This window comes from Diadema antillarum, unplaced genomic scaffold, assembly GCF_040938485.1.
Source record: "Diadema antillarum isolate AM-2024a unplaced genomic scaffold, OU_Dant_1.0 scf00000001, whole genome shotgun sequence".
Classification (NCBI taxonomy): domain Eukaryota; kingdom Metazoa; phylum Echinodermata; class Echinoidea; order Diadematoida; family Diadematidae; genus Diadema; species Diadema antillarum.
Window position 1 is genome coordinate 2,688,493 of NW_027270890.1, and position 288,358 is coordinate 2,976,850.

Below are 288,358 nucleotides of genomic sequence, written 5' to 3' on the forward strand. Positions count from 1 at the left end.
TTGGCATAGCTTTCCAAGGTATGATGAGTATTCAACAAACAATATACAATACAAAAGTGTACACGCATGGTTTGCGTATTGTACTGCATTTGTTCAGTTATCACTACCAACACTATTCGCGATGCTTTGACAGTGAAAACGCCGTCCTTTACTTGTGGTTTCGTTGTGATTTAGTCGTGCAAAAGTCGTGCTTTTGCACTTACATATTGTCCCCGTGGTTTTGCCGTGATTGCGTTGTGATTTAGTGGTGAACGAGTAGTGAAAATGTGCTGGAATCAATGTGAAATTACCGTGGATTAGTAGTTGTTACGTCGTGAAAAAGTCGTGCTTTTCGGGCAGAACAGTCACCGACATCCTGCCTTGCCCCCTCGCCGGCTAGAGTGACTCTTTTGTTATGCAGCGTGAAAATCGAACAAAAGACACATGCTATTCATGGTGATAATCCGCCGATTGTTACATCGGCTTTTGTCCGCAGCTCTTGGGCTCCAAAACCACGACTTTTTCACTACTAGTTCACGGCCGAAGAACGATCAAATCATGCTGTTTCAGTGCTTCTGTAGCGTTGCAAAGTTTGATAATCCGCTGATAATCTTGGTTCCAGCACCGTGTTTATCCATTTCGATACAACAAACGAAGCTCTACTTACATTGTTCATGTCGTTTGTAACAGTATAGTATGGTTTCGTCGATCGACGCGAGCACCTAGAATAGCATGAAAAGACATGCAACGAAGCATGTGTATTCGTCTTCGTAAATCCCTGTGTTCGTCTTCGTAAACCCCTGCGTTCGCTACCACATTGATTACGACAAATCGCATGCGTGTTTATACGTTACCATGCAGGTTCTTCAACGCGTTATATCACGGCAGGCGCGTACCACGTGTCGTGTTTACCAAGACCATAAATTAAAGAAGTGCAAGATGCCTGAGCGTGACGTGAGACATGTCGTTTAATATTAATTCAGCTTCTAATTTTATCGTATCGTCCTTATTTCTACATCGGTATGGAAAGCCTAAAACAAACAAAATTGTATTAAAAGCAGTAATCCAATTTCACTAGTATTTTAGCACCTTACGGAGCCGAATGTTGCCGCGCGTTAATCATTTTCAAATGTAAAAGCAAACAACCGACATTCATTTTAGCATCTTACGGAGCTGAATATTATCCTTAGGCCCTATTCATTTCCGAACGTGAAAGTAAACATCCGCTATTCATGTTAGCACCCAACTGAGCCGATATAGATACCGTTAATCATTTCCTGATGTAAAAGCAACAATGTGTTATTTATTTTAGCATCGTACGGAGCAGAATATTACCGTTATTCATTTCCAGATTTAAGAGCAAACATCCAACATTTATTTCATTATCGCATGGAGCCGAATGCTACTGCTGTCCACTTCCGAAAGTGAAATGAATAATCTGACAATTGTTTAGCATCGTATATTATACGGAGCCGAATGTTACTGTTTCCATTTTTGAACGTCAAAGCAGACATCAGACATTATTTTCCCATGCAACGCAACTGAATGTTACTGTTATTCATTTCGAAATGCTATAGCAAAATATCTGACATTTATTTTAGCATCGTATGTTGCAGAATGTTACTGCTATTCACTTCCAAACGAATGTAGGCCTAAAAGCAATCATCTGATATTTATTTTGGCATCTTCCGGAGCGAATGTTATTGCTCTTTACTTTCGAAAGTAAAAGCAAACACCCGACATTTATTTAATCATTGTACGGAGTTGAATATTATTGGTATGCATTTCCGAACGTTAAAGGGATCTTTCGATATTTTTTTTAGCATCTTCCGGAGCTGAATGTTATTGCTATTTACTTTCGAACGTAGAAGCAAGCATCCGGCATTTATTTAATCATCATACTGTGTTGAATATTATTTCTATTCATTTCCGAACGTCACGCAAACATTCGACATTTATTTTAGCATCTTCCGGAGCTGAATGTTATTGCTATACTTTAGAACAGAAAAGCAAACATCAGGCATTTATTTTATCATCATACGGAGTTTAATATTATTGTTACTCATTTCCGAACGTCAAAGGGATCATTCGACATTTACTTTAGCATCTTCCCGAGCTGAATGTTATTGCTATTTACTTTCGAACGTATAAAAGCAAACATCCGGCATCTATTTCATCATCGTATCCGGAGTTGAATATCATTCTTATTTATTTCCGAACGCCAACGCAAACATTCGACATTTATTTCAGCATCTTCCGGAGCCGAATGTTATCCTTTTCATTTCCGAACGCAAAATCAAATATCTGACATTAATTTTAGCACCGTACGGGGCCGAATCTTACCGTTATTCATTTCAAAAAGTATAAGCAAACATCCAACATTTGTTTTAGTATCATACGGAGTCGAATATTCCCGTTATTCATTTCCAAAGTTAAAAGCAAACATCTGACTTTTTTTTTAGCATCTTACAGAGCTGATTGTTACCGCTGTTCATTTTCAAAAGTATAGGCAAACATCCGACTTTTTTTAGTGGCTCGATCGGGCCACCAAAATCTTAATTTCTGAAATTTTAAGGGCCCGACGTGTGTTTTTGGTGGCCCCGGGCCACCGTTAGTGTCGAGCCCTGATATATACTTTTGTCATGACGTTGAATTTTTTTTTTTTAATGCTTTTGATGATGATAATGATGGATCGAGGGCGCTTGTGATAATGATGAAGACGAGGTGTTACGATAATGACAGTGATATATTCGGCCCCTATACAGCGTGCAAATGCGGACGAAACTTCCACGCAGAGCAGTGGCAAACTGAAAGTCTCTTGCAATTTCTCTTTCAGATATAGAACCTTATTGATAACACAGCCTACAGACAGAACAATTTCCGTAGTTTAAATCATGAAGCTTTAAAACGCTGATATGGATATTCTCAGCAGTGCTAAGAAGTTGCCGCTCATTTCATCCAATCATTATTTTTATCGAGCGGGATATCGTGAACTATGTCATAATTATGTACAGTATAATACGCAGGGCGAGTGATTGTGTCTTGGCCCGTTCAAAATATGACGGAGTATTGTTACAAACAACATACGACGTATATACTGCACGCGGAAATAACTAAGCGGCACTCGTTATAGTGATTATAGCAACATTCCGTATCATTAACAGCAATATTACGATTCAGTGCAAGGTAAATTATCGTAATAACGGCATCATGAATTCCGTTATCAACAATAATGCAATTCTGTCCTTAACAAAATTTGATAGAATTAATACGGGATAATCTTCATGTACAAAATTTGTATATTATTCTTTGTGGATAGATCTATATCAGATTATAAGTGCCCATGCGTGTCCAGTCAAGTAATTTTCATTTGTATTCATGAATTCACAGTTTACGTCGATATAAAACAATTTTTCAATCAGTTGTAATGAAAACAATACGAGGCAAGAATTTCATTTATTGATATTTTCGAGTAATATAAACGACATGATCATGACAATGCAAAACCCATACGATCTCACGTTTTACCGAATTGCATGTGATAAACTGCTTACGAGATTAAAGGGAGTTAAATTTTGAACTGTGAAATTACTCTGAATACTACTTCGAGGATTTATTGATCAACAGTAAATAACTGTTAGTCGTTTTCTGACGACGAAATGCACTATAATGTCCATGTTACCTTCTACATCGAACCAGGGAGGTGGAAAAGATCCATCTCCAAACCGACCCATTATATCGGCACAGCTCGGTCATCGTTGGTCATGCATGCGCAGCTCAGCGACTCAATACCGTTCCACCTTTTGATATCATCATCAAGCACAAAAGCTTCCACGCCGCAAGGAGTTAATGAATATCCGGGTCATTGTTAAACAACCTACGATGGGGCAGGGAGCACCTTGGCTTTTTGTATACGTTTGTAATTAAATGCAAACAAAATAGAAAAAAAGAACATCAGGCTTTACAAATCGGAGTTGGCCCCTATAATTATCTATATATGAACAGTTCTTTTTATTAGTGACCCGACTGATGTGACCTCTATGGTAAGAGCTTAATTTAAGAGAGTACCTATGGTAATTGTTACTTATCTACGCGGTTTTTTATTCATATAGCGTAAGCAACATCTGGCGGAAACTCCATGTAACGATTGCATTTTTGGTGGGGGGGGGGGGGGGGGTGGGGGTTAATCATACCCTCGTATGGAACAGTGTCCAAAGATACATGTAACAGGTATAGGCACTATATCCATATTTACGTGTGCGGGAGGGGAAGAGCACGTAATCGAGGGAGAGCTGGAGCATAATAGAGAGCACAGAGCTTGTGACAGACCATCACGGGTGCATTTGTATTTTTAGATATGATATTCAACACCATTTTTATGGAATTCAGCATGTACACATTTTTTTTTTTAAGAAAATGTAAGAAATTTAATACTCTGGGACAGTGGGCATGGCTATAAAATCGTGATTTTTCTGTCACCTCGTGAGTCCCGTGCGCGTCTGTCACTGTGTAAGAACTTTATAGATGATGATCAAAGGTGCGAGAAAGTTTGTATCGAGATCTGAATTTCAACGATCTAATTTACACTTTGTTACAATATTTTTATTCTTTTTCAAAAAAAAACAAGAAAAAGAAAATGTGTACTGATCGATCGGGGAACAATGAGAATGGCTGCAACCACCTTCTGATGGACGTGTGCGTCTTTCACTGTTGTCAGTTATGTGAGTGAAGAGAAGTCTATAATGTGTGGAGAAGGGGGTGTCCCCCTCTCACACGGGGGAGCTTTTGCATTTTTAGAAATGAAATACAACAATCTGGTAGACACTTGGTGGAATATTTGAAATATTTTCTAACGATGTTTAATATTCTGGAGAGGTTGGCAGGAAGCCTACAATGTCTTCTTATACACGCATACAAATTAGCAGGTTACAAAACTCGGGAGATTTGTAATCCGCCAGCAAACTTTTTCGCACGTAAGAAAGACACAAGACACAAATATTGGCGCGAACAGCATGCTAAACCCAAGAAATCTTGCTGCCCCGCGGTGACTTGTGAACGGTCGACCAAACTGCGTTCTTGTTTTTTATTCCATCATTAAAAAGAACGTTTCAACGGCATACGCTCCACACCACTGTGAGGCACAAGAACGATAGTTTTAACTTTATCGATTTATCGATAAGCAATTAGCAGGTTACATTTGTTCTTATTAATGGTTTTAAAAAAGAAATATTACTCAGTTGCCTTGGAAATTCCCGAAATTATTGTCTGAGTATACTAGAGCAAGTTTGAAGGTTCACGACGAACGAACACTCTCAGGCATGCATGCATCATGATTAACATGTGAAGCACATGAAATAAACCTACTCGACGGTTATTACATTTCAGACTTCGAAGAAAGAAATGGCAGAAGAATACACTCCCTGTCTGGTAGTATGCGCGCATTCCTTACGTGCCAAACATAATAAACAAGACACACCGCAAGTTCATGAACTTTAGTTTCTGAGGACCGTGGGAAAGGCAATGAATTAATATTCGAGAAATTATAGCTTCAAGTTAAGAATGTATTAAACTACAATGTATTAAACGAACGCTAACAGTATTCTGATTGTTTGTTTCCCACCCCCCCCCCCTCCTCTCTCTCTCCCTCTTTCTCTTTGTGCCTGACAAGAGAAACAAATACATGTAAGTTTGTACTAGTATTCCATCGACTCATGAGAGAAAGTATACTTCGGAAATAGATAGGCCTACAGACCCCATATTGGAAGTGAATAAAAAGGCTGTGCTGAAATTCTTATCCATGCAGGCATAATCAGTGTGAATACTAGTCATCTTTTAATTGATTTGTGATCGACACTTGTACCCGTCGCGTCGATCTCGTCCGGTCTTCTCATCCATGTGCCGTATATAAAGAGAGTCTGGCCAACTGCTAATTTGGACGCCATGTCGTTACCGCCAGGGAGGTGAGTCACCTCCCTGTTACCGCGCATATTACACGTAACAGGGTTAGCGTGTACGCTCAGACGTAACAAAATAACCAAGCCAAATACTACTAGTAGTATAGGGGTCGTAAACACAGAGTTCTGTGGTCGTAAACAGTGGGCACTGCATTATGAGCGCACTTTAGTAACGACATGGCGCCTGTAGATCATGGGACCAGCTTTTGACCAATCACAGGCTTCAAAACACATAAGCCAAAAAGCGAGATGGCCACTCTCTTTATACGGCCCTGCATGGTTCACGCCCAGAGTATCAGGTGCACGCATCACTTTGTACAAGTGCTCTGCGCACCTGCACTGACCGCTCACTGGTAGTGCGGACGCACGTGGATGCATGCCAACGCATTACTCTCATGGACTCGTGTTAGCTACAATGTATATACAACCAAGGAGCTTCGAAGCTCCTTGATACAACGTAGTGTGGCGTGGTAGGGTATACGTTGACAGAGGTTTACTCGAATGTAGTTTGTGACAGTCATTCGGATTCCGCCACACGGCATGGGAGAAATGAGATGTTTATCTGAATTTTAAATACCCTCATGACAAAATACGAACGATCACGCTTCCTACATAATTTAAATGTTGATAACTATCGCTGTACATCAACATTTATCAAGTGGCATAATTATACACAGCCCAGTCGTAGTAAAAATCACATTCGTGCGCTTCTATACTCTTTGGTAAAAACAACACGGCGTCCGATCGGGCTAACATGCCAATGACCTTGATCAGGGCTCCACACTAACTTTCTGGTGGCCCGAAAAAAAATCAAGAAAAACTTAAGAAAAACTACATCGGTCCTACTACAAAGAAAAACAAATATCAAATATTACTGAAGTGATACAGGTACACACGTCGAAAATAAATGAATAGAACATTCAATCATCTTACTGTTATTCTGAGTTCTAAGATTTAGCAAATAGGCTTATAGATTATTATGAATGTTATTGCAATTTACTTTCGAACATAAAAGCAAACATCAGACATTTGTAGTTTATGGGTGCTGTTCGTTATTCCGATGGTTCGCTATTCCGAAGGTTCGTTAATCCGAAACACACAAAGTCTCCCTAGGATGATACCTAGAGGTTCGTTAATCCGAAAATGAAAAAGGGTTCTTTAATCTGGACATTAATTGTGGCGTTATTCCGAAGGTTCGTTATTCCGAAGAATAGTTAATCAGAAAATGAAATTCGGAACAACGCCGGGAACCTTGGGAATAACGAATCTTCGGACAGAAGAGCCTTCAACGAACTTTCGGAATAACGAGCTGTAATCTATTTAATCATCGCACGGAGTTGAATATTATTGTTATTCATTTCCAAACGTCAAAGGGATCATTCAACATTTCTTTTAGCATCTTCCGGAGCTGAATGTTATTGCTATTTAATTTCGAACGGAAAAGCAAACATCCGGCATATATTTTATCATCGTACGGAGTCGAATACTATATATTGTTATTCATTCCGTACGTCAAAGCAATTAAACATGAAACGTTAATTTTACCATCGAATGCATCTAAATGTTACTGTTATTCATTTCGAAATTTAAAAGCAAACATCCGAAAGTTATCTTAACTTCGTACGGAGCAGAATATTACTGCTATTCACTTTCCAACGTAAAAGCAATCATCATGACATTATTTTATTTTAACATCTTCCGGAGCCGAATGTTATTGCTATCTACTTTCGAAAGTAAAAGCAAGCATCCGACATTTTAATCATCGTACGGAGTTGAATATTATTGTTTTTCATCTCCGAACGTGAAAGTAATCATTCGACATTTACTTTAGCATCATCCGGAGCTGGATGTTATTGTTATTTACTTTCGAACGTAAAGGCAAATATTATATCCGGCATTTATTTTATCATCGTACGGAGTTGAAAGTTATTATCCCATACCGAAAGTCAAAGCAACCATTCGACATTATTTTATTTCAGCATCTTCCGGAGCCGAATGTTATCCTTATTCATTTCCGAACGCAAAATCAAATACTAGTATCTGACATTAATTTCAGCACCGTACGGAGCTGAATCTTACCGTTATTCATTTTCAAAAGTATGAGCAAAGATCCGACATTCATTTTTGTATCATACGGAGTCGAATATTACCGTTATTCATTGCCAAAATTGAAAGCAAACATCTGACATTTATTTCAGCATCTTCCGGAGCTGAATGTTATTGTTATTTACTTTCGAACGTAAAAGCAAATATCCGGCATTTATTTTGTCATCGTACGGAGTTGAAAATTATTGTTATTTATTTCCGAAAGTCAAAGCAAATATTCGACATTATTTTATTTCAGCATCTTCCGGAGCCGAATGTTATTCTTATTCATTTCCGAACGCAAAATCAAATACTAGTATCTGACGTTAATTTCAGCACCGTACGGAGCTGAATCTTACCGTTATTCATTTCCAAAAGTACAATGTATGAGCAAAGATCCGACATTCATTATTGTATCATACGGAGTCGAATATTACCGTTATTCATTGCCAAAATTAAAAGCAAACATCTGACATTTATCTTAGCATCTTACGGAGCCGATTGTTACCGCTGTTCATTTCCAAAAGTAAAGGCAAACATTCGACCTTTTTTGGTGGCCCGATCGGGCCATCAAAATCTTCATTTCTGAAATTTTGGACCACCGGGCCACCGTTAGTGTCAAGCCCTGCCTTGATACATCGGAATATTCGGAAAGTCATTTTCAGTACCATTAATGTTCTAGACATTTTCGTTACGGCGACAGGAACGGATTACAAACTCCATCGAAGTGAAATTTGGAGTGGAAATCGATGCAGATTAAGGGAGAGTATACAGATGTTTTGAGTGAGGCAGGGTGTTTACTGTTTCTCCGATTTTACTGAGTTCACGCTTTGCGTTGACATTGCGTTCACGGAGGTCTTATAAAACGTTTTTACGTAAAATACAAATGATTTTGTTGCACATTTTACCATGTAATTTGCGACGGAAAATAAGCGATCGATTAGATGCATGTTTTCAGAATATACCTCGAGTCTGATCATGCACTTTCGCTAAAGTTTATATCTTTTTTTCCCGTCCTCACTATGTGCACTTCGCATGCAGTCGAAGCGATTATCGTGTGCCCGGGCGGCAAAGCGCGATGAACTGAGGGAATTCAAACAATGTAGTAATCTAACGGTAAGCCCTGGTAGTAATCTAATCCACGCGACTATAGAAATTTGCGGACGGCTTGCTGCGCTATAACAAAAGCTTTCGAGAGTCCGATCAAGACACCCTCGCCAGAACTGTGCTTTTGTTCCGATTGTTACATTTTCTAAAGAGGGCGAACAAAGATCTATTAACATGACAAAGGGGCTACCTCATTATCTACCTCATCGATTTCACAGCGATATCACAATAAAACCACGACTTTTTCACGACGAAAGCACAACCAAAGGACGACTAAATCACGGTGTAAGGACGGCGTTTTCACTGTCAAAGCATCGCGAATAGTGTTGGTAGTGTATAGCGTAATATAGTTATAACAAAAGAAAACTGCTGGTCATGAGGATTTCGTTATATATATGGGAATACACTGTATTCTCCTTGAAATGCTAAAGGACTCCATATTAAATAGCATCATCAATATGGTAGCCAACATCATGGTATCTGGGACTATTCAAACATGATGTGACAATTCTTCATAATTTGTATGCACAGATAAAAGACACATCACTAAAAGTTATTGTTCCTGTCATTGCATTTGACTATCCATAGTTTCATTAAGTGGAAGTCAAAAGGAAATCAACTGCATGTACACTTTATGCTATGGGTTCCACTGTGAGCATCAAAAATAAAAGTAATCCAACTTTAGAGGGCTACAGTTACATAATTGTCAACTATGGGAAGTGCAATGTTGGTTGCGAGGAAAAGATTTATTTCTTCTTTCCATCAGTACCTCACTGTATTGACAAATGTCATGCATGACTGAGCACATTTACTTTGAATACAACAATGACAAGTTGCACTTCATCCAAGTTTGGCTGTCATCATGAAGGATCATTGAATGTCTCCCTGAAATGGATGAGATCTGTTAATGAAAGTGGTCAAGTAAACAGGCCAGCTTGCACGAATTCAGATTTGTGTTTAGGGTTTCCTCTAACCTTTCATGGTCCATAACCTTTAAAATGGCAAGCTGTCTAATAACTTACATGTATAGTCCCTCCCACAACAGCCAACTCACACGGTCCATTGTTCTTTTTTCATATTCAACACATAGCTTGCAGTGACAGACCATGTCAGTTTTTGGGTTTGTCTGTTTGTTTGTTTGTTTTTGTTTTTTTGTATTTTTAAGGGGACCACAAGGCTAAGGAAAATTCATGTTGATCTGTTTTTGATTTACAAAACATGTAACAATGATGTATCTTTAACATGGCTACGATTTCAGTGAAAAAAAAAAACACCAAAGAAGTAATTAAAGGCATTTATAGAACTTGAGGATATACGTTATGTAATACAATTCTGTGTGCCTGACTTTCATCCATTTGATTCAGCAATTTGCTGGCAATGTGCATACGTTCAAAGCTGTTTCTAAATCATGGGTTGACAGTATGCATGCATACACAATGGGTAGCTTTGCTATACATTTTCATGTTATGGTTGTTTATACTGGGTGCATGCAGGGCAGAGTGAAATATTGCTCTACAAATGATGTATTGCTACAGAAGATCACCGTGGCAAAAGAACGTATCAATTCTGCCCTTTCATGGCATCTGAGGGAATAATTTTTCAGATGAAAATAGTTGTAATATGTTTGAGTATGTAGTGGGTCACATATGATTAGTATGATCATCATCACTGTATGACATCAAGTATTTCATATTTCATATCATACACTGGGAAATGGCTTATATCTTGTGGTCCTGTCTCATTTCAGTTAAATTTGATTGAAGTTTCTTGCGGATGTAGGCTATAACAACCTCCATGGGACGCCGCTCCAGCTCATGGACCTTATCCACTGACAAGAGCACCTGGTCTGACTTCAAGCGATCCAAGAGTGTCACACACACCACTGCAGCTATCAGGTGGTAGGAGAAAAATCATGGAGACAATTTACAACTTCTAGTTCAAACTGTTCTTTTAAAGACATGAAAGTAAAGTTATGAATTAATGCCAAAACAGAACTAGACTTGGAATTTGTCAAGACTGACAAATTAGGTGATCCCATTTTTTTTAAATCAATGATTCGAGTCCTGATCGCAATAGGCATGACCATATAGGTTTCATCTGTGTTTAGAGACATTGGCCGTGTGATATTTGGATTCTCATTTAGAAAAGAGAGTCAGGTCTGCCATCTTTGGTACCAAATTCGGTATACACTATAATGAAGATACAGAATGAAGTATATTTGTCCATTGACCCAACTTTGCACAGCCAAGATGGCATCTGAGGAAAAAGTGGTTATTTTGTGAAATGATTCTTGTAACATGGTCTTTGCGTGTGCAAAATATGGGAAAGATAGGACATGTATTCACCAAGATACAGGTTGAAACATTTATGACCTTTGACCCTAATTTACATACCCAAGATGGTGTCTGATCAAGTAGTTGTTATTTTATGAAATAATGTACGTGACATGAACTAAACATGTGCAAAATATGGGGATGATAGGGGCTGTTTTTCTTGAGTTGTTACAAAGAAAGTTGCAGAAAGAAAGAAATATCTCAATACATAGAAGATAAGTTTGATTTCAACCAAGTTTTTTGGCGTGATCTCGGCGTCGTATGAAAAAATGGAGAGAACATTCACGATAGCCCAAAGTCTCAGCTACAACATATTAAAATCTGGGAGAAATTCACCGAAGAGTAAGTGAGCTAGTGCTCGATAAAGACCGTCATGTCAATTTTCATTTCCAGAAAAATTCCCTCCCACAGAGATAACACGTAAACTGGTTAAATTTGACAAGGTTACATTATATCCATTTTCACGAGGTGAAGACATCATCCGATTAAAACTTTGATTGAACAAAACTTAAAGAGTATTAAATTGGCTACAACATACTAAAATCTGGAAGAAATTCACCGAAGGGTAAGTGAGCTAGTCGTCGATAAAGACAATCATGTCAATTTTCACATCTAGAAAATTCCCTCCCATAGAGATAACACGTCATAACGAAGATACAGGAAGAAGTACATATGACCTTTGACCCCACTTTGCACAGACAAGATGGCCTCTGAGCCAAAAATGGTTATTTTGTGAAATGATCCTTGTAACATGGTCTTTACGTGTGCAAAATATGGGAAGATAGGACATGTATTCACCAAGATACAGGATGAAACATTTATGACCTTTGACCCTAATTTACATACCCAAGATGGTGTCTGATCAAGTAGTTGTTATTTTGTGAAATTATGTACATGACATGAACTAAACATGTGCAAAATATGGTGGTGATAGGGTATGTTTTTCTTAAGTTATTGCAAAGAAAGTTGCAGAAAGAAAGAAATATTTCAATACATCGAAGATAAGCTTTAATTTCAACCAAGTTTTTGGACGTGATGCTGACTCCGTATGAAAAAACGAAGGGCACACCTACGATAGCCCAAAGTCTCAGCTACAACATACTAAAATATGGGAGAAATTCACCAAAGCATAAGTGAGCTAGTGCTCGATAAAGATATTCATGTCAGTTTTCATTTCCAGAAAAACTGCACTCCCATAGAGATAACACGTAAACTGGTCAAATTTGACAATGTTACTTTCAATCCCTTTTTACGAGGTGATGCCGTCATCCAATCAAAATGTTGTTATTATATTACTGAAAGACCATTTAATAAGCTACAACATATTGAAATTTGGACGAAAATCAACAAAAGAATAAGTGAGATACGCTTGAGTGAACTTGAAATTTGATGACGTCATTTTGAAAATTTACTTTTTTTACTTTATTAAGAAATTTGATATCTTTTAGTCATTTTTTCAGCATCGCCAACCCATGAAATGACATGTACAACTCATCAGCTTTCAGAATATGTAAAGAAAATGGGGGGTCACCGTCCATCCTGACGAGTAAAATCGGATTTAAAATTGGCGATTTTTTGGCATAGTTGCACTGTATATCGCCATTGACGAGCGCGCGGAATTTCAACTTTGGACTGGCCCGTGTGACGTCATATTGAGTCAGATTGACTTGAAACTTGGTAGAAATATTCCCTGACATTTCAGAAATCAGATATAAGTGAAAAAACGGGAAATTTCTATTGCATATGAGCTGTGCGTGCGTATATGTGCGCGCGCGTACGTGTCCGTCCAATTTTTTCAATTTTTCAAAAAATGCTCTAAATGGTCTGAAACGTGTGCAAAAAAATTTTGAGCTCGATTGGAACATGTAAATATTTCAACGCGCGCGTACGCGCACGTTTTAAGAGTAGATATGAATTTTGAGAATATGAGTAGAATGCGCATAACTTGAAATATATGTGACGTGAATTTTATTGAAAAATTCCATTCCATTAATGAGATATGATTAAGAATGTGTTTTCATATAATGACGTCATAGTGACGTCACGGTCGACTGATCACATTGATACATTAGATTTGTTGTCTTTGGGACATGATACATACATGGTATAAGTTTGAAATTGATAGTCTCAGGACTTTCTGAGCTTACCTCTGCACAACTTTTGAGGAGAAAGAAGAAAAAGAACTAGACTTGGAATTTGTCAACACTGACAAATTAGGTGATCCGATTTTTTTAAAATTAATGATTCGAGTCCTGATCGCAAAAGGCATGACAATACAAGTTTCATCTGTGTTTAGAGACATTGGCCGTGTGATGTTTGGATTCTCATTTAGAAAAGGGAGTCATGTCTGCCATCTTTGGTACCAAATTCTGTATACAGTGAATAACGAAGATACAGCAACGAATACATATGACCTTTGACCCATCTTTACACTCCCAAGATGGCATCTGAGGAAAAAGTGGTTATTTTGTGAAATGATTCTTGCGACATCGTCTATATACGTGTGCACAATATGGCAAAGATAGGACAGGTATTCACCAAGATACAAAATGCAACATTTATGACCTTTGACCCTTATTTACATACCCAAGATATTGTCCAATCAAGTAGTTGTTATTTCATGAAATAATGTATGTGACATGAACTAAACATGTGCAAAATATGGGGGTGATAGGGCGTGTTTTTCTTGAGTTATTGCAAAGAAAGTTGCAGAAAGAAAGAAATATCTGAATACATCGAAGATAAGCTTTAAATTCAACCAAGATTTTTAACGTGATCCCGACATTGTATGAAAAAACAAAGGGCATAAAGCGATAGCGCAAACTCTCAGCTACAACATATTAAAATCTGGGAGAAATTCACCAAAGGGTAAGTGAGCTAGTGCTCGATAAAGACAATCATGTCAATTTTCACATTTAAAAAAATTCCCTCCCATAGAGATAACACGTCATAACGAAGATAAAGAAAAAAGTACATATGACATTTGACCCCAATTTGCACAGACAAGATGGCATCTGAGCAAAAAGTGGTTATTTTGTGAAATGATCCTTGTAACATGGTCTTTACGTGTGCAAAATATGGGAAAGAAAAAACATGTATTTACCAAGATACAAAATGAAACATTTATGACCTTATTATGAACTAAACATGTGCAAAATTTGGTGGTGATAGGGTATGTTTTTCTTGAGTTATTGCACAGAAAGTTGCAGAAAGAAAGAAATATTTCAATACATCGAAGATAAGCTTTAATTTCAACCAAGTTTTTGGACGTGATCCCGACATCGTATGAAAAAACGAAGGGCACATTTACAATAGCCCAAAGTCTCAGCTACAATATATTAAAATCTTGGAGAAATTCACCGAAGCATATGTGAGCTAGTGCTCGATAAAGATAGTCATGTCAATTTTCATTTCCAGAAAAATTGCACTCCCATAGAGATAACACGTAAACTGGTCAAATTTGACAAGGTTACCTTCAATCCATTTTTACGAGGTGATGCCGTCATCCAATCAAAATTGTGTTATTATATGAATGAAAGACGATTAAATAAGCTACAACATACTGAAGTTTAAGTGAAAATTGGCAAAAGGATAAGTAAGATACGCTCGAGTAAACTTGAAATTTGATGACGTCATTTTGAAAATTTACTTTTTTTACTTTATTAAGAAATTTGATATCTTTTAATAATTTTGTCAGCATAGCAAACCCATGAAATGATATTTACAACTCATCAGCTTTCAGAATATGTCAAGAAAAAGGGAGGTCACTGTTCATCCTGACGAGTAAAATCCAATTTAAAATTGACGGTTTTTTGGCATAGTTGCATTGTGTATCTCCATTGACGCACGCGCAGAATTTTGAATTTGATGGGCCCGTATGACGTCATATTGAGTCGGATTGACTTGAAACTTGGTAGAAATATTCATTGACATTTTGGACATCCGATCCGTATGAAAAAACGGAAAATTTCTATTGCATATTAGCTGTGCGTGCGAATATGTGTGCGCGCGTACGCGTCCGTCCAATTTTTTCAATTTTTCAAAAAATGCTCCAAATGATCTGAAACGTATGCAAAAAAAATTTGAGCTCGATTTGAGCATACAAATATTTTAACGCGCACGTTTTAAGATAAATATGAATATTGAGAATATGAGTAGAATCCGCTTGACTTGAAATATATGTGACGTAAATTTCATTGAAAAATTCTATTCCATTAATGAGATATGCATGAAAATGTGTTTTCATATAATGACGTCATAGTGACGTCACGGTCGACTGATCACTATGATTTTACTTGCGCTGTCGTCTTTGCGACATGATACAAATATGGTATAAGTTTGACATTGAAAGGCAATGCACTTTCTGAGCTAACCTCTGCACAAATTTTGTCCAGAAATAAAGAAGATTAAAAAGAAGAACAAAGAATCAGTACAGATACAGAAGGTGATCCGAGAGGATACTCGGATCACCTACAAAGAAGAAGAAGAAGAAGAAGAACAAAGAATCAGTACAGATACACAAGGTGATCCGAGAGGATACTCGGATCACCTAACTAGAAATGTCACTATGGCGACTGGTATTCCTCCGCCATAATGAATGGTTCTCCTAATAGGTCTATAGTACATCTTGACAATGTGTGATGACAGTTTAACATACTGGTAAAATATCAAAATGACACTTTTGTTACAAATGTGTTGAATGTTCACTTTCCTTGAACTAGATTTAATTAGATGAATGGCTATATTGTCTACAAATGCAGGTACTTGGGGATTTGAGGATTTTTACTTTACTTTTGACCCTTTTATCAGTTTATGCATTGAGTAATTTCAAGGTATGGAGAAAAAAGTGTAATTTCAGTAAAATTTAGTGAAATGATAGCATTTTAACCTGGCCTTTGACCCTAGAATTCCCAGGAGAATCACTGTCACGTAGAACGTACTAAGTTTCATGATGATACCTTCAGTCACTTAAAGAATTGGAGGAAGAAGTGAAATTTAGCACTTTCACATGACCTTTGACCTTTTGGCAAGAAACTTCTCAGAGAATCTCTGTTGGGTAATACATGTATATATTAAGTTTGAACAAAAATGCTGCAGGGATTGCATAAAATAAATATGAGGGGAAATTCACCCGAAGAAGCCAACTGATAATTGGCAAAATGTCGCAACAGTGAGTTTGTTTTCCAGATTTTTTATTCAACTAATTATTGAACGAAACAGGTGTCTTGCACATCTACCTTTGACAGTGGTCACACATGCTAAATTTGAGGTAAATTGCTCAAAAAATGAAAAAGGAGTTCAACCCATAAGACTTTGCAACGGACCGCCTGCCGGCCATGGACTGCGCGGCCACCTGACCACAGAGTGATTCCTATATACACTGTATCTCAATACACACTATGTGTGGGTGGGGGTAAAATAAATATCATAGTTCCCTAATCATCTTTCAATTTACCCTCCCCACACTCGGTCTCTATCCATGGAATTAGACTTAGGGATAGACAATTTGCCAAATATTCAACAAAAGTGAGCATCAGATTGTTTTATTTCACTTCTAAAAATGTCAAAACTACGTCATTTTGAAGGGGACTATCCTCACCCACACAGTCACCCCCCCTGTCAACTTCCACAAAGTGATGTCGCACATGCGGATCAAACACTGAGATACCGCAATTTGGTCATTCGTATATCTGTAAATATTTATTCCTCCTACTTTTTTGACAGGGAAAAAAATCCAAAAATTTCACCAAAGTGTGTACTGGATCTCTGAATTTAAGGTCTGAAAAAGCAAAATCTTCCTCACTGTGTGGGAGTGGGGTATCTCCCCACAGTCACTCCCCCACCCCCTTCTCAGAATTCTAGTTCTAGTAACAATTCTAACTCTTTTCACACAAACAAAGAGATGTGAACATTTTCTTGCTTTTTTATAGAAAATTTTCCAAATATTTCACCAAAAGTTTGCACCAGATTGCTGAATTTCAATTCATAAAATGCAAAATCTCTCTCGTATGAGAGGAGAATACCAAAACTTTCCCTGAGAATTAGGTGATCTGAGTATCCTTCGGATCACCTTCTGTATCTGTACGGATTCTTTGTTCTTCTTTTTCTTCTTCTTTATTTCTCCTCAAAAGTTGTGTATCGATTAGCTCAGAAAGTGCTCTTCCTATCAATTTCAAAATTATACCATATATGTATCATGTCCCAAAGATGACAAATTTTATAAAATCATAGTGATCAGTCGACCGTGACGTCACTATGACGTCATTATATGAAAACACATTCTCATTCATATCTCATTAATGGAATGGAATTTTTCAATGAAATTTACGTCACATATAGTTCAAATCAAGTTGATTCTACCAGGGAGGTGAGAGGAAAAGGAGTGGGCACTGGATTAGTGTCTTTTGAACCATCCTCGGAGCCGCACTCCCCAAGAGACCACTCCACTAACTAGATTACTGCCGCTTGGCCGCACAGTGCACATGCGCAATCCTTGTCAACAGGCTGGTGGGTCTCACCCCTCCCTGGCCAGAACCTGGATTACTCCACGTGGTACTGGATGGGTGGTGTATACTGGTGCATAACTGGTGCATTACCCATTGCTGTGCCTGCAAACAACACTGGTGCATTGTGATGTGCAGTGAACTGGTTGCATGGTCACATTTTGAATTTTGCAGCTAGTATTCAAGGTATTATAATTTATGTGCATTTACATGTCCATGTACTATAAGATTTCTTGGGAACAAATGAACTTTGCATGCTATTATGGTGAAATAACTTTTACATGAAATGGAAACAAATTAACACAGACTTAAAAACATTTAATAATAATGATTAGCAGCACCAATAATAATATACTGATTGAAAGAATGTGAAGGAAACATGAACAGCTGAGTAGTGGAACACAGGCCCTAATAATGTCTGATGATAATAATAATTTAATACCAAGCTAGCACAGAAAATACTAACCACAACAGCAACAACCATCATAAAAATACCCATTCAGCTTTCAAATAAGAATAAAACAAAAACAGAGAGACAGACAAAAAAAAGCGCCATGGTGAATATCTTATCAGGCATACAGTGATACAGGACATGTGAGATAGTTCAGCTCTCACTGAACTCTCACATGTTTTCACCATACACCAGGCAAGGAGGCAAGTTATTTCACCAAGATTAGGTCCTATAGTAGTCTCCATCATGACCACTCTATTGTAGATTCGAGCCCTCCTGCCTCAATATATCCCCAGCATACAACAAAAAAACATTCAAATAGTGTTTTCATCCCCTGGAGAACTAAAATTGCTCACAAAAATATGTTAGTGGGACCAGAAAAAACACGTCTTGGCGGATGTACGCAAGTTTCCCAAAAAATATGACAAGAGAACCAACACGAGCGAACAATGAAGTGATACATCAGACTAAAGAAAAACCCCAACATCTGCTGATCTACAGGTGAATTTCGTCAGCACTAGTCAGGATTTACACTTGACATTGCGTCGTAATTTGATTAAAACAAGAACAAAACAATGGCTATTGTTAAACAGTTACATTGTCAAAACTCAACTTCTTCTTGGCCGATTTTCAAAATTTTTGTATCTATCGAGAGCTGAATTCTTAGACTAGCAGGTCCCAAGAGTATATGCCGTGTGAGCCTGCATTAAGAATGTAAAACCCTCATACACGTCCTTGTGAACACACACAAGTCAACTGGCCTGTCCATACTCCTAACGATAGAGGGCCAAATCACCGCGGCCCCGAGGATCGAACATCAAACAGCAGTGATAACGATCAGACTGACCTCGTTACGTAAGAGGTCGTTTACTTGTTCGTTGGGGCACTGATCCCTTGTAATCCTGTGTTGAGTGATAGGGAAAACCCTCAGGGCAGAGTGCCCACTCCTTTTTGTCTCACCTCCCTGATTCTACTCATGTTTTCAAAATTCATCTATACCCTTAAAACGTGCGCGTACGCGCGTGTTGAAATATTTGTATGCTCCAATCGAGCTCAAAACTTTTTTGCACATGTTTCAGACCATTTGGAGCATTTTTTGAAAAATTGAAAAAATTGGACGGACGCGTACGCGCGCGCACATATACGCATGCACAGCTCATATGCAATAGAAATTTCCCGTTTTTTTACGCTTATCGGATGCCTGAAATGTCAAGGAATATTTCTACCAAGTTTCAAGTCCATCCGACTCAATATGACATTATACGAGCCCGTCAAAGTTGAAATTCCGCGCGCGTCAATGGCGATATACAGTGCAACTATGCCAAAAAACCGCCAATTTTAAATCCAATTTAACTCGTCAGGATGGATGGTGACCCCCCATTTTCTTTACATATTCTGAAAGCTGATGAGTTGTACATGTCACTTCATGGGTTGGCAATGCTGAAAAAATGACTAAAAGATATCAAATTTCTTAAAGTAAAAAAAGTAAATTTTTAAAATGACGTCATCAAATTTCAAGTTCATTCGAGCGTATCTCACTAATCCTTTGCCAATGTTCACCGAGATTTCAGTATGTTGTAGCTTATTTAATGTTCTTTCAAAAGTGTGAGTACAAAATTTTGATTTGATGACGTCATCACCTCGTAAAAATGTATCAAAAGTACTCTTGTAAAATTTGACCAGTTTACGTGTTATCTCTATGGGAGTGCAGTTTTTCTGGAAATGAAAATTGACATGACTATCTTTATCGAGCACTAGCTCACTTACACTACGGTGAATTTCTCCCAGATTTTAATATGTTGTAGCTGAGACTTTGGGCTATCGTAGAAGTGTCCTTCATTTTTTTCATACGATGTCGGGATCACGTTAAAAAACTTGGTTGAAATCAAAGCTTATCTTCGATGTATTGAGATGTTTCTTTCTTTCTGCAACTTTCTTTGCAATAACTCAAGAAAAACAGCCTCTATCAGCCCCAAATTTTGCACATGTTTAGTTCATGTCACGTACATTATTTCATAAAATAACAACTACTTGATCGGACACCATCTTGGGTATGTAAATTAGGGTCAACGGTCATAAATGTTTCATCCTGTATCTTAGTGAATGCATGTCCTATCTCTCCCATATTTTGCACATGCAAAGACCATGTTACAAGAATCATTTCACAAAATAACCACTTTTTGCTCAGTTGCCATCATGTCTGTGCAAAGTGGGGTCAAAGGTCATATGTACTTCTTTCTGTATCTTCGTTATGATGTGTTATCTCTATGGGAGTGCAGTTTTTCTGCAAATGAAAATTGACATGACTATCTTTTTCGAGCACTAGCTCACTTATGCTTAGATGAATTTCTCCCAGATTTTAATATGTTGTAGCTGAGACTTTGGGCTATCGTCATTGTACTCTTTGTTTTTTCATACGATGTCGGGATCATGTTAAAAAACTTGGTTGAATTTAAAGCTTATCTTCAATGTATTGAGATGTTTCTTTCTTTCTGCAACTTTCTTTGCAATAACTCCAGAAAAACAGCCTCTATCACCCTCAAATTTTGCACATGTTTATTTCATGTCACGTACGTTATTTCATAAAATAACAACTACTTGATCAGACACCATCTTGGGTATGTAAATTAGGGTCAAAGGTCATAAATATTTCATCCTGTATCTTAGTGAATACATGTCCTATCTCTTCCATATTTTGCACACGCAAAGACCATGTTACAAGAATCATTTTACGAAATAACCACTTTTTGCTCAGATGCCATCTTGGCTGTGCAAAGAGGGGTCAATGGTCAAATATACTTCATTCTGTATCTTCGTTATAGTGTATACGGAATTTGATACCAAAGATGGCAGGTCTGACTCGCTTTTCTAAATGAGATTCCAAACATCACATGGCCAATGTCCCTAAACACAGATGAAACCTGTATGGTCATGCCTATATTGGGATGAGAACTCAAATCATTGATTTTCGAAAAGATCGGATCACCTAATTTGTCAGTGTTGACAAATTCCAAGTATAGTTTTTATTTGGTATTACATACACATACATGTGTATAGACATGGGGGAAATAGGAACATCCAGATTTTGACCTTTGACAGTTGACCTTGAGCTTGTGATTCCAAAAGGTGATACACACAACTTTGTCCACTCTTACATACATATTCCAAGTTTCTTTGAGATACCTCAAAAGGTTTTTATAATTTATGCTGTCCACAAAATACATTACGGACGGAAAGACAAGATAGATAGACAACCTAAAAACATAATGCCTCCAGTGACACTTCATGGTGGAGGCATAAAAAATCAAGAAGTGTAACCTTGCCATTCAATTTGTGAAGTAACCAACAGCAAATTTTTGGTTGAGAAATATATCAAAATATCAAAATGTAAAAACTAGAAATGTCGCTACAGCGACTGGTTATACCCCCGGCAAACAACATTTCATAAGCTTTGGTCAAAACAACATTTCATAAGCTTTGGTCAAAAAACTGAGGAAGTAGTTAAACCCGCAAGATCTTTCCTTGATCTTCTGCCATTAATATGCCGTTACCATGGCAACGTACTTTCGGGTACTGTCAAAAAATGCGTCTTGCACATCTACAACCAAAGGCACACATTTGTACCAAGTTTCATGGAAATTGGGCAAAAACTGAGGAAGTAGTTTGCAACACAAAATTTTCCATCATTTTGGCTCATAATATGTGAGCTGTTACCATGGCAACATACTTTTTGTCACTGTCAAGAAATGTGTCATGCTGACCTATATCCTAAGACAAACATTCAATATGAATTCCATGAGAATTGGAAGAACACTGATGAAGCAGTTTTGCCATGAAGCATTTTGCCCTATATTTTACCAATAACATGCCGTTACCATGGCAACGCACTTTTTGCCACTGCGGAAATATGTGTCTTGCACATTAACATATTCAGATGAACATCTGTACCTAATTTCATAAAAATTGATCAAAAACTGTGGGAGGAGTTCGCGACGCAAGATTTGTACCCATTTTTGCCCATAATATGCCGTTACCATGGCAACATACTTTTGGGTACTGTCGAAAAATACGTCTTGCACATCTACAACCCAAGGCACACACCTGTGCCAAGTTTTATGGGAATCGGTTGAAAACAGAGGAAGTAGTTCGCGACGCAAGATTTGTACCCATTTTTGCCCATAATATGCCGTTACCATGGCAACGTACTTTTGGGTACTGTCAAAAAATACGTCTTGCACATCTACAACCCAAGGTATACATCTGTGCCAAGTTTTATGGGAATCGGTTGAAAACTGAGGAAGTAGTTCGCGACGCAAGATTTGTACCCATTTTTGCCCATAATATGCCATTACCATGGCAACATACTTTTGAGTACTGTCAAAAAATACGTCTTGCACATCTACAACCCAAGGCACACATCTGTGCCAAGTTTTATGGGAATCGGTTGAAAACTGAGGAAGTAGTTCACGACGCAAGATTTGCAACGGACCGACCGCCCGACCGACCGCCCGACCGCCCGCCCGACCGCCCGCCCGACCGCCCGACCGACCGTCCGCTGATTCCTATATACCCCCTTCAAACTTCGTTTGGCGGGGGTATAAACAAAAAATCACAGAAAACATGACTGAATGGCGCCAATGATCGTTGCAAGCCTAGAATGTGAGGATGGGATTTGGTAATACGTGCATTAGTATTTATACAACCATACTACACAGCAGACCATGCTCAGAATAATCTGCCACGTTGAAAGGCGCAATCAATAAACACAAGTGAGATCTATGCATGTGAATTTCGGCTCTGCATGCAGAATTCTGAGAAGCGGCCCAGGAATTTTGACTGTATTCCTGAACCAAACAGATGGCGCTACGGTTGCTAGAGGCAGACCTTAGTATTGATTTGAATCTTCATACGCGTCATAATGCATCGCATTGCTGCACTGACACTGTCTTTGATCAAGAAGCAAATCTTCAAAGCCCACTGTCTCAGAATTTTGCTCAGGTAAGAAATTAAAAAAAAATGTGTGTTATATTTTGCTTTAATATTACATGCTCATTTAATGCCAAAGACTATAATCACTTTACATCACTTTACATCACTGGAAAGCTTTAGGAGATGGGCTATGTGATTCCATGAAAAATTGTGAAAATTGTGAAAATTCCTGACATTTGCCCGAAACTGTTGTTGGCAGTCACATAGGCTCTGTATCAAGGGTAATACTTATACTCTGCAAATTAAGACTTCAAAGATAATTTTGTCTTTCAAGATTCAAGATTTTGTCTTTCAAGAATGGCTGAATTCACAATCGAAAAGATCTAAAGTGACAGAATGAAAACAAGTACAATTTACAATTTTCAGAGTGAATTTTAGTTATTTTCCACCTCGGAGATGACATACAGCACAATTTGCTATTAGAAGCTTAATTTGAAAGTAATCAATTTTAAGAATACCATACCAGTTGATAAAATGATTACAGTTCATTATTCCGAAGATTCCTTACTCTGAAGATTCGTTGATCCGAAAATGAAATAAGGTCCATTATTCTTGAGGTCCATATATTTGAAAATGTTCAAGGTTCGTTATTCCGAAGGTTTGTTAATCTGACAATGAAATAAGTTTCAATATTGTGAAGGTTCGTTAATCCGAAAATGAAAAAGGGTTCATTAATCCAAAAATGTAACAGGGCTTGTAATTCAAAAGGTTTGTTAATCCGAAAATGAAATAAGGCTCGTTATTCCACAGATTTGTTAATCTGAAAATGAAATAAGGCTTGTAAACCTGAAAATAAAATGAAATCTGAAAAAAAATAAGGCTAGTCTTGTAGTGACAAAATATGGTGATGTAATTAATATACTGTCCTATGCATGCATTGATATGTGTGCGCATAAGTAGGCGTTTTCACATCAGCCCGATAAAAATCGAAGCTCGAGATATTTTTCGTGATTGCGAATTAGCGCGCTATTTCATTTCTTATTCACATCAGCCTGAAGAGAATTAGTCCGAATTTTTTTCGAGCTAATTCGACAGCTGAGTATGTGCAAACAGCATCAGTAATGTGTGTGCCCTCTCAAAAATTCCTCATAATTTGTGTGCAGTTTGCCTCGATCGATAGGGTCACACAGGCTAAGCATGATGGGATGCATCACGCTAAGGCCAAAAAAAAAAAATTGTTGCATTGGCGTAACATGAGATTTTCAAATAGGGTCGGTCGGGCGGATTTTTTTTTTTTTTTTTGCTACCTGCATTTTACGTGTTAAACTCGTGCTCAGCTCAGTAAACAGTTACAACTGCTGCACCGAATGTGCTGTGTTCATCTATTCTACAAATCATTTATGAGGCCGATATTACTGGAATTATACCCCTTCACAGAATTTAAAGATGTTGAAATCCCTATCCTGAATGTTTTCACTTCATATTTTACTATTTTGACTTAGATAAGATAGATGCAAATTGACCCATATGTACGATCTTTTCATCGCACACGGCGATCTCTATTACAGTCCCACATATACAGATTCGTGTAAGTTCTCCACACAAGAAACCTATGGCAAAACTGTGCACAATACATCGCAGTCTGAATGCTACGTATACACTGAATAAATCTTGTTAGAGTACGTGTCCGTGTTGGAAACAGATGACGTACTGATCAAGGAAGGCTTATGCGAGGCGCTAGATCTCTCCCTCGTACATCCGATATCCCCAGAGCCGTTTCCACTTCCGGGTTTGTGCGATCGCGATCGCAATCAACAAGATATTTGATATCGATAGCAAAAAAAAAATAATAAAAAAACATGGGGTCGGCGGAATTTTTAGGGTCGGGCGGGTTACGCCAATGCAACAATTTTTTTTTTTTTGGCCTAATTTCTCGAGTCGTTTTCACATTTTCAACTAGCGTGCTATACTATCCCGCTATTTCAGAAATTTCCCGTGTGGGACTCGACAAATTTTCTCGATCAGAGCGATACAAGTAGCGCGCTAATTTGTGTTCACATTATCAAATAGCGCGCTATTTCGTGATCGGGTTAATTTCCCAAGTCAGAAAATGGCGCGCTATTTCGAAACATCGGGCTGATGTGAAAACACCTAGTGTGATTGTTTGTGTTGAGGTCAAGTACATAGAACTCTTGAAATTGTTTAAATGCCCATCTTATCAGCCCTCACCCCATTATCTGCGCCTTATAGCCTCACGTTTATTAGTAGTTTAAAGGGGCTGTACAGTAATGGTTGAGGTGGGGATTCATGTTTTTTACATTTCTAAGTGAGATAATGAAAAACCTCGTTTCAAAGTTTATTTGATGAAAATTGGTTTTCAAATGGCTGAGATATCAAAAAAAGTGATAATAATAAAAGACTACAGGCCACGCCTTTTATTAGGATCTCTTTGTTTCACCTTGTTTTTTGATATTTCAGCCATTTCAAAACCGATTTTCATCAAATAAACTTTTGATACCCCTTAGAATTGCATGCTCTTTGACATCTCATAGAGTGGTTTCTGAATATCTCGCAAAACGTTGAAAGCTAAACCCTCACCTCGACCAGAACTGTACACACCCTTTAAAATTCATAATCATCATCATAACAATTAAAGAGAGGCATGTTCACTTTGAAAAGGGGATGCCAGCATGTTCATACTCTTTTTGGACACATAAACACACACACACACACACAGAGCCTTTGCCATGACACTAGTTGTATTACGTTTGCAGGATTCTGAAAAAGTTACATAGCCATGTTTGCATTTGGTTCAAGCCCAGGATACTAATTGCTATCTACGCTCAAGATTGTGTTATTACAGCCATCACAAACACTGAATCTCTTGTGAGGAGTGGAATTTCATGAAACTTGTCCTACCGATCAAATACTATGTCAGAAATAATTTTTGCATGAATTCAATGAGAAGTTAAATGAGATTCTCCTGTTTTAGTGGTTCCAAATGAATGTGTTTCTTTCTTTCGTTGAAAAAACAAATACATCAACAAACTGTAGAAATGTAATGATGAATGTGCTTTCATCATCACTACATAATACAAAGTCCTGTATTCTAAAGAAACTTGAAACACCAGATGTAATATTAAAGCAAACAACATATTCAATCTTTATACAGATGGATCCCTGTACCAGACCCCGTTGACAAAAACTAACTGTAGAAAGATAAAAGTTGATCTGATCATTTTTGGAATTACGAACCTCATTTTATTTTCGGACTAATGAACCTTATTTCATTTATGGATTAACAAACCTTCAGAATAAGGGACCCTATTTCATTTTTGGATCAACGAACCTTTGGAATAAACAAACCTTTAGAATAGCAACCTTTGGAATAAACAAACCTTCAGAATAGTGAACCTTATTTCATTTTTGGATAAACCAACCTTCCAAATAATGAACCCTATTTCATATTCTGATTAACGAACCTTTGGAATAATGAACCTGATTTCATTTTCGGTTTAACCCTAACTAGGCCGGGCTATTTAGGTAGATGATAGAGCCGGGGGTGGGGGGCAGGCCCCCCTCCAGATCTCGGCCGTCGACCGCACGCTCGCGACGAAAATTGGCACACACATTGCCTATGACGTAATCTAAATTACCATGAAGTTGATTTAAAAAAAAATTATCATTTATGCTAAATTATGCTAATCTATGCATAATGATGCATGAAATCAGACAATTTGGTATAAATCACTAAATAAAGCTCAAAACAGGCACATTTTTTGTGTATATATTCTTTTTAGTGTCCTTAGCAAATGTAAGTGAAAAAAATTGTGTCATCAGAAAAAATTTCCTAAGTATTTTATTGTTTTTTTTAATTTCTTATGTATTTCCTTGTTTTTTCGACTTTATGTTTTTCATTGTTTTTTTGATGAAATTTGTCCGCGACATTGTTCCAAACAAGAAAATATGTTATCAATTGATTTTAATCAATAAACTCCCAAATAATCATGCTTTTATGAAATTTGCCTGTAAGCACAGTTTGCATTGAAATTGTACACGAATTCACGTTTTTTAGCAATTTTGGGTCTGACATGCATGTACATATTTATGCGCAACTTCGCAACTGCACGCCCGGGCATCGCAAATTTGGTGTCAAAAGATGCGGGAGAGTCGAAATAAAAAAGTCATGAAACGGCGCGGCGATGGCTTCTCGCGATAGCGATACATCGCGCGGAGCGTCGAGGTGGCCTCGGAGGCCTCCCCCCGGCCTAGTTACGGTTAACAAACCTTCCGAATAGCAAAACCTATTTCATTTGGGGTCATCCAACGAAACCTACACCCATGAGTCATACAGTCCGTGAGACTGACATAAAAAATAGGTCCATGAGTCATACACCCCACGAGTTATATGGTTCACGAGTCATACAACCCATGAGTTCAACACTTTGCAGAAAAGGCTCACGAGACTGACACTAGGCAAAGAAAGTCCAAGAGACCGACACTACCAAAAGAAGGCTCACGAGACCGACAGGATGAACAGTGCCATCTACTTGTCAATTACAAATATGTACTTGGACAGGGTGTACCATGAAGGAGAAATTAACATACTGGCGGATGCACTTTCATCACGCTATCAAGCAAAGAGATTCAACTAAGTGAACAGCACCATGTACCTATTAAAGACATCAAGTATGTATTTCTACATGTGTGACTTTTTTAGGGGGCAGTTTTGTCGTGCTACAGGGAGCAACATTGTTACCAATTATTTTTTTTAATAGTAAAATTGTGCTCTTCATGGGACCCCAACCCCCCAAAAAGGATGAATAAATAAAATGTCTTTCTCGCTTCACTAGTGTTAAGTAGGCCTTATTAGATATAATTCCCGCCTGTAAAGACTTTTTGAGTTCAATTTGTCATTATCTCTGTAACTATGATGTAAGACATTCAATGGATGGAAATGTTGTATATCGCAGCAATTCACCATGATTTGTTGCTCATGTTTGCAAAATTATTCTCCCCAAAATGGTACATTTTTTAATGAAATAGAATAGCTGTTTTCAGACAGCCGATCACATTATTTTCTGTGAATTTATACTAAATCAACACCTTTGCAGATGACTACACCCCTCCAGATCATGTAAAGCAGGTCTGCACTGCAGCACTGAACATTTTGTAAAATATTTCCATGTAAACTTCATTTCCCTGCTGGGTATTTTTTTTAGTTGGTTGATCTGAATGTCTGCATCATTTCATTTACTTATTTTTTTCTAAGTAAGTGTATTATGTGTTTTGCAGAAAGGGAAACGAGGGATTTTTGGCACTTTTGAAATCAATGTGTTAAAATTAATGCACACTGTTACTGAATTTTGTTTATTTTTTTGCAAACACTCACACATGCAAACACTTGCGAGCTGTATGACTTGTGGGCTGTATGACTCGTGGGTGTTGGTCTCGTGACATGCACCCATTTCAATTTCGGATTAACGAACTTTCGGAATAACGCCACAAATGATCGGATTAACGAACCCTTTTTCATTTTTGGATTAAGAAACATCTAGGTATAGGGCATTTGTGTGTTTTGGAATAACAAACTTTCGGAATATGAACCATCGAAAAAACGAACAGCATCCAATAAAATAATGAGAATAACTAGGAACAATTCAATGTGGCCATGTCTCTTGCATCTCACATAGTCGGTATTTCTACCAACTGAAAAATCTTATATCCTACTCCTTTCAATTAACGGTATCGCCAATGCGCAGAAAACTTCAGCACATGATAAAGAGCCCTGTCACAGATGCACTGTGGGATTCTTTGGTGCAACGGTCACTTCCGGTTGTCTCGTTCGTGTCACAGTTCCCACATAATTCAATTGGGTTATTTGTCTACTTTTCTGTTGTAACTCCTTTTATCTTGGCTATAATTCAGCTTTAAAAGAGTTGAAAGTTTCTAAATTTGACTGATTTGCAGTCACTACAGTCATGGTTCACTACTGCATGGCTACAATGTGCTGGTCACATGATGGAAAGCGAAGAAATCTTCAACAAAAAAATACCCCTGGATAAAGACAGAACGTGACCCAAGTGCATATGCAGCCAAAACTGGGACAAGTTTGTCCTCTGAGCTATCCCATAATGCATCTAAAATGCTGCTCTGCCCACAGCACCAAGGTATTGGCGATACTGAGACTTGGAAAGTGATTTCTTTTTGTACGTACATAGTCTTTTGAGTGTATAAATGTAAAATTCAATGCCACTCCTCTTTTTACAATTAAGCAATGACAATATGACATGAATATACAGCAAGTTCTTTCTCCACCATTCCAAGGGAAGAAAAAATGCTTTCTCTAGTTAGGCACAACATTTACAGTTACAATGGTGCCCTTGTTATAAATTCATTGCAAGCATATCAGTTCTGTATTGTCTTATCTTATGAGATGCGTATTCAAATTCATGCTACTGCAGTAAGTTACATAAGCTGGTCATCATATGAACACTAGGGATGATAAGAACAGCATGAGAATGTGTATAATACTTAGCTGATATTCTTACCTTTGATGTTGACAGCATTGCACATTCCAGCAATGACTGCAGACTCCATCTCAATGTTCCTCACTCCAGCATCTCTCGCTCTCCTTATATATTCCATCTTCTCTTCCTCAGAGTACTGGCACAGAGCACCATCCAATCTGGCTTGACCTACCACAGAAACAATGCATTGACATGCAAATGCAAACTGAATAAGAATCATAAACCAAGCTGGATATTAAGCTCATACAAACTGCTTTTTTCACCAAAACAGAATTCTGAAAATTCCAGACTTATTTATTATAATCTCAGAATTTCTATGTATAAGCTAACCACCAATGGATTACCTACCACCTGTTTTTCTTCATATGTAAAGAAGAAATTCCTCCATGCATTGTTATCCCACTTGCCTAAGTGATGCCTATCACCTTCCCCGTATTCGCACTATTTTTTTTTTCTTCAAAGAAAACAATTATGTTTACTGGACCCAGATACTGGAATGACCTCCCTCAAGATATTACTTCTTCCTTATCCCTATTCACCTTTAAACACAAATTAAAACAGTTATTACTTAGTGGATACACCCTGCCAGGCTTTTAGCAACTTTCTTTTAATATTCTGATTCTTTTGTATTCATCTCAGCACACAGTAATTGAATGGTAATGATAAAACATACAGCATTGTTTTTTCAAACATGGCAAAAATTGTATAGTCTGGTCGGAGCAATGTAAATGTGGTCAATTAGTTCATTCTTTATATTGACTTTTGTACTGGAATAATTTTAGTTGGTCAAGATAAACATATCTGTTCTCTGTATTTTTAATTCCACGCCTATGAATTTGGGGACCTACAGTTGTACAATATATAGCTTTTATGTAGGCCCCATCATATTTGTTATTTCCTTGTGACACCTCTACATCATCATTTGACCATATATGCATTTGTGTTCAGTTTGTTGTTGTTTTTTTCTTCAATCAAAAGACGTGGTTGTAAATATTTTGTATTCTTACTAATTGTATTACTATCAATTATTTTGTAATTTCATTGAGAAATTGGAAACATGAAATATTGAACTAAACTGAACTGAATATGTTTAAGTTACAGTTGCAATTTAGGTAATGTAAATGCACTTTTGTACACATTGCACATGGATCTTTTGCTCATCCAGTCCACTGCGACCCCGATGCATTCTCGACTCAGAACAGCCTAATACAACTCCTTGGTGTGTAAAACACTATTTTTCCTCTGAATGAATGGAAAACTAAGGTTGACCTTGTGAACCAACAGTCTTTTAATTGTGTTACAATACCTTAGTTTGAATGCTTTTAAAAAAATCACATTAACTTCAACCAAAGGAACATATTTCTCTAAATGAGAATTCAAAATATTCATAAAAACATCAAATGATAGATCAGTATCATGAGTGCTATATTCTTTTCCCCAAGTTTCTTCATTCAAACTATTCTTCAAATTCTGTAAATTATCCCTTGTAACTTTTCTGAATGCTTCTCCAATGGGACTTATTGGTTTTGTGGTGACTGGATGGATGTGGAAATTGGGAAGTGGTCTGATATATTGGATAAGATAATATTTGATTTAGGAGTGGGCGTAACATTACAAAATATATATCGAATAAGAGAAGCTGTATTATTTGTTACTCGGGTGGGTTTAGTAATGAGTGGTAAAAAGGAAGCTGTAAGCATATTATCAAGTAAATTTTGAGAAGCATTTGCTGTGTGACATTTAAGAATATGTAACATTGAAGTTGCCCATAATAAAACATTCTTTATTAACAAAGATTGGGTTATGGATGAGATCATGTAAAGCTTCTAAGAATAATGCACTGCTGGAATTTGGAGGTCTGTATATCAATGTAAACAAAATATTCCTAGACTTTGGGATATTCATTTCAACAACCAAAGATTCTATAATTTCATTCATAGAGATAAGTTCGGTATGTACAAAATAATCTAAATATTGTTTGATATAGAATGCAACCCCTCCTCCTACCTTGTTAGTTCTATTGTTTGTAATAAAGTCATAACCAAAAAATGCAAAAGAATTAGGGGCATTTTCAGTAAGCCACGTCTCAGTGAGCCCAATAACAGAAAATGAAATCTGGGTAGAATTATCTAATAGAGATTGTAAATGTTCGAAGTTACTATTTACATTTCTAACATTCAGGTGCATCAATGAAAAATTATCATTCGATATATCTAAAGACTGAAACTGAAACGCATGACGTCTCGAATGTGATTTCTTAGAGTTCCGTAAAGAAATACAGACTTACTGACATACTTGTAAGTTTTTTGTTATTCATGAAGTGAAAATGTGAAATTTTAGCAACTATTTCTGACAATTATTTTCTGTTTTGAAAGTAAAATTTGCTCCATTTTGGAATATTTCATCGTCGTTATTTTAAAAAAGTAACATAATGGCAGGTTAAAATGAGGTTTGAAATTTTCATAACCGTTTGGATCATCAAAAAATATGAATAGTAAAGTTACAGCAGTTTTGCTGTGACACTTTCCCAGCGGTTTTTGTGCGAAACGTGTTCATTCAAGAGGAAAGGGAGGTCACGTCAAAATGAAAACAGCAAATTAATTGCACCCGTCCGCTGCGACTGTATACATCACGACTGATCAGAATATCTTGTGTGTTGGAGTCACACTAACTAGCAACCATATAAAACTTGTCCTGATCATTCAGTCTTCATGAAGCACTTCAAAATTTTCCAGCATCACACAATTTTAACACCTGAAAAAGAATTCACTACATGATGAATTGATCATACATTCATCTCATTGTATGTACAAAAATTACTGCATACGCGATATATTTCGTGAGTATAAATTTTTGCGAATCGGGAATTCCCGACGATTTCTTGAGTGGTTAAATTCGCGATCGTGGAGTCCTATACCGAACGGAGAAATGTAAACGCGTACGTCACATCCACATCGGGATCAGAGTCAATATTTTCGTGAGTCTTTGATTTCGCGAATAGCACCCGACTCACAAATTCGCAAAAATAAAAACCTTGCGAAATATTTGGCATATACAGTATACTGAGGTATTTCTAACTTGATGTTCACCTTCAAAGAAATCTGAAGCACAGAGGGTGTTTGCTTTGATGATGCTGAAGTTGTTATATGAAGGCTGACAAGATTGGATGTCATCAGCTACCTCTTGGCTCAATTGAGTAGGGCGTGTCACAATCCTACCTAGGACAGGCTGAAAAACATGATTATAAGAAGGACCACTATAAGCAACTTTACAAGACATGAACAGAGTTTATAATGACATATCATTCTGTGTGTGTTGCTTGTTGTGCTGAATGAAACTATGAGTTGACAATGTTACCATATCATAAAGCATAAATTGAATATTAATTTGATATTTAGATCATCTTGTAAAAACAAGAAAAGAAAGAGAAGAATAAAGAAATACCCTATATTGTGGTATCCATGTGGTTGTCTGCTATGTGCTAGGCAGCTGTCATTTTCATGAAATCTCCTCTTGTTATTTCAGGGTATTGACATGAGGTATGGGGAATGCTGGCACAGCTCTAGTGGCTTTGGTACCACAATTCCCATTACAATATGTGCAAGATGGTGTACTGCCAGGTATGTGGGTGCCACAATAGTTTGGGTATTACAAAAAGAGAATTTCATAACATTGTTTTTCCAACCCTGTTAATCATGTGGAAATATAATATAGGTTCTCATGGTTAATTTCATAATTTTATCATTCAAGTCCCTATTCTAAGCATTTAACTTCACGCATTTCATGCTCGCAGCACTGAAGCAGCAATGACATTCAAAATCCAGTCATTCAAATTCACTATAGGAGCAATCAATTTTTCATTTGTGTCATTCAAATCTAAGATAGGAGCATGCATTTAAGCGATGAGCATTCAAATTCATTTTTTCGCGTGTGCGTGCTGTGTGAATCTGTACGCCCACTCATGAATTGGAATGACAAAAGTATGAAATTGACCAGGAAAACCTACATTAACTGGAACTATCACTGAAAGTGATTAATATATATCTTGCAGTTTGCAAGAATCTTCAAGTTTGAAGGAGGCAGACTGAACCAGAAGAAGAATACTCCTGATCCAGCAGCTCAGATTCCTATGAAAAAGAATTGAACCAGGATTTGTCAGGTACAGACACAAAGGGCATTTTGCACAAATACACCTATAGATCATCATACAATGTACACACCAAATTTGACCTGAATAACTTGAATACTGAATCAATTATATTTTGCTTACTGGTAGCCACATGTGCCATGTTTCAAGTGAAGTGATCAAAACCTGAGTAAGATAAATAAATTGGCAATTTCTATGACTTTCATTTAAAAATGCTGTTACCATCATATGGGCCATTCTCAGATTAAGTGTTCAATTCCACGTGAGTAAAACCGAAAAATCAACCACAAAGTAATACATTCAAAGATGTGTTTTTGGTAACTTCAAAACCAGTCAAATACGAAACAAAAAGTGGAACATTCTAAATGATGGCCATTCATTGAGTAAAAATGGATTGAAATAGAGCATCATATATGATTTTTGATCACCAATCAGATACGTTACCGCAAATTTACATGTTGTAATGGATTCCTAACTTTGAATTAAATTTACTGTTTTTATCCAATTTCTGTTCAGGAAAAGACATCTGTCCCCCCTAAAGATATTGGGATTTTTCAAGAGGTAAAGACGTTGTCATCCCTTGCTAGTTGGTAGAAATTATTTCTGTGTGGTAGGTTGAAATATGTTTTTTGCTGAAATAAAATAAAACCTTAAGATTCACTTTGTATTTTTAACAAATTTCGCTTACAAATAAAGTTTTGAATGCCACAAATCATGCAAAGGGAACGATCCGATCTGGAATTTGCACAGGAAACAAATATGAATTGCTTTCCTGGGGAAATAACTATTGAAAAACATCGAATTGCCTTTGGTAACGTATCTGGTAAAATATAACTAATAATTTTAGTTGTGTATGAATTAATAAATATTACCTGTTTAGTTATTTACTTTATGAATTGATGTAAAAATGAATGATGTAAGCCCAAATTAACAATTTTAAACATTGTACGTAATATTTAAACTATGAAATGTAGTGGAAAAGAGCCCTAGATATGAGAGCTGAGTTCTTCATTCACAGAATATTCTCATCTTACGTTTGAATGTATTTATCCATCTGACTATAAATATTCATTAAGTTTTGATGGATAATGCAAACAAGGTTTAAAAAATATATTTTTGCAGGCACTTAGAAGGAAGTAGGTACAGTCTCTATGAACTTGATATACTAAAACGTTGTTTTATCTATGGTAACGTATTTGGCTCACCCCTTTTAATGAAAATGAATAAATAATTGTTCAACTTATCAATGAATCTTGAGTAGTTCTTCATATGTTGAAAAACACTAGAATAAATATGCAACAGAACACTGAAACTTTTCTCGGAAGCTTTTCATAAACTAGTTTTTACTCTTTCAAAGTTAGGTAACGTATCTGGCGTACCGTAAATGAATCCGTCGGTGAAGTTACAGAGCAATATCTACTGAATATTCTTCATTTGAACATAACTTTAATTTTTTTATAGAAGCGTCATTCTATGCAGAATTGTTTTATAAACACTTTGTTTTACATAACATTATTTGTCACCGTGGGTGCCCTGAATAATACGTAACGTATCTGCTAAATCTGAAAAGCAAAAAACTGCTATGCTAAATCATAGCTTCGTCTTGTAAAATAAACATTAAAAGTTGTTGCATAGAATATGAGAGTGGCTGGGTTTTATAGATTAGAACTTTGGAATTTGTGAACACACAAAGATTTGTTTGTCAAAACATGTACAATTTTTTTTCAGCATTTTGAATATGTGGTAACGTATCTGTCGGAAAACTTGGCATTAAGTTGTGAGACACTGACGCAGAAAGAAAAATCATGTGGAAGTGTTGCTCTTTTTCAACTTCCTGTCCTTTTGGTGTAAGAATATAATCCTGAGGTCCAACAAAACGAAGCATGTAATGTGAAGGGATGAATTTTGACCAGATTTGATCCCGTGGAAGCACAAGACCAATGAACAAAATTCGGTCACGTATCTGCGGTAACGTATCTGTGGTAACGTATATGGTCGATCATGATATTATGAGAGCGATATCTACCGAATATTTCTCACTTGTACTAAACTTTAATGTTGAATCGATGCGTCATTCCGAGGAGTAGCGTATAATATACAATTTGTCTGACATTGCAATATCTGTCGCAGTGGGTGGCGTGAAATGTATGTAACGTATCTGTCCAAATAAAAATGTAGAAAACCGATATTTCAAACATTGTACCGTATTCTCAATAAAAAGCTGTTGCACAAAAAATCTAAGTACTTGCAATGTATGAAGTATATCCTCAGGGTTTCATATACTCAGGGTCAGTGCATAGTCTTGTTATTTTCGCAATGCTGTAACACTAAAGAAACTGGTAACGTATCTGGCGGTGAATTTGGTGACAGGTTTCAAAAGGCAAAAAAAAAAAAGTCAATAGAAATTTTGGAACTTTTCGAGTATTGTGATTAGCACATATGATTTGCTTATCGTCCATGCAAATGATATTTGGAAAGTGTGTTTGTGGACGGAGAGGAGCAATAAAACATAATTCTAAAATAGCCGGCGACACTGCGTTTTGGGGGTCTTAACGAAGTTTGACAGCAAAATTTTATACAAAAAGGCAGACAACCGCATTTGATCAAGTTTATTTTTAACAAATAATGTCCTCGTGATATATTATAAACATTTAAATAGTATCTAATAGGTTTCAGGGAACCGCAAACGGTCATGGAATGTCGGCGACACCAAAATTCCGTATTTGCACACTTTTACTGAGAATGGGCCATATGGCAATACAATGTTTGACATTTGATTGACATTTGCACTACATATGATAGCCATTACATGAGCCAAATTTCAAGTCAAATGCTCAAAAACTGAGGGAGTTACACACTGTAGCTGAATTCACATAATTGCATTACTTTTATTCAAAAATGCTGTTACCATGGCAACACATTTTTCAACTATGACGAAAAGTAAATTTAGCTTATCTAGGTAATATAGTGGTAACACGTGCCAAGTTTGAAGCCATATCCTCAAAAACTGAGAGTTAGCTGAATCTAAAATTTTGTATGATTTTCATTCAAATTATATTATTACCATGGCAACACATACATTGTAGTTCAACAATGACGAAAGATGAAGTTTGCACATCTTTGTACTATAGTGGTGAAACATGCCAAATTTAAACCTAAATGCTCAGACTGAGGGAGTTAGCTGAATCCACAGTATTTTTGTATGATTTTCATTCAATCTATGCCGTTACCATGGCAACGCATTGTTCAAAAATGACAAAAGATTAGGTTTGCACCTCAACATTCAATAGCGGTCACATGTGTCAGATTCAAGCTTAATACTCGAAGACTAAGGGAATAAGCTGAATATACAATATTTTGGTTTGCTTTTTAGTGAAAAAATGATGTTACCACGGCAATGCATCATTCAACAATGATGATAAACTGAGTTTGCACATCTATGTACCATAGTTGTCACATGCATCAATATTCAAGCTAAGTGCTCAAAGACTGATGGAGTTAACTAAATCCACAGTAATTTTGTATGATTTTCATTAAAAATATGCTGCTACCATGACAACACATTGTTAAACAATGATAAAAGATTCAGTTTGCATATCAACATACCATGGCGGTCACATGTGCCAAATTTCAAGCTAAATGCTCGAAGACTGAGGGAATTAGCTAAATGCACAATATTTTTGTATACCTTTTTATTGAAAAAATGCTGTTACCCATGGCAACACATTGTCAACAACGGAAAAATAAATCTGAACATGTATGTACTACAGCAGTAACATGTGCCAAATTTCACATCAAATGCTCAAAGACCTCAGAGAGTCAGCTAAATCCACAGTATTCTTATATGAGTTTTTCATTCAAAATATGCTGTTACCATGGCAACACATTGTCAAACAATGATAAAAGATTACGTTTGCACATCAATGTACCATGGCAGTCAGATGTGCCAAATTTCAAGCAAACTACTCAAAGAATGTGGGAATCAGCTAAATCTGCAATATTTTTTGTATGCTTTTTAGTGAAAAAAAATGCTGTTACCATGGCAATGCATTGTTCAACATCAACAGAAGATGAATTCTGCACATCTACAGTAGTGGTCACATGTGTCAAATTCAAGTCAAATCCTTAAAAACTCAGGGAGTTCGGTCAATCCACATATTTTTTATGATTGGTATAAAAAACTGCTATTGCCATGGCATCAGATTTATTTACACACACATAAAAGGTGTCATAACATTTGCTAGGACTTTGCAAAAATTTGCCATTGCCATGGCAATGCATTATGCAGTACAAACAAAAGAGGCATCTTGCACATTTTCCTTTGATAGTGGTCACACATGCCAAATTTGGGGTTAATTGCTCAAAAGATGACAGAGTAGTTTGATCTACAAGTTTTTATGAAAATTTGCCATTGCCATGGCAATGCATAATTTGATACTGACAAAAAAGGTGTCTTGCACATCTACCTTTGATAGCGGTCACACATGTCAAATTTGGGGTCAATTGCTCAAAAAATGAGAGAGAAGTTCAATCCATATCATTTGGTAGGATTTTGTAAAAATTGTTGTTGCCATGGCAATGCATTATGCAAAAGAGGTATCTTGCACATTTTCCTTCAATAGCCCTCACACATGCCAAATTTGGGGTTAATTGCTCAAAAGATGAGAGTAGCTCGATCCACAAGTTTTTATGAAAATTTGCCGTTGCCATGGCAACGCATTATTTGATACTGACGAAAAAGGTGTCTTGTACATCTACCTTTGATAGTGGTCAAACATGCCAAATTTGGGGTCAATCGCGCAAAAACAGAGAGTAATTAGGTAGGACTTTGTAAATTTTCAAGGTATGGGGAAGAAGTGTAATTTCAGTATTAAATGGTAAAATATTAGTTTTTAAACCTTGACTTTGACACCTGACCTTTGACCTTAAGACCCTAAAGTTCCAAAGAGAATCACTGTCAGGTAGAATATGCATAAATATGTACTAAGTTTCATGATGATACCTCGAGTCACTTTCGAGATATGGAGAAAGAAGTGAAATTTAGCACTTTCGCATGACCTTTGAGCTTTTGGCAAGAAAATTCCCACAGAATCTCTATGGGGTATTATATCCCTCACAAATTGCTTCTCGTCCTCTGATTGGTCGAGAGCACTGTAAACAACAAAACATAATTCTACCATACAAATCCGCGTATGACTATTCTCCCTAGGGAAATAGTACAAAAACTATATCACGCTGGTGAAATTCGCGCCTTTTTTGCTTCGCGTCGCGACGCGAAAGATTTCACGTGTAAATGAATGGGTATCGCAGCACCTTCGCTTCGCGAGAGATTTCATGTACAAATGAATGGGTATTGCGGCGCCTTCACTTCGCGAATTCGCGAGAACCACAAGGCACGCATACTGTAGACAATACACTCAATACGTGTAACGTTAGAGAAAATAAGAGACTCAGAGAGACTCTTATAAAGCCCTCATTCTACCTAAAAAGATGCTCATGGCATTGTGAAATAGAATATTACGTTACAACAGAGTAGGCGATATCGTAGATCTATAATTAGACAACAACAATGAGCAAGCTAACGTGTTAGGGCTCTTCAACGTACCGTAGGCCTAGATCTATTCTAATATTATTAGTAATAATCTAACGTTGGATAGTTAGGCCTCATTTGGCCCTGGTTTTGAAGATGCATGGGGGTGTCGTAGAGACAATGGAAGATCGTTCCAAGGTTTTGGTGCAATGTATGAGAAAGTATGATCCCCTAACTACAGTATGCTAGATTTCCTATGCCTATATCCCAGTGTAGGACTGTCTAATTTTGGGGAGTTCATGCTTCGTCGCTTGAAATTTGGTCTCGCAGTTCACTGTAGAAACTCGACCAACCCACCCAAAAGATGTTGACAAACTGCAGTAGATCGTAGGCCTGCTTAATTATTTCTAGCGTAAATAGACCTAGTTAAGCCTAGTTCTACCTGTCTAACAGTAGTTCCCGTAATCTCATCCTAATAATTATTTTTTTAGAGTGTCTATTAACGAATTAGAGTCTAACATGTTAACTGATACGAATCACATGAATTTACAGTGGCACTCGATCGATGCTAACTGCTAGAATTTTCCAGTGCCTAATCTAACCTTAGACTCGCTGTTACTGAATGTTCTACCAAAATTTACAATGTATACTTGCATTTTTAACAGGAAAGGATAGTCCATATTCATTGTACAGACAGCTAGAAAACGCTAGAAAGACGACAGAAAACACAATCAACTGCAGCTCACAGTCACATCGTTGATCAGCTCGAGCACGCACGTCACCGTACCGCACCAACGTACTTGTTGACAGATCGGATACTAGTAGGCGTATTGCATGTATGAAGCGCGTAGTGACTTTGCAGTTTGCGCATGTTTACCAGTACGTTGTACAGCAAAGCACCGAGTACTTTAGCGGCTGAGCGCGCAGTTGTCTCTTCATAGTACGCGTACGCGCTGCCCTCCTGCTGCTTTCCCAAGCGTGAATGACTTGCCAATCTTCTTGAAAAGAGTAATTAAAGCAAGATGCCCTAAAAAGGGGGTAAATTACAGAATACCAGCAGTCAAATACTCTTAAATTCATTGGGAGGGATATAAAACAAATATACCTCAAGGTGTACCTCAAGGTTCTGTTGGAGGCCCGCTGCTTTTTCTCTGTATATGCAACCAATTAGTGAAGTATTTCGCAAGCATTGTATTAGTTATCATTGTTATGCGGACGATATACAACTTTATTTGTCTTTTAAACCCACTGTGTCTTCATTGTCATCCGCCATTGCAAAACTCGAAGCATGTTTGCAAGACCTGAAAATCTGGCTGACATCCAATGGCCTTAAACTAAATGATGATAAATCTGAGTTTCTGTTATTGGGATCAAAGCATATGTTAAGCAAAGTTGATTATCAGTCATGTCATGTCAACATCGGTAGCACTTGCATTACTCCGTCGAAAACAGCCCGTAATTTAGGTGTCATATTTGATCAGGAAATGTCATTTCGAAGTCATGTAACTCATATTCAGCGGAATGTTCGATATCAGTTGCGTAATTTAAGTTTCATAAGGAAATATTTGTCTAAATCTGCAGCTGAGATACTTATTCATGCTTTGATTTCTTCTCGGTTGGATTTTTCGAATTCATTATTGTGTAATCTTCCAAAAAAAGATGTCACAAAACTTCAACGGTTGCAAAATTCTGCTGCCCGATTGTTAACTTTTACTAATAAGTTTGATTCCATGTCACCAGTTCTCCGTTCCTTACATTGGTTACCTGTAGAAAAAAGGATTATTTTCAAGATTCTGTTATTAGTACATCATTAAGTTCATTCTTTTTCCCCCATATACATAAGTAATTCTTTTCAAAAATACAATCTGACACGAAGGCTACGTTCATCATCAGATACATTCTTACTCCAAACACCCAGAGTAAAACATGGGTATGGTGATCGTGCTTTTTCTGTTATGGGACCAAAATTGTGGAATCAGTTACCTCTTCAGCTAAGGGAACTGTCATCTACAGAGTCATTCAAATCCAAACTTAAAACTTATCTGTTCCTTTCATACTGAGGACTGTAATTGCTGTATGCCATTAATGTTGGATCAATATTGTATTTTTAATTGGTATATGTTGTACTCTTTATTTGGTATATATTTGTTTTTGTTTACCATTTTCTTCTTTGTTGAAATGTTTGAATATGTATATGCATGTAAATATATGATATCTTTTCATTTTTGAAGTGCCATGAGCACTGAAAAGTGGACCTGTGCGCTATACAAGTAGCCACTATTATTATTATTATTATTATACCAGGCCAATTTTTCGAGGCACCAGTTGAAACTATGTGCCTTCAGTGACTTCAGTAGCACTATTTTCTTCGGGGCTGCGCCCCTCAGAAAATAGTGCTACTGAAGTCACCTCATGCTCTCAGGCCTGGTATATTTGTATAATATATAATATTAAGTTTCAAGAAAACCCTGCAGGCATTGCATAAATATGAGGGAAGTAGTGACATGTTGAGGAGTTGACCTTGATCCCCCCTGTCACCCCTGACCCCCAAATTCCCTAGGTAATCACTGCCAGTCAGTTCATGCACACTAGGGGCCCGTTGCATAAAACTTACCGTTGAATTTCAATGGTAACTACCGTCAAAATTAGGCGTCACAGCCAATCAGCATCAAGGATTACAAAATTTACCCCTGATTTGAAGACTTACCGCTAGAAAGGAGCGGTAAGTCCAGCGGAAAGGGTTTTATGCAACAGGGCCCTGGTATATACTAAGTTCTGTGAAGATACCTTAAAGGGGATGGCTAGTAACTGATCAGTGGGAATGCTCGCAAGTGATTGCTGCAATCCTTGTGGGATTCATTTAAGAGTACATTATATGTCTATTGTTGTGTGAAAATTATTTGCTTCAGAATGGTCTCATATTCAAGTAATGTGCACTTCAATGTTTCCAGGTTAGCATGCCTGTACAGTGTCAGGGCAATCGTTAACGGCCCCGTTAACGATCGCCCTGACACTGTACAGGCCATGGGCGTAAATCCCGGGGGGGGGGGGGGGGATATATCCCCCCCCCCCCCGCTTTTGAAGGAGGGGGGGATGGCCTGTACAAATATCCCCCCTGAAATTCTCCTGAGAAAAATATGTAGGAACAAAAAAACAAACAAAAAGAAATGTGATAATGATTTCAGCATGATGTATTATTGCATAGCCTATAATCTAGGCGGAGAATGCAGTTATTGTCTTTGTAATTTGCTGTTAAGCTAAACGTATGATGCAGCGAGATAATTGTCTTTGCCAAGCGATTCTGATGCGGTGAGACTACGAACAGTGGACGCATCTACCGCGTCCGCTAGGCGCCACGATCGGTGGCAGTTTTTTTTTTTCCGTGTAAGAAGACTGCCACCCATTCAAAAAAAATAAGAAAACAACGACAAACAACTGGATCATAGGCGGTGTATTCGCGCGCATCCACTGTTCGTAGTCTCGTCGCATCAGACCAGCTGCATCCCCACCTAGATTATAGGCTACATACTGTATGCATGAGCCATGACGTTCGCACGCTTGCCTCGTGACGAGAGCATACTGCTGAACAGTGCTAGCAGCGCTCGCGTACTTCTCTCGCACGCCAATGCATGTAGAACAATATCGACCGTAATGCATGCATGCTTCGGATGTTGAACTACTATAGTAGCCACACAACCAGATGGCAACCAGCTGCATGCAACCAGGGAGGTGCTCTTCCCACCTCCTTGATGCAACACAGTCTGTAGGACCATGGACGTAGGCGTGAACGAGTGCACCATGCCGAGCGCGATACGACTCACGTCGAGCTCCGCATGAGTTACCCAAAGATCTAGATAACAAACAAGTTCGTTAACAGCCTTGTACGAGTTTCAGTCGTAGGAATTGCAACACATTTATCCTCTCCATATTGGCAGTGATTTTGCTCAGTTAATATAATTCGTTTGCCTCCAGAAAAAACAGAAGGAACGGGTGTCGATTCCCATATTTTGCCATATGCAAGTACTTCCTTTAATCTAATGAACCTTGCTTTAGATTAATGGTTCAGACCTATTAACCAGATTTCTTTTTGTTTTCATGGGAGATGTGCAAAAAACACAAGTTCACCTGTTAACAAACATACATCAATAGATTAATAAGACAAGTTTATTTGCAGCCAATTTTATTGATATGCAACATTCATCTCACGAACAGAAAAATGGATTCTTTAATCCCTAATTAAACAATCCCACAGAAAAGGCAAGACATTCTAACAGTTTGCCAGAATAGTACGAAAAGATTTTCACTTTTTTTTTTTCCAGTGAATAGGACCTACTTGGAATTGAGTACAGAAACGGATATTGTGCCTTACCAAATCATTTTCACACGTTGGTAAGAATGTATAAAACCTGAAGTGTGCCGTGATCCAGAATGAATTTTACAACTGTATTTATGAGCCTGTTATGTTGTTGGAAAATAACGTTGCTTATCATGTCATTATGCTTAGAAGGGGCCAGATATGAAGCCATTAACTTGACAAAGATGGAAAAAAGGTGAGCAAAATAAATAGAACTATCTCTACGAAAAGGAAGGGCTGAACTCATTTTGATTTCTGCAAATATGAATGGTGTATAAATGGTAATAAAATATACAAAAGAATCTTGAAGAAAAAATCTCAGAAAATTATTCAAATTGTCGGCATCATATGCCCAATTATGTTTGAACTTTCAAAGGCTACAGTATGTTAACATCTGATAGACCTGGGCTTCAGAAGTGCTCTGATATGTAGGCCTATGTTGCGAGATTTATAGTTAGTAAGCGTTGGGTTGTCTTCAATTAAAGTACGGTTTGCTTAATCTATGCCTGTGAGGTAACTGAAGTTAAAAGGTAAAATTTCCTTCAATACGAGATGAACTTTCAAGTTTTCAATCTCCGCCTATACGGTCCTTATATAATCTTGCGTTTCTGATAATGCTTATTGTTTACTCTCCAAAGGAATGGGGTTAGACATAAAAGGTAATATTCTATATGGTCGATTGGAATTACGGAACATAATTACGTTATTAGAGTCCACAAAGATTGTCATAGAGACACATACGGAGAAAAAACTGTGCTTGTTTGTTTAACCTTGTTTGCTTTGTTACTGTTTTATGTTAAGATTTTTAACACATAATGTACAAAACTGATCTCGCGGAATAAATTTATTCAAGTGAATAAAGCTATGTATATTCACCTTTATCCAGCAATTTGTTCTCAATAGTGTTTTGATCAGAGGAAAAATAGTGTGTTAGTTGTCGCATGTCACAAGTTATCCCGGGTTACATGAAGAGCTGTCACTATACCTTGCCACTACAACTCGACTTCTGTGGAAACCGTTCTTCGTTATTCTGCCAAGTACCATTATATCCCCCCCCCCCCCCCCCCCCGGAAATAAAAGCGCAAGCGCGCGAAACCGAGCGCTTTAAAAGTTCAATCATGTGCAGTGGATGAAGTTGGGGGAGACAAATCATTGTGTCCCCCAAGCAATTCCCGAGATGAGGACAAATCTCGAACTTTCTTTAGGGCGGACGTCCACTTGGGCGCGGACAAGCTCTGGAAGGGTTGCGGAAGCAAATTTTGTTATTTCGGCATCCTGTCCGCGACAGACGCAGAATAACTTTGTGAATCGGCTTGTCCTGGGACATTCCTAGGACTGTCCGCGGACTGACTGCGGACATTCCTAGGAATCACTCCGGAAGAGCGCGAAATACCTCGGAATATGCTAATCGTAGCCGGGCAGCGCGGAAACATCTAGGATCACACCAGGAATGAACGCGGACAATCAGGATACCTTCCGGACAACACAAGTTAGGCATGCGGACAAACTGCGGACAATACCAGGAAAATGGAAAGGTATAAATTTGGCGCTGACTTTGACTTTTCCTCATTTGACTGCTAGCCATCATTGATGCTCCTTGTTGTGCTTCCGCAGTAGCGGCTGATATTACATTGATATGATTTGTCAATATTATTTGATAAATGTGACCACCAAAAGTCGAAGAATAGGATTGTCTGCATGTTGGCTGACGACTCATTTTTTTTTTTGTCTCATCTGGGAGAACATTTTTTTTCTCTGCCTACAGTCACATGGATGATATTCGCAAACTTTTTGAACCATATATATATATATATATATATATAATATACAATAAGGGCCCAATTTTTTTAAGATTCCTTAATTTGGGGGGATTGGGGGTCCCCTGGGGCCCTCTGGGTGGGGCATGGTGCCCATTTTGATAAATTGAGATCCTGACCCCCTAGGGATGCTACCTGCCAAGTTTGACAAAAATCCATCATGAGGTTTTCAGGAAGAAGATGAAAATGTACAATTCAGGCCCCCATTTGGACCCTTCCAACCACCACCCCCCCCCCCCCCCCCCCGACCCAAGAGGGGCACCCCTGGATCTCCTATGAACAAACTTGAAACTACAGTCATTAATGTACTCACTCATAGTATTATCTCAGCTCTATATATAACTTCTGATTCTAGAGAAGATTTATAAAGATTCCTTCATTTGGGGGATTTGGGACCCCTGGGGGCCCCCTGGGTGGGGCATGGTGCCCATTTTAACAAATTGAGATCCTAACCCCCTAGGGATGCTACCTGCCAAGTTTGGTGAAAATAGGTCATGGGGTTCTCAAGAAGAAGATAAAAATGTACAATTTAGGCCCCATTAGGACCCCTCCTCACCCCCTCCCTCCCCTGGGTCCCAAGGGGGGCACCCCTGATTCTGCCATGAACAAACTTGAAACTACAGTCATCAATGTACTAACTCATACTATTAACTTAGCTCTATCACTTCTGGTTCTAGAGAAGAAGATTTTTGCGGATATTCCTTAATTTTGGGGGGTTTGGGCCCCCTGGGGGCCCCCTGGGTGGGGCATGGTGCCCATTTTCACAAATTGATTTCCTAACCCCCTAGGGATGCTACCTGCCAAGTTTGGTGAAAATGGGTCATGGGGTTCTCAAGAAGACGATGAAAATGTACAATTTAGGCCCCATTAGAACCCTTCCCCACCCCCCTCCCCTGGGTCCCAAGGGGGGCACCCCTGATTCTGCCATGAACAAACTTGAAACTACAGTCATCAATGTACTAACTCATAGTATTAACTTAGCTCTATCACTTCTGGTTCTAGAGAAGAAGATATAAAAATGTAAATGTATATACATATATATATATGTATTATATAATCATGTCGATAAGGTAGTCCACGTGTGGGCAAGATAAAAAGATAAGTAACAAAACTGCAACAAAGTTCATGCTGTATTCACCAACGATTTATTTCTTCACAAGAAATAAACCGTTGGTGAATACAGCATGAACTTTGTTGCAGTTTGTTACTTATATATCTATATATATATATATATATATATATATATATATATATATATTATTCATTCCCTTTTTTTAAGACCTGTGCTTTATCCATCGCGAAGTATATACATGTTTTGTCTGATACTTCTGTAGAGCACGCTAAAATGATCCTAATCATTAAATTTGTTTTTCTTTCTCTCATTTTTACCCTTGTCCATCTCTAACCCTCTCTTATTTTGATCACTTTTGAACATTTTCAAGTCTGAGAATTTTTTTTTCATGCTTAGAGCTTACTAGCCTATTGTCAATGAAGTGTAAACATGGGGAAATATTTCTAACCTACTTTAATTTACTTTTTTTTGGGGGGGGGGTTTAGCTGGGCTGTCAAATTGGACAATCGAGTTTATTTGCAACTAAAACAAAAAGACAAGAAAAAATTATTAGGTAATAACAACTACGAAAATCATTCAGGTAAAGAATATTTCTGAAATGATTTGTGATGTTTAATGTGTACTTAAATATATACACTCAGCAAAAAAACAAAACAAAAGAAAGACAGAAATTTAACACTTTTTCGAGTTCATGATTTATTGCTTTTCTCTCATTTTACTTGAATTTTGAAGTGACAGAAAATTCTTCATTTTCCTCCATCATCTTTAGCTTTCATTGTTATTTTGGACTTCAAAGACATTACATTGTCATGAGACCACTGCATGTATATCTTTGCAATTGAATTCATGCTTTTTATTGTGATGAATTTGTCTTTTGTTCTAATATGTTGCATCATTAGAAAGCATTTACGCATGAATAACAACTTGTTCATGTTTATATAATACATTAACATTTAGCCAAAAATTCTATGCTTTTTTTCTGAGTGTACTTCCACCTACTTTTGTGATTTTTCAGCTGGGCTGTCACATGGGACAACCTAGTTTGTTTGCAAATAAAATACGAAAACAACATAAAGGAAAATGTACTATAGTAAGTAATAGGAACCAGGAAAGTCACTCAGATGAAAAATAATTTCTGAAAAGATCAAATCAAAACAAAGTTATTAGGAAGTTAGGGGGCTGATTTCACTTTTTCTGATTGCTTTTGGCACAGTCTCTACTACCTTCTTCTTTGCCTTCTTGGACCGGAAATTCCTTAGATTTACCTGTTCTTCATCACTAGACGAAAGGTGTGCCTGTGATGGGGATATTTGCATGGGGCCTCGCCTCCCTTCTTGCTCATTTTGCGTTTCATTGGCATGACGCTCGCGGAAAGTGTCGACATTTTCGTGTCTGGATCACAAAATTTCCGCATCGGTTCCGGACACTTGCATATATAGATCCGCATCGGCTCCGCGCTGTCCTAAAACATTCCTGGTGTCTTCCGCTTTCATTCGGGAAGCTTCCCCACACCGCGGGATTCTTTCCGGAGCGTGTGCGGAAGGAGCGGAAGGGTTCCGGACAAGCGGGACATCCTCAGGACATGGTCAGGACAAGTCGCCGAAGGTGTCAGGAAGTTCATTTCCGCGTCCAAATTTTGGTCTCGATCAAAATTTGGACGCGGAAATTTTTCTCTCTCCCGAAGGTGCGGAAACGCCCGGACATGTTTAGGACAGTGAGCGGACACGTTCAGGAACGTGCGGACATGTTCCCGAAGGAGTGCGGAATACCAAATTTGCATTCCGGGGCTTGTCCGCGTCTTGTCCGCGCCCTAGTGGACGCCTGGTCTTATGGAAAATTGGACAACTACCGCCAGATTTATGCACCGGATCGCTGAATTGCAATCATGAATATGCAAAAGCTACTGGGTCCCTTTCGATAGACTTTGTACACTTTTGAGATTGATGTTTTATTTCCTTATATTTATCAAAGAGTGTGCAGCAGATCTTTCACTTACAAAAGATCCCTCATATGCAGAGGTGTCGAATGAGGGGGAGGGGGATGGTTTCCCCATAAAAGTATTGGGGACAAACAGATCATTTTGCTCCTCCTCGTAACTCCCGAGTTGTGGAAATGTTCTTACTTTTTTGATAGAAGACTGTCTAAATATTTCACCCAAAGATGGCTGAATTTCAATTCTGAAAATACAAAATCTCCCTCGCGTAAGACAGATTTCAAAATGTTTCATCCAAAGTGTGCACCAGGTCTGAAATGCAAATGTTCCTTGGGTGGGAGGAGATATCTAGATACTTTCAATTAACAGAGGATCTCCCCCCCCCCTAAAAAATAGTATACACTTCTGGGATTGAAATTTCAACAGATTACATCATAAATGTGTTTACGAGATATTTGTTGCTGCCAGTAATTGCCACCAGTTGCGCCCGGTGCGCCTCCATCCCTTAATTTCCAAAGCGAAAAAAGTACAGCTACAAACGGCAGTTTTTGGACTGTAAAATGTCAAAATTTTCAAGGTCGCTCGCTTCGCTTGCTCGCATTGAATCGTCATGCCATTCTCCTGATGTTGCTGCCGGGTAATTGCCAGCAGTTGCGCCCAGTGCGCCCCCCCTATTTTTCAAAGCGAAAAAAATACAGCTACAAACGGCAGTTTTTGGACTGTAAGATGTCAAAATTTTCAAGCTCGCTCGCATCAGGGAGGTGGGAAGAGAAACACCTCCCTGCTCGCATTTAATCGTTATGTCACTCTCCTGATGTTGCTGCCAGTAATTGCCAGCAGTTGCGCCCGGTGCGCCCCCACCCCCTTAATTTCCTAAGCGAAAAAAGTACAGCTACAAACGGCAGTTTTTGGACTGTAAAATGTCAAAATTTTCAAGGGTGCTCGCTTCGCTCGCTCGCATTGAATCGTCATGCCATTCTCCTGATGTTGCTGCCGGGTAATTGCCAGCAGTTGCGCCTGGTGCGCCCCCCCCCCCCCTTATTTTTCAAAGCGAAAAAGATATAGCTACAAACGGCAGTTTTGGGACTGTGAAATGTCAAAATTTTCAAGCTCGCTCGCATTCAAACATTATGTCATTCTCCTGATGTTGCTGCCAGTAATTGTCAGCAGTTGCACCCGGTGCGCCCCCACCCCCCTTAATTTCCTAAGCGAAAAAATATAGCTACCAACTGCCGTTTTCGGACTGCACGATGTCAAAATTTTCAAGCTCGCTTGCTTTGCTCGCTCGCATTTAATCGCTATGCTATTCTCTTGATGTTGCTGCCGGGTAATTGCCAGCAGTTGCGCCCGGTGCCCCCCCCTTAATTTTCAAAGCGAAAAAATGTAGCTACAAACGGCAGTTTGGGGACTGTAAAATGTCAAAATTTTCAATCTCGCTTGCTTCACTCGCTCGCATTAAATCGTTATGTCATTCTCCTGATGTTGCTGCCAGTATTACATTGCCAGCAAATGCGCCCGGTGCGCCCACCTTAATTTCCAAAGCGAAAAAAATATATAGCTACAAACAGCCGCTTTTGGACTGTACAATGTCAAAATTCATGATCGCGTTCATGATCTTCAGTGTAAGAATTAAGACAAGAAGTTTCTCTAAATTATACCATTTTATAGGCAAAATTGTTCAATAATAATCTACATAAAATGTACTGCTACCTTAAACATGTTGGACTGTTTCAAGTCGATAGAACACGCAAAAAAAAAAAAAATGAATCAAATTGCACCGTTTACAACATCAATGTGCAAAAAGTTCTCACTGTGGGAGGGGGAAACCCCCCTCCCACACCCTCCCACACCCTCCCCCCTCGCTCGTGTCTCTCCCTCGCATCTAACCGCTCCCCCTAAGATCAAATCCTGGCTACACCGGTGATAGGCCCCACTATTTAGTAGGCCTTCACAGTGATGTCGCACAGACCAGGGAGGTGACGTGCACAGGCGGAGCAAGAGCTGAAATACCACGACATAGTCATTCAATTTAATATCTATATTTCTTTTTCTTACTTGTTTTTTTATAGGAAAAAAATCCCAAATTTCACCAAGTGTGCACCAGATCGCTGAATTTGAGGTCTGAAAATGCTAAAATTTTCGTGTGGGAGGGGGATACCCCCCTCCCACACCCTCCTCCAGGCCGCTCCGCTCCCTCGCACAGATATTCAAACTCAAAGTCCCTCCCCTACTCCCCATCATTAAAACGGAACGATGCCCCTGTGATGATTGCTTCACTGACTTAAATCAAGAAAATTGAAGAATACAATAATAGCTACAGGAAAATATCTACTACGTTATTCAAGAAATGGATATCCTTATTAGCATTTTATTTAATTTATTTGGGCATTATTCAGGGCTGCGCTACGTTTTTGAAAGGGGGGGGGCAAAATCGCTTGTCAGTCAAGAAGAAAGAACATCAAAAGACAAGAGAAACAACAACAAAAAAGTCTTCATATTTTTAAGGTCTGATTTTCCGCCGAAAGTCGGCTGACAAGAAAAAACAAACAAGCAAAAACAAGAACAAAAAATTCGTCATATTTTTGCTGCCACTTCCCTCCCACTTTGCATGGAAAAGAGTGGGACATTTGATCCCTGTAAAGTGTGTGTGTGTGTGTGTGTGGGGGGGGGGGGGGGCAAGCTTCCCCCCCCCAGGGCTGCGCCGGTCCGGTTATGGGCTTGTAGTCGTGGTGATGGTGACTATCGCCAATCATCCCCCCCACTCCTCAGTACGGATTTACGCGTTGGTACAGGCATGCTGTATAATGTGTATACGATCTTAAATGAATCCCACAAGGATTGGAACAATCGTCCCCCAGCATTCCCACTGATCAATTACTAGCCATCCCCTTTAAACCATTTGTGAGATATGGAGAAAAATGTAAAATTTTAACCTTTTGACTTGACCTTTGACCACACGACCTTAAACTCTCTCTGGAAAATCTTTATTTGGTAACATACATGTGTACACTAAGTTTCAAGAAAATACCTTCACGCATTGCATGGATATGGGGGAAATAGTGACATTTTGAGCATTTGACCTTGACCTTTTGACATTTGATCTGGAGCATGTGCACCTAAAAGTTGATAGGCACAACTTTGCCCACTCATACGTGCCAAGTTTCATTAGGATACCTCAAATAGTTTTTTTGTTACACTGTCCACAAAATTGATTACGGACAGAAGGACGGACAGACTGAAGGAAGGACGGATGGATGGACAGACGGAAGGACGGAAGGATGGACAACCCGAAAACATAATGCCTCCGGCATCACTTCATGCCGGAGGAACAAAAATGTATGACTCAATGAGTACATGTATGAAGTTCAGTAGATTTTAGTCTATGACAAAGGAACAGTACTTACAGATCATTTTCTGCTACTAGTAAGGATGACGTTATAAATCACGAGTCTGACTGAGAAATGAAAGAGGAAACTACAGCCTGTATGAATAAATGGTTGTTAGACCATGCATAGTACTTTTTTTTAAGCCTTTGATATTCTCCTTTTTCCCATTGGAATCCAAGACTAAAGACTATAATTTCAGAGAAGTTGACCAACCTACATTGTATATTATATAGCCTTTGGCCACTGGGTTCTAACATAACAAGGCCTAAAAAGTAAGATTTTAGTAAATTAGTACTATTATTGAAGATCTAAGTGAGATGTAGACTTGTCTTCTGTTCATAGGTTTCTAAATATCTCACAGCTTCAGCTTAGCTGTATCATCACAAATAAGAATGACAATCAGAGTGGCATATTTAGAAGTTCCATACAATTCTCTTGGTTCAATATCTTCCAGAACAGGTAAACCATTAATGATCCATCACACCCTGATTACACTCAATTTTCAAGCACAGAAAGAGTGATGATGTAGCGCAAAAGATGAACAGATATCACAGTGCTAAAAGGAGACAACTGGAATATGATATTGAAAGACCAGGCATCAATACTCCAGCCACTTCAGAGGATATTGGTGATGTAGTCGAGCTCCCGTCAATGATTATGCAACCCAGGGTAAACACAGCTGCTCCTGCCTCTGTCAATTCTGAAATGAGCAGCAATGTCAATCCCCCATCCCAGCTCAAGGCACCTTGTTTGAAATCATCACCAATGACCATGAGAACATGGCTGTCTGATGCTGAACAAAGTATGATCTACCAAGAGATGGATGCCCTTAGAGCTGATAGAGATTCAACTCTTACAAGTCTGAAAGAAACTGAGGAAAAACTAAAGAAAGCCTCACTAACAGCAGATTCAGTGGAAAACAATGACAGACACTGCAAAGAAAATACCGGACTGTCGTGGGTTGTCTTCTTAACAACATTCAATTTTTTTTTCACACTGTTGAAGCTATAACAAGCGCGCCATTTGAATTTCTATCGACCCACACCAACATAGCTAAAACAACGCTGATAGAGGTATTCTGGAAATGGATTGATATCGTGTACATCAACTTATCTTTACTTGTTCGCAGTCCAGATCCAGAAGCTGTTTGCCTTATACAGTGAAACTCCGTTATAACGAGGTCCATGGGACCGGCGATATTACCTCGTTATAACCGGTACCTTGTTATAACCGTACGCATTTAAAACAGAGAAAAACATAAGCGTGAAGTCATATACCCATCAATCAAACTTAAGAGCAGTCTTTGCATTATTATCACACAAGTATGGACCATTATTATTGAGAGAATAAAGGGGAATTATTTGTGAAGTGATACAAAAAAAAAAGATGAAAAAAGTAGAGGTTGAAATGCATTCTTTATTTTTCTTCCAAAAATTTCTTCGCATAACAGTTGCAGATACGTTGTTGAGAAGTAGGCCCACTCGACAGAGTCATATTCGTGATTCTTTCTACAATATCTCTTCCTCTTGTATGAACAAAATCACTTTGTATAAAATGCGTTCGTTAAATTTTTCTAAACACCAGCGTAAATAGAATAACACACATGCGTTGTTTACTGTAACTTGCGAGGTATTTTACGCTGTTAGTACCCAGCGGGAATGCGATGATTTCATGAATCATTTCAGCTGTAATCTTACACATGTATTATGTTTGCGCCCGAAGGGATTAAAAGCGCGTTCTTTATTTTCTTCCGAAAATCTCTTCGCGTTTTGTACATCCATTCTTGAACTAGATATATCGTTACGGCGACTGATATGCCTCCGCCATAATGCATGGTTCTCCTAATAGGTCTATAGTACAATGTCTTGACAATGTGTGATGACAGTTTCACACAATTGGCAAAATATTAAAATGACAGGTTTGACAAAAATGTGCTGAATGTTCACTTTCCTAGAACTAGGTTCAATTGGATGAATTATTAAAATGTCAGAGTGCAGGTATTTGGGGAACTGATGATTTTTACTTGCCTTTTGACCCTTTTATAAGTTTATGCATTGAGTAATTTTCAAGGTATTGACAAAAAGTATAATTTCAGTATCAAATGGGAAAATAGCATTATCTAAACCTCGCCTTTGACCTTTGACCTCAGTTCCAAAGAGAATCACTGTTAGGTTGAACATGCATAAATATGTAAGTTTCATGATGATACCTTGAGTTACTTTTGAGATATGGAGGAAAAAGTGCAATTCAGCACTTTCACTTGACCTTTGACCTTTGACCTTTTGGCAAGAAACTTCCCACAGAATATATATATTGGGTAATACATGTATACATCAAGTTAAAAAAAAAACCTTCAAGCATTGCATAAATATAAGGAAAGTAGTGATATTTTGAGGAGTTGACCTTGACCTTTGACCCCTGACCTTTGAACCATGACCCCTAACTTCCCTAGATAATCACTGCCCATTGGAACAAGCATATATACTAAGTTCCATGAAGATACCTTGAACCATTTGAGAGATATGGAGAAAAACATGAATTTTCAACCTTTTTTTCACAAAATTACCTGTGACCTTTGACCTTTGACCCTGTGACCCTAAAATCCAAACAAAGTATTATCCCCCCAGGATATACCCTCATACCAAGTTTGATGTAAAACCACCACACGGTTCTTGAGATATTGACAAAAACAAAACGGGACGGAAGTACGTACGTACGGACGGACGGACGGACGACCCGAAAACATAATGCCTCCAGCCACTTCGTTGGCGGAGGCGGAGGTAAATGTGATCCTTTTAAACGAAACTCTACCTCGTAGACCATTCTGAAAGAAAGAAAATCTTTATTGTGAAATGCAGTGTTAAATGATAATGAACAAACCCAGATCTATTCAAACTGTTAAATGAATTTGTTTCTTTTTCTGAACACTGACTCAAAGAGATTAAAATGCGTTATGCAACTATTTTTACGCTATACTGTCACCCGGCGGGTCCGCGATGATTTCATTAATTATTTCAGTTTTAATCATTTATGAACTATACACACTAATATTTACTAACCACCAAAATAACTGGAAGTCGGAACTAAAAATGTAAAGGATGTAATGATGAGTTGCATAGCATTTCAAAAACATATTTGTCCATTTTTGACCATGAGTGTCACTACATGAAAAGTTTTTGAATGCGCTATTCTTTTTTTTTTCTCGTTGCTGTGTGTTCTGACCTGATATCACGCACAAGTATCTCACCAAAAAGAAAATTGAATTATTATGTTCAATAACCTAGTAGGAACATCGGAAGGCAATCCTGTTTCTTATCGCGCTGGTTAGAAGAAAACATGGAAGGAACGGTACTCGTTTATTCGTCGCGGATAATGGGCGGTAAAGAAGGATAACGGTGGGACTAAAACATGTTTGTTTCCGAGTCTTCTCGCTTCAGATAGTTCATGTATAGAGAGACGGCACGGGGATCGTATACATATCCTTGTGTGGATTAACAATTTTATGATATAATCTGAATACTATTCAGACTAGGTACCAGTATGACAGTAACATGGTGTAATAATCACATACACATACACACACACACACACACACACACACAAAAGATACAATTCTGAATTTGTTTCCAGTTGCAGATTCATTTTTAACATTTGTACATCAATATTGATTAACATTAAAGACAGCCAATCCCTTTTGCATTCAAATTTTTAAAAAATTGGTAAGAACAGGTACCCCCATTGAAGAAAACACTAGCAGGAAACCTCCTGTAAATTTTGAACCCAAAAGGGTCTTTATTTGTTTTGTTAAATTGACCATTCAGATTTGAATAATTTTTTACGTTCTACGAAAAAAATTACAAATCGAAACTACTAGTCTAGTTTTACAGACCTGTGTGATGCACTTAGTTGCACATGTATTTCATGTAAGTGGCGTGTTGTTATTTGCCATCAATAACAAAGTAAGAGAAGCTAGAGAATTCTTATTTTCTGACAGCTTTAACATGCATATCTTTTGTTCGAAGTATAAGTATCAATATTTACAACCACAGGAGGAATAATGTATGCAGCTGTGCCTAGTACACAGAATACGTTACGGTGAGCGTTTGGTGCATTATTTGAATTTTAACGGCTAACAACCTTCAAATATCACAGAAATGTTATAGCTTTACAATAGTCTTGTCATTCTGGTGGAATATATCATGTTCTGTGCTATTTGGGAAGGAATGCAGAAGGGATGGCCCATCTTTAATATGTTCATGTCAGTCCCTCAGCCCGAGTATACTCAGGACTAGTCCACAGCCTGGAAAATGTCAGCCAGTGTATACTCGGGACATGTCCTAAATGGGCTAACCTGTTCCTTACGGGAACCTGGTATATCAGGTTCCTATGGGAGCAACTGATATAAAACAAGAGTGCCTGCTTTTGTGGCCTAAATTCATGTTTCTTTGTGTTACAATGCCCCCAAAAAGGGGTTTGATAAAAAGATAAGAGTTTATCATATCAGTATTTGTTCTCTTGCTGTTGGAAAATGCATATATCACAGTAATATTTACCTTTTTTCTCATTTAGTTTGCGCTTGTGCAGCTATAAAAACTCGTATGAATATGTACATAGCGATCAAAGCTGAGCTCAGTAGATTTCCGTGTTTGCTGACACCAGTCACCCCATTCAAGTGCCAGGTTTTGTGTAGATCACAAGAGTCTGTGAGCCCATCAGCACACACTCTAGTCATACCTCACGCCCGATCGATACTCTCATTGTTTGATGGTACATGTACTTGACCATGGGGGGGGGGGGGGGGATACATGCATTGCTTAACTGCTTTCGCACAGGTTGATTACCAACCTGTCCGTTCTCTGTCGACCGGCAAAGAGAATCTCATTTGGAGGCATTAAAGGCACTGAGAGAATTGCGGTTTATGTGTTTTCTTATCATTCTCTCCTCAAATGAACCCCAGTTATTTCATGCGATACAATCAATTTTTCATACATTAAAAAATATTATTAAACAAGTGAGGTAAACTTTCTTACCAGGTTGTATTCTGGTTTGAACATCTCATCCAATGCTTTGTCTGTGATGACAACGGTCCCAGGTTCACAATTGATACCTCCACAGGTTCCCATTCGGATGAAGACTGGGTCTTTGCACTGGGCATAATGGACCAGCTTGATGATCTCATGTAGGACCACAGAGGCAGAAGGCTTTCCAATGCCATGCTGCCAGATAGGGAAATTACCATTATCAAAAATAAGAATATGCTGACTGTTATTCCATTTTGCACTGGTGCAAGCATGTATTGTCAACCTCATGTCGGCTAATTCAGCTAATTCAGCAAACTATTCAACTATCACTCAATGTGATTAATACCCCCACCTAACCCAGAGGGAGTTAGAAAGTAGCTCAACCAGCAAATACTTTGTATGTTTTTTATTGAAAAACAAAGTTACCATGGCAATGTATTGTCCAACACTGAATGTATATTTTCTCACTGATAGTCACATGTGTCGTAACTCCAGTCAAGTGCTCAAAACGTGAGGGAGTAAGACAAGAAAATTGGCGATTTCTATGATTTTCATATAAAATTCTGTTACCATGTCAACACAATGTTTGACATGAAACAAAAAATGAAGTTTGCACAACTATATATCACAGCCATCGCATGCGCCAAATTTCAAGTTAAAGCAGAAATTTACAGAGAATCTAGAAATATGACAAGTTCGATATCTACGGAAAGCTAAGAAGCTAGTTAACAAAACTGGATGTCTTTTAAACGATGTAACTTTACCCCCAAACTGTTTTTGAGATTGAAAAAACACCCAATTTCCATGACCACGTAGCTCCGTTTGCTACAAGAAACATCGGATTTGAGCGACGTCAGTAAATGTGTATGAGCTGATTTGCCGTACGGCTATATGAGACCCGCTCTGGCAAAACCCGAAACTTCTTGGCAAATGTGATTTTGCGCTACAGCCCAAAAAAGGTCAAAAAATGACCTACCTCAGGGACCAAATTGACATTTGGTATCACGTTGTAGGGGAAATTTTCTAGTTTCTGATTGATATCAACAACATTTCGAAATACAACCTACAAAATGTGGAATTCTGAAGAGAAAAGTGGGATGTCAATCTCAAAAGTTGGCCAAAATCTTACGTCTAAAGACCAAATCACCTTCGCTTGCGGCGAAAATGACTGTTCTTTTGGCGATCGTGTCTTAGATATTCTGCGTTGAACCCTGACACATTTGGCACCTACAGAAAGCTCTACCTCTGCTTATTCCAAATATGGTCATGGCATGATGTCATGCTACTCACTTTCATTCATAAATTCGTCTGAAACATGCGTAAGTTTATGCAAATCGTCTCCCAGACGCGTAAACAGCCTTGTTGCTTACCAAGACACGTGATCGAAATGCGTGTTCACGATTGGTCAACTGCGCCGAGGACCCCCTTGTTTACAAGCAACCTACGTGTTATACTATGGGGATCGCTGCAGCAGCGGTGCATGCTTGCATGCAACACGTGTATCGTGACTGCTGTTCAGCACGGAAATGTTGCAGTTTCCCGCTTTGTTAGACTGTTTTTTAGCAAGTTGAGGTAGAAATTAGAATTTAAACCAACACACAAGAGAAAAAGAAGGTCACATTTATCTAACAAACCTTCATCATGCCATTTCGAAGAAGAATCAAGCTGAAATCACGGCATCAAGGAATACCTCTTCACTGCCGATTCTGCTACTGTTGTGCATACACCTGATCACGGCAATTGCGAATCTTGAGCTGATTACGGTAGGTTTTGTGCTTTTCAAACATCGTATTTCCGTAAATTTATGGGTGTAAAAATGATTTCCAATCAATTACAGCTCTTTGACTTACTTATCATCCTTTATGAGTATGTAAGATTACCTCAGCTATACGCAATTCCCCCACAATGATCGATTTGTTGTGTCAATAATAACAGCAAATTGTGGCTGTACGAAGGAACAGCTGATCACGGCAATCGTGAATCTTGAGCTGACGATAGGTTTTGTGCTTTTCAAACTTTGTTTTTATGTAAATTTATGGGTGGAAAAAATTATTCCAATGAACACAAACAAACAAACAAACAATTTCACGACGTGAATATATAGTTTTGGCAGACGATTTATTCTAGATTGACAATAAATTACACACCAATTTCCTGAAAAGTGAACACAGTTTGCATATAGATACGCAAATCCCACCGGGTTGCATACACATTTAGTGACGTCGTAGATTTGGCACTTTTCGTAGCCGCATCGAACTTTTTTTAGTGCCCAAATTTGGTAAAGATAAAGATTCTTATATTCAAAGCAGAGACAACTCTATTGCATGATTTATGTCAGAAATTAATCAAAATAACATAAAATGATGGAAAACAGTAAATTTATATGAGATTATTTCATATAAATTTCTTCTTTAAGTGCTCAAAAGCTGAGGGAATAAGCTGAATTCACAATATCACATAATTTTCATTCAAATTGTGCTGTTACCATGGCAACACCTTTTTCAAGAATGACAAAAGATAAATTTTGCACATCTAGGAAATTATATTGGTCACATGAGCTAAATTTGAAGCCAAATGCTCAAGAAACTGAGTTAGCTGAACCAAAATGTTTATATGATTTTCATTCAAAATATACTGTTACCACGGCAACACATTGTTCAACAATGATGAAAGATAAAGTTTGCACATCTGTGTACTATAGCAGTCACATGTGCCAAATTTCAAGCTAGATGTTTGAAAACTGAGGGAGTTAACTGAATCCAAAGTAATTTTGGATTTTCACTCAAAATATGTTGTTACCATGGCAACACATTGTTCAACAATGACAAAAGAAAAAGTTTGCTAATCTATGTACTATAGCAGTCAAATGTGCCAAATTTCAAGCCAAATGCTCATAGACTGAGGGAGTTAACTGAACCCACAGTATTTTTGCATGATTTTCATTCAAAATATGCTGTTACCATGGCAACATATTGTTCAACAATGACGAAAGATAAAAACTGCACATCCATGTACTATAGAGGTCACATGTGCAAAATTTTCAAGCCATATGCTCACAGACAGAGGAAGTTAGCTGAATCCACAACATTTTTGTATTCTTTTTAGTGAAAAAATGCTGTTAGCATGGCAATGCATTGTTCAACATCGACAAAATATGTGTTCTGCACATCTACGTAGTGGTCACATGTGCTAAAATTCAAGTCAAATATTCAGGGAGTTAGGCCAATCCACATATTTTTGTATGATAGGTATAAAAACTGCTGTTGCCATTGCAACAGATTTATTCACAAACAAGTACACATTACATTGATCATATAATCCCAAATTTGAACTGAATTGCTACAAAACTAAGAGAGTAGTTTGATCCACAACACAAGATTTTTCAAAAAATTTGCCATTGCCAGGGCAATGCATTATGCAATGCTAATGAAAAAGGTGTTTTGCACATCATCCTTTGATGGTGGTCACACATGCCAAATATGGCGTTACTTGCTCAAAAGATGAGAGAGAATTTCGATCCAAAAGTTTTTATGAAAATATGCCCTTGCCATGGCAACACATTATGCGATACTAACGGAAAAGTTGTCTTGCACATCTACCTTTGATAGCGGTCTCACATGTCAAATTTGGGGTCAATTGCTCAAAAAATGAGAGAGTTGTCACATCTTCATTTGATAGCAGTCACACATGCCAAATTTAGGATTAATTGCTCAAAAAATGAGAGTATTTCGATCCACAATTTTTAATGAAAATATGCCATTGCCATGGCAATGCATTATGCGATACTAATGGAAAAGGTGTCTTGCACATCTACCTTTGATAGTGGTCTCACATGCCAAATTTGGGGTCAATCGCTCAACAAATGAGAGAGTAGTTCGATCCACAAGATTTTGCAACGGATCGACGGACCGCCCGACCGCCCACCCTCCCTCAGAGTTTTTCCTTTATATCCCCATACACACTATGTGTGGATGGGGGTATAATAAGCTTCACTATTATTGCAATCATCAGATATTTGTGCAAAATAGAACTTTGTATAGAAGTCACCCTATGAAGAATGATAATTTAGTAAATCTGTGACAAAAGGTAGCTATGTGTAATGAAAAAGTCTTCAGCAGTCATAGAAAGCATACAAGGTATGTGTAAAGGAATATTCTGCAGTACATGTAGGCTAGGGTGTATTGCTTGGCCATGCATCCAGCACAAATCTGCCAATAGTGCCATGAACAGCTTATCATCTAAAGCTGAAAGTGTCTGCATTAAAAAAATAAATGACTGACAGAACTAGAACTGTCACTCAATGTGATTAATACCCCACTTAAAACTGAGGGAGATAGCTATAAAACCAACAGTAATTATATGATACGCTAACAGTGTATCACCTATTGTGTTTGTATGGAATCTTCCTTTTTTTTCGTCTTTCTTTCTGACGAATTTAATAAACAAAATATCTCAACAATGGCATAACCAATTAACATGAAATTTTCAGTCAACATATCTCATGTCAATATCTAATGACATGAAACTTTTCTTGACAACAACATATCTGTGACGTCATCTGGGCGCCATTTTAATATTTTCAGATGTCACATGATCTTCACAACTAAATGTAATTTCCGAATCATTTTTGGTAGACATTTGATTTAGGATATAAGACTTTTCCATGTCAAATGTCTATCAATGTCTACTCCAATAAAAGGTGCAACATCTACTCCATGGAGATCTGTATTCATGATTTGAATTCGTCCTTGGACAATGATTGTCTGTCTTTATCCTCTAATTAGCATGTAATTTGTGTTTGACAAATTTATAGTGACTTTATTAGCATTACACCGGTATAGTACGTTCTTTAATTGTAAGGCTATTCCTCCCAAATCTATCTCATACTTTTTGACTGGCAATGTATAGATTAGAATCATCAGCGAACAATCTCAAAGTAAAATAATAATTTGAATTTGGTAGATCATTAACATACAATAGAAAGACATTTTATTCCAAAACAGACCCCCAAGGTACACCGTAAGTTACTAGTTTGCACTCAGAGAGTACCTTGTTACAACTAACAAATTGAAATCTGTTAGCTAAATAATCTTTAAACTAATCGAAGGGGCACACACTGCACCCAATAATGCTTTAGTTTCTTAAATGATGAATGATATTGAAAATAACTAAAACTATCACTCAATGTGATTAATACCCCCACCTAACACTGAGGGAGTTAGCTCAACCAGCAATTACTTTGTATGCTTTTTATTGAAAAAAAGAAGAAGAAACCATTGCAATGTATTGTTCAACATTGAATAAATGTATATTTTGCTCACTTATAGTCACATGTGCCAAACTCAAGTCAGGTGCTCAAAACCTGAGAGAGTAAGATAAGTAAATTGGCAATTTCTATGATTTTTGTTTAAAAATGTTGTTACCATGGCAACACAATGTTTGACATAACAAAAAGTGAAATTGCACAACTACATATCACAGCTGTCACATGTGCCAAATTTCAAGTCAAATGCTCAAAAGCTGAGGGAGTCAGCTGAATTCATATTATCGCATGATTTTCATTCAGAATATGCTGTTACCATGGCAACACATTTTTCAACAATGACAAAAGATAAATTTTGCACATCTAGGTTATACAGTTATCCCATGTGCCAAATTTGAAACCAAATGCTCAAAAACTGAAAGAGTTAGCAGAACTACAATTTTTGTATGATTTTCATTCAAAATATACTGTTACCATGGCAACACATTGTTCAACAATGATGAAAGATGAAGTTTGCACATCTTCGTACTAAAACGGTCACATGTGCCAAATTTCAAGCCAAATGCTCAAAGACTGAGGGAGTTAACTGAATCCACAGTATTTTTGTATGATTTTCAAACAAAATATGCTGTTACCATGGCAACACATTGCTCAACAATGACAAAAGATTAAGTTTGCACATCTACGTATCATAGCCGTCACATGTGCCAAATTTCAAGCCATATGCTCAAAGACTGAGGGAGTTAACTGAATCCACAATATTTTTGTATTCTTCTTAGTGAAAAAATGCTGTTGCAATGGCAAACCATTGTTCAACAATGATGAAAGATTAAGTTTGCACATCTACCTACCATAGTGGTCACATGTGCCAAAATTCAAACAAAATGCTAAAAGTCTGAGGGAGTAAGCTGAATCCACATTTCTATATGCTTTTTAGTGAAAAAATGCTGTTACCATGGCAACGCATTGTTTAAGAATGACAAAAGATTAAGTTTACACATCTACGTACTATAGCGGTCACATGTACCAAATTTCATGCCAAGTGCTCAAAAAAATTTTGTAAGATTTCTTAAAAATTTGCCGTTGCCATGGCAACGCATTATGCAATACTCACGAAAAAGGTGTCATACACATCTTTATTTGAAAGTGGTCCCACATGCCAAATTTGGGGTCAATTCCTCAAAAAATGAGAGTAGTTTGATCCAGAATATTTTGCAAGTTTTCAAACTTGCCGTTGCCATGGCAACGCATGATGCAATACTAACGAAAAAGGTGTCTTGCACATCTTCCTTTGATAGTGGTTACACATGCCAAATTTCAAATTAATTGTTCAAAAAATGAGAGTAGTTTGATTCACAAAGTTCTTTTTGCAAATGCTTTTTAACATATGCCGTTGCCATGGCAACGCATTACGCGATACTAATCAAAAAGGTGTCTTGCACATCTACCTTTGATAGCAGTCACACATGCCAAATCTGGGGTTAATTGCTCAGAAAATGAGAGAGTAGTTTGATCCACAACTTTTTGCAAGATTTTTTAAAATTTGTCGTTGCCATGGCAACGCATGATGCAATACTTACGAAAAAGGTGTCTTGCACATCTTCATTTGATAGCAGTCACACATGCCAAATTTGGGGTTTTTTGCTCAAAAAATGAAAGAGTAGTTCGATCCACAAGTATTTATGAAAATATGCCGTTACCATGACAACGCATTATGCAATACTAACAAAAAAGGTGTCTTGCACATCTACCTTTGATAGCGGTCTCACATGCCAAATTTTGGGTCAATTGCTCAAAAAATGAGAGAGTAGTTCCATCCACAATTTTTTTGCAACGGACCGACCGCCCGACCGACCACCCGCCATCCAAGTGATTATACCCCCATACACACTATGTGTGGGTGGGGGTATAAAAATTACTATAGTGACCATTCCTTTATCTATATTCAGACTGAATATCATCATAAGTCAAGTTGATCAAGGAAAGCTTTGTTGTACTATACTTTTTTCTGAAGCCATATTGATGCTCATAAAATTTTATTCTTTTCTAGGAAATTTAGTAATCTATCACTTCCATTGTTATCATTCCATTTTACTTTCTAAGCTTTCATTCCTCTTTTTCTTTTTTGTTTTCTCTCCCCCCCCCTTCCTTCTCTCTACCTATAGTCCCATCTCTCCTTGACTTACCTTTCCTTTGGGATTATTCATCCTTTCTCCATTTGATTCCACGTTCCATAGTCCACATCGTTCACCGACTTCGTTCTTCTCGTGGTTTCATGAATCTTCACTTCTCTCTCCTGTCTCCATGATTTTCCAACCTTCAACTCCTCCCTCTTCCTCTTCCCTTCTATTTTATCTTTCTCCTCCTAACAATGTCCAAACATCTCACTTGATTCTCACTTTATTCTTCCTTACCACTCTCTCTGTTCCCTTTTCTCCCGTCTGCACTAGTGCAACTTCAAGTTCCAGCTCATTACTGTCCCCCACTCTTTGCTTTTTGCCCTCCTTACAACCCCCATAATGTCGCTTCCCTCCTCAATTCTCATCTTTCTAGGCTCTTCTTCTGCCAAGCAACAATCCAGATAAGTTCTACATACACATGATGTTACAGCAAGCCTTTCTCCCTCATTAGTTTTATCCTGGGTTTAAAAATCCTCTCTTAAAAAAAAAAATGTAGATAGGAATTATTAGACTACTACAAAATGTCAGTACAGTCCTCTTTTAAAGGGATAGTACTGTATTAGTTGAGATGAGGATTGAGCTTTTGCACATACCTTTTTGCGAGATACTAAGAAACCACTAATGAAATGTTACAGAACATACAATTTTAAGAAGAATTCAAAGTTTATTTCATGAAAATTGATTTTGAAATGGCAGATATATCCCAAACAAAGTAAAACAAAGCAATGTTCTTGCCAGAAAAGGTGGGACCCACCTTTTATTAAGATCTCTTTGTTCTACTTAGTTTTGGATATCTCAGCCATTTCAAAACCAATTTTCATCAAATAAACTTTGAACTCCTCTTAGAATTACATGCTCTTTCATATTTCATAAGAGGTTCCTCTTTATCTCACAAAAAGAGATGAATACTTGAAGCCCCATCTCGACCAAAACTATATCACCCCTTTCATTATCAGTGAAGTACAATACAAGAATAAAGTTATGTAAAATGCAAGGTGGAGGTCACTTACATTGACACAAAGAACACAACCTGACTTGAAGATGCAGTATCTTTCCCCTCTGGTATAGTCCTTCCACTCCACTTTCAGCTGTTCAGCTACAAACTCTGAAAACCTTTTCATCCGGCTTGGGGTTCCACCCATGCAGATAAACTATTAAGAAACAAAATAAAGACTTGTATAAAACATTGTTAATAGGTCAGGTCCATTGAAAATCTTGCATCGTGAGCTCCTTCTCCAGTTTTGAAGCAATTCCAATGAAACTTAGGGTACATGATGACATTGAGGTGTAAATGCGCAAGACATGTTTTTTTTTTTTGTGTGTGTGTGTGTTAGAGAAAAGCATTGTCACAGTAACCACAATTTTCCCAAAACCTTGTGGAGCAAACTACTTTCACAGTACAGTATTCATCGCATAATCAGGCATCTGATAATCGGGATCCTCGCTTAAATGATATACGCTTCCCAGAAACATTTCCAACGCACGTTATTTTCACTGGATAATCGGGCGGGGACCTCTGATAAACGGGACAATTTTCCTTCAAGCGATCTTTGATTTTGTTAATATTTTACACAAAAAATCTACCAAAATACCACAACAATATTTCAAAGATTCCGTATCAGTTGTCGTTTACAACAAACTTACAAAGCAAGCTTCGGATTGGTGTGTTTTGACCTCCGTCCATCCAGTACATGTACATGCATAGCCACGAAAGCGCCGTGTATAAGTATCCATGCCATTGCAAAGCACATGCCTTCGCAAACATTCTTCTCCCCTACATAAGCAAAGCCATGTGCTCGCTTGCAATTCCTACTCGACTCACATCCAATAAAAAACATGCCTCGCTCATACAGCCCAGGCTGTGTGCGTTGTTTAATCTCAGTCATACACTCTGAGGGCAAAGTCCATTGTTATCGCGCGCCTTCGTATCTTGTTATCTACTGTCTTTGGTTTCAACTTTCAATACAGCTGTACACTGTGATCTGTGTGTACGTCACAATCTTCCTCAGTTGTGACTGGGCAAAAGTTACGTGATTGAAATGGGCTATGAACAGTTATTTATTCAGTGAAATGGGGGAGAGAGTGGGAGGGAGAGCGTGAAAGATGAGAAGGGTTCAATGTATGTGCGAATACGTAACGTTTTATGAATCTAGACTATGAGTTGACATTGATTACGTGTACACGCGTGTTTGACAGAAGAATCGAACCCGGTTGCGATTACTCTACATCATTGCGAGAATGCAGGGAGAGCTGGAGGGTCGCGCCGAGGGGTAGCGTGTTGTGTATTCATGAACATGTACAGTACGTCAGTATGCATGTGTGTGTGTGTGTGTGTGTGCACTACATGTACATGTCGTATGCCGTTAGTGTATGGTGAGTACTCATCGCGAAATCGGGCACCTCGCTTAAAGGGGCCGTGTTTGCTACTCCCAACCTGTCCCGATTATGCGATGAATACTGTATTTAAAAAGGGATTGTAAGTATAAATGAAATTTCAAACTGTTTCAATTTTTTTAAAAGATAAACTCTCACCCTGTAGTATAACACATTCATCTTCCACTGGTAAACTGGCACCTCGTCTACAACCACACTGTCCACTGTTCACCTAGTCTAATGCCATCTTGTCTAAACTCGCTTCATCTACTACCAACTCGTCTCGGAGTAGCATTTTGTAGCAAAATGTACAATATAGGTAAAAAATCAAGGTCAAAGGTCAAAGAAGTCAAAGGTCAAAATTCTGTGTAGAAGTTTTGAAGCCCTCACCTAGTGCCATCACATAAAGCAAATGGAATCGAAATCGGGTTAGAAATGGCGAAGGAGTAGCATTTTGTAGCAAAATGTACAATATAGGTCAAAGGTCAAGGTCAAAGGTCACGACTGAAAGTCTGTGTAGAAGTTTCAAAGCTCCCATGTAGTGCTATCATATAAAGCAAACAGAATCAAAATTGGCTCATAAATGACAGAGAAGTAGCAAATTGAACATTTTGATCACACACGGACGCACACACGGACGGACGCACGGACGCACGCGCGCACAGACACACACACGTACGGAGCCCGTTTCATAGTCCCCTGCTCGAACTCGTTCGGCGGGGACAATTAGTCTAATAACCAGTTAGTCTACTCCCAACTGGTCTACTCCAAACTGGTCTACTCCCAACTGGTCTACTCCCAACTGGTCTACACCCAACTGGTCTACTCCCAACTGGTCTACTCCCAACTGGTCTACTCCCAACTGGTCTACTTGTTATATAGGTTTTTTTTTTTTGTCTACTCCAAACTCCTTACTTAAAGGGATGTACAGTTTTGGTTGAGACCTAATTTCAGGTTTCTAACAGTTTTTGGTGAGATAATGACAAATCTCTTATGAAATATGAAATAGCATGTAATTCTATGAGGAATTCAACATTTATTTGATGAAAATTGGTTTTGAAATAGCTGAGATATCCAAAAAAGAGCGCTTCTAATAAAGTGTGGGACCCACACTTTATTACGATCTCTTTGTTTTACTTTGTTTTTGGATGTTTCAGTCATTCGAAACCCGATTTTCATCAAATAAATTTTGAATTCCTCTTAAAATGGTATGCTGTGTACTATATCATAAGCGTTTTCTTGGTATCTCGCAAAAAGTTAAAAGCCCAATTCTCATCTCCACCAATACTGTACCATCCCTTTAAGTCTACTTCATCTAGTTTCCTTTCCCATTGAAATAGGTTGAACACTCTTGGTGCCCCAATTGGTTTAAATTTTTTGTTCTAATTATGACTTTTTATAAAAAGAATAATGTCACAGTGTGGTGTATAGACGAGTGTGGTGTATAGACGAGTTGGGTGTAGACCAGATGGGTATAGACCATGTTGGGTATAGACGAACTAAGGGATGGACGATATGATAACTAGACAAAGTGAATGTAGACGAGATGATTTGTAGACGAGGTGGGAGTAGACAAAGTGGCAGTAGGCGAAATGGATATTAGACGACATGACAAGTAGACATCGTGAGTATAGACAACTTGGCTATTAGATCAATTGCTCAGTAGACGAAATGCTCCTTAGACGAGTTGGGTATTAGACAGTACGGGTAGTGGGCAAAGTGACTATTAGACAATATGTGTACCAGACAAAACAAGTTGTAGACCAAATGGGTATTAGACGAATCAGTAATAGACGATTTGCCAGTAGACCAATTGGAAAATAGACAGAGTGGCTGTAGACGAGGTCACTATAAACCCTTCCACTACATATATGCAGTTATGATGAAAAAACATAGCAGTTTGAGAGCGCTTCCTCGCCAAAATGTTTCCAACCTAATTTATGACAAGATGATATGCAGACATCAAAACTAGGAAACAGCACAGCTTGCATGCATCAACCGAGCTAAATGTGTACAGCTATCCATCCAATATCGCACATGAACGATGTTGCTTGGAGAAATAGTTTAAGCAATTCTATGCAGTTTAAGTGTGATGTGTTCCGATTTCTACAGTAGGTTTAGGAAATTGTAGTTTTGGAAAGGTACCATCTTGCCAGTTTCATAATTATGTTGTTGGTGAATAAACTAAGAACGAGGAGAACAATTCAGACTTGTGTGTTTTGGCTGACTGCTTTTCCAATGACACTGCAGCTTGATGTGTGGCCACGTTCATTTCGTGCAGAGTGCCACAGTGGGTCTGATTTTAATCTTACCAAACATTCTTTGGTATGCTCAGAACATTTCAAAGATGAATGTATTGATAAATCTGTGGCCATGAAGAGGAAGATGGGTTTCCCTTGTCGATCTAAGGTATTTTCAGTTTCAACAAGCAAAGCACCAACAACTGCACGTTCTGCACAACAAAACAACAAACTTTTTTCTTCAAATTCATGAAACACTGATCAATTCAGTGCTTATGTAAGCCCCCGTTCCACTATGCCGTTCTCGCTACGATTTGACAATTTTCTCAGGTCGGGAAGGATCGGGTAAAACCTGAGCCGATCTGGACACAGTACGATGTTAGAACGCTCTAAGTACGCTGCAGTTACGACTACCAAATGCTTGCTACGCTCTTACTACGATGATCGGGAATGAGACATTACGATCTCTGCCGCTGCCGGTACGCTTTAGAACGATGTAGCTACGCTGTCAGTGCGATGTTGCCGTTGTTATCCGATCGATGCACGCTGTATCTACGCTCTGAACGATCTATACGATATTATTACGCTGTTACCCCGTTCAGAGAGCTGAAAAGTGCCCAATGTGCCCCGATGTACCCCGATTCGACTGTCGGTCTGCAGTCAGTCAACTCATTAGCATGCAGAACCGAAGAAATATACTGTGGACCTCGAAGAGGCTCCTCAACTCACGGTTCTTTTGCAGCAATGCATTGAATACACAAAGACGTGCTGATTTTTCCAAGGCTTTTTCTTGATGTCCTTGCTTTTATAGTCCGTCTTCCTCCAGTTGTAGATGATTTCATATTCTTCAAAATTCTGCTATGTCCTCTTCCTCCTCTTTCAGCATCACGTGAAGTCTCTCTTTCTTCGCCTTTTGGGTACCTGCTTCGCTGCTTTCTTCTCTTCTTTTTCTTCATCTCTTCTCCTTCTTTGAAAATTACAGCTAAAATTACTTCCCGTTCTTGTGCCGATGTTACTACGCTCAGACCTTGTTACGCTCATCCCGCTGCGTTTACGCCGTCACTACGCTCTCCCCGCTGCGTTTACGCTGTCACTACGCTCTTCCCGCTTGCCGTACAATTGAAAATATGTCAATTTTGATCGGGGAGATCGGGAAGAAATTTTGAACCGGTTCAAAATTTCTTCCCGATCTGAAAAAATGCCCGCTCCAACCCCGACCTCCACACGCTGCTGCTACGATGCTTCCAATCCCCGCACGCTTTTGCCGCTCTCTCCCGATCTGCTAGATCGGGACAGATCGGGGTCCAAATCGTGATAGTGGAACGGGGGCTTAACATCTATGTAGGGCAATTTGTCAATCAGTTGCAAACTTTTTTCTATCACTGAGCCTGGTTCTGCTACTAGCAATGCCACAGTATGCCCTGCAGGCTGGTCCAGCTGAGCCTGATGAGGCTGGCTCTTCTAGAACATATATTCCAGTTTCAGAGGAGCACATCTCAAAAGAAAAAAAAAAGAAGGCCGATTTAAGTTTAAAATATTTCCAGCTTCAACAATCAAAGAATCAACAATCGCACGTTCTACACAACAAACTCTTTCTATCGCTGAGAAAGGTTCTGTTTGTGTGTGTGTTTGTAGTATCTTGTGGGTATCTTGTGAGTTTGATCAGGTCTGCTGTGCTCTTTATTAATGTACATCCTAAGTTTATGAAGAAATCCCCAAATGTCACAAGGTTTTGGTAAAACTGTGGTTACCATGGCAATGCTTTGTCTGGTAAACATAGAAATCAGGTTTCCACATCTATACCTCATTGCCATAATGTCCACCATATTTGATTTCAATTGCTTTAAAACTGTGGAAATAGTTCACTCCAGAAGATTTTCAAGAAAATATGCAGTTACCATGGCAATGCCTTGATGGGTACAAACACAAAAACATGTCTTGCACATCTACACGTCCATGTCATCATGTACCCTTGAATTGCTTGAAGGAGTTCGCGATGCAAGATTTGCAATCGAAAGCCCTTCCTTCCGACAGCCCTACTGACCACACGCTGATTCCTTATCCCCCCATATACTTTCTGAATGCGAGGGTATAACAATAAACTAATTTAAAACTATCACTCAATGTGATTGATACCCCCACATAACACTGAAGGAGTTATCTCAACCAGCAATTACTTTGTATGCTTTTCATTGAAAAAAAATTATAACCCCGGTATTGTTCAACATTGAATAAATGTATATTTTGCTCACTGAGAGTCAATTGTGCCATATCTCAAGTCAAGTGCTCAAAACCCGAGTAAGATATATCAGCAATTCCTATGATTTTCATACAAAATTCAATTAACATGGGAACACAATGTTTGACATTAACAAAAAAATGAAGTTTGCACAACTATATATCATAGCCGTCACAAAGTTTTCGAGTCAAAAGCTCAAAAGCTGAGGGAGTTATCTTACTATGGCAAGCCAAAGGGGAATATATTCATCATTTGCATTTATATTCATCTCTGAGGAAATATATTCATCTCTGAAGAAATACATTCATCTTTTGAAATTGTTTACATTCATCTCTGAAGAAATATATTCATCTTTTGAATGTAGTCTATTCATCTTCAACACATATATTTATCTTCTACTAACGTTGTCATTCTAAGATATCCATCTTTTCTATATGTTCGTCTTTGAATTTATTCATCATTGTTTATGTTCATCTTATCACTATATTCATCTTTTTTATTTATTCATCTTTCTAATGTATTCATCTATGGAATATATTCATCTTTTCAATATTTTTGTCTTTTAATTCATTTATTTTTTCAATATTTTTATTTTCATTTATATTCATCTTTTTCATTTATTCATCTTTTCATAATTATATTCATCTTTTAATTTTATTCATCTTTTTCTTATATTCATCTTTTTTATTTATCTTTTCAATTTATTAATCTCTCAAATTATATTCCTCTTTTTTCATTAGATGTCTTTTTGTTCGCCTGTTTAAAATGGCACGAGATGGCGCTCGTATCTGTGCGACTCCAGAGCCCTTGATCTGTGCGACTCTGTGCGACTCTTATTCATGCATTTATTCCACCTCAGGTTTGTTCGTCTTTCATATACGTTCATCTCTCAAAAATCATTCGTCTTTGACAACATATATTCATCTTCTCCAATGGGCACGAGATGGCGCTGCTTTCTGCTCTACTACTACTAGCTAGATACCAGTACAGTGAAATCCCGTTATAACGAGGTCCATGGGACCGGCGATATTACCTCATTATAACCGGTACCTCGTTATAACCGTACGCATCAAAAACAGAGGAAAACATAAGCACGACATCATATACCCATCAATGAAACTTAAGAACATCCTTTGCATTGTTATTACACAATTATGGGTCATTATTATGGAGAGAATAAAGGGAAATTATTTGTGAATTAGACGAAGAAATAGGGGCTGAAATGAGTTAATTCTTTATTGTAATTCTTGTTTGTTAAGTTTTTTATAAACACCAGCGCAAATAGAGTAACTACAAACGTTGTTTACCGTAACTTGCGAGGTATTTTTACGCTGTTGGTGCTCAGCGGGAATGCGATGATTTCATGAGTGATTTCGGCTGTAATCTTGTATAATGTATGATCATTGCGCCCGAATGGATTAAAAATGCGTTCTTTATTTTCTTCCGAAAAATCTCTTCGGGTTTTGTACAACCGCTCTTGAAAAATATGCGACAGGATTGAATGTGGAAGGTTGTCATCCTTTCACGCAAATCTGTACCTGGTAGACCATTCTGAAAGAAAGAAAAATCTTCATTGTGAAATGCAGTGCTAAAATTGTGATAATGAACAAACCCAGATCTATTCAAACTAATAAATGCGTTTGTTTCTTTTTCTGATTTAGGTTAACATGCGTCATTCAACTTTTTACGCTACTGTCACCTTTCGAGATCGCGATGATTTCAGAGTAAAATACAGGCATTAGTTGTTTACCGTAACTTGCGAGGTATCTTACGCTGTTGGTGCCCAGCGGGAATTCGATAATTTCATGAATCATTTTGGCTGTAATTTTATACAATGTATGATTGTTGCGCCCGAAGGGATTGAAAATGCGTTCTTTATTTTCTTCCGAAAATGCGAAGCGGGAATTCGATAATTTCATGAATCATTTCGGCTGTGATTTCATACAATGTATGATCGTTGCGCCTGAAGGGATTGAAAATGCGTTATTTTCTTCCGAAAATCTCTTCGCGTTTTGTACATCCGTTCTTGAACTGTTGAATGCGTTTGTTTCTTTTTCGAACACCGATTAAGTACGTTAACATGCGTTATTCAACTATTTTTACGCTATAAAATACTGTCACCCGGCGAAATCAAGATGATTTTATCAATTATTTCGGCTTTAATCATACACTCTCATATTTAAATCATCATTTGTTAAATGATAATGAACAAGTCCAGATCTACTCAAACTAATAAATGCGTTTGTTTCTTTATCTGAACACCGATAAAGTAGGTTAACATGCGTTATTTAACTATTTTTACGCTACTGTCACCAGGCGGAATCGCGATGATTTCACTAATTATTTCTGCTTTAATCATGCACACTCATATTCAAATTGTCATTTGTTAAATGATAATGAACAAATCCAGATCTATTCAAACTAATAAATGCGTTTGTTTCTTTTTCAGATCACCGATTAAGTAGGTAAACATGCGTTATTCAACTATTTTAATGCTACTGTCACCTGGCGGGATCGCGATGATTTCAATATTTCGGCTTTAATCATCCAAACTCATATTTGCTAACCAGCAAAAGAACTGGAAGTCGGAACTAAAATTGGAAAGGATATAATGATGAGTTTCACACGCATTCCAATTGTCCATTTTTGGCCACAAGTGTCGCTACATGAAAAGTTTTTGATTGCGTTATCCATTTTTTTTCTCATTGCGCTGTGGTCTGCCCTAATATCACACACGCGTTTCACGCGAAAAAGAAAATCGAATGATTATATTTAATAATTTAGTAGGAACATCGGAAGGCATTCTTGTGTCTTATCGCGTGATTTAGAAGAAAACACAGAAGAACAGTTTTCTGCAAAACGGGAAAAGACGTGGATAGCGTGAATTCGGCTTTCAATGTTTCGTTTGTCGCGTGTTTGAAAGCGGCAATTTAGTCAAGAAAAGGGACCTCGTTATATCCGATCAAATTGCTTATGTTTTTCTTTATCATGATTTATCGAAATTGCATGACGCAAATCTCTCGTTTGAAGAGGCTACACCCCAGTAAATAATGCCAGTGCATATCTTGGCAATCAATGACTTAAAGTCAAAGATATAAAACACCTGTTTCTTGACCCTGGCCTAATCTAGGCATCAGTCATCGCCACAGCGCCACAGGAGGGGGGGGGGGGGGCACCGCGAGAGGAGGAAATTGTTTTGGTTTTGGCATGGGCCATGTAGCTCCATGGTGCGTGTGTGTGTGTACGTGTGTGTGTGTGAGTGTAGACATTCAGCGTATGCAGACAGAGCATGCCTGTACTGTAGTGACCGGAACTATTGTCATTCCATTTTGCTCTCCCCTTCTCCCTCCCCCATCTCTCCCCCCTCTCCCTCCCTCTCTCCCCCTCGCTCTCCCTCTCTCTCTCTCTCCCTCTCTCTCTCTCTTTCTCAATGATCCAGTCAGCAGGCTGATTGTAACCAGGGAGGTAGTCTCACCTCCCCGTTGTAACTCACTGCCAAATAGCACATTGTCAGCACCGGCAAACTGGCAATGCTCTCCTTCTTATTCCTGTATTTTCGTTATTTACGGGTCAATTTTTTTCGTTCGAAATGTAAAATGGATGACCATAGAATTTCTCAATAGAATATAAAATTGAAAACTTTAGAAAGGATAGAGAAAATTGAGTTCACTTTGAATGGTCTGCCACAGGCAGATATCCTTATCATGCTCTTACCAGGGAGGCCCACCTCCCTGCTCTTACGTAATACGACAGCTGCTTTCTCAACGATCCAGTCAGCAGGCTGATTGTAACCAGGGAGTAGTCTCACCTCCCCGTTGTAACTCACTGCCAAATAGCACCGGCAAACTGGCAATGCTCTCCTTCTTATTCCTGTATTTTCGTTATTTACGGGTCAATTTTTTTCGTTCGAAATGTAAAATGGATGACCATAGAATTTCTCAATAGAATATAAAATTGAAAACTTTAAAAAGGATAGAGAAAATTGAGTTCACTTTGAATGGTCTGCCACAGGCAGATATCCTTATCATGCTCTTACGTAATACGACAGCTGCTGGAGTCATCAAACCCTGGCTTGGCCTCCAGGTTTGTCACGCCTGAGCAGAAAGTTTATTTGCAATGGACAAGTACTTCGACTCCCAACTCCCAAACGACAAATATACGCACCCCACTTTGGGTACACCCCGGTTGGGGACTCGCCTCAAACGAGGGATTGACGGCATGGTCCTCGTTATAACTGGAATCTCGTTATAACTGAACTCGTCATAACCGATTCGTTTACACGCAAAGGAAAACGGGACCGACGCGATCACCTCGTTATAAGCGGTTCCTCGTTATAACCGAACTCGTTATAACGGGGTTTCACTGTATGCGGTACCCAATACACCAAGGCTGCGCAATCGCCAGGACCAAGGGCAAGGGCTCTGCTCTGCTCGAGGGAACTGAGCTCACTCGCTAGAGCTACTACCTCGCCTTAACCAAAGAAAGTGCACGGAGATCAGTCGAGTGGTAAGCCAAAGAAATACGTCTAATCTGTTTATTTAAATTTCAGGGTTTTCATTTAAAATACCGACCGTAGACTTAGATCTTCACCGACTAGTAGTAGTAGTAGACTCTAAGAGTCTAACAGTTACAGTACTGGTAACCGCACTTACAGTTAAGCTCAGTCCCATGTATGACATTTTTTGTGGCTTCTTGTTGAATAGGGTTTTTAACACCCTTTAGCCTTAAAAGGCCTCCACACACCTAACTTTAGACAGAAATAACCATCAGTTTCTGGGGAAAAATTACGGCCTTATCGTGAAATCTGTCACCTCTCTTCCCGTGGGTTTACTGTGGCGTTCGGGCTGCGTCGTGGCCCGGAGAAAAAGCTGGGTGTCAAACTGTTCCCATCTCTCCTGCGACTAATTTTGCTGTACCGGCAATATACAAATCAATTTCTATGAAGCTAGTTTAGATACTTATAAAGTAGATACTTATATTTCTAATTTGTTTACTATGCAAATCTATTACAGGAAAGGTAGAAATCCAGTTTTTCCACCAAAGAAAATTAAAAATGCATTTTCAACCCTCGAATAATTCAGCGTTGTTTACAAGGTAGACATGTCTGAAATAAAATACTGCAGCAGTGAATCGAGAGATGTGATATGTGATGTTATACGCAAAAAAAAATAAAAATAAAAAGATCTTATCCATGAAATTCCTCTCCATCAATCAGGGATCTGGTTCACCGTCAGACGGCGTGTGCAGCCATCAAGCACATGGCGCTGGGTGTGTTTGGCTTCGGCTGCAAGGACGCCCTGATCCACCTGCTGAACTTTGTGTGGCCCAACGTGTTTGAGACGTCTCCCCACGTCATCCAGGCTGTCATGGAGGCCATCGAAGGCCTGAGGGTCGGGGTGGGCTCCATCAAGATGTTGCAGTACACTCTACAGGTGAGCTCATTCATTCCCAGTCTGTAGGTTCTCTTCCCCTCCTGTGTAGCGCTGTTGAAATGTCCTACCAGAAAATCTTAGAATGTTTTGGGATGATGTATGACTTCCGCCATACCTCTGTTGACACGTGGCAATGTGTACTGTTAGACGTAATCCCTTCACATGGGGTTAACAAAAAGCCATTGTCAATTTTAAACTCACATTTAGGTCTATAAGTTTAAGCAGGCTTGATAAAATGCCTTTCAGGGGTTATTAAATGTGAAGCTATATCCAACACTGTTCAGATAAATACCCGGCACCCATACCTTCTTACATTCACTCACCACCCGTCTAGAACCCAAGTACTCTTCCTGTCCCCCACCCGTAGGTTTCCCAGACTCTGGAACAAATTACCTGACTCAGTAAGGGACTCGGCAGTCATTGATTCTCTCTCATCTTTCCTTCAACAACTGAAAGGTTCATTTTAATGTAGTGTATTGATAACCACAGGCATGATAAACATACAATGTACATGTGTATGAGAGTCTCTGTACTTTGACTTTGTTTGAAATACACAAATTTGTTAAGTTAAACTGTATGAGTGTGTTATCTCAGGTCGGGTGCCCTGGTGCCCTGATTTCTGCTCTCATTTGGAGAGGATTTTACCGACTTTTTTCAGGTTTCTGTGTCATCAGTATATTGTAACTCAGCTAATTTCAATCCCTGGAAGATGCAGGACATGTCTAAGGGAAGATTATGATTGATTTTACCTGATAATTGTGATTTCTTTCTTTTTTTTTTTTTGCTGTTTTTCTTATCATGATTGCTCTTGGTTGCCATAAAACACAGAATATTGATTGATATTCAGTTTTGTTTGCGACCCAGTTATATCTTTGTATGTGGGTTTCAGATTTTTTTTGTAAGACATAATACATGAACTGATTAGTAATTTTATAGTTTTTTTTCTGGGGGGATGTTTATGCCTTAAATCATGCCTTGCATTATTTGATATTACTGTATTTATGACTTTTGGCGTCTGATATATAATGTATATTGCACAGTGGTGTATGTAATACCACACAAGGGAATTTTAAAGAAAGTGCTGGGTTATGTAGTCTCAGGGTAATGATGAAGTTAAAGTTTTGAAATTATTTTTATATTTACAGTGTATTGAAGATGGTTTGGGGGATGTTGATGATACTTGCTGGCTTCATACACTGCAGTGCAGTTAGAGGGGATATTTGTTGTTGAGATGTACTCTGATAACATTTTTTTTATTGTATACTGGATTTTTTTTCTTTTCTTTTTCCGGGGGGGGGGGGGGGGGGGGTGGAAGGAATACCCATTTGCCACAATTATATTTTTTGCTTGTATGAAGAAAAAATCCCTTGGTGTACACGCTTAATTCAAAATTGTATTATTTCTTTTCTTTTATGTTCAACAGTTCCCTGATGTGCTTCCTTAAGTTGGTTGGAGAGGCCCAAGGGTCATAGTGATTTTGATTGCTTTTTTCCAACCCGGCTCCTTCGGGAAGCTCAACAGGGAAAGCCTGACACTTTGTTTTCTTGTGTTTTGTTTGTTTATTCTGTTTCTCTGTTATCACTTGTATTGTTTTGCAAATGCCGAATAAATAATAATAATAAATAATAATAATAATAATTGATTTGCTCAATCTGTATCTACCAACACCATTCTGCTCCCTTAGCCCCAGCTGTAAAGTAGGTCAAAATAAGATAAAACAGATGAAAAGTGACAGTCCTAAGATTGCCTCAATTTTGGGATTGAGAGTGATGTTAGGTAAATGAACAATTACAAAAATAAATAAGTAGTGAAATACAAGACAACAGGAATTTGTGCAATTATGGATATCCCCAAATTCTCGTACTATTTGTGTTCTACGAAAAAAGTGTTCTAGATGATAGGTTTTTATGCCTCCGCCACGAAGTGTCGCCGGAGGCATTATGTTTTCGGGTTGTCCTTCCGTCCTTAATCAATTTTGTGGACAGCGTATCTAAAAAACTGTTAGAGGTATCCTAATGAAACTTGGCATGCACAGGCTCAAGGTGAAAGGTCAAAAGTTCAAGGTCAAATGCTCAAAATTTCACTATTTCCCCTATGTATATCTATGCAATGCCTGGAGGTATTGTCTTGAAACTTGGTGTATACATGAACTACCAAATAAAGATTCCCCAGAGAAGGCTTTGGGTCATGAGGTCAAAGGTCAAGGGTCAAAGGTCAAGTGAACATGTTAACATTTCACTTTTTTTCCATATCAAATATTTCAAGGTATTTCTGGAACTTAGTATATATGCATGTACTGACTGGCAGTCATCATGTAGGGAATTTAGGGGTCATGGGTCAAAGGTCAGGGGGTGAAAGGTCAAGGTCAACTCATCAAAATGTCATTATTTCTCTCTTATCTGTGCAATGCCTACAGGATTTTTTCTTGAAACTTAGTATATGCATATATTACCCTATACAGATTCTCTTGGAGGTTTCTTGCCCAAGGGTCAAAAGGTCAAAGGTCAAGTGAAAGTGCCAAATTTCACTTCTTCTTTAAACTTATAAAAGGGTCAAAAGTTGGGTACAAATCCTCAAATCCCCAAATACTTGCACTCTTAGACAGTATAGCCATTCATCCAAATAAACCTAGTTCAAGGATAGTGAACACTCAATGCATTTGTGACAAGCTGTCATTTTAATATTTTGCCAGTTATGTGAAGCTGTCATCACACATTGTCAAGACATTGTGCTATAGACCTATTCGGAGAACCATGCATTATGGTGGAGGCATACCAGTCGCCATAGCGACATTTCTAGTTGATAAATTGTAGTTAGTGTTCCAGGTTCCATGTATTGATGATATGATAACCTCTTGCATGTCACATGATCGTATGTTTTGAAAATGTTTTTGTACATTGTGTCCCCCCAACTCTAGGGTCTATTCCAACCAGCCCGCAAGGTTCGTGACACATACTGGAGAATCTACAACACACTGTACATTGGGGCACAGGACTCACTGCTTGCTGGATTCCCCAGGGTGCCCAATGATGAGAAGAACCAGTATCTGCGCTATGAGTTGGATTACGTACTTTGATGGCACCGTGCACGGCATAACAATACATCATACTCAATAAACTCATGGGCAAATACTCCAATTAAGATATTCAGTGCATTGTGCAGAACGGCAATAGTAGATTTGAGGATTCAGGGGGCCAGGTCTGAGCTGCTCATCTCAAGAAGGTGGTATCCAGCATTTATCAGATCTTGTCTTCATGTTCTTGCGAGAATCCAACCCACAAACCTGACACTTCACAACTCATTTGATCCCCATGTAAACTTGAGTTTAACCTGATCTGTGCACTCACACTCAGTGGGTGGCAGATTGTGTCTTGAACCTTGTACGATGTGATATTGTGTCGGTTCTGTGACTTTGGTGGAAATAGACACATGAGCACATTTTGTGAGAAGCCTTGTTCTATAGTAAACATAATACTCTCGATTTATGGGCTTCAGATGGCAGTGTATACAAAGACAATCTCTATCTTTTCTTATCATGATGCAGCAAGGTCAAGCGTTTGCTTTACCTGTAACATGACATTGATTTCCAAATCACCCTCGTTTTACATCTGCTTTCATTAGAGTCTCCTATATGTAAATAATTGACATCAAAACTCCTTAGGTCTTTGCTGTTGAATATCGTGAATTTTCATCTTCACAAGTTGATAATGTGTTGTAGTACTCTAAAGCAAGGAGTGTAACATAAGATGTTATGGTATTGAACATGTATGGTATGAAGAGGATATGATGAGTGAAAAGGCCTGTATGGTAGACCCACTGTAGTACAAGTCTGGCTGCAGGAAAGGCAATGCCACACAGATATTACCGATACAAGATACTTTGTCTGATGGTACAAAAAAAAAAAAATAACCTTCCTCTGACAAAAGATGGGGAAAGTGGCATACCGGCAAAAACATTGGAGCCACTTCACTTTATCTTTAGTCTTGATTGGCATGAGCTGTGCTTCACTAGGTTTACATTTTTGTTTGTTTGGATTTAGAGTGGGGGGGGGGGAGGGAGGGGGAGAAAGAGAGAAGGCATGTGATGGTAGACAATATAGTGTTAATTCTGTAGATTCACTACCATGCTCAAAAGAGAACTTGGCAAAGCATGTCACTTTTGTGTCAGGTCCAATGACCAGCTGATCCAAGTGTTTAGTGGACAGTGGGTCACTCTATGGTGATAGTGTTTGCTTTGACATTGAACTGGTCAGTACCAGACAAACTAGTGTTGTACCTACAAAATTTTTTGGCAGTATTGTGTCATTTTCTGTGTCGCATGTGTGGCCCGAGTTAATATCTAGTCTACCGTGCCAGGAACGCAGCTTCTCCCATTGTGCAAATGGATTGGACATATTATGATATATTTCCCAAATTATTTATGTTGGTTGATCAATAGTTTGGCTGGTTGATCACTATGTTCAGATTTCAACTCATTCAATAGAAGTTTAGGTTAGTAATTATTACTTTTATTTTCTATATTAATGCTAACTTTAAGCTAATCAATTTTCTGTGTTTGTGTGAGAAGCACTGTACATATGTGAGATTTCTAAGTCGTGCATCTTTGATCTGTGTACACAATTCTGTACTTCTAAAAAGGCTTTGGGAAATGTTTAGCTTTCTACAGATTAGCTTTCAAATGCATGAAGTACACTGCGATGCCTATTCCACTGCATGACCCATATATGTAGCCGATCACATCAGGTGTGCTTTATGGCTTATACAACTTGTGTATCATATACTGTGATCAATGGACTTTATATGGGTACAACCACATCAGGCCTGAAGTTGTGTGTACATTTTGCACTGTGTCATGATGTGAAAAAAGGACAGCTAGACCAGTGATATTGTATGACAAGAAAGTTTGCGAATGTGTTTGGTCTATCCCGTTCTGAAGACTAAGTATCATCTCTCTACATCACAGCTGAGCTTACATCACTCTCGTACCTTTCTGTACAATACCAATTACAATTTTCCATTCATCGTGATATGATATACACAGGATACCCTCTTTGTTACTTTTGTTTCACATTCCTCTGATGTACCCCCTGTTTCTAAGAAGAGGTTGGAGTTTGCCTTACTGTATACTTGAATGGTATTTTGAATTGTTTGTTCGTGATCAAGGTATTTCAAGTAGTTTGGTCCCATATGAAATATCACAATAAATTTGTAAATGTGTGAGACTTATTAGGATGTCATTTTATGTTTGCAGCAGTACTTGTTCCACCTGTGGGAGAAGGGAGTTTGGAGAGAGAAAACATTGATTTATTGTCCTTTCCTTGCCATTTTGACAAACCACATGTACAAAGAATGATGGCAAGACATACTTCAATAGGTCATCTTGGTGTCGAAGATTTAATATTCATATGGGCTGGCTGTCAGTGTCCACACCTAGTTCATTGTCTCACAGAGAAATGCATGGCAGCAGTTTGACATCATCCCATGCCATTATAAGTTGGCAAATAGTCTTCCAAGATAGTCTTTTTAAAAGTTTTGGTTCCCTTTATCTCCTTGTTGCCATGATTTCTCAATTGGCAGCCTTCAGCATCTTCAGCAAAATGTTAGGTTTGGGTTACTAGTAGATGTGTCAGATTGTTGTCGATTTGAAAAAAAAAAAGTTGTTACTTTGAACATGTTAATTGAATGTACAGATTTACTTATTCATATGTATGCTTCTTGTGTATTAGGAAGATGCAGGATAAAATGAAGATTTTAAGTATGATTTTCCTTTACTGCATAAACTTTCCCACTGTTAGAAAGAAAATGACAAAGAAAAAGTGGAAGCATTTACTCTCAGAGAATTTTGTCCAAGGTAAGTATGCACCCAAGTTAAAAGCTGAACAAGACCAGATTTTCCCCATCGCACTAGCGACACATGTACATTAATTTTTATTATGTACTCATTTTTCATGGAAGTCAATTACCTGGTACAAAGTATCCCTCCTGGTCGATATGCATTTAACCCAACCTTTTACAGTACTGCAGCATGAATCGATATGACCTGCTTCCCTCACCCACTTTGTTCCTAGCACTCTGTGTAGACAACTGAGATAATGTACAGCTGTACATCCATGTATCTTATCAGTTTTGTGAGAATATGTAAACTTAATGATTACACTCTGAACTAGTATTTTGAATCTCTACCCCACCCTCCTTCTTCCCCTTCCCCCACCCCAAATGGAATAGATATTTCCCATATTATGTTAAACTGGTGTGACCAGAACTTTGGGTTTAGCATTACAATGTATAAACTACACACACCCCTGTCGCTGTACACAAGTGTTGCACGTCACACAGCGTGTGGTGGGGCTCTGAGTTTGGATAATTGAAGTCACATTTTGCGGTTATTTCAAAGAGAAGTGGTTTGAAAAAAAAGTCTAGCGATCTTTCTTTTCACAGTATTTTGAAGACAAAGATGTATCTTTCAAGTAGCTTTGTCACAAATATTGAAGGTGATCACTATAAAAACTTGTACATGTTATTCTCTCCACAGCTAAATTTATTTCTTCTTTGACATTAACAGTAGATCTTTATGTAAATCAAAAATGTTTGGATGAAAAATAAATGCCTACAATATTCTTTAAAAAAAAAAAGGTTTCAATCTTGTTCACTGTGATTACAATGTGAAGTGAGAACCTTGACACAAAATCAACCCTTTCTGCAATGCAATGTTGTTGAAATTGGTCATTCTATTTTTTTTATAACAAGAAATCTCTCCGCAATACTGGAAACACGAGCAATACCTGTAGTACACTGTCAATGCTATCACAATCCTGTCGGTTCTCATAGTATAAAATCTTATACACACAATCTTCATCATTAATTGACATCAGCAACACATGGGTTTATTGTTCCTTGACTAGAAAAGAAAACATCCCAACATTACGTGTGAGTACTCACTGGCTTTGGATACATTCACACAGGTGTAATAACCCCATCAAATACATTTCAGGTAACAAGAAATGAGGTACATAAAATAATAGGTCACAATGTCGTCATACAAAAGTAAAAAGCAGTAAAAGGAAATTTCTTACATATCTGAAATGTTCTCAATCCTCACACATGATGACATGAACAGTGAGTTTGCAGATTTTCTTTTTTTAATACCTGGTACTTCTATAAAAAATATTGATGTAATGATCCTGGTTACTGAGAACATATGCTTCAAAATGTAAAAATGCCATTTCAATTCATGAAATCTAGTATATGAGACGAGTGGAAGCTATTGCAATCATTAGCTGTCAGTTTCACAGTCTTAAAATAGGATGGCTACGGCTCCAGGGGTCCGATTCATGAAGTCATTCACATAAGAGTCTTTGCATAAATCACAGAATGGCCTAAGTCACTTATTATGTAGCTATTTGAGACTTTCAAATCCATTTCATGAAGTATGTCATAAATTATGTCTTATGAGCAAAAAAAAAAACCTCATAAGGCTTTAATGAAACAGACCCCAGGCTCATTAAACACAGCACATTCTCCTGCAAATTTTTTAGTTGAGTGAAAATTCTCTGCAGACCATCAGGTTTTGGGTCCTCTGTGACTTGACAAGATGCCACTGTTCTCAGGGCGTAACCAGAGTAATCAGAGCAGAGAGGTATGCCACTTTCCCCATCTTTTGTCAAAGGAAGGTTATATTTTTTTTTGTACCATCAGACAAAGAATCTTGTATCGGTAATATCTGTGTGGTATTGCCTTTTCTGCAGCCAGACTTGTACTACAGTGGGTCTACCATACAGGCTGTTTCACTCATCATATCCTCTTCATACCATACATGTTCAATACCATAACACGTTATGTTACACTTCTTGCTTTAAAGTAGTACAACACATTATCAACTTGTGAAGATGAAAATTCATGATATTCAACAGCAAAGACCTAAGGAGTTTGGATGTCAATTATTTACATATAGGAGACTCTAATGAAAGCAGATGTAAAACGAGGGTGATTTGGAAATCAATGTCATGTTACAGGTAAAGCAAACGCTTGACCTTGCTGCATCATGATAAGAAAAGATAGAGATTGTCTTTGTATACACTGCCATCTAAAGCCCACAAATCGAGAGTATTATGTTTACTATAGAACAAGGCTTCTCACAAAATGTGCTCATGTGTCTATTTCCACCAAAGTCACAGAACCGACACAATATCACATCGTACAAGGTTCAAGACACAATCTGCCACCCACTGAGTGTGAGTGCACAGATCAGGTTAAACTCAAGTTTGCATGGGAATCAAATGAGTCATGAAGTGTCAGGTTTGTGGGTTGGATTCTCGCAAGAACATGAAGACAAGATCTGATAAAACCTGGATACCACCTTCTTGAGATGAGCAGCTCAGACCTGGCCCTCCCCCCCCCCCCCCCCCGAATCCTCAAATCCACTATTGCCGTTCTGCACAATGCACTGAATGTCTTTGGAGTATTTGCCCATGAGTTTATTGAGTGCGATGTATTGTTATGCGGTGCACGGTGCCATCACAGTACGTAATCCAACTCATAGCGCAGATACTGGTTCTTCTCATCATTGGGCACCCTGGGGAATCCAGCAAGCAGTGAGTCCTGTGCCCCAATGTACAGTGTGTTGTAGATTCTCCAGTATGTGTCACGAACCTTACGGGCTGGTTGGAATAGACCCTAGAGTTGGGGGGACACAATGTACAAAAACATTTTCAAAACATATGATCATGTGACATGCAAGAGGTTATCATATCATCAATACATGGAACCTGGAACACTGACTACAATTTATCAACTAGAAATGTCGCTATGGCCACTGGTATGCCTCCACCATAATGCATGGCTCTCCGAATAGGTCTATAGCACAATGTCTTGACAATGTGTGATGACAGCTTCACATAACTGGCAAAATATTAAAATGACAGCTTTGTCACAAATGCTTTGTGTGTTCACTATCCTTGAACTAGGTTTATTTGGATGAATGGCTATACTGTCTAAGAGTGCAAGTATTTGGGGATTTGAGGATTTGTACCCAACTTTTGACCCTTTTATAAGTTTAAAGAAGAAGTGAAATTTGGCACTTTCACTTGACCTTTGACCTTTTGACCCTTGGGCAAGAAACCTCCAAGAGAATCTGTATAGGGTAATATATGCATACACTAAGTTTCAAGAAAATATCCTGTAGGCATTGCACAGATAAGAGAGAAATAATGACATTTTATTGAGTTGACCTTGACCTTTCACCCCCTGACCTTTGACCCATGACCCCTAAATTCCCTACATGATGACTGCCAGTCAGTACATGCATATATACTAAATTCCAGAAATACCTTGAAATATTTGAGATATGGAAAAAAAGTGAAATGTTAACATGTTCGCTTGACCTTTGACCCTTGACCTTTGACCTCATGACCCAAAGCCTTCTCTGGGGAATCTTTATTTGGTAGTTCATGTATACACCAAGTTTCAAGACAATACCTCCAGGCATTGCATAGATATACATAGGGGAAATAGTGAAATTTTGAGCATTTGACCTTGACCTTTTGACCTTTCACCTTGAGCCTGTGCATGCCAAGTTTCATTCGGATACCTCTAACAGTTTTTTAGATATGCTGTCCACAAAATTGATTAAGGACGGAAGGACAACCCGAAAACAATGCCTCCGGCGACACTTCGTGGCAGAGGCATAAAAACCTATCATCTAGAACACTTTTTTCATAGAACACATATAATACGAGAATTTGGGGATATCCATAATTGCACAAATTCCTGTTGTCTTGTATTTCACTACTTATTTATTCTTGTAATTGTTCATTTACCTAACATCACTCTCAATCCTAAAATTGAGGCAATCTTAGGACTGTCACTTTTCATCTGTTTTATCTTATTTTGACCTACTTTACAGCTGGGGCTAAGGGAGCAGAATGGTGGTGGTAGATACAGATTGAGCAAAAATCAATCAAGCCTGCTTAAACTTATACACCTAAATGTGAGTTTAAAATTGACAATGGCTTTTTGTTAACCCCATGTGAAGGGATTACGTCTAACAGTACACATTGCCACGTGTCAACAGAGGTATGGCGGAAGTCATACATCATCCCAAAACATTCTAAGATTTTCTGGTAGGACATTTCAACAGCGCTACACAGGAGGGGAAGAGAACCTACAGACTGGGAATGAATGAGCTCACCTGTAGAGTGTACTGCAACATCTTGATGGAGCCCACCCCGACCCTCAGGCCTTCGATGGCCTCCATGACAGCCTGGATGACGTGGGGAGACGTCTCAAACACGTTGGGCCACACAAAGTTCAGCATGTGGATCAGGGCGTCCTCGCAGCCGAAGCCAAACACACCCAGCGCCATGTGCTTGATGGCTGCACACGCCGTCTGACGGTGAACCAGATCCCTGATTGATGGAGAGGAATTTCATGGATAAGATCTTTTTATTTTTTTATTTTTTTTTTTGCGTATAACATCACATATCACATCTCTCGATTCACTGCTGCAGTATTTTATTTCAGACATGTCTACCTTGTAAACAACGCTGAATTATTCGAGGGTTGAAAATGCATTTTTAATTTTCTTTGGTGGAAAAACTGGATTTCTACCTTTCCTGTCATAGATTTGCATAGTAAACAAATTGGAAATATAAGTACCTACTTTATAAGTATCTAAACTAGCTTCATAGAAATTAATTTGTATATTACAGCAAAATTAGTCGCAGGAGAGATGGGAACAGTTTGACACCCAGCTTTTTCTCCGGGCCACGACGCAGCCCGAACGCCGCAGTAAACCCACGGGAAGAGAGGTGACAGATTTCACGATAAGGCCGTAATTTTTCCCCAGAAACTGACGGTTATTTCTGTCTAAAGTTAGGTGTGCTGAGGTCTTTTAAGGCTAAAGGGTGTTAAAAACCCTATTCAACAAGAAGCCACAAAAAATGTCATACATGGGACTGAGCCTAACTGTAAGTATGGTTACTGTAACTGTTAGACTCTTAGTACTACTACTAGTCGGTGAAGATCTAAGTCTATGGTCAGTATTTTAAATGAAAACCCTCGAATCTAAATAAACAGATTAGACGTACACTGTATTTCTTCGGCTTACCACTTGACTGATCTCCGTGCACTTCCTTTGGTTAAGGCAAGGTAGTAGCTCGAGCGAGTGAGCTCAGTTCCCTCGAGCAGAGCAGAGCCCTTGCCCTTGGTCCTGGTGATGGCGCAGCCTTGGTGTATTGGGTACCGTATACTAGTATCTAGCTAGTAGTAGTAGAGCAGAAAGCAGCGCCATCTCGTGCCCATTGGAGAAGATGAATATATGTTGTCAAAGACGAATGATTTTTGAGAGATGAACGTATTTGAAAGACGAACAAACCTGAGGTGGAATAAATGCATGAATAAGAGTCGCACAGAGTCGCACAGATCAAGGGCTCTGGAGTCGCATAGATCAAGGGCTCTGGAGTCGCATAGATACAAGCGCCATCTTGTGCCATTTTAAACAGGCGAACAAAAAGACATGTAATGAAAAAAGAGGAATATAATTTAAAAGATGAATAAATTGAAAAGATAAATAAAAAAGATGAATATGAGAAAAAGATGAATAAAATTAAAAGATGAATATAATCATGAAAAGATGAATAAATGAAAAAGATGAATATAAATAGAAATAAATATTGAAAAGATAAATGAATTAGAAGACAAAAATATTGAAAAGATGAATATATTCCATAGATGAATACATTAGAAAGATGAATAAATAAAAAAGATGAATATAGTGATAAGATGAACATAAACAATGATGAATAAATTCAAAGACGAACATATAGAAAAGATGGATATCTTAGAATGACAAACGTTATTAGAAGATAAATATATGTGTTGAAGATGAATAGACTACATTCAAAAGATGAATATATTTCTTCAGAGATGAATGTAAACAATTTCAAAAGATGAATATATTTCTTCAGAGATGAATATATTTCCTCAAAGATGAATATAAATACAAATGATGAATATATTCCCCTTTCGCTTGCCATATCTTTCATTCAAAATATGCTGTTACCATGGCAACACATTTTTCAACAACGAAAAAAGATAAATTTTGCTCATCTGGGTAATATAGTGGTATCATGTGCCAAATTTGAAGCCAAATGCTCAAAAACTGAGTTAAAAAGCTATATTCAAATTTTGTATGATTTTCATTCAAAATAGACTGTTACCATGGCAACACATTGTTCAACAATGACAAAAGATTAAGTTTGCACATTTTTGTACTACAGCAGTCACACATGCCAAATTTCAAGCCAAATAATCAGACCGGGGGAGTTAACTGAATCAATGCAGTATTATTGTATGATTTTCATTCAAAAAAATGCTGTTACCATGGGAACATATTGTTCAACAATGATGGAAGATTGCACATCTATGTACTATAACTTTCAAATGTGCTAAATTTCAAGCCAAACGCTCAAAGACTGGGAAGTTAACTGAATCCATAGTATTTTTGTATGATTTTCATTCAAAATATGCTGTTACAATGGCAATGCATTCTTCAACAATGAGGAAAGATTGAGTGTGCACATGTATCTATGTACTATAGCGGTCACATGTGCTAAATCCAAAGCTAAATGCTCAAAGACTGAGGGATTAAGTTGAATCCATACTTTTTTGTATGCTTTATAGTAAAAAAAAATGCTGTTACCATGGGAACACTTTTTAAACAATGACGAAAGAAAAAAATTGCACATCTATGTGCTATAGCGGTCACATGTGCCAAATTTCAAGCTAGATGCTTAAAAACTGGAGTTTGCACATGTACGTACTATAGCAATCACATTTGCCAAATTTCAAGCAAAGTGCTCAAAGACTGAGGGAGTTAACTGAGTCCACAGTAATTTTGTATGCTTTTTAGTGAATAAATGTCGCTATCATAGCAATGGATTGTTCAACAATGACAAAAGATTAAGTTCGCACATCTACGTACCTTAGCGTTCACGTGTGCAAAATTTCAAGCTACATATAGAATGTAAATGCTCAAAGACTGAGGGAGTTAGCTGAATCCACAATATCTTTGTATGCTTTTTAGTGAATAAATGCTGTTACCATGGCAATGGATTGTTCAACATCTACAGAAGATGTGTTCTACACGTCTGCATACTGTTGTGGTCACATGTGCCAAAATTCAAGTCAAATACTCAAAAACTCAGGGAGTTAGGTCAATCCACATATATTTTTGTATGATTGGTACAAAAAACTGGGTATTGCCATGGCAAGAGATTCACTTACACACAAAAAAGGCATCTTGCACAACTACTTTACATTGATCGTATATCCCAAATTTCAACTGAATTGCTACAAAACTGAAAGAGTTGTTTGATCCACAACATTTTGTAAGATCTTTAAAAATATGCAGTTACCATGGCAACACATTATGCAATACTTATGAAAAAAGGTGTCTTGCACATCTTCCTTTGACAGCAGTCACATGCCAAATTTGGGGTTAATTGTTCAAAAAATGAGGGTAGTTGGATCCACAAGATTTTGTAAGATTTTTCTAAAGATTTGCTGTTGCCATGGAAACACATGGCAACAGCAAATCTTTACAAAAATCCATGGCAACACATTATGCAATACTATCCAAAAAGGTGTCTTGCACATATTCCTTTGATGGCGGTCACACATGCCAAATTTGAAGTTAATTGCTCAAAATATGAGAGTAGTTCTATCCACAAATAATTATGAAAATTGGCCGTTGCCATGGCAACACATTATGCGATATTAACGGAAAAGGTGTCTTGCACATCTAGCTTTCATATCGGTCACACATATCAAATTTGGGGTCAATTGCTCAAAAAATGAGAGAGTAGTTTGATCCATAAGATTTTGCAATGGATCGACCGCCCACCCGACCACCCGACCGACTGACCGGCTTTCCCAACCTGAGAGTTATTTCTATACCCTCATACACACGATAGGCACAGTCAGACTGGCAAAAGATCGCAAAGTTTAAGATTGCGAAGTTTGGGCCATTGGTATGTGCGCAAGCAAGAGTGCACCGTCCGATGGGTACTGATTGTGACGTAACAATACACATCTGAACATGGCAATGGCCTCGCGCTTCGGGGGCACCGCCCGCAAACAGGATCAAGAAGCTTCGCGGGAAGTTTTGCGGGAAGTTTGCTGTCACACCAGCAAAACTTTGAGATCTTAAAGATCGCGATCTTAAACTTCACAATCTTTTGCCAGTCTGACCATACCTTATGTGTGGGCGGTGATATAAAAATGGTACAGAAAATTGATTGGTACACAGTAAGCTGTACGTAAGTCTGTAGATACTCAATTGACAATTTAAAGAGAGCTCTAAATATAAACTAGAGATGTGGCTATAGCGTCTGGCATGCCTCAGCCATAATGCATGATTCTCCTAATAGGTCTTATAGTACATGTGGACAATGTGTGATGGCGGTTTTCACATGACTGGCAAAATATCAAAATGACATGTTTGTCACAAATGTGTTGAATGTTCACCTTCCTTGATCTAGGTTTAATTGGATGAATGGGAGAGTATGTATTTGGGGATTTGGGACTTTTACTAGACTGTGACCCATTTATAAGTTTATGCATTGAGTGATTTTCAAGGTATGGAGAAAAAGTGCAATATCTGTATTGAATAGCAGATTGTTACCATTTTCACCTAGCCTTTGACCCATAACCTTTGACCCTATGACCGTAAAATTTATAAGAGAATCACTGTCAGATAGAACATGCATAAATATGTACTAAGTTTCAAGATAACTTGAGCCACTTCCGAGATATGGAGGAAGAAGTAAAGTTCAGCACTTTCACTTGATCTTTGACTTTTTGACCTTTGACCTGTTTTGAAAAAAAAAAAACTTCAAAGAGAATTTCTATTGGGTAATACATGTATACACCAACTTTTCAACAAATGTGAGGAAAACAGTCAGATTTCGAAGAGTTGACCTTGACCTTTGACCCCTGACCTTTGACACTATGAACCCAAAATTCCCTAGATAATCACTGCCAGTCAGTACATGCATATATACTATGTTCCCTGAAGATACTTTCAACCATTTCCAAGATATGTAGAAAAAAACGAAATTTTAACATTTTCACTTGACCGTTGACCTCATAACCCAAAACTCTTTCCAGAGAATCTCAATTTGGTAGTACATCTGGTGTGTATACACTAAGTTTCAAGAAAATATCTTCAGGCATTGCATAGATGGGTCATTCTTCACTAAGTGTATATTTTTGGCATTACAAATTATTGAAAGAAAAAGTGTCTCAGAAATGGAAAATCTTACATAAAGTGGGAAAATCACGATGAACGTTGACTTCATTTAATATGGGTGCAATCTTTATGGGGTGTTTCCTCATTTAAAATAAGACCCCGTTTACAGTGCGAGGTTCGGGCCGCGGCTCGGCTGTGGCCGAGCCTGCCTTCATTTCAGTGTAAACGCGCAAAAGGCCAAATGCGGGGCCAAAATTGGCCGCGCATTTGGCCACGCTGTGGAGATGGTCTCGGCCGCGCGCCCCGCCTTTTCTCAGTGCAATCGCAAACTGGGCCAAATGTGCGGCCAATTTAAGTCTGGCTTCCAAACCCTCTGCCCGTACTATTTCGTTATTCAGGATAATAACCCCCTCAATGTCAAAAACTAGTATAGTTTAAGGTGGTTTTGTCCTGCAAAGGATTTTTCCTTCAGCAAAGGCCTTTGCCCGAACGGCGACTTTGTCGCCATGGAATCCAGCTGGCAAAGAGTCTGAAAGCCAGACTATACCAAATTGCGTTTGTTTACAAGCAGAGCGCCACTACGACGAAATATTGAAAGGTTTGAATTAAAAGCGCGGCCAAGCCCGGCGGTGTAAACAGACAAAATTGCGGGGCTTGGCCCCGCAATTGAGGCTGGGCTCGGCCACGGCTTGGCCCAGCCCCGCACTGTAAACGGGATCTAACTTTCAATTTTTAGTGCTGCAGTAATAAATATATGCAAAATGTGACGTGACGGAGATGACGTGACGGAGATTACATTTGGTAATCTAATATGGCATAAACAAATTTAAGGATAGATATTTAATGCAACTGAACGAAAAAAAAAAAATAGCAATGGTTAAAGGACTTCCAATATGATTAATACCATGCATTTTTAATATCACTTTATTGTTATTTTGTACTAAAGAAAAAACTCCATCAAAGTCATCTCCATCACTTTTCGTGGCAGAGATGACGTGATGGAGATGACGGGTTTTAACAATTAATGGCCTCATATCATCTTCCTAAATCCATTCACCTGCAGTAAGAACCGTGTGTACTGGTAGACGGTATGATCTTCTCTCCCGTTATGTCACCAAAATCATAAGTTAATTTGATTTGATATGTAATCTTAGGCGTTCGGAGATGATGCTGAATAAAGGTACGACCTGGGTTTTGTCACAAATCTAAAAAAAAAATTATAACTTTCTTGATTAAAATAGGGGAAAAACTAGGTGAGTTCTTCAACTTCAGCATGTAACTGTCATGTAGCTCACTAAAATCGATACTTAGGGTACCCGATATTTTTCGTTAATGGCTCCCTAAATGTTCGTGACGGAGATGACGCAAAATGGTGGGACACAATTTTGAATTATTAATTTCATTTTTTTCTTAAATCATTTGATATTGGTATATCTTATGCTAATAATTTAATAGTATGCTTCGAAATGAAATAGAAAAGCATTTAAAAACGTTTCAACATGCTTCCATCTTGAAATGCAACATAAGGATATTTATTTGTAGTAATAGAGGGACATGGGGATTTCAGTGGTAACGGATACCAAAAAATTAAAATAATAGGTCAGGATAAACAATTAATTCCTCTTTTTGTATGTTATCTTAATTCCATAAATGTAAGTCATTGTGAACAGAACAGAGAGTAATGAAATGACCTTTTATTTTTGTACATATAACCTTTAAATTGGTGGGACACAGCAATATACACTTAGCGAAGAATGACCCAGATACGGGGGAAATAGTGAAATTTCGAGCATTTGACCTTGACCTTTGACCTTGAGCATGTGCACCCAAAAGTTGATAGGCACAATCTCACTCCCTCTTAAAGACCTAATAAAATGCGTGCAAAATGTTTTGATATGCAAAAGAAATGTAAAATATATGTCATGATTATCAATGTAAATATGTTTTCAGTGTCGTTCCGGTTTTTATCGCTTCTAGAAACTCCACCAAATATCACATTTTTGGAGGACCTCGTTGCAGCTTTTGCGAAAAAAATATGTCACGTGACCAACACCCCTGAACCGATTGATGACTTATAAGCACGGAGTTGTGCTCAGTTAGCAGACGCCGCTCAGCACTAGCACTTAGGTTACTAGCTTGGTACACGTGCGTACACCTTAGCTAGCCCGGCCAGGCCCGGGCCCGGGATGTGCGCTCCCGGTCGACCCACTGACTGTCGACATGTACGCATTAGTACCACGTACATTATCACTAAGTTAGCTTGCACAAATACCTGGTACCTCGAGCATAATGTCTTCCCCTATATGGGTAAACTTCGACATTGATGATAATGATGATGATGAAGACTGCAGCTCTGACGATAGCGGAGAAGAAGAGGAAGCACGTGAAGTTGAAGGGGAAGATGGGGAGGGAGAGGCAGCCGATGAACCAGAACGTTATCGTGGGGCTGCACCTTACCGATATGAACCAGCTGCATCTCCCGCTGCCAGTGCAAGAGCGTATGAACATGGCACCAAGTCCGAGAAAAGACCTCACGGAAACGATCGCCTGGGAAATACAGAGTGGTATGCCCCCATAGTTTAACGTTAGAAAGGATATACTGTATTCTACATGATTGACACTGTAAGTTGTAACTGTTTGTCTAGTAAGTAGTAGATGAACAGACCCAGCTCGCTCACAAAGTGAGTGGCTTACTCCGGCCGCCGCCAGCGGGGAATGGGAGCGTCCCGGCCGTGGCCTGGCCCGTCGGCCGGCGCTAACAAGTTAAACTAGTACTAGTAGTAGTACCACTAGGTCTAGTAGACTAGTAAGTAGTAATAGTAGCAGAATCTTTGGTAGTAGTACAGAGGCTACACTCTTAACATATACATTAGGGGGATTAGAGTATGTTACAGGGTGGGTCATGGCTCAAAAAAAAAAAAGAAAAAAAAAAAAAAAGGCCTAACCAGTTTCCCCCATGGTCAGTTCTGCAATAATTGTTATCAGTTATTTAGATGCGCCATTTTCTAAGAAAAACGATACCAAGAATGATCATCAATTTTGGTCGAGTAGTTTAATACTGTGGAAGGAAGCCCCACCGCCGTGCTTATCTACTGATGAATGCCATGGTGGGGTTGAATTCACGGGTAGGCCTAGGCCTATACACAGGCGAGTCGCCATAGTATTAGTACAGACATGCAGTGGTGGGGCTAACCTCGTGAAATAGGCCCCCACCGCAGTGCACGTGCACCTGTGCGTTTATAGCAAGCAAAGGGTTTGTCCTAGGCTAGGGTTAGGGTTTAGGGTTAGGTAGGGTTGTATTTATGGTTAAATTGGCCGTTAAATTAGTCGAGGGGACATATTAGGAAGTCCTTTTCGCCGCATTCACGAGTATCATACTGTGGAAGGAAGCCCCACAGCCGTGCTTATCTACCGATGAACGCCACACGGTGGGGCTAAATTCACAAGTATAAACAGGCGAGTCGCCGTAGTATTAGTACAGACACGCAGTGGTGGGGCCTATTTCACGAGTTTGCCTAGTACAAATCTATGTAAGCTTAGCGTTGTCCGAGTGCGAAGTATCCTTTTCTCGCCACAGTCTCCATGATCTTACAGTGAAAATAATGGATATCCAAGCGTACCACAGTTGTAATCTGTATTATTGGCAGTATTAAATCCGATACAATTCATTAAATATTCTTTTGTCCAAAGGCTTAGCCAATGACAATAGTGCAGCGCAGCGCTAGCTATGCGCTCGCTAGCTCGCTCCCCCGCCAGTGCTAGCCGCCGGCCGGCTGTCGCGCGCGCTGCGATAGCGCTGCGCTAGCCCGCTGACTATGGCTAGGCTGGGTCGGACAATCGATATCGACGACTCCGATCTTTGACGTCATCACAACTTAGAAGTGATAGAGCGCCGCATGCGGCGAAAGTATAGAAAGTTTTCCAAAACCAAGGAAATTGCATCCAGTACGTTAACAAATATAGAACAAAATTCAGAACAGTATAAAACTCCGCACAACCATAGAATTACTTAGAATTTAACATTTAATATCATTACATTGTACATCATTAAGAAAAAAATGTCTAAACCATTTTGTTAGGTCTTTAAACATACATGCCAAGTTTCATTAGGATACCTCCAAAGATTTTTTAGTTACACTGTCCACAAAATTGATTACTGACGGACGGACGGATGGACGGACGCAAGGACAGACAACCTGAAAACACAATGCCTCTGGCACCACTTTGTTGCAGAGGCATAAAAACAAAAACAAACAGACATGCTTTAATCTACATTGCAAGGAGCAAATTACTGGACAAATTGCAAATTCACTGCCAAATTCTACTTTTAAAGGCAGCCGATCGCCATTCCTTATGGTACGTAAACTCCGAACGACCGAAGTTTGTGCAATGCAATTGCGCAATACCAGACTCGGTGCTATATCCATAAACGTGTGGGACAATGCTGCCACTGAGACACGTGTGTGTGTGTGTGCGTGTGTGTGTTTGCATCATACACAAACATTGTCACCGCGAGCTGCGGTGATTGGAGGAGAGAGGCCAGAAGACGCGTGGCTCTTTTGGCCTCTCTTCATGCGCAAGGGCACTGAGAGTGTGCGTCCATTCGGAAGCTCTCGTGGCTTGCTCAGACAGCCATTTTGGGTTAGGAGATTTGCAGCATAGAGCTCTTGTAGGTCAGCGTGTTGTTCGCTGACCCATTGAGCCAGCGCTATTCTCATTCGGGGTCACTACATTTGATACAGAATGGGGGAGGCAGCGTGTTGCGTTCGTCTCCGTGCCGCACAAACCACTCACCACGATTGAGTGCCTTTAATACTACGCAGAAACCCTGTAAACATGTACAGTATGTCCCAAAAAAATTACAATCCACTTTTCGCAATGATAACACCCAATATGATTCAACCTTCTAAATGCCACTTCAGAGTCTTAAAATATATTATCTTAGCTCTATTTTGCAGAAAACCCCATTCAATTTGGTTAAGCGGTCACAGAGAAATGTGGATTGTTGTAAAAGCATGGCATGAGTTTGATTCTTCCAAGTTTAGCACTTGGATGTTTTTGGAAATGCAAATTAATGTGTGAACTCGATAGACAGAACTTGGAGGGAAGGGATTCCTGACATGCTCTACAAATTCCTCTTTTCTCTTTGACCACTGAAGTAAATCAAATGGGGTTTTCTGTAAGATGTGGGCAATGAGTTATAGTTTCATACCCTGAAATTGTATTTGGATTGATTCACTATTTTTAAAGCTATCATTACGGAGGGTACCATATTTTTTTTTTTTGGGGGGGGGGGGGGGTGGGGACACACGGTATAGTGTACATGTGGCATATTCTACAAAATTGACCTCATATGTAAAATTTAATTTGGATACCTCAGTGGGTTCTTAAGTTCTACTGACCACAAAATCAATTCTAGACTGAAGGATGGGTGGAAAGATGGACAGACAACCAGATAAGTTAAAAAGAGAATGATATTTTCACCTTGATGTCTCCAAATAATGCTTGGAAGTCATCCTCCACTGTGGTGAACCCAATATGGAAGAGACAGTCACTCTCATATTTTTTCAGATGGGGATTGAGTCCACAGTCACTCTTCCTAAATGGTCCAAAAATGACAATGCATGCAAAAGTAATCAGAATGATTATGATTTTATGGACACCTATCAACCATCTTGTAAAAATATCCACTCTAGATTAAAGACGTAATAACACATAATGCCAACCAGAATGTACACAGCTCAAGTGTACAAAAAACAAAGTTACACTAATAGGTACAGTAACAGGGGGACTTGACAATGATGCTTCATAGTGTCACTGATAGGCTATTTCAAAGTGTGAATTTTTATTGAGGGCAAACATATTCACATCAGTCCATTGCATCCACTCATAAAAGTTGTTGCAAAGACATGTCTAACAAATTAAAAAGAGGAAGATACATACATGTATATAAGATATTTTGTCCTTGCCGAACAAGACACAAAATTTTCATACGTTGTTAATCTTGTGTTTATCAGTTTAGGGTAAAACATGCTGCTACCATGGCAACACACTGGCCAACAATGTAGAAAGAAAAATTTTGCACATCTAGGTAATATAGTGGTAACATGTGAAATTTTAAGCCAATTGCTAAAAAACAGAACCGACTCCAAATTTTGGCATGATTTTCATTCAAAATATACTGTCACCATGGCAACACATTGCTAAACAATGACGAAAGATGAAGTTTGCACATCTTTGTACTTTAGCGGTAACATGTGCCAAATTTCAAGTCAAATAGTAATAAACTGAGGTAGTTAGCCTAATCTGCAATATTTTGGACATGATATTCAAAGTACGCTGTTACGGTGGCAAAACATTGTTTAATAATGACAAAAGATAAAGTTTGCACATCTACATTGTACATACAAAAGCGGTCACATGTGCCAAATTTAAAGCCAAATACTCATAGAGAGAGTTAACTTAAGCCACAGTATTTTTGAATGATTTTCATTCAAACTACTTTGTTACTGTGGCAACGTATTGTTCAACAACAAAAGATTAAGGTTGCACATCTATGTATCACAGCACTCACATGTGAAAAATTTCAAGCTAAATGCTCAAAGACATAGAGAGTTAGCTGAATCCACAATATTTTCATACACATGCTTTTTAGTTAATAAAATGCTGTTACTATGGCAATGCATTGTTCAACATTGGCAGAAGGTACATTATGTTTTGCACATATATCTACATAATGTAGCAGTCACATGTGTCAAAATTTAAGTCAAATACTCAAAAACTCAAGGAGTAAGGTCAATCCACATACAGGTATGTTTTGTGTGATTGGTAAAAAACAAAAAAAAAAAACAAAACAAAACCCTGAGCACTGTTGCCAATGGCAACACATTTCTTCAACACACGAAAAAGGTGTCTTGCACAGCACATTACATTGATCATTTATCCCAAATTTCAACTGAACTGCTTTAAAACTGGGAGAGCAGTTTGATCTGAAATATTTCATAAGATTTTTATGAAAATTTGCTACTGTCATGGTAACGTATTATGCAATACTACTGAAAAAGTTGTCTTGCACATCTACCTTTGATAGCGGTCTCACACCTCAAATTTGGGGCTAATTGCTAAAAAAAACGAGAGGAGTTTGATTCACAAGATTTATATGAAGATTTGCCGAAGCCATGGCAATGCATTATGTGATACTAACCAAAAAAGGTGTCTTGCACACGGGATTGACCTTTCATAGTGGTCACACATGCCAAATTTGGGGTCAATTGCTCAAAAAAATGAGAGAGTAGTTTGATCCACAAGATTTTGCAATGGACCGATTGACCGCCTGGCCATCCGACCTCACAGTGATTCCTATGCCCCCATACACATTCTGTGTGGGTTGGGGTACAATTACAGTGAACAAGGATGATGAAATTGCAGCTTCACCATAAGAATGCAGGAGTTGGGCTCACCATAAGAATGCATTGTGAGTAGGAGGCTCAAATATTCCAGACAATGTAATTCCATTATAACACCGCTTGCTTACCAAGTTCACCTGTGCAAAATTTATGTATGCTTTCTTTTTACCCACGCCGATGAAAATTGGCAGGGTTATGTAAAGGGCTCCATATGTTTGTTTGTTTGTTTGTGTACAAGATGAACAGAGAATGGGTGAACGAATTTGCACCAAACGTTCAGGGAATGTTTGGATAGTGACAGGAAAGAATCAGTTAGATTTTGGTGATAATCGGTTGACCCCTGTGACCTTGTTGTTTTGACCCCATAGTATAGTATGATGGGGTGACCACTCTGAAAATTTTCCCGTTTCTTACTTTGCACATTTTCCACTACCATACGAAAACAGAACTCCCAGACAATGGACTTCGCTGTCAAATGTTAGGAAGAATTCCGAAATTTATGTTTATTTGAGGGACTAGTCCTGAATTTGTGAACATTTTGTGAAAGTTCACTTTCCGTCGTCACAAAATGGCCCGTATTTGGCGATTTTTCATATTAAAATTGATTTTCTTTTTTTCGTTGGAGGAATATTCCTCAATCACAGAAAAATTTTGCTCGGTCCCAGTCACACTGCAGTGCGTATGCTTCCATTTCGTAGTGCACTATCTCACTGGGCGAAATTTGAAGTCTTGGGCGAAATTTGGACACAGCACCATAGATGACACGATCACTGCTTCGCACTCTTTTTCATTGTAGAGTGTTTTGGTGGAAGTGACGAAAGAAATTCTATGTGACCTTGCAGTTTTGACCCCATAGTGTAGTATTGCAACTACTCTAACGCCACTAAGGCGTGGGTCTGCCACCTGTGACGGCTCCTCTAGTTTTGCTCTGCTTCCTTGAGCCCCCACTGATGCATAGTTATTCTAATGTAAAAGTCTGAAAATCATCCGGAATTCTCCTTTAAAGGGGTCGTATAGTTTTGGTTGAGACCTAATTTCAGGTTTCTAACATTTTTTGGTGAGATAATGAAAAACCTCTAATGAAATATGAAAGAGCGTGTAATTCCATGAGGAATTCAACGCTTATATGATGAAAATTGGTTTTGAAATGGCTGAGATATCCAAAACAGAGCGATTCTAATAAGTGTGGGACCCACACTTTATTACAATCACTTTGTTTTACTTTGTTTGTGGATGTTTTTATCATTCCAAACCCGATTTTCATCAAATAAACTTTGAATTCCTCTTAAAATGGTATGCTCTGTACTATTCCATACCCTAAGTGTTTTCTTGGTACTTTGCAAAAAGTTAAAGGCCCAATTCTCATCCCCACCAATATTGTACCATCCCTTTAAGCAACTTGGAAAAATATTAACTCAACATGAGTTTGATGTGAGCATGTACTTTAATTTGTTCATTAATGTACTCCATGATCATAAATGTAAAAATTTGTGAAATTGTAAGGAAAAAAGATTCGGGACAAATCAGACTCGCTAAAATCATGGCATATCCATGAGCAATGTCTACATACCTATTCATAACATGCTGTGCTGACATCTTTCTTGAAGTGAGTGGATTATCTTATGAACACCAGTGATCTATAGAGCTGCTCTGTGCACCATCTGTATTTATATAGGCACACATGAAATACAAATTAGAGAAATTCAATGGCAAAATACAACTTTATGTTGGTACCTTCTGTTATCATTCATTGGTTTGTTTCAAATAATCAGTGCATCGCATCCACTCATGAAAGCTGTTGCAAAGACATGCCTTCAACTAGAAATGGCCGTAGCGGTAGCACCTCGATGGCAACCCTCCCGCAACTTGCCTGTAACCCTGAGTAGAATGCAAGTAGCACACTTCCAGCAGGTAATATGCACGCGAAACGCACCCAAATCCAGGGATGCCAAGTTCAAAAAATTTTTATGAGTGAGATTTTCATGACTCGGCATCTCGGCGAGCGAATGTGCCCGCGAGCGAGGGTGTGGGAGGGGTTTTTTTCCCCTGTGGCCTCCCACGGTAGGGAGCTTTTTCAATTTTTAGCTCTTAATGGTGCGATCAGGTGCATACTTCAGTGATATTTTGAAAGACAAAAGGGAAATATACCTTCAATTGCAACTATTGGTAGGGAGCTTTTTCAATTTTTAGCTCTTAATGGTGCGATCAGGTGCATACTTCAGTGATATTTTGAAAGACAAAAGGGAAATATACCTTCAATTGCAACTATCACATTAATCTTTTGAGCTATGCTCATTATTCATGTTTTTACAGGCCCAAAATGCAGACTTCGCTCGATGCGTGAGAAAAATGGGTGTCATGCGTGAGATCGTGAGACGGCCCCTAAATTCTTGAGTCTCACGCAGAATGCGTGAGACTTGGTAGCTCTGCAAATCCTAGTCCCCCGCAGAAATTTATCCTGTGGTCTTGAAAATCCATACACGCAACAAGCCTGCATACAATTGTAGGAGTAGGAATTGTTAATGACATAGTCCTGCAACATTTTGTTTCTGTTTGATCATTCTCAAAAAAAAAAAAAAAATTCACTGTGCGTAATGAGGTGGCCTTTATCTCTATCACTCGCATAATTTAGTTTAAATAATGCAATCATATTGCATCCCCACAAATTGTCTATCGCGGAATACAACCGACAAATCTTAGAATAGGAAAACAATTGGAATAAATTCATTATATTCAAACTAGCATTTCCCTTTAAACTCACAAATGTCTTTGTAATTAACATCTCAATGTAATAACAATAAATGAAACTAATACCTTCACAAACATTACATAAGTATGGATTTTCCAGCACGCGGGAAAATTTTCTGTGGAATGACAAGAATGTTGGCGAGTTCCGTACTTGCGTCTTACCTGTTAGGCCAAAATAAATAATATGTTGCTTTCCGGTAACCCGACCGACCCGACCAAAAGGTGCCGACGCGGTAAATTTTATTCTCATAGAGAAAAATAAAATTTTCAGTAGTCTGTCCGTGTAAGAAATCTTCATAGAGAAAAAACAAAATTTTCAGTAGTCCGTCCGTGTAAGCAATCTATCTCCAAGACTTTCAACAGAAATTTTATGATCCATACGAAGAATGACAGTAGAAATTGCACCAGCGCGCACAAGTACAACTACACGACAACGTTGTACTGCACGCAATTTACTGCGAAGTACCGTATATGGCGTACCCGATACATTTTTTGCACAATGCAATGCATGTGTGTACGGTATAAAATGCATTTGGATGACTGTGTGTGCATTGCAATATTGTGCGACTTGCATACGTTCCTGTAACGTATGCTGCAGAGCTAGGTCTAATGGAAGCTTCCACTATCTAGTAAGGGAGGGGGAATGCTTTCATCTTGTCAAGAGAGCTTCTGTGTGAGCGAATGCAAAACTCTGTTCAGTGTTTCCAATTATTGTTTACTATAAAACATAATCATGCGTTGTTTTCAGGCTTTTTCATTTTATTGGATTTTAGACATCAGTATTTTCCGAAGTATTCAAATTCCTTTCCCCCCAGACTGGAATCGGAAAGTCTGCTATAACGATGATCGCAAAATGCCGCGCTGTGTGTGGAAGCGCTGATGTGCAAACACGTGGTTTCACTTTCAAGTTTAAAGGAATGCGCCATGTGCTCCTGCCTAAGAGGTTACTAGTACTGCAAGTTCGATGGATCGAATGCGCCATAAGCTGAGCTGAATGGCTTGTTTACGGTAAACATGCAGTTTACGTTCGATACGAAGAAACCATTACGTCTTTTACGAGGGAAGAACATACAAAACAAACAAAAACAAAAAAACCCATGAACGTATGTTGATAGCCAAAACTTTGAAAAGTAATAAGCAGTTTTGATGAGCGTGAACTGAAATTAATTGTCATTATTTTGCTGTCTGACCAGGTGATGACTGCATCTCATTGGACCTACTCGTAGTGAATTTGTCTGGGCGTAAGAGACCTTTCATGTATTTCTGTGATTGCATTTTTAATTTACAGCAATAAATCAATGTAACCACCTATTTTGCTAGTCTCTGACTACGCACACCAAACGAGCAAGTTTTAACACAGAACCAAGTAGAGTGCACACCCCACCCCCCCTGACTCCCCACCCTGACTCCCCCACTTGCGCCGTCCGCGGGCGCCATCTTCCTCTTTTTTGCTCGCAGCCTAGACGAAGCAGCTAAGTTCTTTTGGACGGGGAATTCATCCCCTTCCATTGTAACTTTCAGAGTATTACTGTCTTCAATTGCACTAGTGTTACAAATTTTATGGTGTTCTATATAATTTTGTAACCTTTTTTCATCTGAGAACCTAAATATTTCGAGGGATTTTAGACGATTTTATTGTACTATCGTAACCTCCTCGTTCAGTACCGACACTGTAGTCCCGCGTACGTGTTTCACTGCAGGACTTTTGCATATCGCGCGCCGTGCATGCGCCGGCTCCTGATCTTTTCTGCGTGACTGCAGACGTTCGTGTTGGGACGTGAGTGCATATCCTGTGGCCTAGCATCAGGGTAAGTCCTGTAAGTTTTCTCATATCTTTTGTTTCGAGATTACTTGACTTTAGATATATAAATCCAACCGCTTTTTCAAGGCGTATGATTTCTAGGACACAAAAATTTGGAAACAATATGAGCTCCTCTTCGGAGACAGTTTCAAATGGTTTGGGTCGTCCATGGCGCCCATCGGCCGGGTCTTCGCCCGAGTCGACTTCCCCAAGCCCTGTGGCTGTTCCGCCAGCCAACAACCAGGGTGCCCAGGCCGTCCCAGGCGGGTTTTGTCCCGTCAGTAGCTCTGGCCAGGGCGAGGGGATGACGCCGCGCTCTCAACCAGCGGGGGTTTTTACGCCTCCGCTTGGGGAGCTGGCGGGGCATGCACAGCCAGTGGCCAGGCGGGCTTCTGCGCCCGTTACGGGCTGGAGCGCATCCCAGGCGGCAGGGGTTCTGCCCCCCGCCCCCCTGGTTTGCGCAGCCGTTCTTTCCTCCCAGCCAGCGGTGGTTTCTGCGCCACTTCTTGGGGAGCGAGCACGGCGCGCAGCGCCGGGGGCCGGGCAATCTTTCGTGGTTGCCACGGACCGACGCTTGGCTCAGGACCCTGGGGATTTGTCCCCCCCTCCCGCTTCTGGCCCACAACCTCGACCCACCACCAGCCCAGCCTTCCTCCCACAGCTTAAAGCGGGTAGCAGAAGCCTCTCCTTACTACGAGAGAGAGGATAAGAAAGCTAAGAAAAGGAAGAAGAATAAAGACAAAAAGTCTGGCAAAGATCGCCCGACAGCTGTCCCTTCGGAAGGCAAACTTATGGGCATGCTTCAGGCATTTGCCGCCCAACAGGGCTGGTCTTTAACGCCACCCACTGGGGCGAACAGCAACCCGCCTAGCACAGGAAGCCCTGCCACTGGGCCCGCGGCTATCATATCGCCGCCAGCACCACCGCACAGGCCATCTCATCCTCCGGTGGCGCTGGGTGCGCCCCCCGGGGAGGAGACGTACCAGGCTAGTACCACTCCCTTGTATGTGGACCCGCCTTTTGAAGTCATGGCCTCTCTCGACCGAGCATGGGAGACACCGATTCGGTGTCCTGCCTTTCAACCAGCTCGAGGGCCCCGTCCCCCACACCCAAGGAGGCCCAGGACCCCCCTACTCTTCAGCGGATGGGCACTGAAGCCCATACCTTGCTGCACAAACACCTGCCCGATATTTACAAACAGGCAGGGCAGGAATCGCGGGCTTCACTGCTCTTTAGGCAACAAGCCCCGCCCACAGGCATTCCCCTGACTGCCGATTTCAAAGGAGAGTTTGACCGCATTGCCGGGCAACCCCCGCAAAAATCCAGCACAGCCCTGGGCAAGGCCTTCACCTTCCAGGCGGAGGATTTTCAATTCTTCTTAGCGGAGAAACTTTCCCCTGACACGCTAGCGGTAGGGGAACGTGTAGCCTCCCGCAACCCCTTGCGCTCCCGCACATTCAGGGAGGGTGATGCCCACTGGGCGGCCATGTCCACTATGGTACGCTCGGGCATGCGGCTTACGGCCTATATGGGTGCCCTCATTGGGCTCAACACCCGTGCACAGGAACTTGGGGTATCCGAAGGGGACAGAGCAGTCATAGATGACTTACTCCTCTCCCTCACAGGACTGCAATGGTCCCAGTTATCTCAGGCCGCGGTATATACCCATCGCCACCGCGAGATGACTCTGCAAAGTTTGGGTGTAAAGCAGGGGGATGTCCCCACCCTCACCCAGGGCCTCTCTTGCCGTGGCCCCCTCCTCTTTGCCGGACAATTTGCTCAGGTAATCGAGAGGGAGGTAGCCAGCCGCAAACAAGCGGCTGAGATAGCACAATTAAAGCAGCCCAGACAGGGGCATACCCCCCGACCTCGGAAGGAGACCTTTCGTCCCCCGACTGCGGGAGGGCATACCGCGCAATCCCAGCGCTGTGTCACGGTGACGGTACCGGCACCCAGCCCCGCCCAATCAGCCCGACAAGATCGGCCATGTGGCGGACAAGCTGCTGGTGACAAACGGCGGGGTGATACCTGCAAGTCCGCCAAAGGCGGACGCCGTTTTTGACGGGTTTTCCCGAGCGCTTGTCCCCCCTGTGGGGGTGGGGGGGCGTCTTCAATTCTTCCTATCAGCATGGAGAACCCTCTCTACCATTAGGGGCTATCGTTCAGCCATTGCAGCAGTACACTCAGGTTTACCAGACGGGTCAGGAATTTCCTCTTCACCATATCTTACTAAGTTGCTCCGCTCTTTTTTCTTGAAACGACCCCCCATGACCAAGTTGGTCCCCGCCTGGAGCTTGCCCCGCGTCTTAGATGCATTGGCCAGACCACCCTTCGAACCCATGGCCACATCTTCCTTACACCACCTTAGTATGAAGACAGCCTTCTTGATAGCAATTGCTTCAGGCCAGAGGCGCAGTGCGCTACATGCTCTCTGCCTTACCCCAGGTCATATCAGGTGGGAGAGGCGTGGGGTACGCCTCATCCCCTGGGCTACCTACATAGCTAAAAATCAAACGGCCTCCTCAGGTCCAGTGGAGATTTTTATTAGCCCACTCTCGGAACTGTCCTCTATCGCAGAAGACAAGGTTTGGTGTCCGGTCAGAACCTTGAACTGGTACCTCGATAGGACCAAGAGCTTACGCAAGGACGACCAGTTATGCATTATTACACGCGAGCCCTACACACCAGCATCGCAAGATTCCATTTCCCGTTGGATTGTGGAAGCCATCCAGGCCGCTGGTACAGAAGCCTTACTACCAGGAGCTACCCCCTGGGCCCATGATACGCGTGGCATTAGCACTTCCTGGGCACTTTTTCAAGGGGTGCCTCTAGCGGAGATCCAGAAAGCAGCATACTGGCGCTCTTCCAACTCCTTCATCTCTCACTACCTGCGGGACATCCCAGCCGGGGAGGAATCCTTCGCCTCTGCAGTGCTGACCGCCGCAGGAAGTGTTGCCTGACTCCTGGTGGACCCTTCCTCCCAGAGGGACATGCCTCCCAGACATTATCAGTGTAAGTCTAGCAAAATAGGTGGGTACATTGATTTATTGCTGTAAATTATGAAAATCCAGGACTGATTTTCTTATTTACTAGATAAATCTATGTACCCACCTATGACCCACCTACCATCCCCGCTCCTCGACATGTCCCACTGCTTGGGACTCCCAAGGGCTACGGCAGTGTTCGAGGAAGATGGCGCCCGCGGACAGCGCAAGTGGGGGAGTCAGGGTGGGGAGTCAGGGGGGGGGGGGGTGGGGTGTGCACTCTATTTGGTTCTGTGTTAAAACTTGCTCGTTTGGTGTGCGTAGTCAGAGACTAGCAAAATAGGTGGGTACATAGATTTATCTAGTAAATAAGAAAATCAGTCCTGGATTTTCATAATTGACTGAATAATCAATCCTTTTTTTTTTACTGTTCAGGGAACATAAGATATTCGATCAAGTACACTATAATCGACTGTTCGATGTTTCCTACTATGCGCCAAAAGAAAGGCTATAGAATCATATCTTTGCAATCATTCCTTTAATTCAACTAATGAGCTGGTTCTTCGATCGATATTTCCAGGATATTTACACGCTGTTTATTCCAGTGCGCGCATTCTTTCGTCTGGCACGCACCTGGGTGTGGCACCTGCTTTTGTGGAAATTTCCACAAGGGAAGAGGGGTGGGGTGTCAAGTTTCTTCGAGCTGAAGAGACTTAAAGATCAGAGCCGTGTACGATCTTTGACTGCATACGCAATCTCTTCGCTTTTATTTATTGTCATTCATGTTTCCCTTGTATATTCTCTGCTGATATTGAATATTTAGATTTAACTTTACGAAGGCTGCTAGCATGTGGTTCTTTTTGTTGTGAGGTGTATGCAATTTCTTTTTTTATCATTCTTGGGAGGGGAAAGAAGAGTAAGAGGGAAAGTGAAATAAAACGGCACGTACGCTCACAGCAAGCCTTCTTTTTACACCAACATAGTTATCATCACCATCAGACATCACTCGGATCATTTTAGCCTTTTCCTATCAACATTAAGAAACACGCATAGTCCCTGAAGATAAACACCTAGGAAAATAGATAACAAATACAAAGTATCAACACCTCCCAAACAACACAAAGCACATCGAAGCGGCTGGGATCAAACTCCGTCGCTTCGATTCGAAAAAGTATTGCAGGAAAGCAGAAAATCGCCGTTACGAAAATAATAGTGCGATACACTTGAAAGAATTATGTTTAAATACTTCAAAATATAAAGGGAACGGATAAAGCAATATAAAATTGAAGAAATCGTACCAAACCAGGTGTGAGAAACGACAGAAATAAAACGAAGTTTAGTAGTATAAGCTTAGGCCCTAGCAAAAGTTTGCAGCACCGAAAGCTACGCAAAAATAAATACACTTTGGAAACCTGGTATTGCGACGAGATCCTTGGGATCAAGTCAATAAACGATACAAAACAAAGGAAATTAATTCATTTTGTCTGGAAAATAGTTTGTTATAAGTATTCTGTTATATGAGATCTCCCTTAATAGGCCTAGAAATACATCGAGTTTCCACGATACTCGGGAAAGAAAGTTTGAACGCTTTTCACCTGCACATAATTTTACTGCAGTGCACATCAATACACAAACAGAAACTCACCTTTTCCTTGCAGAAAAATGATGCAATAACGTTATAAAAAACACACCACACTCATTTCATACTTGGGAGGCAAGGGAAAAGCGGATGAAGAAGAAGAGAAAAAGAAGCAGACATTGCACAACGGTACGTCTTCTACCCCGCCTCCAAATGAAATAGGGTACTGTAGTGGCAGCTGGCTACAGACTTGGCACACACGCTCCCCAGCCGGCCACACATGGGGATACCACGGCGATCAATGTAAACATCCAGGGTCCGTAGGCGATAGGGTTTCACGCGCGCAAAGTTCCGTTCGTTGTACACAGTGCACAAGCAGCGACTTGCATGTGCGCCATAGAGCTGTATTATACGTACTAGAGTGCGGACTCGTCATACGCGCACACGTTAAGGCTCTGTGATCGCATGGAGCCTGATCCGCCATTACTAAGAGTGGCAAAACTTAAGTACAGTGCGAATCGCTTGTGTACTAGCAATGTACCGTTGCGTTGACAAACGGGGTTGACAACGCCGGATTTAATCCTTTGCAAGACGTACACGCGATGAAAATCAACGATTTGAGTGATAATTTTATAATCTCATTCACAAAACCACGCATAACGCAATATAATTGCTATTTTTAATGTAAATTAAAGCTAAATAATTATCTCCTCAGTAGTGTATCAATTTTCATACGCTGAGCGCTGATTGTTCATCGCGGACATTCAAGTGCAGCTATCCCGCAGCTAATATTTAGCTCTGATTGATCGAGTGGTGAACGCGACTTGGAGATAATTTGTAACCCCGGGGGTGGGAATCAGTGGCATAGCTAGGATTTTTCCAGTAGGGGGCACCCTGAACTGCTACTGTGATTATTTTTTATTCAGCATATTTTTTTTTTTTCAGGGGGTGGGGGTGGGAGGCACATGGTGGCATACAATTTTTTTTTTTTTTTGGGGGGGGGGGGGGGGGGGGGGGCAGGTCCCCCATATCTACAGCCCTGGGGACACTGCCATTACAAGTCCTGTATAAACAATGCGTGTAAAAGGGGTTGTTTTTCACGGATGGGCGATGTACGCGCGTATAGTGAAAAGGGTAGCAAAATCGCTGAAATCAGAGGAAAAGGCCATACTTTTACAGAAGTAGCTAGGCTACTTGAAAAAAGGTATCTTCAGAGTGAATTTGGTGTATTTTGAGATCAAAGGGTCATTACTTGTACACACACACACACACACGCATAACAAACATAAATACACACACATACACATCCATATTAAACACATCCGTAACAAACACAAGTAGGCCTACACACACACATACACATCCATAACAAACACAAATACACACACACACACACTTACTTACTGAAGGCCCCCACCTCAACCTTAATTAGGAATACAATCATTTGAATGGGACATAGTGAATATGCCTGCACACACAAACACACACACACACTCTCTCTCTCTCTCTCACACACACACACACACACACACACACACAAAGTCTTGAACATATCACACAAATGAATACATGTACTACAGAGCATAATATATTCTATGCATTTAATCTTGTCATGGGATATTAATTCTCAAATTATTCGACATACATCATAAATGGCTGTTAGAAAATCTGTAACACAAAATACAGAATTATTTAAAGCCCAAGTACGCACTGGTAATATCGTCTGCATGCACAATTTTGGCAGATGCAGTGCGCGTGCATAATGCACTTGCCACCCTTACTTGCCACTCTTAGTAATGGCGGCGAGCTCTCCATGCGATCACAGCGATTTAAATGAGTACGCCCTCTAGCGATATGTAAATGCAGCTCTATGGTGTGCGCACACTTTTCTATTCAGCGCTTTCCACATACGGTGCGTACGCATTGCATCGATATCCAAGCCGAGTACAGATAACATGGCACATGTGATGTGCGTTTGCCATTTTTTTACCCATTATTTTTTCCAACTGTGAATTTGTACTTTGTAAGGACGTTTTCGTATTTTCGTATTCCCTTCGATTTTTCGTAACAAATATGAATTGGTTTCGAAACGGTTGGCAGCTCTCATATGTCCCTTTTTTCGGATTTCCTATCCCACAGATTTTACTATGCTTCAGGAAGCAAATACAGACAAAATAAAATATAGGGTAAAATTTTTTTGGAAAATGAAATTTTTTCCCTACCTTCCGACCCACTATTCTAGGGGTTTGGTTACCAGAGGGTAAAATTTTTTCGAAAAATAAATTTTTTCCCCTACCTTCCGACCCACTGTTCTTGAGGTCATGTTACCGGAAACCAACATATTATTTTGGCCTTAGACGCATGCTACTTACCTGCTACTTGCGTGCATTTTGTGTCCTACGTGAGAGCTTCGAAACTGATCTGTTTTCAGATACGAGTGATGTATGGGGGCTGTGAAGTACCTGTATTACAGCTGCAAAGTATCTACCTCGTATGAGTTGCCTGCAAAGTGCTGCCGCTAAGGGCCTCGTACTGGTGTTCTACATGTACCTTTGTGGGTAAACCCCCGCGACTCGCCCGGACGAGTTTTGAGCATGCTCAAGGCCTTGTCACACCATGTCTGGGAAAGCATTGCGGGTTGATTTGTGGGGAAAAACTTTTGATATCCGGACCTCCAGCAGTTGGCCCGCACCTGACAGTATATAGCACGCATCTCTCCCGTAGTTGCCCAGTGGTGCACACGCAAATCCGATTTACCCGCAGCCAAGTTTTGAGCATGACCAAGACTTTTCCGGGTGAGTTGCAGGAATTGCCCACAGAGGTCCACGCAGAACACCAGTTGGAGGCCTGTAGCTGCCGCAAGTCACAGGCAGTTGACCCGCTTGACGTATGTAAGTTGCTCGTAAATTTATGCTTTTGCGCCAGAAGTGCGCGTCATCTGCATAACATTCTGTGGGACATCCACCATACCAAATTCCTTCAGAGGAATTCCTTCACCGAGTTGTAAGCCCTCACTCGCCACCCATGTGCCTACATGCAGGTCTAACGCAATGGACGTAAGTAGAACGTAAGTAGCACAGGTCCAGCAGGTAAGACACACGTATGCGAAATTCGCCCAAATCCTTGTCCACCTGCAAAAATTATCCTGCGAGCTGGAAAATCCCAACAAGCATCAAGGGCCAAAACTTGGCTGCGGGTAAAGAGGACTTGCGTGCGCAACTCTGGGTAACTACGGGTGAGATACATGCTACGTGTAGGTACATTGTACTGTCATGTGCGGGTCATCTGCGGGGAACTCCTAGGTAGCAAAAATTGTTCTTCGCAAGTTGCATGCAAGGCTTGCCCGGTAAGGTGTGAAAGGGCCTTTACATTTAGTCTGATTCCTGAATAACCAACTACCGGTACTTTACAAGTGCAAACCTTCTGAGCATTCTGTAAATCAACAGATGAATGTCAATCCAAACATGCACAATCTCATATTTCCATTAAAGCATGCAAGCTTCAATTACTTACACTTCAATCATTTTACTTTTCGGCCCACTGAGCCGCAATCCTTCACAATACCTACAGCGTATGAGCTACGTGTAATCATTTTCTATGCATAAGCGCTGTATTGAACCATAATCTTAACCTACAATTCTGAACTCAATTGCAAAACTAACTTCACATAAATTTCCCTAAATACAGTGCACTCCCAATGAACATGGTTATAACAAAATTCCAGGTACAACAAAGTAAAAATTCAGGCTGCAACATTGTCTGATCTTTGTTTTTAATTGTTTTTTGTTCGGTTATAGTGAAATTTTGATACAACGAAAGAAAACTGCCAATCCTGAGGACGTTGTTACAACAGGAGTCCATTGTACCTGATTAGACAAGGCTACAATAACTAAATATTCATCTGTTTTCATTCTAATTTAAATTACCAAACTGTTTGGGCTCCTAAAGCAAAATCATTCGCACAGATCCAAATCCATTTGGGGTCATCCCACAAGACCAACGCCCATGAGTAATACACCCCACGAGTCATACAGCCCATGAGTGTGACACTCAGGCAAATATAGCCCATGAGTTCGACACTACGTAAAAACAGCCCACAAGTTCGACAGAAACAACACAGGGTTTAATGTGTCGGTCTCGTGGGCTTTGTTTGTTTAGTGTCAAACTCATGGGCTGTATGACTCCTGGGCTGTATAACTTGTGAGCTGTATGAATCGCGGGTGTTGGTCTCGTGACGTGCACCCATCCATTCCTTCTTAAGTCTTACATCTTGGCCCATGTCTTTATACGTGGCCTTTGCGGGTTATCAGTATGCAGTTAATTAATCTATAATATAGTGTGTAGCAGAAAACATTTGTCTATACTTATGATTAATGCATTAAGAGATATGCAGTGCATTATTTTTGTAACTCTTAACAGCATGAAATGCAGTGTGCTTATACACTGCTGTAGGTTTCACATACAATTGTAGCTTTTCAACATCTACTGCAGATGACTGCGTATTTGCATCACCTGCAACATGTCTACAGGCAGTCCTCGGCCCTTCGTGCCTAAAGGACAAAGGCCAGCAATGTTTATTGCTATCCACGGGCTTTCCCGTCCAGGGAATAGGGCGACTCAGAAGGCGATCTCTTCACGCTTTGTGTGGCCTGGAATGCGGAAAGATACCCACACTTGGGCACAGACATGTCTACATTGTCTGAAGTCAAAGGTGCACAAACACATATCTAAAGCTCCAATCTGAGTTTTTAGCACTCCTGACAGTTGATTCTCCCATGTACACTTGGATATTGTTGGACTGTTACCAGTTTCACATGGTTTTTCCTACCTGTTGACTTGCATCGACAGATTCACACGCTGGCCTGACGCTATTCCTCTTCAGGATATCAAGGCTGAGACTGTCGCCAAGGCATTCGTCGAGAGATGGATTTCAGTGTATAGCACTCCTGCTACCACAACAACAGACCGTGGACGTCAGTTTGAGTCCTATCTCTTTGTGCAGCTGACCAGATTACTCGGTACAAACAGACTTCACTCGACAGCATACCATCCAGTTTCAAATGGATTGGTTGAGCAATTTCATCACACCTCGAAAGCTGCACTGAACGCACATGACGACCCCGACCACTGGTTCGAGTATCTCTCTTTGACTCTTCTCGGGATCCACACTACAGCAAAAGCTGATTTGAACTGTTCACCAGCGGAACTGGTGTATGGTACGACGCTACGACGAACCGGTCCGTTGGATCGTTGCACCAGAACGACCTACCCCTCCATTAGATTCTGGTAGTTACGTCGAGCGTTTATGCGAACACATGCATCATCTTGCTCCAACTCGCACACGAGATCAACAGGTGAAGAGTTATGTACCCACAAATTTAGCGAACGCTCCATTTGGATTTGTGCATATGGACATGGTTAAGAAACCATTACAGCAGCCTTCCATTGGCCCCTTTTGTATCTTGAAGAAGAGAGAGAAATTCTACCTTTTTGACATGAATGGGAGGAAGGAAAACATCACCATTGATCGCCTGAAAGTAGCCCCAGGGATGCCAAGTTCAAAAAATTTTTATGAGTGAGATTTGCATGACTCGGCATCTCGGCGAGCGAAAGGCGCACGCAAGCGAGGGTGTGGGAGGGGTCCCCCCAGTGGCCTCCCACGGTAGGGAGCTTTTTCAATTTTTAGCTCTTAATGGTGCGATCAGGTGCATACTGAAAGGTGCATGGTCCCAGTGTTTTAGTCAAATGCGTACGCGGGCGCAAGGTGCAAGTTTCCTATACAGACCTACGCTATCGACTCCTCTTTAGCGCTTACGCTTTGGCCCACTTCCCCCGAGTCCGAAGAAGTCCGATTCACTGTAGTCAGTGGTCCGATCACAGTTTGGCTCATGATTCGGCTGAGGGGGATGACAGCTTTAGCAAACTTCTTTTGTGATGTCATAATAAGAAGCACATATGCACGCACCCTGGCATTACTACAGACTGCGCGTTGCGCAGAGAAGACAACGAAGGCAAAGTTACTTAGCAACACCTACGCACTTTACTCTTGATGACAGTTCAACTTCGTTAATCTTCGTATCAATGCTAACGGTGATCGGCAGTATCATCAACAGCGCCCTCTACACTACCGGGACTATGCCCCTTTAAGTGATTATTTTTTACTGATTTTGAAAGGCAAAAGGAAAATATACCTTCAATTGTAACTACCACTTTAATCCTCTGAGCTATGCTCCTTATTATGGCCCCAAATCGCCGACTTTGCCCGACGCGTGAGAAAAATGGGTGCCATGCGTGAGATCGTGAGACGACCCCTAAATGCTTGAGTCTCACTCAGAATGCGTGAGACTTGGTAGCTCTGTAGCCCATCTGGAACAGCCTTCATCATCTGACTCTGAGAACCAGCCTGTTTCTTCACGAGATGCTGTGGTCATATCTAGTCAAGGGTCAACTTCCCTCCTTTCCCCTCCCAAACCTCCCAAAATGTCTTTGCCTACACGTGCCACTGCCTCTTCACCTCCAACCCGAATGACATGTTCAGGAAGGCATGTTCATTTCCCCAAGAGTTTCGTACAAATTGCTTATGTGTAATGTGTTTAATACATGAATATGCATTGATTTTTTTCTCTTTTTCTTAAGAGATAAACTTTCCCTGTTTAAAGGGGATGGCTAGTAACTGATCAGTGGGAATCAGTGGGAATCAGTGGGAATGCTGGCAGATGACTGTTCCAATCCTTGTGGGATTCATTTATTAAAGAATACTTTATATATCTATTGTTGTGTGAAAATTATTTGATTCAGAATGGTCCCATATTCAAGTAATGTGCAGTTTAATGTTTCCAGGTTAGCATGCCTGTACCAGTACAGTGACGGGGCATTAAACTGCACATTACTTGAATATGACACCATTCTGAAGCAAATAATATTCACACAGCAATAGATATATAATGTACTCTTAAATGAATCCCACAAGAATTGGAACAATCATCCCCCAGCATTCCCACTGATTCCCACTGATCAGTTACTAGCCATTCCCTTAAAGGTTGTGGTTTAGTGCTCATGCAGTTTCATAACCACAATTGATTCAATTCTCATGTATAAATATGTCCTTATATTCTCTTTTATACATTGTGTGCATGGGGTATTGTATGTTTGACGCTACACATACAAATATGTACATTGTTTGTTGTTTTTTTCAATTGTTGACTATGCAGTTTTGATTTTTGTCGCCACTCAGAGGTTTTTCACCACTTTGTATCTAGCCTAGCGAGGGACTGATGTAGCAGATCAACATTTGTCTATAATTATGATAATGCATTAAGAGATATGCAGTGCTTTTTTTTTTTGTAACTCTTAAGAGCATGAAATGCAGTGTGCTTATACACTGCTGTAGGTTTCACATATACAATTGTACATAGCTTTTCAACACCTACCGGTACCGGTACTGCAGATGGCTGCTTATGTGTGTTAATTACCACCACAATCTATTTGCAAGCTAGACATACCCTGGATGCTCAGGTCAGTTCCTGTCTGAAAAGTTAGTGTCAACTGATTTGTATGCTAATGAAGCAATTATGAATAATTATACAACACATATTTAGAATGTAGCTATCCGATTGGTCGATTGCCCATCACGTGACATTTAGTGAAAAGTTCCATTGCATGCTCTGGCTGTCAGCAGCGCAATTTTGTTTGACCAAAATGTTCCATTGCATGCGCTCTGATGTCACAATAAACAAATATGTGCCGCACGCACTCAACAATTACAAGCGCGCTAACAAGCACGTATTTTTGTCACTCATTTTTGTAAACAACTAACTTCGTTTTGCATACGTACATGTACATACACGGTGACTGCGACTGTGAGGCTACTCATTCGTCTTTCACGGAAAATGGTTGCCATTTCTATGCTAAATTCAAGAATCTGTGAGTACCGAATCTGTTGACGTTCGAGGTGTTGTATAAAACAAATAGTGTATTGTCTTTACACGTGCAATGGAACCAGATATCGCACTCGGTGAAAGATGAGGCGCACTATTCAACTCGGCTTCGCCTCGTTGAATAGAGCGCCTCTATCTTTCACCTCGTGCGAAATCTTGTACCATAGACCTCGTGACCATTCACTATTTGTATATTACTGTACGTATACCAGCCAATTATTTTGCAGTTACATAATGTATGCAGTATTTTATAACCAATCAAAATAGTTTTGCCTTCGTCGCCATTGGGAGCTTGCCAGATTAGTTTCAGACCCCCAAATTTAGGCAGTCCTGCTGCAACTTTCATGGAGTGAACACCTTGTTATACATTTCAATTTTGCTCAGACCTGTCATGTGCTCCCATTATGTAAGGCACACTTGTCTTGGGTTGTCAGTTGAGTTGACTTTTGAGATTCTCTAGCCTATACTAGTCTACTACTCAGTCTATGTAGTACATGTATAGACAAGTTTTGTTTAGCTCTGCTTGTGGAGGTCTTTTGTTCTGCAGTTATCCAGTATCTTAATGGTGGATTTATATTGAACTGTGCTTAATACGTTGGACATTCCCAACCTCGGATAGTACGAGTCACTCCTATGACACACCACTACCAGGGACTTCCATGTAATGTCATTGACCTAGCATACATCGTGCTCCTGACTGAACATTACCAGCATACCACATAAGGCTTGGCTATTGAATGTATCGTGTTTGTGGCTACACTGACGTATTGAACCTGCCATCAGGGCTCATGCATGGAGTTCCTGTTTGTTCGACCATGGACCTATTAAATACACACGGACATTCATCGTATCGTTAATTAATTCATGCACCCGTTCATCTCAAAAGCGCCACAAAGACATTTTTAGCATGCTTCACTGCTTTGATCCCATGACCATCACTGCCAGCAAGCTGGGAGAAGAACAAGACGGAGATTCGAGAAATTTAAAACTATATGCGCAGAAGAAAATAACTCACAAAGATCAAGTACAGTGAATGTGCAGTTGTGGTGCATGTTACGAAATCATGCCTCAAACAATTTTGCTCGGGAGAAGCAGGTACCCGGTAGTTTTTAAAAGAAAGCTAACATTTTGGCAGAATGACTGTCATCTGTGATCTCAATATTTCACTTTTCCGCAGCTTATTCCAGAGCAAGAAGGGACAGTAATGGTAGAGAACAGATATATCCTGTTATTAGGCAAGGCCTTATGCGTGTGCGAAAATGTGCGAATCAGCAATTACCCATCTTTGACACAAAATTTGTAATGATCTCAGGTTTGCTGCTCCTCATCACCTGTATTTATTCAAAGATATTTCCATCTGACAAAGGCACATCAGCGAAACAAGACTGAAATGAGGGAAACGATCCTTTTGTGAGTGACAATACATGATCACACAATCATGATTGTCCAGACACCTGAATGTAGTCATTAAGATGCACATAATCAGGTGTCGGCGACGATTATTACATCAAAGAAAGACTGCAGTGAACAGTTCATGTATATTAGGCCCATGGTTCGACGGTGCCCAGCAGTGTACATCAGTGGCTACCACCCATCTATCGTCAGTGGCCATGGTATGATTCTACGATTGCCAGCGCCTAGACTACAGTAGATGGACTACTATACAAAATGTACCTACATACAGTGCTAGTGCTGAACAATCCTAGCATCTCTGTTGTTTAATGTAATATTTGCATGTGTGTGTGTGTGTGTGTGTTTATGCTGATATTAAATGAAATTCAAATAAAGAACAAAATCAAAAAGAAAGGAGGAAAGGATACATTGAAAGTAAAAGTAGAGATAGATTGAAAACTAAAGAAAAAGACGAATAGAGAAGGAAACAAATTTTATTGTACTAAAAAAAGGAAAGATAAACTTATTGATGAAGAACTTGGTGAAAAAAATATTGGTTTGTTGGAGAGGAAAAAAAAAAACTAAATGTAGAGGAAGGGAAAGGTGTAAGCAAGGAAACAGAACGGATAAGAGGAAAAAACATTGAAAAAAACAAAGTTGGAGGAATAAAAGAGTATAAATAGGAAGGAAGAGAAGATATGTATTTAATACAAGTACTTGAAAATGAAAGAATAAAGATACAAAAGTGCACAGCACTTCTTAATCATGTTCTTTATTTGAATTTCATTTAAATGCAACCAAAACCCAAAAAGAAATGTGGATTGAGCGAAAGTAACAACATTAGTAGAACCAAGGAGGTTTTATACATGGAGTTCCAACTGGCTGTAATTATTGAAGCAGTTGTCAGATTTCTATTGATGTACAAAAGAATTCCACAGGTGCACTTGTGCCTTTGATGATCGATGTTCCAAGCCGCCGTCTTGCTGAGCAATCTGAAGATTAATTTTGAACGTTATCATAATGTTGGCCATATTTTGCTTATTTATTAAAAGAAATTGAATTTCACTTAATAATACAGCATGTAAAACAAAAGTCAATTCTATTCAGAAATTTGCGCAAAAGTGTAAATCAGAGCTGTATTATGTGAAAACGTTTAAAACTGTACCATCCCGGAAAGCTGGTTTTATCACTTTTTGACTTTATTTCCCCAAATGAAACTAGCATGTAATAATCTTCAAGTATAATTCTTTATTGATACCATCAGATTAGTGCCCGCGTATGCCCAGTCGAGTAATCTTCATCTTCATTTCAGCATTTTTTCCTCAATTTCTGTTCACGCATCCTTGTGTCTGTACCACCTAGCTTTTATAAGAAGGGATGGCAAAAAGTAATTACCATCACAAAGACATATCTTCCTTTGAAAGTGGCTGGTGATTATGCAATGAGACACGAGTCAATTGTCTTCGCATCGGCTCGGCAGATCCTGTTTGGCACATGCTTCAAATATTTTTGAGCGGCGGCTTCGAACATGGATAAAAGGGAATAACTCTGTTGTTACTCCATCTCTTCAACCTCCTTGGTAGAACACATCAGTGAAAGTTTGAGGAAAATTCGGACAATCGATGCAAAAGTTATGAATTTTTAAAGTTTTGGTGTTGGAAACGCTGGATGAGGAGACTACTAGAGGTTATGATATCATGTGTGGACAACAATAAAGAAAATGTAAAGGGAATTCCACACACATACACACACACACACACACACAAACAAAATCATTTCTGAGCGTAATGAAGCGAGCACTTGACTTACCCCTTTCAGAAAGCAGGAGGAAAACTTACTACCCTCAAAGACATTATTCACCATTTGCAGATTAAACAAAAACCCAGCTTTAGTGCTTCAAATAGTTCTAAAATGTGAGTTAGGGAAACAACCAACGTAAAAATATGAATCAGTGTAGACAATGTTAAGTATTGCTAAATATACAAAATATGAACAATAGTTATTACTAGAACTATCACTCAATGTGACTAATACCCCTACCTACATGTAACAGTGAGGGAGTTAGCTCAACTAGTTATTACTTTGTATGCTTTTTTATCGAAAAAAAACCAACTAGAAACCATGGCAATGTATTGTTCAACATTGAATGAATGTATATTTTGCTCACTGATAGTCACATGTACCATATCTCAAGTCAAGGGTTCGAAACCTGAGGGAGTAAGATAAGCAAATCGGTAATTTCTATGATTTTAATTTAAAAATGTTTTTACTATAGCAACACAATATTTGACATTAACAAAAAATGAAGTTTGCATAACTATATCACAGCAGTCGCATGTGCCATATTTCAAGTCAAATGCTCAAAAGGTGAGAGTTAGCGGAATTCATATCAGAGCATAATTTCATTCAAAATGTTACCATGGCAACACATTTTTGTACAATGATGAAAGATATATATTTGCACATCTAGGTAATACAGTGGTTACATGTGCAAAATTTGAAGCCAAATGCTTAAAAACTGAAAGTTAGCTGAACCAACATTTTTGTGTGATTTTCATTCAAGACATGCTATTTCCACGGCAACACATTGTTCAACAAAGACAAAAGGTGAAGTTTGCACATCTTTATACTATAATGGTCACATGTGCCAAATTTCAAGCCAAATGCTCAAAGACTGAAGGAGTAAACTGAATCCACACTATTTTTGAATGATTTTCATTCAAAATATGCTGTTACCATTGCAACGCATCATTCAACAATGACAAAAGATTAAGTTTGCACATCTATGTTCCATAGTGGTCACATGTGCCAAGACTGAGGGAGTAAGCTGAATCCAAAATATTTTTGTATGCTTTTTAGTGAAAAAAACCGCTAACCATGGCAATGCGTTGTTTAACAATGACGAAAGATAAAGTTTGCATATCTACCTACTATAGCGGTCACATGTACCAAATTTCAAGCCAAGTGCTCAAAGACTGAGTGAGATACCTGAATCCACAGTATTTTTGTACATTTTTCATTCTGGATACACTGTTACCATGGCAACACATTTTTCAACAATGACGAAAGATTAAGTTTGCACATCTATGCACCATTGCTGTCACGTGTGCCAAATTTTAAGCCATATGCTCAAAGACTGAGGGAGTTAGCTAAATCCACAATATTTTTGCACAACTACACATTACATTGATCATATATCCAAAATTTCAACTGAATTGGGATAAAACTGAGAGTAGCTCAATCCACAACATTTTGTTAGATTTCTTTAAAATGTGCTGTTGCCATTGTAATGCATCATGCAATACTAACGAAAATGGTGTTGCGCACATCTTCCTTTGATAGTGGTCACGCATGCCAAATTTGGAGTTAATTGCTGAAAAAAGATGAGAGAGTAGTTCGATCCACAAGTTTTTGAGACGGTATGCAGTTGTCATGGCAATGCATTATGAGACACTAACAAAAAAGATGTCTTGCACATCTACCTTTGATAGAGGTTAAACATGCCAAATTTGGGGTTACTTGCTCAAAAAATGAGAGGAGTTCAATCCACACTTTGCATTTTTTTTAATTTGCCGTTGCCATGGCAATGCATTATGCAATACTAATGAATGTGTCTTGCACATCCACCTTTGATAGCAGGCATACATGCCAAATTTGGGGTCAATTGCTTGAAAATGAGAGAGCAGTTTGATCCACAACATTTTGCAACATTTTTTTAAAAATTTGCCATTGCCATGGCAATGCATTAGGCAATAGTAACAAAAAAGGTGTCTTGCTCATCTTTCTGTGATAGCAGTCAAACATGTCAAATTTGGGGTTAATTGCTCAAAAAATGAGAGTAGTTAGATCCACAAGTTTTTATGAAAATATGCCATTACCAAGGCAACGCATTATGCGATACTAACAAGAAAGGGGTCTTGCACATCTTCTTTTGATAGTGGTCACACATGTCAAATTTGGGTTCGATTGCTCAAAAAATGAGAGAGTAGTTCGATCCACAAGAATTTGCAACAGGGACCGACCGACAGCCCGGCCACCCGACCTCAGAGTGATTCCTATGTACTCAGTACCCCCATTCACACTATGACCCCGTTTCAGTGCAGGGCTGGGCCGAGCCTGGGCCGAGTCGCGGCCGAGCCCGGCCTCAATTGAAAATACTTAGCCCAGCAATTTTGTGCGGACTTTGCCTGGGCTTTTAATTCAAACCTTCCAATATTTTGTCGTAGTGCCGCTCTGCTCGTAAACAAACGACTATTGTTGGGAGTGTGCCGGTTGCAATTTGGTACCGCATTTGGCCCAGTTTGCGTTTAAAGTGAGAAAAGGCCGGGATCGGCCGCAGACGAGACTACCTCCAGAGCTTGGCCAAATGCGCGGCCGATTTTGGTACTGCATATGGCCTTTTGCGGGTTTACAGTGAAATGAAGGCCGAGCCTGGCTCTTTCACTCACTGTAAACGGGGTCCAAGTGTGGGTGGGGGTATAATAAAAGTGTTTCTAGACCTAGCGGTCTACAGTTGCGGTTTAAAGAGAACTAGAAATATCGCTATGGCGACTGGTATGCCTCCGCCATAATGCATGATTCTCCTAATAGGTCTAAATAGTATATGTGGACAATGTGTGATTACATTTTCACAAAATTGGCAAAATATTAGAATGACAAGTTTGTCACAAATGTGTTGAATATTCACCTTCCATGACCTAGGTTTAATTGGATGAATAGGAGAGCATGTATTTGGGATTTAAGGACTTGAACTTGACTTTGACCCATTCATACGTTTATGCATTGAGTAATTTTCAAGGTATGGAGAAAAAGTGCAATTTCTGTATTGAATAGTAAATTGTTACCATTTTCATCTGGACTTTGACCCCAAAATTCTCTAGATAATCACTGCCAGTCAGTACATGTATGTATACTATGTTCCATGAAGATACCTTGAACAATTTCCAAGGTTCAGAGAAAAAAGGTAGTTTTAATATTTTTACTTGACTTTTTGACCTTTGACCTTTGACCTCATGACCCCAAACTTTCACCAGAGAATCTTAATTGGGTAATACATGTTTACAATAAGTTTCAAGAAAATGTCTTCAGGCATTGCATAGATATGGTGGAAATAGTAAAATTTTATGTATTTGACCTCAACCTTTTGACCTTTGACCTTGAGCATGTGCACCCAATAGTTGATAGGCACAACTTCACCCCCTAATACACATACATGCCAAGTTTCATTAGGATGCCTCAAAAGGTTTTGATAGTTACCCTGTCCACAAAATTCATTACGGACGGACGGAAGGACGGACGGACGGACAACCCGAAAACATAATGCCTCCGGCACCACTTCGTGACGGCGGGCATAAAAATAGCGATATTTCCTTATGTCTTTGGTTTTACTGCAAAATTTGTATTTGTAGGATGTTTTGTGATACAACTGACCTACACATATGCATCAAATGTGATAACTCAAACATCACTGCTCCCAATGGTAAACTGTACCTTTAACAATATGTCAGTATCAAGTTGGTGGAGTGTGTAATTTTCATGAAAAATGAATTTCTGTGGAATTCCCTTTATATTTCCTTTATATTGTTGTCCACACATGACGTCATAACCTCTAGTAGTCTCCTCATCCAGCGGTTCCAACACCAAAACTTTAAAAATTCATAACCTTCGCATCGATTGTCCGATTTTCCTCAAACTTTCACTGATGTGTTCTACTAATGTTGTTGCTTTCACTCAATCCACATTTCTTTAGGGGTTTTGGTTGCATTTAAATGAAATTCAAATAAAGAACATGATTAAAAAACTGCTGTGCATTCTTGTATCTTTCTTCTTTCATTTTTTAAGTACTTGTCTATACCTTTCTCTTCCTCTACATTCATTTTTTTTTCTCTCCAACAAACAAATATTTTTTCACCAAGTTCTTCATCAATAAGTTTATCTTACCTTTGTTTTAGTACAATAAAATTTGTTTCCTTCTCTATTCATTTTTTTCTTTAGTTTTCAATCTTTCTCTCCTTTTACTTTCAATGCATCCTTTCCTCCTTTTTTTTTTTTGGAACCCATCTGTCTCTTATTTCTTCCCTTCCTATTTTCTTTTCCTTTTCATTTTAAGGCTATTTCTATCCTATAAATGTATTTTTTCATAATTTTTATTCTGGCCTTTCAGTGCTGTATCGTTGTAGTTTCTATTCCTCCTTTTCCCGTCCTTTCTCTTTTTCCCTCCCCCCATATGCTCTGTTCTCTCTGTCTGTATCTCCTATCTCCTGTCTTTTTCTCTTAAATAAACCTAATCAACCAAATTCCATATTTTGCTATTTTCTGAGATCGACATAAAGTCAAATCTTTTATTCTTATATATCATTCAAACACACACCACACATGCAACACGAAACACTCAACACCTCAATTAAAGGTATAATTAACCATTTGCAGATGAAACAAAAACCAAGCATGAGTGCTTCAAAATAGTTCTATAATGTGAGTTAGGGATAGAAACAACCAATGTAAAAATTTGAACCAGTATAATGGATGTTAAGTATTGTTAAATATACAAAATGTGAACAATAGTTATGATAAAAATGTTTCCAGACTAAACCGTCTACAATTATGGTTTAATGAGAAAAACAGTGATATCTCCTAATATTTTAGGCTTTATTGCTAAAATTTTATATGGTAAAATGTTTTGTGATACAGCTGACCTACACACATGCTTCAAAAATGATATCTTAAACATTTTTAAAATCACTGCTGCCAAAGGTAAACAGGACTCTCTTTAACTGCTTTATAAACAACCAATACCACTACTTGCGCAAGACTTGGGACAAGCTAATTGAGGGACAGGGAAAAAAAGTATGTCTTTTTAAAGATACCATAGGAAAAACTACTGTAGCTGTGATCGCTATGGGATCGCTACATTCAGATCCAATGATTGCCTGTCCTGCTGCATGCGCGCTGCCGTGAGAACATGTTATGTTGATTTTGACGTGAAAATTCATCATTTTGAAGATTTTATTACAGAGACGACAAGCCGAGAGACAAAAAAAGATTTTCACATATATTAATCTGAGCTACAGGAATTCTGGCGCGTAAAGCGCCGATCCGGTGCACATCGGCTGACAACTATGAAGGTTCCACGTCAGACAAACTCATGGTACCGTATTCTGAAAATCTTACGAATTTTCTTCCTAAGTTTGAAAGTTAGGAAGTGCCTAGGAAAGACAGAATGGGTATTCTGAAATTTCTTCCAAGGAACTTAATGCAAATAAGGCCATCCTTATCCCCGCCCACATTCTTCATGCAAAAATCACTAAAATAGCGCCAATCATACGTGAGTCGTTACATCAGGGATTCATCAGTATTTCATAAATATTACATGCGCTTTCTATTCACGTGTTCTGTTAGAGATACATACGCCAATAATTGTTTTTTACCGATTTTCAGTGATACGTAGTATGTTACAAGCGCACATGCATATGTCTGCTAAACATCAGTGGAAAGTTGTCGGTGAATGCGATAGCGGCAACATTTTTGCGAACAATCACTGATATTCCACGCATATTTCATGCATTGTTCGCGTAAGAACTACACAAACTACGCAAAAATTACGTAAAACAGCGTAATAATGCGTAAACTTTTACGCGAAGCCGAGTTTTGAGCTGCTCAAAACCCGGAATCGCGTAAAACGCCGATCCGGCGCACATCGGCTGACAACTACGAAGGTTTCACGTCAGACAAACTCATGAAATGCGCAAATCGCGCATGTATAGCGTAAGGCTCGAATTTGTTACGTGATTCATGTGTTTACGCGATTTTGGGGCAGTGTGACCAGGCCTTGGCCAGGTTTTGAGCAGCTCAAAACTCGGCTTTGCATAAAAGTTTACGCAGTATTGCCCTGTTTTACTAATTTTTGCGTAGTTTGTATAGTTCTTACGCGAACAATGCGCAAAATATGCGTGTAATATCAGTGATCGTTCGTGAAAATGTTGCCGCTATCGCATTCATGTGCGAATCATGCGCGATTCATACGCAGTTCATTAGTGATAAAGCGCAGACTATGCGTGGTTTTCCGTGGACCTCAGTCGTCGCGCACACACACGAATTTGCCCTATTTGGGGCCTTTGCGTGCCTATGCACTGAAAGTGCGTAGTTTGGAAGTGATTTTTGCGTGATCTTTCCGTAGTTCTTGCGCAATTCATCAGTGATTTTCATCGCGTAAATCAGCAAATATTCTCGATGGACAAGCACACACAACCAAATTTCTTGCATGATTCATGCGTTTACGCGACTTTTGGGCAGTGTGGCCAGGCCCTAAAAGAAGAAAACAGTGAAAAAAATGTTTTCTCTCCTCTCACACGTCCCCTTCTTCCTTCTCTCTCTTCCCTCTCCCTCTCTTTCTCCTTTAAGACTTCCATACACTGTATGTACCCCCAGCTAAAATTGTGTGAAAACAGCTCTACGTCGACATTCTAAAAGAGGGCGAAAAGTTTGATGGGGGTTGAGTAAAAAATGGGGCGTGGTATCTTTTTTTTTGGGGGGGGGGGGGGTTATTACTAAAAGAGAAAAAAAGGCAAAAAAAATTTTTTCTCTCCTCTCACACGTCCCCTTCTTCCTTCTCTCCCTCTCTTTCTCCTTCTTTCTGTCTCTCCTTTTCACGATCACCATCTCCAAGTGGAATTCTTGCAATGAATCTGAAATGACAAACATGACATAATAGACAGAGAACACATTTTGCCGAAACTACTGACGGGTCTGGGTCTCGAACTCACTATCATGAGTATCTGAGCCCAGTGCGCTTACGATCGTGCTGCACGATGAGTTGTGATACAGAGGTAATTCCTGAGAAATATACAATGCATCAACTGCTCTATGCTCGCCGTAGATGGCTCTATTTACATACTTTCTTCCAAGTTGTCTGCCTTGTATTGTTTTGCATAATAGGTGCAGTCTCGGCAAATGAAGTTTCACCCCATAACAGACCGATCTCAGACTTCTTCTAGTTTTGACTGTTTGAAAACCATAGAGGGTTTATAGGTGGATAAGAGTCTATGTCACAGGGAATCACATAACTCAGGGGTCCGCGTCACCCTAGGACACTGGGGTCCGCCTAACCCTAGGGACTACAGGATCAACATTACCCTAACACTAACCCTAACTCTAGGACACCGGGGTCCGTGTAACCCTTGGACACCGGGGTCCGCGTCTCCCTAGGATACCGGGGTCAGCGTCACCCTATAAGACTGCGGGATCAACGTTACCCTTACCCTGACCGTAAACCTGTACATGGTCACGGCCGAGTTGTCTAATAATTGTAGTGAGTTAAATTAAGGGCTACACATGTAGTTACCTTCAACCGAGTGACGTACATGCAAACGCATACACACAGCAAAGTACGGTGTCCATCCATCGCATCAGTCTTTGAACTGTAAGTTACATTTAATTCGCTAGCAATTAGAATCCGGTACCATACCATCAGAATTCATCTTTTTCAGGCATAATCGTGATATAGGGCCTATTACATTTTTATAGGTTTTTATTAATTTCTGCCACTATTTCTACCTTTATACAAAGATATAAATGTATTTTATGACTAAATATATATTTTCTTCTTACTTTTTTAAAATAATTTTAGCGGGGGGGGGGGGGGCGGGGAGGGTACATATGGAAGTCTAGCCAATAGGCCCCTACATGTGTGCGCAGCATGTTCCTTTCTCATGCCCATTTCTTTTGCGCATAGATCTATAAAGTACATCAGTTCGGGAAACCCACTCACAAGGGGGGCCCCTCCTTATAAGTAACCTGTCCCCCTTATAAGTAACCCCGTCCCCCTTATAAGTAACCCCCGGGGCACCCCTTATAAGGAGTCTCCACGCTTTTTTGCAATGCAACGCGAAAATGAAAGGACTGTGGCAATTCGCTTGATTAATTATGTCCATAAAGCTTCACAAGTTTCCTAGTTACTCACAAAATTTGAGCAAAATCGGTTTAAGGCATCATATCTAAAATCATGGATTTAAATGCGATGTCAAACGACCCATGCGAATGCTGAAATGCGAGCGATTACTGGCGTGAGTGTCGCCAGGCGCGGCGGCGCGGCAATGCTTGAGTGCAGACGTGGCGACTGAGTAACGTACTCAGTCGCCACGTCTGCACTCAAGCATTGCCGCCCCGCCGCGACTGGCGACACTCACGCCAGTAATCGCTCGCATTTCAGCATTCGCATGGGTCGTTTGACATCGCATTTAAATCCATGATTTTAGATATGATGCCTCAAACCGATTTTGCTCAAATTTCGTGAGTAACTAGGAAACTTGTGAAGCTTTATGGACATAATCAAGCGAATTGCCGCAGTCCTTTCATTTTCGCGTTGCATTGCAAAAAAGCGTGGAGACTCCTTATAAGGGGTGCCCCCGGGGTTACTTATAAGGGGAGATTAAATTTCTCCTGCCCTGGCTCTGTGTCTCCCGCTTGTATGGCTATGTAGATGCCAGTCAATTTCATAATGCACATGCATATGTCTAGCATCTGCACATGATATATGAAATGAAGTTTTATTACGCTAAAATATATGATTTGATTAATTGAATTATTACTTACTTTATAGTGCCATCGTATGTTGAAAATAAGCCTGAGATAGCGCGAGAGAGCATCTATAGAACCCTATAATGACCCAGGGGACTTCCCACTTCACATCAAGTTGGAGTCTCCTGTTTGCGAGGGGTTCAGGCGGGAGAATCTCCAGATCAGGATGCTTGGGGTTGGAGTCTCTGTGACAGTGCATTCTAACATCTGTTAGAATACCAACTTCTCCCTAAAGCCTAACGTTAGGGCCTTTAAGTTAGAATTTTGCATTTATATCTTAATATCCTCATTCATTGCATTTCTTCCTAAGTTTTTTCCTAAGTTTAGGAAAAAAGTTAGGAAACACTTAGGAAGAAACTTAGGAAGATTTTCAGAATACCGCTTTGGAAAAAATCTTGACTTAGGAAGAAATTTCAGAATACCACCCTTAACGTTAGAGTCTGACTTTCACTGTTTACGATCCCCCTAGCTCCGGCGCGGTGGCCACGGGATTCAGCGAGACGCCAAACGTAGTCTCCGCCGAACATATCCGCGATGATGCAGACTCTATCTTTCGGTCAAGAGTGGAGACTACACTCTATTCGTAAATTGGGTTTTGGGCACAGATGATATCAATAATAACAGACATTTAAGTCATTGATACTTACGAAAACTTCGATAAACTTCGATAAAAAGAAAGAACGACCGTTGCTACTCTCAGAATGCACAACACAAAAAAGCTTCTACTCCGCTCCGACTCTCGAGCTCTCGTACTCGGTCCTGGATTTGTTCCCGGTCCCCCCTGCCTGCTGAACGCAAATGGACGACGCGACGTACGTGCGTGTATGCCGGGTGGCGATTTTCGGGTGTAAACAAAAGAGTACTGTATAGAGCGCACGCAGTGCGCTTCTATACTCTTCGGTGTAAATAGTGGAGCGGCATAGCCGAACAATTGTGCATTTTGTGATAAAAGCACCAAATTTCGTACACAGGTTGACAATCACGTTCAGATTAAATTTAGATATTGGGCCATCGCAGAGCGGGTTGTTAGCGCTCTCAACGTCCATGGCAGCCATTTTTCAAAATGGCTGCCATAAATGCCATGTTTTTGCAAAATTTGCTAATTTTAGGAGAGAAAAGTCACTAAGATTTTGGTTACAAATGGGAAATTACATTCAAAATAAATCTAGATATTGGGCCATCGGAAATAGCGCCCTCAACGGCCATGGCAGCAATTTTTCAAAATGGCCGCCATAAATGCCATTTTTTCAAAATATTTGCTAACTTCAGAAGGGAAAGCTAGTACTATTTTGCAAACAAGGGGGAAATTACATTCAAAATAAATTTAAATATTTGGCCAGTGTTAATTGCGCCCTCAACGTCCATGACAGCCATTTTTCAAAATGGTTGTCTAATGTGCCACTTCTTCAATGATTTTTCAAATTTCAGAAGGGAAAGTTAATAAGATTTTGCCCATAAATGTTGATTACATTAAAATAAATCTAGATATTGGGCCATCAGAAATTGCGCCCTCAACGGCCATGGTAGCCATTTTTTTCAAAATGGCCACCATAAATGCCATTTTTTGTTAAAAAATGCAAATTTCAGAAGGGAAAGCCATTTTTTTTTCTTTTTTGCAAACAAGCGGGAAATTACAACCAAAATAAATCCAGATATTGGGCAATTGAAAATTGCGCTCTCAATGGCTATGGCAGCCATTCATTTTTTTAAATGGGCACCATAAGTGCCACTTTTTCATTTAAAAAAATGCTAATTTCAAAACAAAAAGTCAATGAAATTTTGGTTATAAATGGGAAATGACATTTAAGATAAATCTCGATATTGGGCCATCGGAAATTGAGCCCTCAACGGTCATGACAGCCATTTTTCAAAATAGCCGCCATAAATGCTATATTTTCGAAAAGATTTACTAAAATCAGAAGGGAAGGGAAAGCCAACAAGATTTTGCAAACAGGTGGGAAATAACATTCAAAAGTAAACTCAAAATTAGGCCATCGCAAATTGCCCCCTCAATGGCCATTCCAGCCATTTTTCAAAATGGCCACCAGAATGTCTTTTTTTCGTAAAGTGTTGCAGACGTCAATCAGAATTTCCACAAAGGTGGAAAATTACATTCAAACTGAATTTGATAATAGGCCATCCAAAAGTGCACCCTCAACAGCCATAGCAACCAAGTTTCAAAACAGCTGCCATGGATGCCCCCCCCCGCCATTTTTGGCAAAAATTTTCTGATGTCAGAGGGAAAAGTCAATAAGACTTTGCAAACAAGTTCAAAATTGTGCTAAAAAATACATTTAAGTATAAGGTCTTCTTAGAAGGCGCCCTGAAGGGTCATGGTGACCGCCTTTTTTTGTGTGGAAAGATTTGCTAATTTCAGAGAGAAAATCAATGAAATTTGTACATATGTTGAAAATCATATTCAAAAGATAATAATTATGAGGTCATTACAACCGGCACCATCAATGACCATGGCAGCCATTTTCCAAATGGCCGCTATAGATGCTATTTATTTCTTGAAAATATGATAATGCCAGAAGAAGACAATTCAATTTCTTGTGCAAATTAACAAAAGACATTCAAATAAATTCAAGTTTGAATTTCAATTTGAATTTGAAATGAAGATATCAAGCCACCATCTAAACATCGTCCCCAACGGCTATGGCAGCTCTTTGTCAAAATGGCTTCCACACACTCCTTTTGTTTTATTTGCTTATTCCAGAAGGAGAAAGCAATATAATTCTGCTAAACAGCCATTATATCTAATGCAATCTGGTATTCAAAGAAATCTAAATTTACAAAAAGGTTTCATTGATGGGTTAGTTCTAAATTCGTTTTCAGTTTAGTTCTAATTGCAGTATTTCACTTGTGACGGCTAACAGTATGGATATCAAAGGTATGTGTTTTTATGGAAGCATAGCAAGTAAATTAACTTTTTTCGTAAAATGACAGGCCATTTTCTCGTATCTGTCTTAAGAATATTTAGGAAATTACATTTTAGAATAGATGCACGTCATATAGTGCCATATATGATATGGCATTACTGTCAAAGTTAATACATGGCGCCATTATCCCTGGATATTCATATTACTCTCTTTCGGAAATTGTTCATGTTTGCCACCTAAAATACGCATTCATCAATGGTGAGATATAATCGCTAAGCATTTGCCTTGTTTATTTTAGTTGTTCCTCAAACGATTTCTTTAACACTATATTTCAAATTATATAATGTCTCTGTGAGTATTGTACTGTCTTCTCCTTCTGAAGTTAAGCAAATTTTCAAGACAAAAAAGAAAAAGAGTGTATTGTAGCCATTTTGACAAATAGCTGAAATAGCCACTGAGAACACAGCTTATGATGGCTCAATGTCTAAACTTCTTTGTATGTAATTGTCACCTTGCGCAAAAAAAAAAAGTTTATTGTCTTCTTCCGGCATTAGGACATCTTCATAAAAGAAAAATGGCATCTATGACAGCCATTTTGGCAAATGGCTGCAATTACCATTATTAGCAATTTTTTCTTCTTGAAAATTTGCGAAGGAACAATTTCTAGACTTAATGCAATCTAGATATATATTTTTGATTTTAAACATGATTTTCAATTTATGTACACATTTGTTGATTTTTCTTTCTGAAATTACCATTTTTTAAAACAAAACGATCACGACAATGGCAGCCATTTTGGAATATGGCGGCCATGGCCGTTGAGGCCAGTATCATAATAATCTAATACAAATACTTATTTCAAACATAATTTTCAAATTGTGTGCAAAATCTTATTGACTTTTCCTTTTGTGAAATCAGGAAATAAAAAACAATGGAATCCATAGTGGCCATTTTCAAAAATGGCTGCAATGGCCATTAAGGGCACTATTAACAATGATGTAATACATAGATTCAAGATATATTTCAAACGAAATTTTCAAATTGAGTGTAAGATCTTATTGACTTTTCCTTCTGGAATTAGTAAATTCAGAGAAAAAGGTGATATTTATGGCAGCCAATTTTAGACATGGTCGCCATTGGCGTTGAGGGCACAATTTGCGATGGCCCAACATCTAAATTTATTTTGAATTTTATTTCCCAGTCGTTTGCAAAATCTTGTTGATTTTCCCTTCTGAAATTTTTAATTTTTTTTGCAAATTATTGCATTTATGGCGACCATTTTTGAAGTAATGGCTGCCATGACCGTTAGGGGGCGCAATTTGCGATGGCCCAATATCTACATTTATTTCAACTGTTATATCCCACTCGTTTGCAAAATCTTATTGATTTTCCTTTCTGAAATTTGTAACATTTTACGAAAACTGGCATCTATGGCGGCCATTTTCAAAAAATGGCTGCCATGGCCGTTGAGGGCGCAATTTGCGATGGCCCAATATTTAGATTTATTTTGATGTTATTTCCCACTCGTTTGCAAAATATCAAAATATTATTGATTTTCCCTTGTGAAATTTGTAAAATTTTATGAAAATTGGCATTTGTGGCAGCCATTTTGAAAAATCCTTGCTATGGCCGTTGACGGGGCAATTTGCGATGGCCCAATATCTGAATATATTTTGAATCTTATTTCCCGCTCGTTTGCAAAATCTTATTCATTTTCCCTTCTGAAATTTGTAAATTTTTACGAAAAATGGAATTTATGGCGGCCATTTTGAAAAATGGTTGCCATGGCCGTTGAGGGCGCAATTTGCGGTGGCCCAATATCTAAATTTCTTTTGAATGTTATTTCCCGCTCGTTTGCAAAATCTGATTGATTTTCCCTTCTGAAATTTGTAAATTTTTACGAAAAATGGAATTCATGGCGGCCATTTTGAAAGATGGCTGCCATGGCCGTTGAGGGCGCTATTTACGATGGCCCAATATCTGAATTTATTTCAAATGTAATTGTCAACATGTGTGTGAAATTTGGTGCTTTTATCATAAAATGCACAATTCCTCTAATTTTTCAAGCTATGCCGCTTGCATTTTATGACAAAAGCACCAAATTACACACACATGTTGACAATTACATTTGAAATAATTTCAGATATTGGGCCATCGTAAATAGCGCCCTCAACGGCCATGGCAGCCATTTTTCAAAATGGCCACCATGAATTCCATTTTTCGTAAAAATTTACAAATTTCAGAAGGGAAAATCAATAAGATTTTGCAAACGAGCGGGAAATAACATTCAAAAGAAATTTAGATATTGGGCCACCGCAAATTGCACCCTCAACGGCCATTGCAGCCTTTTTTCAAAATGGCCACCATGAATTCCATTTTTCGTAAAAAGTTACAAATTTCAGAAGGGAAAATCAATAAGATTTTGCAAACGAGCGGGAAATAACATTCAAAAGAAATTTAGATATTGGGCCACCGCAAATTGCACCCTCAACGGCCATGGCAGCCATTTTTCAAAATGGCCGCCATGAATTCCATTTTTCGTAAAAATTTACAAATTTCAGAAGGGAAAATCAATAAGATTTTGCAAACGAGCGGGAAATAACATTCAAAAGAAATTTAGATATTGGGCCACCGCAAATTGCACCCTCAACGGCCATTGCAGCCTTTTTTCAAAATGGCCACCATAAATGCCATTTTTCGCAAAAAATTAAAAATTTCAGAAGGGAAAATCAATCAGATTTTGCAAACGAGCGGGAAATAACATTCAAAAGAAATTTAGATATTGGGCCACCGCAAATTGCGCCCTCAACGGCCATGGCAGCCATTTGTCAAAATGGCCGCCATGAATTCCATTTTTCGTAAAAATTTACAAATTTCAGAAGGGAAAATCAATAAGATTTTGCAAACGAGCGGGAAATAACATTCAAAAGAAATTTAGATATTGGGCCACCGTAAATTGCACCCTCAACGGCCATTGCAGCCTTTTTTCAAAATGGCCACCATAAATGCCATTTTTCGCAAAAAATTAAAAATTTCAGAAGGGAAAATCAATAAGATTTTGCAAACGAGTGGGAAATAAGATTCAAAATATATTCAGATATTGGGCCATCGCAAATTGCCCCCTCAACGGCCATAGCAAGGATTTTTCAAAATGGCTGCCACAAATGCCAATTTTCATAAAATTTTACAAATTTCACAAGGGAAAATCAATAATATTTTGCAAACGAGTGGGAAATAACATTCAAAATTAAATTTAGATATTGGGCCATCGCAAATTGCGCCCTCAACGGCCATGGCAGCCATTTTTTGAAAATGGCCGCCATAGATGCCAGTTTTCGTAAAATGTTACAAATTTCAGAAAGGAAAATCAATAAGATTTTGCAAACGAGTGGGATATAACAGTTGAAATAAATGTAGATATTGGGCCATCGCAAATTGCGCCCCCTAACGGTCATGGCAGCCATTTCTTCAAAATGGTCGCCATAAATGCAATATTTTGCAAAAAAATTAAAAAATTCTAGAAGGGAAAATCAATAAGATTTTGCAAACGAGTGGGAAATAAAATTCAAAATAAATTTAGATGTTGGGCCATCGCAAATTGTGCCCTCAACGCCAATGGCGACCATGTTTAAAATTGGCTGCCATAAATACCACCTTTTTCTCTGAATTTACTAATTCCAGAAGGAAAAGTCAATAAGATCTTGCACTCAATTTGAAAATTTCGTTTGAAATATATGTTGATCCTATGTATTACACCATTGTTAATAGTGCCCTTAATGGCCATTCAGCCATTTTTCAAAATGGCCACTATGGATTCCATTATTTTTTATTTCCTGATTTCACAAAAGGAAAAGTCGATAAGATTTTGCACACAATTTGAAAATTATGTTTGAAATAAGTATTTGTATTAGATTATTATGATACTGGCCTCAACGGCCATGGCCGCCATATTCCAAAATGGCTGCCATTGTCATGATCGTTTTGTTTTAGAAAATGGTAATTTCAGAAAGAAAAATCAACAAATGTGTACATAAATTGAAAATCATGTTTAAAATCAAAAATATATATCTAGATTGCATTAAGTCTAGAAATTGTTCCTTCGCAAATTTTCAAGAAGAAAAAATTGCTAATAACGGTAATTGCAGCCATTTACCAAAATGGCTGTCATAGATGCCATTTTTCTTTTATGAAGATGTCCTAATGCCGGAAGAAGACAATAAACTTTTTTTTTTTTGCGCAAGGTGACAATTACATACAAAGAAGTTTAGACATTGAGCCATCATAAGCTGTGTTCTCAGTGACTATTTCAGCTATTTGTCAAAATGGCTACAATACACTCTTTTTCTTTTTTGTCTTGAAAATTTGCTTAACTTCAGAAGGAGAAGACAGTACAATACTCACAGAGACATTATATAATTTGAAATATGGTGTTAAAGAAATCGTTTGAGGAACAACTAAAATAAACAAGGCAAATGCTTAGCGATTATATCTCACCAATGATGAACGCATATTTTAGGTGGCAAACATGAACAATTTCCGAAAAAGAGTAATATGAATATCCAGGGATAATGGCGCCATGTATTAACTTTGACAGTAACGCCATATCATATATGGCACTATATGACGTGCATCTGTTCTAAAATGTAATTTCCTAAATATTCTTAAGACAGATACGAGAAAATGGCCTGTCATTTTACGAAAAAAGTTTATTTACTTGCTATGCTTCCATAAAAGCACATACCTTTGATATCCATACTGTTAGCCGTCACAAGCGAAATACTGCAATTAGAACTAAACTGAAAACGAATTTAGAACCCATCAATGAAACCTTTTTGTAAATTTAGATTTCTTTGAATACCAGATTGCATTAGATATAATGGCTGTTTAGCAGGATTACATTGCTTTCTCCTTCTGGAATAAGCAAATAAAACAAAAGGAGTGTGTGGAAGCCATTTTGACAAAGAGCTGCCATAGCCGTTGGGGACGATGTTTATATGGTGGCTTGATATCTTCATTTCAAATTCAAATTGAAATTCAAACTTGAATTTATTTGAATGTCTTTTGTTAATTTGCACAAGAAATTGAATTGTCTTCTTCTGGCATTATCATATTTTCAAGAAACAAATAGCATCTATAGCGGCCATTTGGAAAATGGCTGCCATGGTCATAATTGGTCATAATTATTTTCTGTTGAATGTGATTTTCAACATGTGTACAAATTTCATTGATTTTCTCTCTGAAATTAGCAAATCTTTCCACACAAAAAAGGCGGTCACCATGACCCTTCAGGGCGCCTTCTAAGAAGACCTTATACTTAAATGTGTTTTTTAGCACAATTTTGAACTTGTTTGCAAAGTCTTATTGACTTTTCCCTCTGACATCAGGAAATTTTTGCCAAAAAAAGGGGGGGGGGGGTATCCATGGCAGCTGTTTTGAAACTTGGCTGCTATGGCTGTTGAGGGTGCACTTTTGGATGGCCTATTATCAAATTCAGTTTGAATGTAATTTTCCACCTTTGTGGAAATTCTGATTGACGTCTGCAACACTTTACGAAAAAAAGACATTCATGGTGGCCATTTTGAAAAATGGCTGGAATGGCCATTGAGGGGGCAATTTGCGATGGCCTAATTTTGAGTTTACTTTTGAATGTTATTTCCCACCTGTTTGCAAAATCTCGTTGGCTTTCCCTTCCCTTCTGATTTTAGTAAATCTTTTCGAAAATATAGCATTTATGGCGGCTATTTTGAAAAATGGCTGTCATGACCATTGAGGGCTCAATTTCCGATGGCCCAATATCGAGATTTATCTTAAATGTCATTTCCCATTTATAACCAAAATGTCATTGAATTTTTGTTTTGAAATTAGCATTTTTTTTAAAATGAAAAAGTGGCACTTATGGTGCCCATTTAAAAAAATGAATGGCTGCCATAGCCATTGAGAGCGCAATTTTCAATTGCCCAATATCTGGATTTATTTTGGTTGTAATTTCCCGCTTGTTTGCAAAAAAGAAAAAAAAATGGCTTTCCCTTCTGAAATTTGCATTTTTTAACAAAAAATGGCATTTATGGTAGCCATTTTGAAAAAATGGCTACGATGGCCGTTGAGGGCGCAATTTCTGATGGCCCAATATCTAGATTTATTTTTAATGTAATTAACATTTATGGGCAAAATCTTATTAACTTTTCCCTTCTGAAATTTGAAAAATCATTGAAGAAGTGGCACATTAGACAACCATTTTGAAAAATGACTGTCATGGACGTTGAGGGCGCAATTAACACTGGCCAAATATTTAAATTCATTTTGAATGTAATTTCCCACTTGTTTGCAAAATTGTACTGGCTTTCCCTTTTGAAGTTAGCAAATATTTTGAAAAAATGGCATTTATGGTGGCCATTTTGAAAAATTGCTGCCATGGCCGTTGAGGGCGCTATTTCCGATGGCCCAATATCTAGATTTATTTGGAATGTAATTTCCCATTTGTAACCCAAATCTTAGTGACTTTTCTCTCCTAAAATTAGCAAATTTTGCAAAAACATGGCATTTATGGCAGCCATTTTGAAAAATGGCTGCCATGGACGTTGAGGGCGCTATCAACCCGCTCTGCGATGGCCCAATATCTAAATTTAATCTGAACGTGATTGTCAACCTGTGTACGAAATTTGGTGCTTTTATCACAAAATGCACAATTGTTCGGCTATGCCGCTCCACTAATAAGAATTATTTCGTGGAGGTAAAAATTTGGCAACAACATGATCTCCCAATCAAAGACGCTTGCAAACAAACAACAACATCTTCGAAGACAGCGCGTCTCAGGCAAAGACGCACATCGCCTGAGACGCGCTGTCTTTGAAGTAAAAGGGGCATGGTCCCGGTGTTTTAGTCAAACGCGTATGCGGGCGCACGGCGCAAGTTTCCTATAGAGACCTACGCTATCGACTCCTCTTTGGCGCTTACGCTTTGGCCCACTTTCCCGAGTCCAAAGAATTCCGATTCACGGTAGTCAATGGTCGGATCACAGTTCGGCTCATGATTCGGCTGACGGGGATGAGAGCTTTAGCAAACTTCTTTTGTGATGTCATAATAACAAGCACATATGCACCCACCCTGGCATTACTACAGACTGCGCGATGCGCAGAGAAGACAACGCAGGCAACGTTACTTAGCAACAGCTACGCACTTTACTCTTGATGACAGTTCAACTTCGGTAATCTTCGTATCAATGCTAACGGTGATCGGCAGTACCGTGGTATCATCAACAGCACCCTCTACACTATCGGGATTATGCCCCTTTAACTGAGTGGTCTCAGGTGATGCGCATAATACGCATGAGGACCGCGCACTGTCCATTTGTTTTGTACAGGATTAGCGCGCACTTTCGTGTCTTATTAGTTAAAGGTGCATGGTCCCGGTGTTTTAGTCAAATGCGTACGCGGGCGCACGGCGCAAGTTTCCTACAGAGACCTACGCTATCGACTCCTCTTTAGCGCTTACGCTTTGGCCCACTTCTCCGAGTCCGAAGTCGGGCGAAGAAGTCCGATCCACTGTAGTCAGTGGTCCGATCACAGTTCGGCTCATGATTCGGGGATGACAGCTTTAGCAAACTTCTTTTGTGATGTCATAATAACAAGCACATATGCACGCACCCTGGCATTACTAGAGACTGCGCGATGCGCAGAGAAGACAACGAAGGCAACGTTACTTAGCAACACCTACGCACTTTACTCTTGATGACAGCTCAACTTCGGTAATCTTCGTATTAATGCTAACGGTGATCGGCAGTATCATCAACAGCGCCCTCTACACTACCGGGACTATGCCCCTTTAAGCGTCCTTGGTGTAAATGTAAACATCGCATTGCATTATTAGACATAAACATTGACTCCCTATCGTTCTGAAAATTTGTCCGACGTGCGGTACGATAACCACAGGTAATTTATTTTAAATTTGTTTAAAAGTTATTTGAGTAATCGTAGGCAGTTTGTATCAATTTATAAGAATGTTTCTGAATATAAAAACATAAAATGTGGAGTGCCCCAGAGATCGATCCTTGGGCCTATTTTATTTCTTTTGTATATAAATGATTTGCCAAATGTTTCTAATATAATTATTACAATGTATTTTATTTGCCGATGACACAAGCATATTTTTGTCTCATGATGATATGGATTCTTTACAAGAGGTTTTTAATAAGGAATTGCAATATGTTACAAGTTGGCTACGAATAAATAAATTACTAATTAATATATAAAAAACTAATTTTATGACATTTACAAAGAAAAAATGTAGCATTGACACTATCTATTAACATGCGTGGTTCTCAAATCACGCAGGCTTCTTCACTGAAATTTCTTGGAGTTTTTGTAGACAATAAGTTGAATTGGTCTAATCATATTAATTATGTTTGTAATAAATTATCAAAAAATATTGGTGTAATATATAAACTTAGTTTTCTCCCGAAGTCTGTTTTAAAATCAATTTATACTTTTACCTTATTTGTATTATGGAATAAAACAACTGTTTGGGGTAATGCTCATGAATGTCATATTCAAAGACTTTTAGTGCTTCAAAAACGTGCAATACGAATCATTTCCCATGCCTCTTATCTTGCCCATACCCCACCACTTTTTTTATCCCTGAAAATATTGCAATTGAATGATATGTATAAATATCAAGTGGGGATTTTTATGTATTTATGTAAGAATCTTTTATTACCAAAAACTCTCTTGGATTTTTTCACATACAATAATCAAATTCATAATTACAATACGCGAACCGCGAGTGATTTTCACCTATTATACCTTTATCTCGTACATCTTTCTATCAACGATCTATTCTTTACAGGAGTCCTATTCTGTGGAATTCTCTCCCCTTTGTATACGCAATGCTAACTCTTTGAATATATTTAAATCTAGTTATAAAAAAATTCTCCTCAATAATTACAACCAAACTCATTTAAGTTAAGAGCATCAGTTTTTAATCCTTTATGTTATGAGACATAAGGTATTTGTTATTTGTCATTGTATGTTGATTGTCATGTCTTAGTCTTGTCCTGTTCTTATGTTTTACTTGCTTCGAACACATTGGTAACAGACATTTAACGAAGGTTTTTAGGTCAGCCGAAATCAAGGGACATTTCCTATCTGGCTGCTGCCTACTATAGCATTTCTTTTTACACTGTTTAACTGATATGTTTGTAATTGTTTTCTAATGTTGTTGTATGTGTTTGTTTGTTTTTTAATATCTTCTTTGCTTTGGTGAAATAAAGAAACTTGAAACTTGTTTAAGTATTAAACTTGAAACTTATAACCGTAGATCCATCCAAAGGAGAACCCGAGCGCTCTGTAGTAGGACGGGAGACAACCTTCTGTCTAGTATATGCATGGGCAAGGAGGTACTTGACCGAAAGATCGGTCTGTATCTGGTCGTCGGGGAAATGTTCTGCGGAGACTGGGTCTGGCTTGAGGAGAGTGATAACGTCAAAAAAATAAAAGACTCCTTCGGACAGACGGATCTTTCTGTCTAGGAGGTACTAGCTCCTTAGGTTGGTATGGGTCAGTTTACAGTATTGGTAACGTTAGAACATGAAGAGAAATTATATTCAATGAGATGAAGTACATCTGAGTGTTTCAACTACGAGACAAATCTGCGTTGAACCTTTACAAGAGACAGTACTAACAGTTACAGTTGTAGATATCTGGACCTCTCGTTCAACTGCTTCTCGCGCACCGTGATGTGTACCAAAGAGCATAGAGTACTATCCAAAGAGGTTAACCTCTTTGGTTATACTATCAAAAATAGAAGCGCACTTGCACTAAACAGCAAAGATCGTTAAAGGACAAGTTAACCTTCACAAACATAAGGATTGAGAGAATGCAGCAATATTAGTAGAACACATCAGTGAAAGTTTGAGGAAAATTAGACAATAGATGCAAAAGTTATGAATTTTTAAAATTTTTGTGTTGGAACTGCTGGATGAGGAGACTACTACAGCTTGTGATGTCATATGCGTACAACAGTATAAAGAAAATGTAAAGAAAATTCAACATATTTTCACTTTTTTCGTATAATAAAAGAGCACTTGACTTGCCTCTTTCTAAAGGCAGGGGAAATAATATTACCCATAACATATGTCAGTAACAAGTCAGGGGAATGTGTACTTTTTTCAAAAGATGAAATTTTGTGAAATTCTCTTTATATTTTCTTTACATTGTTGTACTCATGTGACATCATACGCTGCAGAAGTCTTCTCATCCAGCGGTGACTGCATAAAAACTTCAAAAATTCATAATTTTTGAACGGATTGTTTGATTTTCCTCAAACTTTCAATGATGTGTTCTACTAATATTGCTATTAGATTCTCTCAATCCTTATGTTTATGAAGGTGAACTTGTCCTTTAATGTCGTACTGTTGTTGTTGTTGTCATTTTAGTTTAAAGGCGTGTGTCATTCAGTTATGAATATTTACGCCTAATACCTACTAAAATCTATACTATTTTTTTTTCTTTTACAAGGAACACAAATTCAAATTAATTTCGCTGCATTATTGCCGCAATTTTGGAGATTCTAAAACAGACTGTCATCACCCATCATGGTCCGTTATTGCACCCCTACGATCTTGTTATAGCCAATGCCGTCTGGGCTTATATCCTATGTGTGTCTGAATCGAGACTAATTGCGCGACAGCAAGACCGAGAAGCCTGCTCAATGTAACGAGCCGGGCTGATCAGAGTTTGCTATCAGCATGCACCAGAACTTATTTGCCCCAACCGTATAACAGCAGACATATAGCGCGCATAAAAATAATTGTAAAAAGCTTTTATTATTTTTAAAATTAATTATATGTAAAATAATCATATTATAAAGATAAAGGCGTAAATATTCATATTTGAATGACGCGCCTCAAAATATAAAAACAACAACAACAACACCTTAAATACATGTACTCAATCTTGGCGTAAATACTCAATGTGAGTAATACACGCCATTAAAACCAAAAAACAACAACAACAACGTTAACGAACACGGCCGGAGGGGCCGCAGGCGACGCGTCTCGGTCCAGCGATCACTGTTGTTGTTGTTGTTGTTGTTGTTGTTGTTGTTGTCGTTGTTTTGTGTTTAGTGTTTAGTGGCGTTTTCCATTCTCTTTAGAATACGCCAAATACTGCTCAATGTATTTCTTTTTCTTTTGATCATTTTTTTTTCTTTCACAAAAAAGAAAATATTGGAATGAGAATCCTTGGTCAGCTGTCGGTACGTCTATTTGCCTGCTTAAAGTATTATATCTTCAGGCCATCCGGCTCATTGTCTCGAGCAGAATTCTCAGCCGTTATTAACGGCCTAAGCCCCTCCGATATACAGGCTGTAGAGTCCGATGCTTACCAACACAGGAACCTCAATTGGTCCGATTCAAAGCCAAACAGAACAAACAAACAATATTAATAAGATACAAATATATACATAATAATCTCATGCAAATTCTTGAGTAAAGTAAGCAATCTCTGGGCTGTGGTGCGCATGAATTGCCTCTTCAGAATACCTCGAGGCAGAGGTAGTACAACTGTGTACACTCATAACATGCACGAAAGTTTATCTAAAATCTTTGTGATCTTTTAACATTAACACAAGAGCTCTTTGGTATACTGAGTTAGATGAAATTAATAAGCTTTGAATGCTGTTCTCATGAATTTTTTGTTTCAGCCAACATCATAGATCTGGGTATTATCTGGGGCAGAACATAAGAAAATGATCAGCTGTTTCTGAGACGTTTATACAATATTCACATGTTGGTTTATTTTAAACAAAATTGTCATTTAAACCTAAGTTCCCCATACTGAGGTAATTTTCTCAGCCCTTCTATCATTCAAAGTGCATAAATAGGTCTGAGAAACCTTTCGTTGAACACATTTGAGGGGGGAGTTTGTCTCCTCCCATTTAGTTTGCCATTTTGTAATATGATATATTTTCAATATACATTTTCAACAGTTTATTAAATTCATATGTATTCAACTTGTTATTCACTTGTATAAAAAACATTTTGTAGAGCCTTTTTTGCTGCTTAATCTACCACTACATTCCCTGTTATTCCACACTGTCCAGGAATCCATTCCAAACTTACTTAATATTCCCTTAAAATATAGATTAGTGCAGAATCTTAATATTTCTGTAACAGAGCTTTCTTCTCTTTGAGATCGTATGGCTTGAAGGGCATTGAGTGAGTCACTCAACAACAACAACAACAACAACAACAACAACAACAACAACAACAACAACAACAACAACAACAACATTACACATGTACGAACTGATGACATGGCTGTGGAGCCAGGAAGCAAATGTGCAAACGCCGGGAAATGTGCAAACGTCTCGCCGGGAAATGTGAAACGCCGGAAAATGTGCAAACATGACGCCGTTAAATTGTGCAAAAGTTCAATTTTGCCGGGAATGTGCAAACGTCGCCGGGATTTGTGCAAATCATTTGCTTTAGCGATACTGTGTATAAGATGGTAAATAAACTGCGCAAAACTGCGCGCATGAACCTCCACCATTAATATTTTCTTAATATAGGTTTTCCCGCCCAATTTCATCAGATTTGCATTCAATTTAATGACGCGAGCATTCATTTTCGAGCGAATTTGAATGATCACCGAGGTCAACATTCAACAAGAGACCCGGGGGTCACGCGCTCACCTGAGTATCGCAAGTTCACCTTCCATGCATTCTTGCAGACTCTTACCTGAGAACATTGGAAACTTATGGTGGGGGTAGCTTTGAGAGTGGGGGCATGGTGTCCATTTACATATTCCATCACACTGGTGAAAAATACCTACCAAGTACACTGTACTTTATAGAATGTTGGATTATGCAGCTTGGGGGAAAAAAGACTTAAAGCCCTATCACTTTTGATTAGAATTAGAGAAAAATATTATTGAATATTCATTAATGTAGGAGGTTTGGACCCCCTGGGGCCCCCAGGGAAAGCATGGTGCCCATTCAAACACTTTGAAATCTTATCCCCATGGGAATGCTACTTGACAAGTTTGGTGAAAATCCATTGTTGTTTTCAGCAAGATAAAAATTTAGGCCCGCATTTGGACCCCCCCCCATCCTATCAAGCTTCCTTTGGTCCCAAGGGGGTGGAGGGGGGGGGGGGGGTTAGGGCACCCCTGATTTTCCCATGAACAAACTTGAAACAACAGTCATCAATATACTGACTCATTGTATCAACTTAGTTCAATCACTTCTGGTTCCAGAGAAAATCTGTAAAGATTCCTTACAGGAGGGGGGGGGGGGGGGGTTGGGACCCCTGGGACCCCTGGGACCCCTGGGGCCCCAGGTGGGGCATGGTGCCCATCTGATGGAATTGAGATTCTATTCCCCTAGGGATGCTACCTGCCAAGTTTAGTGAAAGTTTATGATAGGGTTTCAAGAAAAAGATGAAAATTTACAATTTCGGTCCAATTTTAGGCTCCCTGGGGTCCCCCAGGTTGGGCATGGTGCCCATTTGATGGGAATGAGATTCTTTTCCCCCAGGGATGCTACCTGCCAACTTTGGTGAAAATTCATAATGGCATTTTCAAGAAAAAGATGAAAATGTACAATTTGGGCCCCATTAGGACCCCTCCCCACCCCATCCCCTGGGTCCCAAGGGGGGGGGGGGGGGCACCCCTGATTCCGCCATGAACAAACTTGAAACTACAGTCATCAATGTACTAATTCATAGTATCAACTTAGGCTCTATCACTTCTTGTTCTAGAGAAGAAAATTTTTTAAGATTCCTTTTTTTGGGGGGGGGGGGTGCGCCCCTCTGGGGGCCCCCAGGTGGGGTATGGTGCCCACTTGAAGAAATTGAGATCCTATCCCCCGAGGGATGCTACCTGCCAAGTTTGGTGAAAATCGGTCAAGGGGTTCTCAAGAAGAAGATGAATATGTAAAAAGTTTACGCACGACGCACGACGCACGACGCACGACGCACGACGGACGCCGGACGAAGAGCGATCGCAATAGCTCACTTGAGCCTTCGGCTCAGGTGAGCTAAAAAGCTAAGTATAGTTTATTGAATTTAATTTCATCAGCATTCGAATTCCTGATTTTGTCATATAAACTTGTGAACAGCGCTTTCAAATTAAAAATACACGTGAAACGCAACCAAATTCGCACCAGCACAGCTGCGATGAACATTAAGGAATTCAAATTAACGAATAGGCAAACATTTACAGCATCTGGGCAGTGTTTTTCGTTGCTGCTCATGTTCTTTGAATATTCTCCATCTGTTTGAATAATGGTACAACCACTCTCAGACGTACATGCCAAGGTGCCGGGCGCGTCAACAGATCGTCGGCTGAAGAGACTGAGAGACTGAACATCGAAATTATGAATAATTTTGTAAAACAAGGAATATCCCAATGCAATGTACTTAGTATCTCACTCACATTTCAAACCTCGAACGTGACTGAAAACAAAATCTGTAATACGACTATAGTCGGGCGCGCCGGAAGCAGTTTTGGATTGGGGGGGGGGGGGGGCAAATATTGGAGGGGGCTCACGATAGACCATACATGTTACACAATATACACATACACACACATACACAGACACATATATATTATATACATACATATATATATATATATATATATATCTAATATCTATATATTTATTAGAATTAAACACACTATGTTTGTTTATATCAAATGAAGGAAATAACACTTTTGAGGGTAATTCAAATGTAATAAATTTTGATAAATTTTGGCGAGCGAGCGCAGCGAGCGAGCCGAACATTTTTGTTTTTCAGCTTATAAAACATGGAATTCTTGTCATTTTTTTTGCTTATTAAATCTTACAATTCTAATCGAGATATAGTGGACGGCCTTATAGATAACGATTTACTCAAACAAACTGAGGAGTTGAAAAAATACTTTAAATTAGTCAATGGCGTATCTAGGGAAAACGGCACCCGCGGGGCAAGCGCGAAAATTGCGCCCCTAGAATTTCTGAAAAACTGTTCAACCCCAACCCCATCCCGGTAGGAACTTTTAAAAAGTCCACATGATATGCTTTTTCAAGCACATAAAAGGGGTCTTTTGAGGGTGATTTAAATGTAATAAATTTTATTATTAAATCTTATTAAATCTTACAATTCTAATCAAGATATAGTGACGGCCTTATAGATAACGATTTATACCAACAAACTGTGAGGACTTGAAAGAATACTCTAAATTAGTACGCGCGAATGAGCCGAAATTTGTATATTTCCGCGTCATCATCACGTTTTGTACTTATCTTTTTTTGTGATAAATTTTGGCGAGCGAGCGCAGCGAAACAATAAATCATTAACAAAGATGAAACCAAACATGAAGACGACCAGTCTTTGTGACGGACACCTGTCAGTAAAACAAAATAACATTTTTGTTGTGTATTACATATTCCTGTTTTAAGCTGTTTATAGAGAAGAAAAATGTTGACAAGAAGGATAAGTTTTACAACGAAATAAGTCTTGACAAAATATATCAACAAATGAAGAGTTTAAAAGATAAATATAAAGTGCACTTTTGTACTATAAACGTCAATGTTCAAGTCAACTTGACAGGATGGTGTTATTTCACAAGTCACCACACAAAACTTTAGAGTTAGCTTTCGTTTCGTATGACAGTAAGTCAGTAAAATACTATAATTCTGTACCTACGAAAGAAATACAGTGAAATATTTGTTTGTAACATTTATCAAATGCACTAAATATTATGTTAACAACAAATGTATTACTGTAGTGTAACTCACACCAATCTTGCTGTATTTTCTTGCAAGTTCGAGTAACATTGAACATGACAAAACTTGATAATTCTCTATGTAGTCCAGCCAGTTGGCTAAGGATTAAGTTTCACCAAATACCAGTTTATGTAGTCCTTTGATTTTATTCCATTCTTTGTGCCCATTTACAAATTGGAAGCACTCTTTGATTTATTTGACTTGAGCTATTTCATTGTCCCATCTATCTCTTACCAGAGGTCATTCACCAGAGGTCATGCGGTCTTTCTTATACTGGGGTCAGACACTAAACTATCCCTTATTTATGAATCATATAGGCACGGCCCACTCACACAGTGTTTATAAGCTCAGTCGGTTACTTCACCTAAAGACCATATTTCAATGTGAATTCCCCCATCTTACTCCCACAGGTTGTCCCATTTACACAGTTAGCAAAATCTAAAACAAAGTTAATCTTCCTTGTGTAAATAATGTAGTCTATATAGGCCACTGACCGGCCAAGCCCAGAGTACATAGGGACCTTTGTCCTGAAACTGGGAATTGTTAATGACTGAGGTCAGAGTATAGATAAACCCAAAGAAAGAGAAAGTAAAGAAATGGGAATATCAATCACTAACGTCTTAGAAGGTCAAAATCACGGGAGATTACGCAGACCTCTACCCCAACCACAATATCAATCACTTAGAAGGGTTTGTAAATAAACCAGATGCATCAATGGACAGTTCTTGGCAAGTGCTTAGTAATCATTTTTGGAAGGAAGGTAGGCGGAGCCAAAGAACATTTGACCAATCAGAATTTATTTTATACTTTCTGCCCACCCTAAGATGTAATCAACCAATGGTACTTGACAACCATCAGTGACTGACATGTAAAGTTAACCAATTAGCGTATGAGTTGTAAAGAGAGGGTTTTAATATTAATGTAGATTGTTTAGGGTTGAGGTGAATGAGATGTGGAGGTGAGAGAAAATTATAACTCAATGCGATCTCTCCTTTGGACTCCGAAGGGAGCAGTCATGCCTCCCAAATCATTATAATCCAGAGCAACTTTCTCTTTAGACTTTGAAGGGAGCAATTATGTTTCCCAAATCCTGCTAACTTCAAATGATGCCTTTCTGAGACTTCTTCTCGGGACTCCAGAGGAGCAGAAATGTTCCAAAACGTCTTAAAAGTTTCATAATTCTCTACAAAATTTCAAAGGGATCAGTCTTGCATCGTGAAACTTCAATATGGTACTTTTCTGAGACTTTGTACCAACTTACTGCAGCTCCTATATTTATCATATGTACACTGGAGATGCTTTTCTGATTTCCTGATCCCGGGAGCGGATTATGTTGCATCAGCAGCTATATTGATGCTTTTGGACTTCAACAAAAGACGTTGATTTACATCGTATCTCGATAATGTTCCTGTTGCCTATTCAAAGCCGAGACCCGAACAATGGTATGGAGTTTGGACGCCCCGACGAACACTCTGGACCTTTTGGAGCCAAGCCTGGAGCGCCGCCGCCGTTTAACGTTTGAGGATCTGAACCATGGAGACGCCCCTACCCCCCATTTCGCGTTTCGCTGGAATTGTTTTATTTTGATGACTTGCGCATCCTTTGAATTGTAAATACGGACAATGGACTCCGCGCACGGTACGGTGAGTAACACAAAATGAAGTTTAGTATTAATTCACCTCCATATTAGGTATCTATAACTTGTATGAGTACTAAGAGAATAATTAAGATATACATCAAAATGATGGTTTCAACCTGTCAGATTTGTAAGGTCATAATATAATGTGGCATCCACTTAAATCCAATGTCAGTCGTCTTCATTCAGTGTAAAGAGTTATAACGCGTGCTGGAGTGATTGTGACGGATGTGGTGGTGGTCTAGGTGTGAGAAATAAATGATGACCAGTCAACAAGTGTAAACATACAACTTTACACATTTTTATAATTAGGACAATAGCAGACCAACCATAATCCAAACCAAATCTATAGCCTAAACCTACAGAGTAGCATCTACATGACTTGTAGCCGAGGTTCATGTCGATTTTTCCTGATTACAATAAATTCAAATGAATTCAGTGGACACCCACGGGATCCCTGTCTGCAACATCTGACAAATAGACTCGTAGTTTCATCATGAGTGTCTGACTTATATTAATTTTGTAGCTTCTGTTTCATAGGTTAAGGCACAATTATCCTTCCTTCCTTCCTTTCTTTCTTACTTTCTTTATAATGTTCGTTCTTTTTTATTATTTTTTTCTTTCGTTCTTTCATTGAAATTCATTCATTCTTTCTTTCTATCTATCTTTTCTTTCTCTCTTATTTCGTTTTCTTTTGCTTTCATTCACTCATTCTCTTCTTCTTCTTCTTCTTTTTTTTTTTTTTTTTGGGGGGGGGGGGGGGGGGGCTGCGTTTTGACCCTACCTTTTGCGTAAAGGGAGGAGGCACCCCATTTGTTTTGTGTTTTATAAGCCGGAGAATGACGACTGACGAGTGTAGTGATATGGATTTTAGAAGGGGGGTGGTGGCGCAGTTTTGTGTACTTTCCCAGCCTCTGAATTTACCCCAAGTCGAAACTCGCCGAAAAAACAGATAAGCGGGGATGGGGGGGGGGGGGGGGGGGTTAAAACTATCTACCGGGAGCGCTACCTACGTCAGGTGTCACATTAGTAACAACTAGCGGTGGAAGCGGGACGTATGGAAGATTTTTTTTTCTCAAGGGGGGGGGGGGGGGGCACACGTATAAAAATCACAAAACAAAGAAGAATTTTTAAAAAGTTGCTTCAAAAGGAGGGTTGGCGTAGGCCAGTTGTGCCCGCCTCTAAATCCGCCAGTGCTTAAAGCTAACATTTTGATATTTACACGATTTTCCATAGCCAAAGGCCTCTTAAAACTGCAACGGTTACCGTTGAATGCGGTTGAGATAATCTGCTCACGCGCAACGAAAAAATGAATGTCTAAACATTTATGAGAGTTAGAATCACTAGTCTTAGCTAATAAATTTCCCCATTTGTATTTTATTTATATAGGGGCCTATATATCTTTATTTTATTTCATTTATTTTTATCTATTTTTTTTTTGGGGGGGGGGCTTTTTTTATGGGGGGGGGGGGGGCAAAAATGCGTTTTGCGCCCCCCTTTTGGGGATGGGGGGGGGGGGGCGGCCGCCCCCTGCCCCCCCCCCCCCCACACATACTTCCGGCGCCTATGCTGACTATCTATAGTCACATTTGACATATCGATGTTCTCATGTGATCTCTCATTATGTTAGCAAAGTCGGAGTTTAACCATTCTGTAAAATAATGTGCTATCCATTTTGATGGGGAAATAGAGTGAAACTATATAGCCGAAAAAAAAAACGTGAAGAAGAGATGTTGAAATTGATATGATAACACTGAACTTTGATGAATTTGCCATTCATCAACGTAAGAATATTCGTAAGAATTGCAAGAATTATAGGACTTGGTTATGCTAATTGAATTTGAACGTTCAAAGGTCGAAGTTGTGTGCCTATAAATGAAATTGAAATTGGCATTTGGTGAGAATTTGAACGTCTATCCAGCTGGCGCGAAATATTGAATGCCAACTTTGAGCCGTTAAATTGAATGACTTTCTCTAAAAATTGAATGAAATAAAATCTACAAGGAATGACATGAAATGAAATTGAATTCTCAAAGAATTAAAATGAACCGTGAGAGTAGAGCAGTGACAAAAATCCCTTGAATTTGGACGCCTTGTCACTAATTCGAATGCAATGATGAAATTGGGCGGGAAAACCTATAAGATCCTTGGCAGAATTTCAACAAAATCGACAGGTAGCACCATTGTGGCAATGGAATCTCAATTTATTTAAATTAATCATAACCCACCCACCCCCCCCTTTTATCTAAATTCTTCTTATAGGGCCTATTCTTTGTAACGATCGAGCAACAAATGGAGCCGGGACTCGCAATGTTGGTTACTGATGTTCTTTATTATTCGCAGGTTCTGATCGTAACTGAACCCAAACAAGCCCTGAAATGTATAAACATTACGTACAACGGATAATGAGTACATTTGTATCGTCATTGAATACATGAATGAATGAGGTTCATTACTATAGTATACACAGTCGCAATTCAGTTGTGTTCATTCTTAATCGTTATGCTTCTACAAATGGTGCATTTACATGTATATCGACATTTCAATTCAATTCAATTCAATTCAATATGGTTTATTGTGCAAGTATTAAAAAAAAGTAAATAGCAATCCAGCAGCTCGAAGGCTGATACGGTTGCTTTACATTAGAATCATTAAAAAAAAAATGAAATGACATTGATAGGATAAGCATGCGTGAAATATGTAAAAAAAAAAGAAGAAGACATAATACACATCAGACCGGGGCATCAGAAAATGGGATAGGTGAGGGTATATATATTGCACAACAGGTAAAGAGATACAGTATGTAGTGTACTTGTATAGAGAATAACAAATATGGCAAGATGGAGACGAGCGGGCAAGGAAGTAAAATGTTGAAATGGGTGAAAAATTTCAATGCACCGAAGCATGAGAACTACAAATAAAGATTGTGATATCGACAAAACATCAAGCGGAAATACATATTAGTTATCATACAAAATCCGTAAATTATTTTCAAAAAAGGATAGAAAAGGGAAATATATTCAAATAGTGGAAAAAAGGCGACGAAATTTTGATATAAAATTGAAAAAAAAACCTAAAAATTATTGCCGGTTGACATATCAAAATTTGTTAGTATAGGCCTAATTACTGCATTTGTAATTGACACATAATCGTTGATTGACATTCCAACAGTGAATGGCTAAATTCTGATAATTCATGCTATATGCTCATCGAGTATTTGTTTCAACTGCATGATTATAGGTATTCCATTACAGATACATATTTACAATTTAGCAAATCTCTAATTCGCATTAGTTTCTCTCTAAAAGAGTTTATGTCAGGTTCTGGTACAAACTCCAATGTGAAAGCGTTTATATTGGCTTAACTGTAACTCTTATGTTCTGTAACAGGTGTTCTGTGTGAAAGCTCCTAGGTCGTAAATGTGTCAAGAATGCTCTCTAACTGACCAGAGAGGATTGAATGACCTTAGGTCCAAAGTCCGCTCACTAGAATAGGTTAAAGTGAATTTGCTCTGTCTTCTAAAAAACGACGTCACAGTGTTTCTTGCTCGAATGAATTGTTCTACACTGCTCTCGAATTCATAAACGTCTTGCTAACTAACTTGAGCAAGTAATCACATGCTAAATCAGAGTAATGCATCTAAAGCAGAATGATTAGCAAAAGCATATAAGGAATTAACATGAATCAAGGTATCGATCTTGATATCCAAATACTCCTTTTTGCAACATAATAAAGCAAGATTCCATTTGCTCAAAGTACCAACAGTACACATTCAATACTGGGCCTTAAATTATACCGTTAAACTCTCATATTATCTTCAATAAACAAGGTATGGAAATAAGGAAAGGAAGAGAGAGAGAGAAAAGAGAGAGAGAGAGAGAGAGAGAGAGAGAGAGAGGGGGGGGGGGGGGGTGTTCCTAGCCAGTGCATACTCCAATATGACTAGAATATTCAATTCACGAGTGTTTACTCCACAATACAATCACGCCACGCACAATGTCACCAATCAAGATGTTGTGAAAGCAGCAATGAACATTATCTCCAAATTGTCAAGTTTATCTTTTAACTAGCTTTTTCCAACAAGTTCTTTTCATTAGTCAACTCAACTTAAGTAATGTAGGAGCTCGATAACCGATAAACAATGTCGTATTAACCAATCCAATTCTGAGGCAGGTTTGAGCTATACGTTTCAGATATCAGATATATATGAACGACACTGAAATCTCTAACGTGTCCACGCACATTCTCATCACTCTGTCCAACATATCAGAGAACACATATTTCAACTCAATTTGAAATAGCAACAATGTTATCACTGATCTATAGCGCAAGTAGCAGCTCATAGATAAACCTAACAATATCTGGACAACAACCAGACCTAGACTTGAACTAGACTTCACAGATTAAAGTTTGACAAAGAAGATAACTTACCCCTGCCGGAGACGAAGATAGTTGACTCTCACGAATTCTGCTGCACAATATCTCGATGCTTTCCTGTTGTCAAAGTTGCCGATATTTATTGGGTTTAGGACCCTTCCCAAAGATACATTCTAACTTTAAATTCCAATCCACCGACGCACATTTCTACGTCACTTTTACTGCCACTCTGTTTGGGTGGAGGGCTATGAGGTCATAGCTTGACCCAAGGAGGGCAGAGAGTGGACATTATGCCCAAATTTGGCAAGTAAAAGTGGAGAATGTGACTGGAAGGATTGGACTTCCTGAATGACGCAGGATGACTCATTTTCCAAAAAACATATTTCTTTGTTACTTTTTGTTTCAATTTTGATTCTCAGAAATCTTTCTTTCCTTTTGTTTTATCAAAAACCACAATGTTACATCTATAACCAAACAAGAAAAATCTTGAAAAATCTCTAATTTTCACCTAATTTGATCTTGTTTTGTTAAAATGAGCCCTCCCCCCCCCCCGCCGTTTTCTCCATCTTGAAAAATCTATGACGAATTTTCACCTTAATTGACAGATAGCATCTTTATGGTGATACAATCAAATGAGGGGGGGGGGGGATTGAAGTCTCCCAGTCGCTAAACTGGATTTTTCTTTTTCTTAAATCTTCTTAGATCTGATTGACAAATTGCCCTACGTCAACGTAGATCTTAGATCTGTCGAATCGGGAAAAAAAAAGACAGAGCTAAGTGTGTTGTGAAGACATTACCTCAAATTGCCAATGGAGTAAAATGGAGTCAAAAAGGGGCCTGAGCTTTCGATCCTAGCAGAATCTTCGTCAGAGGCAAAATGACAAACAAGCAGGGAAAGCAATCACATATAAGGACTTCTATGGCAAGCCGTTTGTGTAAAAAGTCGATAAACTCTGTTTTTCACTGATAAACTCTGTTTTTCACTGATAAACTCTGTTTATCAGTGAAAAACAGTTTTTATCAACTGATAAACAGAGTTTTTCTTTGATAAACTGAGTTTATCAACTGATAAACACAGTTTTTCTGATAAACTGTGTTTATCAGCGATAAACTCTATTTATCAATTGATAAACAGCGTTTATCAATCTAATTAACTGAGTTTATCACTTGATAAACTGAGTATATCAGAAAAACAGTGTTTATCAGTTGATAAACTCTGTTCTTCACTGATAAACAGAGTTTCTCAGTGAAAAACAGAGTTTATCAGTTGATAAACACAATGTTTCTGATAAACAGAGTTTTTCACTTTTGATAAGCAGAGTTATTTATCTGTCCACAAGAGAGGGCGTTTTCACTGTTTGATATGTTCTGCTCACTGATAATAATCGCAGCGCTAGCGCTTGCAATGTATCGCTGCGCTAGTTAGCTAGCCAAAATCTCCGCAAGCACCTCATCTGAGGGGGTAGGAAACACAAGAGCAAGAACATACATGTGCGATAAGTTGGCCTGCGACGTAAGGCCATCACGCATCACACTCGCGTCATATACTGTACCTGTCCACTTCCCGGCAGCTGCTCGTTTCCCGGCTGGCCCCGCGTACATATACAGTGCCGTGTATATATATCACTAGCTGTAGATCTACATGTACGTATTAACAGCGCAGACGGCTCTGCGTATCAAATGCTGCTAGCGCCCACTACCGAGAAGGTTTGAATAACTCTGCTTTTCTCTGATAAACTGAGTTTATCAAGTGATAAACAGAGTTTATCAGAAAAACTGTGTTTATCACTTGATAAACTGAGTTTATCAAGTGATAAACAGAGTTTATCAGAAAAACTGTGTTTATCAGTTGATAAACAGAGTTTATCGGAAAAACTGTGTTTATCAGTTGATAAACAGAGTTTTTCCGATAAACTCTGTTTTTCTCTGATAAACAGAGTTTTTCTGATAAACTCTGTTTTTCTCTGATAAACAGAGTTTTTCTTGAAAAACAATTTTTATCAGTTGATAAACACAGTTTTTCTGATAAACTGTGTTTATCACTTGATAAACTCAGTATATCAAGTGATAAAAAGAGTTTATCAGTGAAAAACAGAGTTTATCGACTTTTTACACAAACGGCTTGCCATAGACTTCACTCAACAAGAACAGTCAGGGACAGGCTGGGTATACACAGAACAAAGAAAACAAAGGAGAGGGTAGGAGGTCACGGGCAAGGAGCCTGACAGGTAAAGGGAGGGGGATTAGAGCAGGAGGGTGGACAGACAAAAGGCAGAGGAGGGCGGACAGACAAAAGGCAGAGGAAGGTCAGTAATGATCATGAGGATGATGGGGGCAACCATTGAAGGAAGGGGATGAATAGGGAGGCAACATCAAAGAAGATAAGGAACACCAGAGGGATAAAAAAGGGAAAGAGTGAAAAAGCAACAGCAAGGGGAAGGGGGGGGGGGCTGAGCAAATAGTGAGCCCTGAAAGGTGTACCAGGAGGAGGCAACAAAATGAAAGTAATCAAACATATCAAAGTATATATACACACACACACAGTAATGATAATAATGATAAATATAATAAGAATAAAGATAAAGACGTTGATAAAAGAAATAAAATAAAGCACATATGAAAAACAGGGGGGGGGGGACAACATCTGAAGGAGAGAAAATTTGTATGTTGATAAGCATCCATAGGCATTATAAGCACAAATATGTATAAACAAACAAAACCAAGTGTGTGTATGTGTAGGTGGAAAAAGGCTGTATAAAAGTGATACGGACTAGAGGAAGAAATCAATTGGGAATAAAAGAGTCTGCAATTGGAAAAAAGCGCAAAGAAAGCACAAAATGAAGTTAAAAATGGAAAAGATAATAATAATAGTAACAGTAATAACAAAGTGTAACATTAATAAATAAAGGTGGTTAGTCATTTCCCTCCTGGATGTTGAGGCCATGGGGTTGGATGGTGTGAGGTCGTTTCATCCAGAGCTTCTCTCTGCTGGTTCTGACTGTGTCTGGACGAGTTCCTAAAGATTCAATGCCCTGTAGAGTCGTATCAGTGATGGAATGATCGGGAAGATTGAAATGGTGGCCCACTGGAGTGTCGAGCTTGGCTGTGTTGACAGTAGATCTGTGTCCATAGAAGCGTCTTTTGAGTGTTGTCTTGGTTTCCCCAACATACTGGATCCTACAAACTCTGCAAGTGATGACATACACGACATTAGTGGTAGTACAAGTGATGTTGCCCTTTGTGTGGTGAGAGAGGCCGGTAGAATTGCTGGTGAAAGAGTCACTCTCATGGATGTGTATACTACAAATTAATGATGCACCAACTGGCTGAACATTTGAATGTGCCATGCTGTAAAGGAGAAGAATTGTCAGTGAGGGAGGGTACTTCAGCACGGACGATGAGATCCTCGAGGTTGTGGGGGCGTCGGTATGCCAGGATGGGAGTATCTGAGACGGCCTGTAGGAGACGATCAGAGGTGTGAAGGATATGGTGATTATCACGAAGGATATTGTGGAGAGAGGGTAGATTGGGATGGAAAGTGGTCACGAGGGGTATTTGTCAGTGGTGTTCTGCTTGTTGGTTTTCGGTTTGAGAACTTCAGATCTGGGGAGAGAACGAACTTTGTTGATGGCTTGTTGAACTCTCCTGGTACCGTAGCCCTTGGCTGCGAGATGTGTCTTCAGGTTCCTGGCATGGAAAGAAAATTCAGAATCCTCAGAGCAGATTCGGCGAAGTCTGAGGGCTTGACTGTAAGGGATACTGGTTTTGCAGTGGCGGGGGTGGCAGCTGGCTGAGTGAAGGTACTGATAGGTTTAGTGTAGCGAGTGGTGGTGACATGGTTGGACTCCTTTCTAACGGTGACATCAAGGAAGTTGGTCTCTTCTTGGGAGAAATCAGAAGTGAATTTGATGGTTCTGTGGAAAGAATTAATGTGGTCAATGAAAGTATGGAGGCTTTCTTCCTCCCTGGTCCAGATGAAGAAGATGTCATCGATGTAGCGCCACCAAATCCATGGACGACAGGGGGCTGAATCTAACACCTGCTGCTCTAGCTTGGTCATGAAGAGACAGGCGAAGGAGGGAGCCATCCTGGTACCCATAGCTGTGCCAGATACCTGTAGGTAGTGCTTTTCCATGAATGTGAAGTTGGTTTTTTTTTGTCGAGGATCTCATCGTCCGTGCTGAAGTACCCTCCCTCACTGACAATTTTTCTCCTTTACAGCATGGCACATTCAAATGTTCAGCCAGTAGGTGCATCATTAATTTGTAGTATACGCATCCATGAGAGTGACTCTTTCACCAGCAACTCTACCGGCCTCTCTCACCACACAAAGGGCAACATCACTTGTACTACCACTAATGTCGTGTATCTCATCACTTGCAAAGTTTGTAGGATCCAGTATGTTGGGGAAACCAAGACAACACTCAAAAGACGCTTCTATGGACACAGATCTACTGTCAACACAGCCAAGCTCGACACTCCAGTGGGCCACCATTTCAATCTTCCCGATCATTCCATCACTGATACGACTCTACAGGGCATTGACGAGGAACTCGTCCAGACACAGTCAGAACCAGCAGAGAGAAGCTCTGGATGAAACGACTTCACACCATCCAACCCCATGGCCTCAACATCCAGGAGGGAAATGACTAACCACCTTTATTTATTATATGTTACACTTTGTTATTACTATTACTATTATTATTATCTTTTCCATTTTTAACATCATTTTGTTCTTTCTTTGCGCCTTTTCCAATTGCAGACCCTTTTATTCCCAATTGATTTCTTCCTCTAGTCCGAATCACTTTTATACAGCCTTTTTCCACCTACACATACACACACTTGGTTTTGTTTGTTTATACATATTTGTGCTTATTATGCCTATGCCTGCTTATCAACATACAATGTATACAATTTTCTCTCCTTCAGATGTAGTCCCGCCCCCCTGTTTTTCATATGTGCTTTATTCAATTTCTTTTATCAATGTCTTTATCTTTATTCTTATTATATATATGAACAGATGGGGGAAGATACGGAAGCATCACGAATTGAATTCGAACTCTCTGAAGAAAAAACAACAATAAGGTCGAGAATATTGGAATATATGACTGATTCCCAAAGAGGAAAGCTGCCAGCCCTCAATTCAGTGGACAAACGCAAGCTGATGGGACATGTTAGGGACGTTAACGAAGTATTGGACACCATCGATACCACATGCATAACAGACACAAACGCTCTACTTTATGCTGCAGCCAAAGTTGTAGCTGAAGATCTTGGATTTAAAGTGCATTCTAAGCAGGAGGTTAATAAATCTGAGCCATGGTGGAAAAGACGACTGGAGGGGCAAATAACGGAGATTAGGGCTGCCATACGTAAACTAACTGAGAGCGAAAAGAGGAGCGGTAAGAAAATCAGAGGACTATCTCATATATTGAGAAAAGGTACAACGTAAAAGAAAAAGGGAGGACTGTCGTCATTGAAGAGCTCAAACAGCGTGTGACGGCGAAGGCTGCAAAGGTAAAAAGATACCAGCAACGTGTAACACAATTATTGAGACAGAACAAGCTCTTCAAGACGAACCAGAAGAGTTTATATGAGGAATTGCGTGGCACTAGAAATCACCAGGAGGAATATCCAGACCCAGTCGAATATCAGCAATTCTGGGGTAAGATTTGGGGGTAATCCAGTTGAACACAACAAGGATGCACAATGGCTAACAGATGTCAGGAGACAGCTCAAACATGTCGAGAAACAATAAAACATCTTCATTGACACACAAAAAGAGAAGAAACAACTGAGCAAAATGCCGAACTGGAAAGTAACAGGGCCAGACGCAGTGCATGGATTTTGGATCAAACATTTCACGGCAGTCCATGAGAGAATAGCAAAACAACTACAGCTTGCCCTAGAGAGCGGGGAGGTTCCCAACTGGATGACCACAGGCAGGACAATCCTCATCATGAGGGACATATCCGAAGGTAATGTTGCCTCCAACTATAATACAGACCCATAACTTGCTTAAACATGATATGAATATGGAAGTTAATGACTGGCATCATAGCGAATAAAATTATCATTACTGTGTGTGTGTGTGTATATATACTTTGATATGTTTGATTACTTTCATTCTGTCGCCTCCTCCTGGTACACCTTTCAATTCAATTTTTCAATTCAATTTATTTCCACAAATCTGATAAAAGGGGTAATTACATCGTACATGACAGCATACAAAGGACATCATAAAGGCAAAATAAAAATATACAAAACATAGGCGTTATATCAAGAGAAGTGGAGGAATCAACATAGGCTTAAACCAGCCTTTCAAGGTCAATCCCCAAGAAATATACATTACATCAACAAGACAAAACACACATCATAAAAAACTTAAACAGAAGACATTACAAAGTACAAAACCTATACAAGAGACAAAACAACAAGGCAAGTGAGCATTATGTTAATCCTTATACATAATAATTTGATTAAAAATCATACAAAAGCAGAAAAATTATTGACTTAATAAATGTATTTTATATCTTTTCTTAAACAAATTCAAACTGTTAACACACTTTAAATCATTTGGCAAGGCATTCCATAAAGAAGGACCAGCATAACATACTGTTCGTCTGGAGTGATTATATCTATAATTTGGGATATACAAATTATAAAGTTGCCGAGTAATATATGTATTTCTAACCTGAGTAAAAGTAAAATAATTTCCGAGAAACTTGGGCAAGATATTATTAAGATAAGAATACATAAAAATACAAACAGCAAATGTATTAATATCATACACTGTTAATAACCTAAGCTTTTTAAAAATGGGCTGTGTATGAGTTAAGGGTTGAGATTTTGTAATAATTCTGATTGCACGTTTTTGAAGAACATGAATACGTTTAAGTAGATAATTGGCACAATTTCCCCAGATAATGTTGCAATACAAAATATGAGGTAAAATCATAGTATAATACAAATTTAAAAGAACATTTGAAGGTACTATTCCACTTATTCTGTTGATTGCACCGACAGCTCTAGATATCTTACAGCAGACGTCATCTACGTGATTCTTCCAAGTCAAATGATCATCAAGTATTACTCCTAAGAATCTAGCTGAATGTACAATGGGAATAGTAGTGCTTGCGATACATATATTTACATTTTTCGTATCAATTATTCTATTTTTGGTTCTAAAAATCATACATACAGTCTTATCAACATTCAATTTCAGCTTGTTAGCTAAAAACCATTAGTTTACTTTATTCAATTCAGTGTTTAATATTGCACATGTGTCCCTGAAATTTTTCCCAGAAATAAATAAGTTGCTATCATCAGCATATAAAATGGCTTCTAAAATGTTACTAGCATATTGCAAATCATTAATGTACAATATAAAAAGCAAAGGGCCTAAAACAGATCCCTGAGGTACACCAACATTGATAGACTGTATGGGAGAGGAATGTCCATTTACACAAACATACTGCATACGATTCTGAAGATAGCTCTTAAACCAGTCTAAGGTTATCCCTCTGATGCCATAGTACTGTAATTTATCTAAAAGAATGTTGTGACTGATACAATCAAAAGCCTTTGATAGGTCTAAAAACATACCTATTACATATTCCTTTCTCTCAAATGCATGAGCAACTTTGTCACAAAAGTCAAGTAATGCCATATATGTTGAATACCCTGGTCTGAATCCAAATTGTTTTGCATATAATACATTTTTATAACATAGGTATGACATCAATCGCTTGTGAACAAGCTTTTCAAATAACTTAGAAAACACAGATAAGATAGAAATAGGCCTATAGTTTGATGGGATAGAAGTGTCACCTCTTTTATGGACAGGAACAACTTTGGCAATCTTTAACGAACGTGGGAAGACACCTTGTTCGAATGAAAGATTAAAAATACTACACAGAGGAGTGGCAAGATAATGGATAGATTTCTTTATAACTTCAGAATCAATACCATCATAACCAGGACTTTTGTTTGGTTTGAACTCAATAGCTGTCTTAAGAATTTCACTTGGTTGTACGGGTCTTAGGAAAAAAGAATCTAAGCAAGTTCTCTTGGGTAAGAAATCATGAAAAGAATTTGCAGCAGGAGGCAAGTTATCTACAATGTCAGAGCCAATTGACCTGAAATAATCATTACAAAAATTAACAACTTCCAGTGGGTCTGTTATATCAACATTATTGTGTTTGAGATCAAAATATTGCACTTTATCCTTGGTTTTATTCAGAATATCATTTATAACATGCCATGTTCCTTTGATGTTGTTTCGTACTTTCAGAAAACGACTTTGGTAATAATGTTGCTTTTCACGACGTATTGCACTAGATACTATATTTCTATATTGCGTATAAACACATTTTCTATAATCAGTAGGGTTCTTTATATACTTTCGATATAAAATATATTTTTTCTTACACATCTTTCTTAATTCCTTCGTAAACCATGGATTAATATCAGCTTTTTTACATCGCACTTCTTTCAGAGGAAAACATTGATTATATGCGGTTGTCACCTTGTCAATAAAAATCTGAAATCTATCATCAACATCAATGCTCCTATAAACATCATTCCAGTCAAAGGACCTAAGTAATCTTTGAAATTCACGAATACTCTCATCATTTATAAATCTCTTATAACATCTGGATTGAGAACAATTATACTTTTCAAACCTGACAACTGTAAATACACTTAAATGATCACTAACATCATTTACCAAAACTCCAGATTTCAATACATTAACAATATCATTTGTGAAGATGTTATCAATAAGAGATGCAGAATTTTGTGTTATCCTGGTGGGATTTAGAATAAGTGGTGTAAAAGAGAATGATGTTACCAAATCAATAAAACTATTAACATATGGATTAGAAATCGTTGCTAAAAGATCAATATTAAAATCCCCAATGAGAAAACATTGTTTATTTTCTCTAGATATTGCACTGAGTGATTTTTCTAAAACAGGCAAAAACTCATTCATAGTTTGACCGGGAGGCCTGTACACAATGGCAAGAATTATATTATTTGATTTGGAATATATTTCAATGAAAATTGATTCTATGAAAGAATTAAAAACATCTAAATCATTCCTTCGCTTATATCTCATACCATTTTTGATCAAACAACCAACACCTCCTCCACGTTTACTTGTCCTACCACATCCAACAAAAGCATACCCTGGCATATTGATTGATTCATGTGTAGAAAGCCAGGTTTCTGTCAGAGCTATACATGGAAGTTGGCAAGAAATATCGGCAATCACACTGCGAAAACTGTCAAAATTTTTCTTAATACTCCTACAATTAAAGTGAACCACAGAAAAAATGTTTTTATTTTCATAATTACTACAATTCATTACATCACTGAAGTCCTCTGGTAAGATATAATCAACATTACCAATATTCACCTCATCAAAAGAGAAACTATTATCTGCTTGGAAACATGAATTACAAATTAAATCAGAAGCCTTTAATACTTGCCTACGACATACACTACATAGCTTAGAATCTGGAAACATATAGAAAAAAAAAAACAATGACACAAAACACAACAAAATTATCTCACAATATAAAGAATAACATCCCAAAACACTTGCTAGGATATGTATACAGAAAAAGGACCAGAATACATTGCATCTGGAGATCAGTTAGCCAATGGCTGTAAGTCATAGTGCTATACAGAGTGGATGTGGCACTCACATCATGTAAACCAGTTTACATTTCATATCATCAATCTCGCACATGTGGCTTCTTTTCTACAAATGATCTAAATCTCTTCTTGAGTGAACTATCTTTTTGATTGGGGTACCATTGTGAGTGTTGACTGAGACGAAGATCCTGCCGTCCATACTCCATGCATGAGTGAGCTTGCTGTTTGGCTTGCGGATCATAGTGAAAGCATCCCACAACAGTGCTCGATTGCTGTCAGTTAGGTCCTCATGTATGGATATTCCACTTTTCTTTTCCTTCAGTTTCTTCTTGTTCTTTAGCAGGGCCTGACGATACTGGTAGGATGTCAACTTGACAATGATGGCTCTTGGCTTGGGACGAGTACCCTCAGGAGGAGGGTTCCTTCTTCGAACTCGATGGCTCCTGTCGATGGCACTTGAAGGGAGATCTACATCCAGCATTTCCTTCGATATGCGATGTATTGTTTCAGTTGTATCTTCTTTTTCTGTTTCAGGGACACCAAAGAAACGGACACAGTTCCGCCTCGAATACTGCTCCTGGTCATTGAGCTTTGTTTTCAGCTTGTTGATTTCATGAAATGATTTCTCGTTTACCTTTTTCACTTCACAGAGTTCCTTCTCACAGTTGTCGAGTTTGCACTGAAGTTCCAGAACCTTCCCTTCCGTTTGTTCCACGCGCATGAGGTATTCACTGACTTTTGTTGCAACTGCATCCTCCACTGTTCTTCTGATAGCATTCAGGAATTCATTGTCCTGGAGTATCTCCTTCAGCAGTGCAGCTGTTTGTCGGGTCATTGTTAGGATGCAGAAACAAGTGAATACACTGCACGGTAAAAGTACAATGAAAATGCAGAGACCAGTCTCATAGAAATTTGAGTTGCGTTGACAGTCTAGTATTAGTAAGCCTGTCTGTGGGTGCTGTTGATGATCCTGAGTTCTGCCAAATACTGATTGAGGATGTTCAAATAACTCACAGAGAGGTCCTGACGAGTCCAACACGAACAACAGAGAAATACGCAGGTGGGACTGCACAGAATCAATTTGTCAAAGTACAGTTAAAAGATAAATGAGGTGCACTCAGGATTTCAGATATTTGATCCTCAATACAGGGTACAAATGAGCACAGTGAGACATCAGTCCACGAACGGGTCACTGTTCACAAAGTTTAGCTGTGTTGGCTATAGTCTATGTAGATCTAGTATGCATGCACTGTAGTTACCGATTTGAACTTGTTCTGATAACCACACAGTTGTAAGCATGTGGGGCTGTACAGAGTGCAAGTTCAGAATGTGCAGCAAAAACACAGTAACATGGTCAAAGTTCACTCAAGATTTCCAATTTTCGATCTCCAGGCATTTAACTTACAAAATCAGTCTGTCATGTTCATTCTTGGTAGATGTACAGGTTCTTCCAAAAAACAGTCTAAAAGTGAGATTTGAGACCACCGTTCCGCGCGTTCCGGCATGCAGCACTTGGCTGAGATCATCCATTCAGGGCTCACTATTTGCTCAGCCCCCCCCCCCCCCCCTTCCCCTTGCTGTTGCTTTTTTCACTCTTTCCCTTTTTTATCCCTCTGGTGTTCCTTAGCTTCTTTGATGTTGCCTCCCTATTCATCCCCTTCCTTCATTGGTTGCCCCCATCATCCTCATGATCATTACTGACCCTCCTCTGCCTTTTGTCTGTCCGCCCTCCTCTGCCTTTTGTCTGTCCACCCTCCTGCTCTAATCCCCCTCCCTTTACCTGTCCTATAGGCTCCTTGCCCGTGACCTCCTACCCTCTCCTTTGTTTTCTTTGTGTGTTATCTGTGTACCCAGCCTGTCCCTGACTGTTCTTGTTGTGTGAAGTCCTTATATGTGATTGCTTTCCCTGCTTGTTTGTCATTTTGCCTCTGACGAAGATTCTGCTCTAGGATCGAAAGCTCAGGCCCCTTTTTGACTAGATAAAAATCTATACAAAATGTGATGGAGCTAATAGAGTTCTGTTGTAAGTCACGAATGTTATTCTAAGGGCGGGGGAGGCGGAATTTTCACATATTCAGCTTCTTCTTGAAACCTGTAAACAGTATATATTCGCCAAGCTTGGCACGTATAGCGTATTTATTGGGTGATATGACCTCAATTTGTTTAATGAGCACCGCCCCAACCTCAAAGGTGAGAGGAGGTGGAGCTCCCCCCCCCCCCCTTTCCCATTTCAGCCCCTCGAAAGGGGCCGAGACGAGGCGGTGGGGTCGTTCGGGTGGAATTCAGAATTTCAGGTATTTCTTTAAAAGCCTACGCATTACAAAAAGAATATATTTGAAGAATTTTTCTGTACAACTAAGAGTTATAGAACACACTTGTGGAGGCACATTATAATTCATTGCCGACTTCGGGCAGGCTGGATACTTTCGTTTTTTAACACTCAACCATGCAAGGTACATATCATTAGTGGCATTGGTAGCATTGTAGGTAAAACAAAAGTTTCTCTAGTCTGGGTGCCAGAGGCTGAACCTTGTTTTACCGTCCACCCAATGTTTTTTGATGGTTTTACCCTATTTCGGGGGTGCTGAATCCGAATCTGGATGATGCAACTCTTGCATCCTTGAGGGTTTTGAGAAATTCAAGATGGCCCCAAAATGGCCGCCAAAACTGGAAATTCCCCTGTATTTCCTTCTAAATGGTGATAAATTGAAAACAATTGATGGCTTTACCCTATTTCGAGGGTGCTGAATCCGAATCTGGATGATGCAACTCTTGCATCCTCAAGGATTTTGATATATTATTCAAGATGGCCGCCAAGATGGCCGCTAAAACCGGAAATTCCCATGTATTTCCTTCTAAATGGTGATAAATTGAAACAATTGAAGGTTTTTCCCTTTTTTTTGAGGGTACTGAATCCGAATCTGGAAGATGCAACTCCTGCATCCTTGAAGATTTTGAGATATTCAAGATGACCGCCAAAATGGCCGCCAAAACCGGAAATTCCCCTGTATTTCCTTCTAAGTGGTGATAACTTGAAAACAATTGATGACTTTACCCTATTTCGAGGGTACTGAATCCGAATCTGGATGATGCAACTCTTGCATCCTCGAGGATTTTGATATATTCAAGATGGCCGCCAAAATGGCCGCTAAAACCAGAAATTCCCATGTATTTCTTCTAAATGGTGATAAATTGAAAACAATTGAAGGTTTTTTCCTTCTTTTGAGGGTGCTGAATCCGAATCTGGAAGATGCAACTCCTGCATCCTTGAAGATTTTGAGATATTCAAGATGGCCGCCAATTAAAACCGGAATTTCCGATGTATTTCCTTCTAAATGGTGAAAATTGAAAACAATTGATGGTTTTACCCTATTTCGAGGGTGCCGAATCCGTATCTGGATGACGCAACTTTTGCATCCTTGAGGATTTGGAGATATTCAAGATGGCCGCCAAGATGGTCGCCAAGATCGCCGCCAAAACCGGAAATTCCCACGTATTTCTTTTTCAGTGGTTCAAAATTGAGAACAGTTGTTGGTTCCACCCTACTTCGTGGGTGCTGAATCCTAATCTAGATGATGGATCTCGTTGACAGTTTGGAGACATTCAAGATGACAGCCAAAATGGCCGACAAAAACGGAAATTCTTATGCATTTCCTTCTAATAAATGGGGAGACATTGATAACAATTGATGGTTTTACCCCATTTTTTGTGCTGAAAGATTTCAGGTTTTCGACAATCGCAAATCTAAACCCAACTCTACTCTGTCGATAAACGAACGTATATTATAGTTCATTTATCCCACTTTCAACTTGCTGTACAGTGAAACCAGCTCTACCGGATATCTTGGAGTTGGTACGATACAGGTGTGCCAGCAATGACCCCTGCAAGACTACAGATGCTGTTGAATAATTGCATGATAACACTGTTTACTCCACATATCATGGATAAGTTTTGAACACTAACAATCAATGGACAAGACATGCCCATCCAAATCATATTGTGATAGTGATGTAGAGAAGTTTACTGAGATTATCCATGAGCAGTTTTAATCTCTTCATCCATGAACACTCATATTGGTTAATTGGTTTACATTGGTGGTCTTGATGACATTGTTGAATACACGAGTTGGACATTTTTAGTTATGCTTCAATTTTTTCGGCAATATGATGTAACATTATATATATATAATATATATATATATATCTATATATGTATATACATATATATATGTATGTATATATATATATATATATATGTGTGTATATATAGCAATAATAAAGTCACAACAGAGGAATGCAGGGAATGCATTAATAGCCAATCTTGATTTAATGAATAATCCGAATTTTCGAGGATCCTTCCTCTTCTTCAGGGATGACAGTGCGAATATTCACAATGATTATTAAGACTTAATAATGAAATGATGAAATACTGTGCACAGTATTTCATCATTTATATGAAATGAAATGAAATGAAATGAAATGAAATGGAATGAAATGAAATGAAATTTATTCACATTCCACATAGTGGACATTATAATGATAAAATATGCAGGGTATAACACATAGTAGACATTATATCAAAACTATACAGAGTATATCACATGTATATACAAAGTATCGTGATATTCTGAGATAAAATCACACCATGTACAAATGTGGAGGGGACTACTTAGAAGCACTGCTTGTTAAATGTAGTCCCCTATAGATTATAGACAAAATAATATCAAATAAGAAGATATTAAGAAAGATATAAGAAAATATTAAGGAATTTCCGTTTATACAGGACATTTATAAATGTCCCAAAACCTTCAAAGACCTTCAGCAACCTCGAAATGGGGTAAGACCATCAATCTATTTTACAATTTTCACCATTAAGAAAAAAAATATTAACAGAATTTCAGTTTCTGCCAGTTACTTTGGCGGTCATCTTGGACATCTCAAAACCCTTAAAGAATGCACAAATTTGCAACAACCGAGATCGAGGGTGCTGAATAGGGTGTAAAAATTTTCAATTTTCTTTGGCGGTCATCTTGGCCATCTCAAAACCCTAATTAAAACAACAGCTGCATCAACCAGGTTCGGATTCAGCATCCTCGAAATAGAGTAAAACCATATATTGTCTTCAAGTTTACACCATTTGAAGGAAATATGGGCTTACATGGACGTTTCCGTTTTTATCAGCCATTTTGGGGGGCATTCTGGCGGCCACATTTATCATCTCAAAACCCTTAAGGATGCAAGAACTGTATCCTGCAGCTTCAAATTAAGCAAACTCAAAATAGAGTAAAACCGCCAACTGTTTCTGATTTTACACCATTTAGAAGGAAATATTTCAATTAAATTCAGTTTATTCAATTTTCCACAATCAGTTAGAATATAAACAAAATATAACTGTGATTAAAAATAGCAACAAACAATGCAACACTGCATTTACATGACAATATGTACATGCGTATAATAATCACAAAGGGCTGTATAAATACAAGAAAGTGGATGGGGATAACAAAAGCAAAGTTGCTTATCGAGGTTAACCCCAGAAATAGGGGGTCTACATGTGAATTTCCGTTATTGGCGGTCGTTTTGGCGGCCATCTTGAATATCTAAAAAACATTCAAGGATGCAAGAGTTGCATCATCCAGATTCGGATTCAGCACTCTTGAAATAGGGTAGAACCATCAATTGTTTTCAATTTTTACCATTTAGAAGGAAATACATTGGAATTTCCGTTTATGGCGGCCATTTTGGCGGCCATTTTAGCGGCCATCTTGAATATCTCAAAATCTTCAAAGATGCAGGAGTTGCATCATCCAAATTCGAATTCAGCACCCTCAGAATAGGGTAGAACCATCAATTGTTTTCAATTTATCACCATTTAGAAGGAAATACGGGAGGATTTCCAGTTTTAATTGGCGGCCATTTTGGCGGCCATCTTGAATATCTCAAAACCCTCAGGGATGCAAGAGTTGCATCATCCAGATTCGGATTCAGCAACCCCGAAATAGGGTAAGACCATCAATTGTTTTCAATTTCTCACCATTTAAAAGGAAATACGTGGGAATTTCCGGTTTTGGCGGCCATTTTGGCGGCCATCTTGAATATCTCATAATCCTCAGGGATGCAAGAGTTGCATCATCCAGATTCGGATTCAGCACCCTCGAAATAGGGTAAAACCATCAATTGTTTTCAATTTTCACCATTTAGAAGGAAATACAGGGGAATTTCCGGTTTGGGCGGCCATTTTGGCGGCCATCTTGAATATCTGAAAAACCCTCAAGGATGGAAGAGTTGCATCATCCAGATTCAGATTCAGCACCTCCGAAATCGGGCAAAACCATAAAAAAACATTGGGTGGACGGTAAAACAAGGTTAGACCCAAAAAGTGGCTTTGGCACCCAGACTAATCCTGGGGGCTGGGCCCTCTCCGTACTGCCATGTTTCCGTGACCGACGTACCGTACAACCTGTGTATTCACTTAATCTTGGTTCTCTTTATCTATGGTATCCTTCAATGAACATTCTTTATCTCATCTTATCTCTACATTCCTCCCCCCAGTTGCAGCCTTTAAGAGGATGCAACGATAAAACTTATATCATTTACCATTACAACTACTTTATATATCAGTTTATCAACATAATAAACAACCTTTTAACCAATAAGTTACTAATTATACATATATACATTTTGTAACTCTATGTGACATTATTAAATGCATCAGAACTCTGAAGTAATGGTGTTTGAGTTTTGATTAACTTCTCAAAGGCATGTGGTACTGCACTGAGAAATTGAAGCAGTATAGTTACACAAAAAATACAAATTATAGACATGAAATATGACTCTTAAATCGTTCAGTTGTAAAAAATACAACAGATCTACCTTCCTCCAGACTGCTGTATTACACACAGAACAAATTTGGCATTTTAATCATATACCTATAATCAACACACTAATACTTACACAGAAATAATTTACAGTTTTGTTTCAAACTCAGAATCTATTTCTTCGTTTCTATTTCTACTAACCTATTTATCCAAATCAAACTTATTTACTGTAACCTCCTTTTTATCATAACACCTGTTTATCATAACACTTATTCACATAAATCTCTGCAATTCTTGTACTTAACTAACCAAACAAATGTTACATACACATATCATGACTGAATTCATAACCAGTAAATCACCCTCCTTTGTGTAAAACCTTTTTACATTAATATCATCTTTTAAACACCTAACATAAATTTCAAATGCAAGCATAAAAATCAACCAACTTGAGTGTAAAATCCATGCATTTGTCATGGTCTGCAAAAATACAAACAACAAATATACTGGCGAACAAGTGGCGAATATGGTAACAACTAATCTTCAATATTGTTTATAGTGTATTGTACTGCACGATACAACTTGTGTCTGTATACTGCACATGTCAATATGTTTAATAACGTAACCACCTTATTACATATTCAATCTGTTTACAATTGAAACACTCTACTTATTCTCAAAAAACTTACAAAAAAAAGTTATATACATTTTCTTCCCCCTTTTTTTTTGGAAATAAACTGTGCAGTGTATAATTTCGTCCCTTTTTTTTTACCACAAAACATATAATTCAGTAAATTATTCAAATCAAAAACTCCTTTTTTTCAGAACCCCTTTAAATATGGAATTTTGTCAACTTTGATCTAAATAAAAATCATGCACATGAAAAACTTGTATGCATCATACGATTCTTACTACACATTGTTTCATGTTTCACAAGCAAAACATAATCAAATACCTGCTACACTTTCATGTTGTGAATAACATTAAACAAAATTGAATTTGAAAACAGTTTTTGAGTTCACATGTCCTTTCAAGTTCGTTTGTGGCTATTTTAATAGTCTTCTCACTCTTCAAATAATTCTGTTGCTTCTCTCCTTGGCTTTCATTTTGAAATCGTGAATCGCGTACCTTACAACTCGCTGTAAAATAATTGCGGGTTGCACTCTATCTCGCGAATTGCTGGCATTCCTGGACGTGCTGCTAATGGTGTATCTGAGCACTTTGAGTCTTCCATTATCACTGGCTCCATAAAATGCACGATTTTACACAACAATAAGTAGCTCAATATTACTCTTTTATCGCTTTAACGAACGTACGAATCCTAAAACGCGTCAAATATCGCTTGATCCGTGGATAATTTGTATCGCGAACACACGTTTTCCTGAGTGCTGATCCAAACGCATATAACCATATTCACATTAGCTTTGCTATCAAAATGCACATCGCGCATTCATTGCAAATGTGCACCTTAACATTACTATAGCTTCTTTACAAATAGCTCTTTTCGAAAACACCAGATTGGTTTATTCACATTTCCAACATATCAATCGCGGGTATTTCCATTCACGCTTCGTGCTCCAAAAGAAGGCACAATTTGGTCACCGGCCTAGTCAGCACTGTCGTCGCGGTTTTCACCTTCGCTCTGCGGACGAATCCGTTCTTGTCTGGCATAACCTCTTGGACACGCGCCATAGACCAAGAACATCTAGGTGCTGTTTCATCTGCGATGAGTACTATGTCACCAACTTGGAGGTTACGACCGGGTTGTAACCGTTTCTGTCGTTGTAGCGAAGGTAGATATTCCTTTATCCACCTCCTCCAGAACAGGTCTGCCAGGTACTGCATCTGCTTCCAGCGCCTCTTCGCGTAGACATCCTTGGCATCGAAGGTCCCGGGGGGCAGCATCGTTGAAGTCTTCAGCGTCAGTAGGCTGTTTGGTGAGATTACATCCAGATCATTGGGGTCGTCAGAACATCTCGTGAGAGGCCTACTGTTAATGATGGCCTCCACTTCACATAGGAGTGTATCGAGCTGTTCCTCGTTCTGTGACGTCTTTAGATACTGTTCTGCCAGAATTGCCTTTAGTATCTTTCTGACTGTTCTTATTTGACGTTCCCATACACCTCCTTGATGGGAAGCAGCTGGGGGGGGGGGGGGTTGAAGTGCCACTTCATGCCATGGCTTGCATGGCAATTTGTCATATTTTCTTGATTCAGGCCCTTTAATGATTCTGTTCAGTTCCTTTTCATCTCCTACCAGATTTGTCCCATTATCTGAGAACATCTCCTTCACAGGTCCTCTTCGGCTGATGAAACGACGAATTGCATCAATACAGGAGCTGGTGTCTAGGCTTGATGCAACTTCAATATGCACCGCTCTATAGTACTGGTCATGCATGTGAAGATTACACCGTACCTTTTCCGCATGCTTCTTCCACACTTTATCTCAAAAGGACCGAAATAGTCCATGCCAACTTTGGTGAATACCGGCTCGTCACCCTGGACTCTGCCGCTTGGAAGCTCAGCCATCTTCTGATAACCAGCTTTTCCTTGAGCCTTTCTGCAAATTTGCTATGTTTCGGGCTAGTACTCCAACTCCTACTATCCAGTACTTCTGTCTTATTTCTGCTACCATGTGGTTTTGTCCCTGATGACCAACTCTCCTATGTACATGTTGTATCACAAGAGTGGTTACATGGTGCTTTCTTGGTAGAATGTACTGATGTTTTGCACTGCTTGGCATCTGAGCATGTTGCAACCTTCCACCGACTTTAAGTAGCCCATCACTTAGCATCGGATCCAGGTTGCTGATAGTAGAATTCTTTGGCAATCCCTTCCCATGAGCAAGACGTTTCATCTCATCTGGGTATGATTCAAGCTGCACATGTTGAATTATTGCCAGTTCAGCATCTTCAACGTCTTTGCATGTCAAATTGAATCTTTCCTCTGAATTGCCAACTTTTCCCCTCATCTTGTCTTGTAGCCTTTTCTTGAGCTTCAGTATCCAGGCAACTCCTCTTTTCAATTTGTTCCAGTCAGAATAATGTGACAGGAGTGCATTTACAGGATTTTCCTCATTTGTCCTTGTGGTGTGAATGTGTATCTCATTCACTTCTCCCTGTGGCTCATCACCATCTTTCTCATCTATAGTAGCTTTCACATCGGATGGCCACATTTCTTCAGATTCCTTCAGAAATTCTGGTCCTCCAAGCAAATCTTTTTTCTTGGTCAGCTCACTGGCATCAAGTCCCCTGGACGCATGGTCAGCCGGATTTAACTTTGTAGGAATGTACTTCCACTGGATTACCTCTGATCCATCCCTGATGATACTCAGCCGGTTCGTCACAAAAACGGGATACCTGGCCGTTTCATTTGAAATGTATTTCAGTACCGTTTGGCTGTCCGTCCAGAACGCTGACTGGTCCAGATCCATTTTCATTTCTCTCCTTATCATAGTGTCCTGTTTCACTACTAATGTAGCAGCAGTCAGTTCCATCTTGACAATGGTATGAGGTTTTAGAGGTGTATGAGGTTTTAGGTCTCGCCTTTCCGGCTACGAATGCCACATAAACTTCGTTTTCATTTGTCTGTCTTAGGGTGCGTTTATCAACTCCTTTTCTCGGCAGAAACAGGTTATCCAAACAGCTTTCAAGGAATTTTTACGAGTTGATAAACGCAAAGCTGTTTTGAAAGACCTTTAGGAAAGCCTTTACGAAAGGGTGCGTTTATCAACTCTCCTTTCTCGGCAGAAACAGGTTATCCAAACAGCTTTCAAGGAATTTTTACGAGTTGATAAACGCAAAGCTGTTTTGAAAGCCCTTTAGGAAAGCCTTTTCGAAAGCCCCAAATTTGTGGCTATCCAAACAGGTTTCCTAAACAGGTTTTCAGAAACCCGTTTGTAAAAGCCTTTTGGAAGTTGATAAACGCAAAGCTGTTTTCAAACGGCTTTGTAGTCTTGTACTTCAGTACTTGTACTTCTCCTCGGGTCGAATAGCGCAATGCAGCTGTGCAGTGACAGGCCAGTTAAAAAATCGTGTTCGCGAAGAGAGTTGATAAACGCAACTATTTTGAAAGCCGTTTCTAAAGGGCTTTGGAAAGGGCTATCGAAAGCCGTTTAAACAGGGGAAAGTTGATAAACGCAGCCAAAGTCTCATGCCGCCACTCAGAAATATTTGAAGTATGTGCTAAACTGGAGCTGCCTCACAGATAGGAAGACAATTGATTCATGTGGCATTGCATCATGACTCGTCACTCTCAAAGGAAGATATGTCTTTATGATGGTAATTGCTTTTCGCCGTCCCTTCTTAGAAAACAAGTGGCACATTAAAAGTACGGGCAGTCAGGGCTTTGGAAAGGGCTCTCGAAAGGGCTATGGAAAGGGCTTTCGAAAGGGCTATCGAAAGGGCTATCGAAAGGGCTATCGAAAGCCGTTTAAACAGGGGAAAGTTGATAAACGCAGCCTTAAGTAGGTCACACCATATCCGTTCTTGCTCGCATCTGCAAAATGAAACTTTCCGAAATTCTTTGGTTTGAGGCACCTGTCGATCTTAACCTGCTCCAGGTTATGCAGCTCATCCATCCAATGTTCCCATTCCTTTCTCTGTTTCTCGGGAATAAACTGATCCCAGTCCAATTTGGCTTGACATAATTCTTGGAGAATCATTTTTGCCTTCAGAACGTATGGTGATGCAATTCCAAACGGATCATAAACTGAGCTCATCACAGACAAAATATTTCGTCGAGTAGCCTTTCTGGACTTTTCTTTCAGTTTGAAGCCAAGCCGATCTTTTTCTGGGTCCCATTGTACACCAAGAGCTCGCTCAGTAGGAAGAATTTCCCTCTTCAGGTCCAGGTCCTTTATCTCGACAGCATGATCCTCTTTCGGAATGGAATTCAACACTTCCCTGTTGTTGCTTGACCATTTGGTTAACTTGAAACCTCCTTCTGCTTAGACTTGTCTCATCTCTTTCGCTAAAGTGATTCCTTCTTCCTGTGTTGGTACCGATTTGAGGAAATCGTCTACATAGAAGTCATTCTCTATCGCATTTAGCACTGCTTCTCTTGCGCATCCTTGGTTGTCCTTTGCTATTCTCTTCAGTGCATAATAAGAGCAACTAGGGGATGACGTTGCTCCAAAAAGATGCACCAACATCCTGTATTCCACAGGTTTCTTGGCTATGCCCCCATCTGGCCACTACAGGTAGCGGAGCATGTCGCATTGGTCTGGCGTGACTCTGACTTGATAAAACATGGATTGAATGTCAGCCATTACAGCAACTTCATCCTTTCTCCATCTGAAGAGAACACCTATCAATCCATTGGTAAGATCTGGTCCTTGAATGAGTTCTTGGTTCAGAGATTCCCCTTCGTAGCTGATAGGACAATTGAAGACTACTCTGATCTTCCCAGGTTTCTGTGGATAGTAAACCCCATGATGCGGTATGTACCAAATCTTCCCATCACTTCTGTTCAACTCTGTCTCTGGTACTCTCTCTGAATATCCTTGTTTTTCCAGGGTGGTGTTTCATAAAGCTGTTCGTAAAGTTACGAACAGCTTACGAGCGACTGGTGATCAGTTCTGATGTGCTATACTTATCAGAATTTCCATAATTCAGCACAAGAACTGATCACCAGTCGTTCGTAAGTTGTTCGTAACGAACAGCTTTATGAAACAGGGCCCAGATCATTCATGAATGTGGTGTACTGTTGATGCATTTCCTCATTCTTTAGCAGCTTCCGTCCAAGTCTTTCGATGAACCCTTCAGCTTGGTTCCTGTTGTTGGGCATCGTCACATCTCTCTGTCTCAGAGGTAAGTCCATCTGATAATGATTGCCTTTCTTTGTCGTGGACTTCTCCATTATATCTAGGAAATGTTTGTCATCAACTGACGGACCAGCTAATTATTTGAATTAGTACAGGTTATTGAAAGTTATGATTTATTATTTTTCCCCTCCCTTTCCTTTGTATCCTTTTCTTTTGCTATTCGCTATTCGATGTTGTTGTTTTTCTTTCTCTCAACTCATGTATTTCAAACATCTACATTTTTAAAAGAGTATGTATTTCATAATTTCACATTGTATTTGTATAACTTCCATGTTCTGGACCCCATGGAAGACCAGCGATGCCATGTTGATATCACTGAATATGGGCCATCCAGCCGTTGTTGTTTTTATACGGAAAATCAATCAATCAATCAATCAGCTCTTGTTTCACTGAGTCTCTCGGTGAACTCCATGTTACAGAACTCCTTGAATTTCTGTTCCAAGTCATCTTGTCGTGGAATGATGGTCACCTCCTGCTCCTTACAGAAACACACTTTGAACTTGTCTGCTTGAACCTGTGTGTGTAAGCCATATATCAGCCATCCCAGCTTTGATCTGATGGCGTAAGGTTCTCCAACATCACCAGCTTTGATTTCTAGTGGCATTGTTGCTGAAGGAACATTGGCTCCAATCATGAGTGACACCCTCGGGAGAGTGTTCTTGCCACTTAGTTCTGGTAGCTCTATGTTCTTTAGATGTCTCCATTTTTCCAAATCTCTTTGCATTGGAGCATCTTTCACGGTCAGTGGTATGCCATCTCTTACATACATTGGTGGAAGGCTGATGTATTCTTCCTCTTGTATTCCACCTATCTGCATTTCATCTACCGTGACTTCTGTGTCGATTACTTCCTCCAAGTTCAATGTCTTGATGACTAATTTAGTCTTTCTGGTTCTTGCTTGCAGTCTCTCTACCAGTTCAGTATCACAGAATACTGTTCCGCATCCACTATCTATGAATGCATAAGTTGATATGCATTTCTCACTTCCCCTGCGTTATATGACAACTGGAATTATTGTCATGCATGTCGATGTTGGTTGAGTTTTTTCTCCAACCCCTTTTTTGACATTGGTGGATCCTGATGAGACCCTTGGTAGCTTCACTATGCAGCTCCGTTGAAGTTGAAGCATCATTTTAATTTTTCTTTCATCTGGCTCAGCTCCATCTCTGTCTTTGATTCTTCTAGGGTCGTGCATCAGCGTGTTGTGCTTCTTTTTACACAGCTCGCAGACCACTTGGCTTTTGCACTCCCGCTTCATGTGTCTTGGTTTTAGACACCTGAAACACAGTCCCTTCTTTCTCACTTGCTCCGATCTTTCTTTGACTGTCAGTGCTTTGAACTTCCTGCAATCGTTTATATTATGCCGTGTATTTGTGCCACAGAAAGAGCAAGTTGGTGGTTTTGTGCTGTTTTCATCCCCACTCTGGTTTGCAGTTCTGGTTCCGAAAGCCTTTGCAGTACTTTTCGTTCTTGCAGGTTTGTCCCTCTGATAGATGGCGTTCTTCTTGTACCCCAGACCTTCTACCATCGGGTCGTTCTGGTTCCTCGCCGTCTGTGTAACAAGATGTACCAAGTCTTCCAGGGTTGGACTTCTGTTACTCACATCTCTTGTGAATCCAACTATTGATATCCACTTTTGTTGGATGTAGATAGGGAGTTTGCTGGCAACGATTCGCAAGAAACCAGGGGCATCCATCTCTCCTATGTCTCCAGCATCCCGTACATAGGAACAATTGTTGAGGAAAATGGAGTATTTCCTCAATCCCTGTCCATCTCCTGTCTTGATGGGTTCCCATGCCTTGGCCTTTTCCATATAAGCATTAATAATGCTACTTCGTTGCCTGCGTAGTCTTGTTGTAGCACGTGTTTTGCTGTTTCAAAGGCTCTCTCTTTTGGCTGGATATGTGGACATTCCCGGATTAGATCGTATGTTTCACCCCTGGTATACTTTAGCAGTAATTCTAGCTTCCTCGCAGGATCGTCTGTTTTGGATTCTACAACGTACTCGAAGTTCCTTGTGAAGGTCAGGTATTCAAGCGGGTCTGCACTGAATGTTTCCATCTCCGGCACTGGCAGGCTATTTTGTGCGGTGAATTTCATCCTCTCCCTGAGCACGATTGGAAGCGCATTCCTTCTTCGGTTTTCAACTCAACCCTCTCTTGTTGTAGCGTAGGAACTTCCTCTGCTTGACCTCGATTTGACCTTGGTTGTTCCAAAGCTTCATTCTTCATACTCCTCATATGAGAGACAGGATTCTGTCCACCTTCATCAGGTTGCGACTGTTCCATTCTGATATGATGATGTTCAGTTTGTGCATGAGACAGAGGATCCTTAATTGCACTTCGTGACTCTTGGGTTTGTTGTGCACCTTGTGTAGTATTCTTCCCCTGTTCATGGTCATGCATGATGAAAAGGTTTTTCTTCACCATTCTCTTGTAGTTCTTCATCCCGCAGAAGCTTCAATTCCGTTTTCAACGCTATGGCTGTCTTCTGTCTTTCAAGCTCTGCTTCTTCTTCTTTGATACGCTGACTCATTCTTAATTGTTGGATTTCCTGTTCTATTTTCAATGATCTTAGCTTCTTTTCAAGTTCAGTTGTCTCTTGTAGTGCTATCAACTTTGCCTTTAACTCCCTCTCTCTGTATCTTTGTCTTTCTTTCTTCCTCGCCATAGAAGATGCCGATGATCCACATGATACATTGGATTAATTCTCATCATGCTCATACTCCTCATGATCCATTCTCTTCATATTTGGATCTCTATTCATTCCTGTTACGTCTAATTTTTCATGCTGGGCCTCACTACTTCTGGTTCTGCCCCTTTCATCTCTTGTTTCTGCATGAACTCTACTAGTACTAGGCATCTCTATTGGCCCTTCTGAGAATATGCCCTGGCTCTTCTTTCCACCATTCTTACTTTCAGAACTTTCATTTTAATTGTTTGATTCCATGGTTGTACCCCCTTCCTTCATCAAGCGGGGCATTGCTTTATCTTCTTTATCCATGATTTTTTTCTTTGTGTACTTTTCTATAGAAACGGCAAATTCAGTTCGATCACAATATCAATATTTACGTTACGTTACTCACTGCGTCGTACATTACATCGCATGTAACATGTGGGCAGCGGCGCGGTGGTGAATACCGCTACACTAGCACTGTACTGTAGCCGTGGTTCCGTGCATGCAATGTCATGTCCATGTACCATAAATCAACGCAGTGCCGCTGTATTCTGACTACGCCAAGCCGATGATGGCGATCCTTGATCCGTCGTGATGGGACGTACTTTTTGTTTTACGAAATGTGGAGGCACATTATAATTCATTGCAGACTTCGGGCTGGCTGGGTACTTTCGTTTATTAACACTCAACAATGCAAGGTACATCATTAGTGGCATTGGTAGCATTGTAGGTAAAACAAAAGTTTCTCTATCATGGGGGCTGGGCCCTCTCCGTACTGCCATGTTTCCGTGACCGAAGTACCGTACAACCTGTGTATTCACTTAATCTTGGTTCTCTATATCTATGGTATCCTTCAATGAACATTCTTTATCTTATCTTATCTCTACAACACTTTTATCACATTTTTGGAAGGTAGACCTACTTTGATGAAATTTCACGTCTGTCTATAACGAGGTGGTTACCCTCGTCTTATACAGTCAGACCATTATGTTATGTTACTCCCGCACGCAGTGCGCACGGGGCTGCTTCGTGCGGCTGCGTGCAGGTTCGTGCGATCTCGCACGGGAGCGTATGGCTCCGTGCGCCCCTGTACGCGCCCGTGCGTAGTCGTGCACCTCCGTGCGGATCTGCACGCCCCCGTGCAGATCCGCACGCCTGCGTGCGAATCTGTACGCCCGCGTGCGGATCCATACTCCCTCGCACGGGCCCGTGCGAGTGTGGCGCACGGACCCGTGCAGCTCTGCCGCACGGACCCGTGCGGCTTTGGGGTGCGATTTCGCACGGCCCCGTGCCGCCAGTGCTTGGTTCCCGCATGATCCCATCCCAACCTCCCTGGTTCCCGCGCAGTGCTTACATGGTACATGTACAGTACGTGTGTGTTATCAGGCGTGTACCGCGTGCGAGTCCATGCGCCATTCCCCTCGGTCGGCATAATTATGAAATGAGACGATTCCCGACAATATGTGCGTACAAGGGTTGTTATTTGCGCATTGCCAGTCAGTTGGCAAGCCGAAAACCCCGTCTAAAATATCCAAGTTCTCGCACGCGTGACCACGAGTTGACCCCGCAGAAGATGATCAGTGAATTACGTTTTCACATGATTTTTTTTTTTTTTTTTTTGATTTGACAGGTTACGGTTAGAACCTGAATGCAATACTGTTCAAATTTTCCACGAACGACATGAAAGACCATCAACTTCGAGCATGGCAATTACATTGTATTCATTACCGATGTACGGCACCGGAAATTATGGGTTCTCGTACTCGTCTAAAATTCTCCCACAAGTCTTCTTTTTCATCGTAGGGCACCAACGAACGTATATAGTAACATGTAAACGGAAGATTATGTAAGATGATACCTACAAGGTGTGACGTGCGTGATGATTAGATGGGTCAACAGCCAGCTGAAATCATAGGGATATCGGGATATCATGCCTTTACTCTGCACGAAATCGCGAAAATATCGTACTGTCCCACATATAGAAATTGACGTTTTCTGGATGCCCTTGTTTGTGTGTTATGAGCGACCCCAGCGTAACTGACATGGTCAGTTATAAGCGTCTACTAGCTGTGATATACTGTACTTGTGTCTGTGGTTGGGCATTATGTACAAGTAGCCTACTGCCTCTTTCTTGGCCTCTCTCTCTCTCTTTCTCTCTCTCTCTCTTTCTTCGATTGTTTGTCTTCCCTTGATCTTGTAATTCATAATACATTGTATGTTTATTTGGTTTGTTTTTGTCAATCCTGATGATTTCTTCGACTGGAAGTGCTGTCTGATTCTCAGTTTCTTTCTCCACGGTGAAAATCCAATTGAATTCCCACTGAAAATAATGCCACCAATCATTCAGTCCACCCTCTCTCAATTCAAAGCATCCTAGGCATACACTCAATTACCAGTATACTATAACTACTAGTTATACCGTTCACTTCCGTGAACACAGTTACATTACCCGTATATCGAAATTCCGCTTACATTATCCACTCTGTTATTGTTTTTTGTTTTGTTTGTTTTTTCTCGGTGAAAACAACATTTTGACGTAGCAAAAGAAAACTGCTGATCCCAAGGGCTGGTACTATGGGAGGCCATTGTATCTATTCTCACTACATTAGTAGGCCTACATATGAAACTAGGCAAAGAACCTTTGATACATCATTACACATACCTTTATCATTATTTGGTAAAATACCAGTACATTCTTTTTCATTATTATTATTAATAACAGAGAAAGGAGCACAATCGACGAGTTGTTTTCCTTTATAAATGTATATACATACACGTGTATCCATATATTTATTACATGTAGGTGTTGAAAGAACTACATTGTAGTAAAGTTTCAAGGTATCCATCAATCTTCATGGCAATGTATCATACCAGTACACATAACAAAAATATGTATAGTATGTTACCAAAAGTAAGAGCTGTATAAGCAGTTTTTCTTACTCTTTAGCAGCATAGTCAAATGTGGTTTATACTATTTTATTCATTAATTGATTTACTCATCTATGTATTTATTCATTCATTTATTTTTGTTGATTAATTTTTTGGTGGTGGCCTTGGTCTCAGTCTCCAGCTAAGTCACATGTAAGACCCTTATGCAATTAAGGTACAACTGTCGGCGATCTTGTGAGTAGGAATGCGAGTAGGAACAGTCTGTCTCGACTACGACAGTGATGTACAGTGAACATAAAAAAAAAAAAAAAAAAAATATATATATATATATATATATATATATATATATACACCGTGTATATATTCGTCTGGTGCAGCTCATGTAAAAGGCAAAGGCATGTACCAGCTAGTTTGAACAATTGCAGAGCTACACTGTGTCAAGCAGATCTATGCAAATAATTTGCCATCAAGTTTTCACACTGGCAATAAACTACACTATATCATGTTACACAAACAGGATTCTGAATATTGCTTGAATATTTGTAAGTGAAAAATAAAGCTAGAATATCACAAATGCTTTTGAGCCAATACCATGTAAATTACAACATTGTACATGCCATCTGCACTTTTGGCAAGGTTTTACTTAATTGAGACAGAGATAACTTCAATAACAGTCCAAACTGCATAAAGGTTTGAGGGGGTAAAAATGCCCTTGAGTACTCTGAAGGCAGGTATGTGTATCTACTAGTACAGTGTATTCACACCCCCAAGGTTACACATATACATCAAATAGAGGGTCACATAAACCAACAGCTGCAAAAGAAATTTGAAGATGTGCATGACTACATATGAAGTGTATTTACTGTAAAAAAAATAAAACATGTTCAAAAAATATGAACTTCATCAACAGTCCAAACAGCAAAGAATTTTTGAAGGTGTTGTCTGTAATATGAAGCATGCTTATTGGAAACAAAACGGATATAACTTTGAATACACTTCAAAACATCGATAATTACTAGAAATCAAAGGAGAAAAATTTCAGTACAAGTGACCCTTATACGTGTAGCACCTGGCAAAATATTTATGTGAAGAGATCTTTCATCCCAACTTTACCATTATACTGTACACAATCTTATCTGAAATGTCCATAGGCAATCTAATCGTCCAAACATCTGTATTAACTGAATACACATGTACTGTTAAAGTGAAAATTTTGTGGTTCGAAATGTACACGCTTTCCGCGCAACCAGAAACTAGCGCGAAAATAAAAGCATGCAAATATTTTTGCTTGCCATATGTTTCTGTGCCTGATGTCCTGATTCCACAGATTTAAAAACACGTGAAGCTCTTCTTATCCGGCCAAATGCGAACAATATGTCGCTAAAAAATATATATCCACTTTTACAGTATCAGTACATGTGGACAAGCAGTATCAGACACATTTAAAATACATGTATACATGTACACAATGAATGTGTGTCATTTTTTCATGGACCTTATGAATAAGTGAATGATATTTGACCCCGTTACCAGTAACAACACTCGACTTGTGGAGTATTAATTGGCCTACATAACTGATAAGAACAAGTTCGTTCATGCGAACATACAGGCAGATTTGGTGGAAACTTTTTGTACACATTTGCACATGTAATGTATTATCATCTGTCTAACTGCTGTGTCAGAATCTTCATTTTCCTTATCCCTTCTTGACCGTTCAATTCCTTTTGGTGACAGACCTTGTGTATTTACCTGTTAAAAAACAGAATTCTTACATCTTTGAAACCTCTTCTGAAATGGGTCAGAACCCAGATATCAACAATACAAGATGAATACTCACTAAACCTCTTATAGTGCTTCATTGGTGATGTACAAACATACCTTCAGCGGCAATTAAGACATGCCCCCTGTTGAGTATTGGCTGGAAGTGCAGCTACTACTTCATATACAGTAATGTACTCGCTTTCATAACGTTTATCAAGGATATCATAGTTCCATGCATTGAATATCTGTAATGGTCGAACTTCACATTTACTACAACACCCTTTTGCTTTTCAAAGGACATAAATGTACCATCGTCTTTACTAAAAATTTGAAAAAAAAGTAAAATAAATGTTCTTGTAAAGATGAATGAAGAATTAAGTTGATAGAACATATATGTTTTATCAATTTCATTCTTCTTGTTGTATCATACCACATATTTAGCACCTTTGTGAGGTAGATTATCGTGATCACATACTGTTCATGGCCGGTGCAGCCATGGGGGCCGTGGGGGCTCAGTTTTTGTGCACCATACAGAAGGTGTCAGCACTTTGGGCCCCACACTTTTTTCAACCCGGAAATAGGTACCGGTAAGTGGCACTAAGAAAAATATAGATACACCTTGAAGTATGGTGGTGGTAAGGTTATGTTCTTTCTCTGAATAGCTTTTTCTTGCTTGTCAGGCGAAAACACCTGGAAGTGGACTGGTAGAGGTGAGCCGAGGACCTTTTTTTTTTTTTTTCGCTTGTCAGCCGAAAAAACCGGAAGTGGATGGTAAGAAAAGATATTGTGTGTTTTTTTTGTCATCTTGTTGTTGGTTGTTTTTTTTTTTTTCCTGCTTGCTAGCTCATGAAACCCGGAAGTGGGCCCCCACACTTTTTTGAAAATGCTGTGCCGGCCATGCTGTTCTAGGTTTTTCAATGAACTGACAAAGTCTCTTAATCAATGTTTCTGTTCTTGTTAGAAAGTCATTAAGCGCTTGCAACAACAGTGCTCTACGGTACTTGATAAAATCTGTCAGAGATTGAATGGTGTTCATCCAGGGAAACAAAATATAGCAGTGTGCAATATGATAAGTAGATCTTCTCGTTTATGTCCTGCAGGTTATCCTGGAGGCCATAAAGAGGAGAATCATCATAAATATGCACGGTCAGGTACCGGTACTGTACTGTGGTAACCGCAGCAGCGACCCCAACGCTACTGGTTACGACGCCCCGCGCCGGGGTTAGTACTGGGGATACCTACATGCAAGTGTACAATGCGACACAAATAGAGAAAGGATTAGAAAATGCATAACAATTTTTCCAACCATTACTCAAAATTAATCATAATTAGATGATATTCTAAATCATTATTCATAATAACATGTCCCTAACATTATGTTGGAGTAAACCCCAATTCAAGCAGAGGCAACTACAGACAGACATTGTACAATGTACATGTACTAAACATGTACACGTACTATACACACATTTACCTACAAGGAGTGTGATCTGAGAATTATCAATCATAACATATTTTTTTTTTTTTATCTCAGTGTCATTGACAGCAAAAAAACAATCAAACAAACAAAAGTAATAATTGATAACTCAGCTCACACGCCTTGTAATTGAAACCTCTACCAGAATAATTCAGACTACACTCTCTTAAACCTAATTGTCACAAGTGTGGAAGACTCTACATCTCTATGATTTACTGCAAATATACCGGGTACTTAAAAATTAAAATATGAAAAATTAAAAAAGCCCACCCAGTTCTCAGTCACTATACGTCCATTGCAACAGGGACAGCACTCGATGATTTCCTGAAAATTATCTATACCGTTAGTCAGGGCACCAGCTTGCCACATCTACAGGTAGGACCCAGGTTTCGACGCCCAGCAGATAATTCTTATTAAATTTTATACTCAATACAAACGTCTGACTTCAACAATCAACAAAGTTATCAATCACATTTCTAGTTTTTATAAACCCTGTTTGTCACTTGTCATCCTAATCTGATGGTGGAATATTTAGGGGAAAAGCAACACAGTGTCAGCAGAAATGCTGATATCAGCCATTTTTAGGGGTTCAAAACAATATGATGCATTTTGTATGACAACGCCGTAAAATGAAATTCACTCATGACCATTATTTTACTTTAGTATCAATTTGTTTGCCATATCCTGATGTTTGATTTCTGTAATCGCCTTAAGCAATTGCATGACTGAAATTCGTAATTAATGAGCAAACTTGTAGAAGGCGTTGGCTTTGAGAATGTGGCACCAGATTTCGACAATGAAACAACAAGTTCTTGCGCTGGTGTGATTGCTGGTTTGCGTTTACAATGTAGTGTATGCGTACTGTATGCACCATGTGTTTTATGTGTGATGCGTGCTGCATGATTGTGCGAAAAATCGCTTAAAATTGAACAGGAGCGCATTCAAATGGGAATTTGTTTAAGGCATATCATTATTGGCCTTTTAAATAGCTCAATTTCATATCGAAATTCTCAGGTAAAACGGTGCAGTTTTGATGGTAAACAAGGAAATGTGCTAAAGTGTCGAAAACTAACTACGACAAGCAGCCCCATACGCATCTACGCTGTGCATGATAGAATGGGCTGCCGGTTGCAGTTACGAAAACTGGCACCCTAGCTGTATACTAGTATACAGCGGCAGCGTAATTCTGATCATTCTTTCTTAGTATAGGTGATCCCGATGAGCCGTAAAATCCAATCCATAATCTCAGGGCCGCCAACATTGGAAACTAGTAGTAGATCTAGTTGTAGTTCAGTGTTAGACTCCCATGCTATAATTTGGGTGTCAAAATGAGTGAGATCAATAGAAATGCATGCAAATGAAATGAAGCTTTAGACGTGTAAACTGAGCAGTCAGTCTGAGGATGATGAGGTGAGTGAGCTGTGAGAAAGGACCAAAATGAGCAGAGTTGAGCGAGTCTCACTCTCAATGTGAGTGAGAGTTGCAGTTGGCATGAAATCTAACCTACTACTACTAGTACTAGATTCTAGTACATCTTTGCACACTGTACGGCTAATGAGCAGCGCTAAAGTAATTGTAAATTAGATGTTCGGTCATGCCATCGCCACATAGATTACACATGTATGCAAATATCACACATGATGTCCCCTGTCCCCCTATTCCCACATCCTCTCCCCCTATTCCCAATACTGGCAATAGTCAATTCTGATGTCTGGATGTGGGATGAGCAGTAATTAGGCGTACCAGCCTGTCTGCCTTGCCTTTTTTTTTTTTTTTTTTTGAACTGACGATACAGTGTAGATGAGGATAGACCTGGAAGCTCGACTGCTGCTATACAGCAATCTTCCAGTATCTTCGGTAAAGGTTTAGTAGGTAAATGATCACGGGCATGGCACCACGGGCCACGGCCATCGCCGGCCACGGAGTTTCATTTGACGAATTAGCAACGCTAATTTCAATGTATGGGACTACCTCCGCACAAATCGTCATCATCAGCAGCAGCACGGATAACTACAATACACAGCAACAGAACGAAAGTTCCATTACGCTGTGGTCAGGTGGAGATTTGACTTACAACTTATTTTAAGCGGCTTTGAATTTATCTGTGGATGGCATTGATGTATCATAGCAAAGGGCAGATCTGATCCAGAGTCCCGTATGGTTTGCTAACGGTGCATTTGCGGTCAGTCCTAAAGTCGACCCGCCTTTTGTTTTAGACGGTACAGATTGGGGACCCTAACTCTAAACCTAACCCTAACCATCAAACCCTAACCCTAACCCTTATCCTAACCCTGGCCATAACCCTAACCCTAACACTCAGACTCTTAGGCCCTAACCCTTAACCCTAAACGCTAACCATAACCCAACGTATTTCCCATAGGTCTAATATGCGCCATGCCCCAATCTGTGCCGTCTAGGGGAAAAAAAAAAAAAAAAAAAAAAAGCAGGCGGGACACAGAAAAAATGCCTTCGTTCGATCCAACCCGGTACCCGCAGAAATGGTTTGACTGCATGGGGTGGTCGGTTGGACCCTCTGGAACACCCGTAGGCAGTATGTGATTCCAAATTATGGTGTTCATGAAATTTTACAGTCCACTTAGAAGCGACAAGATCAAGATCTTATTGTTCGAAAAAAAGGTCTGCGCATTATAAGACTACTACTGTACACACAACAGTGGTACCCAGTGAACCGTTTTTTTCTTTTTTTTTTTCTCTTTTTTTTTTTGTCCTTGTCGCAATCACTGGCTAGCTATGCGCCCTCACTCGGCTTAGAGCAGTTGATGTAAGAACAGAAAACTGTTGATCCCAACATGGACCTACAGGTCCATGATCCGAAGGACTCCTTTACAAGGTTACAGCTTGTTATTCCAAAGGCTCTTTATTCCTAAAATTCGTTATTCCAAAGGTTCATTGTTCCGAATTTCATTTTCGGATTAACTAATCTTCAGAATAACGAACCTTCGGAATAACGAACAGCACCCCTTTACAATGGGAGGCCATTGTACACTTTCTCTTTTCTACTACAGGCAAGAACTCTAGATACATTACTACACATGCCATATTCTCATAAATTAGTAACTTCCATACCGTTACCTTCTTTTTTCATTAATAACAACAATTATCTAATACATGTAGGTGTTGACAGAAATACACATGCACATACAATCGTCAATACACACAATAACAGCGAAACCACTCGGGTATATATTTGCTACTGAATGTGCCAGAGTTTTCTGCGAGTTTTCGCTATTATTAACAGACAAGTCCACCTTCATATTCATAAGGATTGAGAGAATGCAGCAATATTAGTAGAACACATCAGTGGAAGTTTGAGGAAAATTGGACAATCTGTTCAAAAGTTATGAAGGTTTTAAAGCATTTGCGCAGTCACTGCTGAAAGAGCTAGGAGACTACTACAGTGTATGATGTGACATGCGTATTAACTATCCATGAGGAAAATAAAAAGAAAATTTCACAAAACTTTTTGAGTAAAGTTCACATTTCTTCAACATGCTACTGACGTATGTTAAGGGTAATATTACAAGCTAGTTCGGAATTCCACTCTGCGCATGAGCAGAAAAAAAAGGTCATTCGGACCAACAGGCACGTTGGTTTTTAAAGTCACTGGGATAAGCGTCTGTGATGTATTATTATGTATAATGATTATTCATGTAATCCCCATAAATGCTGCTTGCCAGCACATCCACCTGACAGCAAAAGTGGTATTTGGCAATATCGATAGAAAGAGGTTGTTCTTACATTCAATGTAAGATAATGAAACGGATGCTTTCCCAAGTGTTAAATGACGGATCATTCTGGCCATCTGGTCTATGCGAGTTCATTCTCTGTTTAAACAGGATTGATGAATACCATAAATCGTTGCGTAAAGCTTATGCATTATGTCGCTCTGAAAACGAGTGAAGAGCCCCTTAACCGACTGAGAAAAAAGAAAGGTCATTCGGACCAATGTGCCCATAAGCTAACTCCGAAATGGCTTATTCCCCCTGCCTTCTGAAAGAGAGAAGTTGAGTGTTGTTTTGTTATGCGAGAAAAATGGAAATATGTTGAATTTTCTTTATTCTTTCTTTATATTGTTGCACTCATGTGACATCGCAAGCTATAGTTGTCTTTTCATCCAGCCGTGACTGAGCAGAAACTTCAAAAATTCATAACTTTTGAACGGATTATCTTTGTATCGTTGTACTCATGTGACATCACAAGCTATAGTTGTCTTTTCATGCAGCTGTGACTGAGCAGAAACTTCAAAAATTCATAACTTTTGAACGGATCATCTTTGTATCGTTGTGCTCATGTGACATCACAAGCTATAGTTGTCTTTTCATCCAGCCGTGACTGAGCAGAAACTTAAAAAATGCATAACTTTTGAACGGATTATCTGATTTTGCTCAAACTCTCACTGATGTGTTCTACTATTATTGCTGCATTGTTCACTCAATCCACATGCCTATGAAGGTGAACTTGTCCTTTAACTTTTGTACCTGCTATAATGGGAGCTGCTTTTGTTCCTCGAAGCGAGAGGGTCAGCTTTCTTCTGGTGGTCAAGTCTTTTATGCTTTTTCATCTTGATGAATTTCACTAATCGTCCCCGATGCTATAACACAAAAGAAGAAAACGTTTTGTTCTTGTCTATATGCGTGCCACGCGTACATTGAACAGAGCAGAAAAGGACCCTTGAACTATGCCGCCAGTGAGGTGGTACCACACGCACAATGTATATTCCCCAGCTGTGTGTTCGTGTGTTGTTGTCGTCAGTGTTCGTCTCCTAAGTTCGAAGAATAACTGAAGTCATTTAGACATGTAATCGATCAGGGTAACATAATATTATGGCATTAGTATAGAGAGTTGAAGATTGTAGGCCTAGTTATTTCGCTCGAGGCTAAGTATCAGAATAAGGCCATAGGCAGTGTTCGCACCAGCAATAAGTGTATGCACTATTAAAAATCAACGCTGGTTTTCACCCAAAGCCGATTTGGCTCACACTTACTATAAAGCACTTGAAATAATGTATGTGTATGTACTCGTATATGCATATGTATTACTATACATGTATGTGTACATCGTCCATTGTGTTGGACTTGGAATAGCTTTATAAGAAGAGGAAATCTCGAGTAAGGCATTAATTTTGTAGTTCCAGAAAAGTTTCCAATAACAAAACTTTCTAGAAGGCTGGACGCGAATGACGGCTTTCAGAGGCGTAAACCCGCCTTCATACAATGTATCGCACAGGGCGTTCTTTTAGTGAGGGCCAGGTAATATCATTAAGATTGTGTCATTTATTTATGTAACACGGGTATGTTGGAGAACATACTGTTGCTCTAGTCTCAGTTCAAGTTCCATCCTTGGTAAACTCTTTTGTTTCCTGATGAAAAGGCCACCAGGCGACCACCTTAGCACCCGGCGTTTGTTTTGTAAACAAATCCCTTTCTTACCTGAGAGCTGAATGAACATCATCTGGCGTGGGTCAGCACAAGTTCTTCACTTTGCAGAACTGTGTTGATCAAGCCAGATGTGTTCTCCCCCTGCTCTCTATACAGGTAAGAATTATTCTACTTCATATACTCTCTTGCTATCTCTGTATGTTTCACACATTGACTCGTCATTAATAAGTATGTTGTGTTTTGATAATCACAGGATTACCAAATTATAGATATGGTTGAGAATTCGTTATATCAAGTTATAATATATGAAGTTATGATTTTACCAATTGCAGTTAACTTCTGGTCGCTGTCCTGCAATAGTAGTTTATTCCAGTTGTTGAAAACAACCGATGAGATATATATACATTATTCTCACTTTTCTATGGCCTTGATATATTCAAGGAGTTAGGGATTGACCTGTAGTTATCTTTAACAAATTTGCATTTGGTAACTGGCTCAGTTGCGAGATACTGTGGCGGTAATCATATATTGGTAAGTTAAGCGTTAGCGATTATGATAACGCTGTCATATTATCGACAGCTTAACTCATTTATATGTCGATGAATATTTTATGAGATAAGTCCGTCGCAATATTCAATGTATATAGAGTGTCAAAATCAAAGTACATGCTGTATATAATGGATAGCTTTTCGTTTAATCCTGAACTTACATTGCATGTGAAGGAACTCGTGGCTTTTCATAGCATGCCATACAATATCATGTTATGTAGAGGGTAGCATCTGTGTGTGTGTGTGCTTGTGTGTGTGATTGTGCGTGATTACTGGTGTGTTGTGGATGTGTGTGTATGTGTGTGCGTGTATGTGTTATCTGTGCCCCGGTTAGTCACTAACATATAGAAGAGGTAGTTGACTTGACGTAGAGTAGGACGCTAGTTTTCCTGCTCAGGCCCGTTCATATTGTTAAAGTAAGTTTTGTATATAAGGCAGTGGACAGGGTGTGCATTTGTATGTTATAGTACGATAAGTGAATGGGGTCTGCGCGAGTAGACTGTGCCGGCTGACCACGGCTTTTTAAGACCGCACTACGGCGGAGGGCCATTGTCAAGTTTCTTTACCTCTGTGGAGGCCGGAAAGATGTGCTGGTAGCTCTTTTGTTTCAAAGTCTTAATGGGGGGAGTCTCTCCCCATCTCCTTTTCTCTAGGCCTGGAATGGGGCGCAAAGAGGTGATAACTTTTTGTATAGTATATGTTCAGCGCACATGCTGGTTAAAACTTCCTTTGTATATTTCGTTGGCTTTTTACACGCTGCGGAGCCCAGCGTGTCCTCGCCTTAGCTTTTATTTTAGTTTGTGAGTTTACAAAGTGCTTAATCCATCCCAGGGTTCTGCTTGGGGTCTTTTCCATGCATTTTGTTGAGTGTATTTGAGAGCGTGTATACAATGTATATATAGAGAGATAAGTTAAGTCAATGTGTATATAAATGAAGTTTGAGTTAATGGAAAATAGTAAGTGTAATAGGATATCTGGTGATAGAGTAATATGTAGTTAATAGTACTAAGGGGTAGTTTGGATATTATGTTGTATGTAATATGTCAGTGTACGTAGTATATGTGAAAACTGTGATTGTTGCGTTTTTGTAAATTGAAAGTATTATGTATCATGTTGAATGTGAATAAAGACTTTGCAGAACTGTGTTGATCAAGCCAGATGTGTTCTCCCCCTGCTCTCTATACAGGTGTCATATCTCGCAAGGTTAGGGACCCGTTCTTGCATCGTCACCCCCCCCCCCTTCTTCTTCTTTTTGTTGAGTGAACGCCCCCTGCATCCCCTTACCCACAAGCAGGCTACGACTATACACATAGGAAAGCAAGTGCGCTGTTAGCTGTCGCGCTTGCAACGAAACACGGGCGTTACACGAAACTGGCGTAGTCGGCAGGATCCTTTTTGTTTATCTACAGTACATCGAGATCGTGGTACCAGAAATGGCAGTTGATATGAGTGGATACGGACGAGTGCCTGCTAGCCCCCGAGAAGACGCCAACATCGACGGCATGGCTGCGGCTAGGCAGGTGGCGAACCCCCCGACATTCATGGCGGCCCAGCAGGTGAGGAACGTCCCCATTTTCTCCGGCCAGCGTGATGGAAAAATCAGCGTGGACGATTGGATTCGGGACATGGACTATTTGCTGGCTGCTGCACCCCAGCCCACGAGTTTTGCATTCGCCACCATCGTACGGAATCTAAGCGGGGAAGCGCGGCGTCTTGTTCTGAACATTCCCCCGAGTGAGCGTACTCCAGAAGCCGCTTTTCATGAACTGAGACTTGAGTACGCAGATGGGAGTTGCCATGGCGACCCGATGGCGCAGTTTTATGAGAGGACTCAGCGACAACACGAGGAAGCTGGTTCTTTTGCTATCGCACTAGAGGGCATCTTGTGCAACATAGAAGAGGCACTGTACGACGGCCTACCAATGGAGGACAGAGACGCGAAACTGACCACGCAGTTTATGAGGGGCCTGCGTGATGAGGAGGTCCGGGCTAGACTGTCGCCAATGCGGCCTCGACTGATGACATTCCGAGCCCTGAAAGACGAGCTGCGTCACCTCGCTAGGGAGAGGGCAACAAGGCGACATCTTGGCCAGGCTCGCCGGGGTGTCAACATCCAGCAAGGGAAGGTGGCAGAGAGCAACAGGCAGAGCGGTGATCCGGCGATGAGTGAGATTCTAGCGGTGCTGAAAGACGTGCGGAAGGACCAGCAGGCCCACCTGTCTAGAATGGCGGACCTGGAGAGACGGATGACGGCGCTGGAAACTAGAGCGCCGCAACAACCTTCTCCGCAGTCCATGCCACGCCCCCCTCCCCCTCCCCCGCAGAGGTCGACAGCCTGCTACATCTGCGGACTGGAGGGACATTTCGCTAGGAGTTGCCCTTCTCACGTGCCTGCCCATCCTTTAAACGGGTAAGGCCCACAGCGGTGGCTGTGGGCGTTAATAAGACTGACCTTGACCCCCCTGACTTGAGAAAGACTGACAAAACCACAACCCACTCAAATAGCACGACCTCAACCACTCATACCCCTACGACAAGGACAAATGACCTGGGTGTCGTGGGACCAGCCAACGAAACTCTGGTGACACTTAACGGCAAAGAGGTCAACGCACTCATCGACTCGGGTTCGCAGGTCACAACCGTATCTGAGGAGCTGTGGCGTACTCACCCTGGCCTGTGCAGACAACCTCTCAGGGCTGCTGATTTATCCGTCATCGGTGCCGACGACCACGAGGTGCGTGTACTAGGGGTAATCGACTCCAGCTTATCCATCTTAGGCTTCGAGTACACAAAGGTACCGACACTGGTGACAGCCACGACGAAGTACAAGCGTGACGTCCCTTTACTGGTCGGAACCAATGTTATCAGAGCGTTGGAGGAGGACTGCGTGAGGATGCACGGAAGAGAGTCTTTCCTACATGCTGTAGGGGAGAGGGACTCCATCTGGAAGGCAGCCCTCATGCGTCTGGGGATGGCAGATGTAAGTGGGAAGGGAGACTTCATTGGACGTGTGACTCTGTATGGGCGACCTCTCCAGCTGGTACCAGGAGAGCAGAGAACTGTGAAGGGCCGCGTGCGCGGAAGGACTCCGGTTCCAGACTGCTGCGCTCTGGTAGAACCAACCTCTGCTAATGGAAACCTGACCTGTCTTCACACACTGTCGCCGGTAAGTGGAGGTGTCGTTTTTGTGACAGTCAGAAATATTGGCGGCGTGCCCATCACCCTTACTTCAGCTACCTCACTGGCCATACTCAGGGCTGTGAAGGAGATCCACAGCATGGAGTCGCCAAAAGAGCAGCAGCAAACCAGCAGACATCAAGCCCGGTGCCACACACAGACCGCGACACATCTAAAAGACATTGACCTATCGCACCTGAAGGATGACGAGCACAGCAAGCTCCAGCAATTCCTCGAAAGAAATGGCGATGTTTTTTCCCACCATTCGACAGACTACGGCCATACGACGTCCATTACCCACCAGATTCCCCTCGTCGACCCCGTCCCTTTCCGCCTCCCCTACCGGAGGATCCCGCCAGCCCTCTACCAGGACGTGAAAGACATGTTGAAGGAGATGAATGATGCCGGTGTTATACGACCTAGCAGCAGCCCATATGCCTCCCCCATTGTCATCGCCAAGAAGAAGGATGGAAGTCTACGCTTCTGCATAGACTACCGAAAACTGAATGGCAAGACGGTGAGAGATGCATACCCACTCCCCAGGATCGAGGAAGCCTTGGACTCGCTTGGTAAGGCCAAATACTTCAGCACGCTGGACCTTACTTCTGGCTACTGGCAGGTGGAGGTCGACGAGCACGACAAGGCAAAGACGGCATTCACGACTCCGATGGGCCTCTTCGAGTGCAACCGGATGCCATTTGGGCTTCAGAATGCCCCTGCCACATTTCAGAGGTTAATGATGACCTGCCTGGGGGACCTGAACATGAATTCCGTCCTCATCTACCTCGATGACGTCATCGTCTTCTCCACGACACTCGACGAGCACCTGGAACGTTTGCAGACAGTGTTTGACAGACTGAGGCAGCACGGCCTGAAACTCAAACCTTCCAAGTGCCGTATACTGCAGAGAGAGGTTGGCTACCTTGGGCACATTGTCTCCGCAAAGGGAGTAGCGACTGACCCGGAGAAGCTGGAGAAGGTCGCTGATTGGCCACGACCATCTAACAAGAAGGAAGTGCAGCAGTTCCTTGGATTCTGCGGGTACTACCGCAGGTATGTCAAGTCGTACTCTGAGATCGCGGCCCCGCTGTACCGTCTGACAAGCGGCGACCCAAGGAAGAAGAGAGGGAAGAAGACAGCTGCGCTGGTTCCCTATGAATGGTCTGATGAGTGTGAAGCTGCGTTCGCTGAGTTGAAGAAGAGGCTCACTTCTGCGCCGATCCTCGGGTACGCAGACTACTCGTTGCCATTCACCCTAGAGACAGATGCATCTGGACTGGGACTCGGAGCCGTTCTCTCCCAGAAACAAGATGGCGTACAGAGGGTCATCGCATATGGCAGCAGAGGCCTCAGCCCAGCAGAGACGAGGTATCCAGCCCACAAGCTCGAGTACCTGGCACTGAAGTGGGCGGTCACAGACAAGTTCAAGGACTTCTTGTACGGTAACAAGTTCGTTGTATTCACAGACAACAACCCGCTGAAGTATGCCACCTCCTCTGCCAAACTAGACGCGACAGGTCAACGCTGGGCAGCTGAATTGGCCAACTATGACTTCCAGGTGGTCTACCGGTCTGGGAAGGCTAACGCCAACGCAGACGCGCTCTCTCGGTTGCCAGCCCCCGACAAGAAGGACCTCCCCCCATCCCGCCCAGGTGATGATGGTAACGTTGAACCTACTGTCCCCACTGCCCAAATTGCCCAACAGGTCAAAGTTCCTCAACTGCACTTCGAGGCCCTGCCATCAATGAGCGTAAAGGAACTCCAGAGGGCGCAATCAGATGATGACGGCGTGGCGGCTGTGATCGGATACATTAAGGAGTCTACCAAGCCACCTAGGCGTCGACGGGCTCAACTTCCCAGCCAAGTCAAGAACTTGTTATGGCAGTGGGAGCGTCTATCCCTACACGATGGCCTCCTTGTCAGGACGATAGCGAAGGAAGGGAGAGATGTCACTCAGCTGGTGCTGCCTACAACGCTCCGACCAATGGCGATGCAGGAACTCCATGACAGGATGGGTCACGTGGGACCAGAGCGCACGCTGGACCTCCTGAGGGAGCGATTCTACTGGCCTAAGATGGAGGGGACTGTGAGGGAGTGGTGCAGTTCTTGTGAACGTTGCAGTCTCAGACGATCTGCGAAGGCAAGCCACAGGGCTCCCCTCACCACCATCCAGACGAGTCGGCCACTGGAACTGGTGTCAATGGACTTCCTGACTCTCGAGAAGTCAAAGGGTGGGATTGAGAATGTGTTGGTTCTAACCGACCATTTTACACGCTTCTCTAAGGCCTACCCGACACGCGACCAGAAGGCATCAACGGTTGCTCAGGTACTGTGGTCGAAGTATATATGTAACTTTGGATTTCCAGAGAGGCTGCTGTCTGACCAGGGGAGAAGCTTCGAAAGTGGCGTCGTGAGGGAGCTATGTAAGCTGGCCGGTATTACCAAGTCCCGAACCACTTCCTATCATCCACAGGGAAATGGGATGACTGAACGCTTTAATAGGACCCTCATCCACCTCCTACGCTCCCTTGATCCCGAGGAGAAGAGAGACTGGAAGAGCCACGTCGAGACCCTGACCCATGCCTACAATTGTACCAAGCATGAGTCGACGGGGTATGCCCCATTCTTCCTCATGTTTGGACGACATCCACGACTACCAATCGACCTACTACTAGACCGGACTACAATCGACGACGACCTTGACCACGACGGATTCGTGCAGAATCTTCGTGATAACTTAGTCTCTGCCTATGCACGCACCAGTGCATTGGCGAAGAAAGCCAGCGACCGACAAAAGGCATTCTACGACCGACGATCCCGTGACGACCCTCTGCATCCAGGCGACCGAGTGCTGGTGAAACGGGTCGCATTTCAAGGAAAGCACAAGCTGTCGGACAAGTGGGAGCCTCATCCGTACGTGGTCACCAAGAAAGTGAGTGAACTTGTCTATGTTGTTCAGCGAGAGGGTGCTGAGACTGAACGTACTCTACACCGCAACCTCCTGACTCGATGCAACTTCCTCCCGACTGAGTGCCATGATGCTGCAGAGCTTCCTCTACCAGACGATATTCCGACATCATCCGACGACATCCGTGGGATGGAAACGCCGGAGACTAACGTGGAGGAGGTGGGCCAGACCTTCGTCTATGGTGGTGTACGCAACACTCAACCCATAGAACAGCAAAATGTCCCTGACATCCCAGTTCTACCAGATGGACTGCCGCCTACCACCCAAACCACTCAGCCCAACCCAGTGACGGAGGAAGGCCAGAGGGACCAGGAGACAAGTGACGGCCAGTCCACCATTCCCGCTGACGACGGCGAGGGACCACATGCTCCGATGGATGGCGGGCAGGACGTGGTGATCGACATGCCGACCGAAAATGACGATCAGCACACTCCGGGGGTCGTCACTAGCCAGCCAACCGCCGAGGCAGCGAGCGAGACGTCACAGCACGGCAACACGACTGTTTTCAGAGCAGACCAGGTAGAAGAGGACAGTCAACTGAGGGTACGCAGCCGCAGGCAAAGACAGCCTGTGGAGCGTCTGCAATACACGAGCCTAGGCAATATAAACCAACTCACAGCAATGCAGGACGCTTTTCGTGCTGCTTGCAGCCTCGTTAGAAGTTTGACTAATCCAAATATACATAATAATGATGTTCATATTTAATGGTTAAGTCTCCAGGGACGGCGACTTTTTCAGTAGAGGGGAGGGGGATGGAAGAAGGGAAGATAGATTGGCATAAGAAGGGTGAAATAGGTTAACGTTTTGGGAGCAAAATCAGGGGTATACAAAAAAAATTTTCATCATATTTGGTTTCGAAATATTCCTCTTTTTGCAATTACAATCTTTGTCAGTATTCATTGGATATTATGTTAAGTGCTCGATACAAAAGCATGTATTGGCAGTGGTGTTCAAAGACGATCACCTTGCTGTACCTGCGGATGTGATCAGTAGAATTATCGGTTTTACGTATTGCATTTGATATGATTTTAATTTTTAATTTGTTAATGACGAGGACGTCATTCAATAATGATGGGGAGGATGTAACACGGGTATGTTGGAGAACATACTGTTGCTCTAGTCTCAGTTCAAGTTCCATCCTTGGTAAACTCTTTTGTTTCCTGATGAAAAGGCCACCAGGCGACCACCTTAGCACCCGGCGTTTGTTTTGTAAACAAATCCCTTTCTTACCTGAGAGCTGAATGAACATCATCTGGCGTGGGTCAGCACAAGTTCTTCACTTTGCAGAACTGTGTTGATCAAGCCAGATGTGTTCTCCCCCTGCTCTCTATACAGGTAAGAATTATTCTACTTCATATACTCTCTTGCTATCTCTGTATGTTTCACACATTGACTCGTCATTAATAAGTATGTTGTGTTTTGATAATCACAGGATTACCAAATTATAGATATGGTTGAGAATTCGTTATATCAAGTTATAATATATGAAGTTATGATTTTACCAATTGCAGTTAACTTCTGGTCGCTGTCCTGCAATAGTAGTTTATTCCAGTTGTTGAAAACAACCGATGAGATATATATACATTATTCTCACTTTTCTATGGCCTTGATATATTCAAGGAGTTAGGGATTGACCTGTAGTTATCTTTAACAAATTTGCATTTGGTAACTGGCTCAGTTGCGAGATACTGTGGCGGTAATCATATATTGGTAAGTTAAGCGTTAGCGATTATGATAACGCTGTCATATTATCGACAGCTTAACTCATTTATATGTCGATGAATATTTTATGAGATAAGTCCGTCGCAATATTCAATGTATATAGAGTGTCAAAATCAAAGTACATGCTGTATATAATGGATAGCTTTTCGTTTAATCCTGAACTTACATTGCATGTGAAGGAACTCGTGGCTTTTCATAGCATGCCATACAATATCATGTTATGTAGAGGGTAGCATCTGTGTGTGTGTGTGCTTGTGTGTGTGATTGTGCGTGATTACTGGTGTGTTGTGGATGTGTGTGTATGTGTGTGCGTGTATGTGTTATCTGTGCCCCGGTTAGTCACTAACATATAGAAGAGGTAGTTGACTTGACGTAGAGTAGGACGCTAGTTTTCCTGCTCAGGCCCGTTCATATTGTTAAAGTAAGTTTTGTATATAAGGCAGTGGACAGGGTGTGCATTTGTATGTTATAGTACGATAAGTGAATGGGGTCTGCGCGAGTAGACTGTGCCGGCTGACCACGGCTTTTTAAGACCGCACTACGGCGGAGGGCCATTGTCAAGTTTCTTTACCTCTGTGGAGGCCGGAAAGATGTGCTGGTAGCTCTTTTGTTTCAAAGTCTTAATGGGGGGAGTCTCTCCCCATCTCCTTTTCTCTAGGCCTGGAATGGGGCGCAAAGAGGTGATAACTTTTTGTATAGTATATGTTCAGCGCACATGCTGGTTAAAACTTCCTTTGTATATTTCGTTGGCTTTTTACACGCTGCGGAGCCCAGCGTGTCCTCGCCTTAGCTTTTATTTTAGTTTGTGAGTTTACAAAGTGCTTAATCCATCCCAGGGTTCTGCTTGGGGTCTTTTCCATGCATTTTGTTGAGTGTATTTGAGAGCGTGTATACAATGTATATATAGAGAGATAAGTTAAGTCAATGTGTATATAAATGAAGTTTGAGTTAATGGAAAATAGTAAGTGTAATAGGATATCTGGTGATAGAGTAATATGTAGTTAATAGTACTAAGGGGTAGTTTGGATATTATGTTGTATGTAATATGTCAGTGTACGTAGTATATGTGAAAACTGTGATTGTTGCGTTTTTGTAAATTGAAAGTATTATGTATCATGTTGAATGTGAATAAAGACTTTGCAGAACTGTGTTGATCAAGCCAGATGTGTTCTCCCCCTGCTCTCTATACAGGTGTCATATCTCGCAAGGTTAGGGACCCGTTCTTGCATCGTCACCCCCCCCCCCTTCTTCTTCTTTTTGTTGAGTGAACGCCCCCTGCATCCCCTTACCCACAAGCAGGCTACGACTATACACATAGGAAAGCAAGTGCGCTGTTAGCTGTCGCGCTTGCAACGAAACACGGGCGTTACACGAAACTGGCGTAGTCGGCAGGATCCTTTTTGTTTATCTACAGTACATCGAGATCGTGGTACCAGAAATGGCAGTTGATATGAGTGGATACGGACGAGTGCCTGCTAGCCCCCGAGAAGACGCCAACATCGACGGCATGGCTGCGGCTAGGCAGGTGGCGAACCCCCCGACATTCATGGCGGCCCAGCAGGTGAGGAACGTCCCCATTTTCTCCGGCCAGCGTGATGGAAAAATCAGCGTGGACGATTGGATTCGGGACATGGACTATTTGCTGGCTGCTGCACCCCAGCCCACGAGTTTTGCATTCGCCACCATCGTACGGAATCTAAGCGGGGAAGCGCGGCGTCTTGTTCTGAACATTCCCCCGAGTGAGCGTACTCCAGAAGCCGCTTTTCATGAACTGAGACTTGAGTACGCAGATGGGAGTTGCCATGGCGACCCGATGGCGCAGTTTTATGAGAGGACTCAGCGACAACACGAGGAAGCTGGTTCTTTTGCTATCGCACTAGAGGGCATCTTGTGCAACATAGAAGAGGCACTGTACGACGGCCTACCAATGGAGGACAGAGACGCGAAACTGACCACGCAGTTTATGAGGGGCCTGCGTGATGAGGAGGTCCGGGCTAGACTGTCGCCAATGCGGCCTCGACTGATGACATTCCGAGCCCTGAAAGACGAGCTGCGTCACCTCGCTAGGGAGAGGGCAACAAGGCGACATCTTGGCCAGGCTCGCCGGGGTGTCAACATCCAGCAAGGGAAGGTGGCAGAGAGCAACAGGCAGAGCGGTGATCCGGCGATGAGTGAGATTCTAGCGGTGCTGAAAGACGTGCGGAAGGACCAGCAGGCCCACCTGTCTAGAATGGCGGACCTGGAGAGACGGATGACGGCGCTGGAAACTAGAGCGCCGCAACAACCTTCTCCGCAGTCCATGCCACGCCCCCCTCCCCCTCCCCCGCAGAGGTCGACAGCCTGCTACATCTGCGGACTGGAGGGACATTTCGCTAGGAGTTGCCCTTCTCACGTGCCTGCCCATCCTTTAAACGGGTAAGGCCCACAGCGGTGGCTGTGGGCGTTAATAAGACTGACCTTGACCCCCCTGACTTGAGAAAGACTGACAAAACCACAACCCACTCAAATAGCACGACCTCAACCACTCATACCCCTACGACAAGGACAAATGACCTGGGTGTCGTGGGACCAGCCAACGAAACTCTGGTGACACTTAACGGCAAAGAGGTCAACGCACTCATCGACTCGGGTTCGCAGGTCACAACCGTATCTGAGGAGCTGTGGCGTACTCACCCTGGCCTGTGCAGACAACCTCTCAGGGCTGCTGATTTATCCGTCATCGGTGCCGACGACCACGAGGTGCGTGTACTAGGGGTAATCGACTCCAGCTTATCCATCTTAGGCTTCGAGTACACAAAGGTACCGACACTGGTGACAGCCACGACGAAGTACAAGCGTGACGTCCCTTTACTGGTCGGAACCAATGTTATCAGAGCGTTGGAGGAGGACTGCGTGAGGATGCACGGAAGAGAGTCTTTCCTACATGCTGTAGGGGAGAGGGACTCCATCTGGAAGGCAGCCCTCATGCGTCTGGGGATGGCAGATGTAAGTGGGAAGGGAGACTTCATTGGACGTGTGACTCTGTATGGGCGACCTCTCCAGCTGGTACCAGGAGAGCAGAGAACTGTGAAGGGCCGCGTGCGCGGAAGGACTCCGGTTCCAGACTGCTGCGCTCTGGTAGAACCAACCTCTGCTAATGGAAACCTGACCTGTCTTCACACACTGTCGCCGGTAAGTGGAGGTGTCGTTTTTGTGACAGTCAGAAATATTGGCGGCGTGCCCATCACCCTTACTTCAGCTACCTCACTGGCCATACTCAGGGCTGTGAAGGAGATCCACAGCATGGAGTCGCCAAAAGAGCAGCAGCAAACCAGCAGACATCAAGCCCGGTGCCACACACAGACCGCGACACATCTAAAAGACATTGACCTATCGCACCTGAAGGATGACGAGCACAGCAAGCTCCAGCAATTCCTCGAAAGAAATGGCGATGTTTTTTCCCACCATTCGACAGACTACGGCCATACGACGTCCATTACCCACCAGATTCCCCTCGTCGACCCCGTCCCTTTCCGCCTCCCCTACCGGAGGATCCCGCCAGCCCTCTACCAGGACGTGAAAGACATGTTGAAGGAGATGAATGATGCCGGTGTTATACGACCTAGCAGCAGCCCATATGCCTCCCCCATTGTCATCGCCAAGAAGAAGGATGGAAGTCTACGCTTCTGCATAGACTACCGAAAACTGAATGGCAAGACGGTGAGAGATGCATACCCACTCCCCAGGATCGAGGAAGCCTTGGACTCGCTTGGTAAGGCCAAATACTTCAGCACGCTGGACCTTACTTCTGGCTACTGGCAGGTGGAGGTCGACGAGCACGACAAGGCAAAGACGGCATTCACGACTCCGATGGGCCTCTTCGAGTGCAACCGGATGCCATTTGGGCTTCAGAATGCCCCTGCCACATTTCAGAGGTTAATGATGACCTGCCTGGGGGACCTGAACATGAATTCCGTCCTCATCTACCTCGATGACGTCATCGTCTTCTCCACGACACTCGACGAGCACCTGGAACGTTTGCAGACAGTGTTTGACAGACTGAGGCAGCACGGCCTGAAACTCAAACCTTCCAAGTGCCGTATACTGCAGAGAGAGGTTGGCTACCTTGGGCACATTGTCTCCGCAAAGGGAGTAGCGACTGACCCGGAGAAGCTGGAGAAGGTCGCTGATTGGCCACGACCATCTAACAAGAAGGAAGTGCAGCAGTTCCTTGGATTCTGCGGGTACTACCGCAGGTATGTCAAGTCGTACTCTGAGATCGCGGCCCCGCTGTACCGTCTGACAAGCGGCGACCCAAGGAAGAAGAGAGGGAAGAAGACAGCTGCGCTGGTTCCCTATGAATGGTCTGATGAGTGTGAAGCTGCGTTCGCTGAGTTGAAGAAGAGGCTCACTTCTGCGCCGATCCTCGGGTACGCAGACTACTCGTTGCCATTCACCCTAGAGACAGATGCATCTGGACTGGGACTCGGAGCCGTTCTCTCCCAGAAACAAGATGGCGTACAGAGGGTCATCGCATATGGCAGCAGAGGCCTCAGCCCAGCAGAGACGAGGTATCCAGCCCACAAGCTCGAGTACCTGGCACTGAAGTGGGCGGTCACAGACAAGTTCAAGGACTTCTTGTACGGTAACAAGTTCGTTGTATTCACAGACAACAACCCGCTGAAGTATGCCACCTCCTCTGCCAAACTAGACGCGACAGGTCAACGCTGGGCAGCTGAATTGGCCAACTATGACTTCCAGGTGGTCTACCGGTCTGGGAAGGCTAACGCCAACGCAGACGCGCTCTCTCGGTTGCCAGCCCCCGACAAGAAGGACCTCCCCCCATCCCGCCCAGGTGATGATGGTAACGTTGAACCTACTGTCCCCACTGCCCAAATTGCCCAACAGGTCAAAGTTCCTCAACTGCACTTCGAGGCCCTGCCATCAATGAGCGTAAAGGAACTCCAGAGGGCGCAATCAGATGATGACGGCGTGGCGGCTGTGATCGGATACATTAAGGAGTCTACCAAGCCACCTAGGCGTCGACGGGCTCAACTTCCCAGCCAAGTCAAGAACTTGTTATGGCAGTGGGAGCGTCTATCCCTACACGATGGCCTCCTTGTCAGGACGATAGCGAAGGAAGGGAGAGATGTCACTCAGCTGGTGCTGCCTACAACGCTCCGACCAATGGCGATGCAGGAACTCCATGACAGGATGGGTCACGTGGGACCAGAGCGCACGCTGGACCTCCTGAGGGAGCGATTCTACTGGCCTAAGATGGAGGGGACTGTGAGGGAGTGGTGCAGTTCTTGTGAACGTTGCAGTCTCAGACGATCTGCGAAGGCAAGCCACAGGGCTCCCCTCACCACCATCCAGACGAGTCGGCCACTGGAACTGGTGTCAATGGACTTCCTGACTCTCGAGAAGTCAAAGGGTGGGATTGAGAATGTGTTGGTTCTAACCGACCATTTTACACGCTTCTCTAAGGCCTACCCGACACGCGACCAGAAGGCATCAACGGTTGCTCAGGTACTGTGGTCGAAGTATATATGTAACTTTGGATTTCCAGAGAGGCTGCTGTCTGACCAGGGGAGAAGCTTCGAAAGTGGCGTCGTGAGGGAGCTATGTAAGCTGGCCGGTATTACCAAGTCCCGAACCACTTCCTATCATCCACAGGGAAATGGGATGACTGAACGCTTTAATAGGACCCTCATCCACCTCCTACGCTCCCTTGATCCCGAGGAGAAGAGAGACTGGAAGAGCCACGTCGAGACCCTGACCCATGCCTACAATTGTACCAAGCATGAGTCGACGGGGTATGCCCCATTCTTCCTCATGTTTGGACGACATCCACGACTACCAATCGACCTACTACTAGACCGGACTACAATCGACGACGACCTTGACCACGACGGATTCGTGCAGAATCTTCGTGATAACTTAGTCTCTGCCTATGCACGCACCAGTGCATTGGCGAAGAAAGCCAGCGACCGACAAAAGGCATTCTACGACCGACGATCCCGTGACGACCCTCTGCATCCAGGCGACCGAGTGCTGGTGAAACGGGTCGCATTTCAAGGAAAGCACAAGCTGTCGGACAAGTGGGAGCCTCATCCGTACGTGGTCACCAAGAAAGTGAGTGAACTTGTCTATGTTGTTCAGCGAGAGGGTGCTGAGACTGAACGTACTCTACACCGCAACCTCCTGACTCGATGCAACTTCCTCCCGACTGAGTGCCATGATGCTGCAGAGCTTCCTCTACCAGACGATATTCCGACATCATCCGACGACATCCGTGGGATGGAAACGCCGGAGACTAACGTGGAGGAGGTGGGCCAGACCTTCGTCTATGGTGGTGTACGCAACACTCAACCCATAGAACAGCAAAATGTCCCTGACATCCCAGTTCTACCAGATGGACTGCCGCCTACCACCCAAACCACTCAGCCCAACCCAGTGACGGAGGAAGGCCAGAGGGACCAGGAGACAAGTGACGGCCAGTCCACCATTCCCGCTGACGACGGCGAGGGACCACATGCTCCGATGGATGGCGGGCAGGACGTGGTGATCGACATGCCGACCGAAAATGACGATCAGCACACTCCGGGGGTCGTCACTAGCCAGCCAACCGCCGAGGCAGCGAGCGAGACGTCACAGCACGGCAACACGACTGTTTTCAGAGCAGACCAGGTAGAAGAGGACAGTCAACTGAGGGTACGCAGCCGCAGGCAAAGACAGCCTGTGGAGCGTCTGCAATACACGAGCCTAGGCAATATAAACCAACTCACAGCAATGCAGGACGCTTTTCGTGCTGCTTGCAGCCTCGTTAGAAGTTTGACTAATCCAAATATACATAATAATGATGTTCATATTTAATGGTTAAGTCTCCAGGGACGGCGACTTTTTCAGTAGAGGGGAGGGGGATGGAAGAAGGGAAGATAGATTGGCATAAGAAGGGTGAAATAGGTTAACGTTTTGGGAGCAAAATCAGGGGTATACAAAAAAAATTTTCATCATATTTGGTTTCGAAATATTCCTCTTTTTGCAATTACAATCTTTGTCAGTATTCATTGGATATTATGTTAAGTGCTCGATACAAAAGCATGTATTGGCAGTGGTGTTCAAAGACGATCACCTTGCTGTACCTGCGGATGTGATCAGTAGAATTATCGGTTTTACGTATTGCATTTGATATGATTTTAATTTTTAATTTGTTAATGACGAGGACGTCATTCAATAATGATGGGGAGGATGTAACACGGGTATGTTGGAGAACATACTGTTGCTCTAGTCTCAGTTCAAGTTCCATCCTTGGTAAACTCTTTTGTTTCCTGATGAAAAGGCCACCAGGCGACCACCTTAGCACCCGGCGTTTGTTTTGTAAACAAATCCCTTTCTTACCTGAGAGCTGAATGAACATCATCTGGCGTGGGTCAGCACAAGTTCTTCACTTTGCAGAACTGTGTTGATCAAGCCAGATGTGTTCTCCCCCTGCTCTCTATACAGGTAAGAATTATTCTACTTCATATACTCTCTTGCTATCTCTGTATGTTTCACACATTGACTCGTCATTAATAAGTATGTTGTGTTTTGATAATCACAGGATTACCAAATTATAGATATGGTTGAGAATTCGTTATATCAAGTTATAATATATGAAGTTATGATTTTACCAATTGCAGTTAACTTCTGGTCGCTGTCCTGCAATAGTAGTTTATTCCAGTTGTTGAAAACAACCGATGAGATATATATACATTATTCTCACTTTTCTATGGCCTTGATATATTCAAGGAGTTAGGGATTGACCTGTAGTTATCTTTAACAAATTTGCATTTGGTAACTGGCTCAGTTGCGAGATACTGTGGCGGTAATCATATATTGGTAAGTTAAGCGTTAGCGATTATGATAACGCTGTCATATTATCGACAGCTTAACTCATTTATATGTCGATGAATATTTTATGAGATAAGTCCGTCGCAATATTCAATGTATATAGAGTGTCAAAATCAAAGTACATGCTGTATATAATGGATAGCTTTTCGTTTAATCCTGAACTTACATTGCATGTGAAGGAACTCGTGGCTTTTCATAGCATGCCATACAATATCATGTTATGTAGAGGGTAGCATCTGTGTGTGTGTGTGCTTGTGTGTGTGATTGTGCGTGATTACTGGTGTGTTGTGGATGTGTGTGTATGTGTGTGCGTGTATGTGTTATCTGTGCCCCGGTTAGTCACTAACATATAGAAGAGGTAGTTGACTTGACGTAGAGTAGGACGCTAGTTTTCCTGCTCAGGCCCGTTCATATTGTTAAAGTAAGTTTTGTATATAAGGCAGTGGACAGGGTGTGCATTTGTATGTTATAGTACGATAAGTGAATGGGGTCTGCGCGAGTAGACTGTGCCGGCTGACCACGGCTTTTTAAGACCGCACTACGGCGGAGGGCCATTGTCAAGTTTCTTTACCTCTGTGGAGGCCGGAAAGATGTGCTGGTAGCTCTTTTGTTTCAAAGTCTTAATGGGGGGAGTCTCTCCCCATCTCCTTTTCTCTAGGCCTGGAATGGGGCGCAAAGAGGTGATAACTTTTTGTATAGTATATGTTCAGCGCACATGCTGGTTAAAACTTCCTTTGTATATTTCGTTGGCTTTTTACACGCTGCGGAGCCCAGCGTGTCCTCGCCTTAGCTTTTATTTTAGTTTGTGAGTTTACAAAGTGCTTAATCCATCCCAGGGTTCTGCTTGGGGTCTTTTCCATGCATTTTGTTGAGTGTATTTGAGAGCGTGTATACAATGTATATATAGAGAGATAAGTTAAGTCAATGTGTATATAAATGAAGTTTGAGTTAATGGAAAATAGTAAGTGTAATAGGATATCTGGTGATAGAGTAATATGTAGTTAATAGTACTAAGGGGTAGTTTGGATATTATGTTGTATGTAATATGTCAGTGTACGTAGTATATGTGAAAACTGTGATTGTTGCGTTTTTGTAAATTGAAAGTATTATGTATCATGTTGAATGTGAATAAAGACTTTGCAGAACTGTGTTGATCAAGCCAGATGTGTTCTCCCCCTGCTCTCTATACAGGTGTCATATCTCGCAAGGTTAGGGACCCGTTCTTGCATCGTCACCCCCCCCCCCCTTCTTCTTCTTTTTGTTGAGTGAACGCCCCCTGCATCCCCTTACCCACAAGCAGGCTACGACTATACACATAGGAAAGCAAGTGCGCTGTTAGCTGTCGCGCTTGCAACGAAACACGGGCGTTACATTTATTTATTTATTCATTTATTAAGTCTTCTTTAAAAGCAGGTCAAGTAGTCCCATTCAGTGCCACAAAGGCCTGCTTTACAAGGGAGTCCTGTGTCGCTGTACATCGCAACATTACATGTGCACACACGTGGGTAAATTTAACAAAACGAACACACTATAGTAAATGGGATACGGCTAAATAGCAATCGGTTTGTAAGAACATAAAACACATAGGAAAGAACATAAAACGAGCAGAGGAAAAAGATGTATTCAAAGTTCATACACTTTGCTAGTGCAAAGGGTTCATATCAAATGAGACTTGAGAGATTGATGTTGGCGTACACGATTCATAAATGTTTGCAATGAGGAGGCTTTTTGAATACAAATGGGTAACTCATTGAATAATTGTTACTTGCAGCACGTGATAGAACATTTCTTTATTCATATTCATGATTAAGTTTGGGTATATGTAATTGGCAAAAAAGGTATAAAAATATCAAGATTAGTGGCAGAGTCAAGTCAAGAGAATAAGATGAGATCCAGTCTCACGAAAAGCGAACAAAGTAAAGAAGGTTTCAAAGAAAAATAATTTGCGTATATAATGTATGCCCCCCTTTTTTTCATTTGTGCACACTGAACATTGTCATATCTGTCGAAATCATTGATGAATACTTGTGCTGGCTAGGCATATTGTATTTCAAGAAGGATTCATGTTCAAATGGAAGTATTGTCTTGGACAAAGCGCACGTATACATTGGACTGTACATGTAACTTCTCGACGGAACGGAGTGTATAAGAGAGATTCTTGTTTCCTCTCATTTTTTAGAGGGGCAATCCTGACAATTTTTTCAATTTCACATCATGTATGTACATAAATGAACAGATCAATGTGATCCTTGAGCAGATGAGCCTATACTTGGAAAAACAAAAACAAAACAAACCCTAACAAATTACAATGAACAATGTGGGTGACGTATAGACTATAGGCAGATAGGGATGTCTACGCGCAATTCCGAAATGAGAACGCTTGTTCTGTGTGTGATTATGATATGCATAAGAAACTGAAAAACTCGGTTCCTAGCTGAAGTGTCATGTATCCAAAACTAAAAACTAAAACTGCAGTTAATATTTGTATGCCATTACCTTATTGAATGAGCTTATGAAAGAGTGTGGAACACTGACAGACGTGAACAGCGTCATCTCCGCATATAATGGCAAATGCATGTGTTGCGTTGTTGTTGTGTTGGTGTTTTCTTATTCTTGTTTTACCAATTTTGACACTTTTGGGTTTGCCGTTCCGCGTTCCACTGTACAGGATTACATCGTTTTGTAGTGTGCCATAAAGCTTGCTCTTTCATTTTAAAATTTGTGAATGTGCTTGTGTGTGTGTGTGTGTGTATGTGTGTGTGTGTGTGTGTGTATGTGTATGTGTGTGTGTGTGTATGTGTGTTTTTTCGACTGGAAATACAGGTCCTACACAATTATTCGTCATACTTTAAAAGCTTGAAAATCATTCTCAATGATTTTAGAACGCTAAACAGTATCAACTGGTGCGCTATACCGCTAGCGGGAAAATTTCCCAAGTCAGAAAATAGCGCGCTATCTCGAAACATCGGGCTGATGTGAAAACGCCTAGTGTTATCTGATATATAGTTTATGAATTATTAAGAATCACGAGTGGAAGATGTTTTCTGAAACACCTAGTACAAGTTTCCAATGTATTACAGGCACGACAGGCGCACTAGGCAGAAACCCTTGTGTGTAGTAAAGTCTGTGTGCGCCAAGACTATTACACGCTCCACTGCACTGCAGCCGCTCCCAACAAGAAAGAGATAAGATACAATGCACGGTAAACATGATAATAGGCATGAATGTTTATTGATTCATTGAGCTATTAAACATTTTGAATAAAAGTGCACATTTTCCAGAACGACTGAAATCTAAATCTTGCGTAAGCTAATTTTTAATTGAATTCATCGACCCTTGCAGGTTATAGTTGATCATGTGTCTAAGCTCCTTGATGGGCCCATTTGCAAGTATTTTGCTGACATTTTAAAAACTTCAAGTTTGAATCAATCTGTATAATGATGAAAGTGCTAATAACTTACATACGTACGTCTGTAGGATAAGGATGTAGGCTTGTAAGGTGATCTTTGTTTGATTGTTTGATATAATACTATTTATTTTCTGCAAATCAGCATACCTAACTTACATAAGCAGTAACATATTGGAAATAAATGATTATACAAAGTAAATTTAATACAGAGTCGTTTGACTTGCATAAACAATGGTAATAAAAGAAAATTAATGATTTGATTTACTATACAGTATGCAATCCTATGTAGCGGTGATTACAATAACAATGTAGCTAGGAAGCGGTTATGCAGAGGGCCGTCATTCCTTCCGCAATTCTCTGGGTGCTTACATGAAACAGGGAGGCGATTTCCTCTCACCTCCCTGCATGAAACGAGACCTTTTTGCCCGTCGATAAGAGGCAGACAGGTTGGTAATCCAGCTGTGAAGGTAGTCAAGCGGTACATGGCATCCCCCTATCCACGGTCAACTATAACATGTGCCAATGAACGATGGAAATATCGACCGGGTGCGAGGTATGAATAGAGCGTGCGCTGATGAGCCCACAGAATCTTTTGTTCTACACAAAACCAGGTACCTGAAAGAGGTGACTGGGGAACTAAAAGCGAACCCACATATCTAACTGATCTCAGCCTTGATCGCTATGTGCATGTTCGTACGAGTTCACATCAGAACAAGCAAAAAACTAAATCAGGAAAAGGCACATAATACTGTGAAACACGCAATTTTCAAACAGAAAGAGAACAAATGCTAATAGAATTAACTCTAATTTTTTTTATTAAACCCACTTTTCTGAGCATTAAAACACAAAGAAACATGACTTTAGGCCACTAAAGCAGGCACCCTTGTCTTCATTTTGGGAACCTGGTATCAGTTGCTCCCTCGGGAACCTGCCTTACCAGGTTCCAGTTATTCTTCCCTGAAAAGATGACCTGCCCGAGGAAAAAAAAAAAAGTTACGTATACTAGATTCATTCAGCAGAAGGATGGATGAAAAGGACTGAATGAGTGCCTGAGAGCAGGGAGGTGAGAGTGAGTGTTGCGAGTTTGTTAAGGTTTATTTATGAGTAGATATGTCCAGCTTCCAATTCTTACTATGATAAAACTCAATATTCTACACATCAAAAAAAAAAAAAAAAAAGGGGGAGGGGGCAGGAATTTTAATGTTTTTCATTGTTTTTTGGGGGCTACCAAATTTTCTCTCTGTCCACCAAAAATTTGACATTGATGATTTTGGTGGCCCCATCGGGCCACCAAATAAAAAAAAAGTTAGTGTGGAGCCCTGTGTTAGGGCTCTGATCATGGAGTTACCACTGAATAAAAGATGGACGGTGGTTCGAACCCCAGTTTGGGTTTTGCACAACATCTTGTTTTCGTTTTTGCTAAGTTTGTAACGCTGTATTCCGTCAGGCTTAGAGAGAGTAATAAAGTCAAAGACTTGATAGTTATTCTCTATCCAAGTCACCAAGACTAATAAATTCTTTTCCCATACTGGGGAAAACAAAAATCGCGACCCGCACAGTAGCGTGCCAGCTAGAACCTCTTTGGCCAGCACCTAGCGTGTTGACAAGGTCTCGTGGCTGAAGATCGAGTCTAATTCGGCACACCGAGAACTGCGAGAAAACGGATGAACGCAAGAGAGAGTAGCGCTCGGTCTCACCAGGGAGGTGGGTTCCACCTCCCTGGTCTCACGTTCATCCGTTGTCTCGCTGTTATTCACAGCCACAAGGCCTTGCCAAAAAGTCTCGCATTCACCGGTTCTCTCGCAACTAGTCTCTTTCACAGCCACGAGGCCTTGCCAAAAGGCTAGCCAGCACCACGCACGGTAGCCTTTTGTCAAGGCCCTCTCGCTGTATGGTGTAGCGAGCCCAGCCGAGTGGGTTATAGTGGCTATTGATATCATTCAATCATGAAAGAATTTTATTTTTGCGGATAGCCTGTAGTCACCCTAATCATGACTGCAGTGCATACATCGCCGGCAGGTAAGTTGGATAAGTGGATAAGCAACCCACAAGAAGATTGGGAACATCAAGGAGAAAAAATGAAGAACAAAGAACAGGCATACACAAATATAAAAAAAGGACAAATGAGAAGAAAAAGACAGACGGGCTGAGTAGTCCAGTGTTATTGTTCCATTACTCATAGCAGTGGTGGATCTAGAGTAAGTGCGCACACAGAACTCAGTGCTGTGGGTGCACCGGGCGGACACTCCTCTTATTTTTGGTTTAAACAAAAGAAATAAACACGAAGGACCGATGCGACCGCGCCCCTTTAATTTTGCAAAGGCGTGATCCCCTGTATGAAATTCCTGGATCCGCCCCTGAATAGAATTAGTATTTCGAGTGGAAATTCTCATCACGTGTAACTTTAACACTTATCCATTCATGACTTTGATAAACGTTAACGAACATTTTGTTTCTCTTTATAATAGTATATCAAAAGTGTTCATTAGGCAGTATGAACGTACATTAGCGAACAAAATTTGTAGTTCGAATCATTCAATTATTAAATGGTACATGTTCCCAAGATTCAGTCCTCTATGTTTGTTTGTTTGTTTTGTTCTATTTTGTTTGTTCGTTTGTTTGTTTTTCTTTTGCTTTTGGCGTCCGGACATAAGTACCGATTATATAAATAAGCAGTTGAATTGCCGGACGCTGTAGATACACGTGTACGTTCACCTCCATTGTGAGGACGGTAAAGCGTGCTACCTTCTCGCGAGTACACGTAAGACGCGATAATTGATTTATTTTTGTTTTACTCGCTTAGGCTCTTATACTGATGTCGGACACCGAAGAACGTATTCCGAATCACTTACCATTTCAGTGTATTAAAGGGAGAAATAAAGGTGCAGCATCTTAAGTACAGCGCTAATTGACCAGCTTTGGGACCGACTTAAACTAAGACGCTTTTGACTTTTTTTTTTTTGCTTTGTTTCACCAACCACTCACCAATGAACTTTTATAGTGATGTCGGACACCTAAGAGCGTATTCAAAATCAATGGCCCATTCAGTGTATTAGTATGACGGAGTATAAAAAGTGGAGCTTCAAAGCGCTCATTGTCCAGCTAATTGTTGGCCGTCTTACACGTAAGACGCTATTGATTCTTCATCTCTGCTTTATCCACCTTTTAACAATGGATTTTTCTCGTGATCTCGCACACCTTATAAACAGCGTTTTCAAAGTCAATTGCCCTTTTACTGTATTCGAGGGACAGCGCTAATTGGCCAGCTTGTAAAAGCCAGTGTGACTATAATATGTGTCATTTTCTCAGCTTGTTTAAGCCAGCGTGACAAGTGTATAATTACCGGGATTTTGCTCAGCTTGTAAAAGCCATCGTGACTCGTTTATTATTTACTCAGCTTGCTTAAGCCAGAGTGACTCGTGTATCATTTTCTCAGCTTGTCGCCCAAAGTGACTCGTGTATCATTTTCTCAGCTTGTCGCCCAAAGTGACTCGTGTATCTTGTTTAAGCCAGCGTAACACGTGTATCATTTGCTCAGCTTGTAAAAACCATCGTGACTCTTTTATTATTGGCTCAGCTTGTTTAAGCCAGCGTGACTCGTGTATTATTTTCTCAGCTTGTTTAAGCCAACGTGACTCGTGTATCATTTTCTCAGCTTGTTTCAGCCAGCGTGACACGTGTTTCATTTTCTCAGCTTGTAAAAGCTAACGCGACTCGTGTATAATTTTCTCAACTTGTAAAGAAAAAGCCGGCGTGACTCTTTTTTATTATCTGGAAGTCAGCGTGCCTCGTGGATTATTTTTCCTTGCTCATCGAAAAACGCAGGGCGAGTGACGTGTACTCTGTCGTTTCTATGTTATAAACATACTCTACTTTTATACGTGGCACCGCCATGCCACGTCTGAACAATGCCGACCGTGAGAAGGTCATACACTGGTGGCACGAAGGATTGACGGCCAAAGAGATTTTTCAAAAACTAAGAGAATCCCTGGTCGAAGTGAGCTCAATGACAGTGCGGAGAACCATCAAGAGGTACCTCGCGACCGGGTCAACTGGTGACCGTCCAAAATCCGGTGCACCCTCAAAGTTGACGGAGGTGCACAGGATGCTCATCGACGAAATGATGGGAAAAGATCACGAAACTTCCGCTAAGGAAATTCAGCGTAAGTTGGAAGTTGATTTCGGGGTTCGTGTCGCTGAACAGACAATTAACGAGGCCAGAAAGAAACTTGGCTGGAAGAGGACCCGCCCATGTTATGGTCAATTGATCCGCCAGAAGAACAAGGCTGCGAGATTGTCATACTGCCTGAGAATGGTGGAGACGCAGGAAACTTTCAGCAACGTTGTGTTTACAGACGAATGTACTGTGTACATTGAGAGGAATCGCCCCGGGTCGGGATTTTACTGGCGCAGGGGTACAGAGGCCCCAAGGAAATTTGATCGTCCAAAGCACATGGGCAAGGTGAACATATGGGCAGGAATATCGTACCATGGGGCGACGCGACTGGCAATCTTCACAGGGATAATGAGGAAGGAATTTCTCATCGAGAAGTTATATAGTGAGTACCTGCTGCCATTCACCGAGGCAACATTCCCTGACGGGAATTTCCGTCTCGTCCAGGACAACGATCCGAAACATCGGAGCAAAAAGTCCGTCGAATTTCTCCGCACAAACCACATTTCATGGTTCCCTACCCCACCCGAATCTCCTGACCTCAATCCAATTGAGCATGTTTGGGCCCACATGAAGTGGTTTGTGCGGAGACACGTCAAGGCGACAACAGAGGAGGAACTGAAAGTTGGCCTGGAGAGGTACTGGCAGCAGGTACTCACCCAAGAACTCATCGATCGGCAGATCGGGAATTTACGTCATGTAATTCCCGAGGTAATACGATGTGGTGGGGATTCCACCCACTACTAGGAGTGTTTTTTCCTTCATTGTTCCTTGAGAATATTGACGGGGGAGGGGGTGTCCTCATTTTCAATTCTAAGGGACAATTCGCGTAGTTAAACGCATCTACACAATTATACTTTGCACACATTAACTGACGTGAATCATTTATACTTTTCGTGAATTTTTCTTGTGGAATGTATGATTTTTTGCATACACTTTGTCATGACGTGTTACCGCATTGTAACTTTGTACGCAGTCAAAAGGCTGATGTGAGAAAACTCCGTCGAGTTGCAAGGAATCTTCTAGTTTTTTTCTTTATTATAATTGTTATTGTTGAAATTGATGTCAGTAGTTATGACATTGTGATTTTATGCAATTTTTATCATCAAATTATTAGTATTCTTATCACGTTTATGGTAATTTTGATTCTAATCTTTATTATTCTTATTATTGCCATTGAAAGACGATGTGTATCTTACGAGTTTTCATTACTGTTCTCCTGTACTTTTAATGAACTGTAATATACTTTTATGACGTGATTCAAACTTCATTCGCAGTATGCATTACATGTACGATACCAGCAACGAAGGGTGCGTCCAACAGTGTTTGTAGACGTATATTGTTATACAGTGTAATGAAACATATTTGTTGTTGTAGGGAGGTGGCTCCATAGATGGATAGATAGAAAGACATAATGTATAGACAGATACACATGTAGCTGTATGTCTTGAACCTGATTAGGAAATTCATGTACACGTGTAGTGCAATATGAATTTCAAGTGTACTTTACAATGTACATGTAGGCCTACGATATACTTCTGCTTTCGAACCTGTTGACTGACCAGGAAAAGCGTTTTGTTGAGTTGTAAACTAAACTACGACGTATGACGTGCAGTGTAAGCCTGTACTATAGTGTACAATAAGATGTTCATTGTGGATTGTTGACTTTATACAGCTTACGATGAGTAAAATGTAGTATACTGTGTACATGAACGTGTTATCATTTATGTAGCATTCTTCCATCACTCCTCGAAAATTTGGCATAATTGTCTGTTGAATTTTACAATGCTGCTTTTGCACTTTCGAATCTGTTATGAACGTAATTTTCAGTGAAACATAATGAAACTTTGATACAATTTATTTCGCATGCGATTGATGAATGTGTGGATTGTTTACATTTCTGTACGTTCATGCCCGGGAAACTCAGTATCAGGCTGACCAGGGTAGCTGTGTTTGCATGAGTACCCAACGTTTAGTCCATCAAAATACAGAACATTTCTGTCGGCATGTTACAAGACTTTAGCCATTGACAGGCGGAAGTACTGTACATGTAGAAGTTTCACAACTGCAAACTGTTATGTTTACGTATACATGCAATGAATGACAAGAAATTGCTAAGGTAAACATCAATGCACAAACTACTGCAAAGACTCATCGCATTATACACAAGTACATTCACAATAGTAAAGGTGCACATGAGTTAAGAAGAAGTACCTTTGTGTACATGGAAAAGCCAACGAAATTGCTTTCACGAAATCAAGTTATTTAGCATTAGTCTTGTGTGTTTCTACATTGTACACTGTTCATCTGCGCACGAGCACTGAGGCTACACATGACATGTATATAACAAAACTACTGTACATTTATCGTGGATATCTGTTCGCTATGACACTGAAATTCACATGTATTATTAGATAAAGTAGCACGTGCGGGTTTGAGAGACGAGGTTGGGATGTTGCCCGTACTTGTATTTACTTGTGATAAGTATTGGAATTGCCTATGTCACTTAAATCATATCCTTCATTACGAAACTTTTTCTTACTTTGGATGAGAGACCTGTGCTGCATATTGTATATAATTATGTATCCTCACTTTGAAAATGAAGCAAACCTTTCTTTAACAATATCGATATAAATTTGAGATATAATTCGAAACCTCTTTCGTATAAAGTAACCTGTGAATCGCAATGGTTGTTCCTGAGTTAATGTTTGTGTACATGTAGATACTCACAATTCTTACTAGTGGGTGACTTAGACAGAAGTCCTTTGAAAACATGTTCTATATACTTTTCTTTATTACACTGTAGTTGTTTAATGGACGTTTTATGAAGAAAACATGAACAGAAAATTAACATGCAAGTACATACATGTATGTAGCCTACATGTACAAGTCGAAATGATAATATGTGCATTTGAGATTTCAGGCACATTTCGAATTCATTATGAAATGATATGAGAAAAATAAATACCAATCAACTAAATTGGTGGAGCCAAGAAGAAGGTTTAATAATTACGAGTATACATCTCTGAGTCTGTTGGGTGTAAGGTCGCATGCACTGAATGTCTGATGTGTGTGTGTGTGTGTGTGTGTGTGTGTGTGTGTTGAGGCAAGATGGGGGAATGCTTCATCTATGGTTAACAATGAAGGTTAACATACCGCTGAACGTTATATATATATATATATATATATATATATATATATATATGAATATATATATATATATACATATATATATCGATACATATATATATATAAAGCAGAGTATACGCATACACAGTCATATATGAATACACTATAGGTATTTACATACAAAATTCTCACCCAAATATATATATATATATATATATATATATATATATAAAGATGAGTAACAAAATTGCAACAAAGTTCATGCTATATTCCCCTACGGTTTATTTCTTGACACAAATTTTCGAGCGTCTCGCCGCCCTTTCTCAAGTGTTGATACTTGAGTGCTAGAAAGGTCAAAATTTGTGTCAAAAAATAAACCATCGGTGAATACAGCATGAACTCTGTTGCAATTTTATTAATTATCTTTTCATCTTCATTTCATTTCATTTCATTTTTATTTCATTTCCGGCCAAAGCATATTATATGACAATTTCATATAAACAAATTTAAAAATTTTGCCAACACGTGGAGTATATATAGTATATATATATATATATATATATATATATATATTGTATATATATATCGTCGGTGTTTTCACGAAGTGGCACGACCGGCCAAAATCGAGTAAATTTTCGATTTTAAGATTTTTGCATATTATGATAGTAAATACCGAGATCTACAACCTGACAAATTTTTGAACCTCAATCTCAAATAATTACGTAATAATAACGACCGTGTCACTTCGTGAAAACTTCGACTGGTCGGTCTACGATTTTCACGAAGTGGCACGATCGCGGGTTGACGGTGCGTATACGCCGGACGTCATCATAAATCATTCATCTGCCAAACGTCCTCGTACGCGCGCGTCTAAAATGGCTGCGCCCAGAGCAACGGAAGCTAGACAGATGAAATCGGTAAAGTTACATTTCGCTCTGTATTGACACTTTAATTGTTCATTTTTCACATTCTTGAATGTAGATTTATGAATGAGGAATTAGAATATCAAAACAGCGTAAATATGTATTCTTGCGGATCACATTGACTTCGTTTGGCGCTGTCCTAGGTTCGTTATCTACGTGTGCAGTCCCACATCTATTATTCGGTGTAAGTGGAGAATAGGCAGGGAAAGTGATTCGAACTAAAGTCAAATGAACACGTCTCACATTTGCATCGAATCTTAAACGCACTAACTGGTGATATATTGTGAAGTTTTATTGTTTCCTGTATTACGAGCTCAAATACGTAATGCAACGACCTACTTCCCAGGTGGCAGGTAGACTGATTTAACTCTCTTATCTTACTTGATTATGTCTGAATCTTCCAGGAATTTAGATCCATTTAAGGGAGTCTATATCTAGGCCTACAACTTCAACATCTAATTAAGATAGTTAACAGTGTTACAATGTTAATAGTGTTCCTGACCTGTCGAGGTTACCTGTCTAGGTTACTCTAAAAGTGATGTTATTTCACTGACTACCTTTGAATTCTCAATGAAAAAAAAAAATGATTTTAGAGTTACTTCTGCTAAAAGTCTAATGTTAAATCAGGGAGGTCCTCTTCCCATCTCCCTGTCTAAATTCAGGCGTTACCAACAACAATGGAGACTTTGATAATGTTGTCGAGAATACGGTAACAGCAAATTTGATTTGGATAGACAACAAGCAAAATGCAACGTTTATGCTCAGCACCTGAATTCATAAATTGTTCTATCATGCTATATCATGAGCCTAAAAGCCTCAATGTGGTCGTAATTGGCCTATACGTGGCAAGTACTTTTGCCTTAGTTTGCAATTTTTCGTTTTGTTTGTTTTGATTTTCTACAATCTATGGTTCTTTGAAACACTAGGGGTTTTTTTCGGGGGGGGGGGGGGGGTGGAGGCTGGGGATTCGGAGCTGGGCAAATTGTAAAATTAAACCAAAGAGATGTTCATTGTTCATAAACTTCAGATTCTGGTAAGCCGGAGAATATAGACCTGAAAGGGATGGGGGGGGGGGGGGGGGGGGGCAGTGTGATGTTTTGCAAATCTGTGCATCAATTTTATGATCTTACAGAACTGGTAGTGATGGAGTTTCATGTGACTGACATCTTTCATTCATCTTCCTTTACAAACAGATATTGAGGCCTTTGTGTGGACAACCCAACAACTTGCAGACTGGAATGAAATGAGTGCTGTCCTTCGATGATGGGCTACTTTACAGTATTGTACTCCATACCGCATTCCTGCAGATTTCTCCTATCATCTCAAGCTTGAACAAGACCCGTAAGTTACATTGCTATCTGTCAAGGATTTAGAGTAAATTAGACAGACCAGTATGTAATAGACAGTGCAGGCACACTACTGGTAATAATAATATTCCTAATATGATTTGCCACACTAATATGATTTGCCACATACTAAAATAATTGTTTTGATTACCTTTGAATACTCCATGAAAAAAAAAAAAGATTTTAGAGTTACTTCTGCTAAAAGTCTAACGTTAAATCAGGGAGGTCCTCTTCCCACCTCCCTGTCTAATTGAGGCGTTACCAACAGCAATGAAGAGTTTGATAATGTTGTCAAGAATACCGTACCAGCAAATTTGATTTGGAATAATGGATAGACAACAAGAAAAAAAAAAAAAAAAACTCCTGTGCAACGTTTATGCTCAGCACATGAATTCATAAATTGTTCTATCATGCTATATTATGAGCCTAAAAGCCTCAATGTAGACGTAATTGGCCTATACGTGGCAAGTACTTTTGCCTTAGGTTGCGATTTTTCATTTTGTTTGTTTTGATTTTCTACAATCTATGGTTCTTTGAAACACAGAGGGGTTTTTTTTTGGGGGGGGGGGGGGATGGAGGCTAGGGATTCAGAGCTAGGCAAATTGTAAAATTAAACCAAAGAGATGTTCATTGTTCATAAACTTCAGATTCTGGTAAGCCGGAGAATATAGACCTGAAAGGGATTGGGGGGGGGGGGGGGCAGTGTGATGTTTTGCAAATCTGTGCATCAATGTTATGATCTTACAGAACTGGTAGTGATGGAGTTTCATGTGACTGACATCTTTTATTCATCTTCCATTACAAACAGATATTGAGGCATTTGTGTGGACAACCCAACAACTTGCAGACTGGAATGAAATGAGTGCTGTCCTTCGATGATGGGCTACTTTACAGTATTGTACTCCATACCACATTCCTGCAGATTTCTCCTATCATCTCAAGCTTGAACAAGAACCGTAAGTTACATTGCTATCTGTCAAGGACTTAGAGTAAATTAGACAGACCAGTGTGTAATAGACAGTGCAGGCACACTACTAATAATAATAATATTCCTAATATGATTTGCCACATACTGAAATAATTGTTTTGTCTTACTCTTTCTTTAATTACAACTGTATTTGTAGTTTTATGAATGTGAAGCACTGACATAACATGGAATCCAACATTTTGACATCTAATTATCTGTAGTCATGTTGCATTTTGGTATAAAGGCAATGTTGTCCCTCAGTCTGATTTTGATGTGGTAGCAGTGTGCATTTCTTCAGTGTCATGTATCTTTCAGGACTGTTGTAACTGTAGTTTTTTATTGTTAGTTTGATTATTGTTGTGTTTTTATTTTTTTATTGGGGGGGGGGCAAGGGAGATGAGGAAGAACAGTTACACACTCTGTACTGATATGAGATACCATCAACTTTGCAAAAGTCAATGGCACATACTGTATGACAAATTCTTGGCAGAGAAGATGAAAATGAACTGTCTCAATATACATTTATAGTTTTACTCATGTCAATGTGTTTTTTTCTTTGTTCACTCAGAAGTCAAATGTCTGAGACATTACTTACATGGAATTGACTGTGTCACTGATTTTCACTTGTGATGTCCTGCTTTCTTTATTCTTTACTTTAGTTCTGCTCCTGATTCTAGTCAACAATATGTTCATTCACCATTTCGTCTGGCGTAGCATCCTCTTTTTACTGCACTCAAAGGTTACATTGTGCACCATGCTAAAGGTGAGCCAGATCAATAAACAGCATAACACCTTTTCATGTAGTATTTGGTTTTATTTTGTCATAGACAATTACTAAGAAAATCCAGTGTCAATGGACAATTAGGTGTAATCCTACTACAGTCTTGTTATGCACATTATCACATTGATTTAAACTTTATGATAAAAAAAAAGATGTATTAGCACTTTTGAGTAAAACATTACCAAAGTGTTGATATGAAAGGAACATTATCATACAATTATTTTCTTAGGGAAATCGGTGTAGTTTTAGAAATGTGTGAAATTAATTAAGAAGTATATTATGACTGTTGTATCAAATGTCATCATTCTCCTCTGCAATGGAGAAGTAACATTGTCTGTGAAAAACAATTGTTCCTCTTTGCATAGGGAGAGAAGCAGATAACAACTGTCTACTGGAGAAAGCCAAGAGAAACCCGAAACAGCTACAAATGACTAGGGTGGCTGAGCTGAACATCTGCACTAAAATCCAAGCCATGGGATCATTGTGGAAGGAGATCATAGCAATATTTCACCACAATCACAGAGTTGCTCCACACAGCAGCATCAAACTTTTCACAAGAGTGTGTGCTCTATGAATGGACAGGCAGGTTCTAGCAGAACATTATTTCGATGTTCTTTTTGATTTTCTATTTAATGACTTTGGGTTTGTATGTGTGCAGAAATGGGGGGGGGGGGGGGGGGTAGTGGTGTCATAAAGTAGGACATCATTTTTAATAATGATAATAATAATAATAATAATAATAATGATAATAATAATAATAATAATAATAATAATGATAATAATCATCATCATAATCATAATCATAACAATAAAAATAGTAATAATTATAATAATCAACAGTGCTTTAATATATAGCATATGGAAACATTCTGTATTATGCCATTTGTGCTCAAGGATAGAAATGATTGAACAAAAACATACAATTGCAATTACAGTGATACCTTTTTTCACGTTTAGACTGTAATGGTAGAGACATTACAAGCAAATGTATGCCATTGTTTTTTTATTCAGGATAACAAGTAAGTCACTACCTTTTGAACGAAGGTTTCTCTCTGGTGTATTTTCTATTTAAAGTAGTTCTTTCAAATAGTGTGGATTCAAAAGTTAATATCAACATTTTGATCTGTGTATGAATTTTGACTGGAAGCTAGTGCAAGCTTCTTAGCACTGGTGAAATTTTTGTTCATTTTTTTTTAATTTGGACACTACTTTTGCAGCAGAGTTTGGAATAGCTTGTAATCTCTGTATCTGTTTGACTGACAATCCACAAAGTAATTAATGACAAGATCAACATGTCACATTAAGAAACCATGAAGTACTGTTGTGCGTTTATCAGTAAAGTCTCAAATTTTCAAAATATTGTATGTGGAAGAATCGAGGAGATATTAAGGGACATTAATCCTACATACTGTATCTCTCACTGTCACCTTATTCACTGACATTACTCTTGATAACCATCAATCCACGGGTCTCTCTATACTGCTTTGTCACAATGATGCCATCCTCAATTTCCACTGTATTATGCTTCCCCTCTCTGACTTTAAACAGTGCTTTTCACAACAAAACCATAGCAATGTCAAATACCATATTGATGTCTCTTCTTTTACTTTGTTTATGAACCAGCTCTCCCGTCAAACTATTCGTTTTGTCTCCCTTAGCCCAGCCACCATTAGGCCAAACCCATAAACAATTTTCAGTATTTTTGAATTATGCCTACCCAAGCACCTGTGACACCCACAGCAGACATAAACTAAAGTCAGGACCAAGTCAAGTCAAGTTGTGCAAGTTAGAAAGGTATTAGTAGACTGCAAGAGGGATATAAAAAATCGGATGCTTACATTTCCTCTGCTTGCTCTCTCTCTGCAACTGAAAAATGCCTAATAAACTTTGACAGAAAATGATTTCTTGGATGATAGATGTACTGCAATACATAGCCATATTATTGCAGTCTGTGTCCACATCAGAAATTATGGCCTAGACATCATTATCTATGTCTTCTTATATTGTATATTTTTGTGGGTTTTACTTTTGAAACAATAATAAGTAAATGCAGATCTGATAGCCACTTCTTACTGAGCTTAGATAAGGAACTTTGTATATGGTATCCTCTAGCAGTGAGAGAAAAGAAAGGGAAACATGAGGATTTTTATATCTTGCAAAATAACATGGTATGGTAATGAATAAAATTTCAGGCACATACTGTGCATAATATGAGTGCTTACAAACTTTTACAAAATGAGGGAAGATCAAGACTGTTTGCAGAAGATTTATAATACACTTTGTGAACTGTCACAGCAATTTAAACATCAATTAGATCAGTCACTGTCTACGAGATTGTATTGCCTTTAATATGATGAAGGTTATCCATACCAAATCAGCTAGTGTCTTTGTAATTATGTACTTGTATTCATATCATCAAATTCTAGTTTGATTATAAAGTCAATGTTTGGTAAACAGCATTTGACCAGGTTGAAGTTAGGTGATGGGATATGGAAGGAGGTGGAACATTTTGGTCATTATTTTGTAAGATTTTGGGGCTTTAAAGGCAAGAGTCAGTCTAGTCTCATACGTCTGAATAACATTTTTGAATCTACAAAAAAAAAAAATGAAATATTGTAGTACCCCGAATGCCATGAAATAAAGATATCATCAAGGTGGATGACACATACAGAGCTTGGTATAAATGTTAGAACATAACAGAAACCTTCGTTACATCTGAAAAATAAATGAAAGGTAATGTACTGTACCTAACTTCATTCAAGTTGGAATCTGCGTTATATGAGTAGTATGATCCACGTATAGTTTATTGAAAAGCCATATTTAAAACTCGTGTACACACGTGGTAATAAATCTATGAATGAGAAAAGATACCCAAGTAAAGCTCATTTAGTTTTTATGTAATTTAAAAAGTTTTGTAAGGTGTCACGTGTAGGAAATAAATAGAGAGAGGGATTGTGTGTTTGTTTGTGTGTATGTGTGTGTTTGCGTGTGTGTGAGGGAGAGAGAGAAAGAAAGCGAAAGAAAGGGTGGAAAAGAGAGTGAAAGAGAGTATTACCAGCACAGAATTATTTTCTTTACAAGAATGACACATTCACAAAGCAATAGAGCAAACTGATTACATTTCATATTCGAAAACAACATAGCACGAGATACAGTAATGCTCCGAGGAAGAGAGTGAATCTTGAAAATTATGATTCGAAATAATGTGCAGAAAGACCGATGCAATGAGCTGAGAGCAATGATCAATGTGTACTATAATGAAGAACAACTCAATAATAATGCCTTTCTGCGAATGGATGAGAGATTTAGAAGGGGGAAAGAAAAAAAAAGTATCAAACAAAATCTTGATACCCAATTCATATCACTAGTATACAAAGGAGCATCGCTAATGCGCGCGTTCGATTATGTGCGCGCGCGGCTATGAGAAATGATGAAGATAACCTAACGCGCAGCGCGTGCGCGCCGATGGTGTCACTTCGTGAAAAATGAAATCCGCACCATGCGCGAAGAATCGAAGCGGCACGGCCGACGGTGCCGGTTCGTGAAAATATTGGAAGCGTTGTTTACGTGTTTTTGTGTTTTCACGAACCGGCACGACGGACTTTGCCCGATATTTCAACGAAACTTTTGTTTTTCACGATGAACCAAGAACATGAAACACACGAACAACTCCTAATCTGTCGTGCAGTGTGATATTTAGGTAACTGGACGTGAAATATAGGCGCAATCATGGATTTTGCAAAGGCAAAAACTTCAAACGCGATTATCTCGAAACTTACTTTCGCGGCTCCGGGGCCGGCTGTGCCGGTTCGTGAAAACACCAGCGATATGTATGTATACATATATATACATATATGCATACATGTACACATATTGTTGCATACGTATATATATATATATATATATATATATATATACACACATCTATATATATATATATATATATATATATATTTGCAGTATCGTCTTCTCGCGATCGCTTGCAGGCAAACAGGCATGGGCACGGAGCCACACGCAGGCGCACACATACTAGTAATGCAGATGCAGATGCAGATGCATTCTTACTCCAAACACCCAGAGTAAAACATGGGTATGGTGATCGTGCTTTTTCCGTTATGGGACCAAAATTGTGGAATCAGTTACCTCTTCAGTTAAGGGAACTGTCATCGACAGAGTCATTCAAATCCAAACTTAAAACTTATCTGTTCCTTTCATACTGAGGACTGTAATTGCTGTATGTCATTAATATTGGATCAATATTGTATTTTTAATTGGTATATGTTGTATTCTTTATTTGGTATATATGGGATTGTTTTTGTTTACCATTTTCTTATTTGTTGAAATGTTTGAATATGTATATGCATGTAAATATATGATATCTTTTCATTTTTGAAGCGCCATGAGCACTGAAAAGTGGACCTGTGCGCTATACAAGTAGCCACTATTATTATTATTATTAGTAGTAGTAGTCATGATCATGAGCACACACTTACAAAGGGGATATTTATGTACAATGCATGCACGCACGGCCCCCAATGGATTCGCACGCAGGATGCTAGTCCACTACCAGTACCTGGACTGCCTTCGTATACGGTGTGTACTAGTATGGTGTGTATGGTATGAGCAATATCGCACACGGAAATACCGTCGTTGAGGGCGTGTAGTATAAGGAGAGACCCCGTGCAGATCTTTTTTTTTTCGAGGGCAGCAATTAGGCCCACCCCCCCCCCCCAAAAAAAAAAAAAAAAAAAAAAAAAATTGTTGTATTGGCGTAACACACCCGACCCTACTTTCTTTATTATTATTTTTTTTTGCTATCGATATCAAGTATCTTGTTGATTGCGATCACGATCGCAAAAACCCGGAAGTGGAAAAGGCTCTGGGGACATCGGATGTACGAGGAAGAGATCTAGCTTGCGACTCGACTCGCATAGCCTCGCTTGATCAGTACTAAGTACTAGTATGTCATCTGTTTCCCACACGGACGCGTATCTATATATATAATACGCGAAGTTGTTGTTGTTGTCGCGACCTTATGTACATTGTATTTCCTGTTTTATTCCGGCGTTGCTGGTTTGTCTATCTCCTCCCGAGCCGTCGGCTCCGGGCAGCTGCGACCGGTGCCGTCGGCCGCAGGAGAGTATCCTGCATCGAATGGCGCGGGTTTCGTCCCCTCTCAGCCTCCGTGTCGACGTCGAGGATGAAAAAGAAAAATTAATCAGATAGATGCATAATGCATTTTTGTGCGTGACGAAAGAGCCGAATGTTTTAATATTCACCAATCCTGCGCTGGACTCCTACTTTCTCGATACACAGTAGTGCATCTTTTAGCTTGCAGAGACAGTGGGATACTAAAGATAATGGGTGCAGCGAAATTTCTGACATCTTCCGGCGGACACGCAGGCATGCACACAATGTACTCTCGGGTGGGTACGGTATGCCAGTGTGTGGCCTGCGCCTGTGTATGTATTGACGATGGTCACACGAAACACTATCTGGGTGCGCGTGATATGTACACTCATTATGGTATAATACACGGCGCGGTCATACAAGTACAAGGGCATTTACGTACAGCGACGTTCGCCATTATTGGCGTGCCCAAATGAAAACAACGAACGCTGTTATTTTATTGTATTTTGCACAACTGCAGGATACTATGCAGCTCAGGTATGTCATTTTGTTCACTCTCAAGTCGGGTATCATTGTACTCAGACTGTTCAGGACGGCTAAATATCCACTTAAATTTTGTCCTTGCCGATCGTACCCTTCCATATCAGAGTACACGCGCCGCTGTTCTTTCGTTTACTGCATGCATGCATGGCTGCTGTAAACATGAATATTCATGAGACAAGCGGACGCGGGGGAAACCCTCGCTTTGCTGACCGCCAATTTTTGAAGTTACAAGTGGACATCAAATGTGTGGTTCTATGGTGCATCAAACCAAGTTTTGGTGACAAAAATAAAAAAGAGGGAGCAAATGACGACAAAAATATTCTTCTTTCTCCCATAACGTGGGAAAAGAAATATTAAAGAAAAAATATGAGGCCCTGAGACCCACGGATTCCAATGACAATGATCTCTCCCTCCTCAAATATAACAATGATGATTATAATGATGATAATTATCATAATAATAAAAAAAAATGATAATAGTGATAGTTATAATACTAATAATAACAATAATGATGATAATAATGATGATAATGTACAGTCTGAAGCAGAAGAAGAAGGACATTCATGATTATGATAATAATGATAACAAAAATGTACAGTCTGAAGCAGATACGCGGGTGGTTCTATGATCCATCAAACAAAGGTTTGGTGATAAAAACAAAAAGAAGAGAGCAAACGAAGACGAAAATATTTCATTTCTCTCAGCACAATAGTAACAAAAACACTAGGGGTCTATATATGAAGTAGTCCTCAGCACAAGATTACGTATGTTAGTGCAGTGAGCAGTTTTGGACAGTTTGCGCAGGACTGTCTTCAGAAAAGCTTTTTATCAAGAGCAGAAAAATGGGGGATACAGATTTTTACAATTCTTAACAAATTAACATTTCCGCCTCCTTTGGTTGATCATTCCTATGTTATGACTCTACCATCTGTCTACTCTCTCCTCTCCCCTAAATAATATTAATAATTTTAGTAATAATAATGATAATAACAATGACAATAATACACTGAAATAATGATGATAAAACAATAGGCCAATGCAAATGAATGGGGAGGGGATGCTATGATCTATAACTTAAGAGTGGGCGGAAGAGACACAAACAGGTACAGGATTGTTTTGATGTTTAAAATGAATTTGCAATGATAATGAAGCTATTTGAAATGTATATCAGTCGTAGAGTAACCTTGACATGACGGAAAAAAAGATATTCACTATCCTTGACCGATAAACTTTTTTCCTTAATTCCCTTGATTCATCCCCATGTCAATGAATAATATAAAATGATAAAACCGAATGACTATGATCTCCCCTCCCACAAAATAACAATAGCAATAACAAGAACAATAATAATAATAATGATAACTATGATAATGATGGCGGGAACGATCCCAACCAATGGACTGGATCGCAGGGCACGTACTACAAATGTAATATTAAATTTTTGGGAAGGGTGGTCATTTAGAGGACAGCGCGTCACAATTAACGAAATGAGAAAACTTTCCTTTTTCAATTTCTTCAATAAAAATGTACAAAATCGTATCATGAGAAAAAAGAATAAAACCACTCAGACCCGAGGATTTCCACGGGTGCTGCTATAATAATAATAATAATAATAATAATAATAATAACAATAATAATAATAATAACAATAATGATAATAATAACAACAATAATAATAATATAAATCGTAACAATAATAATAATAATTACAGTAATGATAATGTACAGGGTGAAGGAGATAAACGGGTTAGAATATGTAGACATACATATTCATAAGACATGTGCGGACGTGGGGAAAAAAGGGGGGTGTTCTATGATCTATTAAACCAAGGTTTGGTGATAAAAACAAAAAGAAGAGAGCAAATGAAGACGAATATATTTTATTTCTCTCAGTACAATAGCAACAAAAACACTAGGGGTCTATATATGAGGTCCTGCTCAGCTCAGCTATACCGTTTTGCTTTTGTCGTTTTGGTTATTTTTCTCTGAATATTTGTTTTTGTATTTTGTTCGGGGGGGGGGGGTGGAAATGTGTGTGTGGGGGTGGTGGTCATGGGTAGAAGAGAGCACACTTTACCAACGAAAGGATGAGAAAACTTTTCTTTTATTTCATCAATAGAAATGTCCAAAATCGTATATAATCCTTATTATGAGGGGAAAAAATAATAAAACCCCTAAGACCCGTGGTTTTCCACGGGTGCTGCTAGTTCTATCAAGATTTATACAGTGTATACTTTGCATTCAGACTGCAATGTACTAGTATTGTGCAGCGTTTCGCCATAGGTTCTTCTGTGGAGAACTTACGCGCATCTCTATATGTGGGACTGTATAGAGATCGCCGTGTGCGATGAAAAGATCGTACACATGAGGTCAATTTGCACCTATCTTATCTCATTCAAAATAGTAAAATATGAAGTGATAACATTCAGGATAGGGATTTCAACATCTTTTAATTCTGTGAAGGGGTATAATTCCAGTAAAATCGGCCCCATAAATGATTTGTAGAATAGAGGAACGCAGCACATTCGGTGCGGCAGTTGTGACTGTTTACTGAGCACGAGTTGTACACGTAAAATGCACGTAAAAAAAAAATCAGCCCGCCCGACCCTATTTGAAAATCTCATGTTACGCCAATACAACTTTTCTCTCTCTCTCTCTCTCTCTCTCTCTCTTTTTTTTTTGGGGGGGGGGGGGGGGGGCCTTAGTGGACTCGCGCGATGCGAGGACTGTCGCGATCGAGAAGACCTCGCGCTACCGCCAATGATGGCGTATGAGAGAATGAGAAAAAAGAAAAGAGTCCCGCATCGGGACTAGCAGGATGCTGGATTCGCACGGATTCGCACGGTAGCGTGCCAACACCACGCACGGTACCGTGCCAACACCTCGCACGGTACCGTGCCACGCACTCGACGGTGGCACGCAGCTGCACGGAGGCGCACTGACTGGCACGCAGCCGCACGGAGGCGCACGAGGGCGCACGAAGGCGCACGAGGTCGCACGGGGTCGCACGGGGGCGTACAGAAGCGCACGCACCCGCACGAGGCCGTACGAAATGGCACGGAGCCGCACGCACCCGTGCGAAACCGCACGAAGCAGCCCCGTGCGCACTGCGTGCGGGAGTAACATAACATAATGGTCTGACTGTATGTAGTTAGTGGACATGAAAATTGTTTTGACTTATAGCAGCTACTAGCAGCTGCAGGTGTAAAATTTACCTAACATAGTTATATAGTTAGATGTGCCGGTGTGAACTGTGATTTGTCGTGTCTAAATTTATGTAAAAGCCTAATATTTTGCTTTATGCGTGGATAATGGAATGGCCTGGGCTGTGGAAGGATTCGGCGCTATTAACTGCTGTATCTATCAGTGTCTATAAAATTTTACACAATACTAGCGTCTAGGTAGTCAGATAGAATAGGTTTAGACTCGACTCTATACGTGTTACTGGTGTGAGCCAGTGATAGTTTTTTTTTATTGTTATTCCATAATCTTTTATTGATTCCATATGGCATAATCAATACAATTTCATAATAAATCGAATCACATGTATCACAGAATCCGCGATTCAACAAAACACAAATTATAATGAAATCAGAACTTAGCTGTACTTTCAGCAGAAATAGTGCATTCGTAAAGAATCGGATTCAATGCACCGAAAAAAAGAAAAAAAAAACATACTCTGCTTGCTTACTTTCATTAAAATCAAATGGAGCTGTCCTTATACTAGCATGACAGTACAGTACATTCATTAAAAAAAGAATATTTGTATCAAATGGAGCTGTACTTTCAGCATAACAGTGCTTCATAAGAAAAAAAAATAACACATCAATATACACCCAAATAAAATTGATATACAACCAAATGGACAGGTTTGAATTAAATCGACTTTGAGTGTTGGCTGTGACAGACAGTGGCTATATGTGTTAATGGCTAAAATTACACTGACATTGTTTGGCAGACACTTTCTACATAACAATTACATAACATTATGAGATGCAGAACAAATGTAAGGAGGGATACATTCACACATCGAGTAATAGAGGACTGGAATTCCCTGCCGGAAGAAGTAGTGGAAGCTCCATCTATCGATGCTTTTAAGTCTAGGCTTGATCGCCACTGGGAAGACTTGCAGTACATGTACTTGCAGTACAAAAGATACATGTAGTGATAATTCAGATCTTGCTCTGATATGTAATAGTAGTACGCTCCTGTTCATCCAGCTTATACATACATGTAAGGTCTGGAAATTCAGCTGTCACATACATGTAAATTTGATTGATGTTCTTGATAATCCTGGACCGACTTGAATTGCAGCATATCTCACTAATGAAGCCAAAAGCATGTCTTCATTTACTCGCTTCATTTGATATAAATGTATAAAAGAATGTTGAGTTTATTATCATCAGATTCAGTCCATCAAGTTTGTCCTTTCTGCTCATTTACTATCGATACATTGTTTAATTTTTATTGTTATTCAGTGGGGTTTGCTACTTTCTGCTGAGCATAAGAAATTCATTGTTCATCTGTCTGGCTGTTCAATTACAGTAGGAGTGCTGAAGGATGTGATGTCGTTGAAAAAGACACAATCAAAACTTGAAAATTAAAATGAGAAACCCATGGCCAGCAAGATTGTGAAAATCTGACCAAATCCTTGTGCAAGTGGTATCATATGTACATTGGCTTATGTGAAAAGACGGTATGTCTGCGGGTTGCTTGCCAACCACTGGCCCTTAACACTCCTCATGAGCAGTTCCAGATCATTACTGTATCCACGTAGGTCTCTCTTTATGTTATTGATTTGAGCATGGAGTGATTCCCCTCCCTGCTCCCCCATTGTTCCCATTGTAGCTCCCCACTTCCGCAACCAAGGTATGATGTGGTCCTCAAGCAGGTGCATTTTTGGGGGGACTGTTTCGTCTGGGAAATGTGTCCTGAAGAAGTGGAGATATTCCTTGATGCTTCTCTCTAGAATGGAAAATATAAAAGAACAACACCAAAATCAAGAAAAAAAATTGAGGATAAAACTTTTAATTTCATCTATATTTTCTTTTCTGTAATGCCAATTTTTAATGTTTTTAAGTGAAGATTGATGAAGCATTATTTGTAAGTAAGTAAAGAGATATACTAATGAATTTGTTTTGTTTTTAGACATTGCTCTTACCTAGGTCATCTATCTCCTCATTCTGCAGGAAACCAGCTGTGTTCATGCCGACGTGGCAGCGTCCAAAGTGGCTGAAGAGGTTGTAGTATGTGCGTGCTACCTTATCTGCCTCTCTGATTAAGTCGTCGTCATCTGGGCACAGCTTTCTTGTTGTGTCAGCAACTGTTTGCGTCAATTTCTTGATGTTCTCAGACTGCAAATGTAGATTGAAAATTATAGAACATAATTAGTTCAGACCAGGGTCTAATTAATATGATGGGCACCAAAGAAAAATATGCAAAGTCAGATTGATTACAGGATTGATTAAGTGCTACACTTACTTGTAAGCACTTGTGGACATGGTTGCCCACAAACGATTTTCCATGATATGCTTGTCTCTGAACGTGGATTTCTTGCAGGGCTTGATCCAAGCTTGATGTGATGGTGCCCCTGCCCTCCGGTACCTTTGTCGTCTTGTTGAGTGCAGTTTTCTGTAAGGATAAGAAAGTATGAATATACGCATGTAATGGTAAGAATGTATTGCCAACAATTGAGATTTTTTGTAAACAAACGTACAAGCTGATAAAATGGTAAGATGTTATTGATTACAGAAGATGTTAAAAACTTAAAGTATTAGTTACACACCACATCATTGATCTCCAAATCCTTTTCTTTCACAGATTCCTGCAGGAGCTGGACAGGCTGGGATGCTGCCTCGTCGGGGAAAAGGAGCACGAAGCAGGACAGCTGCTCCATAAGATCCCTTCGCTCCTCCTCCTTTTCAGCTAAGGAAGCCTTCAGGCGGTGCTGTTCCAGCATGCTGACCATGCTCTGAGACAGGTTACTGGTATCTGGATTGCCCTTTGGTGCCAGGTAAGCTATGGCCTTCAGGTCGAGCTGGTGGCATGCTTTTTCTAAGCTGTTGAAATGTTTCAGGAACAGCCCCAGGCTGATGTGTAGGCCAGGAGGACATACCTACAATTGAACGAAACCAAAAAAAAAAAGAAAAAAGAAAAGGAAAGGAGGAATAATAAATGAAAACTGAACTAAGTGCACTTGCATCGAAAGTTTGAGGAAAGTCTTCTCTGATATTATTTGTTTCTTGTCTTCGTTTTAGTAGAAGTACCTGTTCGATGGGTATTGGGAGAAGGGGCTGACGCACTACATTGAAGTGATCCTTGGCGCTTCTCGATCGGGAACAGTTGAACTGCTCAAGGTGTTGCTTCAGGCTCTCCAGTGTCCTGCTCTGGCACTGTCTTTCTGAGGCAGGCTTGACCATGTCTTGCTTGCTGGCAAGACAGTACAGACAACAGTGACGACCTTTTAAGGAATTGAAAATGGAAAAAGAATGAATGAAAAGACACTTTTGATGTTTAAGCATTTCATCCAGTAATCTTTTGTCACTTTCCTCCCTTATTAAATGATATAAGTGCATTACTTACCATTGGGTCCTGTCAAGCCATAGATCTTGGTAAGATATTCATAGTCGCCAAAGTGGAACACTCGCAGTCGTCTTCCCCTGTAAACAGAAATGAGAATGAATAGTTTCATGTAACACAGCTTAAAAACTTTTTCTGAAAAATGTAAAAGTTTTAGGGGTGGCATTAAAGTATCTTTGTCTTCAATGCACTGGGTATGTTGTTCTTGGAATTACATGTTACTCTACTCATTACAGTGCATTTTGCAATATTTTTTTTTTTTTTTTTTTTTTTTTTTTTTAGTGTTCAGTATGTCTTCAATGATTGTGGGAAACATTTTACTGCAGGCTACCAGTATTATGTGCTGATGGTCACTATTATTTCTGAAGAACACTACTATACCTCCATGTTTTGGTTGCCAGCTTGTCCACTTCAGCTGAAAATCCCTTCAAAGCGAGCTCCAGGTTGAAAATGCTGTCAACTGCATCGAACATCATGATGATGTTGGTGTTAAGTATGCTGTTCGGCTTGGCTACGTTACAGATCTGTAGCATGAGTTTGAATGAGGATCCCCCCTTGTCCCCTCCTATTTTGACCCAGATTTCTCCACCTGTGTCCTCAAAAGATAAAAGATCCATTCTGTGAAGAAGAAAGTGAAAACATTCGTATTTGATTTGAGGTGTGCTTTGACCTTGTTATTTTGCTGTTATGGTTATGCATTAGCAGTTTGCATCAACTTGGATACTTTACACATGGCCTCCATCTTCTCTGTGCATTTACTTCTCTGAAAGGTGAGTTGCAAAATCCGTCTGCCCATGATCAGACAAGTATTTCATGTTTGATTCAGAAACGGATTTTATTTTTGATCTTTTGTCACACCATGGGCACTGATGAAGAGTGTGACTACTGCCTTCCAGTTTAATTTTGTTGAGAGCTATGCTCCAGTTTATTTGAAAGCTTAGTTGCCTTCTTTTGTATGGTGTGGCCAAAACTTTCAGAAATTTTCTTGATTTATTTAAACAGACAATGAGCAGTACTTCTGTTTATATATATATATATATATATATATATATATAGAGAGAGAGAGAGAGAGAGAGAGAGAGAGGAAGAATAGGGAGTTTAAAAATCATTTGTATTGAAATGAGAATTTCTGTGACATTTTGTTTTTCCAATTGAAAGGGTACGACTCACGTGTCATATTGGTCCAATTGTGACATGACCTTCTCTTCTAATGAAGACACCTTCACAAGGGGAGTCTGTGAGATGGTGGTTTGCTTGGTGTCCTCGTCATGGAATTGGAGTGGCACATGGTCTCCCTCCAAGTTGTCACCAACGATCTCTTTTTCTCTCTGGCGAACCCGTTGTTCACAGTGGCTTGGTATGCTGTGCGATTTTAGCCACCTGAATCAAAGTGTGACATTAAAAATGGAGATGAAAAACAAAGCAATGACGTATCAAAACTTGATTAGAATTTTTCTGTATTCATAAGAGCATATATTTTTAAAACTGTGATGGACTTTGGTCCATTAGATATTAGGATTTTTCTGTATTCATAAGGGCATTTATGTAAAAAAAAAGTGTGATGGACTTTGGTATTGATAGATGATTAAAATTGACCTACAATCCATATAATCTCAAAGATCATCATACCTGTTAATTTCCTTCATTTAGCTCCCTTTATATTTTCATCATAGCCAGCTTTTTTTAAAGTTTTAAGATCATTAAGCCAGGAATTAACAGTAAAAAACAACAACTACTAATTCCTTACGACTTCAGTTTCCTTGTACTCCTCCAGCTGAGACGCAACATAGCTCGTGCAGCGAGGAGGTCGACATCAGTGATGTTGATAGACGTGCCAGCATCCAGCGTCCCCGACCTCCGTGCACTATCGACTTCATGCTGGAGCTGGATTGTGCCAGACCCATCTGATAGCTCTTCCCTTATGCTTGCAAGAGCGGTTGTTCTCTTCCTCTTCGTTGATGGAGCACTGTCTTGTGAGGACACCCGTGGTTTAACCATGAGTTTCGTGACCAGAGGCTGTGAAATTTGAAAAGGACGAGAATAAAAATAAAAAAAGCTTTTTGGGGTCCGAATAAATTCACTGAAATTCTATAGTATTGTGTCCCCCTCCATCAACAGAAGTTTCCAGTTTTATTAAATTACTCTGAGGACAGTCTGAATTACCTATCTCTACAATATAGGTCTACCAGCTAAGGAAAGGAATTTGATTTTCGGGATTCCAAAAGGGACACACAAATTTTAAAGAAATGTAAATTTGATTCTAATTGGGAAGGGGGGGGGGGGGGACTAGACATAGCCAAGAGATATTGTATTTTCATGATTGCAACTTTCTGTGACTGTCTTAAGGGCTATATACTATATACCTATATATAATATCTATATTATATCTATATATCTATATGATATCTATATATGTATACAATATCTATATAATATCTATAATTATAATATATAGATTAAAATGACAAGCCATTTTTTTTTATTAATTTATGATAAAGAAATTTGGTATCAAGAACTTTGATATAACATGCTATAACAAGATATGCTCACCATGATATGTTCCTTTAATAATGACATCAAACTACTTTAAATGAGTTGGTTTTATGTCACCTATATTCTAGTTAGGTAATGTAGGCCCTATTGGTAAGAAGGTATGCAATTTCTCCCAGTACTTCCCCCTTTTCCTTCTCTACCCCATTATTGTTTGTGCACAATTTGTATTCCATATGTTTGTACCCTTGTTCTAATTAAGTTATTTTTCTGAACCTGGTTTTCTCATACAAAAGTGTTTACATTATATATACTTTATAAGCAAGTACAAAGCAGACTGATTCTCTTGTGTTCATCTATACTCGGGGAATATGTTTTGTCACATTTTTTTTTTTTATGCACATTTATTTAATACTTAGAACATGCAGGAATTATGAAGACTCACTTGTCCCTTTGTTCGGAATACAGCCGTTGCACCATCACTGGAAGATTTTAATTTTTCTCTCAGAATGTCAGTGCCAAGACTCTCCCTTTGCATTGGCGTGAGCTGGTTAAGCTCCACTATCGTACTATTCGTAGTTTGATGATGCGAGATTGCTGTCATTGTGCATGATTGGGCATGTTGGTGTGCGTTTTCATATATGATTTGTGTGTTGCATTGTTTGCATGATACTGTTGACTTTTGTAGTATGTGTTGAAAGTATGTAGGTGCAGGATGGAGTGTCTGACAGTGGAAGTGTGTCTGGCAGGTGGGGCATGAAGAATGAACAAGACATTTAGACAAGAAGAGGGCTTCGACACATGACAAACAAAACAAATGGTCACATGGGGTGGAGACAGGACAAACAAGTACACGCTCACACAATCCACAACGAATTTGGCTGTTCTCAGCTACCCGGAACTTGTCTTTAAATGACTCCTCATCAGTTTTGGCTCCTACCATCGACTTCTCTCTGAGAGCATTGAGGGTTGCCTGCAGGGAGTGGTCCTGCTTGGGTCGGCCTGGGCTTTTTTTCCTAACTGGTCTGCCCCCACTTGACAACTTTTTTGCGCTACAGCACACTTCACATACTTTGTTGCGTCTGTGTGGCACCCATGACATTGACGGGGCCCATTTGTTTCTGGGGGATTTCATGCCCGTGTAACAGGTCTTGCAAAACCGTGTGGGATACACATCATCATCATCATCGTTACAGACAGAAACATATTTTTCAACCAATGGGAGATAATCACGAACTTTGAATGTCAGAGGCCTCTTTGACAGTGTCTGGCCACAAAACCTACACAGTTTGCCTAAATTACGAATATGTTCATCCAGACCTGTCTGCCCCCCACCCAGACCAGTGTCCCCCCTTCCCAGACCAGCAGCATCCCCCCCACCCACACCAGCGCCGACGTCACCAAGACCACGCCCCTGCCCCTTACGTAACATGATACACTACATATGGGACCAAGACGACGAGAAACGTACGCGTGACATAAACAGGAAACAAACGAGATTCGAGCAACACTGACGGCAAAAGAAAAAAGTAGGATGAACAGAGACTGAACAAATTATTTAGAAAAACACTAGCACAACTCAAAACAAAACCCCACCTACCGCTGAAAACTTTGGTTTTGTGGTTATGATGTTTCTGAGAAATGCTTGTAAAATGTTGATAAATATGTGAATGCGGTTAGTCTGGAACAATCTAAGTGATCACGCAGCCTATGCGCGTCGAGCATACGTGAGTAACATCAGAAGAATTGCATAAAGATTAAATGCGAGAGAGTTTGAAAATTTTGACATTTTACAGTCCCAAAACTGCCGTTTGAAGCTATAGAAAGATCTTTTTTTTTTTTTTGCTTTCGAAATTAAGGGGGGGCGCACCGTGCGCAACTGTTGGCAATTACTGGCAGCAATATCAGGAGAATTTAAATGCGAGCGAGCTTAGCAAGCGAGCTTAAAAATTGTGACATTTTACAGTTCCCAAACTGCCGTTTGTAGCTATATTTTTTCGCTTTGGAAATTAGGGGGGGGGACACCGGGCGCAACTGCTGGCAATTACTGGCAGCAACATCAGGTGAATTGCATAGCGATTAAATGCGAGCGAGCGAAGAGAGCGAGCTTGAAAAATTTGACATTTTACAGTAAAAAAACCTGCCGTTTGTAGCTATATTTTTTCACTTTGGAAATTAAGGGGGGGAGGGGGGCGCACCCGGGGCGCAACTGCTGACAATTACTGGCAGTAACATCAGAAGAATTGCATAAAGATTAAATGCGAGAGAGCTTGAAAATTTTGACATGTTACAGTCCAAAAACTGCCGTTTGAAGCTATAGAAAGATCTTTTTCTTTTTTTGCTTTCGAAATTAAGGGGGGCGCATCGGGCGCAACTGTTGGCAATTACTGGCAGCAATATCAGGAGAATTTAAATGCGAGCGAGCTTAGCAAGCGAGCTTGAAAATTGTGACATTTTACAGTCCCCAAACTGCCGTTTGTAGCTATATTTTTTCGCTTTGGAAATTAAGGGGGGGGCGCACCGGGCGCACCTGGCGGCAATTACTGGCAGCAACTTTACGACTAAATGCGAGCGAGCGGAGCGAGCGAGCTTGAAAATTTTGACTTTTATGGTCTGCAAAAACTGCCGTTTGAAGCTATATTTTTTCGCTTTGGAAATTAAGAGGGGGGGGGTGGGGAAGCCTGGTGCGCCCCTCCCCCTGGATCCGCCACTGGTAGTCAAGGGTGTCGGTTTATGTTCATGACTGGGGGAGGTATGACCAGCGAGGTGGCGTCGAAGTGACCAAGCGGGGGAAGGATGTCCAAGATCTGCACTTTAGAGCATCCCATCGGTGCGTGTTTGTTTGTGTGTATGTATTATATACATGGAAAAGTTAGGAATCAGCCCAGGTCAAGTCTTTTTATTGGCAATGCAAGACATTTTTATACAGACTACTATGTAAAGCAACACTGCAAAATCAATGATCTAGCTTTGATATAACGAAGCGTAAGGTACAAAGGTGTACATACATCACATTGCGTAACATTGTAGCGACTCTTTGCAACATTGTAGCGACTCTTTTTGCCGTTCGGATGTTCTGAGTACACTGCGCACATCCTGCTTATATGCAGAATGCCAACCAGGAATCACGCTGATTCACAATCTTTTGTCGGGTCCGGGCTTTTTGAACAATGTTTCAACACTATATACCTATTTTATTATGGTTAAAAGAAATCATAGAAAAATATCTTATTTCTTGATGACCCTTTCATCCTAAAGCAGTTTACTAACCCTTGAATTACTATTTTGGTAAGTCTTTTTTTTAACCAGAGGATGGGGGGGGGGGGGGGGGGTGACGCACCCTCCGTAGTTATGCCACTGCTTTTGGGTGAAATAATTGGACAGATTTCTAACAAAAAAAGCAAGAAAATCTTTTCATCGCGTTAATTATGATTATGTGGGGTGGGGCAAATGGTGCGCTTGCCTTCCAATATTTTTATGGGGACAACATTTTGTTTTCTTTCAAAAGCAAGAAAATCTTCTCATTTCGGGAATCATTAACAAGGGGGGGGGGGCAAAATTAAAATATGCTTGCCCCTCCAATATTTTCATGGGGGTAACTTTTTGTTTTTCTGTCAAAAAAAAGGTAAGAAAATCTTCTCGTCTCTGGAATTATGGAGGCTAAGGCGCACTCTTGGGCTGGCAATATGGATTGGTCAGAAGTAACGTATAGACCCTACATACTTGTAAGTAGCATACGTACACGTACGTGCTCCGTATCGTACAGATGTACAGTACGGTTGATAAATAGTAAACACTGGATAGAATACTAGTAGATATGTATAAAAAAAATCATTGCTGCCAGAACCAGGGTGCGAATTGTTTTTGCCCACGATTTTTTCTTCTTTTTTTTTCCCTGGTGCAAAATATTAAAAAAAAATAGAAAAGAATAATTATTTAGCGTCCGGCGTTGAGGTCGCTCGCAGACTGAAGTTTTTTGTTTTGTTTTGTTTGTTTATTTTTTTTATTTTTTTTTTTTTTAGGGGTGCGTTCGCACCCAACGCACCCCCCGGTGACACCCATGCACAAGAACATGCAGGTGACAGAAAAGAGAATAAAGAAAAGGAAGAAAAAGAACAAGGAAAAGCAAAACCAATTGATGGAGAAGAATTTAAGAAAAAGAAAGAGATGATGAAAAGGCTGGATGAAGGAAGAGGAAGAGGAGAAAAAGAAAAGATGGAGAAGGGAATAAAGGAGAAGATAACATTAGTGAAGATGAAGAAGACGAAGAAGAAGGAGGAGATGTCACAGCAATCATGGTATCTCTGCATGGCCGTCCTACCTTCAGTCACCCTGACCTGTCTCAGGCGGGCTTGGCCCACCAGGGTCATTTGTTTTCCCGCCAGGAGGTTCTGCTTGATGCTCCAGACGTCCGTCTCTCCATTATACCACGTCTCTGAGAACAAGGAAGGGATGAAGACATTCTCCGTGTAGTTCCAAAAATGTTCTCTGCTCTTGATCTAAACACCAGAGAACAAAAAGCATAAAGTTAGCCAGGATTCCAGACCCTTGGTGGGGTTTAGGAAACATGGAAGATCAGTCAGTCCATCCCATGGATCAGAGTCTGCTGACTCCAGGATGCATGTTTACAGCCTCAACAAAATGAAATGTAATCTTGGCAGTGAACTCTGGGCGAGATATGTATATACATCATCTGTTTGACATCACATTTTTGTTAGTTTTCAGTTACAAATTGTAGATTTCCATTATGGATGCATATCATTTCTCAGCATAATTAGAAATTCATAATAGGTGTGAAAGGCAAATTGATGGTAGACATAGTTCACTGTAATCAGCGTATATGTATGTCGAGAGTATGAACAAGAAACAGTACATCAGGGCTATATGAATTAAGCTTTAAGCCTAACTAGGCCGGGGGGGGGGGCCTCTGAGCAAACATGTTCACAGATGGCTTACCATACACAGACAAGATGAACATTCATCAGGTGAGTACTGAGAACCACTCTGTAGGACCACATCGTTTATCTGACACATTGTTCGCTCATCTTTATAGTCTGTGAGATGGAAAGAAAAAAAAAATCACTGATAGGAATATGAAGATACAGTTTGTGAGCAATAGCTAAAGGGATGTTTTACATCAGGGTATTTATGAGGTTGTTAAAAAAGCGAGCAAACCGCAATTTGAATTGTTCCCCCAAACCCTCCAAATGATCCAATTGGAATGGAATGGAAAAGAGCTAAACATACCAGAACAAAACAGAACATAAAAACAAAGTCTGATGAGAAAAAACAGATTCACATAAACTACAACATATAAAAAACCCTGGAAATAAAAAAACGCAACAACAACAAATTACTTGGATTCAATTCAACTGGTTTGTGTATGAGCATCATACATTGTATCCCTCAAAGTAAAAATTAATGTGTGCTTTTTTTTGCTTTTATGAAAAGAGCAGGTAATATAAGTACACCATTGTATTTGCATAGTAATAAGTCAGACAAAGAAAAAGATGAAACCTTTGATAAAGCTTGAAATGCAAGTTGCTCTACAAAACAAGAAAAGAATTGCATCTTTAAACTTAAAGGAAACAATAGTTGTTAAATTCACTTGAGGTTGATTTTAAAGACATTTACATCTCATAACCACACACACATACACACTCTATACAAAGTTGAGCAGAGTATACCCACCTACACACACCGGGCAACAAGCCCCGTCGCTATAGACGACGGACTCAGCAGGGCAATCCGGTATGGGGCAAGTGATCGGTTGGCAGTTCAGTCGGTTGCCCTGGCACACACACTCCATGCAGTCATGGGTTGGTGGGCTGAACACCTGACCGTTGGCATAGTTTACGTTGTTAAACATGCAACCTGTTAGGAAGAACACCAAAAAAAATCATAAACTTTTAATTGACCTTGTCTGTTTCCTGTTTTAGAAAGGGGCTCCTGTTTATCATGTCAATAACAAATCATTTTTAAAAACATTAAAAAAATTAAGGCTGGATGCATGATAGACATTGAATGGACAAAGTACTTGGAAGGAATTTTTACTCTGAATTAAGAAAATAACACTGGAACTCAGAAATACATGCCATATCTTATCCTTAAGATTGTTCAAAATAGTTTGGAAGTTACATGTACTACAATATAATTTCCTATTTTTCTTGTGTGTAGAATAAACAACAAAGAGCATAGTAAGGACTAAATATACTCCATGCAAATACATATATGAATATTATATAACGCCTGAAGATATCCTTGTCATTTGATTGGTTGTTTGACATTGATCATTCGGCCCATTTCACTATGAGGTCATCATCCGTGCAATTGTGGCTCCATTTACCGTTCAATTTTGGATCCATACGATTTGCTCCATTGCACGCTCGCTGAGAGCCCGACACACTACGCGTGCAAAACGCTTGCATTTGCAGTGTGTGTACTAAGTATGCGACAGCGCACTAGCGTAAAGCGCTCAGTGAGCACCGAGCACTCTCGCGATCTCAGATTCTCTTTTGTTTCTAAATTTCTCTTTTGTTTCTAAATTACTAAAACATCACATGACAAGGGTCTATATTACATTTTAGGCGTTATGTAAAACAAATAATAAATGTTTTTCATTCGTGCAATGGACATTGCACTCATAAACATTATTTGTGAACTATAGCATGTTTATTAAATATAGAGCAATATATCAAATATAGTCTTTGCCTGTAACTGTTGATCTTACAATCCATGTGATACACGATGAACAAAACTGATTTGAATTAAATCAAATCAAGTCAAATTGAATCAATGCATATGGAATAAACTTGAGCTAATCTGACTTAAATATTTCAAATGCAACTTTACTGAATGAAGTAAGTAAATGGATTTAGGGAGTCAAACTTGGTTTACCAAGTGAGTAAACTTTAAAGAGGTTGAACTGAACTGACGTGATACAAGTAACAATGAATAAAATGATAATGAGTTCATTGAAGTGGAGTTTAAATGATTATAATTCAGCAATGTTGAACTATATCAAATTAGATTTGAAATGGATGAATCATCCCCTAATGGGTGCCTACCTAGGCAAGAGGCACAGCATTCATCAGGCTCAAACTGTGGATCCTCACAGTCAGTGATTGGACAGACTGGTGTAGTACACTCTATCCTTGTGTTCTATGGGGAAAAGAAGGGGAAAAGTTGAGCAAGAAATTTCACCGTAAAATCAAAACAAAGCCCAAAGCTGGTTTGAAGCAATGTGAAAAAGTCCAGGGGTGGATCCAGCAATTCCATAAAGAGGGGGCATTTTTACAAAATTAAAGGGGGACACATGCCCCCCCCATTTTTTCTTTTTATTTCCTTTGTTTTGACAAAAAAAAAGGGGGGGGGGGGGCGCCCAGTGTACTCCAGCCTGGATTCGCCACAGAAGTCAGACAACAAACTAGTGACAATGTGGGGAACTTGTACAACTCAAAAAGTCATTTGATATTTTAATTTACTACCCAGTAGTGTATTAAAAAGATCAGGCAAAACTTTAAACTGTAATGCAAGCCATTTGTGTGAAAATTGTACACTGGCATCATTGAATTAGAATAAATCTTTAATTGCAGGATTACACAGAAAATTGTTCCTTATGGTGAAGCATTTACAAAATATTGAAAGTAACATAAACAGAGAAATTTTGAAGATATGTACAGTATATCTATTCTTTCTATATGAGTATCTGAATATAAGAACGACCCAAGTCCATGGAAGACCATTTCGAGTAAACTTAAAAAAAACTTCATATCTTTTTTATTTATCCAGTAATATTCTATTTAACTGTGATGGGTAAGGCAACATTGTATATACACATTAGAACATATGTTATTATGACAATTAACATTTACATCAATTGTGGAGAGGCCATTTTGTGTGATGGACTTGGGTCGTTCTTTGAATCATATACATGATGTTCTGCTATAGAGATGAGAGGATGAGAGAGGGCGCTATGATATGAATGTAAGAATGACCCAAGTGCTTCATTCTTACATTCATATAAGATTTAAGTCATTCATTTCAGGCACTTCCGGGGGTAATTAGGATTTATCATGTATACACAAGATGAGTCCATGCATAAGCTGCAATTTCCCATGTCAAACTGAATTTGGCCAAAAATTGGACTTGGGTCGTTCTTATATTCAGGTCTTCTATTCTTTCTGATCACATTATCTCTCATCTGGTTTACCTTGTCTGACTGGCAGAATCAACATCTGCATCCATTTCCCAAGTTTGCTTGAGACAGGTTACCCAACAACTTTAATACAAAACAATCAATCAAAATCAAAATCAAAACAACTCATATAAACCATGAAAGTTTGATGAAACATTAGGTGCCGTTTGAATGACCCTTGACCCCTGACCCTTGACCCCTGACCCTAAGTGGGACTCACCACACAGCGGCAGGTAGTGCAGGGGTCATCTCCGTCCTGCCAGGTCTGACCGTGGCTGTAGATGGAGCCGTCCGGTGCTGTGCAGACGGCGCATTGCGGGCAGCACTTGTTGAATGGTTGGACCGTCTCGCTACAGTAGATTGGAGGACAGACCTCATCCTCACACACCACGTTACCATCCTGGGAAACAAGATCCACAATCAATCTAAATTTACATCTAATCATTATCATATCAATTAAACATTTTATTTATATTTAACCTTTTGAGTGCAGGGACTTTCAGCATTCACTTGCTAAGCTTTGGCCATAGGCTTTCTATACATCTCAAGACTTGAGCTTCCATTATATCATCACATTTTGGCATAACATTTCCACAGTCCAAAGGAAAGGAAAATATATCATCGGGTGAGAATGATAAGGGTATTAAGTTGCCACTAAACCCATAATGCTCGAGGCAACTTAACGCCCTTCTCAGTCTCAGCGGATGATATGAAGAAAGTGGGAAACAACTTACCCGACATTCACAGGTGTAGCAGACATCGTTGCCTGGATTAAACTTGGTGCCGTTGCGGTAGAGGTTTCCGTTATATTCACAAACACTGCAGTCTGGACAGCATGCTCCCTCCGCCTGAAGGCCGTGGGTGCAGTTTGAGCCTTCCAGGCAGGGCAGCCGCACACAGTTGATGATGGTATCCTAGCAACAGAGGATAAAATGTCATAGGATTTAACCACCATTTCATACCAATTCTGCACAGCATTGCACACTTTCATGCATCTTCAGTAGAAACCACTCATGCACTTTACAATTATATCACAGATCTATTCAGTTTGGAATCCTTTTTTTTTCACATTCTGGTACTTGTCAATTTTCAATGCATGCATTAACTAAATTTTAATATTTTTACTCTAAACATACTTTTCTCATCATCATCATTATCAATATTTGCACAATTTCTCATGTCATTAATATTTCTCTCATTACTAGCACTCATATTTGGCACTTATTAAACCCATTGAGGCAAGTCCTGAGTATACTTGGGCAAGTGTCTATGGGAAATGCCTGTTGTAGCAAAATCAGCCCATCTTCAACAGGTTAACAAAGATGCACACTTTCTTTGTCACTGTAATAGACCAAAAAAGCAGATAGCAAACTCTATGAGACATACATGTATGAGGTTTTAGCATCTATTGACCGATTCTGTGACGCGCTATGTGTATTTTTGGCATGGGCGCAGCCATAGTGGGTGTCTTAGCCGACCCCCCACCCTTCCCACTCCCCACCCCTCTCCCTAGCGCGCAGAATGAAAACTGCTTTAGCCAATGGGCGTCTCGTACTGAGTACGCGAATGCTTGCTTAGTGCGCGAACCTTTGTTACAAGTGCGTGATAAACATGTTGCCTGGGGTGGGGGAGAGCAGGGGGGGTCGGCTCAGACACCCACTATGGCTGCGCCCAGTGCCATGAAATGTCTGCTGCCCCTCAACGAACCCGAATCGGGTCAATACATCAATGGCATTGAATCATATTTCTTCACATCAATGCATGAGACAATGAAGCGGTGAGTACAACTTACCAGACAGGTGCACTCCTGGCATCGATCCCTTGATTAAATCCAAGACTCTCCGCTCCTGTACTCCGTTCCGTCTGGAGCTCGGCAAAATGCATCTGCAAGGAAAAGCAAGTTTTACAAAGAATGTTTGTAAAGCCACTGTGTGATGCGAGATATCAAGAACCCTTATCACCATCATCATTATCATCATTACCATCATCATCATCGCCACAAACATTATCTTCCATTATCATCATCATTAATATAACAATTGTTTTTTAATCGTCATTATCATTGAATTTACACCTGTATCTTTAAATCATTTTTTTTCATCATCATCATCATCATCATCATCATCATCATCATACATCATCATCATCAGAGTTGAAAGTTATCAAATTCATCCCAATTACCACTATCAGCACCAGCCTCCTCCTCCTCCTCCTCCTCCTCCTCCTCCTCATCATCATCATCATCAACATCATCATCATCATCTTACTGCAACAGTGTCCAAATTGTCATCATTATGACAATTATCAGTGAGTTTCATTCTAACTGTTCTGAAAAGGTACCAATTTTAATAGGGAGGTGATAGTGATCTATGTAAGTTTATAGTCTCACCTGCACAAGATGGGCAGCACTCTCCAGCCACCGTGGTGGTCACTGGGCAGTTCAGCATTGGACACTGTTCCCTCTCTGCACACGTCACTGACCCTTTCTGTGAAGGTTACACAAGATCGATCATGTGGTGAAAAAAGCAACTACACAAACATAGGGAAACACAGGTAAACATATGCAAATATACGTAAATATATGAAAACATATTAAAGTGAACATATGGAAACATGTGAACATTTCCTAGAGATATCAAAGGAGCATTATCCTATCCAATCTTTATTTCTCCCTTTTGATAGGTGATCACTTTAGAGTCAATTAAGCATCATAAAATGAAGAGTTTGTTTGCAAAAACCGATAAGTCAATTTTTGAAGATTTTCAAGTACGGTCTCTGTCATAAAGTACAAAATAATACCTTTTAAATGATATATTGGTCACTACATATAACGGTACTTTTTGAAGTTATGGTCAAAAGAAGCAAAAACTTTCTTATCATTCTCTTTATTTTTGTTGAACTTTGGTCGCAAATATCTCCATTTGGCAAATATGGACTTATCGGTTTTTGCGAACAAACTCTTCAAATATTTCACACATCTCAATATTTTTCTTGCTCAAACATTGAGGCTGAATGGAGGCTAGTTAGCAGTTGCATATTACCAATTCAATAACTCTGGGACTCAAGTCTCTAAAAGTTCAACTCAACATTTGTATTAACACGATAAAATTGTATGCAATACATATTTGTAATTTCATTCATCAATAAGAGCTTGACATAGAGAACAATCATTATCACCAACATCATCATTGTCGCAATAATGATAACAATGACAGCAACAAGATAGCATTTTTATACCACATATACTCTTCATATTACACATGTGAGCCAGTAAAGATGTTGAGAGATATTTCCACAAATGTTGTGTGATAATTTTCTGTGAACCCCCCCCAAAGAAAACAAAAAAAAAAAAACAAAAAAAAACACACAAAAAAACACACACACACACAACCCCTCCCCCCCCCCCCCCCCCCCCAACAAACATGACCTGGGCCCTGTTGCATAAAGGTTGAGGTCAAACTTGAGTTAGAAAATCAAACACAGGTCTCTGAATGCTCAATTCTGCTTGGCTGACACCTGAATCATGTTTAATTTTCTGATTGTGGATGTTTGAGTGTATCTGTTTATGTATCAGGGCCAAGGACACGTTTCATAGAGGGGTCAGTTTTCAGCAAACTCACGTCACAGAAGCAGGTCTTGCAGGAATCCAGGGCAGGGTTAAAGTATTCTCCATCTGGGATGATCTGACCAAGGAAGTAGCAGTCTGTGGGAGTAGAAGGGTTAAGAATGATAATAACAGAAATACTTAAAATCTGTGTTATATGTGCAATCTTAGTGTTACAGAGCTTTACAGCACTTTGGTTATGTCATAATCTTTGGCCCATTAGGTGATCCGATTACCTTCTCGGATTATTTAAATTCAGTTCACATAAGAGTATTCATGTATCCATGATGATGAAAATCACTGAATCAATCAACAGTAAATCATCATAATTATAAATCTGAATGAAAATCATAAAAATCATGTTCAGGAATATATACTTTACACGTAGGTCACACGTGTATATTACCAAAGCAATTGGATGTGCATGTATCAGTTCAATGGTACTATAAACTCATTTATGCCTACATAGAGTTTAATTGATACATGAACTAAATTAATAAGGGTAATGATGGTATCAGAATAGTAAGCAATGAGAAACTTTCACATATTTGAATATTCTGAAAAACTACTCAATATTTATCACTTTACCTTCGCACAGCGGGCAGCACTCTCCGGGTGGATGATAGGGGGCGCTGCACTGAACGTCGCAGCTGGTCGGCTCACAGATGACGTCGCCGTTGAGACAGATGCAAGAGTCGCACTTGTCAAAGGCCGATGGGAATGTGGCAGCGTAGGAGTAGCCAATGCCATTGTAGTAGCAACCTGGTGGAATGGAATGTTTTAATAAGGATTAACACTATATGTTAACGGGACGAGTCCACAGTACAGATGTACTTGGGCAGGTTAGTGTCTATGGAAAATGTGTGTTGTAGCAAAATCAGGGTAACGGGTTAATGCACCACACCCATGTATACTAGCACTCAGTGTACAATAGTAATCTGATTATTTGATGTGATAATGGCAAACTGTATTACAGCTATGATCACTTCGGTGGTTCAAGTGATTGCCAAGCATCCCACTTTTACTTGTTTGACTGTCAAGATATCTACTGCTCATCTTACAAATCTCCAAGAAAATCTGACCTGGTTACCAACTCTTACTGTCATGTGATCAGGGGAAGCTGTACATTCGTATGAGCTGTGTTCACTTAGTTCCAATTTAAGTTTTGCATCCAGCTACACTATGACCAAACACTGTGGCAGTTCTTTGAAAAGGAGAAAACAAAGTTATAACCCTTTCACATTTTGTCATAGCATAAACTGCGTAAATAGTGTATTAGTTTGCTCTACATCACTTCGCTGCATATTTCTTGAACTTCATTGGTGAACAGGTCATAGCTCTACACTAAAAAAATGCACTGAATTATTTGTAGGCAGAATTACGGGCTTTTTCACTGAAAAATATGGCATGATCGAGACAAAAAGAGGTAAAGGTTCAAAGACTTACCCCTGCAGTCTGGGCAACATTGTCCTTTGACATGGACAGGGTTGTTACAGTTGAACTCACACTGCTCCCTAGAACACTGAACCTGACCTGTTGTCTGAGACACAAAAAGATATGAAGGAAAGACAGAGGAGTGTTAACATTCTATGTGTGGCAGGAAGAATATAATGCATCTAGATCTGATTCTTTAAGGGATAGTACAGTTTCGGTTGAGATGGGCTTCAGGTTTTCAACTTTTTTTTGATGATGACTTTTTGGAGATGAGAAACCTCTTATGAAATATGAAAGAGCATGTAATTCTTAGAGGAATTCAAAATTTATTTGATAAAGATTGGTTTTTGAAATGGCTGGGATATCCAAAACAAAGCAATCGTAATTAAAGGTGGGACCTAACTTTTACTAGGATTTGTTTTACTTTGTTATCTCAGCCATTGCAAAAATGATTTTCATCTTATAAACTTTGAATTCCTCTTAGAATGGTAATATAATGCTTTTTAACGTTTCATAAAGTGGTTTCTAAGTACATGCATCTCACAAAAAGTTGAATGCTGAATCCTCACCTCACCCAATACTATACCAGTCCTTTAACATTTCCCAAAGTGCAGATCTCATGCAATTGTAAACTTTCAATACAGTTCACGTTGTATGTCTTGATTTGAGGATTACAAAGGCATACACATTCACCAACAATTGTCACACACTTCACTTAAAAGTTCATTGTTTATAAAACATCAGAGGAAAGAAAAAAAATCAATCCTGAGAGCAAAAGACAACATGGTTAACAAAGATTGGAAGAGAAAATGACAAGAAATATGGTGGACAATAATCCCTGAAGCAATGGTTTGATCACTAACCAGACAGGTACAGGTCAGACAGTTATCCCTGTTGTCTCTCCATGAAGAGATTAGAAGAGAAAATAACAAGTGACAAGGTGGACAATAATCCCTGAAGCAATGGTTTGACCACTTACCAGACAGGTACAGGTCAGACAGTTATCCCTGTTGTCTCTCCATGAAGAGCATGGGTGTATGCAAGGGGGGGTCGGGAGGGTCGTACGACCCCCCCAAATTTTCAAAAGGTCCACTTTTTGTAAAAGACAATTTCTGTTTTTCGAGGGCTTTTTACCCTGGGGTCTATGTATTAGGAAGGTGTAAGGTTAGCTAGTTAGCAACTTTTTTTAAATGCACTTATGTAGTTTTCAACTTACCGATTAACGAACTTACAAGTGACCAACACAGGTTTTATCACCAATTTTAACATGATGAATGGGTGTTTTTTTTTTTTAAGTATGCTGAAAAAGTCACTTTTGTATGCACCAAATGGCCCCATTTTAAGATATAAAATTCAAAAACTCCCTACTGTGGGAGGGGGGACACCCCTCCCACACCCTCCCCCCGCTCGGTCGCTCCGCTCCCTCGCAAAGGTAAAGGTCCAAAAACTTTGATTACAACCCCCCCCAGAAAAAATCCTGGATACACCCCTGAAGAGATTAGAAGAGAAAATAACAAGTGACAAGGTGGACAATAATCCCTGAAGCAATGGTTTGACCACTTACCAGACAGGTACAGGTCAGACAGTTATCCCTGTTATCTCTCCAGGTCGTCTCATACTGGTGAAGCAGGCCGTACTTGTCCACACAGCCCGGGACGGTACTGATGCACTTGGGACAGCAGTCGCCTGGCAACTGGACTCGCTCATTGCGAGAGCAGGGGAGGGCAGGGCAATCGAAGGGGCGGCACTCCACTACCCCCCTCTGTGCAAATCAAGGCCACAAAAGAAAAGGACGAAAAAATGCCTTTTTTTTTTCTTATCTCAGCTAAATATATTCATTTTTAGAATTAAAATAACATGATGGACAGCTATATATTTCAGTGGAAATTCTCAAAGTGAGTGCCTATTTGGACTAACTAATTACGGCTTGATAATTTGAACTCACATTTGTAGCAAATATAATTGATAAAATCTGATTCCAGCACACTCATGACTGTATCTACAGTTATCATTGCAGGTTGGGAAAATCCAACAACAATCCTCACATTTTGAACATGGGATATCATAAAAAAGGGAGTGCATACTAATTGCAACATATGAAATTAACTCCTGGATTGAGCAAGTGTCTATCACCCGAACATACATGCGTGGATTGGACTCAGGCTGGCTTGAATACACAATGTAGCATTGATCATCCTTATAGACATTGTAAACAAAGATTAACTCACAGTACAGGAGCACACGCTGCAGTCCAGAGTCTCAGCAGTGAACGTTTCGCCATCTTGGTATTCCTCTCCCTGGAACTCACAGTTATCTGTCAAAAAGCGAGACAAAATTAGACCAGACTTGATGGAATAAAAGCTATCAACAGCCACCATCATCACCATCATTATCATCATCACAATCATCATCATCATCATCATCATCATCATCACTATCATCACCATCATTATGATTATCGTTATCATAATTATCACCACCATCACCACCCCCATCACCATGATCACCATGATCACCATCATCACCACCTCATCACTGTTACCATCATCATCACCACCATCAATATCATCACCATCACCATCACCATCATCACTATCCCCACCATCACCATCACCACACCATCATCATCATCATCATCATCATCACCATCACCACCATCATCACCAACACCACATCCACTATCACCACCGTCACCATCACCACCACCACCAACATCATCACCACCATCGCCATAATCATCACCATCACCACCACAACCACCATCATCATTACCACCACTATAACCATAAACACCATCACCATCCTCATCATCATCTCAGCTCCATCAATTCCTTATCTAATCAGCACCAGTCTGCATCTTCCAGATACCAATCCCATCTGGTCTCACCTTCACAGGTCAAGCAACATTCCCTCTGCACCGGTCTGGAACAGGTGATGTTGGGACAGCTGATGTTGCTACATTTCACGTTGCCATCCTGCAGAAAATTCATCCCCCATAATACCATAAAAGTTGATGAATCATAAAATGCACCATACATTCAAACTGAAACTGGACCAAGTATGTGTATCCTTGACTTTTTTTATGTAAAACACAAAATATTGATAAAATGTACTATGAATTCTCCATCAGTTCCATCTAAAAATAGTTAGAAACTTTATACTTTAGCATACAATGTATGACTGCCCATCTCTGTAAATTTCTAATCAGAAAACCACAGCATACAAAATGAATGTGCAAAAGTGTGAAGGATGACACTCCCTATTTAGGAGCTCTAAAAAGCAAGAGCTTACAGACAAGGATCTGATACAAACTAGATTTGTGTGTGACACAATTAAACCATTGTTTCAGTGTTCTAGGGATCGGTATGGAATAACTCACCTCACACATACAGGTGGTACAGTTCATGTCACTTGGTGAGAAGAATAGACGATTTCTGATCACATTGCCATCATACAAACAGTCTGCAGAAAGATTTAAAAACTTGTGTCAACAACATGCTGCATGAAAATTAAAACTTTACACATTTTATCCTTGAAAATTAACTGACAGGCTAAGAAAAATAATTTTGGTTGAAATAAAGACACATGTTTCTAAAGACGCAGTAATAAAGAACAATTATGTTTTGTCTGTACAATGGTTTTCATGATTAATGAGAATGCAATCCATATTACTTTAGAACATGGAGAAACTGGTAACGGTAATTTTACTGCATATCTTTCAGCAAAATAGTACTGTTACTTTCCAGCATTTCTTCATCCTCTTCAAGATCCCATCATCGAGATAACATGAAATCAGAAAACTACAATGTATATCAAGCATTGTATCTTACTTGATGCTGAGCTCACGCTACTGCAAACATAATAGAATCAAATAAAATCCATGTAGGTATATTATCTGTTAAATATATTCTTTCATCATCTTCTATCTGTCATGATGAGTGAAATCATTATGCCACATCTGGATGTCATACAATTGTACTTTCAGTACAAGGAAGCACTAATTACAGAGTGTAGAGACAAATTGAAATACATGTACAGTTGAACCTCTCGTATCCGGACAAGTCGGGACCGGGGCTCATCCGGATAAGGGATTTGGCCGGATACGGGAGACTCAATGCTTTATACATGTACAGATACATACACTGCAACCTTTTCATTGTTACACTCAGTAACAGACCTCAAAATAGAGGTTCGTGTTTGCAAGAATGCAATCATTTTCTTTTGTAAATTCTTGGGATGATTTACCTAAATAATTATTAAGAAATGTATCAAGTATATGTAATTCATGTGTGTTTGTGTAGGAGTTCTCAAGGAGTTGGGAATCCCCCTTTCCTCCCGTAATTATTTTTTAAAAAAATCACGGCGAGATTGCGTCTGTATAATAGAGAGATCCGGATAAAGGGAGGCCGGATAAGAGAGGTTCAACTGTATTTAAAAAGAATCTCATCAAACACTGACCAGTGCACTCATGACAGCATTCAGTCTGATGAGGGACGGGATGGTCACACTCCTCGTTACAGATCTCTGTCATGCACTTGACCACTCCATCAGTACAGTTGCAGTGGTCACAGGGGTCAAAGGGTGACGTCCAGTTGGTGGCATGGTCAAACTCGATGCCTTGGTAGGTACACTGCTGGAACTCTGGAAAGAAAAAAACACATACCGATGATATGGTCAGTCTACATAACAAACAAACTGTGAATATGAAGGGTCCATCCACTGGAGGAGATGCCTTTGTGACTAACGAGACCCCAAACACCCACATGTCACTACCTAGCCTGCAAGATAATGAGATATCCACTTGATTCATCTCTAAAATGTTGGGCCAACTGTGGTACAGTGGTCAAGGCTCTGACTCTTACACAGGAGGTATGGGGTTCAAATCCTGCCTGGCATATACATCACTTGACAACCACTTTGTAACTCTTTACCCAGGCGTACAAATATACACTCTATGATGCGGGGTACTAATATTGACATGGTCCTTTAGGAGAATAGGTATTATGCTGAAGAGGCTACCTCTGGTTGGTCATCAGTTGTCTACTAGAAGGAGTAATGTACTAAGTCTTTTTTAACGTTTGTACTACTTGTAATCTTGGGAGCTGCCAACAATTTGACCAGAAGATCCTTATGCATCCAAGGGTACAAGTTGCTGGTAACTTAGGAGAGCAAAGAGTAACTGTACACTAAGTTAATCAAGAAAACTTGCAGACCAATTTGAAGGTACATTTGACACTTATTTTCTTTCTTGTTTTTTCCTCTAAAAGAGCAGGGCCACGAGATGATTAAAAATCAAATAATTTTTGGGTGAAATTTTGTGTCAAGACGAGTTCAGATAAAATCATGAACCCTTAAACTACTGAACCTAAGTGTGCCATATATTACCTCTTGTCATATTCAATATCTGAGATGGAATGGCTTAATGTTTGCTCTGAACTCACCTGGCTGTGGGCAGTCAGTACAGGTTGTGACACCAAGGTCACAGGAGCACTCTGTGCAGCCGTCCACTGTCCAGGTGGTGCCTGATGGGTACAGGTGGTTCTCATACACACAGCCTGGTATAGGTGAAAAAAACACACACACATCATCAGGATTTAGAACTTTAGAATCATGTGACGCACAACCTTACAGTCAGGTGATCTGCCATGTGAGTATGGGAGATCAAGACACCTTTTACTTTATCTGCCTGTTCTCTATACATAATCTTTACCCATTTTTCTCTATCTTCTTTTTGACTATATTTTATTGCTATAACAAGAAAGCACTGCTCTATCCCTGTACCTCAAGGTTCAATTTGAGCTATCAATTATATGAAAAAAAAATGAAATAATAGATCATGTGCATGATGACACCATGGAACAGCAAGAATTTCATGCCAACAAGTCACAATGTTATAATTTGAAAGTGGAAATTTTCATGGTGTGGGCATTTTTGTGTATTTTTGCAACATGAAACTCTCACAAAAGTAACAAAGTATCATTTCTTTGCTAACTGCTTTACAGTGGACTCCTGTTATAACGAAGTCCTCGAGACAGGCAATTTTCTTTTGTTTTATCAAAATTTCATTAAAACAAAATAAACAAACGATAAAGAACAAAAGCGGATAATTTTGCGGCCTGAATTTCTGCTTCGCTGTAACCTTAACTTCGTTATAACCGTGTTCGTTATAACGGGAGTGCACTGCATTTTTTTTTTGTTCTTTTCTATTCTTCATGTTCTCTGCTCCTACAGTGTGAGTATTTGCTGCCAAAGCCTTAACAGTCTTGGCAGCAGTAAGCTGTTTGAAGTGACCCTTCAATCATGACTATCCATGAAATTAAAAACAGGCAAAATTCATCTCTCCCCGCCGAGCACTAACACAAATATTTTTGCTTTTACGGTAGTCACTCACCAGATGGTCCAACACAGGTGTTACCATCGGCCTCCAGAATGAATCCCTCGAAGCAGGCACAGAGATAGGAACCAATGGTGTTCAGACATCTTTGCTCACAGTTGTGTTCACCATTACATTCATTGTCATCTGTGATTTGAGGATAGGAATCGTGATCATTAGAATATTGACATTCATCAAAGAAGTATTAGTAATGGTTCTAACACTAGTATAACTGAAAAGAAGAGGAAGAATGTAAAGAAGAGTAAAGAAAAGGAGAAAAGAAAAAGAAATAAGAGTTGTTGTTGTTTTAAAGAAGAAAGAAAGAAAAAATAAATAAGAGTGTGTGAGCTCTCTCCCCCCCCCCCATCCCAAGGGCCTCGAATACCAGTACAACTTCTCCTACTACTAGTAGTGATGTGAAGCATTATCCAGAGATTGAAAGATGAAGAGGAGGAGGAGGAAGAGAAGGGGAGGAAAAGAAGAATGAGGAGGAGGAGGAGGAGAAAAAAGAGGAGAAGGAGGAAGAGGAAAAGGAGATGGCGGAGGAGGAAGAGAAGGAAGAGGAAGAGGTGGAGGAAGAGGAAGGAGGAGGAGGAAGAGGAGGAGGAGGAGGAAGAGGAGAAGGAGGAGAAGGAGAAGGAGGAGGAGGAGGAGGAGGAGGAGGAGGAGAAGGAGGAGGAGGAGGTGGAGGAGGAGCAGGAGGAGGAGGAAGAGGAAGGAGGAGGAGGAAGAGGAGGACAAGGAGGTTGAGGATGAGGAAGAGGAGGAGGAGGAACAAGAGAACGAGGAAGAGAGGGAAGAGCTAGGAGGAAGACTAAGAGAAAAAAGAAGAGGAAGAGAAGGACTGACAGTGGTAGAGGCTAACAAAAGATGTTATCAAGATGTCTCACCTATACACTTCCTCTCTGGACTGAGCACATAGCCAGGAGCACAGGAGCAGTAGAAGCTGCCTTCTGTGTTGAAACAGTCATGCTTGCAGATGTTTTCATTCACTTCACACTCGTTGATATCTGCAATAGGAAGTGAATTACAAAATGTTTGTCGTGTGAACACAACTTTCACTTTTATTAATGCATATGACACTGTGTGCCTGGCTGATACCATTTGCTATTGTTAGTCACCTGGCGTGAACCCCTAGGAGTCCGCATCTTCCACTTTGACAAATGCAAAACCAATGTCTAGAAATTCCCAAATCCACGCCATATACTGTAAAAGTGGAAATTTTCGCAGAGTTGCAATTTTTGTGCATTTCATGCAACCAGAAGCTAGCACCAAAATAAAGCATACAAATGTTGTTTGCTTGCCATATGTCCCAGTAGTTGCAATTTTGATTCCATGGAATTAAAAACACGCGGAACTCTTCTTATCCACCCGAGCGCAAAAAATTGGTTGTGCGAAAATATCCACTTTCAACGTATACAAGCCTTTTTTTTTGTTAAGATTTAAACATGAAACCACAGATTTCGTTATGTGATCGTCATTCTTTCTGAACTCTAGTTGAAATACAATCTAATGTTCACTCTGGTAGGAATCTATAGAGTCCCATGTAAGTAAAACAGAACAAGTCACGCTTGTAGACAAACATTGCAGTCATGCCCATTGCTACTACTTTATTTATTTATATAGAAATGTCCTACCATCACAACTATTGTCTGTAGTAACTCAAAAGATTTCACTGGTGTATGAAATGGTTACACAACACTGGAAAAGGAAAGGTGTCGGAGCCATATGAACTGTTTGTTTAAAATATTTATTTCAAAGATGTGGGATAAATGCATGATTCTACGAACCCTCGTTGCAGGCTTTGCCGGTGTAGCCGACGGGGCAGCGGCAGTAGCCAAGGACACAGACAGCGTTGTTCTCACACACAGGGTCACAGGTCATTTCTGGACAGGGTCAAGAGGTCACATCATATCAAAGTGCATATTCAAAGGATTTCAGAACTCACCACTTCATAAGCCGAAAGCCCTTAAAGGCATAATTCACCATTTGCAGATGAAACAAAAACCCAGCATTAGTGCTTCAAAATAGTTCTAAAATGTGAGTCAGGGATGGAAAGAACCAATGTAAAAATCTGAACCAGATAATCCATGTTAAGTATTGTTAAATATACAAAATGGGAACAATAGTTATAATAAAAATGTGTCCAGAATAAACCGTCTGCATTTATGATGGTTTAGTGAGAAAAATAGTGACATCTTCCTATATTAACGCTTTACTGCGAAAAATTCATATGGTAGGATGTTTTGTGATACAGCTGACCTACACATATGCATCAAATGTGATATCTTGAACATTTTTTAAATCACTGGTCCCAAAGATAAACATCACCTTTTTCATGAAGCACAACGTAGTTAGAAATAATGATATTCCAAACACTTTTGCAAATCAACAAAGCTTTAGAAATGTTTCTGTAGGTGTAATGTTTCTACTGTATGCAATAAACTAAAACTTCCTTCCCATGATAACAACATGATGACATACAGTGTACTTCTGAATAAAAGTTATTTCTGATCTACTGAAACTTTACACCATATGCATGACTGTATCATCAAATAACATGAACTGGTCTCTTTTGTCTTAATTCTCTGCGAGCCCAGTCAACTGTGTCACAAAAAGGCATTACACAGATGGCAGAATTCATAAAATTGCTCCAAACTGTAGAAAAGCGAATGTATTTAAATATGTATCTGTGGACACAGTAAAATGTTGTAAAAGTCAAAATCATGTTGCTATAGCAACAGAGGGTGTCTTAAATGTTGTGTGCAATTCTCCCTCTATGGACCAGCATATCATGATGCCATCCATGTTTCTATGGAAACAGGATGTCAATGAAACCAGAAGAGTTTAATAAAGATAAGAGCATGTCCCTCTACCCTACCTTCAGCACAGGTTGGTCCCCTGTAGCCCAGAGGACAGAGACAGATCCCTGAGATACAGGTGGCTCCATTCTGACATTCTGGGTCGCAGGAGTCAAACTGGAGGGTGAAATCTGACGGCAGAGGGAAGATTGTATCGGAGCACACATGTCATGATCATGCTCATCAGCAAGAAAACAGAGAATGAGAACATATACACTGCATTAGAAAAGCATCATTATCATCATCATTATCATTATTGCAACTGCATCTTAATTCTTATCATCATCATCATCATCATCATCATCATCATCATCATCATCATCATCACGATCATTATCATGATCATGATCATGATCATCATTTCATCCACATCTAAATCTTCATCATCATCATCTGAAGGCAGACTCATCGGTACAGCATCTCCAGATCGAAGGGACCTGGGCTCGATTCCTTAGTCTAACTGAGCAATGTCATGTGTAACATTAACTCCTGCAAGTTTTTATTTATGTGACACCCAAAACTGTAGGTTCTAACCATATATCATGTCTACTTTGGCACCTTTCAACCCCCCAAAACAACATAAATCCTCGGAAGGGAACAATCTCACTTCAGAAAATAGAATTGCATTTGTTCACTCCCACATTGCCATCAGTACCTCATCTCCCTTTCACTTGTTGGCTCAAAAAAAAATATCATATTGCAGCAAATCTTACTGGAATGTTCACAGAACTCTCCAAAGAAGTCCTCGGCACAGACACAGACTCCGTTCTGGCAATGCCCTCCATTGAGACAGGGGTGCAAGCAGGCAATAGCTAAATGGGTAAAAAGGGCAAGTATGAAAGAGAGTGCATTCTGTAACATATTTCTTCAAAACCAAACTTAGCACTGGATACCAAACATTGATCCATGCTTGAAATCAAATGAGTAGGACAGAAATTATGGATGAAATGAAAAGCTAAGCATGATATGATATCATGTATTATTTCATTTTGTAATATCATGTCTCCTAGCTGGATATCATATATTATTTGATTTTTGGTATGATTGATATCTATTTTCATCAAGAAATATGAAAATTAATTGAAATTGAAATTGCAATTGAAATGCTACGCAGACAGTAAATCAGAGAGTCAAAACATTGACAGGAAAAAGAATTCACACAAAACATGAAAATCCTTACATCTCTCTGTTAAAGTAAAACAGACATAAAATCCAGGTGCAATCATTATTGTTAGTTGTAAAAAGGTAACCAAAATTGCATTGTTGGTGTCTCTGCGGTCTTATCAAGCACACTTATAGATAGAATATGTTACATTGTCATCTTATACAATAATGTTAACGATTTTACACGGGAGCCAGGTAAATGTTGCCAAACTTTTGTGCATCTGTCGCAGACTTACGAAGGATGAAGAGCGCCACGGTCTTGGAGAGCGGTCCAGCCACGCAGGTGTAGTTGCCGATGTCTTGAACCTGGAAGTCGTTGATCACCAACTCAATGGTCTGGGTGTCTATGACCTCTACATGCCTGTGGGACGTACCACCTGGAACATGAAAAGAGAAACTTCTTCTTGTAGTCAAAACTGATATTATATCATACATTGTATGCCATGAGCAATTTTTTTTTTCATATACTAGTATAAGTACATGTTTGCGAGATTTTTAGCAGGACCAGAACAAAAAATTATTTGCATCAGTCCCTTCTGCATTAAATAGCTGTAATCAATATTTTGAGATTGAATATTCTTCAATTTGTCTCCCTCTAACAAATAAAATTTGTGAGATCGCAACTGCTGATCTGTAAGTTAAAAAACAAGTTGGTAAAAAGGGACTGGTTGAGGAGACAAATTGACGAATACTCCAACCTCAACCTTCACCCCTCTACTTGATTCTCTTGCATTAATCATTATTTTGTTCTGACCTCATTGAGTCTACCCTTTGAATTTTCACTGTCCAGAGATTAGTATCTTTGAGCTCAGATCAGGGGGAAAGGCTGGGTTTGCAGACTTAGTATCATCAGTATTGAATGTAGTGAAGCATTGGGGTAGCACTTTCAAGTTATTTCAAAATTTTCCAAGCAGCAGTCACCAAAAATTGTGGCCAGTCTTGGAAAAAATGTTGCATCTCCTTATATACATTAACCCACTGAAGACGAGTCCCAAGAATACTCGGGCAGGTGTCTATGGGAAATGCGTGTTATAGCAAAATCAGTCCGTCCTCAATGGGTTGATAAAAATGCAGACACTGTGATGGACTTGGTGTATCATCTCTTACCATCCTCCACAGTGTTGATGAGGGTGTTGTTCTGGCTGTACCATCTCGGCGACTCGTCCACGTCACGACTCTTGACCTCACAGAGAATGGCCGTGTCCTCTCCGAGAGCCAGGACCTGGCCCTGGAACGGACTCACGATGATCTGGGGCTGGGCTCCCACTGAGAGCAGACAATAGAATTGAAAGATCATCCATAGCATCTGAGCAGCCATGACATCAGGTATACACCACTCATTAAAATGTACCTATATGTACGTATCAATCAAGAGAAGTAATCCATGAAATGTCTTCACAGTTTGAACCAACTTTCACTTCCACATGCTTGATAAGCTTAAAGTGATATTCTTATGCAAACACTGAAGCTTTCAAGCCTAGAGCTAAAAGAGAAAGTAATAGAAATAGAAATAGAGAGAGAGGTAGAAGGGATGGGAGTGATAACAAAGCATGAAGAATTAAAATGTTCTCGAGACAAGTCTAAGTGTAGCTTGGCTGTCTAGCCATCTCCCCTCCCCCTCCCTGAGAGAAATAGGAATAAATAGAGAGGGAGAGATAGAGAGGAAAAAAAGGAGAAGAAAGAGAAAGGAAATGAGAGAAAGAGAGAGAGAGAGAGGCAAGAAGAGAGAAAAGATGAGAAAGAAAAAGGGAGAGAGAAGAGAGAAAGAACTTTATATCTACTCTTCAGACACCTGTATGAGAAGCAGGGAAGAGATAATGACTTCAAGCAACATTGGCATCCTAACCCCAAATCATGAGAAGTATATAGCATGTGTTTATAAGATCAACATCAATCACAACTCAACAACAAAAACTCTCTTTCGACACAAATCCCCCCCCCCCAAAAAAAAAAAGATTTAAAAGAGTACAGCAAATGATTGTCATGTATTGGACACCGAGAGACATTTTCTTCCTTGCCTCTAGTGCATGTTTGAAGCATTTGAAGGTGCCTTTTTTTTGAGACATGGTTCTGCCGTGTTCATGGAAGGATCATTCCCATAATTCAATTTCCTGCTTGACAACGCCAGCCCCGACAAGCTGTCACAACAATAGACTTCATTCACACCATAGCGCCACCAGTTGTGCTTACACCTCTTACTCTCGTGTGGGAAATTTGATCAAATATTTTCCTCAACAACTCACTGGCCCACGAACTAGAGTCTTAGCTCTATCAGTTCCTTCTAAAGTTCAAACTTTTAGTGAACTTTTCCTAACAGGAACAAAATGGGAGTTTGGCACGCATTTTGACAATATAATCTTGTTTATTGGATGTCATGTTCAAAGTTATTATTAACCACATCAGATATCTGAGCAACCTAATTTTTATGTCTTAAAGCCCCACTTTGACAAGCGAAAATTGGCGAAGTGGCAAAAAATTGCTGATTGCCCTCTGATGAAAGTACATGGGATTCTGCATGTAAAACAGCGAGCTATCACTTTGATAGATGCTGTAAAAATGCTATTGCACACTATGTAGCAAAAGATATTGTACACTTAGCTAACAATTGCACACTTAGTAAGAGATGTCTAACCTTAAATCCAGTAATAACAAGTTGTCCTACAGTCTACTGTATACGCCATATATTTTGCGAGTCTAAATTTTTGCGAATCGGGACTTCTCGACGATTTTGCGAGGGGTTAAATTCGCAATCTTGGAGTACTGAACTGAACAGAGAAATGTAAACATGTGCATCACATTCATATTGGGATCAGAGTCATTTTTGTATGTCCTTAATTTAGAAAAATAGTGCCTGACTCGCGAAATTCACGAAAATAAAAACCTCACGAAATATTCGGTGTATACAGTATTTGTTTTTCTGCCTTTGAAATACAATTTAACTTGTGATTGCATATCATCTGTCATTATCGCCAAGTTCTTTCTAAAAGTCTGATTTTTTCAAGATAATACTATGGACTGGTTACTTTTAGGGGATACAACATTAATTGTCCTCACTAAAATTGTATTGCCCTCATCTTTAACTTGGGAAATATGATTCTAACTCAGGCAATAAATGTTTGTATCCCCCTCAAGGCCAGTTCATGTTATATCAAAAAGATATTGACAGGAATCTAACACAGGCACTTCATGCACTCATAGCTTGTATGTCATAACTCAAAGGTTAAAAGGTCATTTTGAATTTAACCAAATTACATCCCAAGTCACAGATGTGCAACATATTTCTAATTATTGTTATTTCTATCATTACCACTTATTCAGCAATTCAGACAACATTTTAACATACAAAGTTAAAAAGGAATTTTCATTTAACATAACAAAGAACAAAACAATGAAACAGAAACAAAGGAAAAGTTTTTAAAGTAGATGTGACACACTTAACCTTTGATATTACAAGTTCCTAAGGTGTGTGCCAGGAAGACTGAAAATAAATCCACCCACCTGACATTTCACAGGATTCTCCGGTGTACCCATCGGGGCAAACACAGATGCCTCGGTTACAGAAGCCACCATTGATGCAGCTTGGGATGCATTCCACAGCTAAGGGGGAATTTGAGAGGAAGAGATTTAGGAGAGATGAAAGTTTTACTCCTCATCTGAGCAGAGACAAGAAAGTTTTGGGAAGTTTTGAAAGACATATGACTCATCTAAAATCATGACGCACCCTACTTAAACATCTTAACATTACTATCACCTGTCCTTTTGGTGAGGTATTATGATCCCCTTAACTGTAAACAATATCTTCTTGTACTTGAAACTATCACTTACATTTTCACCAAGTCATACATTCCATAATCTCTGTCTTTATCATTCAGCATTATTAAAATCATTTGCATTTAAGAAAAATTTTCTCACCTAGTGGTCAACTTCTACACTGGGAAACCAATATAAACTTTTGATTGCGTCATCATCATTCATTATCAACATCATCACTATCATCATCATCATCTTCATCATGTTCACCATCATTACCATCATCATTATCATACTATCATTATCATCATTATCTTTATCAAACTCATCACTATATCATTTTGATCAACATTTTTGATATCATCACCATCATCACCATCATCACCATCATCATCATCATCATCATAATCATCATCATGGTCATCCTCTTTTGCTGTGATGGCAACCATCACCATCACATTACTCTATTGGATGCATCTGCACATTGCCATGGCAACAAACAGCCACACCCCCGATGCAGTATACTCACGTCTGATCTCACAGAACTCTCCCAGATAGTTTGGTAGACAGATGCAGCTCCCGTTGATGCAGGTTCCTCCATGCTGGCAAGCCTCTGGACAGTCGCGTTCTTGATTAACAGACAGACAAACTCACAAATTTAGCTCAAATCTTAATAGCATAACATCGACTGAGACAATCTGTACCCTTTTTTGAATATTAAAAACTTGGCAGTGTGGGTATTCATATGTGACCCAATTCATTTCCTGCCCACCAGAGTACATTGTATATTAAAAATCCCTGAATAGCACCAGTTAGCAAATATTTTCATCAAAGGTATTATGCTCATTACAATAATAATAGTAATGCTCATGGTCGACTCCAGTCAAAATCATTCTGCTCTGTGTGTATTTACACAGAGATCATTGACAAAGCTGTAGACAGTTTGTTAAGGGGATTCTTGAATACATCTATGCTGGGCTAGTGTTCCCATTCCATAGTATCCCCATCCTACCGGATCTTTAAATGTTTGAGTACTTCTACTTGATGGCCAGGACAATTTTGAGTGTATCTTGTACAACGGATTGGTGCAATCACATATCCTTGTCATCATAACACTATCAATGGTATGCTTACAGCATTGTAAACAATCTGAACAAGCTGGGAGCAAATTATATCATTTGCATTATCACATGTCAAGTATCATAAGGACTAAGACCACAATTTTCATGTGATGCTTTCTGACCACAATGACTATCACAATGGATGATGAAGAAGTGTTGACATCAGAAAAAAATGATCTGAAAAGTTTGACAAGACGATAGAAAATGATATTTCTTTTATGCAAGTCTCAGGTACTGCTGCTGGTTTAATTAATTCTTCTTGCAAAAAAAAAATGTTTGCATTTGTTTTTCTATTTCTGGAACTATAAAGTAGATAAATAGCAAGACCTGATTGATGAAACATTGAACCCTAACTAGGCCGGGGGGGGGGGGAGGGCCTCGGAGGCCCCCCCCTCGACGTTCCGCGCGATGTATCGCAATTGCAAAAAGCTATCGCCGCGACGTTTCATGACTTTTTTCTTTCGAGTCTCCCGCATCTTTTGACACCAAATTTGCGATGCCCGGGCGCACAGTTCCGAAGTTACGCATAAATATGTACATGCATGTCAGACCAAAAATTGCTCAAAAACGTTAATTCGTGTACAATTTCAATGCAAACTGTGCTTACAGGCAAATTTCATAAAAGCATGATTATTTTGGTGTTTTATTGATTAAAATCAATGAATAACATATTTTCTTGTTCGGAGCGATGTCGCGGACAAATTTCATCGAAAAAACAATGAAAAACATAAAGTCGAAAAAACAAAGAAATACATAAGAAATTCCAAAAAACAATAAAATACTTAAGAATTTTTTCTGATATCACAATTTTTTTTCATTACATTTGCTAAGGACACTAAAAAGAATATTTACACAAAAAATGTGCCTGTTTTGAGCTTTATTTTGTGATTTATACCAAATAGTCTGATTTTATACATCATCATGAATAAATTAGCATAATTTAGCATAAATGATTTTTTTTGAAAAAATAACTTCATGGTATTTTAGATTGCATCATAGGCAATGTGTGTGCCAATTTTCGTCGCGATCGCGCGGTCGACGGCCGAGATCTGGAGGGGGGGCCTGGGAGGCCCCCCCCCCCCCGGCTCTATCAACTACCTAAATAGCCCGGCCTAGTTAGGGTTAAATTAAAAAGAATACTTACTCCTAAATTGGCAAGCCAATCCCTCAAACCCTGGTCTACACAGACAGATTCCATTCATGCAGCGAGCATTGTTCTGGCAAGGAACTCGGCACTGTCGTTCTGCATGGGAGAGAGGGAGAAAACATGAGCATACATAAAACAACATGAATGAATTTTCCTTCTTGCAGCGCTTGTTAATATGTACCAATCTCTTGAACATGATATTTACCATCATCTTGAATTAGCCATTTACTCTAATAAAAATGTTGAAAGTATTACATTATTTACTTTGGCACCTGTTCAGCTCAAAATATAACAATTTCTGCACTGCTCTACCTCAAGTAAATTTGCCATTGTGTAAGATGGAAAAGATATAGCAAGATAAGGTCAGTGCAGAATTAACTTCATCCCAAGGTCATTCAGAAACTTTCACAGACTTTGTACACAATGTACAAGCTTCCAAGAAGAAATTGGATAATATGCTATAAATTTCTCTGAGCACTTGTCCTGTCCATTCTCCAATGTTCTAGCCCCATCCAGCTGAGATAAGTCCATGTAGTAGGGAAGTCCACTTTTTAATAATATTCTAAGTGTTCCTTTGGCTTCAACGAATGACAATGTATTCTTGGATATACAGCTGTGTAGTTACTAAAAACAAATGATGTCAGCATTGTCTTGTGTGGAGATATTATTATCAACTGTAAGGAAATGAAATGTGGAGAAAACATTGTCAATAAAGATTGCAATGTCTTGATACAGATTTACAGGAGAGTGGGTAAAGATGATAGACAGAGAGAGAGAGAGAGAGAGAGAGAGAGAGAGAGAGAGAGAGGAGGGGGGAAGAAGGGGAGAAATTAGGCCTGTCCTCATCAGACTGAAGTTTCAAAATAGCAAGCTATCATGTGGTTAGGAAGTTAGCCTGATGTCAAGTTAACCTGCTATTTGTGTAATGAAAACGCAAATAGTGCGCTATTTGATCAGGAAAATTTCTCCCAAAATATAGGTCTAGTTTGTGAAATAGCAAACTAATTTGTGAACTATATTCCTATACCACAAAATAGCCCGCTAGTCTGAACTTTAGTCTGATGAAGATATGCCTTTGAAAGTGATTCTTAGACTGTAGAATTGCTGAAAAGTCTGGATAGGCCTCAGTTTGAGACTTTGAGACATTCAACTTTAGGAAATTTTGAAGTGTTGCATTGTACATAGAATGTGACACACTTGTGAAAAACAGAAAAAGAGGGAGAAATAGAAGAGAGAAGAGGAGAGAGAGGAGAAAAGGAATTAGAGTGATTGTTACAGGATAAATTTCTGGTAAGTCAGAAAAGGCATCACTTTAAAACTGGATGACATTCAAATTGAGAAATTTGTGAAGTGAGGGATAGGATGTGACATATTTGTAAGAGAGAGGGAGAGAGAGAGAGGAAGAGAGATGGTGAAATTGCGTGCGATAAATAAATTGAGAAGTCAGTGGCTATCTTATAACAGATCTAAATAGAAAGAGAAGACAGCTACAAAATAACACCTGTTTTCATGTGAGAGACTGCAGTGTGTGTGAGTGGGTGAGACACTGAGCAGTGTCATAGGAAGGGAATACTTAGGATGAATATTTACATTCCATCCACTGAGTCAATGTTTCCTACTCCATTGGATACAACACACCAGACAGACCATCTCGAAAATCCAATTTGAGATACAGTCTGATAGATATAAGAGCTTGACAACATGAAAGCAGACAACATGATGAGAAGACAAGATGCCATCTTATAGATCTGCTTCCATGATCCTCCCACATCCAGTGGCAGATCCAGGCTGGGATGTACTGGGCTCACACCCCCTTATTCTTTTTTTAAACAAAAGAAATAAAAAGAAAAAAAAAGGGGGGGTGTGCATGCACCCCTCTTGAATTTGGTTAAGGCACCCCCCTTTATGGAAGTCCTGGATCCACCTGTAATATTCCTCCACTTCTCTTCGCCTTCATTTTTTGTTTATTACTCTACTCTTCTTGAGGCTGTATTTAAAGAGTTTGTTCGCAAAAACCAATAAGTACATTTCTAAAGATTTTGAAGTACGGTCCCCTTTCATAAAGTACAAAATAATACCTTTTAAATGATATATTGGTCACTACATATAAAGGTACATTTTTGAAGTTATGGTCAAAAGAAGCAAAAATTTTCTTATTATTCTCTTTATTTTTCTTGACCTTTAATCGCAAATATCTCCATTTGGGAAATATGGACTTATCGGTTTTTGCGAACAAACTCATCATTTTTTTCTTCACCTTGTCTTCTTCCACTGGTGGTATCAACCTCTCCAAACAAAACAAACACCAATGGTTTCACATAATATTTTAACCTGTTGAGGATGGTTTGATTTTGCTACAACACACATTTTCTATAGACACCTTCCTGAATATACTTTGGACTCATCCTCAAAGGGTTAAATTTATGTTTTCGTTTCAAGTATTTCTCTTCTAAAAAATTGTGATAGTTGTAAGTGACTGTGGTTATTGTGATGGATATTACCAGCATTAGATGTATTCACATTACTCTTCAATCCTCAATCCTGCAATCATTATTTCCATTTCTATAAGTTCTTCTTCTTTCTTTGTGTTCTTCATCGAATGTCTCAGGAAATACAGCTTCTCTTTGTGCATTGCACAAACAAAATATTTGTCATGTGACCTATACTCTTAAGAATAAGCTTAAGCAAACTTTTCATACTCATATTTCTATTTTTTTTTCTTTGTGACATCAATTTGGGTCATCTAAAGGTGATGACTTAATTAGTGATATCACTATTCCTCTCTCCCTTCTCCGTCCATATCCATGCTTTCCTCTAAGCCCATCCCTTGCAGTCTGTGATGAATTTTCCTTCCAGCTGACAAGTTTTCATGCCATTTGTGATCAAAATTGTTTTTTTTTTCCTTTGTCAAACCTATTTTCTGGTAATGGTAATCTTCAAGACACAACTTGTTTTTTTTTCTCAATTCACAATCAAAGAACTGAGTTACAGTGAAATCTATTTAGCTATGATTTCGGCAGCAGACACTGCACTTACAAAAAAAAAAAAATCCTCAATAAAATGAACTAACTGCTGTGCTTATGAGTTTGTGGTTTAATATATAAACTTTAACATCCTGCCAGTGTTACCTGTTGCACATTAAATAAACATTTGTTATTTTTTTTCTTTATGTGGATGCATGTTTGTATGTGTGTGGGAAGTAATGTATGTAGATCAATTGTATTGTTATACCGTCGCAGCTGTTGTAAAACTGTCAAAACCTCAGACAACCTGTGAATTTATCAGCAGTACAGCTGTCGATGACATTTGCAAACAATCTGAATACAATATGGAAGTTGCCAAGTTTTGATAAAACATGTCATGGCACAATGAAGGCATCTGTTCAATCTTCTAGTATTCCTAAATGGAATACTTTATACGAGATAGGGAATGCAGAATAAAGGTATCTATCGGTTACTTGTACAGGGAACAATAGAAATAAAAAATCATAATGCCTGGTAGCAAGACTAAGTCAACTTCAGAGTGAGTTTTCTATCATCTGCAGCAAGTTTATGAGAGAGTCAAGGAGGGCCTACCCTAGGTTAATCTTGTGTCAATGTGATCCGGATGGAGGCTGTGAGGTGGTGCCTTTGATTTTTCATCCCATTTTATGATTAATTAGAGGAGGATTGTATACCCCCAAAACAAGAAAAAAATTTTGCTAGGAAAAAAGGAGAGACTATCCTAGCTGATGAATAAAACTGAAGGTAAATGTGTTGAGGGTAGCATCATTACAAGGAAGAGGTGGGAGTAACTTGAGTAAAAACTTCACACTAACAAAAATTATCCTCACTAACATTAGCAACCAGCATCTACGTAAAAGTGCAAACTTTTTTTTTCACAAATATTCTTAAAAGGAAGCACAATCTTTGGTAGAGTGATATAGTTTTTAGAAGGTCCTGTGAACTTTTTCTTCATTTAATGTTCCTTACTAAAAAAAAAAAAACCTCAACTTGTACACTTGCTCATTGAATAGTGCATGTCAAACCACCATCAAAGCTGTAGCAAAATCAAGAGTGGAAGATTAATGTCTTCCTTCAAATGTTTTACTAGTTTGTTTTAATGTCCACATAACAATGTCCTCCTGCTTTAATCAAAGAAAAAAAATCTATCACCTGCAGGTAGGCTTATACATAATAGCCTGAATGTTGTGATCTTTTTTTCTCTTAGACTAGATATCTCCCTGGTGCAGATATCTCCAACATCATATCAAGTATCCAAATGGGATATCCTTGCATCTCAAAAATTAAGGGGAAATTGAAAGCAACTTCTGCTTCCTAGTGCCAGAAAAAAAAGCTCCCCCATGTCCAACCAGACCCTCTTTCATCCCCCACACTATTTGCTAGTCTTCCTTAGGGTTTCATTGACCTGTCCATTTAACCAGTTTTAACATTTATAATATGGACAAGAGCAATACAGAATACATGTACACACACATGCCATCATGACAATCAACACCACACTGACAATGCTGTGTTCTGTGCATAGACCAGTTCTCAATGGCACTGTGCATGACTCCTTTTACACACACTGATGAGATACACATACACATACAAAAATACATAAGGGGTGCTGGTGGTGCATCAACCAATCAGCAGCCTCCACTGCACACACTACAGAGTTAGCCAATCAGTGAGCACCAAGTCCCAAAACTTCTTGTAAGTCACTGGCCAATTAGGGGCTGGCCTCACACACACACACACATTTCCTATGCACACAAGGAGTGTGCCAACACACTGCATAGGACACCCACTGCAGTGCGTGGCATTGTCTGTGAACAGATGCTCTGTGTTAATGCTCTCAGTGTGTGTGTGTGTTTGTGTGTGTCTGTGTAGCATGGAAAAACATTGACAACTTACTTGACCAATCAGAGACATGGACATTTGGGATCCCCCTCCCATTTCTCCCTCCCCACCTTTTTTTTTTCTCTGTTACTGTGCCTAACTCTGCCTAGATCAACTACTGTACTATGATCTGCATGCAACTGTATTCTTGTCTGAAGATACATGGAGACAGCCACTTCCCCTCACAATCTTTCATATAATTAAATCTAGGGATTTTACCATTTATCAGATCACGTGCAATCCAAACTGAAACAAGTCAAAGTATGGGACTCTATACTAGAAAACAGAATCATTGCTCAATATTTTACAATGTAACAATATATTAGATAATTTCTCATCGAAACAATCATGGTCTCTATTACCAGGCAAATGTTATATCTTAACCATAAAGGTCTGAATCTAAATGGACTGCTATTCCTAGCTTCATTGGGATCAGTTGCATTGAAGATGCTGGAAAGAATAAATATATAGAAAGAAGAATTGCAGCTTTTTCAAAAGAACACATAGACATTAATCATTCATTCTGATGATAATGACAATAATCCACAGATCTTGTAGAATATTTCTCAAGTAAAAAAAAAAAAGAAGGAATAAAGTAAACTGAATTTAATTGCATAAAGAAAGCTGCTAGTGTGTATTCATGTGTATCTCTGCATGTATGTCAGGGATAATATTTTTGAGGTTTGTTGAAAAAAATCAGAAATCAAAATTTTCAGGTGATTTTGATACATGGAAAAAGCAAAATGTGCAAAGACTTGAGAAAAAAAAAATCTGAAATCAGATTAAAAATCTATAGTATATCATACCTGGTATGTGTACAAGTGTGAGGAAGAAATGTGTGCCTGGTGTGTGTGTGTGTGTGTGTTTGTGTGTGTGCATGTTTGTGTGTAAACATGTATCCATCATTCATAGACTCACCCAGCCGCAGCTGACAGAAGACGCCCCCAATGTTGGCGGGGCAGATGCAGAGACCCCGCTCACACGTCCCTCCGTTCAGACAGCCCGGTTCACACATATCTACATGGCAGGGAGAAGAGGAGGAGGGGGAGGGGGAAGAAAAGAGTGTCATATCGAATCAAATCAGATTGTATTAGATTGAATCAGCCGACCTAACCTCATTACTGACTCCTCCGCTGGATCACATCCTGATTGCATTGGGCCAAGACGATCAGTCTACTAGCTGCCGGTACGGAGGAGGGTAAGAAAACAAGACGTGCTCCCCTTTTGGGAAGACTAGCGGAGTGACTGTAAAGACATTCAAGAACTTGTTATGATTGCTGAGAGCAGAGTTGGAAAGGGCATTTGTCTAGAAGAAGGAGAATTTGAGGTGACGGGATTGTTTTGTCATTGTGAAAAGTCTGGACCATTACCACGCATTATGTAATAATAGCCAATTGACCTTTCTGTCATGTTTGGACTCGGGGGAGAGAATATTGGATCTGAAATCCTTGGTCGGCGGTTTTTAAATTTAGCCAGTCCTGAGGCGACTGAACCTTGCCAAAGAGATGTTCACATTCTGTCTGCCAAGTACAGAGGACTTCACAGTGGTTGACTTTTTAGTCCAAAGACAGCGTCATCATACAACTTTCTCTGATTGAAGCATATACACTGTATAAAGGCACACCATGGACTGATGTATGGTGTCAAGGAAAGTGAGCGTGGTGAGAGTGCATTTCTTCTTCATATATCTTGAGCCAACAACATTTATCTCAAACTCTTCTCCATAAGAGTTTAGAACCACATTAGCAGAAGGGATGACATATTTCATTTCTGCACAATGCAACAGACGTCATCTCATTAGAGACTCTGACTTCTCGATCATGACACGGGAGTGCCTCCGAACATCCAGACGAGGAAATAACAAAATCCCAGCACTGCTAATCTCCTAACCAGTTTGCTGTGTATACGGACCCATTAACATGGTTCTTCTGCAAAAAGCAGTGTCTAAGATCTTGCCTTATGGTAGAGGAAGGAATGGTTAGGGGAAGTGATCATATTAGCACGTTTTGATGCGTTAGCCATGAAAAATTGCCATGGCCATATCCTGTGTCTTAACCAATTTGAGCAAGCTGATCTGGGGGAGCTTCACATCGACCAGGAGAGAGGAAAAGGAGCAGACGTTGGTTATTAGCGGCTGCGCCTATACCGGACTTGTGGTCAACCCTAAAGACCTCATACCAGTCATAACTCTCTTGGGATATGTAGCAGTGGACAGATAGAATTACATATAATTACCATGATTGACCTAATTTAATGCTATGTGTGGTTCATACATGACATCATCCAAAAAGGATTGCCATACTTCGATTGACTTTTGGTAAATGCAGACACCGATGTTTGTTCGTCTTCAGAAAACTTTTTCTTTGCTTGCATCTTTTGAATCAGCAAGTGCACAATTCTCTCAACACATCTAGATTTCACTCGTGAATATCTCCTCCAAGTCTTAGCTGGTTGTTTTTCTACCAAGAATTCAGACAAAATGCTGGTCATTCTGAAATAGCTTCAGCTTCATTGGAAAGCCTTCATATTGTGCTTCAATTCGATGATACAGTGTGTTTAAAACAAAATGAGACAATTGGAAAGGATTCTGTTCTGGATGAGATGACATGTTGATGGAGAAATATCATCCTCATCATGATGGTGGAAAATGGCATGAGTTTGGTGAGTTAACCCTGAACCTTATCTTCTGAACATGATCCTAGCCGGACAGAGATTTTTTTGATGGCAGCAGACGAACCAAAGGGGAATCTACATCTAGGCACGGCCACAACAGTTAACAATAGATTACAGCCTGATCTGTGCTATGCTACAAACTCTTGCAATCGTATCCTGACAGTCTATGCTTCAAGATGATATTGACCACTTTTGATGCAAGGGATACTGATTCAGCAATTTAATCCTTTTTGAGCCAAAGACTTTTGATAGTGTGTACAGCACTATGAAGTTTTCTGTGCCATCAACACTCACAGCATGCTAAGGGTTAAAAGAGTGAAGACCAACTAATAATCAGCTGAGGATCATGGACCATGCCAGCTGATGTGTCTCCTTGTCTGGTACGTACATGCTTTCATTTTCCTTGGAATGACAGGTCTATGTTTTATCAAATGTTGACTATCATCATTTCAGTTACAAACAAAAGAATCTTGAATATTCAGAAATATAATAGATATGATAAAGCTTTGATATATGAGAACACTTTTGTACTCATCAGAGATTAACAAAAAGCATGTAATTGTTTTTCCTGAATTAACTGTACATATCTATACAATACCAATTTCAGCTTCTTCATGTAGGCCTATGACTACCTCAAGCTAAGTGTCCAAGCACATGAAGGGTGAACCCTTGGGATGCCTGGGCACTTGGCTATATCTTGCCAAAATTCAACTTATTCCTCCAAACTTGACCGTATTTTACGTTTAGACTGCACAGCTATGCAATATCAATGCATCTATCAAACAGGAAGGCAATGGTGACACAATTGGGATTTAGGGGATTAAGAAATCTCTACTAATTATGAATTAGTTGGGAGACATCTGTGCCATTTGTTTCACTTACCTCACTACAAGTTGAGAATGAAATGAGCCCCCCCCCCATACCTTCAAGCATAACACAATTGTGTCCTTCATTTCACACAGTTTTCCTGGGGATCGAGTCTATCAATAAAATCACATCCCGTCTTTCTCCAAACTCCCCCTCCCCCCAAAAAAGAGAGAAACTAATTGTGTTTCTTTTCTCCAGCTGAATGTGTATGGAATAGACAAAAATTGAACAAGCCTGCAAAAAACCAGGTACTAACAAGGATGGGTAATTATGAAGGGGGCCCACCAGTGGTCAGTTATAGCTTGTTGTGTCCAGCTGTGAGTCACTCAAGCAGCTGGTTCAATCTGTTACTGCATACAAAACATATTCATGCAGGGCCCTGTTTTATAAAGCTGTTTGTAAAGTTATGAATGACTTTACGAAAGACTTATATCTGGTAAGCCAAGTGGGTTTCCTAATCACTGTTAACCTCATCCTCAATGGGTTAATTTCAATAGCCAAAGTTGAAATTTGCAGATGATAATGATTATTCTTACATGTTAATGCACGTTTTTAGTTGAAAATGTATTTTCATCCCAATGTAGCTTAAAATGACATATAAGTACAGACATACTTTGTTAAAACATAAGGTAAAAAGAAATGGGCACACATATTGGCACCTCATATTCCAGTTGTTCATAAAGTCATGCGTAACTTTACAAACAGTTTTATGAAACAGGGCCCTGCCCGGTCTTGTCAGAGTTCTGGTAGATTTATAATCTCTAATACTCCTTAATTCCTGCTGCAACTCTGAGGCAAAAAAAAAAATAATAATATCAGCAGCCATAGAGATGATGATGATGACATCGAGAAATTATGATACTGATCATTATTATGATAGTAACAATCATGCCGATTCATGACTCTACTACTACTGATAATAATGGTACACAATACAACCTGAACACACAACTCTTTTGATTAACCTGCATTGCCTACGAGCAAGTCATTGCTTCTTTCGGAAAGGTGGGTGGAAGAAATGAAAAAAAAAAGAACTTGTCAAACAAAAGCACAATGTGCTTTTGTTTGACAAGTTCCTTGTTTATGACCCACCACTTACAGTTGGGTCATTCGATACTCAATATTTAAAAAGTTAAATTCATATTTTATTTGAAAACATAGTAAAGAGAATATTTTAAAAGTCCAGCTTTTGTCTTCCAGATGTCATCAACTTTAATCACAAAAAGAAGGCAATCTGATCTATAACTGAACAGCAGGCTTTGGACAAATGGATATTTCCGGGCCAAATTTTGTGGATATTGGCAGGGTATACAAAAAGAAAAAGGTTGTACATGCATCTGTGGTCATTATGCTGCCTCCCCACCACAATTTTGCATTTTGTGTTTCTGTTATATACAGGAATCATTATTCGGCACTCTAAATTTTACTGCTTTCCTGTCTGATTACATAATAGTTTTCCATTTGATATTTTGGATGTCTATTAGTCATTTCTTGTAATAAGTGATTTAGGAACCATTACACTGCCCTTTACAAATACTAGGCAGCCTCACTTTTGCAGAATGATTTGCATTTAGTCATATAAGGCAAACACAAACCATTGCTCTTATTGGTATTTGATTTTTTCCGAATTCTGTTTCGTCATCTCACACCATTGATATAATGCTTAAGACTGAAATCTCTTTCAGTCATTTCATAATATCTTATGGTTTTCAAATATATGAGAAAAAATTCAGTCTTGTGTAGAAAACATCTCATAATGCTTTTGACAACTGAAACAAATGATATATTTATTGAGAATATGCATAGGCCTCATTGGCCATCTTACACGTATGAAGAATCATACAAAATAATCAAATTTAAGTGCAAAGTACGATATAAACAGGATAGTAAACTGGAATTAATGATATGAAATGTGTAAACTGTTCTGTCAAGAACATGGGCATAAAAAGATGTACATGAAAAATGATTCATAAAGCAATTTATATACCTTGCAAATTTTCCTCACAAGGGGAAAAAAAAACTGATGGAAGTTCAGCAACACTTCATAAATCACTGTCAAATGTTCAGCATTTTTTAGGGTCACTGACTTCTACCTTCCAAAATTCCCTCCAAGGGCAGAATGGTAAAAGAGAAAACTTCCCTATCCAAATACAGGAAGGATGGAGTTTAATGGTCAGCTTCGGGCTTCATAGCTGTCATAGAGGTCACTCAGATTAGATTTCAAAAGTGGGCATCTCTTCTCCATCCCACACTCTCCCCCTTCTTTGCCTGGAGTTTACTTGACCCCCTACAATGATTCACACTCTGTGTCCAGTGAAGTTGTTTATACAGAAAGTTCTCTATAAAGCTTGGAATGCTTTCTTGCATTGTTCTATAGATTAAAGGCATATTTTACCATTTGTAGATGAAACAAAAACCCAGCATTAGTGTTTCAAAATAGTTCTAAAATGTGAGTTAGGGATAGAAACAACCAATGTGACAATTTGAACCAGTATAATCGATGTTAAGTATTGCTAAATGTATATAAAGTAAACAATACTAAAACAAAAATGTTCCCAGACTGAACCGTCTACAGTTATGGTTTACTGAGAAAAATAGTGGTATTTCCTTATAAATATTTTATGTTTTATTGCACAAAATTTATATGGTAGGATATGTTTTGTGATACAACTGACCTACACATAAGCATCAAAAGCGATATCTTGAAAATTGTTTAAAATCATTGCTCCTGAAGGTAAACAGGACCTGCAAGCAGTGCCTTGGAATATCAAAATTTGTTTGACATAAGCATTGCTCTGAATTCACTTTAGAATAAAGACATCATTGATTACAAATTAAAATGATCAGGTTAAATCATTATCGTCTAAATTGTATACATGTTTGAATAATCTGCAAGTAAATCTGGCATTCATATGACTATGATATGGGCCCACAATGTCTTTGATAAATGGCTACTTGCCACTACACAGTGAATGCATGGTAAAATAGCTTTCTTTTTGTAAAATATATATAATATATTTAATATTCATACAAACAACAAACAAAGTGGGGGCAATGACGCACATTATCCAAATTTGCTGACAGACTGTACAGATTACAAAGCAGTTCATTATCATCCTTAAAAACATATGAATCATATACTTGATTGAAAACCACCATCCCTATTGCTCTTTTTCTCTTGTGGAATGTGCTACACAGCAATCACTGTCTGGTAAAGACGGAAGAAGACAGTTTGGCTTAGTGTGTTTCTGAGTATGTGTGTGAATATATAAGAACCATTATATTTATTGATGCTTCCTTGTATTCAGGTTTTGCTTTCATGAGAAATTTACAAGATGATCAAATTGGCAACAATGACATGTAAACTGACAACTAAAATAAAGTGAATTGGAGTGACACCTTCTACACTATTCCCTCAGTGATATCAAAATCTATCCTACTTTTTCTTTTGCAAAATTAATGATAATAATCTTAAGCCAGGTCACTTGACCATCAACTGTTGCCAATTTTGTAATGAGAAGGATGACAAGATTTCGTCAGCCTTGATCAAAATGAAAATAGGAAAATCCCCCTAGGGAACTGGTTGCCTTCATCCAGACTGGATTCGGTATAAAACAGATCTCTCCCCCCCCCCCCCCCCCCCCCCCCCCCCCCCCCCCCCCCCGAGGAGGTCTCAGTTATCTAATTACCTCCCCAACCTTGATCCTTCACGGCATAAATGAGTTCAATCACACCCACAGAACTTAATTGGTCAGCTCAATGCCAGAAAGGTACTAAGACTACTGCGAGATCTATGAAGATAGTTCCCTCTTCTAAATCCTTGATATCAGCATATTTTCTTAAGGTCAGATTCTTTTTGATTTGATTTGATTTGATTTGATTTGATTTGATTAATTGGTTCCTGTATTATCATTGTACTTGTACATGTATATATATTGTTCGTACCATATATATATACATAAATATACGTTGTTAACAAACTATTTTTTCTTCATTGCCATTAAACAATGTACAGCAAAATGTATCAGCAATACAACGATGAATAATACAGTGGGGATACAGGTTTCCAGTGTGCATTCATATTGATACACATTTAAAGGATAGAGGTACAAATATCTGTCTATAGAGGTACATTTGCCTTTGAAAGAAATAGCGTTCTTTTCCCACCTATCACCTGAGTGTTCCTCTCATCTAGCAAATGCAATGTATCATTAACATGAGAAAGAGAAAAGCTGATATAAATACAAAGAGAGCAAAAATGAATATTAATGAAATAAAAAATAACGATTCATGGCAGTGAATTCTTTGTCTCAAAAAGTATTCACTGTCATTTTCTGAATTTCAGAGACCATCATCTCTTGACAAACAGGCTTTAATTTTCATATATATCCCAATGAACATTTCAAACACTAACAGTTAAGAACAACCATTAGCACCTAGGAATTCATGCAGTATGAAGTAAATTATTGAGTACACATACTCATTATGACATGTTTTACTCATAATACTACAATGGAATTCATTTGTATCACTGGTCTTTTCGTAACTTTTATTAGCACACCACATAGCATATTTAGCCTTGTTCAAGACTTTTCTCTGTTTGTTTTCATCCTTTACCTTCAATTTCACAGAATTCTCCCATGTAGCCCTGCTGGCAGAGGCAGACGCCATCTACACAGTGACCTCCATTGATGCATTCCGGAAGACATTCGTACATCGCTGCAGGATGAAAGAAGGAGGAGAAAGATGACCAGTAATTGTGAAAGTGATGCCTGATGTCTCTGATTCAAGTAGATGACACAACAAATTCATCAGTCAACCACTCTGTCATCCATTTTTGTGAAAGGATCTAAAAGACAAGAATTTTGGAAGCACTGAGATTTAAGATGTTGGGACGTCTTCCAACTACAATGCATACTATTAAAAGTAAATACCATCTGAAGTAATAATGACTTAGTATCAGATAGTGCACAAAGGCAATTTTTCTATTTGTCAATTGTGACTATTGTGTCAATATATTCAATGATATGTGAAATGTACTGAGCCAGTTCACAGTTCCAATCTGGGCATGTGCAGATAAAGGTCATTGTAGACCTTCTCTTGAAATGGATTTGCTACTGAGGCATTCAAAACCTAGATAGGGCTTCATGACAACTGTGTTATAAATGAACCAGGTGCAGATATGAGCACAAAATGCAGGTGCCCAGTGTGGTCACTGTTAACTCTTTATGTGCCACATAATTAGCACTCATGACTCTGATGGCTTGTCAACTTCTCATACTTTATTTTGCTCAATTGTACAACCATGCATTCAAAACTGATCCATAAATCACAATAAAAAAGATATGCAACAGTACATTGAAAGCATGATGTGCTATTCCATTTATCACAGATAAAAAAAAAAAGATGTGACAGCAAAGCTTGTAATTTCTTCTCCAACTTTGCTGTAATGTATTTCTAGCGTGAACACTTAAGTAAAAATAAATACATGGCCTTTAAAAACGGAATATCTTTTAAAAGTGATTACGTATTGTGGTCTTGTGACAATGCGGCACACAGGGGGTGTATACCATGGCAGAAGGAAGATTTAATTATTCAAAGACTTGATTATTCAAATCAACTTTGACTTGTGCATTCACCACTGTAAAACAAATATAAATCTCAGTGCTTTCGCAGAAAACATGAGACAGACTCTAAGAGTATTTGATGTCAACCTGCGTGGAGAATAAGATGTTTTATATCGCAAGGCTGGGAGAGAGGATATGTCCGAATCAAAGCCAACAGTCAAGGAAAGGAGATTGGACAGCCCAGATGGCAAGGAGACAAGTTTGAGGAGGGGAAATGGAAAGAACAACTGGAAAAAAGGCAAAGTGACAATATTTGCTAGAATGGGAGATATTTTGGGACTCTTGTCACAGAGGATGCAGTGAGCAGACATAGACTGATGAATGATGCTTTAACCCATTGAGTATGGACTGAATTTGCTACAACACGTATTTCCCATAGACACCTGCCCGAGTATACTTGGGACTTGTCCTAAACGGGTTAAGAAATAGAACTGGGTGCCAAGTCAGAGAGTACTAAACTATCGAAAGATGGGATACACCATTTCTTGATGTGAAGTAGTGTTACAAAGCAAGTTAGTTACATTATTTTTGTACATGAATTCAGTATTATATCAATTCTATATCTCATCCTATCCATGTACACCAAGGGTGTATATGTAAGAATGAAGCCTAAAAGAAAGAAAAAGTAATGTATTTATGATTGTTTTTCATACATATGTCAGAAAGAATGCTTTAATATGTTTACATGTAATTCATCTCTCTATATATCCTCCAAACATGTAATGGAAGAGGTTACTATACAGATAGTTAAAATGCAAGCTTCTTGTGCATCTTCACTCCTGCTTAAAGTAGATTACTTTGCAGTGAATGTAAACCATATGCATTTTTGTGTGATACATGAAAATTTGTGTGTGGGTGGCAGCTGCTATAATAAAAGTATTCCAACATACATTTCTTATGGAACATTGCAGCTGAAACCACTGAAAATGATATCTTTTGTGTAAAGAGAACTGTTTGTGTAACAATAATGTTATTACCAGTATATTTTATATCTATTTGTAATCTCTGGCCCATGTCAATGTTCATGGGAAAAGTGTGTTTAGTTTGTCCTATTTTCTGAAGTATTGTATTTCATATTTTTACATTGTTTATATTGTAAAATCAATTAATAACTTTGTAAAATGTCTCCTACAAAAACATCATTATTTACCTGGTATTCCTAATCCTAGGGTTATGTGATTCTTTAACATTGCCTGCTTTCTCCCTTACAGGAGGGATGCTTCAAACAAATGTAACAATTTTTTAATGCAACTGTCTTGAACGATTCAAAAATATTTCTTGATCAGTGCAAGAGTTCTCTTTCAGGTAAAGCTTTAAATCTAATCTTTCTTCTCTGAAGTGTTTTGTTCGTTACAGAGCCTGTTTGGCTTTCAAACTGACACAGCAATGCCTGGAAATAAAAACAATGAGGTAAGTTTGGTGAGTATCATGCATACTTTTCTTGTACAAAATAATTTGACATTTTGAAATAGACAGATTGATGCCTCACAATTTGAAGATTTTGTGAAAAAGAAAATCAAACCAGTTATGAAATGACGTAAATCTCATTGAAAATTCTCTGATAAACACTTTTACATGAGAAAAATAAAAAGAGTATTACTATTAAGATATGAAGTGCTAATGGCACTTCTTCAATTATCAAAGCAAAAAACCCGAAAAACTGCAGAGTAGATGTACTTTGCAAAGATCTATATCACACCATAAATCTTATTGTGCATCCATGGACAAGAGTTTTGAAATGAAGAAACAATGGTCTGGCAAAAAGCCAGTCTCAGCCTAATTAGATTTCACTTGTGGGCACAGATTGTCAGCTTTGCAGATGTGACATAAAATGAACAACCTGTCGCAAGATGATTTTGTTTTTCTTCCCTCATAGTTTGACACTTTTATATTAGTATCACTGCCCAAAATGATTTGAAAAAAAAAAAAAATTGCACACATTTGTTGAATGGCTGTCACACTATTCTAACAGATTAAATGTTAAGATACATGATTTTCTGAAGAATTCTTTTTTCCAAAATGCACTGCGGTTTGACAAACCATTGTGGAATTCATGTTGCAGGGAATTTCGCTGGTTATTTTACAGTTGAGTTTATTGGTTAACATTGTGGGACAAGAGTTTTCTTTTTTTTTTCTTTCTAGTACTGCCTCTGTTCTGCATCAGACAAAAAAAAAATGCATAGTTTTTATTTGACAGCATAATCTAACTCACAAATATTGTTTGAATCGTTCATTAGCTCAAACCAAATTCCCCCCTCCCCACAAAAATTTTTCTTGGGATACCCTCGCAAAAATCTTAAAGTGGAGTTATCAGCATGGCTGCTAACACTCATACTTCAAACTCTGGAAGATTATAAAGAGTAGTCGGAGAGATACTTTTATCTTACATGTACCTTCATAGGTGATTATGACTCCCAAAACTAGGCCTCTTTCATATTTTATTGTTGCAACATTAAGAAATAGTATAAATTTCACACAGCCATCTGTAAAATCATTGAAACTCTGCAACTCTGCACTATAATCTCTCCTACACATTTCCATGTCAGGTTAATGTCACAAGAGTACAGCTATTCATGAAAGTGAAGAATGTATGTGTATGCTGGGGTAGATTCTCAAACAAGCTAAATCAAGTCATGCTTTGGGGATATGATTAAAAGTGACAATGTGCCAAATTTCCGAGGACAGGATTGAACCCCCCTGCCACACCCTGTACCTGGTGATAATTGATCACCTTGAGAGGAACCTAGCACTATTTAGTGAGCAGGAAGATTACCCCCTCCCCCACCTTCCTTTCTCCCCAAACCCTCCCTAACTTCTCTCTCTCGTCCCCAGGCCAGCCGCTCAAAGGTAGGTAATGAGAATAGAGTGACGGAGATATCTGTGAAAGCTGTCAAAATAATAGTCATGACAAATTCTAATCAAGGACGATGTGGCAGTCTTTTGATAACAAGAATAAATGTAAACCATTGTATTCCTATGGAATGACATTGCATAAAAGAGGGTCAATATGGTGATACTGACAGTAATACTCAGGTTTCTATTTGCTGTTAATGCTCACACTCATTGATATAATTGAGAAAGTTACTTATCAATATTACCAAATGGTTTGTAAGGTTGAATAGATTATTTATCAAAGTCCTGATCAACATATCCTTTTTTTTGAAAGGGTCACTTTGATGACATTAACTTCAAAATCATAGTTTTGTAGATATTTTTGAAAGAAAAAAATTACAAGCATTGAAGATAACATACATATGAATCACTTGACAATAAGACTTGAAATATTATGATAATTATTCCATATTGATATCAATATAAAGATCTAACATTTCAAAAGCAGGGGGGGGGGGACATTTAAAAGAATGTAAACTATGTGATAGTCATGAAATGTTTTTATCAGCATCACCTTTCCATACTCAGAAACAATTTAATTAGAAATGTGGTTCATACAATATAATTTCCTGCCAAAATGTGACAGAAAATTAAAGCATACGTGGATTTGAAGGATTTTCATCAGAGAGCTATAAACCATAACCAATAATGTTTCACATCCAACATCTTCATTCTGAGGGCCAAAAATGTAAAGGTAATGTTTAATTAATCCAAAAGTTTGTTATTCCAAAAGTGTGTTATTCTAAAGGTTTGTAATTGTAATGGAAATGAAATGAAATTTGTTATTCCAAAGATTTGTTAATCCGAAAAAGAAATACAACCAAGGTTGATAAATCTATAGGTTTGGCATTTTTGTCTGGACTAACGAACCTTCAGAATAACAAATATTTTTACCCCTTTTTGAATAAACAAATCTTTGGAATTATGAACCCTATTTCATTTCTGGACTGACAAACCTTTGGAATAACAAAAATCTTCTCAGTGTATTATCAAACACTGTGGAGTGTTAAGAGAAAAGTGCCTCTCTCCTGCTGTTTTTACACACCAAAAGTAGGAAATGAGGAATGGCAGGATGTTAGAGCCCCACCAAGAGTCAGGGGGGCGTGTCCTATGAACCAGGGACGGCGCCCCCATGGGTCAGACATGATCGGATGGTTCCCCAAGCGAAGGAGAAATCAAATGCTTCCATCAATAAATTCTTGTCTTTCCTCACACGGCCTCATAACACTGGGTACCAGCATCTGATGTTTGAACGCAAACTCTTTACAAATAGATTAAAGTGAGAAATTACTGACGCAAAATTGTACTCCAATAACTGCTAAATAGAAGCACTTGAAACAGTCTTAATTACTGTCATTATTTTAATCATGACCACTTCTACTACTTTAATCATCATGATTATTATCATTATCATTATTGATGACATGATATGATATAATAGAAGATATTTTCCTCGGGTGGTTTCCTAATTTCCAAAAATCTATTGAATTCGATAAGTGACATAAAATTACAAATTAAAACATGAATTTCCCAATACATATTGATATACAGTATCAATAACTTATTATCCCACAATATTCATGCTTATTCACTGTCATTAATAACAAACCAAAATGAATTAGTATTAAGCAATCTTTTATCATTTTAGAGGCAATTATTTTTTTTTGAGAGATGAGAATGTCTCACAGTCACCACCAAAGATTAAATGAGGTTGAAGTATAATAATCAAGTAGCTGTTACCAAATTGGGGACGGACTGATTTTGCTACAACATGCATTTCCCATAGACACCTGCTTGAGTATACTCAAGACTAGTCTTTAATGGGTTAAAAGTCAACGACATTTTTCAATACCTTTCCGTTGTGAATACACATGATAAACCACACAGACTATGCTTTTGCAATACATTACAAAATAAATATGTCAAATTTCAAACAAAATAAAATAACATATTGTGGCTTTCAGCTAAAATCAGTCAATTTCTGCCCCACCTTATAAAGTTGAGAGGTTAATCATGAAACTAAAAATCTGATAAAAGATTGTCCTTGGTGTTACATTTCACACTCTACTAGATTCAGATTTGGAAATGAGTAACACACTACAGGAAAATGTGCAGGTTTGTCCTCTGTGTGTGGATGACGGAAAGGGGTTGAAGAAGGAGAGAGAAAAAACCCTAAAATCTATTTTCCATCCCATGAACAATGATACGAAGCAATTACTGAAAAGCTGAAGAGGTGATGTTCCCAAGTTTATCCTTATAAAGATAACAGGAAATGAGAAAAACATGACTAGATAGACTGGTCTCACGGCACAGTAAAGGAAAGTGTGGGAAAAGAGAGCTAGCCTTGCTAAGGGGATAGGTTAATCCTTGAGCTGGGGTACAGTAATCCTATGGATCAAAGATGATCTATACCAAACCAGGATGGTGGAAGAGGATAGCTTTGAAGCATAAGCTAGGTTGTGACTAGGTAAAGTGACACTGAACTCTACAGGCAGGCTAGAACACTTGAACTTGGCATTTCCCCAAAGGGTGAGTAAATGCAAATGTGGGACTCAGCGGGTTAATTGCTGTCTACTTATCAAGTGATGAGAAACACTATCTGGGTGTGGCACATGAAACATTAACCCTCCTGGTATCAAGCACACTACTGCTCTTGAAAATTCAAAGTAAGGTTTGCCTTCTTTGGTGTATATATGAAGAGTTTGTTCGCAAAAACCGATAAGTCCATTTTTGAAGATTTTGAAATACGGTCTCTGTCATTAAGTACAAAATAATACCTTTTAAATGGTAAATTAGTCACTACATATAAAGGTACATTTTTGAAGTTGTGGTCAAAAGAAGCAAAACTTTTCTTATTATTCTCTTTATTTTCTTGACCTTTAATCGCAAATATCTCCATTTGGCAAACATGGACTTATCGGTTTTTGCAAACAAACTCTTCGTATGCTTCTCTGGCATTTAAAAGTTACTGACTCCCCAAAGATTCAAAGTACTTATAATAATTTTATGCATTAACCATTACTGCAACCTTGTTAAGTTAATTCTTAAGAAATGTTCAAGTTAAAGTTTATGGAAAATGGGTTGTGGCTCAACAGCTATTACACTTGTTTAAAATACATTGAGGTAAAAAATCATCTACACATTGCTGCCAACTGATGGGGAAGAATATCCCATAATAGGAAGATTAAATGAGAACTTACCTGTTTGAAATTTAATCTTGATTTTATAAGTAAGTCGTAGAGAAGAGACTACATGTCTCATCGGGTGTAATATGAGATCCCGCTGGTCACGTGTGTGGCAATTTTTTAAAGCTGTACGAGACTACAGGATATATTGATAGGAAGATGAAGATGTTGAGAACTTTACCTGCATAAGGCTATGTAAGTCGCAGGGTGGGAAGAGGAGGGATGTAGTCTCTTCTCTACGACTTACTTATAAAATCAAGATTAAATTTCAAACAGGTAAGTTCTCATTTAATCTTCCTATTTTATTACGTAAGTCTCCGATCGAGACTACATGTCTCATCGGGTGTAATATGAGATTTCAAAGCCCTGTAGTCACGTACAGAACAATACATCTGTAAGCCATCAACGGCATCACTACAGACAGACATACCTGTGCACTCTGTGCAGACTGCCATTCCATATGCAGACTGAAGTTGCCAAGTCACATTTTCAGTAAAGCCTGGGCAAATTGGTTAGTATCTTGTAAGGGCTTGCAATAAAACTTGCGGAATGTCTTCTCAGCTACCCATCCAGCCCTTGAGAGGATTTCTGACACTGGCACCTCACTCCTTTGTGCTGCTGACGTAGAGGCCGCCCTTGTGGAGTGAGCACTGAAGATCTGTGTATCGACACCAGCGTCATGTAGGACAGTCTTAATCCAACGTGCAATTGTTTGCTTTGATGCACGACGGTGAGGCTTCTTATAAGCTACTAACAAATGTCTCTCCATCCCTCTTAGATTCTGTGTCCGCTGCACATACTCTTTCATATAATTCACTATGCACAATCTCCTATCTGGAGGGTACGCATTTAGTGTGACACTGAATCCCGTATTTCCAGGCTTGTTTTGTTTCAGTGTGTTCTCAAAAGAAATCTCAACAGATGATTTTTTCCACCTCATCCTGTCCAGGTGGATAACATGAAGAGACTGCACCCTTTGTGCAGAAACAAGTGCTATCAGCATAGTCAATTTCTGAGTAAGTTGCTTCAGATTAAGTGCCTTGGATGGAGACAGCTTTCTGAGGTAGTCCAAGACGACTTTAACATCCCAGATAGAAGAGTAGCGAGGAGCAGGCGGCTTTAAATGAAAAACTCCTTTCATAAACCTATTTACAAGTGGGTGCGACCCAAGAGGCTGTCGTCCACCATCAACTATGAGAAACGTGGAAAGGGCACTCCTGGCTGTATTCAGGCTACTGTATCCAACTTTTTCTTTGTCTAACATATTTGTAAGAAATGCAAGGACATCACAAACTTGGACATTCAAATAATTAATGTGTCTCTCTGCACAAAATCTTTTCCATTTTCTGATGTACACCTGGTACTGCGCTTTAGTGGATCCTTTCCACGACGCAGCTATGATGTCTATTGTCCTTTGTGTGAGGCCCTGCTCTGCGTAAAGTCCCTTCCAAGCCTGCAACATAATAGAGACAAGTGATTATTCAAAGGATGTGGGGTGCCTGAAACTGGTTGACATAATAATGTCTTACTCTTTCGAATCAACATGGGTTCCTCAACCAGCATACTCTTAAGGATAGGGTACCAAACCTGTGTTGGCCAATTGGGCACCACTAAAATCCCACATGCCTTATCCTTCTGAATTTTCTGCAAGCACATTGGCACTAGATTGAATGGGGGAAAGGCATAAAACTCCCACTGACTCCAATCAACTGTGAAGGCATCTACTGCCCAGGCCTCTGGTTCAGGCCTCCAAGAAATATATCGGTCTACCTGTTTATTTAGGCGGGAGGCAAACATGTCAATTTCAGGCACACCAAATCTCCTGATTATTCGTTGAAATATGCTCTTATTCAACATCCATTCTGTGCTGTCCGAGAATTTTCGAGACATGCGATCTGCTTCAATATTCAATCGCCCAGGTAGGTGAGCAGCTGTAAGCCAGATGTCCTTACTAATACACCATTCCCAAATATCAATGGCCATTTGATTACATTCAGGAGATTTTGTGCCACCCATATTGTTCAGATATGCGACAGCCGTTATGTTATCTGCTCTAACAAGTACATGATTGCTCCTTTTCTCTGAGCAAAAGGCTTTTAGCCCATGACTAACTGCTACCATTTCTAGCAGGTTAATTTTATTCTGATTTGCCTCTTTCAACTCATCACTATTCCATCTGCCACCTGTTGAAGTGCACAGATTTGTTGCCCCCCAGCCTTTACCACTGGCATCTGTGTGGATTTCCACATCTGGTTTTGCCCTCTGCATTGGGCTAAACTGTGACTCAAGGTTCCATATCCACCACTGAATTTCATGGATGCTTTCTCTTGATAAGGTCATATGCCTATCGAAATGTCCCTTGTTCCTTGCAAGGGCAAGAATCTTGTCTTTCTCTAAGGCTCTATAATAGAGAGGGCCATATTGTACTGCTGGGAATGATGCCACTAGTTGTCCAATAACCTTTGCAACTGTTCTGATAACAGGTTTCTCAGTAGCCAACAGTTCTTTACAAGACTGCTTTATGTTCTCCTGTTTTTCTTTTGGAAGACTAACACTCATATCCAGAGTGTTCAGATTGAAACCCAGAAAGGTAATCTCATGAGTAGGCTCTAAAACTGATTTTTCAGGGTGAACAATAAACCCCAAATTTGATAGCAACTTAGTAGTTGCGCTCACTGCTGCCTGCATTTCCTCGGCAGTTTTTGCAATGATAAGTGTATCATCTAGATATGCAATTACAATGTGGCCCTGCTCCCTGAGCGTTGCCAAAACAGGCTTTAGCAGTTTTGTAAAGAGCCTTGGTGCTGAACTAAGCCCATTGGGAAGTGCTTGAAATTGCCATAACCTTCCCTGCCATGTAAATCTCAGGAATTTTCGAGAATCTGGGTGGATAGGAACCGTGAAGTATGCGTCTCGGAGATCGACTGAAGCTAAATAATCTCCCGGAGAAATAAGCGGTATAGAGAGCTGTCTTGATATTATCCATCTTAAAATGCTGATACAAAATACTCTTGTTTAATTCTGTCAAATCCAAGATGACCCTGAGGCCGCCATTCTTCTTTGGCCTTGTGAAAATATTTGATATGAATTCCCCTTCTACATGTTCACATGCTTCTATGACATTTTTCTCAACCAGC

The 288,358-nt window shown here is 39.6% G+C and overlaps 5 protein-coding genes and 1 long non-coding RNA gene across 6 annotated transcripts in view; 2 read left to right on the forward strand and 4 right to left on the reverse strand.

Annotated features, from left to right (window-relative positions):
- Positions 1–9,497: 9,497 nt before the first annotated feature.
- On the reverse strand, positions 9,498–129,308 carry LOC139727798 (uridine phosphorylase 2-like). Its single transcript, XM_071638802.1, has 8 exons — positions 129,174–129,308; positions 101,081–101,171; positions 97,589–97,703; positions 65,585–65,725; positions 57,141–57,326; positions 32,961–33,099; positions 29,893–30,039; positions 9,498–11,013 (listed from the first exon to the last, which is right to left on the reverse strand). The coding sequence occupies exons 2-8, from the start codon at positions 101,104–101,106 to the stop codon at positions 10,844–10,846; spliced, it is 924 nt and encodes a 307-aa protein (XP_071494903.1). The 5' UTR covers positions 101,107–101,171; positions 129,174–129,308; the 3' UTR covers positions 9,498–10,843.
- LOC139716989 (splicing factor 3B subunit 1-like) lies at positions 76,685–80,136 on the forward strand. Its single transcript, XM_071628534.1, has 2 exons — positions 76,685–76,858; positions 79,776–80,136. Exons 1-2 carry the CDS (start codon positions 76,685–76,687, stop codon positions 79,932–79,934), a joined length of 333 nt encoding a protein of 110 aa, XP_071484635.1. The 3' UTR covers positions 79,935–80,136.
- Positions 85,372–88,108, reverse strand: LOC139717090 (splicing factor 3B subunit 1-like). Its single transcript, XM_071628627.1, has 3 exons — positions 87,962–88,108; positions 87,044–87,260; positions 85,372–85,530 (listed from the first exon to the last, which is right to left on the reverse strand). The coding sequence occupies exons 2-3, from the start codon at positions 87,215–87,217 to the stop codon at positions 85,372–85,374; spliced, it is 333 nt and encodes a 110-aa protein (XP_071484728.1). The 5' UTR covers positions 87,218–87,260; positions 87,962–88,108.
- An 88,101-nt stretch (positions 129,309–217,409) lies between the features above and the next one.
- LOC139717199 (uncharacterized) lies at positions 217,410–221,352 on the forward strand. Its single transcript, XR_011709950.1, has 5 exons — positions 217,410–217,601; positions 218,801–218,948; positions 219,762–219,909; positions 220,580–220,683; positions 221,067–221,352. It is a non-coding gene; the product is annotated as an uncharacterized lncRNA (long non-coding RNA).
- Positions 221,353–231,055: 9,703 nt separating this feature from the next.
- On the reverse strand, positions 231,056–251,668 carry LOC139721722 (uncharacterized). Its single transcript, XM_071633081.1, has 25 exons — positions 251,566–251,668; positions 250,907–250,992; positions 250,243–250,440; positions 248,691–248,784; positions 247,833–248,006; positions 247,261–247,343; positions 246,030–246,169; positions 245,433–245,524; positions 244,971–244,981; positions 244,375–244,554; positions 243,861–244,040; positions 242,511–242,604; positions 241,135–241,317; positions 240,400–240,497; positions 239,781–239,942; positions 235,889–236,881; positions 234,701–234,969; positions 234,124–234,333; positions 233,335–233,571; positions 232,957–233,033; positions 232,641–232,834; positions 232,160–232,489; positions 231,856–232,005; positions 231,536–231,728; positions 231,056–231,339 (listed from the first exon to the last, which is right to left on the reverse strand). The coding sequence occupies exons 1-25, from the start codon at positions 251,666–251,668 to the stop codon at positions 231,056–231,058; spliced, it is 4,815 nt and encodes a 1,604-aa protein (XP_071489182.1).
- Positions 251,669–288,196: 36,528 nt separating this feature from the next.
- The window catches only part of LOC139727897 (uncharacterized), a 1,952-nt gene continuing 1,790 nt past the window's right edge, over positions 288,197–288,358 (reverse strand). Inside the window, exon 1 of the mRNA XM_071638905.1 lies at positions 288,197–288,358. This exon is cut by the window's right edge and continues 1,790 nt beyond it. The gene's annotated coding sequence lies outside the window, so the exon portion shown is untranslated.

Excerpts from the sequence above, each read along its gene's own strand:
- LOC139721722 (XM_071633081.1), bottom strand. The coding sequence starts at position 251,668 with ATGAATTTTCTGCAGGATGGCAACGTGAAATGTAGCAACATCAGCTGT. Across the intron at positions 232,006-232,159 it reads ATTTGGAGATCAATGATGTG|AAAACTGCACTCAACAAGAC; the intron begins GTGTGTAACTAA and ends TTATCCTTACAG. Across the intron at positions 231,340-231,535 it reads TGAGGAGATAGATGACCTAG|AGAGAAGCATCAAGGAATAT; the intron begins GTAAGAGCAATG and ends TTTCCATTCTAG.
- LOC139727798 (XM_071638802.1), bottom strand. The coding sequence starts at position 101,106 with ATGTCAGCACAGCATGTTATGAATAG. Across the intron at positions 65,726-97,588 it reads CATTATTTGGAGACATCAAG|TTTATCTGCATGGGTGGAAC; the intron begins GTGAAAATATCA and ends GTTTCTTAATAG. Across the intron at positions 33,100-57,140 it reads TCAAACCAGAATACAACCTG|CCTGTCCTAGGTAGGATTGT; the intron begins GTAAGAAAGTTT and ends CATGTTTTTCAG.
- LOC139716989 (XM_071628534.1), top strand. The coding sequence starts at position 76,685 with ATGGCGCTGGGTGTGTTTGGCTTCGGCTGCAAGGACGCCCTGATCCAC. Across the intron at positions 76,859-79,775 it reads TGTTGCAGTACACTCTACAG|GGTCTATTCCAACCAGCCCG; the intron begins GTGAGCTCATTC and ends CCCCAACTCTAG.
- LOC139717090 (XM_071628627.1), bottom strand. The coding sequence starts at position 87,217 with ATGGCGCTGGGTGTGTTTGGCTTCGGCTGCGAGGACGCCCTGATCCAC. Across the intron at positions 85,531-87,043 it reads TGTTGCAGTACACTCTACAG|GGTCTATTCCAACCAGCCCG; the intron begins GTGAGCTCATTC and ends CCCCAACTCTAG.